Source organism: Colossoma macropomum, unplaced genomic scaffold (genome assembly GCF_904425465.1).
Source record: "Colossoma macropomum unplaced genomic scaffold, Colossoma_macropomum, whole genome shotgun sequence".
Taxonomy (NCBI): Eukaryota; Metazoa; Chordata; class Actinopteri; order Characiformes; family Serrasalmidae; genus Colossoma; species Colossoma macropomum.
Window position 1 is genome coordinate 37,717,171 of NW_023494789.1, and position 288,358 is coordinate 38,005,528.

The 288,358-nt window shown below is 38.7% G+C and overlaps 1 protein-coding gene and 1 long non-coding RNA gene across 2 annotated transcripts; both read left to right on the forward strand.

Annotated features, from left to right (window-relative positions):
* The first annotated feature begins 2,061 nt into the window (after positions 1 to 2,061).
* On the forward strand, positions 2,062 to 109,410 carry LOC118808499. Its single transcript, XR_005007281.1, has 3 exons — positions 2,062 to 2,161; positions 59,185 to 59,268; positions 109,156 to 109,410. It is a non-coding gene; the product is annotated as an uncharacterized LOC118808499 (long non-coding RNA).
* Positions 109,411 to 109,482: 72 nt separating this feature from the next.
* On the forward strand, positions 109,483 to 226,157 carry LOC118808498 (cadherin-22-like). The gene is made up of 11 exons (XM_036571222.1): positions 109,483 to 110,258; positions 124,628 to 124,922; positions 149,313 to 149,432; positions 158,609 to 158,776; positions 165,518 to 165,705; positions 166,001 to 166,257; positions 174,769 to 174,905; positions 187,571 to 187,692; positions 205,950 to 206,067; positions 210,766 to 211,017; positions 224,944 to 226,157. Exons 1-11 carry the CDS (start codon positions 110,055 to 110,057, stop codon positions 225,453 to 225,455), a joined length of 2,373 nt encoding a protein of 790 aa, XP_036427115.1. The 5' UTR covers positions 109,483 to 110,054; the 3' UTR covers positions 225,456 to 226,157.
* The last annotated feature ends 62,201 nt before the right edge of the window (positions 226,158 to 288,358 follow it).

Below are 288,358 nucleotides of genomic sequence, written 5' to 3' on the forward strand. Positions count from 1 at the left end.
CTGCTGTCTCATGAACTGAGCAAACAATTCACAATATCACACTTTGCAAAAACACACTTACTAAGTGTAATAATAATAAGTAGGTTTTTTTGTTTTTGCTTAAAACTTTTGCAAACAATAAAATTTCATGCTTGTTTCTGTCTAATGTACATTAATAGTCAAACGTTTGGACACATAGAAGAGTTTTTCTTATTTTTGTACTATTAATATCTAGATATCTATACTACATTTTAGACTAACAGTAAAGACATCAAAACTATGAAGTAACACAAAAGGAATTATGCAAATTATACTCTTATTATACATTTTGTATTTTAGATTCATTTGGGAAGTACCCTAATGCAATTTTACACATACTGTATTCCCAAATATGCTTTTCCAACAGGACTAAATAAGAAACACATATGCTGAGATGAGAATTTGATGTTTTTGTTTTGGAAATAATTTTATACATAGACTCCGCTACTGGTATTTGTATTAGAATGACATTTAAAAAAAATCATTTGCATTTAAGCACAAACCTTTAGATCAAAATATCCATAAGATAAAAAATACATATTTGGTTGGGTGTGTCCATTGACTGATACATTCCCTCACATATTAATTACAGTACAAGAGGGACTCAGAACTATAATAAACAGTACTACAAAGACAATCCAGAGACATCAAAGCACAGCGGCGTATACAGTCTCAGCAGACTGGTGCTGGTTGCTGTGAAGTTTTTGAGACTATTTCACCTTTCATGTTGCTGAGTTCACCTCTGGGTGAAGTATTGATCCAGACCCTTCAGCCAGGTACTTAACCCGGGACAGCCACAGTAAATAATGCCACGGTGGCTAACGCCATCTGGGGAAGGTGTAGCACAGGCCAGCCGAGAGTCTTTCTTTCTTATATTGTCCTCTCTCTCTCTCTCTCTCTCTCTCTCTCTCTCCTGAGAATGATAGAAAACCACCAAAAGCTCTTGTGTAATCCCTGTTCGTGCCCCCCTTCTGCCCTCTTCCCTCTTTGATATATGCACGCACACACACACACACACACACACACACACACACACACACACACACACATGTACATTGTTATTTCTACAGGATATTTAATTGAATTCTTCTGCTTTATCATTATAGCCTAGACCTAAATCAACCCTAACCTTCACCTCAGTCAGGAATGGTCTTGCGAGGCCTTGGGATACAAGAGTCTTTGGAGGCCCTTTGCCCTCCAACAATAATGCATAAATAAACAAATAAGCAAGACCCAAAAAGTGAAATTAAAAGAGATATTTTTATGTATATATATATATATATATATATATATATATATATATATATATATATATATATATATATATATATATATGAGAAAATGTTTTCTTCAAATTTTAGAATGGCAACAACAATATCCCATGAATGAATAATAAGCAAAAAAGAAAACTGGCCTGAAAACATATGACATTTCTAATTAAAAGCTGCATTTTGGCTACAATGCAAAACAAAAACAGAGCGTCCCCACAACGTCAAATGCCCAAGTTGCAAGTTGTGCTGTCATTTTTCTGAATTTTACGACATAATAAACAAATATTTAATCAGTGTAATTAATGCCAAGGCTATCCCCCTCAGTGTGCGGACGTTTGGCCCCCACAAAGATGGTTGAGATTTCATAGATTTGGTCCCCACAATCGCGCACGCGCACTCAAATTAACGCACCCAAATCTGCTTCACTTCAAATTCACTCACCTGTCTTAACGAAACCAAGTTTCAGAAATAAACACGAACGAGCGGTTAACACAAAACAGGGGGTTTCTGAAAGCAGCGTTTGATGGAAACCCTCCCTCCCCTCCGAACCACCCCCCTTCTCTCTCTCTCTCTCTCCCTCCCTCTCTCTCTCCCTCCCTCTCTCTCTCTCTCCCTCCCTCTCTCTCTCTCTCTCCCCAATGCTTCTCCACTCCGCCACTAGAGGCTCACTGTGGCTCCGCTTTCCGCTGTAGAGCGCGAGCTCCACTACCGGCGTGGCGCGAGAGAGGCGCGCGCGCCACCGTTGGTTTCCCACCGCAGCGCACGAGCGGAGCTTCAGCTGAGGAGAAACCGCGAACCGCGAGGAACTCAGTCCGAGGCGGAGAGAGGAAAAACACCCCGGCGCTTCACATCTCGGCTTTTTTTGGCAGACGGTAAGAGCGCGCGCGCTTCTGCGTTTCTGGAGCCTGACTGAAACTGCGCTCTGCTGTCTGTGTGACCGCGGCAGTTTAATTGGAGAGAAAACTGAGTAATTGCTGGGAATGAAGCTACATTACGCCGCTCCACGCTGATAGGAGGGCTGGGCTGCTGATAACGAGCCGCGTCTGCTGGGAACGTTTTGAAAGGACGCTGTGCGGATGTGTAACTTGTTGCCTCTAATGGCTTCTCTTCCTCCAAAGGAGGCAGGTTACAGTTTTATGACATGAGAAGTTTTGAAGCTTGGGCTGATTTGACGCGGCTCGCAGCTCTGGGGAGGCGAGCTGGAGTGCGGAAAAGTTAACGGAGTGGCTTTAACTGAACGGCTGCCTTAAACGAGATGGTCACCTCTTTATTAGCCTGTAGCCTTTCTTAATTCAAATGACAACAGGATACACATAAAGGCTAATCATGACACGTGCCACATTATTGTTGTCAGCAACGTGGTCAGTTCTAGACCAGCAGAAGATTAACCTCTCAGTACCCACATCCAAAACATTGTCTCTTTTGTTTTAGGTGGGCTCTGGTTTCTTGTCTTGGCGTAGGTGAAGTGAGTGAGTATCGACGTACATGCTGTAATTCATGTCGAATTAAGCGATGTCAGGGGCTGTGGTCGCTTGAAATATGGAATTTCTATAAAGTCTTGAATAAAGCTTTTTACTGGTCGATAAACTGCATTTCGCGGCGGAACGTGCTGTGCGAGGTTTTTATTGTAACTCTGCTGCCTGCTGCCGCCTGATGACACTGACTTTCTCCATCCAGTGCAGGCAAATGCACGATTTTCCAGAAATATCTGGTGAACTTGACGCTTCACAAGTTCACTTTGGCATCAGAACTCTGGCACAGCAGAGTCCCCAGTGCTGCATTAGCTCTTCCAGTGTCCATCTGGACTTATATGAGCACCGTAGGAGGATTTTAACTGTATGAAGTTGCTTGTAATATGTGATGCGTCCTCAATCACTGAGGAGCTATTCAGCTGAAATGACTGATGGCACTGTGCTACACTGCCAACTGTGAAAAAAGCTTAAAAAACACTGAGGATTTGCTTGTCACTCTTGATAGTAGACTAATTCTGTGCCTATCCATCATAAATGACACGCATACATTTCCAAAATGCTCAGCTGGTTTCTCTCTAATTAGGCTGTTTAACTTTGTTAGCAATGGACATGATGCGTGGGCTTACAAGATTGTTTACAGTAGACTGTCGCTGTTGTCAGTGATATAAGACCAAGATAATGTTGGAGATTATCTGTCCTGATGAATATGTGAACTGTACCTTGTTGTCCAAGTGCTGTGATTATGAATGGAGGGATGAAGGGGTGGCATGAGGTTTATTTACATAACTGGCCAATGGACATCACCATAGGCGTTGGTGGGGAATGGACGTTTGAGGAGAACAATAGTGTGATAAAACGTCTACATGTGTAATGGAGCAAAGCACTGTCTTATATGAAGTAGGGGATGCTCTGCTGAACTCCTTAGAGTAAAAGTAAACACAGCTCATCTATGTCTTGTCTAAGCATGTGAGCACTGCTCATCAGTTCTGAGGCTGTGGGGGTGGTCTTCTCTGTTGACCGCATGAGATTTGTTTCATTCCTAAACCAACAGTGGTTGCTGTAGGGTAGAGACACCTTTGCTGAAATGTCATGAGACTTTGAGTGTGTCCATACTCTTAATCTCAAATATATCCAGTCCCTGACCGGTTATACAGTATATTCTGACCAGACTAGACCATTAGCGCTGAGTTTCGGTTTACTCACCTCTAATGCAAGCTTAGTTTTTGATGCATGCCTCTTTGCCTCAGTTACTACATAAAAATCTTATTTCCCTACAGACGTCTTGAGTGAGAGATGCTGGAAAATGGTTATTATTTTTGATTACAGTTGCATTCCTCTTCCACACGTATTGAAAAGTAAAGGTGCCAAAAAGTTTCCTGAAGAATGTTTCTATGAATGGCTAGGAGATGAAGAAGTTGTAAGAACGTTCGCTCAGTGTAAGGATTATATAACAAATAAAGTAAAGATGCACTGATACAGGAGTTGTGAGCCGATGCTGATGTCTGATATTTCCCATGTTCTTATCTGCCAGTGCCAATGCCAACATGTAAAGATGTATAAAATATAGATATTTGGGTTAGATCAACCTGGATTAGCATTATGGAGAAATATAACATGTTTTTATAAATGCAGTAAAATGAATACAATGCAGATCTTTTAGTGCAGCGTTGCCTAAACGTTCTGTTCTTCCGGAGTACAATAAATTTGTTATATTTAATTTTAAGCAATATCTGCTGGTACCGATATGATACTCATATTATCATGCATGCCTAAATTAAAGGTATTTCCTAGAACTGTGTATCTAAGCCACAAACCACTTAGGAATCTTTATTTTTAAGAGTTATAATTTTAAAATTTTGAGAATATTGGCTGCTGTCCTGGACAGCACTGGCGTTCCGACGTGATAAAGCTGAAGATGAAGATTTCTACCCGCCCCCCCTTCCCCCCATTCATTGCTCACGTACTTCCTGTGTAAATATGTGCAGGACACGGGCCACCTGTCGGTAAATCATAGACGCGCAGACGAGCGCGCTATAGATTGGTTGTGATTTATGTCTGACGGGCCCACAAACACGAGGGACCCTACAGTCTCGGCCCTAGCGCTGATAAATTGCTTGAATGAAGCAGTGAGCCCTGGACGACATTGATTACCGTTTACCGAGTCTGAGAATAAACCATAGTGAGGGTTTTGGGGGGTTATAAAGGGTAGGAAGTGATGGATGTTGCTGGGGGGGAGGGGATTTGGTGGTACGGATGACAGATATGGCTTGCAAATGAGGGGGGTTTTATAGCTCCTGGAAATGAGACCATTAGGGTGTTTTTTAATTGATCAGAGTTCAGGGCTCGCTGCTGCAGTTCTGCACCTGCTTCAGGAGCTTCTGGTTCAGACCTTTAGCTTAAATTATCCACTGTGTTACAATCTCACACCTGCTCCGAGAGCCAGCGCGTGCCAAAGGAACTCACCCCCCAGCTTCCGCACAGCACTCTGTATGTATGTGATGATGTGTGTGCGCTCAGGCAGTGAATCGGCGGCAGTCGTTCTTTCACTTTTCCGTTGTTATGAAGTGAACACTACACATGTACGTGTTTAGTGTTTGTACATGGCTTGAATTCAAACATCTGAAGAGTGATTAAATAGTTTTTTGACAATTTGTAAAATTTGTACATGGTCTGCAGTTAAACCCTTTTTTGACTTGAATCTTTTCTGTTTCCTGTTGCACAACTTCACTGGTCTCTCAGTGCAGTTTGTGTCAGAGCTGTTTAGCTTAGCATAATGTATGGAATACTGTGGCTTATTAAATGTTTCATTTTATTTCCATGGAAAGTCCTTGTTTTGCTGCGGGATGGGTCCACAGTACTTGGCTGAGAGCGGTTCATGAAAGATGACTTTGATGAATCAGCCGCGTTCCATAAATCAGATTAGCTTGCTAGTCTCGCTTGAGTTTGCGTACATGGCTGTACACAGCTTCTTTTATTTTAATAATAAAAGTGGTACTAATTGGTGGTACCAATTGGCAGTATAACAATAATTTTTGTTATTGTGATAAATTATGCCACAACACACCTTTTTTGAGCAAACTGTGGATATTGTTAGTATTTAAAGAATACCGACCAACAGCATGTCTCATTACAAAGAGAACAAAATTTCATTGGATTTGGAGCAGCACAGTGTGTGAAGTGTTGAATACAATCAGTAAACGCTAAATTAAAATGATTTGCATATTATCAAACCACTGAAAAACTAAACATGCATATGCATATCATGGAGGGTATGGGGGGTAAAATGGTAATAAGATATACCATGGTATTTAAAAATTATCCTGGTGTTCAAAAATATTGAGAGAATTTTAAAATTATGGTGTGTCAAATTTCTGTTCCACATCTGAAGGACCAAATAAACACATTCCACCCATTTATATTTTAGAGGACTCACTATTTGGTGATGTGGGAGCTCAACAATAGGTGGCGCTGATAGAAAGAGAGGGAAAAATCAGGGCCAGGAAAAACACTAAACAGGATAACAACTCAGCAACGTCTAAGAGACGCCACAGAACACGTTTCATTTCAGCTTTTCACCAGTGACTTTGTGCTCTTAATTGTCTCCAAATGGGTGTCATTTTTGCGTCAGTTTGCTGGAACCAAGCCTGTGCTGTGGCCTGCTAGCTAAGCTATTGTTAGCTTAGCCAACACACTACAGGTTTAATTTCATCAAACTGGCATCAAACAAATGGATACCACCTAGTCCTAGTATCATGGACCATCAAAATGTCTTGAAGTATCATTATGTTTTATTTTTACCATATTGCCCACCCCTACTAATGGTTATTTACAGCCATATCACATTCATATGTCTGCTTTAGAGCTGAACTATTTGGAGAAAACATCTAATTGTGATTTTTCTCACCAGTATTGTGATTGCTATTTAAATTGGGATTATTATCTATGAATTAAGATCCAGGACTGTTTTTTGGCCGACAGACCAACATATCCACTTTTTCTGGCTTAAGCTTGAACTTAAGTTTAGTGTGCCAGTGTTTAATGAGTGTTGCTTCTGATTGGTCTAGTTCATCCACTGGCAGTTCACAGAATTCGTTTTATGGGGTAAATGTCCCCACTTAAGACTAGCTCAGACAATGTTGCTGATAATGTAACCTGTGATTAAAAAATGCAGCTGAAAATGAAACTTTTAGATCTAAATGTAGATCTAAAATCTTTTAGCTATAGTCTAGGTCACTAGCTCACTGCTGCTGCAGTGCTGTCGTTATTGGTTGTTTTAAATCTGAAAACAAGTCTTATTTATCAGAAATAGCTCTGCCTCGCCCTGAGCTGGCTTTGCTATTTACATTTTTTACTAGCCACTTTACAAGCACTAATCAAACCAGTGTTCATGTACGAGCCGATACTAAATAAAGTCTGCATCATGATTATAGCAGTTACAGGCATGCAGGCAGGTCAAGTGACTTTTTCAAAGGCCTGTGTGTATGAAAAGGAGGTGCTGAGCAAAGTTAATAATTACAGTTATTAATGTGTCAGCCTGTAACCTCTAGTGCTGTCACTCAAAACAGCGGCCTTGAAATTTGAGTCCACACCGAAAAAGGTTTCTCGCGTGCCACATTCTAATTGAACTTGATTAATTATTCACATTTAGCATGCCATGCTGGAGCGAAGAGGTGAAATATTTTAAGTGCTTTTCTGTGAGTGCACCGCTGTCTTCCCTCAGTGTTAGTGTGCACGGTACACAGTTTCCTACACTCAATTGATTCTGCTGCTTTCCCTCAGAAATACACTTGAATGAGGATGGAAGGCAAAGCAGGTGACAGTCCTCCTTTTGTCTAAGCTGATTTTATGTTACTGAGCTACTGTTTTTGTCCCTAGATCTTTCATTTGACTTTATAAAATGTCAATTGATAATGCGTAAAAATGTTATCTCAGTCTGCTCAGCGGAACGGCTGAAACCTGCGTCTTGTTAGAAACAAGATTTCATAAAAGTTAATGATCAGTTCATAAGTTGTACAGAAAATGAACTCTCCCCTTCCAGTTTGAATGTTTTAGACGCCTTATGTGGTTTATTTCTTTTTTTTCCGCTGGCAGTCAAGAACTGTGTTACCATGGCAATTTAGCTTGGCTGAAGACGTTGGCATTTGTCAGAGGGAGCAGACAGAAAATGTGCGCCATAGTACAGTATGTCGTCTCACTTTTGTACTCTTTGCAAGTGGGAAGCGGGAAGCGACAAGGTTTTCTTTATGAAGGAAAGCAGCAGTTGTTGCTCGTCCTATGGTCCATACTTCACAGAGCGTGCTCTTTGGCAGCCTCTGATGCGAGGATTTTCTCTTCTCTCACGGCGCAATCAGTGGAATTTCGGGTGGAAATTACCCGGGTGCCAAACAGGCCTGCTGTGATTGTTATAAAGCCTCACATCTTAGGTCTATTTCACAGTTGGCTTCATAGAGCAAGACGATAGAATAAGAGGAAGGAAGAAAAGTGCCTTTCTCTCTTCCTGCCACACTCTCTCTCTCTCTCTCTCTCTCTCTCTCTCTCCCGCTGCCACTTTGTCTGTATTGCACCAGAGCATAGACCACCCTCCTTTCCCAACCAAAAAGGAATTTAAACTTTAAATGCTACTGAATAATGTATGGGTTCCAGGATCTGGTGGTCAGGAAGCACTTTCAGGCCTCGAGGATTCACTCTGAATGGGTAGGGTTGGATGAAAGGGGCTTGCTGTGGGTTTTGGCCCAGCTAGGCCTCGTGGATCTAACAGTGGAGCCTAGGGAAGGAGGTAGGGGGTGGGAGTTACTGGAGGCTTTTATCTTGACAGTAGATCCTGTTCTAGCCTGATGGTGGTCAAAACACAGACCACCATTCCGTTTACAGATCTGAGATCAGTCTAATATTGTCCAGCAGAGTTCTTATAGATGGAACGTATAGACGTGATCAGAACATTCTCACACGGTGCTTGCGGCGAGCCATCAAAGAAAGCTGTCAGTTCTCTCAGAAGAAGAATTTATTGGGAAGAATTATTGCTCGTCACTCACCTCTGTCTTTCTGGAGAGGAGCACTATTACGGGAGCAATTCATATTTGATTATGGGGTCACAGACAGCTTTAGCTTTCGAGAGCCATAAAGAAAGCCCAGTCTCTGGGAATAGAGTGCATAGACTCGGTGAGCGGAGAGACGGTGAAGCCAGCATTGGATATCATGATTTCGTGACAAGCTCTGCCCTCTCTGCCCAGCTTTGATCAGCTCCACTGACAGACTGCCTCTGGGGTCCCCAGAGGCTCTCTCTCTCTTTCTATCTTATGGTCTCTGTCTCTCTTAGTTGGTCTCTCTCTCTCTTTGTATTCTCCAGAGAAAAGCTGCACTCAGAATGCTATTCAGATTTAGCTCAGGTAATTGCCCCAGACTTAATGGAGATACTGCCCAGGTTGGAGGTTGCTGCTTGATCTTGTACTTCCTCACTGTCCGAGACAAGCATGTACTGTACCTCAAAGCCGTATTAAGATTCAGCTTAAGTGTTCATGATGATCTAGCTGATGTACTGCCGTGGCCCCTGACTAAATAAGAATGATAAGGGCAAATGATAGCATGACTGACACAGCTGACATCTATTATAGCATGCAGCACCTCATTCATGACAGCTATCCGAATATAATGAAGTGATATGTGTGGAGAATACTATCAGTGGACAGCGCAGCCTCCATCTTAGTACGGTTTTTGGATGTCACATCACTGGATGTCAATCCTGAGTGTGTTAACTCATTGAGGTCTTTATCTGCACAGACTGTCGTGACACGAATGCAGCTTTCAGAAATGCGATGGCATGGCATGTTTCTTAACCTTTGCACTCAGCTCACATAAATAGCCGAGGAATGTGTCAGTGATTTCAGTCTTTGTTGTGTTTAGTGCAGTTTATTGTACACTAGTTCAGGGACATCATCCTTCATCCTTTTCACTGGTTTGTGTATTTCTCAAGCATTATGTTCACTGAACCAGCTGTATAGTATGAGAAGCAGCAGATGCTAGTTGCTAAGTGAATGAATACAACCAACACTGTAAATGATGAAACCCCTAAGTAAAGATACTTGGTACCGGTGTATCAATTTCAATACAGTATCAAAAAATGAAAAACATAAACACTTGAACGATTGTATTGCAGTTTAAAATTGTATCTGGTTGCTGGTGTATTCTGAGGGTCTTCTATGGAAACCACTGTCAGTGACCAAAACTAGGCCAGTGGCAATAATAACAAACGACTGATCATAATTATTTGATCAGTTTCAGAAGTTTAACTTCTGGCTGGCCTATAGAGGGCAGCAGTGAGTAATGTTTGTTTATTTGAGCTGTGTCTGTCTTCAGGTGGGAGCTACAGTTAGGAATCAAGATAGCTAATCTGCCAATTTGTCCACTTAAAGCTTGTACTTTGCATTGCTAACTGCAATCATTTATATAGCAATTAAATGTAAGCTAAAACTTTCTGATTGTAACAGGCCTTATAAAAACGAAGAATCTTGGCACGTCCTATCAGAGTAAAGTAGGAGGGGAGGAGATGTGGCTTATGCAACCCACTGGTCTTTTTTCTAAAGTACCTTCTAAATTCTACGGCACCTCATCCGGACCTTGAATCCAGTTTCTGGTTGTGGATGTTGCAATTACTAGTAGGTATGACTCAAGGTGGCCAGTCATGGCGTGTCTCAAAGTGAAGGCTGCAGTCAAAGTAGGAGAAACCTTCCTAGCACTGGTATACGAAGGCTCCTCTTCAGTGCTCGTTCACGCACATTTGAGCCGGTCTAAGCAGGATTTACCGACACATCATGGCTTACTGAGCTAAGCAGCGCAGCACATTTAAATCTTACATTTAAAAACATTAAATTAAGTTTTACATTTCATTACAAACATCTTGGTATTTGTAACCTTTTCTGCCATGTTTCCGCTGTGTGTGACGGCTTGTGGGTGATGGAAGGTCTTGAAAGATGCACCAGCTTTCTCGGAGTAGCATTCAAAGGATCCTAAAAACGGCACAGCCTAAAGTGTTACAACAGCGGAGAATTGCAGTCTTCCTTGGCTTTGAAACATGGCTTAAGTTACATCAACAGTTCAGTTAACTACCAGTGATTACTAGATTCAAGGTCCAGCCTGCTTATTTTTTTAGATTAGATTTATTTCATACTCATTTTGCAGTTTTACAGAAAGCAAAACTGAATTGCATGAGTATTTACAGTGCCCACTTATACATTTATAAAAAAGTGAATAAATGAATGAATTTTGTTAGAGGGCTGGTGCAGCACGCACTAAAAAAGTTCTATCTGAGCCAAACTAGTTCGTATAGAATATAATTAGAGCTTTCTCGAATTAAGACATGTTTAACACAATAAGTTTTGCAGACTGAATCAAAATTTGACCTCAGAATCAAAAATCATATTAAACCTGAAAATATATATGCTCTTATATGCACCAGCTTTCTCAGCGTAGCATTCAAAGGATCCTAAAAACGGCACAGCCTAAAGTGTCACAACAGCCGGGAATTGCAGTCTTCCTTGGCTTTGAAACATGGCTTAAGTTACATCAATGGTGTAGTTAAGTACCAGTGATTAACAGTGATGACTGGACACTGGATTCAAGTTCCAAACCTCTGTTTACAATTTTTAAGGCTTATTTTTTAGATTATTATTTATTTCACACTGATTTTACAGTTTTACAGATAGCAAAACTGAATGGCTTGAGTATTCACAATGCCCACTTATACGTTTATAAAAGAGAAAATAAATAAATAAATGAATGAATGAATGAAGATATTGCCTCATTTTATTTTGTTAGAGGGCTGGTGCACATTGAAAAGGTTCAGTCTGAGCCAAACTAGTTCATATAGAATATAATTAGAGCTTTCTCAAATTAAGACATGTTTAACACAATAAGTATTGCAGATTGAATCGAATCTTGATCTCAGAATCATAAATCATATTTACCCTGGAAATATATGTATTTACGCCCCAAGTGTTTGGTGTAGCAGGTAAATACTTTATGTAATTAATTGCTGTATGTAAATCTTGATATTTAGATCACAGCATCATATTCACCTGCACATTCATATTAATTCTGATGTTGAACAGGCTGCAGTGATGTTACTGTTGAAGCACAGGGCTAAGCTAGCTGAATGTAACAGATCCTGCGTGGGGCCAGATTTGAGATTTCCATGTGTGGCTAGGTAGGAGTGAGAGAGAGGGAGGGAGAGTGTGAGAGAGAGAAAGAGAAAGAGAGAGAGAGAGAGAGAGAGCACCAAGTACTACTACTTTGAAATAACAGGAGGCTGGTGGGCTGATGTATTTTGAACATTCTTGAGCGTTACCCAGGTGGGCGTGAAAGAGGAAGAGAGGTTAGGCCAACTTTTGAGCACAGCACTGCAAAATTAGTGCTGACCTAACTGTACAAAGCCATGTTCCGGTTCAGAAAATCTCCTATGTAGGAGGACTGGTTCACTTTATCTTTGCAGCACATACATTTAATGAAATTAGTATGGATAACTAGGATCAGACCTTAGGCCAGCAATTCCGCTGTCTTGTGAATACAAGCCTTGGTATTAGTAATGAAAGACAGTTGGCAATTTGCATAATGAGAATGCATATTTAAAAATTTCTCCTGCTGGTGTCTCTTACGGTAAGAAACAGAGCCCTGTGATGGACAGGCCCGTTCACTGTGTCTGCATTTTTTTCCAAATATTGTTGATGAGTCTTTTTTAAAGGTTTCTTTAAAAAACTTTTTTTGAGTAAAGCATTTTGGAATCTTCAAAAGGCTGCGCCATGTCTGTTATTGTTTAGTTAAGTCCAGTTGTCTTGTTGGGCCTTTTTTTATAAACTCAATTACTTGATTAATTATCAAAGTAACCAATAGACAGTATAGACCACACGTGGTTGCATTACAGTGTTGCTGTGGGTGTATGTGAATGAACTATACATGTGAATTCACCAAGTTCACGCTCTCTGTACATTTCTTTTAAAGATGCACAATTGTTTTATATTTATTGTTATTTATAGTCAGTTAATGTATATCAGAACCATTCATGTTTGACTAATTGCTTTACATTTCATACTATATCATAGCATATTTGGCATGTGCTTCTATAGAAATGTTTAAAAATAGTGTTAATAGTTTTTTAAAGTTTTTAAACTAAATACTGCTTGGACTGTCAAGTGTATAAGAAATCCCAAACAGACCTGCTTTAATTATTAGGGCTTGAAGAATGCTATATGAAGTTGTTTGCTTATGTCTGCAAACATCTAAGAGGCTCTCACTGGTTTTGCAAGTTGATAAAACACTGTTCAACCACCATATTTCAATAAAACCACTGCAGATCAATATTTCACTTCTGCAAAAACGCCTTGTGTCTTTAAGGACCAAGACATTTTGTGGACAAAGCAAAAGTTAGCCTAGTTGTCTAGATCTCATTCAAGCTGCACGGCATGCAAGTTGAAAGGGCCCACATTCTACACTTGTTTTGTTTTTAATTTTTCCTTGAGGTCCACTTATGATGTTTGTGTGGTTTTATGTACCAAAAACATTCATAATTTATTTTTATATGACCATTTTACAACCTTTCCTTACCCCTTAGAATTAAACAGACTGTTTTTGTTACTGTGCCCTCAAAGAGGAATTCCACCATTTTTTTCAAAATGTCTACAAAATTCAAGTGTTAAGATGTAGACAGAGTCACTCAGAATGGTGCTCTGTTCTTACCGAGTCAGAGTTGATAGGAATCAGATGTCCAAAGCGTTTAATGCCTTTAAAAGCTCCCTTACAGAAAGTAACCATAAAATAGTTACTAATACTGCCTGATATCGAGGACGCTGTTGTACTATAGTTTTGAGATAAGGGTCAGGCCTAAAGTATGAATATTTTAAATCCATTCATAGCGGAGTAGTACGTGCAGGGTGTTGTAAGGCAAAATAGTCCCTAAAGAAAACTTATTTTTTCAGATTTACTGTTATTCTAACATTATCAGCATTGCATATGAAAACTAAGAAGTTATGTTAGATTCACCGGCTGTTTTGGATAGTAGATACAATGGCTGTATTTGCATAGCAGACATAGTGACCCCTGATTCCTGTCAGCACCACTGAAAAGATCTAAAACATTATCGTTTACATCTAGTGCTCAAATGCTACATCAAACCATTCTAACTAAAAAAAGTGAGGAAATTCAGTTTTATGTGATGTGTGGAAGTTTAAAAACATCAGGATTCAAAAGCAACTATTGAGCAATTAAGATAGATGGAGTTAGTATCATTATTGGTACTCAGTATCGAAAGGGAAAAGCGGTATCTGTCCATCACTCAAGGTTTTTATGAGCATATTTTCAGAATAAATGCACCATCGTAAATTACTGATAAGACTGAAATAATATGGAATTCTGTGGATGGAGCAGCCGTGTAATTATTCGTTTTAAACATGCATTTGTTAGCTATGTTTTAATGATGCATTTCTTTAGTTAGTAGTACAGAAATATACTGGTGTATGTACATGCTGGTTTATTCATGACTGTGTATGTTTGTGTGTGTAAACAGGGCATAAATGTTAATGTCAAGGAGGCATGGTGTGCCATTGTCACATTTAGAAGTACAATTATCAATCATTTACTATCAGTGATGAGTACCTGTGTGCACATTTTCTCATGTATCTGTAGGTATGTGTAAGGAAGCATTGACTTTGTGCTCCTGCATGTGCACTCATTCATGTACACTCTGTAAACACCTATCTCAGGATACGCCTCCAACTGTAAATAAGTTATGATATGACCACGGCACATCTGTTTTTAATGGCACACAGCAGCATGCACAAATAACTTTAATCCTGATACACGATGGGATTTGCCCCGATGATGCATATCTTGGATGGATTAAGCCCAATGCCACGATGTGACAAGTCAGCGGGCTCCTCCGTGCATCCCCCTTTTGTTTCACCGGCATAATGGGCTTTGTAAGTTAATACCCAAGAGACACAACAATTCTTCTGAGCCATGCACGGATTGTCAGACTGCCCCAGTTCTGAGCACTTTCCCTCCTGTTTGGAATACAGAGGACGCTGGATTTCGCTGAGGAATGACAATAATCGCAGTGGCCTCCTCCCCTTTTCTCTCTCTCCTCCTTCCATCCTTCCTGCTTCTGTGTAACAACACACATATTGTCAGGTTTCATTTTTCATTCTGGTGTCAAGATTCGATTCAGTGTTGGATGTTTTATGTGTTGAAAGTGTTTTGATTTGACAGATTAGAAATCATATTCTAAAAGATTTGGTCTGGTTTGGTTGCATGCATTGCAGAAACTCCGCCCCCTCCCCTTCCACTTTAATGGAATACACTGAGATGTCTAGTTGTGATCATTGACACTCCTTGCTGGAGCGAGTTCTTTGTGCAGTGCCACAGAAGAACCACTTTTGGTTCCTTAAAGAACCTTTCTATTTAGTGAAGCACTGATATGGGGATTTTGAACCAATGTCGATAACTGGGGCCAAATCCACTTAGTGTAACATTACAGAGAGATGTATTATTAACCATATTAATATATGGTTCAAATACAGTAACATGAATAAAATGCAGATACTTCAGCACAGAAACGCAGTGTCATCTAAATGTTCTTCCAGAGTACAATAAATACTTCATCAAATATCGATTTGAAATATCAGTCAAATGTGAACATCAGACTACTGAAATCGTTACACCTGTACCTCTTTCCATCTGTTCTTTTTGTGCCCTCGTTCATATTGCAGCACCTCTGAGGCGGTGGCGTGATGGGCTCGGTCGACTTGCCAACGTCTCATACAATAGACAAAAATAACAGTGTCAGAATGGACAAGTGAGGCCTGCGATCATAGCGTCGTTTGTTAGGTTCTGCAATAATCAGACTGGCTTGATTTGGCTGGTTTGCAGAGGGGGATCTCATTGGTGAGACACGCTGTAGAGCGCTTGCCCTTTCGAAGCCTAATTTCAGCCAGATGCCCATTTGCTCTGTCCAATCTCACGACCTTTACGTCAATCACAGATGAATAGTCGGAGGCACCGGGAGGCTGGCCATCGCTCCTTAATGAACACGTCCAGGCTTGGACATGATTCACTTTGTCAGATGGAAATTTGAAACTTGTGCCCCAATTTAGAACCACATCAGACAGGCGGTGACAAATAATGGAAGCTTTGGTGGTCTGACTAAGAAGGGGTCTATTTTAATTGTAAATGGCAAAAAAAAAGCCTAAGGCTAAGTCAAATGTTTATTTTGTTATTGTTTTCCTCTTTTTTTTCCATTTAAAATTTCCATATTCCCTTCACTTTCCTTAGTTATGCAGGACAGCTGGAGTTTAAACCAAACAAGGAAATTAAAATGTCTTTCAAAACAAGTAATTATTTCCTTTTTAATTCACACTATTTGATTGCAAGAAAAAAATAAAAAGCTAACATCCTGAACAGCTTTGAGAGGTTGTCTGTGTTTGACTTAACTGCCAGCTTAACTTTGTGAAAGCTATTAAAATCTTTTTTTCCAGCCACCTACATAGTATATCAAATGAATAATGAGTCTCAGGTCTCTGAGATCCAAACAGACGCATTTCTTCATTAACCTTGTCTTTTGTAACAGCAGTCAACACCAGCAACTCACTCCTGAAACAGAAATGACATTTGAGAGGGATGTGCATGGGCCTTGCTGTAATTGGTTCGATAGGCTATTTTACAAGGCGGTGAAATAAATGACACAATAATTCCACTTGTGAAGATAAGAGTTGGAGCTTAATTATGGCTTTATCTAACGAGGTGCAGCGTAACTTCATGACCGCGGTCTGTTTACTGTTGATGGCTTACTTTTAAAGTCTGTCTGTTCTTTGCTGATAAACTAGTCGTCGCACAAGACCACAAGCATAGTCTGGTGATAAGAAGGCTGTTGATAAGAATACCTGGCGTGGAGCATCACAATGTCTACTTTCTAAAAAAAAGTCAGACATTTCAGACTTCTTACACCAGAAACACTCAGACTGACTTGGTTTGCTTATTTACTAGGTAAATGCAGCACATAAAAAGCTTTATTTATTTATTTATTTCTATTCAGAGAGGATGAAAGATAGAGCAGTGTCTGAGCCTTTTTGAGCTCATTTTGTTCAGACTCTTTGAACAAACATGTATTAGCTGTTAACAGAAGGAGCTGCAACATTTTTCTGACTCTGTCCCTGATCAAATGTTTTTCTTTTGATGTTACATACTTGTGATTTCATCTTGGGCAAGTGCACAGATGAAGGTCTGGAGCAGATGGGAGTGTTCTGTTGCTCTTTTAGCTCTTAGTGTGAAATTGAAAAGAGGCCTAAATCTAATAGAATATTTTGAGGCCGGCTGTAATGTAATTGTGGGTACGGAATCCTTCAGATAAAGCCAAAGGTCACGTATTGTGACCAGTTTGCTTTTGACCAATTACCACTGATCCAACTTTCTTTCCCAGTAACAATTCTGGTAAGTGAACTCAAGATATTGTTCAATATTGAGTACTGCTCCAAGCACTCTCTTCAGGCACCCCTGTAATAACAAAATACACACACACACACACACACACACACACACACACATCTTCTAAGCCGCTTATCCTTCTGGGTTGCGGGGGGGTGCTGGAGCCTATCCCAGCAGTCACTGGGTGGAAGGCAGGATAGTAACAAAATACCTAAACATAAATATGTAGTAGAGGCTAATGTACCATAATTTAACAGTCATTCACACCAAGATGTGCAAATAGATATGCAAATCAAGGGTGCAAATTTTACGAATTCTTTTGACTGATAACAACTGACTGTCATAAGTCAGTTATTAACTGCTTACCGACAAACCTAAAATCAAGGATGCGGCCAGTCAAAGTATTCTAGTAGCTGTGTGCGGCTGTGAGAAGCTCAGGAGGCGTGGCCATATGACGGGCCTTGCAAGGGGAATAAAGGGACTTACTGAGTTGTTTAATGTTGTTACTGTTGTTGTTTTTTTGTTGTTGATTTGGTTGCATGTGATGTGCCTTTCTGCTGGTGTTTTAATAAAAGAGCACTACTCACAGCTGAAACATGGCACCCCCTGTGTCTTACATGACGATGCCACAGTATCAGTTCCAAAACTACAAAAATGTAGTTCCAGTTATGAAATCTGAATGGATGAACCTCATTTGAAGCCATTGTAAAAGACTTCTTATATGCACACTTACGAGAGCACGCATATTAAGCAGTAAACATAGTACTGATGGGTGGGACCAGGCATAAGCATGTATATGAAGTAAACAGCCCAAAACTATATTAAACATTCGCTTTGTAAGAACCCAGTTTTGTTTAAAGTGAGGCTCTGACATCTCTGTTCATGATTATATGCCTGAAAACTAAAAAGTTGACGAAATGACTGAAATAGATAATGATGGGCCACTGAAAGTTCTGTATTCTAATATTCTAAAGTGATTTACCCCTGATCACTACACTGTAAAAAGTGGCTCATCAGATCTACCATATCAAAATGTGCTAACAAGTAATTGAACTAGTTTTATTCAATTTAAAAAACTACATTGATTGAAAGAATCATTCATTTAAAGTATTTATTTAGTTTGAATAAAACTAGTTAATTTACTTGTTACCACATGAAGTAATTGTTTTTAGGTAGATCTGATGAGCCACTTTTTACAGTGCAGCCCAAGTTAAAATGAACGTAAATGCCATGACCGGGGTTGCTTTGGCTCAGTGTACTTCAGTAGCTCCTGAAAGCACATTGCAGTCCAGCTTCTCTACAATTTTAATCAACTGCAGATGTTTGCTTTTGACATGGTACAGCATTGTAGTTGTATGAAAAGTGTTGCCAAACACCATTACTTATAGCTCCGTGCTGCGTTTTTGGTAAGCTTATATAGTGGAATCAGTTGCCTGTTGTGCCCCAATATGCATACAATCCAAAAGTTCCTCACCTTAATCGATATACCTGCCCACTCAAATAGGAACTGTTCATTACTGAAAATAACCCTTTTATAACTGATAGCATTGGTCAAACAATTGTTTGTTTACTGGGTAATAGGCTATAGTTAGTCATCTGTAGTTTAATTAGTAATCTGAATTACTAGAAGGTGTATAGTAAGTTTATAACATTGTAATGCTACCATTATGAAGAAATAAAACTGGATTGGACACGTTTGTGTCTGCTCCATTTAATCAGGATAGTATTAGTGTGAATGCTGATCCAGTAAATTAGATCAGTGTAGAGATTGCACCTATCCGATATCAGATATCAGTATTGGGATGATATCAGCAGAAAATGCTGGATCGGATATTGGAGGAAATTTGTGATTTAATAATGTAGCAAATCTATCCTGAATCAGTCACACTCACACTGTATCATGTCATGTTATCAGCTATGTGTTTATTCCTGTAGGATAGTAGTTGTTTTAGTAGTTTGAGCATTATAGCCTACTTTTAGATGCAAATCTTGAAGGGGAATTTCACTGATTTTTCATACATTCATTCTATTCATTATCTAAAATTACTAGTGAACCTATATTTGTCTTCTGAGTTTTTATATGTAATGTTAAAATAGTGACACATCTGAAAAAATAAGTTTTGTTTGGGTACAATATTGCCTTATAACGTCCTGCATATGTTTCTCCAAGATGAATGGATTAAAAAAATGTTTTAGGCCCAAACTTTAGCACAAAAATATAGTAAAACAATGTCTCATACAAACATTCAGTGTATGCGTAACAATTTTGTGTATTGACTTTCTGTGAGGAAGATTTTAGAGGCATTAAACTCTTTTACAACCACTGTGAACTATGAAGTATTTCACATCAACCCATTTAATGACTTTGTTTACATCTTAACCATTTAATTATTCTGTAAAATTGATAAATGAGTGCAATGCTCCTTTAAAGGAGAAGATTCAATTAAAATAGCTCATTTTAAAGCTTAGTAGAGGTTTTTAAAGAAAAAATATTGCGTCTGTATTGGACGATACACTTGCTTTCAATATCAGTATCAGTATCGGGAATGCGAGGTGTTTCCTGCCATGTTTATATTGGTCCATGACTCATTTTAAATAGCTTGTTTGAATGTAGTATTTCTCTTACCTCATTGCTCTATGCTGTGTTAACTGAAGTGGTTCCAGGGTTACTTGTCCATATTCAATAGTATTTTACTTTTTTGTTGTGTTTTGAAGATGACTCGCTGTCTAGTTAGCTCTGCAGTACTATACACATCAGTAGTCTCTCTCACTATGCTCTGTGCTCTGCCAGTGTGGGCTTAGTACACTGAACTCTCCATCTGTGCTTTCCAGGAGACCTGCTTTTAATTGTTTCTGTGCCAGCCTCACATGAAGGTAAGTGTAGATGAAACAAAAGTTTAAAGTGCATGAAATTAGAGGGCAGTGCATGCAGTGTGATGGCGCAAGCGCATCACTACTTGTTCTTGATCTATATGCTGTGGCGATTGAAGCCCTTGGTGGGCTTGAACAGGTGTGACTAAGCCTCCTGATGTCACATCAAACGTAGCTGTGTGTCTCCGCAGAGAGGCTTTATTCCCCCTCATAAACCATTCAGGCAAATAATTAAACAAAACGGTCACTGCCCTGAGATCACAATGCATTTGAAGAGATAAACTATTATGGTCATAAATGCTGGTCATAGAGCCGTAATGAATGCAGTTTCACTTTATGAAACGTAGGATAAAAGATGTGTAAAAGACAAGAAAATGACTAAAAAAAAAGCAATTAAAGTTTAACTTTACGTAGTATAGGAAATTAGTAATCATAAGTGTAATAGTATACTGTGTAGTGTTCGATATCAGAGGCACATAGGATATCTTGCTTTATGATAACGGGGCTTCTGCAGATCCTTAACATAGATTTAGAAAATTAATGTCATAAAATGTGTGTTATTCTTTACTATCAGAGGTACTAAATTTAGAAATGTCCAATCTGGTATATTTTAATGGATTGAGAATTGACTGAAATAACCCTGATCCAGTTCCAATACTTTGTTTCACTTTTGAGCTCTATTTACTTTATTACTCTGTTTACTACTGTCATAGAGGAGCCATAAACAAACCTTTGGCAGTGAAGAACAGTTTCAGAAAATCTAAATGTCTTCAGTGTTAAAAGCAGAAAATTAAAGGGCCAGCATATCCACCGTGTGTAAAGTAGCCACCTTTCGTCTAAACATGGGGACATAGAAAGTGAGTGCATGACTATTATGCTGTTTGCTGCAAACTACAGGCCACCATGACCATATAAAATGTTGCTTATCCAATAATTGTCACTCATAAATTGCGAATGGTTAAAAACAAAACTATGGTGAAGACATTCTGCTTTACCAAGTGTACTGCTTCTGGTTTTAAAGCAGTTTTAGTGGAAGCAGTGCATTCAAAACCACACAAAGAGAGCATTCTGCTGTGAGCAATATATTGCATATTAGAGCAATATGCAATTGCATATTAAAGCAATATGCCATTCTAGTATCATCACAACATTATAAAATGGTTATTTCATATAAGGATTCCAATAAAACAAGCCATCAGATCAGAGTGTATGCCACTATATGTATATAACAGTCAAATTTGTCAGTAGTAAACATACTATAAAATGGTCATTTTGAAAAAGTAGGCCAAACAACAAAACATACCTGTCCAGAATGTCACATTATACACATATTACACAAGAACTGATTCTATTATTATATTAATTATCAGTGTAGCATAATCTTTAAAAACAATTTTGCAAACTCAAGATATCCAGCATACAGTGCTCCTGTGGTCAGAACTGACCACTGATGAAGAGTGAGAGAAAACAGAACTGATAAAGACTGATCATGCAAACAGTTTGAATAAAACAGACATTAATACATGCTAACATGAAACATAAAAATTTTTAAATTGTGCAGCAGCCCTATATAAATGACTGTGTCATCAATACACAGACATTACTAACTAGCAAAGTTGAACTGTGTGTTCAATCCAAAGCAAAATCAAAATGTTGCCTCTTTTAACTGCTACTGTTTTTAAAAGCCCAATTATTGCTTATCAATGCAGGGCATGCACACGCGCCGTGAATGCACAGTAAACATCATAAGTCTCATTGGCATCCGCTAGTGCCGCAGTGGTATGGTTGTGTTTTAAAGTTGCTACATGCTCAGCATAATCCAGCCCTGGCTCGCAGCTCCCTCGCTGCCTCTCAGCTCAAATATTGTGCCGGAGAACGGATAGTCTCTCCCTCAATCGCTCCGTTGGGAGTGAGACACGGACAAATTGTTAACAAGAGCTGGCTGGGCCACAAAGAGAAGGGCACTCATCAGAGAGATCTCTGTGTTCGAGAAAAGGAGAAAAGAAGGAGGCTCTGTGTGGTTCGTTTGACCACGTTACAAGTTCTGTTGTCAACAGTTTGAAGGCTTGTTTTTTTTTGTTTTTTTTTGCTTGTTTGGTTTCTTTTTGGTTTGTTTTTACTTGTTATAATACATGACGGATTATGCTTTTGTCAAAATAATGAGGTGCACACTTTTTTGTGCATGTCTTATGCTATAAAACCATGCACTGTATGATTTAATCATTTCCTTTCTAGCATTAGTTGGGAAATGATTATATCAGGTGTCACTAAAGTAAAACCAATATCACTTGTAGAATATTGAAATATGTTGATAAACTGGTCTAGACATATAGGAGGCAGATCAGTTATGTGGAGAAACGGCAGTAGTGATACACATGCTACACATAGGGGGCAGTGTTTGGGATCATATAGAGTGCACAGAATGAGCAGATCATTCCTTCAGTACCAGAGAAACTGAACTGTTTTCAGTTTCACTTTTCCCAGGTATATTCTTCTTTGTTTTATGTAGGAGTAGGACACAGTAGAGGCCCCATGGTAAGATATTGTCATGATACTTGAGCCACAATATGACTGGATTGCAATTTTATATTAAATAATTTTGATGTATTGAGTATTGTGCTGTGGCATGTGATATGTTGTGATTTATTACTTTGACTGCAAATTATGCATCTAAAAAAATCATTTTTAATGAAGGTTAAACTTTATTCCTCTCACTTCAGTCATTTTAAAAAAAGTATGTATATATATATATATGAGTGTACAGTGGCAGATGAATGTAATGTTAGAGGCCAAGAATTCATTTTGGTATAGTTTTCAACTAACAATGAGCTTAATTAGTGAAAAAAAAAGTTAAATAATATAATATCAACACATAAATAATATATGCTGTACTGCAATACTAAAATACTTTCTTGTTTTTCTCACACCTTTAGATATTATATGCATTTGATGGACTGGAATAGAAAAGTGTGTCCAAGTTGTGATCAAAGTTCTTTTGATAATCAGACACACGTTTCAGATTCATCTTTAGCTCTTGTTTCTGGTGTAGTCTTTAAGCAATTCGATTCAGGCTAATTGACGAAAGAAACAGACAGAGTTCCAAAAGCAACTCCTTTATTTCATTCTTGCTTTGTTGTTGTTTCTTTCCTTCCTTCCTTCCAATATTTGAGCCTTCTTCCTCTTTCTCCAACCTGTGTTCTAAAAACAACCTGGGTGCAAAGTAGTGCTCTGTCTTAGCATGCAATTTCTGCCCAGTTAGCTAATAGCGTTTCCTGTCGAGACTGCCGGCTCTATGAATCAGAGACTGTTAATGGCCCATCAGTGATGCAGCTCACGATGGGCCAGGCTGCACTGGGCTAGGCTATGCTGGGCCGTTCTGGCTTCCTTCCCCAAGGGCCTCGGCTCTGTGGCAGCTCCATTATTCATTGCTCAACCTGGGCTGCTGGGACCCAGTGACACCTGAACTAGCACAATCGCACTCGGGTGGAGGCAGGTGCCCCGGCCAGGCCCGGCGGCAGAGGCCAAGAACACACATAGACCCATGAAAGTGGTAACAGTACCCCAGATGTTCCCCTCTGATAGAGAAACACACATACGTACAATTGCATATATAAGCTTGTTTCCAAAAAAGTTGGGATACTGTAAAAATGTGAATAAGAACAGAATGCAATGATGTGCAAATTATTTAAACCATATATTTAATTGAAAATAGTACAGAGACAACATATAAAATGTTGAAACTGAGAAATTTTATTGGTTTTTGAAAAATGTGTGCCCATTTTAAATTTGATGCCAGCAACACATTACCAAAAAGTTGGGACGGGGGCATGTTTACTGTGTTTCATCACCTCTTCTTTTAACAACACTCTGTAAGCGTTTGGGAACTGAGGATGAGGAGACCGACTGCTGTAGTTTTGAAAGTGAAATGTTTTCCCATTCTTGCTTGATATAGGATTTCAGCTGCTCAACAGTTCGGGGTCTCCTTTGTAATATTTTTTGTTTACATTATGTGACAAATGTTCTGGAGGTCTGGACTTTTGAACTGTGTGCTGATAACAAGCCGGATGGTCCCACTGCTCTTTAGCCTGGAGGACACAGTGTCCATGATTTCTAAAAAGAATTTCACAGTTTGATTCGTTGGACCACAGGACCCTTTTCCATTTCGCCTCAGCCCATCTTAAATGAGCTCAGGCCCAGAGAAGGTGGTGTTGCTTCTGGATCCTGTTTATATATGTTTTTTTCCTCTTTGCATAGTAGAGTTTTAACTTTGTGGATATAACTTTTGTGGATATGCCAGTGAACTGTTTTCACAGGCAGTGGTCTTTGGAAGTGTTTCTGAGCCCATGCAGTGATTTCCACTGCAGAATCATGTCTGTAGTTAATACAGTGCTGCCTCAGAGCCCAAAGGTCACAGATAGGCAATACTGGTTTTCAGCCTTGTCCCTTGCATACAGAGATTTCTCCAGATTCTCTGAATCTTTTAATGATATTATGTATCGTAGATGATAAAAATCCTGCTCAGTCTTCCACAGAGTGGTGAACCCCTCCCCATCTGTACTTCTGAAGACTCTCTGAGATGCTCTTTTTTATACCCAGTCATGTTCACCTGTTGCCAAATAACCCAGTTAGTTGTGAGATGTTCCTCCAGGTGTAACCATTACTTTAGCAGTCTTTTGTTGCCCCTCTCCCAACTTTTTTTTAAATGTGTTGCTGACATCAAATTTAAAATGGGCATATATTTTTCAAAAAATTAATAACATTTCTCAGTTTCTACATTTGATATGTTGTCTTTGTACTATTTTTATTTTTAACATATGGCTTAAATGATTTGCACATCATTGCATTCTGTTTTTATTTACATTTTGCACAGCATCCTTGCAAAGTTTATCGTAGGACTTAAGGAGCGTTGCCTTGGGTGCCCACCAGTAAGAACATATATTAACCCAACTGATAACAAATGTTGTGAGCGATTACAGATATAGTATTTAAGGACTGCAGTAACCTATTAATACTGACCAATATAATTGAATGTGGTACATAATTAAACAGACTTCAATATTTTTAGCTAAACAGGTGCTTTACTATTATGATTATCAATTGTAAATTGTCAAATATGATTGTTCGCAGTTGTCACATTTTTGTGTACTTGTGTGTGTGTGTGTGTGTGTGTGTGTGTGTGTATATATATATATATATGTATGTATATATATATATGTAATAAGAGATGATGAATTTTAGAATTATTATTTCTTTTGTTGATAGTAGTTCACTTTTTTTCATCATGCTGAAAGTTAGATTCAGGTGCATGTTACATATTTTTGTTATTGCAACCATGGTGGTGTTTTGTGTTCAAATTTACCACTTCAGCGTGCAGTGCTGTAATAGAAGTGAGCAGGTGGTGACTGTCAGCTCAGTTTCAAAGACTAAAACGCTTGACACACGAGCTTGAGATTATTGCGTCCTCAGAATTGAACAGTTTTCCCCACATCAGAGGTGTTAGTTACAATGAATAATAAAGTACAAGACAAGCCAAATGTCAGTGCTTTATCAGTGGGATTACTATTGATAGTGACAGTCTGCGGGACCACAATATTGGCTGATATTATAGGCTAAGTGATACATACAATAATGTGCAAATGTCTTGGGCACCTGAGAAAATTAGAGTTAAAAAGCTGTTTATCTGGGCAGTAAGTGTTTGTTTACACAGAAAAACACTAATATTAGAATGAATACAAAGTATGAGTTTATGTACGTCAGTGTGTTCAACCATTTCCAGACCTCTCCTTATGGCAGCCTAGTATTATTTGTAGTTATTATTCGGCCCTTGTTGTGGCAAATGGGGGCACCCAGGGGGCATCTGGAACCAGACTTTGTTCCTTAAACTAGCTCACATGATATGCTCATCACTGCTTTAATTCTTGCTCCTTTTCATTTGCATCTATTCTAGTGATATATGGTGTTTTTCAAGCAGAAAGCACACGTATCGCCAAGATAAATGGTAGCAAACAATGTGCTTAGACACCCAAGACTTTTGCCCAGCACTGTATCTCCATACTGTGGTGCACTGGAGTACTGTAGTAATCAATCTGAAGAGATGTTTGTTTTGTAGACCTTTGCAGAAAAAATGTGACTTTTGCACCTATAAAACTCTTTTTGTTTTGGCTGGTGCAGCCTTCATTAGATGAAAGATAAACTGGACATGCAGTTTGGCCACTTTTAAGGGGTCACAGTACAGGGGAATGTAAAGTAACTGGTAGAAGTGAACAGTTAAGAAGAACCCCCCCCCACACAGCTGATAAAAGTGTTAAGTCTTTGTTAATCCTGTTTATCAGACTTTCTACTGATGAACTGCGAAGGCTGAAATGTCTTGAGGATTTTGTGAAAGGTAAATAAAGAGTTTTTAAACGGAACAAGAGTCACGGCCTTTTCTACTCCAGTGTATGTAGTTTTTGAAGGCAGCACCTTGACTTGAGCTTCTTGAGCCCAACTTTTTTGTAAACCTTGTTACACTTTGTTTTATTCACAATGCTACACTTAAAGGTACCACAGGAATCACAGTGGCTTTCAGATATTTCTCATTGGAGTGATACTGCAGATGTGTCTACAAGAGAGAGTATATTTTCAGTACTGAAGGAAACCTGCTGCAGATATAGAATTAAGAAATTGTTGGAACGGTGTCAGCTAACTTGGCGGCCTATTCTCTTTCCTGCCCAGAGGAGGCTGTTACAGAATCTGGCATTTATCACCCAGTGTGCTCGAATTTGGGCCCAAATTTAATTTCTGTTAAGAGCAACATTTGTCAGAGAGGATGCTGTTCATCCTCAGTGCTTCAGAGTAATTTTAAATTGGAGTACAATTATGTCTGAGAGGGAGAGAGAGAAATTCATGGGGGAGTGTTCTGGATGGCATTTAGTGTGTATTGGCTAAAGGCATTCTTTCACTTGACTTGAAGTTACCAAATGTTCTCATAACTGATTACTTTTTTTTTTTAGGGCAGTTGCCATATGACAAAGATTTTCACTGTTCAGAACAATGAAATTACAGTTTCAGAGGATTGTTTAAGCTTTGCTTCCGAGTTTTGGGGATGGATACTATAACTGTTGCTGATAGTGTGGAATGTGGTATGATGGTATGTACTGTATGACAGTAGAAGCAGTAGAACTTTGTCTACAATAGAAATTTGGCTGTATTGTTTCTACCGTAGTAGATGATTTGTTCTCTGCGGTAAACAATCACATAGCATTACTTTTTAAAATCAGGTCTGTGATATTGCTTTACATAATTTCCACATGAGAGTGATGTTTCACTGTTTTTTTCTTTGTTTACACACATTTTCTTCTAGTAATTTTGAGATGGATCCTGACACTGAAGCAGCTATGGGAGAAAACACAGTGATTGCCCATGAGGTGAAGATTAATCTTGATCAAATAAAAGAACATAATGATAGTGCAGTTCAGTAAAAGTTGTGCTTGCAGTGTATTTTTAACTTTACAAAGAAATGAAGAGATAAAGAAAGAGCAGAATTGCAAATGTCACCCCAAACCTACGCAAGAGCATGTTCAACTAGTGCATCTTACCAGTCGTGTTGGTTGAATAAATATTTTGGAAATAATAAATATGGAACAGTTCAGTGCAGTAATGTGGCGTGATTCAGTACGGTAATGTTCTCATGGTGGAACACTAGTGTCTTGCAGTGGTTTGCATGATCTAAATCAATGAATTAACAATGTTTTTTTTTTTTTTTAATTGGTGATTAATGCCCTAAGTGTGTTACCATGGTAACTTGGTTAACCATCATTTTTCTTACAATTACTGATCATCACCCATCCATCCACTGGCCTTGTCTAAACTAAACATACATACTGACAATGTTCATCTGTTCTAAGTGAAAAGAGAGACAGTCTGTGTCTATTTCTATTTGCCCACTATAAAAAAATTATTTAATTAACTACAGGATTGCCCAATATCATCCTGTGAGTATTTAAAAATAGTAATAAAATAAATGATGCTGTCCTTTGTTTCTTCACAGGATCTAGAAACAATTTGAATAAAAGTAATAAAATTGTGAAACTGTGAAATTTTCTGAGATTATTATCATTCATACTTAGTTCTGAGTAATATATAGTCATATAGAAAAGTTTGAACCCTCCTGGTCAAATTGTGTTTTGCTGATTTTTTTTGAGCGAAAAACAGGAACGAATTTAGTGTTTGGTGTCAATACAATTTGTATTTATATAACTAGTTTACCATACTGTAAAAAAGAAAACATTGAATATAAAGTGCTATATTTTTAGCACAGGCCCCATTTTTCTCAAAATGTTTTCTAATTTTCTATTGTTTTTTTTTTTTAATTTGTAAAATTCAACACACAAAAAAATTCAATACTCCATGTGCAATACATGTAAAATATCTCTATAGTGTAAAGATTTTCTTGCTTTTTCTAATTATAATGTTTATATTCTTAATTCATCACCATTCTCACAGGTAATATAATCAATACTTTTTAGCTTATATTTTTATCTTTAGTATTTTGTCGCTGCTGTCCGAACAAATCCTCGCATCTCCATTTTTCAGTTTTTGATATGATTTGAAAATGTCTGTTGCCCTTGTAGTATAAATTTCTTAAAGAAATGACCAAAATTACTTGGAAAAAATGTCTGGTTCCATTGACTTACATTAAAAGTAAGTTTGTTTTTTCCTTCTCCTGTAAAGTCATCATTTTGGAGATGCGAGGTTTTGTTCCGACAGCAGCGATATACTGTCTATATAGTAACAAGTAACAAACTGTAACCTTGTTAAGTAATTAACAGGGTTAATTACTTTGTTAAATCTCTTCTTGTTACTTCTTTTCTTGAGCACCTTACTGTCCCTTTGCTGCTGTAGCACTGTGAATATCCCTGTTGTGGGACTAAGAAAGGATTATCTTATCTCATCTTACACAGTAATTGTGTATTATGTTGTGCAGAAGTGTGATCTCTGTAGAGGATGTGTTCACTTATTGCCACTTCAACTCGACTGTAGTCACGATTAAGAAACATATGAAATAATTGAAGTTACCAAAAAATGAGGTACTACAACATTGCTGTTTTATATATGAAATATTTTTATTTAAAGTTTCTATATTCTGACATATACTGTTACTATTATTATAAAATTACATAATCTGTGATTTTGGCTATACCGCCTACACGCACCAGACGGTGTTTTCTTTCTTCCCTGTTGCTCATATGCTACCATATTCCTGAATTAAATCTGACCTGCTGCACAAAGGCATCTGCATCCTAACATGGATGAAAAAAGAGGCCTCAGATATTGAAGAAGTAAATAGTACACATTTCAAAGGCATTGCATTATTAATGCCCTTCACCAGTGAAGTCACAACAGATAATAAATCATGCCGGGGGCCGTCACCTCCTGCATTAATTTCATGTTCTGTGTCACTGAACTGGAAAAGAAGAAGGAGAAAAAAATACTGCGCCATGTCTCCCAGATCAGTCTTCAACTGTGACTTCCACCCGGGCCCAGTCATTATGCTGTTTATGTCCGTAATGGGCGCTTAAGTGAGCGTGATTATTCGTACACGGTGCTCGTGTGCATGCATGTGTGTGTGTGTGTGTGTGTGTGTTTGTGTGTGCAATTGTGTGACTCATAGCTCCACTTTGACCCGCCCAGCCACCAGCTCTTCAGCTCTGTAACAACCATCTGTACCAAGCTCATGCAAATGGTGCTCTGGTCCGCTACACTGCAGTAGGTAAATACCAGGCACGGGAATGTTTCCCTTCTCTCTCTGCCTCTCTTTCTCTCGCCGTCTGTCTTTTACTGTCTCTCCCTCTCTTTCTTTCCTCTCCAGAGACTAGTTATTGTTTTTCTGTCATTTATCTGGAGGCACCAAGGCATGAGATTTCTGCATTTGACACTGTCAATTAGGGACGTGTCTTTCATAGCTCTTCGGGGTTTGATTTAATGTTTGTCGTCGGTTTTAATGACGACTTGTTTCGAAGCAGGGGGACAGGTCCATAGGGGATTTTCCACAGAGCACGAGGGGATTGGTTCTTTTATCCATGTGACTCTGTGTCTCGCATATTGCCGCGTACAGATCTCGGAGCGTGAACGCTGAAATTGTGCTTAGCAGGATGGAATGGAACGAAATGCAACGGAATGAATTTTTTAATCACTCTTTTTAAGTGATATAATTTGAATTGCTGGATGATTTGTTCCACATGGAGTGAAGCACAAGCTTTGGACTGCACTTTTTCAGTCTGCTTTGAGAAAAGTGAAGGCCTGTTTGAAACAGTGCCTCTTCCCAGCAGTATGGGGAAGAGGAGGAGTGCAGCTTAGAAGACCAGAGATACAGTTTACCTTGGTTCTTCACATCCCAAAATAGTTTTGAGCTGGACTGAATTGTGAGCTCGAGTTGTTATGTCAAGCAACCTTACCTGATAGGAAGCACATGTTGTCTGCTTCTAAAGGAGGATGCAGGAACTGTCTTGTCTCAGACCTGAACTAGTCAGTCCTCTGTCTATCCTCCAAAGTGTCCTACCCTCCCTCTTTTGAAGCATCACTCTATCAGCAAATTGCTATGAGACCATTTGGCTCAGCTTTTTTTTTTGTCTGATGCTGCAAATTGATGTAATAACGCAAGCTGACATGCATGATTTGTTATTTTTCTCTCCTCTAATTCTTTGCAGAATGGAGACTATCAGAGTCGGACTCCAGGGACAGAGCTCTGAGCCTCTGATCAGGTGGATTTAGGTCTCTTCTTGAAGATGGGTCAGGGTTATTTCTTTGTCTCATGTGGATGGATTTATGATTTCATAATTTTATGGGAAAAATACATATCTGTCCACTGAGAGTGAGTGTTATCAAGCTTGAAGGTGGAAGAGATGAGATGAGTTCTTAACTTTATTAAGATTCATTTTTACTTATTCCTCCCAGGCTGTTAGATGCTTCTTTTTTTCTTACATTTAATTCATGCATTGTTTGGTACGTTATTATTAGTAAGAAAAAATACTTTCACACTAGTTTCACACACTCTGACTGGGGCTGAAACAAACGACTATTTCGATTGTGGAATAATCTTTTGATTATTGAAACGGATAATCGATTATTACTCAATTACCAAATAATCATTATGTGGCTATCGGCTTTTAAATTTATCTTGAGCTAACTAACTCGGTTAGTTTACTAACTAACAATTAAGGCAATAAAGGTGAATTCCTTATTCAAAACTTCACTATTTTAACAAACTTTCCTGCTAATACAAAAGATAAATAAAACATCTTTTTCCTGTCAAAAGTTAAAATCAAGGACATGCAAAGCAGCAGCAATAAAATGTAACAAAACTAAATCATTTTTCCATTAATCGCACCAACAGGTCCTCTGTGCTTCACCAACCACACGGCCATATCTACCACAAACATCACACAAACAATAAACACATAAACATGAGCGTGGGTCGCTGCGTTCCCTCTATTACATAATCCTATCCCGCTTTCTGAGTGCAGTATTCCTGAAATAGTACAATTTTGGACAGTAACCTTCTTAAACTGCTGCTTTGTAATGCTACTGAATGTAGTCCAGCAGTGAGGGCGACCACCCCAAAATGTCAGCGCCGTTAATGTGCCTGGCTGAACCCAACACAGCATCTAGCTATGCATATCTATGAGCAACACTATCTCCAGCCATAAACGTGAGCTGTGTTCAAATTCGGCAAACAGTGGCGAACATTTGTGGCAAACAAATTTGAACGATTTTTTGTATACATTCCATTTCAACGGTGACCCTTCGCCCATCTTCCCTGCATGTTTGCAGAGAACTACCTCCTGAAATTGTTTGCGAGTGGTGGCAAGTAGAAAACTGTTTGCAACTGTTTTGCAAACGTTCTCCTATGTTCACCTAATTTGAACACACCTGTAGCCTCAACATTAAGACAATGATGCAGTGTTTAAAACTGTAAACATTATTTGGAAAGTGAACAGAGTCGTGAATAATAGTTACTTGCTTCTCTGTTCCAGCTCCATTATGATTCCATAGAACATGCATTTCAAAATATGTGTTACAGCTCATAACATGACGTAGCCCTGCTTTTAATATTAATATTAGCTTACTAGCTAGCTAGCACAACTGTGGTACCGAGATGAATCTCCTTCAACCAGTGAGAGGATGTGTTTCCTCTTCAGATGCTCCAACATGGAGGATGTGCTCCCATAGCCAGCTGCGGTTTGCTTTACAAATAGCACAACTGACAACCTTTTTTTGGAGCGTGAAATTCTCCCACAGTTTTTGTTCTTGAGGCTGCCGTCGCACGTTTCATAACTCTCCAGTAAGCCGTAATGTCAAAACCTTCCTAGTTAGCGCGAGAAACATGCGTGATGACGTCACCAATCGACTATTAAATTAGTTGCCAACTAATTTGGCTCTGGCCTCCATATTTCAGTGTTCATTTAGGCCACACAGTGTGAACTTTGGTATAAAACAAATGGGGTAATACAGCCAATTTAGGTGTTGAAGAAATCAGAATAGGCCATAAAATTTCACGATCTGTGCATCTCTCTCAGTGACCCTTCGAAGTTAACATCGGCTTATGTTACTTGACTTGAGCCCTTTTCTGCGTTTCCCTTTAGATGGTTTCTTCAGCTGTTGTCCTTTAATGTGAAAGGCTGTTGACTGGTTGGTTTAATTTTGCTAGCTTGATATTGGAGATATGGTGTATTCACATCACTCCAAAGGTGTCTACAGCTTGGATAAAAGGCTGTGGGCCTGGAAGCTGAACAGTCAAAGAGAACTTATTCTTCGAGACTGTTTCAAAGCGCCTCACTCTCGCATTCATAGGGAAGACTTGTTTTTTAAGCTATATTTGTCAGACGGATTTGTTTTGACAGACAAATGATTTCTAAAAATTCCGCTCCTCTCTCAACCTTTCACCCTTTCAGTGTCTCTCTCTCTCTCTCTCTGATTCTCCTCTCTCTCCCCATCTGACTCTGTTCTGCTCCTTCTTCTTCAGCTTCTTCTTCTTCTCCCCTCTCCCTTGCCACAGATTAATGTGTTTGACAAGCCACTGAGCAAGAAAACACATTAATTGCTACTCAAAGTGGAGAGCTATCGTGGGAGCGCTTGTTGAGAAAACGAGCGAGTTTTAATTCTTCTTTCCAAGCGCCACCAGGCTGGGCCGGCGTGATCGCGGAGGCGAACGCCGCTGGCTCGCTCCCTCCTGCGGCAGGGCTTGGCAGGCTCCGAAAAGAAGCCATGTGCTGCGGATCGGGGGAGGCGCATTCCGGGCAGCGCCGGAGCAGCAGCGCGTGGCCTCCACTCGGGAGCGACAGCGACTCGACAAAGGCCTAATCAGCAAATGACATGATGATCCAGCTTACCGTGGCAGCCTCACAAAGCTGCTCTGCCTAAATCTGCTCCAAAGACACTGGAGCTCATTCCACAGAATGGGCATTTTTCTTTTTTCAGCCTTTCTGATTGTGGACTCGTCAAAAGAGAAAACAAAACAAAAAACAAAACAATGGCTTGTGTCTGCTGTTTAAAAAGGTGCCGGTGGTTTGTTTAGGATGGAGTGCAACTCCGTCAAGATATGAGGAAATGAAAAAAAAAGTTATTTCTCCAACGCCATGCATACTGAAATAGACCGTATCTAGTCCCGAGTCCCTGACCGAATTACATGGAGCTTCCCCAGTGAAAGTCCTCTTGGGTCTATTACTATATGGTAAATTTGGATCAACACAAAATTTTTCTTCATTTTGTCAAATCTAAAACTGTGGGATTTGCTCTGTAAGTAGTTATTGAACTAATGAAAGCAATACACTGAAGAAACATTTTTCATTTCTCCACATCGGCTCGTTCTCAGAAATATATGCCACAAAATGCCAGTAAAACCTCAAATGTCCTCTAGAGGCCTGTTAGAAACCTGTTCTATGATAATAATTATGCACAGCAGTGCACTTACAGTTTTTTACCATTATTTTCTACTGCCTACATGCTTTGGAAAATCATTTTTTAAAACAGCAAGCAGGCTCTTAGAACTGTAATCAAAAAGCTATTTAGAACCTGTTGAGAAAAAATAGGCAATGCATCTCCTTAGCCCGTTTTTGCCAGGTTGACCATTAGCAAACCACCGATCAGAATAGGGCAGTGGAGGTCTTGCAGAGGCAGTTTCTCCGTCCTTTTTTCCTCATGGTCTTGCTCGTGGTCACTCTGTCGTGCCGCATGCCCATTTGACTGTAATGGCAAATATCAATCCTAGTGTGTAATTACAGGAGGGCAAAGCAATAGAAAAGAGGATTATGGGAGATGAATGAAGGAGGTGGGAAAGGTCTGCGATATTAACTCCTCTCCCCCCCCTCCTCTGCCGAGCAGCTATAGCAGATAAGGTGCATTTGCAATTTTCTCCTCCCTGATTGAATATTTGAGTACCCAGTTCCGGGTAAATACGGGCGGAGTGACTGAAAGTGCCCCATCCCAAAGCACTGTGGGCATTGGCTCAGTAATGAATGCATGGTCAGGTTCGGTTTGGTTAATTGTTGAAGGATGGCAAATAGAGAGAGAGAGAGCGAGAGTAGCATTGCTAGTCTAAGGAGAGGCCAAGATCAATGGCTGTTGTTACAGGTCAGTCAGGAGTGTATAACTAGGCAATTCTTCCAAAACATTTAGGGTGGGTGTGTGTGTGTGTGTGTGTGGCTGGAGTTGGGGATAAGGGAAGAGAGTGCTTGTGTTCTGTGTGCCTGTGATATACAGTCATTTGGACACTTCTGGTCAAATTGCATGTTTTGTTGATTTTCTAAGTCAAAGTAAGTTAACACGTCCTCTACAGTATAATTGAAAAATTTAAAAGTAACTTTAATGGCACAGGCTATATTTTATGCTTATTTTTTTCCAATTTGCTAAATTTAGCAAATAAACAGGAACTGTGCAATTAAAACATGCAGAAGTGTGTTCTCTGTAGAGAATATAGCTTACTTTCACTTGTCATTTGACCTGGGGCGAACAAACGTTTGCATACGACTGTAGATTCTAGAGATGTAACAATACACTCATACTAAGTTCACAATTCAGTATTATCACGATATTGTGAAAATTCAAATGGAGAAAAAGGATGACTGTAATCTTGTTGCACAACTTACCAATGAGGCAGGAGGAGTGCCTGAGTCAGTTGGTGATTTGGTGCTGATCATTTGCAAACTTTGATGTTTAAACAAAACAGTTGCATCAGATGGCATAATTAATAGAATGTCCATCCTCCATAATGCATTATCACATCTCCACAATGCAGACTGTCACAGTTTTTCATTGCGATACCACATGTCGATGCATTGTTACCTTAATGGATTCAGATAGAGGCGAGGGCTGGACTCTACAGTTGGTGTGAATCTCTCTACAACTCTCTACATTCTCTACAATCTGTTAAAAAAAATATTGACGATACCTGCAGTGCAGGGACATCAGAACCATTTTGGTATTGGCAGATAATTGTTAAAAGAACATTTATTGGTGTTGGACAGATGATTAGTTTCCAAGTAGTAATGGCCAGTATGGCCAAAAATTAATATCACAGTATAATTTAAGATTATTGACTGTTTTGGTGTATATCACAGTACATTGTATTAATGTATGTATGTGCATATTTTTCAAATTGGGCAAAATAGTAGAAACAGAAATGAACAGTATACACAGATGTCAATGTTGCTTTCTAACCCTAATGATAGATGTGCATGTATGCGCACAGCAGCTTCTCTGAACCTGGCAAAAATAGTCCTAAACATTGTTTTATCGGTCGTTTGTCTAGTAGGTGCATCTTTTTCATTTAAGCTTTTATCTGTGATAGTCAGACTCTGCTGGAATTCTGTAAATATTACAAGTCATTTGCATTATCAGTATTAGCTGTGAAGCTGCGGAGCCTGAAGAGGGACTGGCTTTTCCTTCCACTGTCTTTTCTTCCACAGTCTGATCTCTGCTCCTTTCAACAACAAACTGGACTAACTTACCTCAGAATGCAGCTAACTACATGGGAAGTGAGGGGAATTAGCATGTTTTGCACTGTATGTACGTGGCACTATCTGTGCTTATTTGTAGTTTGTGGCATACCTGTGTAAAGGTAATGACAAAACTCATATCCTAAAGAGAATTTGAAGTGATTTACCTGATGACGCGATATATATCGCCCACTAATTTGACTGATAACTCAAACTGATATTTGATGATGCTATTATTGTATTACAGAAGAGCAGACTGTTTAAACAGTGCTGGCCTGCTGGGCTACAATTTTTAGTTTGCATTTCTCTGTAATGTTAATCCAGGTGAATTTAGCCCCATTTAGGATGTTTTCTACTTTATGTAAATTCATATATATGGGCATTGGTATCAGCTCTCAGCACGGACAGAATTTTTTCATGTACATGAAAAATATATGGCACTGGCTTAGAGTTTCCATTATGGTGCAGGAAAGTGTATCATGACGTAATGTCATCCACCCCTAATGGAAGCTGAAACTGGGAGTTGATCGTAGTACTCTGTACTGGTTTAATGTGTGTGTGCAGTGTAACAGTGAACTCAAGGTAGACTGAGGTAAAAGGGCTGAAAAGCAAAACAGGTCAGTTCTCATAGGGAAACTAATTCCCACTAGAGTTGTTACCCCTGCAGTGAAAAAAGCATTTTAATGAATGCTCTTCTCTATGAATGATCTTTTCTACATTTTATTGAAGTCTGCTTCATGCCATCAGCCTGAACTCACTAAAGATGTAACAAACATCAAGATAAGTAACTACAGTCATTCTCCAAGATCACATTTTAATAATGAGATCACTTATTAATTTATCTCTGTTGCATTTGCGTTCTCGCCACATGAGACAGTGGCTTAAGGCCGAACAGAGGTGTGTTGAAAATGCCATTGTGTTCTCACAGATGTCTTGCTGTCTTGACCTGATGAATTGCTTTTGTAAAGGGCAAAACCTGTGCGTGTTCACCCTACATTATAAATGAGTGGATCAGTCTGTTAGAGGTGGATAAAAAAATTTAATTAGCAACTACTTCACACATGTCAACATATGAACGCAGTCAGAAGTTTGAAAGCAAGAGCATGAAAGCTTCTCCAGGCGCCGTCCTGTCAGACTCTCTTTCTGGCCGGACCTGCAATGCTGCTGGTGTTTTCAGGCCTTGTAAATCAGCAAAGTTTCAATTTCCCCCTGCTTGGCAGCGAGATCCAACATTTTGCTAACAGTAAGCCTGGCCAGAATGGGCTTGCCCAGTCTACGTCCCCTGCCCCTTCTTTTTATAGATTCTACAGTCAGACTTGTCTTTGTTAATGGTTGCGGCACTGAGGAGCAAACTGGCTTCGTGTGAGCAATCGAACAGCTGTAGTATTAGGAGACTAATCGTATATTCTGTTTACTGACCAGACAGGCAAGACTCTGTGTTGATGTGGAAGCGTGAGTTGGTGGGGAAAACATTCCTGAGGACTGCATGGATGTTCATCTGATTTCAAAGTCAAATGACAACAGTACAAAAATCAGTAGATATAATAAGTGCAGTATAAAGATCAACAGATTATACAAAACATTGCAGGTTTTTGCTAATAATTGTGAAAATATATGAGCAAGATTAATATTTTTCATACAAGCAACATATGTATCTCTGCTACAAATGAAAATGTCTTTGTTTGCAGCACCTTCCATCTTTGGGCAGTTTGGCTGAAAGTGACATGAGTGCAAACATTAGCCCATAAGCAGGGTTTATTGTACCAGGCTAGGGGACTAGGTGTAACATTTTCTGGAAAATGTTAGTAAATCAATGTGAACACAATTAATTTGACACAGTTCTATGTTGTTTGAACCAGATGTGCTTTCTTACTATGTGGATATGATGTGGTGTGATCATCATGTGTGATGTTTGTATTGTCCCTTTTTTGACCACAGTCGTAAATATCAGCATGACGATAAAATTTAACGGTATTTTATTTACATGATATCTGTGGTATGTTTTTGATGAATTTGTGGATAAAAGTTGCAGAACTTTGGTTGTCTAAAGGCCTCAGCATACTTCTTGCGAAACGAAATTCTCGAGGGTTGTGCGAAGCCGAAAGCGCCTTCGCGAGCTTACAAGCTCGCATACTTTCTGTGGTTTTGTGTAGCTTGTCGCGGATGCTCCACGTGACGCTATGACATTTTATGATAAGTTTCATGACTGCTGGAACACGATTCTATGGCGACGTTTGAGTTCAGAATACTGCCACCATCTAAGGTGGAAGAAGCTGGTGAATAGAAAGCCAACTTCCTCTTGTGAAGCTAAATATAAGATAACCTGTATGTTTTGGTGCTTAGTACTAGTTAGTACGACTGAATAATAGACTTAACATTTTACATTTAGGAGACATTCATCGTTTATTTAACAAATGCGCGTTTCACAGTGAAATATTAGCGTTTCTGCCAAAGACGAAGCCCCTCAAAGTTGTCCATCTTTGTTTCATGGCACGCTTTTTTTTTTTTACTGACCAATCAGAGGCTTTGTCACGTAGTGTCTTCGGGAGTTTGCAATTATGTCACATTGTTCGCCCAAGCCAGACGAACGTCGTCTCCGCAAGAAGTCTGAGGCCTTTAGTTGTAGCAGTGTGTTAAAACTAACCCCATCGTGTGGAGGCTGCACTTCAGCCTGGCTAATTCTCACTGTGAGTTGTTTATATGCTTTAAAGCGGTGCTGTATTACAGCCATGAGGATTTTAGATTAAGAAATCACTGCTTTCTGTTTTTATTTGCATTTTTCGTACTGTCCCAACTTTTTGTGATTTGGTGTTGTACAAAAAAAACCAAAAAAACTTACATTTTACCACACATTAGGTGTAAGCATGAAGTACAGTACAGTGGACAGTAAACACAGAACAGTGGACAGAAGGTGGATGAAAGAAAAACACCGGCTGTGTTCGGAATAGCATACTGTGTGCTGTGTACTGTAGTACACTGTACAGTATCCAGTATATTACACAACACTTGTGCTCTACTACATGACAGGGGCACGACTAGCCTGCTAACATCAGGGAATTAGCCAATCAGACCATCTCAACACCCGCCACATTTTCCTCAGCCCTCCAATCACTGCCTGACTAGCAACCGTTGCTAACCGCTTTTCACTGTGTATGTCTGTATCTTTAAAATACACCCCCAAGCAATGAAAGAGGTCAGGATGCTGTTTTTACTCAATTTCAAAGCTACAAATAAACTTTTTAAAAATGTCAGCTTTGGGTTCATCTGGTAAACCTGTGTGATTCCCAAACACACGTGTTTTCCTCCGTTTGTGAGTCATTTCGTTTTCATTACACTCACACTTGGTAATACAAGCAAGTTTGACTGAATAATAAACAGTGTGACTCCAAACAGGAGCCTGAACAGCTGATGCTGATTGTTCAGCTGAGTTACTGCTTTATTCACGTTATGCACAAAGTTAACTTTTAAACAGACAAAATAAACAAGACCAGCAGAGAAAGCTAGTGTGGCTTCAGTGCAGCAGCATTTGGCAAATTTCTTACATTTTGCCATTATTAATGTATTGAAAGGCTAAATCCAGAGCTATAAAAACATCCAGGTGGCTACGTCAGTGGTTACGTCCTCCTGAAATGTCCACCGTGCATTTTTGGGTGCAGTATATCATGCAGATAGCTCTGGCAGCGTACTTGGTCAGAGCAGTACGTCATCCAGGTATCTTTGGCATACTGGAGAAATTCATGTTGGTCGCATGCTGTCTATTACTTACTACTCTTAGGCAGAATCAGTGCGCAAGCAGTATGTAGTAGGCTATTTTGAACACAGCCACAGTCTTTAGCAGCAGTGAATATTTGTGTATGTATTATTATTATAATAATAGTAATCATCCTTTGAAGAAAATTATGCAGGCTAAATTGATTTTCAGCACAGTGTGACAATGTGAGTAAAAAGTAGCTTTGTGTTTTTTAAAATCGTAATTAAATCTTTTTGGAAGTTCCACATTCTGGACTTTGGCAGGTTGTTATTTTCATGTCATGTTTGGGTGGGATAGATGGGGTCACGTTTTAATTTTAATACATCTAGTTTTCATTTCTTTTTTTAACATAAGACAAAAAGGAAGAATTCTTGGCTCTGGATGTGTGACTTTGGTTGTATGTAGAAAAATTACAGAATAATGACACTCAGATTATTAGGTTTCAAAGTTCACTTCAGTGCACACATCACAAAGCCTATTGTCATCCTTAATGCCTTTTGCTCTGGAGAGGAAGTCAAAAGAAGAGTGTGGTGTGAAGAGTGAGGGCGTTTATGGCTCCCCGATATCACTCCGGACAGGATAGGAAAAGAGTTTGGGAAAAGCGGTATTAGGATGATGTGGCTGGGGCTGGGGATGTTTATTATAGCTGTCCATCTTTTGTGGGTTCTGTTGTGACTCAAACTCCTGTTGCCAGTCCTGAAAGTATAGTCAGATCAATATCTCTCTCCATCTTGCTCTGGCTGATAGATACCACTCCTAGCATGCTCTCTCTCAGGCTCTCTCTCTCTGCCTTTGCTGTCTTCTTGTGTGAGTAATGTCCACCAAACAAACAATAGCTGTCTCGGAATATGGTGAAAAACATCTCACAATGTAGATTTAATGCTTGAGAAAACCCATTTCTCTTTCTCTCTTTTCCTTCCTTCACCCCTGCCTCCGTGTTGTGGGTAAGAAAACAAAACTGTATTCAAAGAAGCAAAAATTGCACCCAAACCTGCTTGCTTATCAGGTCAGCAGGACTGAGACAGTATTCTAATGGAGAAAGGTGGCAGAGCCCCCCATCTCCAAGAGAGACATCAGGTCCACTAAGTGTACTGCTCTCCCTCTGAAACTCAGGCTGGTGAGGGTAATGGAGCTGTAGAGCTTCGTTTCGGCTGTACCTGCGTGCTCCAGACGGATAGGAGGTTATACTGGGTAACTACTTATCCGTCACCGTACGCAGCTCTCAGAATGAAACTGGGAATGACAACCTTCTTCTCACTATTATGTTATCATTCAAGGCAAGAAATCACTTTTTTTATTTCCAATGGAAAGCAGCTCTCTTCAGCCTGGGGAGATTTCGCTGTTCTTGAGCTTTGCCGTCATTGTATTCTAGCATAACAGCCAATTTTTCCTTAGGGCATAGGAGTGCGTCCTCAAATGGGAAATCAATACCATCAATAAGGGTGCATTAAGATGGGCAGCCGGTCTTGACCATCCAATCTCAGCTATTGTCAGTCTCCTGTTTTTTCTCCAAAACCCTGCAAGCATAACTTTAAGGCTGCCACAATGCTTTATGTCCCCCATGGTTTATGCTTGGGTACTATTTCTGTTACATGAAGTGGTTCATGAGATGTTTCTTTGTGCTCTAAAGGATGATTTCTGCTTTCAATCATAGTGTTTCTTGTTGATGGCAAAGATGCTTTTGTCTATGTCACTTAACAAATCTGGAGCTTACTGTAGTGTTCTTTTCAAATTCTTGGCAATATCTGCTCTTATTGTGTTGAATTTGTGGTGGAAATGCTATTTTATGTTTTATTCAACTGAAACTGGCAGATGTTTGCATGTGATCGGCAATCGCAGTTGGCATATTTATTACTGGCTGATGTCTATTGCAGTTTTTTGATGTAATAGAGGTGGGCAATATGGCAAAAATGTAATATGATACTTCATGAAGATTTCACAATACATACGTCGCAGTATTAATTTTTTCTGACATTAATAAGTTGGAACTGACAAAGTAGGGCCACAATTAAAAAATACAGTCAAAAACTATGAATTCAATGATCTATATTCAACATTTTACAAACTGCACTACACTAAATCCAATTAAACAGGATAAAGTATGCTCTCTTTGTAATCAGAAATGCAGTTGGGAAATGTTTTTAAGTACAGACAAGGTCCATGATGTGTTCAGAAAAGCATGTTGTGACATATTGTGATGTAATTAATCGCGATAATGAGCCAGGTAAGTGCTGCGTTTAATTGCTGCTGCTACACACATCCACTCCCCCTTCAAACCTTTATTTACCAGGAGAGCAAATGACTCAAGAAATCACCCTTCTTTAAAACTTGCACAATTTAGTTTTGTCCAGTTTCCCCCCGTTAGGTATGTCTCCCTCATTCACGCCATGCTACCAAGCTGGGAGACTGAAGGCTCCACTGCATCTTTTCAAAGTACCATGTTGCTAACACTGTGCAAGGCTTCCTTTATTGTTGGATGCACAATTTGTTTCCCGAGCACTCAGAACTGACTGAGAGTTCCATTATTTTCCTAATGCTTCCTTATGAAGTGCACGTCTCTTGTTAAAAGGTGGTAGATCACTCTCAGTGCGGTCCAATTCCATATGTTGTTGATTTTTTTGGGTGAAAATAACAACACATTCTCTACAGAGAACACACTTAATTGTGGTTTTAGTGCACAATTTCTTGTTTAAAATTTTTGGGAAAAAATAACACAAAATATAAAATGTGCCACAACACTTGCACAGGCCACATTTTATGTTTTATTTTTTCCCCAATATGTTAAATTCAGCAAATAAACAGTAATTATGCACTAAAATGTGCAGAAGTGTGATCTTTATAGAGGACATGTTAACTTCTTTTCAGAAAATCTATAGAACCTGGAATTTGACCAGGGATGCCATACTTTTGTGTTGTTAATTCTGAATGACTCATTCTGAATGACTAAATAGCCTGTTACGTTTTACTGTAGCGCTCTGAATTTCAATGTAGGAATTTATTTGACTTTTTCTGCCTTTATCTTATTTCAATATGCAACTAATTTTTGATTTTAGAATTTAAAACGGCAGTTTGATTCATTAAAGAGCAAATGTTATTTAGATTGCGACGGGACTGGATTTGTTTCATGTGTTCATTCAGTCCAAACAGCATGAGCTCTGCTTTTAAAAAAAAGGCTAATAAATGTCAGCCATCAGTCAATTTGGCTTTTAAGAAATCAGAATCAGAATTGGCTGTAAAAAAAATCAAACCGTGTGTTGTATAATGGGTAAATTGTTCTATAAAAAAGGTTCAGCTTGGCAGTGTGTACTGTGATAATGGCTGTTTTATCTTAGAGTGTGCTTTAATTTTCTTATAAGAGTTCGACTCCCCACCATGGTGTCACAGCCCAGACATCTGATTAATAGTGTAGAGTACCCCCTCGCTTCTGTCTTTCATTACATTTATTCATTAGTACTAATTTGCAAGGAATATGGCCGAGACGCAAACACGTTCTCATGCTTCCAATGCTAATGAAACCTTTAGCGACTGAACCATGCAGGCATGGCTGAACGCAGGCCCCAGTAGTGGCTCTGAATGTGTTTACCTAATCCAGGCCGCGTGGATCACCGGCCTTAAGGTTGGGTACAAAGGAATTATCTTTTGCCAAGGTAGCGGTAATCTGGCGTCATGTTGACTGCATTTCGATCTGCAGAAGCTTAGAGCACAGGTTTAGCTTCAGGTGCGTGATTGGAGTCACAAGTGGGGAGAAAATGCCAAACATTTACTGCAGCACTTTTGAAAAGGGGGTTCTCTGTGTGACAGGAGCCCTGTTGCGTGCACACGCGGCAAGAGAAGTTGATTAGTCGAACAGGTAGGAGCATTGCCTCGTGAGCAGTTGCTTTTTTATTTATTTATTTTTTTCTTCTTGGATGTCGCCACAGTCTCCTAGACTTAGTCAGCCATCCTCGAATGACTCAATAACAGTAGTTCCAGACTTAGAGGGATAAAGCAGTTGAGCTGCGTGTTGAGCTGCTTTCCCATCAGGAGCTAGCCTGAGATGAGACTGGCGGACAGACTTGAGGATCGGAGAAGAGGATCATAAGGAAGGGCTTCTGTTTTTTCAGGGGTGGTCAACCACATGAAAAATACAGTCCTGCATTAGATGGATTCGGCTAATTGAGCACTTTCCTCGTACGCTACCTCTGGTGCTCTCATCTTAGGCAATTGGCTTAGATTGTGTTTCAGCGCATGAGAATAAAGTAAAAGCAGAAGTCAGAAATGTTCCGAGCTCGGATGGGATAAACAACACAATTATGCAGATGTGATTATGGAAGAGTGTTTTTTTTTCTTCTTCTTCTATTTCTACCTTGATCCCAGAAGGAGGAAACAACAGCAAGCCTCATTCTGATACTAATGGAGCTAAAACAGCAGCCCGCCTCTCCTAAAAACAGTGGATTGTCTTCTGGTGACAGTCTGTGAGTGGCACACCATGCTTCAAATACGCCCCTTGTGATCAAGGGCTTATCCACTAGCTGTATGCGATAGACAGTCATATCCCCACGGTCTGATTCGCCCGTGTGTTTTACTGTGTCGCACTGATTGTCACAGCTGTTTGACTTTAGCAATCAGATTACTCACTCTCGATTCACCGTGACAAAATAAAGCATGTCTGGGCCTTCACCGCGTAACCAGCTGTGATTGATATCAATTATTCCATCCCACGTCAAACTGTCTGTCACTTAAATAATTCAACAACTAACACGCCACCCTATTTGCGGCCAGAATCACATCATTTTGTAGTGATAGCTAGCCGTAGCGAGCTGTGCGTGCCAAACACTACTTTCCATAAAAATGTGGCCATTTGTCTTCTTCAGAATGTCTGGGTGAATAGACTTGGCCTTTAGTATTGTCAGAAGAATTTGCACAAGAATATTTGAGTGTTGCTTGCAGATTTTTCTGTACCCCACCCAAGGTCTCATGACTTCACAAATGGCTATTGTAGAGGCAGGAAAAGTGGCGTTCAGAAAATTCTATTATGTGGAAAATGTCAGTAGGCGAATGGTACCGAGCATAGATGCACGGAGTTATTTGGAAGTCCCTGCTTTTTTTTTTCCCTCACATTCAATGTTATTACCCTTCCTATAGAGCTGTGCTTCAGCTTGTTAGTTGCTGTTTGGCTGGTGGGCTGAACTGCTTTATAGTATCTCAATCAGCTTAAACAGAGCACAAATTCTCAGTGGCCCTCCGAGGTTTTGTTTTGGAAAATGCAAAAGTTTGGGTGCCTCTGGACAAATTGTGTTTAGTTGATTTTCTAAGTGGAAGCAAGTTAACACATTCCAAGTGGAAGTAAGAACAGACTGTTTCAATAAACAAATACTGTTTATTTGCTGAAGTTAACATGTTGAAATAAAAGTAAAACATGAAATGTAGCACATATAGTATGTTTTTATATTATTTATATTATAGCACATTTTATATTTTATGTTTTATGTTTTCCAATATGTTAAGCTTAGCAAATAAGAAGAATTTGTGCACTAAAATGTGCAGAAAAATGCCATATTTAAGTTTCCTGTGAAGGATGCTTTAACTTGTTTTTAATAAAATCACCAAAACATGTAACTTGACCAGGGGTGCTCAAAATTTTGTGTGGAGTTAGCTCAGACATGGCAGAGCTGATGCTATTGGGAAAAACAGCCACACCAGGGTTTACAGCTGCTCAGGAGTGAAGGCCAATCAGAACAGAGTTGCTGATCAATCTGATCACATTGGGCTCATTGGGAGGCGGGGCTTAAAGGCACAGGAGCCCTAAGAGAGTGTTTCAAACAGAGGGTGAATAGAGACGTACAGTATGAGAAAAATAATGCCCCAAATTATTGCCACTTTGACTAACAGAATAGAATATTGACACTTTGGCTAATAAAAGGTACTGGAAATGTGGAAACTCATCGCCTTCCAGCAAAATTCAGTGTTTGAATGATAAATGTCATTCATGTGAATCGTGTAGATTTTAATAGTTTTTAACTTTTAAACTTTAGCGGGGGGCTGCTGCCATCAGAGAACTCAGAGAGAATCCCTCCTCAGCATAGCAGCGATTCATGGTCATTATTCAGCCAGCCCACAGCTTTAGTGTTCAATTTTTATGTGAAAAGTTTTCTGAGTGGTAAAGTTGGTTTTGTTTTCACATTCTTCAGCATCTTTCTAACAGTTGGTGAAAGGGATTAATACATGTAAATGTCTTGATTGTCTTGCAACCAAGATAATCAGACACCACGTTTGTGTTTGTCTGAAATTGATTTAGTTGATTTTGTGTGGACTAATGCAGTGAGAGTTTAGCAGCAGTCTTAAATTGCATTGCAAATAGCGATCACTGGGGTCCAAGCACCATATGCTTAGGGAGCCAATATATCACAATTCACATGGGCAAAGTGGCCTATATTTATAATAAATGTGATGCCTCAAAAGAAGATGTCTGCCAGTCTTAATATTCACTGACCTAAGCAACATTTTCAACCAATAAGTAAAAATACCAAGAAAACAATAACATTTTTGGATGTGACCTTTATTTGCATAGTTAACTCTATGAACAAAATAATTACACAGTAGTTTTTCTCCTAGGAGTGATGCCGCTGGACCCTCATGAGTTTTCATGTCTGTTGTTCATTTACCCCACATAATGTGAGCTTCAAGATAAAAAAATAATAAGCTCCAGGCTAAGAAAAATTGACAAAAAATTCCACCATCAGCCAATTTTCCTGTAAAGATATAGGCCATAGAAGTTATAATTGGTGCACCCCTAATTTATTTTTTTTTTAAACCAGATACTGATGCTGGAACTGTTAATACTGGTACTACTATTGCTACTACTGTAGATAATAGGGAGAAAGTATAGTAGAATAGTAGTACATAGTACAAAGTACATGTATGTTAATTTCCCTTGTTTGTTTGTTTTTTTTACAGTTTCACTTACACTGGACTCTTACTCGTATAGCAGTTCCTGAACAGGAAACCAAACCTTTTTCCCCTCCTATGCAACATAAGGCTGTATCCACTGCTGTCATGAATGAACGCATAAAGGCAGATTAAGCTAGATATTGGTTTAGATTAGCCTACACTCTTAAAAAGATGGTTCTTTAAGGGTTCTTTAGTAAGGAAAAAGGTTTTATATAGAACTATGAACACTCAAAGAACCCTTTTTCATGATTATTTGGTTCTTTGCATAATGAAAGTAGATGGTTCAATGTAATGTCAACCTTGACATCATAACCTAGAACCCTTTTGGGTGCTATTTAGAACCCTTTTAAAAAAGGTTCTGTATAGAACCATATACAGCACAATCTCCATCGATCTGAGGAACGCTTTTACAATGCACAGAACCTTTTAAACATGCAAAGCGTTCTTTGAGTGTTCATGGTTGTTTATAGAACCATTTTCTTTACTAAAAAATCATTAAAGAACCATCTTTTTTAAAAGTGTAGTAGATAAGTTCCATTTCTGTTGGCTTTATCACTTTCTCAGACTTTAACAGGCATATTTCCTTAGCGAGTTTGCTGAATGACATTATGACTATACTCATTATATAATGTTAATACTATGCTGCTTTTTTGTCTAAATGGTATTTCATTTCACTTGCAATGCTCTGTCTTTGCTTTCAACAATGTTAGCATTAGCCTAAGCTGATTCTATGTAGTTTATTTAAGGTAACCCACCACAGTGTCTGTAAATGAAGCAAATCTACCACGTAAACATAAATAATTAGCAGCATTCGGCAGGTGGCTGGTGTTAATTTGACACTGTGTTTGTGTTTATGTGCCGTTTTCCAGTTCTACCACTGTTTCCAAAGAAGTCTGATAAAGATATTTAAATTTTCCTAGGGGTTAGACTCTTCTGAAAGAAAGCCGAACACTGAAGTTTCCACCCTGCCACTGGGGTAAAGCTAATTAGCAAGCTGCAGAAGATGAGACAGAATGTTTTACTTTGGGGAATTAAATATCTGGATCCCTGCCATGACAGTAGATTTAAGCAGTGACTGACTCATTGTCTGGATGGCAGAACTTTTAAAACTAATGTATGGACTAAACGCAGGTTTCTTCATGGTGGATGGCAATTACTCTACATGCTGTTTTTAAAGTAGCTAAAAACAGATTATTGACACTGTGGAAAGCCGCATTTTGCACTCAGATCAATGAGGGAGAAGGGACTAATAGACTCTGAGTGGAATAGGAGTGTGTGCTTCGTACAGATCATTTATCGTAATCTTTTACCACTCTTTGCTGGGGATATTGAATGCTGTTAGGGTTGGGGTCAATACTGTTTCAACACAGCCAGTTGTGTAGATGAATTTACAGATGATTAACTCAGCAGTTGAATATGATTCATCAATTGCATAGAGTTGAATGAATGAATATGAACTGAATTGAACTGCATCTTAAGCCCTACTTGAGCTTGATTAGTTTTCCTTGGGGAGGTGCTGTAATTTGAGAGGTTAGCAACAAAATCTGTCATTTAATCCAGTATGAATCTGTAACATATGTAGTTTTTTGAGCTTGCTAAATACTAATTCCAGAGCCATTTACCTTCTATAATTGGTCGAATCTGGAGCTTGTTTAGTAGTTGTAGTCTTGTTTGAATCAAGCTCATGTTTATGTGATTACATAACTTGGTAATAGGCAATGGCATCTCTTTTTCTTAGTCACTGGAGACAAGGCTATACGCTATAATGCAGCTTAACTCATCACAGTTCCTTTAATATTGAAGTTCATAACAGGAATACAACATTTTCAATGATCAGATTAGTCTGATTAGATGAAAAAGGAAAATAAAATATCTTAAACTCCTCACAGGGCAGTGCAATTTCTGTTTAGTTGGGTACATTTAGTAGGGCGAATGAGTCCACTTTACTAGCTAATGCTGTTCCATCTGGCATTAGTTTTTGTTGTTTGTGTTCATTTTAATCCTAATATCGATGTGAATGTCCAGGCTGTGATGTTTTGATGAGGGCCATTTGGGGAAAATACACATGTACTCAAACGAATTAGCCAGTCAAATCCCTTACAAATGACATTAATGGCCCTAAACTAGCTCGAATAGAACTTGAATGACCAAAATGGCCTCGAAACCTGAGTGAGGTATGACTGACAAAACCATTCTGTCACATAGGAGTTCATGACATATATAAATCAGGAGAAAGATGTGCTCCATTTGAGACCTCCACAGATGTGATAGATTGAAATATAACCACCACCAAAGCTAAAGACACTTCGCTTAAAAGAAAAAGACACCCAGACCTCCAGACACCCATTGTATGTGCCAACACGCTCTCCTCTCCAAGTCCACAATAGAAAGTGGACAGCACAATGACTTGTATCCACACTGCAGCAGGGTTCCTCACGCTAATCTTCGCTCCCTCTCTTGTTCCGCGAGCCGCTCTCTTCAGACCAATCTCCTTATGTAAATTGGATCTGATGCAATATATAAAATAAGACGCAGCACGGGTAAAGTATCTTTTCTCCTCTCTTGTTCCCGGGGCACGCAGACTCTCCAGAATATTCTCTCTGTTCTTTGCTACTGTCATGTAGCTCCGTTCGTCTTTCTCTTCCTCTCCCCTGCCCTCACTCCCCAGCCTGACGAGAGAGGCAGCGCCGGCTTCAGAGAGGCGCAAAAGGGAATTTGTTTTCTTTTTCCTGCACTCGCATCCCTTTCTCCTAGTAAATAATGCTTTTTCATCCTGACTCTTCTGCTGGCCTATGTGTAAGGAAGTGCTTTATGAAAATCATGCTGCGTTTGAAGTCAGGAAAGTTTTGAATCTCTTGGCTTTTGCCCCGAATGCGCTGATATTCACAATTAATATCTTGCAAAACTAAATTTTGCGGCCATTTCCTCCCCTTTTACGCCTTCCCCTGTCTTAGAGCAGTGAACGCGTATTAACAGTATTAAATGAATTTCTCGGCACCCTGTCTGCCAACACTCTACCCAAGGTGACATTGCAAAAAGGTATTGAAGCAAGACTTTGTGAGGGAATAAAAGTTGATTGATATACTGTACTTTTCAAAGCTGGCTTTTGGTGTACACTTGAGATTGTGTTTTTTTTTTGTGAGGGTAAGACAAAGGGTGGTAAAGCCTTTGTTGGAAGATTTCAGTGGTACTCGCAGTCTTAATGCTTTTTATGGAAAATATAAAGGCTCATTCGGTGTATCACCTTTAGTTGTTAGTAGACAATGGAGGTAAGACACAGAAGCACAGCTGCTGAAACCTCATATCCATCAGTGGCTCTGAAAGATCTACTCACGATGTATGTAAAACTAAAGTTGTGCCTGAATTGAGAGATCATAGAGAACGTATGTCATTAAATGGGTTGATGAGAGAAAGTTTTCCCTGAATTCTTGAAGATGGTTGGGATTTTATAGTACCACAGCATCTAAATGTCTTAACTTGTTAAAGCAGTGACCTGTTATGGCAGCGTGGGGCTTTGATTTTAATTTCAGGATGCTTTGTCAGTTCTCAGACTCTATCATTCGACTCCACAGAAACCAACCTTCACCCTTGTCAAAACACTGTGCTTTTCCTTTCCTTTGGGCTTTAACATGCCCTCCAAAATAAAACAGAAACTTTGCAGTGTCTTGTAGGACTCCAAATTTGTTGTGCTATTCCCATTTGTATTGATTTGTACATATTTATCTTTGCACACTGAGTTGCTGGATGTACAAGGCGAGGCTGTTTGATTTGAATCCACACAGCTGTCAGAAAGCGGACTGACTGGAAGTGTAAACCAAGCAGAGAGGGAGATACAGTAATGTCTATTCACAAGGATAAACACATTCTGGAGCCTGTTGCCATGAGCGACTCCTCTACAATCCAGGAGACAGAGGGCTTAGAGACAGACAGAGAGGGAGAGAGGGAGAGAGAGAGAGAGAGAGAGAGAGAGAGAGAGAGATGCGCACAATAACAGAGTGACAGACTAAACTAAAGGTGTATAGGAAGCATGAAGGAAGACAAGGAGCGTGAGGGATTCGATGCAGAGGCAAAGAGACAGACAGAGAGAGAGAGAGAGAGAGGCAGACAGAGATATAAAGAGAGAGAGATATGTGCACAATAACAGAGTGACAGATTAAAAGTATATAGGATGCATAAAGGGAAAGAAAGAGCATAAGGGGCTTGATAGAGAGGGAGAGACACTAGGAAAAAAGACAAAGAGAGAGTGAGATGAAAGAAGCGCAAGACAACAGAAGGTGGGAGGAAGGGAGAGAAAACAAAGAGGAAGAGAGAAAGAGAGAGAACAGGGTGAGAGGAAGAGAGGAGAGATAATATAAAGAAAGGTAAAGGGAGAGCGAGAGAAAAAAGACAGAGAGAGAGGAAGAAAGAACAGAGAGAGGGAGAGAACAGAGAGAAAGAAGAAAATAGAGAAGATGCAGAGGGAGGGATGAAGAGAGAAACCAGGGTGAGAGGAAGAGCGAAAGAGAGAAAACAGGAATAGAGGAGAGACAATAGAAAGAAAGACAAAGGGAGAGTGAGAGAAAAAAGAGACTATGAGACAGAGAAAAGAGAGAAAACAAGGTGAGAGGAAGAGAGAGAAAAGAGAGAGAGGAAGAGAAAACAGAGGGACAGAACAGAGAGAAAGAAAAGAAAAAGAGAAGATGGAGAGAGAGACAGAGAGAGAGAGAAAGAGAGAGACTGAAGTGTATATAGGAAGGATAAAGGAAGAAAGAGATAATGAGGAGTTAGTCACCGAGGGTGAGAAAGAGAGAAGAAAGAGGGAGGGAGAGGGAGACAGAGTGAGAGAGGAGAGAAAGAGAGAGAGAGGGAGGAGGGAATAGACCTTAGAAGTAGAAAGAGAAAGCAGGAGTGGAAGAGGGGAGTGAAGGGAGTGCTGAAGGGGGAGGAGTGCATGTGCTCTAGGCTGGGGGAATAGATGGTGTTTAGGCCAAGTACGTTTATCCTTCTCGGCAGCCGGTTTCTGAAGAAGCACCTCAGGAGCTGACATTAAAGCACATCTCTGCTGCTCCACGCTGCTCTACTAATACACACACACACACACACACACACGCTGCTGGCTGGCTGCTGTGGATCCTATCGTCTGCATGCAGACAATCCTAGCCGCCAGTCCTTCGGTTACTGCTCCGATTAAGAGATTAGATCCCTCCTCATCTGCGCTCTATTGTGCATGGGTGTCAGCCAAAGAGCATCTTTAACCAGGCACAGCCTCGTTTACAAATGCATGCCTGCAGGATTTGCCCTCGTTTTGAATTCGGTGACTTTTTGGCTTTAGATTTGGTCCACAAACTAACAGGAAACAGAACGGTTTGGAAGAAGACTTCTGACTGCATGAGCATGTTTTGGGTCAAATCTGTCTTTTCTTAAGAGCCATGAAATACATTTTTTACATGTGAGGGTGTGGCTATCCTAACTTTGGAAATAGTTGAAAGATGGAAGTAAATCCTGTATTATGTTGTCATTTTTAAATTATTTCTTTACTGAACGTGTAACATAAAACGCCAGAGACTATCAGTACACAAGGATGGATGTTTAATTGACATTCCAACAGTGGAGATATGTATGGAAATCTACTACCAGTCTGGTACCAGTTTGGACCATCCTACTCACAGAAGAGCTTTCCTTATTTTTACTGTTCTCTACATTTTGAATTATAATGAAGACATCAGAACTTTAATTATGCAGTAAAATGTGCTGTTTTAGAAATTAGTTCCACTTTGCCTTAATGCAGCTTTGCACATGCAGTTTCACACAAAAGCTTTTCCAACAGGGTTGAAGACAATAAACATATCAGTGCTATCCAAACAAAACCATCTATCTCCAAAATAGTAACTTTTCCAACTGTTCCAGGTCATTTCAGAACATTTATATTGGTCCATTCATCATGAAATGTTCTCATGGTGCGAAGGGCAGCTGCTGCGTTCATGTGATGTAGAAAAATAAAAATTAAAAAATGGAGAGTCTAGAAACAGATATGAATTCATCTGAATTTAAGCAGATATAAAGTTTTTAAGTGTCTCTACCATTGTGAAAAATGCACAGGTAAATGTGTTCAAATTTTTGCCTAGTATTTGCCTGTATTTAAAAAGTTATGGATCATCTCTTACGATAGCTGCACATGATTAACAAATGTTAAACCTTTATTGTGCTAATTTTTCATTTATAAACACAGACAAGATTTTTTCATTTGGGTATCTGAACAGTACTTATATAAAATTCACATATTTGAATTAGAGATGGCACAGTGGCATTTTTTCTTTTCCAATACAGATATATAGATTTATTGAGTATTGGCTGAATTACACAGATCTGATATTTCTGATTTAAAAACTTTATTTTCAAACTACTGAATCTCTCCAATGGCCCACAGGAAGAACTGCACAGCTAACATCACATCACACAGAATGACAGAGTGCTCTTTCAGGATAGGTTTGTTACAGGATTGAATCAGACTCATTATTGGTGCACAACCCAATGGATTTTACCATCTATAATTTAAATAGCAAAAATGGCAAAAAATGCCAAATGCTGGTATTAGCATTAGCATAACAGGCATAAGGTGAAGCATGAGTAACAAGCACATAAACATCCTCAGGTTACTGATAAATGAATGGTAGTCGAGGCAAGTTAGCTTGATTACATTTGAAGAGAACCTTTTAGTGCTTCCATGAAGTTATGCAATAACATAACAGAACACACCACCAATGTTAACCAAATATATACAGTGCATTTTTGCGACTATCTGTTTTCATATTAACTCACACTCATATTAATTATATTAACTCATATTAAATATGTCTTCCCTGTTTCCTGTTTATTATAAAGAGTCACAAAAAGACCACACGTCAGGTGCGGCGAGTAGTTGTGCATTCGTTATTAGTCTTATTAGTAGCACTAGCGAGAGTTGTGTTCTTTTAATCCAGGCATGGAATCATTTCAGCTTGATGTTTTGTCATCTTTATTTGCTAAGAAGTTAAATGCTATAGTAAAGCATCGAACTCCTTTCTCTTGCACATATGTACACACCTGCCTCACGGCTTCCCTCACAGATATGAGGAGCTCCTCAGATAGGCTTCACCCTCTAAAATAAAATCCCGCACACCGAGAGAAAACAAAGCACGACACTGATCAGAAGTGAAGCTCCGCATTTAGCCAAAACATGTCAGAACTTCATAAAAGCACAGAATGAGCTGTGTGTCTTCACATCACTGAAAGCCAGATCTACCCCATTGATCTGATTTTCAACTCGAATCCATAGAAACCTACTGAGGCCTTTTCCTAGTCGTTTTATCAAAGCCCTTTTCATAAGCATGAATAAATAATGAAAAGCAAAGCTGATATCAAACCTCCTCTAATGTGCAGCATTTTGAAAAACTTTGTTGTGCCTTGTCAAGGGTTGCCAACTGATGTCTTTTAATTAAAGGAGTCATGTGTTCACGTGTGAATGCAGGTATGAGGGAGGTGTTAGGCTAATGTAAAACAAGACAGAACATTTTATTAGTCCGGTACAGACTCATGTTTACCTTGTTTATTTTCTCTTAATATATTCTGTTTGCTGAGGAACATATTACAGCTGAACACATGACAGGTCTTTGTTTGCAGCAGGTGAGGAAAAAATATTCAAAAAACAAAAGCTTTTACACAAAAGCATGATTATTGATACATCCATAAATTCATACTAATAAAATCTAATTCACATGCTATCCCATTTATATTTTACCTTCCTGAATACCTGAAAATTTAGGAGCTCTTAAGTGGTCACCCATGACTTTTCCTGTGACACCCATGTCAAGGTCATTTATTAAGTTGCAAGTAACTGGATCTGTTCTTGAATAGCGACTATCGAGGATATTGGAAAATGGCTGCACCATCAACTTCAAACTTACATTTAGATGCCATCTCCATGCCAATAAACTATTTGTAAAGCTTGAGATGAAATCTGCTGCTGTCGTCAAGACACAAATATAAGCACATTAAGTTTGCTACATATCACAAAAGGTAAAAATAGAGGTTTCTGTTTAAACAGAAAGGGGGTTTGAATTTGGCATATAAAGAGTCAGATAATGTAAGAACCTAATTCCCACTGTGAAGCATGGTGGTGGATGTATGATGTTGTGCAGCTGTTTTTCATTCATAGCATCATGGAGGCCAAGGCTGGGTGGTGGTTCAATCTTCCAGCAGGACAGTGACCCAAAACCCAGCCTTGGAGGAGATCAGCCAAAAAAACACACACACACATATATATATATATATATATATATATATATATATATATATGAATTTTTTTGGCTGATCTCCTCTGTATCTATCAATATTGTCTAAGTACCTAGATGAAGTGTTTATGCCAGCCTTTATAGTGACTGCTAAGCTGACACTGACCACTTGCTCATGTCTATTAGAGCACAACAGACTGAAGCAGTAAATGTGAACACAAAACACTGTCATGATTAAAAATTAAAATAACAAACACATACTAAATGATACTGAAGTGTGTGTGACTATCCGTGTGTCTGCCCTGCGACGGACTGGAACCTGTTCAGAGTGTTTCCTGCCTTGCGCCTAATGAGCACTGGGATAGGCTCCAGCGCCCATCACGGTTTAAGTGATGAAAGAATGTATAATGTGTCCAAACCTTATCTTTGCTATGAAAAAATGTAACTCAAAAAACTTTTTCTAAAGAGAACCAATGAAAAGTAAGAAAAATAAAAGTTAATTTACAGAAATCAACAAAACTGCTAAAAATTCTGGGAAGCTATGCTCTGTGGTGCAATATTTATGTGATTTAAGGCCTGGAGTGTTTCTCATGTTTAAGTTTAATTAAATTTGGTAATCTGACAGTTGAGAACAGATTTTGCTAAAACTTTGCTTAGAAAGGATCTTTAATACTGAGTTTAATCACAAGCCAAGGCCAGTGTTGTATACACATTAGCTTGGTAAATCATGCTGTTAAGATGTTAATGCCCTTTGAAACAGCATTCCTATCTATACAGTGATGCCTGTATCTATAATTATAGATACAGAGGGATGCGCAAGCGTGAATGTTGACTGTGAGGAGAAGAAAGTGCTGTATTCTGGGCCCTTCGGCAGGTCACATGCTCAGGAGTAGAGTTAGTTCATTAGTTGGTCCTGTGCTGTTGTGTGCATAAATAAATGCATCTTTTAGTCTTGGTAAAACTCTTGGTACTTCTTGTTAGTTTCACTTTCACAGACATGGTTTGTGAAATTATTAGTTTGTTCCTGCTGTATTTCAATGTTGTGCCACTGTAGCATAGATGTTACTGTAACGTGTGCGATCTGTGGCACGTGTTTGTAAGGCTTTGCTGTTCATTTCACGCAGACTATCTCACAAACGCCTACATTGACCACTGACTGTGCTGCAGTTTTTGTAATTACATGTGAAGAAAGTTTATTCTTCTTTCTCATCCGGTGTTCTAGAGTGAACCACACCAATAATGCAAGCCTTAGAAGCATCCCTAGCATTATTTATTTATTCAGCATCATTCAGTACATCTTGTCACATCATAAAGATGTTTGATATATTAAGGAGGATGATTTCACAATGCCTTACTCCCATAACTTAGGCAACACAGCGTAAAATATTAAATATGTTTGTATTATATTAAAACTGAGTGTTGTATTAAACATCTTGGGAAAAAAAGATTGAAATATAATACAACACGGCTTCTTGGATTCACTCGAGAACACTCTGGGCATGGTCTCACTATATAACAGGATGCTTGATTGATGTCTCTCAGTCTCAGTTAATGTAACAAGATTTCATTCCAAGTAATTGTGGAGCATTTCTATTAGTTCATTTATCATGAAATTTTCACAAACTGTAAAGAGCAGCTGCCGTGTTCACGTTATGTAAAAAAAAGACACAACTAAAAACATCCAGTTTTTATATGCAAATGTCTTAAAGAAAGTGAAGTTCTTATTCACTGTGTACATGTACATCTAGAGAATGTATACACATGAAATTCTGGCATAGCCGAGTATACGAACAGACGAACAAACAGACAGACAGACAGTAGGCAGTCAGACAGACAGACAGATAGATGAGGTAGCTTGAATGCTTAAATAAGCATTACCTAAGATTAGGACTGTCCAGTTAAAGTTGAAGGGGAGAATTTTGACAGTATGCATTGGACATTTATTGGACACTGGAACATTATTCATAAGGCATGCTTTGTACATGTGTATTGTGTGCACACAAGAGTAAGTGTAACTTAATTAGAAAGAAAAGATGGTTTTAAGTTCCCTGGGGCTTTAAGAATATCTCAGCTAGATTGCATTGTTTTCCTTATAATTACTGAATAATAAGCTTGAGTAAACTGGATGTAATATGTCTGGCAATTTAAGGGCTTAACTATTGAAAATGTTTAGTTTTAGCCCATTTTATGTGATATTGGCCTAGTAGTGGGCAATATGGCCAAAAATGTAAATCATGGTATATTTAAGATTACTGAATGTTTATGTATGTATCACAGCATTGTGTATTTATGCATATATTTTTAAAATAAAACCATTTAGGATGATTAAGTAAACATATTTTTGCAGATTAACAATGGCATATTATTCTGTGATGTCCCTCCATTGTTAATAACAATGATATTTAACAGCTGAAGTAAATCTAACATTTTTATTGGGAAAATAGTAAAAACAGAAATGAGATGAAAGCGAGAGCATGTAAGCACACAGCAGCTTCACAGAACTCAGCAAAAATCGTGCTAAATATTGTTTTATGTCAGATTTTTTCAAGTCATTTGTCTCACATATGTGTTTTATGTGCAACCTTTTTAAGTATGACCGTCAGTCAATGCTGGAATTCGTAAATATTACAAACCATTCACGCTATCAGTATTAGCTAAGAAGCCGCAAGGCCTCTTCAAGGCCGTAGGCTAACATGAAGCAGGTAGCTGAGTGAGGAGCACAGTAGCTGGTGTGTATGGAAAGCTGGCTAATCTCTTTGCTAAGTTAATGGCTAATGGTTAACCCCAAGAGACTGGCTTTTCCCTCCACTCTCTTTTTCCACTTCAACTTTGACAAGTGTTCAACTTTAACAGCTGGACTGACTTACTGTATGATGCAACAGACTGCAACACTGCAAGGCGAGGGAATTAGCGCATTTTGCATTGTACATACATTGCGTTATCTGCGTTTATTTGGAATACTAGTATAAAGGTAATGACAAAACCTATACCTTAAGAAGAATTTCAGTCCACCAGATGAACAAGTGTAGTGCTTACAACAATATTAGCCAATATTATCAGAATCTGTAGCTCCTCGGTATCGGTATCAATATTTGCCACAAAATCTTCATACTTGTTCAGGCTCTAATATATTCAGGAGTTCATTTTGATATCTATATAAGGTATACGGTACATAAAGAGAGCACTGTGCCATTTATTGAGTTATAGGCACCTACAACAATCTTTTGATGCTGTTTTTCAGTCATTCGTTTGGCTGCATTCTCTCCAAAGCGGACCGCAGCTGAATGCTACTACCGCCAGCAGAGAGCATGAAATAATGGTGTATTGCTTTTTACCTCTGCAAGGTGAACTGAGTTCTCGGGCAGGTTGTTAGTGATGTGGGTGTGCGCGAGTCGGACTGACTCCAGGCCTGTGTGATCTCTCACTGCTTCGCTAAAGCTCCTTGCCCCCTCAGTCTCCATGGCGACTTTGAGAGAAGCACTTCCCCACTAGCCGAAGCTGGCCTTGCTTTTAAAGCTAACGTGATCGCCCATTAGCGCTTAGCTTGAGCACAGGGGTGATAGTACCCTGTGTGTGTGCGTGTATTGAGAAAGAGACAGCGTGTGCGCGTCATGTCTGCACTAATAACTTAGACCTAGCCAAGGCTGATCTGTATTCGGCGATGGTGGCGAGTTAGGGCGGAGTTTTTGTACGCGCTCTGTCAGGACAAAGTTCGTGTGATTAGGGCTTAGTTAAGGAGTAATTAAAAGAGTTTAAGGAGACATGGAGCTGTGTCAGGGGATCGACAGGAGTATCGTAAGCGGGGTGGAGATGGTAATTAAATGGTCTTGTGGGTTATTGAGTTTGTTGGTTGAACAGAGAAGTGCCCGCCCTTTTTCTTTCTCTCTCCTGGTTCCTCATTTTGAGAGCAAAGGACATTATAATGAGTCTGTTAAAGCCTACTTTGGCCGCTCCTGCCTCGGCCTGAGCGGCTAATCTATGTTTTACAGTATTTCCGAGAGAGAGAGAGAGGAAATCCCACTATTTCTTCTCAGTCCATTAGCAAATTACCTCCCCTCCCAATACTGTGATTAGATATACGTCCTGAAAATGAATTTGCCCCCTTTCTTCAAAAACGATTAAGTGCACTCTGTTTTCTCAATGTGTGTGGGTGTGCTCATGTTTTTCTTATATGTTTTTATGCAGGGAGTGAGAAAAATGGAAACTGAGAATGGCACCGTGAAGAAATAGAGACATGAAGACTACAGTACCTGCTAAGCTACAGTAAAGGTAAGTGGGAAGAGTTATCTAACTGCTTACTCGTAGTGCTTAAATACTCCATTGTAAAACAAATGAGGGTCAGAGATCATAGAGCAGTGGTCCAGCCTGTTCTTACACCACATGTTCACTTAAGCTGAATATATTCTCCTTAGCTCAGTCCACTAAGGACCACAGTGTCTTGTCGTTGTTCCAGTTCCTCACAACACCTTCTAATTCCACTAACGAGCTCTCCTCCTCACCAAAGAAGAGAACCTAATTAGTCAAATCAGGTAGTGTTATGAGGGGCCGGATCCGGCACCTGCAGACGCCGCAGCCCTCGACGGACCCCGGCATAGTTTGAGAGCTCGCTTATGTACTATATTATGTTTGCTAAATGGTTCATCGTTAAAAATTAGCCTTAACAGAGCCAGCATTGATTTTCATTATTTTTCCGCTCATTGTTGGCATCGTGTGTCAGAACTTAACATGTGGCGGTGTCAGAAAACATTCAAGCGAAAATCACTTCAGCTGGCAGCTGCTGGAGTGTGATTGTGCTTATTTGCAAGGGGAAAAAAAAGCCACCTACGTTAATTCTGCAGGGTATGAATAAAGGATAAAAGTATTTGGTCATTAGACAAGCTGCAATTCAGCTTGCCAATCATTCACCAAGCAGCAGCAAAAGCACCCTATTAATACAATAATCAAATATTTAACCACAAACTGTCATTTGCAATTGAACATTCAAATTATTGTCGAGCATTAATATGCATGGATTACTTGTTTCATGGGGCCACATATATTATTCCTGCACCATATTTCCTCATCAGAGTAGACCTGCATCCTTCTGAATTAAGTGGGAATCATAGTTTTTGGCTTAGAATTGACATCTTTAACATACCAGTTTCTTAAACAGCAGTAATGTATATTAGCTAGGTTTTTACATAGTACAACTTGTGACATATAAACAGCTATTACAAACACACACTGTATGTCCAAAAGTATCTGGACACCATTTTTAATTAGTGGATTCAGCCACTTTAAGATGCACCCGTTGCTGACACAGACATTCAATTGCACATGCTTGTATAATCTCCATAACAAAGCACTGCCAATAGAATGGGATGCTCTGGAGCAGCCACACATGGGCCTGAGGTCATCATGCCCAACGCCAAGCGATGGCTAGAGGGGTACAAACCCCCCAGCTTTGGGCTGTGTAGTGGAACTGCGTGTTCTCGAGTGATGAGGCTCCATCTGATACCTTTGGGATGAGTTGGAGTGAGTCTAGAACTGAGCGTCCAACATCCAATAACCTGACCTTACTAATGCTCTTGTGGCTGAATGCAATCAAATCCTCAGCAATGTTCCAACGTCTAGTGTGAAGCCTTTCCAGAAGAATAGAGGCTGTTACTACAGCAAAGGGGGACAAAATCCCTATTAGCACCTTTGATTTCAGAGGAAATGTTGGATGAGAAGGAATCTGCAAACATTTTGCGAACAGTGTGAAAACATGAACTAAGTTGCTTTAAAATGTATCATTTAAATAAAAAAAATAAACAAAATAATCAGAATCCTGTTTGTAAAACAGACCAACTGCTCCATTCTAGAGAAACGTCTTACAAAATCAGAATTACAGATTTAAAATTGCTCAGAGAAACAAATTGAGTTCCAGATTTTAAAACACTTTTTTTATCAGATCATAGGAGAATGAGTTAATAAATGAATGAATAGAAAAATAAATAAATCCATACATGAGCAAATAAATAAATAATAAATAAATAAGCAAATAGCCAATTAAATAAATAAATAAATGAATAAATAAATAAGAGCGCACCACAGGAGGTGGAGGATAGGATGGATATTGAATGGGTTTTGGTCGGGGGATCTACTTTAAACTCCTGAAAAAACTGCTGAAAAATCTTGCTGTTAACCGTGATTCAACTGCATCCACAGTCCTCATTTGTGCACCGATCCAACCCACCACCCACCCCCCCATCCCCACACACAGCTTGATTACCCACACACACACACACACACACACACACTCTTCAGCTTAGCAGAGGGCCAAATTCTGCTGATTCAAGGGGATTATGGCCCTTACCTCCTTAATATGGCTTAATATGTCTGCCAGTATAGCTGATGTTTTAATATCGGAGGCTATATGCTCGCCGGCCCGCCAGTCTCCAAGCCTGAAGATTATGCGTGTAAATTTGCTCGCACCATCTGTCAGTTCGCCGAAATTGATTGCACATCATAATCTGATGGCTCTTAGCAACACTGCAGCTTGACATAAGGGTTATTTTACTTTGTTCATTCATTTTTTTTCTGACCAGTGTAATCTAATAAAAGGATTTAGGGAAAATAGGATTTAGCTCAAAAATAGATGCTGTTATATTTTATGCAATTGCTAAAAAGATTTGTTGACGATTTTTTCTTATTGAGTGTTACTGGTGTTTTGTGAGCTAGATCAGGCCTCAAACATGCGTTGTTTGTTTGTGATGGTCTCTGTGTAGCATGTTTTGTTAGAAAATAATTAGAAAATTGTGTTCATCTGCATTTTATACATAATTATACATTATACGTACAATTTATGCAATATGTGTGCAACTTTGGGTGGCGGAAATACATTTTCAGTATAGATTTTTTTCCCATAAATATGTTTCATTTTTTTGAGGATTGATCAGTTAGAACAAAGAGCCCTCAATAGTGCCACTTTGTACATAGTTTTTGACATTATCTCACATACTGCGCTGCACTAAGTAAAATTAAACAGAGCTAAATATGCTTGCTTTGTTTTGTAATGAAACATGCATTTGGACAGTGTTCAATGCTGGCGATATCCACAATATGAATTGAAAAGCATATTATGATGTATTATGATAAAATTCTGTCATGTTGCCCAGTCCTGTGTGCAGCTATACTAGGTAAATTTTGAATGTTATCAAAATCTTCTGTACTCTGCATGCACAACATAAATTACTTATGGACCTGTATGCATACTTTGAGGATGTGGAAACTGCTCAGCAGTCCTCATGCATTTTATAAAATTTTCTCCAATGTTCCACAATATCCAACTGAATAACATGTACCAGTAATTCTGTATGTAGGTGTAATAGCTGTAGCATTTTTTCAGCTTAACATGCCCATCCACTATTGCCCAAAGAACAGCACAAAAAGAGTGTTGCATAAGCTTCGCAGAGGTTCAGAAGTTACTATGACATGTCGATAAGCATTGGCAGGGCATAGAATCCAGCACCAGGGTCTAATGAGTTTTCAGTGAAAAAGTGAAATATGAAATATTACCAGCTGAACCTTTTTTAACTATGGCCAGCTCCATTTAGGGCTGCATATACAGGGGAGGCAGAATAACCAGAAGTTTCTGTGTTGTTTGAAGTCTGAATGGTGGACTCGAGGCCATAGTTTCATGGATATGCAAACACTCACTATGCCTTAAGCGCAGGCCTTCGACATATTGGTATTTTCATAACGGCACAAAGTGCGCTTTGGTAATTTCATGCCTTGCACAATGTTAAGCGAGCAAGGGTGGGAGAGATGGTGGGAAGAAATGGAAGGTCAGTGCAAATGAGGTAGCACAAGGCGAGGTGTTGCTATTTTCATGAAGATTAAAAACTGGTGCAGTCTGCTGTTTTGATAGGTGTTAGGTGTAAAACAGAATGTGTGCCAAACATGCACAGCAGTTACAGTTGGTCATGGAATCGTCCTTATTCAGGACCGTCCCAGCTGGGAAAATAGCAATTCTAAATAATAAAAATAGCAGTAAAAATTCTATGTTAGTAGTGTCTTAACTAAACAAATGTAGATAAATTGAGGCCAAATTTTGCATCCATAAAAAGTTTTTGTTCATAATTTCAAACATTTTTAAAAGCCTTGGATCTTTTCCAGATAATAAAAAAACATATTAGTATTCATTATGTCGTACATTACAAACTTTGGGCACTCCTGGTCAGATTACATCCTTTGTTGATTTTCTGTGAAGTGAAAAGAAGTACACCTCTTCTACAGAGACCACATTTCTGCACATTTTAATAAACAATTACTGTTTATTTGTTGAATTTTACATACTAGGGGAAGAAAAAAACACAAAATGTGACCTGTGCAAAAGTTATGGCAAATTTTATACTTTATTATTTTCCAATATGCTACACAAACAAATAGAAATTGTGCACTAAAATATGCTGAAAAGTGTCATATTTACATTTGCTCTCTGTAGAGCATGAGTTTACTTTCACTTAGGAAAAAAAAGAACAGAACAGAACATGCCATCTGACCGAGGGTCTTCAGACTTCTGAATACGACTGCATATGCATGTGTCAATGATTTGATCATGTTGACAGACGGATTACGTCAAAATGAATGTCAAATATTAGCAAAACATGTTGTTAAATTCTGCCACTCTAAGCTCGAGGTGGGCTTGATAGTGGTCTTTAGGATTGAGTGTCCGTTGAAAATTTCAACGGCAACAACACCAGCAATATTTTACATTAACGCCCGATTCAAGTGAACAGAGCTTTACATGGTTCAGCAAAGGGTAAATTTTAAAAAGTCAGCTAACTTTGTTTTTGGCTTGTTAAGTCTGCAATGTCTGCAAATTTTAACTCATATTACAAACTAACATTAAACATCAAATGGAATGACTCACCTTATACTGCACATAGAAAATAAAAAGATGCCTTTGCTTATATATTTGTGCACTAATGGTGAGGTCTGCCACACTGACTAATCCAAAGCAGACGTATTGACAAACAGGAGCAGGTAGCTTTTTAAAATGGCACAAAACCAAATATTTTAAGCCATATAGTTGACCAGCTCATCAGCGTGGATAAGCTACAAGTACTGGTGATGGTACAGGGAGATTCACTCAAAAGAGGCCCCAAATATTCTGTGATAACTCTCGCTAGGATGAAGCAATCTGAACGAAACAATGTGCAACGTGCTCCTCAGTATATGGAGCTTTGAAAAGCCGGGATGCCCCTGCGTCGGAGTGATGAGGTAGGCGCCGGACATCCGTCACGACGTTTAACCTCTCTAATGGTTGCCGATACGTTCAGGAACATGGAGTGCTGCGTCGGAATGTGCCTGCCAGAAAACGGAGATCACTTCCAGCATCGCATGTAATGCAGTCGATTACACATACGTCACGGTATGCAGCGTGTTTTATTGGTTCAGATTGGTTCATCCTAACGGGAGTTACAACAGAATATTCAGGGCCTCTTTCGACGATATCCCTGTAGAAATGAGTGACACAATCTCGAACGTTTTGATTCCTTTGGAACTCTTGTGTTCGTAGCAGAGTTTTCAGAACAGTTTGAAAGCACATTCCTAGAATCATAGTATTAGAGATGAGACGTCAGGTCACGTGCCAAACCCGGATTGAAAACTTCAAATCAGGTCAGAGCAATCAATTTATTTTGCTGTAATATTTGGAAATGAGCAATGAGCATCACTACCAAGTGCCTGTGCAAGAACATCAAACCTGCCACTGCTCCATGTGTGTTCTGGGTGCGGTCTATTACCTTTGGTTACAGACGGTGCCTTTGCTATACATTATTACCATTAAAGAAGCTACATGTTCCCACTAATCGTATCCATCCCAGTCTACTATGATTCTGTGTCCACCCTGACATGGCTTTGAGCTGCAGGTACAGCGACAGCACATTTCTCTCCACTTTGCTGAAACATTCTAGGCATGGGCTTCATTTTTGTGCAGAGGCATTGCACTCAGAACAGCTCACCATACTCAAAAGGTATGACTGAATAAGATCCCACTTAATCACTACTTCTTATTTGCATTCAACTTTGCATGAAACCCTTTTGTGCTAGTGCTTACTTTGTATCATGCAGTACATGTCACAAGTCATAAAAGTAGGACCCTTAAAGTTAAATATCTGAGATTTCAGGCTGTTTTTATGTTTCCTAAAACTTTCATAGTGTGAAATAGTAGAGCGAGTAACATTTTCTCTACAGGATAATAATGATCGTTATGCTTCAAAGCTGTAGGGAAAGCACAAGTCTGGTCAGGAGGGATCATCTTCCCACCCTTGTGTACCGTGACTGCTGATTTGGGTCTTTTCTCAGTGCAGATGCAATACAAGTCTGTAATTACACAATATAAAGCTTTTTGACTTGATGCCCAGAAATGGGAGCCTACGCAGTGCAGTGAAAAAAGGGGATTTTACAGTAGTTTACTGTATGAGTATAAACTCAATAGAAAAAAAAAAGCCCAGGCAGCTGAAAAGCCCCCAAATGGTACATCAGGGAATCCAATTGCAGGCTTGACCCAGACAGAATGTTTGAAAATTGGTTTTGAAAAATTGGGTGGCGGGCAAATAAAAGCTGATGCTTGGGTTCAGAATTAGATATGATAACATGAAGGCCTGTAATTTAAGGAGGAATATTCCCCACTGCACAGCACTGGGCCACAAACAATATTCAGCGCATATTGAGAAGAGGCGAGATACAATAGCTGACACTGAAGCGAGATTTCAGTCATTCAGAGAATGCGTGCTCAACAGCAGGATTCACATTGTTGAAAGGAGGAGACAGAGAGATAGAACGCAAGATAACAAGGGAGAGAGGGATTGAGTTTCTGTGAGCTAAAGTGGGCATGCATGAGTTTGTGTATTTGTATGTATCTGCTTCCATATTGTGTGTGGGTGGATGTGTTTTTATGAAGTGAACACCTTTGCAGAGTGATATGTGAATAAGACACATTGTTGCAGACGCTAGGAAATGCGTAGTGTATACCAAAATCTTTCTTTACCTCACTGCTTGTTTTCTCTTCATGCCAATCTGAAGATGTCAGCCTCAGCATGGTGCATTCATGTATCTTAGACTGTGATCTCTCCTCGACAGTGATTATCTGATGCTGGTGCTGTTCAGAGAGGTTGTAAACAACACAAAACGATCAGAGTTACGTACCTAGCGCTAAGCTTTATACGTATGAACTTTCTTTGTCAGCGTATGGTCTGATAATGGTGCCTACTCTAGGCTGCTGTAAAGGTACATTTTTCGTTCATCAATATACAAACAATGTAAATGTGCCCTCAAAGGTGCAGCAGTCATTTTCAAGTTCCAAGTGTGAACCTTAAATAAGTTTTTCCCAGTGGAAAAATATGTATTTTATACATACCTTTTCATAATGTAATGTTTTAAAATAGAGCAATAAAATAAAAAGCCTAGAGACGAGATGGGGTGTATGGAGTCAGTACAACTTATATTGTATATATACAATATAATTTCAATGGATTATGGTACAATTATGTTCCCTGACCAAAGATACTGAGATGTACCCATTAGGGTACCAGTCCAGTGCCAAGAGGGGTACTGCCCCATCGACAGTTTTGAACCTTTGTGAGAGTGTAAGACCCCCAACACAAAGGCTTAGACTGTATTATTGTTTGTATTAATCAGTCCCTTCAGAAATTTGCAGTCACACATTCATGAAAATTCAACCATGGCAATATTTGCAAGGGCTCCCAATTTTCCCCAAATCACCAGATGGGACTTATTTGCAGAATAAACAGGTGTAATGTATAAATGGTCCCAAATACTCAATGCTCAAAATCACCATTCAAACTGAAATCATTCACGTTTCATAATTAACCATATTTTAAATATGTCTGTTACTGCAGTTTAAAACGTATCCAATAGGCAGCAATGACGTATCAGTAGTCAGTCTGCTCACGTGCTGTGTTTTGCTATGATGGAATCCGTGATTGATGGCTTCTTGTTGAAATACAGCTTTTATGAGTCACTTCTATAACATGTCCATCATATATTAAGTTATTTATTGGGCTAGTTTGCCTTTTTTTATGGAAAGCAGCATTAAGGGTGACACACAGGCCAGGTTAGATTTAGTCATGCTGCTCTCAGCCCTCGGCCTAAAGGATCGCTGGCTAGTGGCTAAGTAGTGAGTTGTAATACAGGAATAAGTACTGCTTTATTTATATATTTGAGGTGATTTCTCAAACTTAGCATTTTTCTTATCGTCTGATAATTTAAAGTGCTCCCCTGTGCTCTTTTAGTTCAAACTGCCAAACTAAATTGGCAACCGAATGCCAATACATGAGTACTAAAATTATTATTACTCTTTTCTTTGAGAAATTAAAATGTTTTTACAGATCTTTGTCTGTATGGCTGTGTGTTCTCTTTTCTTAGATATACTCTTAATTTATTTCTCCCTTGTTTTTCTTGGGATCCAGCTAAGCTACATTTGAAAGAAGGTGAAAAAATACACCATGCTCACAAATTATTACAGATTTCTAGAGTTTTAAGCAAACTCCTCCCTGACCCAAAAAAGAAAGAAAGAAAGTTTAAGTATTGCCACAAATGTTGATAAAAGCTACTGCAAAATAAAGCAATTTAGGCTGCAACGTCACAGAAAAGTCAGCGAGATCCTGGTGGGACTGATTCATGAACCTAATCATTGTGATATGTTGAATCAGTCCAGGTCTTAAGAAGCTGATAGCTGTTAGGCCCATGGACTTGACTGTATTGATTTTCAGCTCTAAAGACAATTTACAGTATCAGGAGCCTCTGTGTTTGCCTCCATTTTTGTAATACAGATGGCCAGCAGGCTGTGTGTGTTTCAGAGGAGCTGGAAACGGTGATGGTGGGATTATGTTGCAGTTATGTATCTTAAAGCTAATTATATTGTGTCTTTCTCCTGCTCTTACTTAGGCATTCTATTCAGCAAATGCAAATTGTTGCAGGCACCTATTTATACCATTAAAAATGTGCCTGGGGATCTTAGGAAAAAAGAGGCGAAGGGACTTTCAGTGAATGGCTTCTTATTGATCTGTAGACAAAACAGCTGTTAATTATGTGAGAGAAGGCATTTAATTGAAGGAATGAAATAAGGTTGCCTGTGCTTGGCTAATACACAGTGAGGAATGAGGAGCATTTGATTGAGTTTTGTGCCAACGGGGCTAAGCTACAGTGCTAGCGCTCCGCTCTGTTCCTCTCCTTTAAGCGAAGCTACCCCTCCTCGTACTGGATGCTTTCATGGCTCTTCTTTTTCCCATTCACACCTCCGACTTGTTGGTTTTATGACACTCACATATGAAGGTGATGAATGTGCTCCTAACGAGGCTCAGGTCTTGCAGGCCGTATTGACTTCTGCAGAGAGGGGCACACGCACAGGATCTGCAGACGGTGACACCATGGCAGAGACTGTGATTTGTGCTATCTTGTGTTTACTTTTAATTTGCTGTTGTCAGTCATCTGTCTGCGATACGGCAAGATGCCAGCCTGACCGATTCAATGGAGATGAATGGGTTTCTCCCACAAACACACGCATGCGTTTCCTGTTATTTAGGCTACTCCCGAGTTTGCACTCCAAAAGGGGGTGACTGCGAGCGGCGGTAAAGAGATTGAGCATCAGAGGCCGATAACGGTGATTAAAAGTAATCAAAATGCCACTCGAGCATATGTCATTTCATATTAAACAGCTGTACGAGTCCCAGGGATCCACTCTGAAAAATGAAAGGTTTCTCAAGTGTTTTTTAAAGGGTAGCACTAGCGGAGCCATTCAGGGGGGGACTTAAAGAACCCATAAGAAGCCCAGGATGCTTTTAAGAGAGGTGCCTTCAGAAACCATAAATACCCCTAAATAAGAAATATGCTTTTTAAATAACCATGCTTACAAAATATAGGCACTTTTTCACACGTTGTTGTATATTTAAAGGTAGCTTTTTTTAGTTATTGTGTCAAATACTGTTAAAAAATACTGCATAGTGTATCATTTGTTAATCATTTTCTCCTTATTGGCATTTGTAATATTGACATCCTAAAAGGCTGCAATATACAAGTCACATTTTTTTTCTGTATGCTTTGAGCATCTTGACTAATCACAGCTGTCAGAATGGTTCTGTGATTGACTAAAGTTTATAAACATGTCATATTATTGATCTACCCATTCATTTTTAGCATTTTTATTAGATTGCAATTGCCATTTGTAGCACAGTGTTTCCCACACACACTGAGCAGCCCTCCAAGTATACTGGTAGCCACCTAAGTATGTTTTGTCCTGTTTTTCCTGTGCACCCCTTTCCCATACTCACCCCAGGTTTATTTCAGACCTGTGGGAAACAGTGCATCATTACAGCCACAATACTAATATTTTGTCCATATTGTTTAGCTGTACTAAAATATTTAAAACAATTAGCACATGTAGCTTTTATGAACAAATCTAGGGCTACATATGTGAAAATGCAGAGCTACAAGTGCCACTGGCTCACATGTTAACTGCAAATGATAAAGCAACCAAACGTAGAGCTTCACTTTAAACAGCGGTTTATATTATTACATAAAGCACGATTAGGCATTGGGAATACTGTGAAGGTTATGTTTTTCCAGTGGGATAAAATCTTTTCTATTATTATTGGGGTGCACTGGTATGGGACTGACAGGGGCTGATGCCAATATCAGATATTTTATGTGTACATACCTGTTAAAGCTGAGGCTGATACATAAATACATTTGAAAACATTTATGAATATATAATGATATATATAAAATGTAGACTAGGGACTAGATTTACCTGGATTGCAGAGAAGTATAGGCTAACGTTATCTTTTGTAATGTCTGTATTTCTGTAGGGTTACAAACAGAGATGGGTAATCCAGGTCTAACTTTCTAGACCTGCATTACCCAACTCTGGGTACAATGAATAAAATGCAGACATTTTAGCACAGTATCCCAGCATCACCAGAACACGATATATATACCTCAACAAATATCAGTTTGAATTGTCCACCAAATCGAAACATCTGACTGATATAGAAACTGCCAATAATAATAGCTGATGATACCAATATCATTGTGCATCCCTGATTATAACCCATAGCCTGTTGTCCAATACACTGTTCCATTTAGACAGGTACACATTTAAAGTGATTCAGAAGCAGTGACCACATGTTACTGCTGCTGCTTTTAACAGTGTGGAGGCTCATATAACTTTTGCTGTCATTTTACTCCTACTAAGCTTCTATTTTTATGTCAGGCACTTCAGTATCTATTTTTGTCAGTGCCTGGTTGTCAATGCCTGGCTTTAAACTGGTTGAATAATCTAAATCTGCTGGTGACATTTTAGGTCGATCTGTGCAGTGTACGATATGTAAACGTGTCTTCTTTTGAGCACTGCCAGACAAATTCTCAGCACCTTTAACTGATACAGCAACTTGAACTTGATCCTGAACTTGAACCCGACTGTGTATCAAAAGTGTTGTTTGTATCCAGAAAGAGTTTCATTTCTAATGTACACACACTCACACACACCCACACACACAGTATGTACAGCACGCCAACCCAAACATACATCACACTGCTGTGAATTAAACCCACGGCATGGAGGAGACCGCGCCAAACTGATTATAGCAGCGAAGCGAAGATTCATGGGAAATGCCTCAGGGCTCGTGCTGTCTCCCAAACAAAATAAACTACTTTAGACTAGATCTGAAATGCGGATGGCGAGACAACACTGATGCCTTCCGTCATTTCTGTATGACTTAGAGAGGGTCGCAGTTTGTTGTTATCCATAAGATATGGATTTGTTTTATCATTGCTTTTGAATTGCATCTGTTAAGAATGATGGAAAAGGGGGAGAGAATGTGTAAGAGGGATGGTAAATAGAGTAAAATGTAAATGTGGCAAGAAGTCATATGGCCTTATCGCAGCTGTAATGTAATGTATTTCACATTAACATGTTTCCGGCTATGAAGTTTCATCATCTTATGTATATAAACAAATTTGCCAAGTATGAAATGAAACAGCGAAGTGGTATATTGTGTTGTCTCAAAAGTCCTGACCAACGAAAGTATTTTTACATTGAGACTCTGATCGGCAACTTTGTTGCTTCATTGCATGTTTAATGGGGCGAAAGAATCCGCCCATGAGTCCAACTCAGATACAACCTATCATTATAGGAGCAACTGTAAAAAGCAGCAAGTACAAACGTAAGAGGTTGAGATGGTAAAGGAGCCAAATTACACACATGCAAGCTCATAAAGATTGAGAAGTGCTTATTATTAAATTCTTTCAACTATGTAAGTTGTGGAGATTTGGAGACCTCTCTGGTAAAAATGTGTAATTGCACACAACGTTCTGAAAAATATTTTGTAACGTGCTTCAGACCCCCTCCCCCCAGCGAATGAATCTAATGTTTGGAGAGAGTGCTGAATAAGTATTCAAAGAGAACTCAAAACTTGGTGAGGGACGTGTCTTCGAGGATGTGAGTAAATGATCTCCTGTTGTCATCATATCGCTGCTGTTGGAACAAAACCTTGTATCTCCTTTTTTTTGCATTTTTCAGTTTTTTTAATTTGAAGATGCCTGTTACTCTTTACATTGTGTGTAAATTTGATGATGAATGGACCAAAATAAATGGCCTAAAATTACAAAAAAATGTCTGGTTCCATTGACTTACATTAAAAATGAAGTAGGTTTTTTCCTTCTCCTGTAAAGTTATGATTTTGGAGATACAAGGTTCTGTTCCAACAGCAGCGAAAACTTCATCAGTATAATGTTGATTTTTGAATTTGAGACCTAAACATCAGACCAGACCTTTTGTGTCTGTGTGTGTGACGCTAATACGTAAAGATATATGACATGGTCTGAAACGCTCCTGCGAAATCTGACCCAATATGTCTGGCTTTTAAATGATTATTTCAGGCTTTACAGGTCCACCTGCAGCAGTGTACTTTTTTTCTCCTGACTCTCCTGACCTACTTCTTTCAATATTAACAAAAATGGTAAATATACTAAAGAGGAAAAAAGCGGCACTAATTTCGGATTGGTAGTCAGTATTGTCTGATACCTGACCCTCACTTGGAGAGAAAACGTGAGCTTAGTTCATCCCTAATTAAGATCATCAAAGAGAGAATTGTTCATGCTCACTCCTTCAGTCTCTTTTGTCAAAATAGTCAAAACAATAAATGCCATTTTTTTGCCATGAAGCTGACATGAGTGGCTTGTGGCTAAACTAAACAGGTCCAAAATCATTACCCCCAGTAATGCTGCATACATGTCTAATCTGTGTCACCCATTAAAACAGGCTTATGTTTACCTTCCTGATTCTGGGGAAATTAAATCGCATTTGGATGCACACTGCACGGGCCCTAAGATGAAAGCCATTAGCAGCCTTATGACATATGCCTGTAATTCCTGCCTTCTGCTGCCAAACTCGTGCATTCACGCTGCATCTTCTACAGTCTGGCTGAGAAATGCTCAAGTACTAAAGTGAGCTGCACTCTCTCTGACATGCTGCAGTAGAGGTGGCTGCTTAGAGATTAGGAGAATGGACGATGGTGCTGTGCAGTCAAAGCGTTTTATTGCAAGTATTACGGCCAGTATTGCTGTGGAACCGCATCTTTTGGCAGATGATGGTTCAAAACCTTTAGTGACCTACATTGGTTCCCTTAAGTGTGAATTCAGTGTACTTAATATTTAATAGAAAACAACTGGATATTTGAAATTGCTTTATAAATTTATGAGTAGGAATGTGCTGTACCGCCTCCACCTAGAGTAGAACTTAGAATTAAATCTAAGAATAAATTTTAAATAGTTTGTAGAAAATTAAATAGAATTATTCACATCCCTGGGAACCTCTGGGCTTTGGGATACCAGCAAGACCAAATGATTTACTGTTCACAACAAACATCCCCTGAACTATTTCTGGAGATCTTTTGAACAGGTCTTTAGTTAAGCCTAGGCCTGCGATGAGGAGATGGCTGCCAAGTAACCTGATGATGATGCTTCACAGGTGATAATCGCTGTGTTGGAAAAAAGAATTGACTAGAGGACTAGAGAAGACTAGCTTCATTTTGAACAGCTTGCTATACAATATTAAATAATTTGTTCATGTAATGTTTTATTCCGTTTTACAGTTAAATCTCTGGATTATTACTGGTCATTAATAAGATGCCATGTTACAGTACAATCCCCATTGTCTCTGCTGCAGATTTTCCTAGTGTGGTGTATAGTCTGAGCAAAATTCTAAGCATTGACAGCATAAGTGCTGTAAAATGTAATGCTCAATGCCTGTTTTTTACAAATAAAGGTTAAATGCATGTAAGTAAATCCCAATTCATACATACACTGTAGTTCAACATTACTGTTGTTAAATAGAATGTACATTCACAAAAACTAATTATCACATTTTTTTTGTACAGAGTTTATGGTTATTTTAATGGTTGTTACTGTTATTTGTATGTTGTAAAAAAACCTGTCAGATAAGTAGTTGAACTAGTGAAACCGTTCAATTCTAGTGAAAGCAGTATAATTCTAAGTATAATTTAACAGATTTTTTTACCATCATTGAGAAAACTTTCAATTTTAATTAACTGTTTATTAACTACTGCTTATTACTTCTTGTCAGGCACCCCTTCTGCCAGACTTTTTGCCATTTGTTAAAGAATTTTTTTAACAGCGTATGCATTCTTGACAATGCACTCTTGTCAATGAGCCAGCATACATGCTCTCACACTTTGTAGCTGTCCTAATATGTATACATAGTATACATATCGCTGCTGTCGGAAGAAAACCTTGTATCTCCATTTTTGTTTTTCAGTTTTTACTTGTTGTCCTTTACATTGTTTGTAAATGTCATGAAGAATAGACCAAAAGAAGCGGCCCAGAATGACTTGGAAACGTCTGGTTCCATTGACTTACATTAAAAGTTAAATAGTTTTTTTCTTTTTCTGTAAAGTTACCATTGGAGAGGTTTTCTTTCCGACAACAGCAATATAAAACTTATAATATATATGAAGTTAGACAGTATATTGCCTCTTGTTGCTGTGCTCCGATTAGTACATAAGTAACGTTAGTTACTTAGTTTCTCTCGCTGATTAAGCGGCACTCAGTGATAGGAAAGCAAATGATTGCATGTGTGTCTTCACACAGAATACATTTTAATTGCACTTTATAGTCGTGTCATCCGCTATAATGACAGGAAACACCTCTGTTTTGTAGATGTAAATCATACTCACTCCCCCATGTTTAGCAGTCTGAAGTTTCTCCACAAGAGGGGAGCCATTAGCATGCAAGCTGCTTTTGTGTTTGTCATTTAAAAAGAAGGAAGCCATGAACCCACACCAGCAGGACCTCACAAATGCATGGGCTTTCACAGTGGGAGGTGAAGGTTTATTACCTAAATGTGTTGAGATATTCAGTATTAAAGTAATTAATATGTGATTGTCATTGTTTGGTGGCAGCTGGGAGCTTGGTGGGGGCAGTGATGTAATCAATTTAATTTTTTAACAAGAAAATATCATGCAAATTATTTTTAGATATTAAAAAGCCCTAAACCAGCTCACCTCACCTAGTTAATCAAGGCTTTCTGGAGCCCCGGAACATTAGAGCCAGGTGTGTGGAACTAAGCTGTACACAATCGATCTCCAGCAGCAGAACTAGGCACCCTTGATTTACACCCTTAATTTCTACTGGTGTAGAAATTAGCGTACAAAAAAAGGAAAAAGGCTCAAGGCTGTACTCAATCACATTTCATTCAGCTTTAATAAGTTATGCACAGCTTGCACAATTCTTCATTTGTTACCTTTCAAAGAATCAGTCGAGTGCATTCTCACTAGGAGGGCAAGGCAGGAGGATTTTTCACTTTGCCATTATTACTGTGTAATCCTTTAATTTACTTTACTGTTTTAAACATCTGCTGTGGTTTTAAGTGAATACAGAGTACACAGAGAAAATAATCCACCCATGAGGAATGAAACAAGCACATCATTTAATGTTCATCACCAAACCCGGTGAGGTGCTCAGCCACGAGGCTGATAGTAAATGGCAGCAGACTCCATATGCACAGCTTGAGGCGTGTGCTAGCCTTTTCCCACTCAGACTGCTGCTCTTACAGAGAGACCTGGTACACTGGGGACTGGCAAGGGGGGAAATAATTTAGACATTCATTCTAAAAAGTACAGAGCTTGCTGGAAAGAAGTGTTAGTAAAATATTTATTAAAACGGCCCACTTATACTTTTATTCACTTGGTATTTTTGCTTTTCTTGGTGACATAAGTTATATATATATATATATATATATTTATATATATATTTATTATATATATATATATATATATATATATATATATATTTATATGGTTTTATCATAGAACATATTATTAGGTTACAAATCATCACAGTCATATCAAACCTTCATAGCTCCATTTTTTATTTTTGGTTTTTATTTGTTTCTTTGCATTTTTACCCAGTTTCCTCTCCAATTTAGTTGTAGCAAGTTCCACCTGCTGGCTAGGTCTCTACTCTGGCTGCTGCAAAGCTGGAACCGTGAAGGGTAGCATATGCTTCCTCTGAGACACGTGAAGATCCTCCACATCTTTTCAAACTGCTGCCAATGCAGCGTCATTGGACAGATATACAGGAGGAGGACGCTAACTGCCAATTCTGTTATGTCAGCTAACAGACGCCTGTGCTGACTAGCATCATGCTAAGTGATGGGGAGAGGGGGAGGGCCATATTATCCATTCAGAGAGAGCGAGGACAGTTATGCCTTGGACTCCCAGCCATGGATGGCTGTGGCATCCTGCGATCTCCTGTTAAGGCCAACGATTAAAAAAATTTGAAGACAGACATTCAGTCAAGACTGAAACCTGAAGATGGCTCGGAGAGATGGTTTTGCAGGTTTTGTCTCCTGCTGCATAAAAGCACTTATTTGTACTTAAGGTAATGAGTTTATTGATATGAACACCTAATTGAGATTGTGCGGCTAATCAAACCATAGAGCTTTCTGGTGTGAGACATGGGCAGGATACTTTCAAGCAATAGTTTGGGTCTTGTTTGGTTACTTGCCACATTTCTTCAGGTCTAGTATTATTTCAGCGCAGCGTTTCTTCAGTAGTGCCACAGCAGGAACTCGTAATGAGGCTCGCAGTGGGGTGGACGCTATTCTCATTGCACTATGATGAATGGAGTGGAATGGACTGCTTTCTGTGTTAACATGTATACTAATGCCAGCTCTCTCACTCTTTTTCCCTCTCTCTCTCTCTACCTCCCTCCCCCGTGGGTTCTCTGCTCTGCGTTTGGACACATCATTACAAATAATGATTTGTTTTATTTTGCTGCCCGTGATTTAGCACTGTGTTGCATCTGGCTTCGCACACATATGCACGCACGCACGCACACGCATACACATAGATATATTATCTATTCGCATAGAGTATGACCAATGGGACTAAGATGCAGTGAACAGAACTCTGCAAATAGCTGAGTTGTGCTTAAAAAATTATTCCATCTCAAATGCCTAATTTTAGTACCAAAAAATCTGTGAAGATTGTTTTGCATAATTATGTACTGGCCACACAGTGGTCATTTAGGGATGTTTCTGTACAAGTGCTTAACAGTATGTACCCAGCGGACACGCTAAAAAAAAAGAAAGCAAGAGGAGTTATGTCCCTGTTGGCAACAACAAAATCACTTTGCTATTGTGCTATATTTTCCATCAATGTATAAAATATGCAGGATGCCTCCTTTCTTGTTGGGAGGCATAGAGTTCAGATCAGTTAGCGCTTCTTTATTTTTGTTTTGGTTAATCAGAGTAACGATAAAAATCTCAGAATTTTCTGCTTTTTGATCACATTCTATACATATGGAAATTTAGGAATCATGTTAACAAGAAATATTACATAAAATGGTAAAAACAGTCAAGTTAATGGATTTAGAATCAAAAATGAACATGCAGAATATTGTACATTTTTTCCACACCCTCTACAGAGTAGGGCTGTAACTATTGAACATTTGTTATTTTTGAATATTATATTGAACATTATCTTGAATATTCTTGCATTTTGTCTTCATTTTTTTGGGCCTTTATGCAAAGCACATTAAACTGCCTTTGTGTTTGTGTTACGACCCGGTCTAGGGTCAGGCTCTCTCCCCAGACCTGCTGCCAGACCAGACACCGGACACCACTTAAACCAGAAAATGACACGTTTATTTTCTTCGAAAGTTCAAACAAGTTGAGGTGATGGCTTCGGGGACGAGCAATTGCCAAAATACTAAACAAAACAACTAATGATTTCAAACTTTACTGAACTGAAAACAAAAGAAACAAAAGACATATCCCTACCTTAAACAGGAGAAAAGGTAACCAAAACAACACCTGTCCCCTACTTTCCCCAAGCTTTCAAAGCGTAATCAAACAATCAATCATTTTTAACGATAGTAGGAAAGCGAAGCAGACAGAAGTAAAGAGGCCGGGCTGATCTGGACAGGTGTTCTTCCAGGTCATCTCAAAGGGGAAAGAGCCCTGAACGTTTCCCAAGATGGTGGTTTGGCGACCTCTTATACCTCTGTGCGCCCCCGTCTGGCCAATCATGTACCTGCACATAAGGGGACACACAAGAGGGAAAACACAGAATGCCAGCACAAGGCACACAAAAGGTATATTACGACCAGGGGTCGTAACAGTTTGAAATGTGCTATATAAATAAACTTACCTTGCCTATAAGACTAAATAAAGCTAAGATATTTGTTTTGCGTTTTTTGATTTTGATCGTAATTATCATCATTTATTAATGAAACTTGAAAAACCTGAAATGCTACCTTAATATATTACTAAGGTAAAGCAAAAACAGCACTGATAAACAACCACCGTCATTGCACAAAGTGCTATTCTGAGGGATACTGCCCAATCTGGAAGTCCTGACCAGGTTGCTGTGACTGTTCGAATGTTTCAGTATTGAGTAATGCAGAGGAAACAGCTTATAGTTTTAAGAACTGAAAGCAGTTTTTTGTCAACTCCTGTCAGTGAGTGAGCGGGTGACTGTACTTTAGATTGTATATGACCAAGCTATTTAAGTCGTTCACAAACCACTTTCTAACTTAGCACACGCTAAACTCAGCTGTATTAGTCTTAATGCCCAGTGCAAGTTTCTTTCTGCTCCAGACGGCCAGTTCGCTAGCTAGCACGCTCTCATTTATTGGCAGTAAATGCATTGGAGAGCATGCAATTCAGAGCAGTAGAAAAAACATTTGAACTGCAGCAGGAAATTAAAATTGTTCTTACTGTACAAAGCCAGCTTCTTATTCACCAGTTTCTTATTGGAATTTTCTATTCCATTCTAAAAGAATGTAACTATTGCAACATTTAAGGTAGAACAGAAAATCTGAACAAGAAGCTATTAGAAAAACCAACTTCAGCCTCAATTAGGAACGGAGCCTTGATAGCTCTGCCTCTGACTACTGCTGAAATGTCACTGTGGCTTTGACCGGAATGGAGCAGTTGACCAACATGGAAAAAGGCTAACCGCTGCTGTTTTTGCATGATGTGCAGACAGATTATCTTGTTCTTTTTAAACTCTGCTTTTACACGCTAATGATGACTGCCTGTTTCCAGTCAGACTGATTAAAAACCAATCCACTGAAGTGTGTGCTTTTATTAAAACAGGTGAAAGTCTCAATTTTTCAAATTGCATATTGGTTTTTGAATATTGTAATTATCGATTTTATTGAATATTTTTTGCCGCCCTCCAGTCTAAATAAAAGACAAAAAAAAAAAATCTGAATTTTGGGTGGAGTGCTCCCTTGAAATGCAGTTTGTGGTTTGATTTCCGCCAGCAGTCACTGCCTTGCAGTGCATTAGTGCTGACCATATTGGAGGCCATTCCTAGAAGCCTAATAGCCCCAATTTTGACTCCATCTTTAAAAAAAACTACACATTTTCATAATTGCAAGTGACCGTGCACATTCCTGTCCACTGTCTTGCACCACAAATGGTATTTCCATCACCTCAAACTGCTCTAAATAACCTGTATTTTCACAGTTTCAGAAGCAGAGCTGGGTGCCTCCAGATATAATGACTGCATTGTAGCCTAGATGAATACCTGGCAGTGTTTCCAGAGCTTAGTAGCACCAATACTTTTGATTTAGAGTCATTTACATTTTGAAAGCACATTCAAAAGTTGGAAAGAGTGCAGTGTAGAGATGCAGTATCATATCCAAATCTTCTGTTCAGGGTTGTGCCAGTACATGACTAATTTATTAGGTGCACAGCGCTAGCCTCGCCTCGAGAATCAACACTCTGCCTTTCCCCCAAAGCTACTACCACTATATGAAAAGAGACTTTCAATCTTTGCACTCCAGGTTTTGCTAACAACTCAGCCTAGACTGGAGGAAAACAAAACTATTATCATTCATGACCCGGCAACAAATAAAATAAGTGAGTGCGATAAGAGTAATGGTGAATGCGCCTCCATGTCCCCTCGCGTTATGTCAACATCGTCTCCTGCTTAAGTGCCATTTCCCTAAATCACAGCAGCCTAAAGCTAAGTTAAAGCAGGGTGAGCCTCGAACTCTTGCTAATCCTGTCCTTTTGTTTCCCTGCACGGCAATGTTGGCGCTTGGCTAATTGTTTGTGCTTGGAAAGCTAATGCGTTCGTTAATGCGGCCTGCTGGTGATCGCTGTAGGCCTGGTGTGAGGTGCCGAGGCGCTCGCCATTTAATTCGCTGTGAGGACGCCTTCGCTTGGCCAGATCGTGCTGCTTAAATTGCATTAGAGCCCCACCAAACCTGTAGATGTGCTACACCAGCTACATGGCAGCCGTTGTAATGTGCCTGACCTTGACCCGGTAAAGATTAATGTAACAAGACAGAGCTGTAGAGAGCACGGCTCTTTCTGATGCAGTACACAAAGAGCAAGGATACACACCTGCGCGCACACACACACACAAATCAGTGTGTAATGGTCACGATAGGGACATCAGGTCCATGGCAGGAGTTCTGGCAGCTGCATGCTGGGTAGGCCATAATGACCAGCAGTTATCTAATGGTGAGGTGTTTGAAACAACATGTAACAAGAGACTGAGGAGCTGTGCATCCTTTTAAAGGCCATATCAGGGGTCGGCAATCCACATGTTAAGAAGAGCCATTTTGTCCTGTCAATAAAAATAAAACCACCTTGGGAGCCACAAAATTTATGTCCATTCTACTATCTTGGCTGTAAATATGTCTCAGTATGTGCTAATGTACTAGTGTAGGCTAAAAAATGTAATATAAACAAAAATGCGGACTTAATTTGCTCTGCTTTAAACTTTAGCTCAGCTATAGCCACTTTTCTTACATCTCTGGGGGAAAATGTTCCACAAAAGTGGAATAGTTTCTTGTAAAATGTCTCTCAACGTTAAATTTTTATGAGGATGAAGTCACTTCTCATTCTCCAGCTTCTTGGTCGAATTTTCCCGTTTCACTTTAAATGGTGACTGAGGTGCCAGAATGTAACTGCTGCACCCTTTAAGGTGGAATGAAAATATTCGAAAAATAACTTTTTATTGTTTGACAGCTGAAGTGATTATAAAAGCAAATCAGTCCATTCGTCTCCAAATTATCGAGGTTCATCTTAAATCTTTCTCTTTGCCTTTTCGTTAGCTACTAGCTAGGCGAGGCTGTTGTCTGCGTTGCTATGGTGACAGCAGTCTGCGCTCCAACCTTCAGAGTTAAAAAGTGAATTAGTAGTTTTACATTAACTCCAACATTTAAGATCATTTGTTGTTAAAACTGTGTTGAACAATCAGCAGAGCTTTAATTTTCTGCGAAGGAGGATTATTTTATTTTTAACTACAAATCTAATTCTGCTGTGGAGCTGCAACAGGGCAGTAAAAGAGTCGCAAGTGGCCGACCCCTGGCCTATATCATGCATTTGTCTTGAATTATTTTATTTTAATATAATACAAGAAAAAAGATATAGGCTCTTTTATTTATCTATTTATTTTCCCAGAGTTTTTTTTTTTGCAGTTTTATGTACCAAAAGCAGTCGTAACTTATTTTTAAATGAGAATTTTCTTTGTCCCTTAGAATTAAACAGGCTATAATTGTTATTGTACAGTCGTATGCAAAACCTTGGGCGCCCCTTGTCGATTTTCTGAGTAAAAATAAGTTAACACAAACAAAAGTTTTTTTTTCAATATTTCAAACTTTTCAAATAAATAGAAATTAGCAGAAATATACCATACTGAAGTACGTTCTGTGTAGATGTGTTTACTTGTTTAAACTTAGAAAATCAATAAACATATAAAACCAGGGAGGTTCAAAGTTTTGCATATGAATATATATATATGTGTGTGTGTATATATATATATATATATATATATATATGTGTGTGTATATATATATATATATATATATACATACACACACACTCACACACACACACATATGTGTAAGCATACCTGGTTAAATAAAGCTTGATTCTGATTCTGATAAGGCCTCTCTTCTTGTTTGCTGCCCTATAATTTGCCTCATTCAAAATAGCACGGGCTGAAAATTTTCAACATTTGGTTTCCCATGATTAGCGAAAAAGTTTCAGTGAGGTTTATGGATTTTCATACTAGAAATCAAAGCAAATCTATGGTGTTTTCTTTCAAGACCTTCTTTGCCAGACATGCTCAAGCAGCTTGATAAAGGTCATACTAACCAGCAGTTGTCTTCTGATGGTGAGGTGCTTGAAACGCAGAACTTCGACATCAATGAGTTTCGAATCCTTATAAAAAATTTAAAGAGTTACAATGGAGTTTGTGGATTTTCATCATAGAAATTAAGAGGAATCTGTGGCGTTTTCTTTCAAACACTCTGTCAAAGAAAACTTCTCTTTCAGAGAAGGTGCTGCATGGCAGATTACAGCTAATGAAACCTTAGACAGCTGCTTTCTGTGTCTGTGTTTTAATGAACAGTTTCAAGCACATCTCTATTCCTCGCCTTGCCCCATGTCTTATCTGCAAACTTTAATTCATAAAAAAAGACAGAGCTATATCCGAGCGCCTGTCGTTGCCATGGTAGTGTGTGAGGGAGCGATGCTGTCTGACCCTCATTTGGACCCTCTTGCAGGCCTTGATAGCTTCACACTCTCCCTCTCCCCTGCTCGAGGACGCTACATTCCTGATTGACATCTCAAGTGTCTGCACTGGATAAGAGGATGGCCCCTCTAGAGGCCAGAGAAGTGCTCAAGTACCTGGGGGATTTGAAACAGCCAGAAGACACACAAATAAGATAATGGCAGAGGAATGACAATTTAGGAGCAGGGCAAGTCTGTGTAGGCTGGTGCAAATAATATGAGACAAGGAGGCAGTTGAAGCAAAACCAGCTACATTTCTGTTGAACTAAAGAAGTGTAAGGGAGGGCAGGGCAAAACCTAATGCAGGTAAAATGTAACACAGATTTTTTTATGGAGTTAAACCAGCTCCAGAACATGCTTTTGGCCGTCTTCTTGTATAATAGCATCGTCATCTACCAATTTTCACTGCAGTCTGACAAATATTTCCATGAAGACTGTTGTTATGCCATAAAAGTGACTTTTTTTATCATAAATGTTTTTCAGTTGCTGTGTTGTGTGTATAAGTTACAGAATTCACTCCTATATTAATTTATTCATCTTAGTGGCTGTAATATAGCAGCATTTGAAGCATGTAACTCAAAGTGAGAGCTAGCCAGGCTAAAGTACAGCTTTCACACGGCGGGTTCATTTTAACAATGTTACAACTAACACACCCAAGTAAACCGTGAGAAAAGTCCAAATTGCCCAACATAAATTCATAACAGTTCATTATTCCAAACTTTGTTCAGTTTTATGCTGATATTTGGTGTTCTACTTTGTCATTAAGTATAAGCCAATTTTTGACAGCCTCTTTCCGCTAATCTTGTTTATTTTGATGTATATATTTAGGTTGGAATGCTGGAAGGCAGCTGGTTAAATCAACTAAGAGTTGTATTTAATTAATTTTGTTTGCATCTGTGACATGGGTAGAAATGAACAGACTACAGTCTATTACTGGCATCATTATTCCTTTTCCAATGCATTATTCCTTTTCCAATGCTTTTGCCCTGATGCAAAACAATAGCAAGACTGTGTCAACTAACATCAACCAGAATACTGGATTCACAAAAACCCAAGCAACACTTCCCTTCACCAACCAGCAGCACCCCTCAGAATAAAGCATGTGTTCACCATAGGCACAACTTTTGCGTAAAGAAGAGGACATAATTATTGAGTTAAATCAGACAGCTGAGATGTACAAAGACAAGGACAACATTAAAAACCTAAACCTAACCATCGCACACTAAAACAAATCGCCACAGTGCGGTGGGATGAGAAATGTATATCTGAAAATACAGGTGAAAATGTACTAAATTAGGTAATAGTTTCCCTACTTTACCTCTCTCTGCTTGTCTATTTCTCTTACTTATCAGTTTTGTTGATTACTGTAAAAGCACACTTTAAAAATGTTATAGAAGTCGGTCTCTAACAAACCCCAGCTAACGGAAATTTAGGCTACTCATACAGTTAACCAAACATAGTACAGCCTAATGTACCTGCTGATTTCTGAATTTCGGTACAGGATACTATGCCAACAATGTTAGTTAACAGTGAATTTTCTTATGCTTGTTGTACCACATAATGTTGGTAACATAGTACAAAAACGTTTAACTACCATTCATTTCTCATTTTAATATAGCCAGCTAAGGCACTTGTCATCTTAGCCCATACTAAGCAGCTACTGGAACTGATTTAGGTACCCATGTTATGAGTGGTCCAAATAAAAACTAACTATGAGATTTTTTTTTTTTTTTTACTAGCATAATCTGTTAATTACTTTCATAAACTTTCACACTGATATCATAGCTATGGAGCATGTTAGCTTATAGTAACTTATGTGCGCTACATACCTGAACATCTCAAGAAGTCAAAGTCACTCTGCATAATGTTAGCATTGTGTTTTGTACAGAATTAAACATAGTAGGCAGTCCAGTCTATGGCCAAACCACAGCTGTTCATTGTGTAGTCTCGTCACTGTTCCCACAATTGAATCTCAAAAAAATACACTTCAGAAACTACTGAGGACCTCGGTGTCCTAAAGCTAGTTACAGACATGACGGGGACTGATAATGTACTGAAGGCTTGATGCTGTGGCAGATAGCTAGTTGTTAAGCAGTGATAGGAGGGCTGAGGAAAATAAGGTGGAGCTTGGTGGAGCCCATAATGATTTTATTTGGCCATAATACAGCGACAGCGCTAACAGAAAACAAATCAGTTTAAATCATTTTAAAAAAGTGGCATAATAAATATTCCCCCCATTTCGTTAGGTAGGCCTCAATGTAGATCCAGGTATACTTGTGGCTACACCCCTCCAATTTTTCAGACTTTATAATGAATGCTACATTTAGGGGTAGAAATGGCCAGGTTGTTCTGGGGGAACGCTAGAGTTTTTGTTTTTTTGGTTTTTTTGGTGCATTTTCACTTTAAAATACACCTTAAAATGCTTTCCATTGGTGTATTTTAATAATCAGCCAATAAATGCTTTAATTTAGTCTAATCTGACTTGACTGTTTTTTCTTAGAAGTTGAACATCAGGGGTCTCTGTCTTTAACTGAAAAAAGAAAAACACTCAGATTCTGCATGTTGCCAACAATAGTACTTTTGATTGATTGTTACAGATAAATCTAGATCTCTATCCAGGCTAGGCATTTTCATTACAGACCTTATAATCATCAATGCTTTTATTAAACACTGGGGATGCCCCCATGTAAAAAACAGTCTATTTAACATAATTAAAAAAAAAAAACACACATATGATAGTAATTCTGTGGAGAGCAAGAACATTTACAAGAACCGTCTGAATAATGGAACAAAATCTGACTCTTTGAAGATTTAAAAACATCACAATTAATTCATAGATATAGACATTTTCTAAAAGTGAAACTAACACCGTTAATAGTACTTTTATTGAAACTACCATTACCTGGCAACACAACACACAGGAATCCAAACAAGTTTTCTGAAAAGGCAGAGACAACAAAGCAGTTCTTCAAAAGCTTGTAAACACAACTACTATTACATCAGAAATACTAAACTATCTATTTTATGATGTGTCTAGACTGTCAGAAACATTGAGTTCCAGCTAGCTAGCCGAGTATCAGTCATTGTGCGCGGTTTTCAGCAATAAACACACAAATCATCAAATGATATTAATTTAATTGAGTGGACTACATATCCAAACAAATGCCACCAAGGTTTGAAGAAAATTAGAAAGGGAAACACCACATTTATTACCGATTGTGGAGTTTTTTGGCTGCCTTCATGTTCTGAACGCATGGCGTATTGACAGTCGTTACCATGGAGACTGGATGGATGGACCGTGCTGCAGCACTGTGAACAGCGTTCCGTCTCGACTTTTACTCCTGGAATGGGGTTTCCGGTGCGTTCTGGCCCATTTCCACCGCTGGTAACAACTAGCCCTTCAGTCTGTTACAGTTAACTCCAGTTATGGGGTACACTGAAAACGAGTTAATGTTTTTGTTCATAGCAGAAATGTTAATGTTGCATAAAACTATTATTCATTTTGCTCATATATTTTAAAGATTCCCTAATGTGATTTGACATTAGTTATGAGTTTCTTTTAATTTTTTTTTCTATCTTTCTCCATCGTTATATTTTAATTCTCCTGCAGCTTCTCTCCTTTGCAAGTTCTCATTAGGTCTGCACAATATGAACAGAAAGCCAGATGACACTGCTGTGTACCGCAATTGTGATAAATGCATCAGAACACATGAGAATATTTAATGTGGTTAAATATCATCTTGCATGATTTTTTTTTACCAAAATTGTTTAGTTTTGTTAGAGGATTATTTGCATATTGCAGCCTATTGCAGTACCAGCCGATATGGCAGTAATGACTGACAGTATATCTTGCAACCATATTTCTCATTTTTTGAACCTCTTTCTTTTTCCAATTTTCTACAATCTAAGCTCCAGTTCTATGCACTGGTGTTTCAGCACCTCTGTTCATTTGTCAGTTTCTCTTGCGTGCTGAGTTCTAGAGGCCAGCTAGACCTTTGAGAGCCCCCCATTGCCTTCTCATCACCAACAATGGAGTTTGATCTCAGACTGAAACCAGCAGCTCCTGTCAATTTATTATATTTACCCCAGTCGCTCTGCTGCTGAAGCCCTCCATCTTCTCGCGGACATCAGTAACTGCTTAACAAAGGAACTAATGAAGCAGAAGAGAGGGGATTTTTTTCTGGTAATTAAGAAAAATGAAAAGAGGCGACGTAGAGGCTGCTACGTGCTCTGTAATTGTCCTCTCCTCTGTATCATCGCCTCCATTCTTCCTTTTTCAGTCTGCACCCAGCTCCTTATTCGTGACCTTTTCTGTCATCCATGTGATGAATGCAGCATGGCTTTCATGGCTAAAGATGCAAAATGGCCTGTACGAAGATGCTACCCTGTTGTCCACTGAATTGCTACTTAAGATGAAGGACTATAATGTTTACGCCATTCTGAGTTTTTCCTTTGATCGTCAGAATTGATTCCCGCCTCCTTCGTCTCTCTCCACACTGATGGCCCCTTCAAAAAGGTGACAGTCAGCCACAAACTGCAATTTTGGCTGTTCCTTGTTACAAGATGAGTTTGCTGCATATTGATTGTGACTAAAGGAGAGCTCAGAGGACTTCTAATGAACAAAATGAAGTGGTGCTCTCCAGCCAAAACAATGTCTTTTAAGAAGGCTTACGCGGCCTGTATGTCTTTCATACAGCTAGTGATGTTCTGTGGTTGCTGCTATTTGTATTGCAACAGTCAACAAATGACTTTGTTCTGAACATCAATGCCCTGTTTTTGGAAGAGTTTGCATTTGGAGAGCGGTGTTTAATTGTCCCCGATGGGTATATTTAGATTTTTGTGAGCTACCACCATAATAGACCCCTCTCTCTCTCTCCCTCTCTCTCCCTCCCTTTCTCTATCCCCCAGAAACTACTTTCTTACTTCTCTCAGCTCTCAGCTGTGACTGTTTTTTCAGGTTTACGCCTGTGTTTGTTTGTTTTATGTGATCACACAAAATTGCACTTGATTAGTATATTGCATAAGTCCTTGACAGAGAATAAGCTGCCGGGATGAAAAATCACAATGAAGTAATTATCTAAACGTATGTCTTTCTAATATACCACTTCATAACGTCTCATTACCACTTCAGGAGAAGACTCTGGAGCTTTGGAAGACTTCGGACCTTTGGCCTCACCGAGTCTCAGTGCTATATGCCGTGTCAATCAGGCGTTACTGATCAGAACTCTTTTGTTGGATTGGAAACTGTTTCCCGCAGTGACCGGCCACTTTAAAAGATATTTTGACCACTGAAATCTATCTTATCTCTCACCTCTGCATTCAGTGTACATACCCAGTATGTCACCTATGGACTTACAATAGTGAGGAAAATTCAGTGGCCGCCCTTCATTTACTTAGTTTCTAGTCAAACCATCCGTTAAGTATAAGTTATTCATCTTTCTGGAGATACTTCTGAGGAGAAGGATGGTAGAAAGTCAAAAAACAAAAATAAGTAAAGAAACTGGAGATACCAAAACTGGAGTTCAAAAAAATATTAAAAGATACAGAGGAAATGGGCTCCTAACAACCATGCAAGACTGGTAGACCGAAAAACTGTCCCCATCAGAAAAACAGCACAAACGTTTTATCTCTGAGAGAGAGGAGAAAATCAGGCTCCAGTCTTACTTCAGAACTGAAAAAATCCACTGTGAGAAAACAACTCACTGCTATGGATAAACAGCCCATCCTGTGAGGTCTGATGCTGTTGCTTCATCTGCCTTGATCTAGTGCCCACTGCTCACCTGCCTTCTGGACCAGTTTGACCACCTCGAAGCTTCCTGCTGTAAAACGCTGGGCAAACCTCACCTACATTCCATTGACCCTCCTGATGCTGCGCTGCTGCTGCACAGACTCACACTATTTAATCATAGCCATTGCTTCACCTGCTTTACCCTTTTCTGTGTTAAGTTCGTACTAATGGTAAAACCTTATTCTCTGTTCATATAGCTCTTGCGTTTGTGTTATTGTTTGCTATCCAGTGTGGACCAGAGGAGGATGGGTTCCCCTTTTGAGTCTTGGTTCCTCTCAAGGTTTCTTCCTCTTAGGGAGTTTTTCCATGCCACTGTCTCTTGGGCCTGGATTTTTTCTGTAAAGCTGCTTTGTGACAACGCCTGTTGTATTGCCTGTTGACTTTGACTTGATTTGACTATGGGTCTGAAAGGATGTCAAGAAGTTGTTACTAAAAAAGGACATAGATAAAAAGAGAAGAACATTTGGTGTTCTCAGAACTACAGACTCACCACCCCAGAGACCAGACCTCAGCATCATAGAATTCGTGGATCGTGAAGAGCAGAAAATACAGTCAACTTCTAAGACTGAACTTTGGAGATACTGAAAAATATCCCTGCAGATTTTTTTGAAAGCAGCTGAAAGTCTCTCAAAAAGAATGAAGCTGTAATGAAAGCAAATGATGGAATTGTTGCTCTACTTAGTTGTTGAGGCTTCTCTGTCATTCTCTTTATAATAAATTCTTTTCTGATTCTTTTTTTTAACTCATGCTGAATATATGGAAAAATAATGAATAAATTGAACGATACGTGATCTATAAATTAATCCCATGCCAGATGTTTAAAAATTATTTATAGAACATTTGAAAAAGTATATAAATGTGAAATTTCATTTCATTTCACCCACAGATTTTACACACACACACACACACACATATGTATATCAGACACATTTCCAAGGTTGTTTGACAAGTTGTGGTCTATTCTATATATTAAACATACCTGATGGCCTATATAATGGAAATAAATTTAAAAATAAAATACTTATCTACTACAAGGAACTCAACAGGCTAGCTTTGATGCATATGAGCTTTGATGCTTTAATTGTTTGACTGGCTGGAAAACTGCAATTACAGTTTTGAACTACCAACCACAGAGCATCAATAAACAGCTGCACCTTTGGAGTAAAGTGTCAATTCCTTATATGTGACCTCAGAGATGCCCTGATTGACTGCTATATGATCTCTTTCACTTTTCACACTCAGTGAGAGTTCAGCTATTGTATCAGCTAGGGGTGGGAATCTCTAGGCACCTCACGATTCTATTCGATTACGATTCAGAGGGCTGCGATGCGATTATAAAACGATTATCGATGCATCTCAATGCATCTTTTTTACTATATAGCATTTATATTTTCTCACTGTGTGAGCTCAAGTTTCGAGTTCAAGTTTCAAGTTTATTTGTCACTTGCACAACATGTCAGGACATTTATGCATTGAAATGCTTGTGGTGAGACTCTAATCACTCTACAGAAAGTAAATAAGTAAAATAAAAATACAAGAAAAACCAACTGAAATATATTAAATATACACAGAATGTAGAGACAATATACATTTTAAAGTGACTAAGTGACTCAGTGTTGTTATTTAAAGTGACTTGGTACTTTTAAAGCAAAGTATTTGTAATGATCCATAATGAATTTACTTCCAATATCTTTTTTAATAAAACAAATGGAAGTGATGTGGCAAGTGAACTAGAAGGCTCTCATTCAGGGCTCTTGTTTGGAGCACGAGAAGCTGCTGCTACTCATCTGCGATAAAATGCGCAGTTACGGTGAAATAAGATCCAGTGGTGATGGATGTCCACGCAGCACATGTTACAGCTATTCTACCCGATTTCTTTAGTGATTTTATAACTTCGGTTTTGGTCTCGTTGTAGCGTGAAAGCCCTGTTTCCTAACGACTGAGAACCGGCGTGCAGACTGCAGGTCACATAGCAGCGATGCGTTATTCGCATTTATAAGCACTGCAGTTGGTTTCCTGGTAAGTTAAATCTGCAACGAGAGACTGTCACACATTAAAAAGTGGCGAAGCTGAAGTCGCTTCTCTTTTGAATTCTCCCGTTCCACCTTAAATGGTGCCGCATTTACATTCAGCGCCTCAGTCAGATTTTAAGGTGGAACGGGTAAATTCGAACAAGAAGCTGGAGAATAAGAAGCGACTTCAGCCTCGTAAAACAGTCGTTAAGAGACATTTAACTGATCAACTTCTGAGGAAAAGTTTTCTGGCGGAGATGGGAGGAAAGCGGCTGTAGGCGAAGCTTAAAGCAGAGTAGAGTCCGCGTTTTCGTTTATATTGTTTAGCCTATATTATCACATACTGAGACATACTGGACATTAAATGTTGTGGCTCCAAGGTGGTTTGATTTTTGTTGAAAGGACAAAATGGCTCTTCTTATCATTTGTGTTGTGACTCCAGATCTAACCTGTAACTACTCCAGATTTAACATTTTATCTGACTGAATAATTACACCACTAATAGCTGTCATTTCAGAGATCGAGTTCCAGAATTAACCCATTCATGTCCAAGCACCACCTTTGTAGGAAAAATGACACATAAAATTTTCATTTATTCAGTGTATTTTCTCCTGTTTTGTTAGAAGTTAGTACTATGTGACCAAAAGAACAGATTTAATTAGACAAAATTAGCCATATGATGGCTATATGGTGTTTGATCAATTTAAGAAAATACTTCAGATTTGTGCTCAGGCAAGCTCAGAGAACATGTGGAGCAAAATAACTCAACATATTCAGATATGAACATTATTGGTTTAATTGAAATGACTCATTTGGTTATTTCAGGTGGCTGAGATGGATTACTTAAGACCTGTAATTTTAAGACATGACAGTTGTAACGAATATGATGAAAACTCATAGAATGTAAGGGAAAACTCATCATGTGTGTCCGAATTGGTGTCAGAAAGCAACATGTAGTGTTCTCACAATTTTCTGCTGATTCAACCTTTCCCAGCAGTCCAGCACAGCCCTCTGAATCATCCTCCTGCTGAATTGAAACCTGCAGGTCCAAAGGTGCAATTTGAGCATGCTGAGGGAGGTCTAATGATGCCTGTATGGCAGGCCGTAATGCTGTTTATGATGGTAATAATAGTAGTAATACTATAATAATGATGGTGGTCGGAGTAATAGTAGTTCATTGTGTGCAGCGTGGAGGTCTACTCTGCGTAAAGATTACTTTGTCATTGTCCCAGCGGGTCGCACACCTCTCCATGTTCAGGGTTGTGATTTGCAGCACTCAAGTGTGGATTCCAATTGTTTATGCACATATGCATGTGGGAGCGTCACTCGTGTAGAATGTGAATGTGTGTTTGATGCAAGATTAGCACACAGAATGGAATGCAATGTTGGTATGTTTATCTGCTCAGAGATGCCTTGTAAGTACAGAGGGATGGTTCTCATGGTACTTTGTGCTACTATTATGCTGTTATATTGTGTCTGTAATTCTGTGTAGGTGTACCTCGCAGGCGTGTATGTAATGTTACACCAATGGTGGAGCAGTGACGCATTTTCTGCTGTTTTATGCTGGTGTTATGAACTAGTTGAAAAGTTAGCAGTAGAGGGACATGGGCCCATATTCATAGACAGTCTCAGAGTGGGAATGCAGATGTAGGTTCAGGTTACACTATTATAATGATGATCTGAGTTACAGGAACAGATCCTAGATCAGCACTGCCACTCAGAAGCTTTATCAATATGGGCCCTGTAGCCCTATGTTTGTCTGCACCATGTTAGTGACTTACATATATACAGTATAAACCTGGGCGCACTTAACTCATGTATAACATAAGGTGCAGTATCAACAGCTTGTTTTTAACATCTCTTTGGTTCGATGCTGCATGTTTAGGAAAAAAAAAAATTACTAAACTATATAATGCACAACTTCTTTCTCTTTTTAATTCCATAGCATACATACTTTATTTGAATGCTTAAATTAAGTAAAAAAAACTGAGATGAGTTATTTATATTAAATATAGAATACCAAACCCTACCCCCTTTGTGAAACATGATGATGACTGCACTGCTGTCAGCAAAAGGCTATATTATGATATGAAGCCATTGCAAGACACACATGGTTCCTGAAGTTTCTTAAAATGTTCTATAAAGACTAAAAATATATTTTAAAAAGGTCATTAAATGTAAATAAAAAGTAGTTTTTTTTCTATTAGCGATATTAAATTCTATAATGATGTCTGACGACTAGGTTAAAAAGTAAGTAAAAAGAGTATTGTTGCTGACAGTGCTGGCAACAATATAACCAAAATACTAATGACTAAGCACTAACCACAGCTGGTTGCCATATGTTTTACCATACTTAAACTCACTACATTACAGCCACCATCTAAACCACAACTGTGAAACTAACTCAAGTACACAACATGCCTTAGCAACAGTTAGTAAATGATACTGAATTCATTCAAGCACGCAACAGCATAGATATCGCTAAGAATCTATCCATTATATTTTGCCATATCGATATTTCGAGCTCAGTCCTAACCACTGCTAACATGGCCAGCATCTTTGGCTGTGCACTCAGATTCGTTCAGCGAATCTTTACTGCACGTTCCCTGCTATATGTACCCACACAGAGGCCGCCTCAAGTTCTTCTCACCTTTCTTGGCCTAACACTGCCTATGGGCTTGACAGGGCACTGGTGCATCATCATTTTACTGTCACCTCGTAATATTGCACTGCTCTCCACACTGCGATCTTTCACCTGACAGAACAAATATTACAACACTACACTCCCAGGACTCCAGCTTAAGCTAAAACGTGGATTTACAGTCCTCTGGGTATCAACGACTGTACCGAGACAAATGAATAAATGTGATGTTTTACCCTAAAAGCCAAAAAATTAAGTGTGTTGGTCAGCGTCACCTAAACACAGAGCCGCTGACTTTACACAGCACACCTTATTTTCAAGGAAAGGAAAGGTGGAGTGGAGGTAGCAAAGAAGGGAGGGCTAATTGTGTATTCAGGGCAGAGTTACTATTTTATAACAGTTTGGAATATGCTGATATTTGTCCCACATTGCTTGTTAGGGAGCATGGCTTCTAGTAGGAGTTTCCGCATGCGTATGCGCAGCTCAGGCTTTAAAGAAAATGATCAGCTCTGCTCCTAATTTATGAGATTGTTTGTCTGCACAGCTCTGTCCCAGAGAGGAAGTAGAAGGATAAAAAGATAGGAATGTGTTATTTATAAGAATGAATCATGTAAGTGGGAAGAGATGCAAGGTAGAATGCTTGTCTCTTCTGCTTGCAATATACAACTGAAACTTTAATACATTATCAACCATAATAAATATATGCCCCACATTGGACGACATACTGTACATTAGCCATGCTCAGATTTTAACAAATAATATCTGTGGCTTTATTCCAGCCAGTCCTAAATTGACTGCATTTGGGGTGCTGCTTGGTGGATTCAGTGAACTCCCTTGCTTGGCCTCCATCTATAATGCGCTGTTTCCGCCTTCTCTCCTCTTATGGCCTTGTTATTTATTTATTTCCACTTAACTCTGTTGAGAGCCTGCATACTTTCGGCCCCGGGGAGAATGCCCCCGAATAGATTTATTAGCCAATACTGTAATCATGACAAGAGTAATGGTTGTGTCAGCCGTTGTTGTAGAACGGAGGTGACGGTGCGCGTGAATGAGCAGTGCTGCTCAGCCTGTAATAAAGAGTCGGAATATATATTCAGGCTACACGAGTGCAAATACTGCAGGTAGAGGTCAGGACGGTATTATTTACCGTTACATCTGTGTCACACATCTGATAGGCAAGGGGTTAAATGAAAATATAGCACTTCACTTCCGTAACAGAAGGCACGCAGTTAACGAAACAAAGTGTATGCCAGGGTGGCGATGCTGCGGCTTTGTTTTGGATTTGTCATCATATCGAGAGGTCATAAAGATGATAAACACGCGTGGGCCAGATGTGCCCTTGTCTGACGCCGACTTTTCGGAGTGTAGATGCCGCAGTTGGCCACGTCGCCATCTGCACACTGTGCTTCCCAATTCAGCCCCAGAGACTTAAAAGCTAAAGACTTCCAATCTGCATGACGTTCCCCATGAGTTTCCACCACGTCAGCGTGGGCTGACACCCAGCCGGCTGGCCCCATATTGCCTCTTGTTACAGGCAGCTTCCAGGACTCGACCAAAACAGAGGCGCATTACTGACTTCTTTGAGGGTTCATGCTTTGGTCGGAACTATTTATCTCAGATCATGCAATACTGTTGCATTTTTTCCTTTTCTCTCCTTCTCGTTTTCCCATTCCAGGAATGGAGTCGGGTTGCCTGCAATCTCTACATTCCCGCAAGGTCCCTAGGGTCTTGTTAGAAGTAGGTTGGGGCTGTCAAAATATTTATAGGGCTTGAAAAAGCTGGATGGGGGGATCATACAGCATACCCAGGGACCTCTCGCGTGGATAACGTTTGTGTAAAAAGAGGCTCAAGTATACAGAGCATCATCAGCTGGCTGTTGATTTGTGTAATGGCTCCTTGCAGAGGTGGCAAGGCACACTTTATAAGGGCCATTGTGTGTCTCTAGCAATATGATAATACAGTTGACGAGGAGTTCAATCTTTATTATAATGCTTTATGATGAACACAAGTTGTGGAACATGCTTTGAAGCAGAGCCAAGCACACTCATACTGTTTAATGCACTTTGAAAATGTGTATTTCCAGTACTTTAGAAACATGCAAATGCAGCTCATATTCCTTTTTTTCCTTAACATAAGCCACTATAGCTTGCATACCTTGTATATGTGTATATATATATATATATATATATATATATATATATATATGTGTGTGTATTGTTCACCAGTGAAAAACAAAGGCATTTTATAATTTTATATGAATTATTTCTGACTGGTAGCTCGTTAAAACAAGCAGAGAAATTCTGTCAAGCTTCCACTCATACCACATTTAAGTTTGTAAGTAGAGAAGAACATTTTTCATTAAGATTTAAATTTGAATGTATATTGATTATGGTTGTACATACAGTCTCGTTTTGCATAAAAACTAAAAACATCCTTTACAGTTGTACAGTTTTGTCATTTCTTGATATCAAAAGACGGGAAAAAGCTGAAAAACTCAGAAGTACAGACCTGCTTATGCAGATTGTAAACTGAATAAAGATGTGATTCGTTGAGTAACTACAGTACTGTTTGGACTGGATACGTTTTACATGAGGAGGCAGAATAATGTGATTATCTGTGTTTCTTAGTTCCGTCCAAGTCATCCATATCAGTCGTTTTTATAGACGGGCAGCTTTTACCTAATGTATAATTATTTATCGAAATATCCCCAGGTTACATTAATCCTATGCAATACATATTCTATGGAAAAGGAGTTTTTTTTTTATGGATGTACACAAGGAAGCTTTGGAGTATGGAGGTACTCACAGCATTTGCATGTATTCTCTGTGACCCAAATTAAGCCAATATTTATTGTCCTACCCCAACTCCAAACATCAAAACATGTAAAATGATTTTATGCGGTTGGCTGATGGTAGTGTCATTATTCACCTGTAGCTTCCATCTATCACAACTCAGTGAAGTTGGACTATTTATATGTCTGAGGACACACCTTCCAGGCTTTAAGATACACAAAAGTCTTGGTATTTTTCTCAAAGTTTGTTTTCTTTTGACAGGTTTTCTTTGCATACGTGATATCAGTCCATGTCCCAAATCAGCCTTGATATGTTGTCTGGTTTTAAACTGACAAAGACGTGCTGAAGCCTTCCTCACATGGAATAACTTCCCTCATGAAACATAAATGAGAGCTTAAAAGATTGTTCTGTTGTTATAACATCAGTTGTTAAAAACAAACAAGATAATGCATAGCTACAGTAACCGTATTGTTTAGGCTACTTCCCTGAGTTAAAGTCTGTTTGATAATTTTAAAAAGGAAGCGATTCAGAACATGAAAACACATATTAAAGCAAGAGCTACTTTACCAAGAATAAAGATATACAAGTGTTTTGTGGTTTAAGCAGGCGTATAATCTGCCATGTTGAAACCCCCACCTCCCCTGCACCTCTGCAATTGCTGAATAGTTTTCTGAACCAGCGACTGTCTGCGGCACAATCGGATGATGGTATATTGCACACAATATCATAAGCTTATTGTATGGTGATGTTGACAGTTGAATTCTCAGGCTAATGGCAATGCTAATTAGATTAGATTAAGAGACCCTTATTAGTCCCACACCTCCGCAATCTAACCCATCCATGCTGTGAAACACCACATACACACTAGTGAAGACACACACTAGGGGGCAATGAGCACACTTGCCCGGAGTGGTGGGCAGCCCTTTCCACAGCACCTGGCAGGGAGGGTGGTTAGGTGTCTTGCTCAAGATCACCTCAGTCACAGACCGTCGGCTCTGAGGATTGAACCAGCGACCTTCCGGTCACAGGGCTGATACCCTAAACTTCAGCCGACGACTGCCCCTTATAGTGCATTGCATATGATTAAATGAAAAATTTGGATGTGTTTTCTACTTGTGAGCAACATTTTTGGTGTGATGGCAGTGTATAAATTGAGTAGCTTCTCCCATCTCAGTAATTTATACTATATTTCTTATCCCATGCACATCAACCTTCAACAATAGATGTCCTCAGGTAAAATGACATTACCCCATCTCTCCATGTAAAGCTAATCCTGTCTGAATAGTACTTTTAATAATGTAATAATTATGTTATTATAGAAAAGTATAGCAAAAATGAACTCTTGAATTTGGTCAAACAGTTAACTAGCTAATGATATAATTACATAATTACGTTTAAGTAGCTTAGCAATCCCACATAATTACTCTAGGCCTATGAAATAAGGAGTGTTTTTTTGATCATGTCAAATCCCAGCAGTTCTTACAGTGATCCATACCTTTTACTCATCGAATCTATTCATACTCTTCCACACAAGGGAGCTATTTGTTTGTTTGCCTGGGCTTTTTCTACTGGGCCTGAGTTATTTCTCATGTGTGGAGACTCCCCTTGGTTGCATCCATAGCCGTAATTGGCCGAGGTATTGGCTTCATCCGTTTGGTGTGGGGTGAGGTTATTTTACCCTTACCTGCTGCAGGGGCAGGGAGTTGATGGGGCAGAGGTGAGGGCGGCTGGCCGTGATGATGGCTGCTGGTCTAATGGGAATCTTATGGCTGACTGAGTCTCTGCAGGGATGTGCAGTCCTGCACACAGCCTGAGCTCCAGCTGTGGCGCTGACATGTAGAAAATGAACTGCACTGTGTAGGAGAGCCAGGAGAGTGAGAAGGATAAAGGGGGGGAGTAGGGTCCAAAGCAAAACGCCACTCAGAGAGACTGATGATAAAATAGCTAGATGCTGCCTTTATTTCTTGTCAGAGCATTGCATGGACATCTGCTCTCGTTCGTCTCTCCGCTTCAATACCGCTGTCCTCCACGCCTTGGCAGTGGCAGTGGGCTGGATTGTTTTTGGACACTCAGATTGAGCCTATGTAAACACTTGACACTACAGGGGTTTGTTCATTATTTATTTATTTATTTTTTTTTTAAAAAAGAGTTGGCTCTAGAGAATAGGTTTGTTTTCCCTTTTGACACTGATGATGATAAATCTGCTCATTGGTTTTTATTTTGCACTCTGGAAGTGTTTCTTTATTAGTATTTTGTGTGATGCCTAGGAATGGATGGAATCTACTTTTTTATACCTTCAAACCATCTCCAAATGTTACCAGTGGTATACATATTAATACTGGGGGTAAACTGCATAAAATATGCTGTAAGCTTGTGAAAATTGAAATTGCTTGTCATTTCATCCTGCATTATTTCACAATTGAAAATGATCAAATTAAAATGTTTAGTTCACTTATTTTCAATCCATCATTCAGTAAATGTCAAAAAATCTGTGTATCAGTTGCTAAATGTTAAACCATGCTGTTAAATTAGCGTCAACTTAGCTACCATGATAACAGTTCTGTTTACGACAGAACATGTATAATTCAGGCTAACTGCAGCACCGCTAATACAGGTTTCACTGATAATGACTCAAACCTGAGGCAGCAAAGTTGAGCGAATGGTGTTGGAGGGAGAGAAAAGCCAAAAAATAAACCTGTTTCATGACGTTTGGATCCACTAGCTAGCCTAACATTAGCTTAGCAAGCAGGGTTCAGATCTAGTCAGTGCCACACACCACAGTACAGGTCTAATTCCAGCTCTCTCTGCTGATACAGGTGTAGACAGTAAAAATGACTGTCTGAGAGAACAAAGTTAGAGTGACTGGTCAAACCTGTTCTGTGGTGTTTTGAGCTGTAGCATGTTAGCTAAGATAACAGTAGCTTAATTAGCAGGCTGAACGTGTCACACCACAGTGCAGGCTCAGTTCCAGTTAAATGAGGTTCAAATTACACATCTTTAGAAAATAAAGACTCGTGAAAGCAAAAATTTGAAACATAAAACATTACCCTGTCTTCTCATTCATATTTTCTAAAAAGGGCTTTTACTAAAGGCACAGCAAAAGATTTTCTGCATTGCCCCTGGAAACAGAAACTAACTAATCTTACATTGCAGTCCAAGCATGGTTTTCTGTATTTCTCCTCTAATGATACGGCAAAAAATAAATGACATAGATTCTGCAGCCCAATCATCAGCTGCGTCAGTGTTCATAGTTTTTATTTTATGGATTGTGCATGATGCTGTACTGCAGCCTCTGCTATACACATTTCTCTCTTTCAATCACGTGATGTGTACTGGAAGCACAAATGTCATCAAGCCAATTAATCAATAAGACGTTTTATTGACAACAGTTTATTATTATCATTATCGATAATGTCGATTAGTTGTTGAAGCCCTAGAGTGGTGTTTGTAGCTGTTAACTGTTGCTGAGCCACTGTCATGCACAGGTTTTCTTAGGTATGTCCTGGTTTTGATTTAGCAGCTGTGGGAATTAGAGAGTTCTTTATTTTTAGATGGAAATGCATGTTGTATGTGTTTCCATCTCTGGCTGCAACTGTTTGCAGGCAAAGTTTGCACACTAGTTCACCTCAGTAATAAAATGTGAATGTACAGGTTGTGTCAGCATTCAGCGTAATTGTGTGACAAGTGTGAATTCACATAGGCTGGAAACTTTCCTGCATGCCTGCCACTCAGTTTGACGTTTGTGTTTTTGTCATTCGCCAGTACTCAAGTCAATCAGTGCTAATCACAACCTGTGTCTCTAGCTCAGATATTGCCCTTCTCTCTTATGAATCCATCAATAAAGGGAGTCAAAACACTTCCCAGGGTGTTGATTGGTCGTGCATGCATTCGGCCTAATTAAGTTGTGTTTGCCTCCTTCAGCTGTGTTATTGGAATTCTGATTTTCACGTCCCACACTGACTCTTGACTGACACTCTTATGTAAGCTGAATGAAAAAAAAAAAACACACCCTAGGAAAAAATGGAGACATACCACATTGTGTTGAGGAGTGAGAATAAGGCGTTTAACAACTCTAGGATGGTGTTCGAGTGATCAGCACTTGGATCTGATTTCAGATCCGGGATATTTTTAGAGTTACTGCTGAACAAGGCTGAATAGAATTGAATCTTTAGGGATGTGGCCACCAAAAAAAGGGTTACATCTATGACCTCAAAACAATTCAGTCTTTAATTTTAGTACAATTTGATTACTGAAATACATTGCTTTGGTTCAGATTCATAATTGTGAAAAAAAAAAATCCTAAAAAAAATATAAAAGACATATAATTAGTACACAAATGTGGATGAACTGTTTACACAGCAGTGGAATTAAAATTCCGACTGCTGGAGACACTGAAGAGCCAGCATTAGTTAAACCCAGCATACAACTCGCCACTGCTCCTGGAATCTGCTGTACATTATCTGTAGATTGGGGGTCTGGACATACATTTTTTTCATTTTGACAATAGCTTGAGACTTCTATTTGGGAAAAAAAAACATATATACCTAATTATTGCAGGTTTATTTTCTCACAGGAGAATTCCTTCTGAACCACAGATCAATAGCACCACTGTTTTTTGAATAATCATAGATAATAATAGTTTTTTTTGCTTTTGTTTTTGACAGTAAATGGATTGCAATTGACAGTGGTCTCATACCTTATTAATATTCATTTTGGTGAGCTACCAACACAAACAGTGATGAGCAGTGGTTAATGGATGCCTGTCGTGTCCTCATGCAGAAACCTGCAAATGAAGAACTTCTTACTTGAAAGGATCTTTAGCCATGGCAAAAAAACAGAGAGTACATGACAAAATAAACCAATCATATTACTAAATGCATAGCGTTTGAAGCTTTCAAGTGCTGCGGTCATTTTCAGGACTACCATAGATCGGTTCTCTGGACTGTTCCCTGTGGCCCAAAACAGCTTTCACATTTGGCCAAACTATGAGTGGCTCAGGCTTCAGAAAATAAATCAAGTGTGAAAATGCCTTTAAAAGTAAAGGTGCCAGAATGGTTCTTTGATAGATAAGACTTTGCTATTGTAGTTATACAACAAAACTTTGGTAGCTCTCAGAGAACCCAGCACTTTTGGATCCCTAAAGAGCCTTTACATGAAGTGGCTTCTAAAGAACCATTCAATGAAAGGTTCTTTAGGGAACCAAATGTGCTTTGTCTATAGCATCCCTTCAAAGAACCTTTTATTTGTAGGAGTATATGTTCTTGCTTTTTATTGAACATAAATATAAATGATTATAACTGATTTCACAGTTATTTTGATGCGACCGAACAGCCACATTCAGAATGCATCATGACGAATCCATGCATGTTTACACCCTTTCTACACGTTCTAAGTGTGTGTGTCTGGATCATGTTCAGACTTTTCCTCGAGAACTCTGATCCAGCTCGCTCAGGTTTGACTTGGCCTGGAGAGCTCACAGTGGGCTGGCACAGACCGCAGCCCTGGTGACGGCTCTGCGTACCTCCCAGCTGCCAGCTGCCCAGCCGCCTCCTCTGCCTGTCAGAATGCCTTTGCCAGGGGGGCTTTGGAGCCCCCTCGCTCACCCCTTTCCTTTCTCTCTGCTTGCACCCTTCTGATCATTGGCCAGTGTTTGGTGTCTGGGCCTTCACTCATGCCAGCAACCCATGAGATGAGCGATTGAGTAATTGTGCAGCTGGCAAAGTGCAGGGTAGGGAGTGTGGCATGCAAGCCAGAGAGAGAGGAAGAGAGAAAGACAGAGCAACCAGGAGAGAGAAAGGTAAAAGGTTGAAAGCGAAAAGGAGGAGGAGTGGCAGGGCTTTTTTTTCTAAAGGTAAAAGGTGGGTAAAGAGGAGGGCGAGCATAAAAAAAAGGAAAGAAAAGAAGAGGGGATCGACTGTTAAGTGCTTCTTTCTTGGCAAGGGCTGTGCAGTGAGAGAGGAGAGAGAGAGAGAGAGAGAGTGAGAGTGAGTGTTATAGTGACAGAGAAAAAGGAGAGAAAGGAAAAGTAAAGGGAAAGCAGAGGAAGCTGGCTGCAATTAGCATAATTAGCCAACCTGCTTTTCTAAGGCTGTGACAATATATGTCTTCCCTCATTACGTCCTGTAAGCAAACATAGAAGTTAATTCGATGCAGCGTGCTGCACGGCGCCACTCACGCTACATGCTCCATCCATTACAGCAGACATGGCTTGCCAATCCGGACTACTCCCCTCTGAGGCTCACTCACCCAGCCCTCTCCACACTGCCAAGATGAGAGAGTCTTTTGGACATGGGGTGCTTTAAAGTGGTTCCTTATTCCAGGGCATAATAGCCAGTCTCAAGAGCTCCCAGCCAGCAGCCAAATGGAAGAATGGAACAACACTAGAGACACTGATGCCAGTCCAGGTGTTTGGTTAATGTTGCCTAATCGACATTGTATTTCCAAATGTTTGGTTTTCTGAGCCCAAACAGTTTGTGAGCCTGAAATGATTATTCAAATGCCTGTGGCTCGATTCACTACCCTGACATTATTGTACAAATGCTACATTGAGGAAGTGGACTAATAGCCACAGGATAATTGGAAGCATCTATTTTCAGTAATTATGTGTTTAGCATAATAATACAATACAGTCAGATAAATGTAAGGTTTTTTTCTCATCATTTAAAATGAACAAGTATGTTGAGGTTTTACATAAAAAAAGAAAATTAAAGGGGCCATATGCGGCATTTTTCTAGTATTTTTTTTTTTTTACGCTGAGCTCCACTTATGACGTTTGTGTTGGCTGATGTGCTAAAAGCAGTCATTCATTTTCACACAACCATTTTCCAACCACTGCTTATCCCTTAAAAATGAATAGAATTACATTTCTGCTACTTTAGGACTGATGCCCTGTTCTGATTGGCTATGCCCAGTCCAGGCTGAAGCACTTTTACCTTATGAATGGGTGGAGCTAAACTGTGAATAGGTAGATACCTGTGAACGTATTTTGTGGCATCACAAAAACAGTGAATTCAAAACATGCTGTTTTTGTTGTCAGTCAGGAGTCTTTCTACTTTTTATTTATTCTTTCTACGTTTTAGGATTTTAACCCAGTCTTTCTTCTAGTCCTGTGACATTTTGGGTTGTCTTTAATGCACTGCTTGTTTAAGATCGCCCAACAGATTTTCAGCGATGTTCGGCGACTGTGAGGGCCATTCCAAAAACTTCACTTAACATTTCTTGAAGTAGTTCATGCTGAATTTTGAGCTGTGTTTTGAAGCATTATCCTCTTGTAGGAGCCAACCTCTTTTCAGCTTTAGTATCTTAACTCACTGTCACATTTACTTCTAGAATTTGCTGATATTTAGTACAATCCATTCTTCCATCTGCAATGTTCCCTGTGCTGCTGGCTGCCACACAACCTCAAAGTATAATAGATCTGCCTCTCTGCTTAACAGTTGGCAAGGTGTTCTTTTCATCATATGCTGCTCCATTGTTCTCCAAACATACCTAAACTTTTGCATACTACTGTATGTTCTGAAACTTCTTTTTCATGACATGGGCCCTTTTAATAAATCAGAAGTTGTACATACTCTGCTGGTTTTAGTACTCACTCCCTGACCTAGCAAACACCCTCCTGGGAATAGTATTGATCTATAGGTTAGCAGTATTCATTCACAGTGAATCTGAAGCATTCTGTTTTGCTTCTTTAAGTGCAGCTTTCAAGATTCTGTGGCAGGAATAAGAGGCACAGGAAACATCATTCAAAAGGAAGAGTTTTGTGGGAAGCTGGATAAAACCCTAAGGTGACAATCTATGGAGATTTAAACATAAAACAATTCAAACCTTCCCTCTTGTAAATAATGCACAATGCAGAGTTCTTAATAATCATATAGTATCACAGAGTCTGAAATGTGTTTCTAACATGTCCATGCCTGAAGATGATGGTTCAGAGGCTTTACTTCCTATGTCTCCCCAACTGCTTCTTTTTGAATTATCTTTCTTTATTGAAAATCTGTCTCACTGCCCTTATTTTTGTTATACTTTTTTCAAGCTCTACATGCTCGTTGTACATCTGATCTGCTTATATTGAACCCTTGGTTTTCCAAACTATTTATTGCTGCTGCTCAGGCGGGAATACTTGCTGGGTCACAGGGTGCAGATAGAAAAATCATTAGAGCATAGATGGATATAATTTCTTACAGAAATAGCCAAAAACAGATTGACCTTTGTGTTCTGAGAAAAAGAAAGGATTGGTGGGGGTGCTGGTCCATATGATGACCACACAGTCTGTGTTCTCCACCCACTTTTGTACAACGTGAACGACGAAGATGGCCTGTAAACTGCTGTTTCTGTTTTTTTTTTTTCTTTTACCCTTTCCAACTGCTCCATTTGTGTTTTCACAGCAATTGAAGTCTTGACTGAGTTCCGTCAACTCCTTCAGAGCCTTCGCCATACTTTCACGGATGCATTCCTTAATGGTCTCCTTGAGTGCATCTATACTGAATGCTAATGGCTGTGGGGGCGGTGTAGCTATAGCTCTGCATCTTTCTCTCAGTGACTTTCCTTTTTTCTTTACAGGAGAACAAATATTTGTCTTTGAGATTGGTAACGATCTGTTTTCTTGGAGCGTGCTTTCTTGAAATTCAGTTGGGGTGTGGAGAAAAGAAAATAATAAAAATAAATAAAATCAAATTTCAAGGTTAGGGAGACAGTTCAACAGTTTCCGGATGTCAACTTGGTTTGTTTGCAAACCTTCACTGCCATTGTTTTTCAGGCACAGTTTACAGTGGAGATGCTTCAAATACACTCTTGACTCCTATATAATCCATCAGTCCATTTGACCACTGGAATCAAACATCATTGCACTTTGTCCCTCTAAAGTCAAGGGTTTTTTTTTTTTCTTGTTTATGAATTTCAGCTCTGCGGCTCCTGAGGTTTGACACAGCCAAATGACTGTGACAAATTGGGATTTCAGATGCCAAAGATGGCCACTTTTAATAGGCACACAAAGGGGATTTGAGCACTGGCTCACTTGAATAACCAAAGCCGTATGTAGTCCATGTGGGTCGAGTTTTGATGAGAGCTTTCATGTGTCTGATCCAGGAGAAAGGCGAAGCATAGTGGGGCAGTGTTTGGCTACTGCACAACTGGACGTCACATCAAAACTCGAGGCTACCTTTGGGGGGAATGGAGGGTGGTATTAACCTCAGGCTATTAGTTTCAAAATAGTGTTTTTTAAAATGTGCTCAAATCAGTTTTTCTCTGTAGTCAGCTGGATGTTTTTAATCTTTCCTTTGCATTTCCTGCAACTTTTTGGATTAAAAAAGGGGAGCTCGGCCTAAATGTCACTGTCACCAGACGTAGAGCTGCTGTGTTTGTTCTTCTACAGTGAATGGCACACATCAGCCAATAGACTCTGGTGATTCGTGTTAAAGGGATAGACGTTGGGCAGGTTGAAAGGGAGAAAGAGCAAGAGAGTGAGCGAGACTGAGAGGCTGTTCGCCTCTGCCTCTGGCCCCAGGCCCATCACTCGGTGGTGATCAGTCTCCTCTCAGGCTGCGGATGCCAGCTGTCACGGCCTCTGCACTCCGGCTGGCGACTGATGAGAAGTAGCAGCCATGTTTTCTAATCAATCCGGGACCTAATAGGTCACGAATGAGCGCATCCGGCTTGCCAATAGCGCTTTGGGTGGGGAGAGGGAGGCCTTACGTCTGTATCAAAACCCCACCGATGTAACCCCCCCCTTCTTCTGAAGCTTGCTAATTGACATCGTGCTAATTAGCCCAGGCCAGTGACTTCTGGATGTGGCCAACTGCACCAGCACCAAGTCCTCTTTTTTTCTCCCCCCAATGCCAATTCATTAACGCACCACACTCTCTGCCTTAATTAGGGACAAATTGCGCGAACCCTTAATAAGAATTTCAAGAGTGGGAAGAAAAGGCGGGGGCTAAAGGGGAGGGGGGAAAGAAATACACAGAGGGATTCCACTTTGTTGTTTTTTTTTCCTATTAAATGCCAAAGAGTTCTGAGTGCAAGCAAATGGTTGGGCTTGGAAAAGTACTTCAGAGAAATATGTTCACCCAGAAAACTATTTGATACAAATGGTTTATAATTAATCATAAGCACATGGCTAGGCCAAGTAAGAAAATCTGCTGCAAACGGCACAGGGGAACATGGAGATAGACTGAAATAAATTAATCTGTATTTTTTTTTCTTTTGCTGAGATGTTTTCCTTTGAGGCAAAAAAAACAGGAACAAACAACATGCTTTTACTTTGAAGGGAGCTCTTTAGCCAAACACATTCAGGACTAATTGCAAACATGAAAACATTATTTTATGATCAAATAATTGTAAAAAGGGAGCTTGTTTGATGGTTTTGATGGACCGCAGTTCAACATATGTAAGTATTGCTGGTTATTGGGATGTGATGTGAAGTCGTGAAACTTTTTTTTCTGGTTTTTGTTGTTTTATCTTTTTTTATTCTCTTTGTAGTCTCTCCAGAGCATTTTTCATAACATAAACCATGTCTTAAGGAGTTACAATTTGTCCCATGTCTTCTGTTCTTCTTCTTTGTGTTTTTCCATCCTGAAAAAGTGATACTGCGCATTTGTGACCAGAGTCACCAGTAGAGCAGCGCTCCTAAATGCCATGCACGTCACAGCCCCTTTTCATCAAACGTAGCTTGCAGTTAGAGCAACAAACAGAGATCACAGTCATACTGGCCAATGGAGGATAAGAATACGCAGGAGTACCTTTTTTCTGTGAAAGAAAGATATCAAAATCAAACTGTGGGAGGCTAACAAGGCGCCCCTGGTGAAAATTGAGTGTTTATTTCTGCAAATTCAGCCTCCACCGGTGATGATCAAAGAGAAGTCACATACTCACCGTTAACCATCTGCTAAGACTGTGCTAAGCTATTACTGGTATCCTTCCTGCGGCCTGCTGACACTTTGAGTGTGCTAATGTAAGTAACTATTCAGCGAGTTGTGTGCCGCAGGATTTGCCTGGATCATAAAAACACGATCTGTCTTTGTCTCACTTTGGTATCCACCAGTTCTGCTGAAAGAGTAGTTCATCTAAATGTCTGAAATTGCCAGTAATTTGTTTTTATAATGCAGTAAATAAAAATTAGGGCTGAATATTGTCATCAACTTCATGATACGATACATATCACAATGTAAGTGTCAAGATACGTCACAATATAATAAAGTGACGAAACAGACCAGATGTACAATAGACAGCTCAAAGATCTTTATAGACAGGTGATAAAGTTTAACTGTTAATACAAGAACACAAGAAAAAGTTGCGTTTGATGTTCTATTATAGCTACCAATTTCTTCTATTATAGTTACTTTAATAAAAATGACTTTTTAAATGAATGTTTACTTTTTTAATAATTTAATAATAATAATCAGCTCAAAGTGCTTTATAGTGCTTTAAGTTTTACAATACTACTACTACTACAACAACAACAACTACTACTACAACTACTACTACTATTAATGCTATTAATGCTAATAATAATAATAATAATAATAATAACCATAAAATGTTACTCATCTTAGCACTTTAATAATAATTTAAGCACTTTAATAATAATTTTAGCACTTTCCATGCCGGTGGCAGCTTAGAGTGCTTTACACACAGGTGATAAAATTGTTTAATAACTGAAAAAAAATAAAGTTTGATTTTCTTCTATGACAGCCACTGTTTTCTTCTACTGTAGAAGAATTATAATAAATAGTGCTGGGCGAAATTCTAAAAACTATGTTGTAGGTATGGTTCACGCTGAGGTGCTGGTCAGAGCACAAAGAGGCAGTTTTTGCACTTTTAATCAACAGAATCCTTGCAGGCAGTGGTCAGTACTTGGGCACACGAGACTGTGTGAGAGAATTTGTGGCTCTAAAATATTCAGTGACTTTCAGAGTGGTCCACTTATACGGACCACAGATCACACACATCACAGCAACATAATCTGTTTAGTTTTTAACAGTGCTATGAAACGAAGCAGCTCTACAAAGCCGTAAACAAAGCGGCTACCCGCTAATCACAGGGGGCTGCGGACTTATAACACTACAACCGAGAACTAAACCACGTCTGTGAAAGTGAAAGTAAGTCCACTACATAACTAGTAAGGATAATGCAGGCCTTAACAGCAGTTATTAAGAATGCTCATTTCATTCATGCACAGAACAGCAGACTGATAACCTGATGGATGAACTTCACTTTGTACTCCATTCCTCTTGAACATGCGACGCACAGAAACAGCTTCTTCTCCAATGCAGCCTTTTATACACATACTAATAATAAATACAGAGCCAAATCCTAAATATAGCAAAGGTTTGCTATGTGGTGGATGTTGTAAACAGCATACTCTCAGACTTAAATGCATCACCGATGTATTAATGTGTCTTGTAACGATACACATAGGAAAAAAAAAGAAACACGCATCACCACAAGCTTATCCACAATACTGTCGTGAGGATGTTTTGTATGCAGCCCTACTAACATGCAGGTTGTCCACGTTCTTGTAGACAACTGCCTGATTTTCTTGGATCACTTGATTCTATAAAGCTGCTTTTCTTCTTGCCTCTTATCTGCTCTCTGCATGAGTTGTACATATCAACTTAAAGCTTTTGTAAAAGCATCATAAAGTAGAAAACCCTAAAACTGCCAGAGAAGAAACCTTTTGTGCAGCTTGTTGAAGTATAAAAGGGCAAAGGAAGCAATAGCCTAAGGAGTTTTGCTAGTCTGCTGCTGCCTTAGTCACTTAGCCTTGAGGTTGTGACACCTTAGCTACGCTAAATGTTGTTTTTCTCCACATTCACAAGGCTTCAAAAAGACCATTAATCATTATCCTTGGCCAGTGCCGGATCTCCGTGCATGCAACAGGGCCGTAGCTTATCTACACCTTCTGGCCCAGTGTTTGTTTGAAGTATTAGGCTTGCTGCTCTGATGGATGGAATTAATTGATTAATGCGTTTATCCAATTAGTGGTCCCTCATGCAATTAATCAGATGCCCCCTTGTGTAAGGCCCATGCCGCAGGCCACAGCTAGGCAGTCAGATGCTTTGTGGGCCGGGTTCTTGATGTATAACCGTCCCTCCTCCCCTCCACCAAACCTGGCTAGCTCGCACACAAGGCATTGCTCCTGGGCTTAGCCCATTACTGGGATTCTTGCTGAGTCCCAACATTCTGCCTTGAAAAATGTTTGCAGGTAGATTATCCAACCTAAAAGCATATTTTCTGCACACGGTTTTTTTTCCCGAATGCAAAACAGCAAATCAAATAATTAAAATGGCAGTGGAGTGCTGGAGTCAGGAATAGTTTTTAAAATTGCATTTGTCTTTAACTGGTTGGGGTGAATAAATTAAATCTTTTGTTTATCACTGCAGCAGCATAAATACTATTGATGCGTTCATTTTGAAGTGCACAAGGCAACAGCAATGGGATAAGGATCAAATGGCTCACATTTGTGAGCAGGTCAAGCAGTTTCTATAAAAATAAATTGAGTTTTCAGGTACAGTATAATTGGCCAACTTAAAAAAACAGCACTGAGAACTGGAATATTGGTATTTTAATAGAGCTCAAAGTAATGTTAATTTGCTCTTTCGTTCAGAGCTGCTTTCTGAGAACTATGTTTGGATAAAAAGAATCTGACTCTCAACGATATTGGATTTTTGTAGATGTAAAATGAACATTTTGACCATTTATTTTCCCCTCACTGCTCTTGTCCAATATCTGAGGAGAAATATGTCAGATCGAAATCTCCAGATATTGCACAGGAGTATCATTAACTCTTGTCTCACTATATCTCTCTCTATGCCCTATTTCAGGGGAGCTGATCGTTTTCCAGCATGTTCTCCAGAAGATCGTGGGAGGTCAAGTGTAGATGCAGCTGATGCCCTGTCGAGGAAGCAATGCCAAGCACCAAACCCCTACTGCTCTGGATTTAGTCCATTACATATTCCTGGAACCTCAGAGAAAGTAGCATTTCCCAGTTTGGAAAAAATCCCTCCACTGAATGAATAGTTTTCATCAGGTACATCTGATGTGCCTCTTATTTCTCCTCTTGGAAGAGAGAGCTTCAAATATGCACATGTATGTGTGGGACAGCACAAGTACCCAATTTTGACATGCCAAAAATCACTAATAAGTAAGCGAGCATTACTGTAAGCCCTGGTTTCATCTCCAATGGCATAGCCCCGCTGGAATTGCTGAGATCCAGCCTGAAAGCAACTGAAGCTCACAGCTTTCACTGCTTGGCTATCTCGATTTCCAAGCATGTCCTTGCCTCATATCACCTGGTCCAAAACCTGCTCATCCCATAGAGACTCAGTAGCAGACGCACAAGCCTGTGGCCTTGGAAACGGTACACCGGAGTGAACTCTACTGCCTGTGACTTCGCTGCAACCTCTTGCAGAACTGCAAGGAAACCAAACAGAGATAAAAAGATGAAAACTTCTGGCTATACTCACCCAGAATACAGTGTGCATTCACAATGATCTAGCTCCTTCCCTAACTCGCTCACAAATCTGCTGAGGAACAGCAGCAACCTTTTCAAAATGGTGAAATACTGATTGGATTTATAGCTTCCACAAACAGGAAAGAACTTGCTATCTTGGATTTTTATTTTTCTTCCTCAAAAGAAAAAACAATATCAAGAGGTGGAAGGAAAAGTTTATCTCGACTGAATTATTCCCTTCGCCCCATGTAGAAGCTAGAGTTTTCCAAGATGGCTGCCCACTGGAGAGGAAGGGCGTCAACTCTAGTGGTGACTCTAGGGGTCCTGCACTGCTGGGGGTGGGTGTCCTGTCATGTTGAAAGGACTAGTGAGAAAAGCCCCATGTCTCATGAAAGAGTGAAGAGGGGCTGGGTGTGGAACCAGTTCTTTGTGGTGGAAGAGTACACAGGAACGGAACCGCTCTATGTTGGAAAGGTATGTGCATGTATTTTATACTAATGTGTTGTCAATATGATAATTATATTGTGGTATAAACAGAATATATTGCCGCTGTCTAATGAGATATTGGACTGTTTTCGTTCGTACCTTTATCATAAAATGTTGATACAGTTGGCAGTAAGTTTTATTTAAATATATTACAAAAGTTAAATATATTACAAGAGTTAAAAAAATTTATTTTCAGAAGTCAGAGACCACTCTTCATTATTAAATTTCCAGTCAAAATGGTCATTAAGTATGTGGATCGTGAGAAACAGAAAATGCAACCAACTTCTAAGACTGAACTTGATGTAGAAAAACGTCCCTGCAGATTTCTTTTAAAAACTGTAATAAAGGCAAAAGGGTGGATGCACTAAATATTAATATATACATTTTGATATTACATTTAGCTGTTGATGCTTCTGTGGAATTTTTCATTTGAATATATAGTTACTGATGCTTTTTCTCCTGTTGCTGAAAAATGACTAATTTGCTCTTAATGGATGTTTTGACTTTTGCATAGTACTTCATTCTTTTAATATATTATATTTATGTACACATAAAAAAAGGTTCTTCAAGGATTTTTAAGTAAAGAAAATGGCAGAAAGGTTTGTGCTGTTGTTACGATGTCAAGCTTGTACCCCAGAACCCTTTTTGGTGCTAGGTCTATACAGAACCATCTACAGCACATTCTCTGTCAATCTGAAGAACCATTTCACCATGCAAAGAACCCTTTAATCAAGCAAAGAGTTCTTTGAATGTTAACAGTTTTATGTATAGAACCATTTTCTTTACTAAAGAACCCTTTTTTTTTAGGATTGTATGGTATCTTTGCAAACTTAGCTTGTAGCACTATGCTTGCTTTCATTTGCATTGTACCTGCTGTTTTTTTTCCCTTAAGGTTGTAGAGAATGTCTTGGCTGAGTCTGTGCTCACTGCAGCGTCTGGTTCAGAAGACAGAAACTCGAACATTGTGCATAGAACTCAAATGCTGAAACATTCCTGAGCCAGCCAAGTGAGCCGGATCAAGCCAAAACTTGTTTCTTTAACTCGTACGTGGGCCAAGTTGGAACAGATTCACTTACAACACTGTGCTAGATCTCCTCTTACCTCCAGTCTCTACTTTCAGTTTGGCTGTATTAGCTCTGCATGTCAGGAGCCAGAGAGGTTTGAGTGTGTGGGTGTGTGTGTGGTGTCTGAGAGAGAGAGAGAGAGAGAGAGAGAGAGAGAGAGAGAGAGAGAGAGAGAGAGAGAGAGAGAGAAGTGAGAGAGAGAGAGAGAGAGAGAGAGAGAGAGAGAGAGAGAGAGAGAGAGAGAGAGAGGAGGGCTCATGCATTCTAGAGTGATTCATTATGCCAGAGTGTGCGTGCGCTGGACAAGACAGGAGTTGATGTCTAAATGGGAAGGCACACAAGGGGAAGTGTGGGGGGGTCTGGAGAGAGATGATTTTATTAATAAAATTACCCAGAGTTATTGCACCCCATGAAGCCAGGGCACAAGCCAAGACTATTAATAGAGGCTGCTGGTGTTGCTAGACCCATCTATCGCTGAGGGTATCAAATACTTTAATTAGGGCAATATAGGATTAAATGTGACCGGCATGCATTTTATCACCATTTTTTTGGGGGGCTTTTTCCTCTCATTTCCCCTCCCCCTTTTCTCTCCTGCTATCTTCTCCAACTCAGCAAGGATGCCAAGAAACCCTGGCCATTATGCTGCTAATGAAATATGATTTTTTTTCTTACTAAATGGTCCCTGTCTATGCCGTAAACTGGCAGCTTTGCTCGATACATTTGGATAATGAATTTCCCCGCCCTGCCATGATCTCTGCTCAAACCACATCACTGAAACAGTCTTTGCGTCGCTGCCGTGTATGGTATTTACAACCAGGGCTCGAACTGGAAAACTCCAAACGAAAAACCAGAAAGATATTTTACTAGGAACAAAAACAAAACCGAAAACACAATCATGCCTAACTGTTCTGGAACAGATATATTGATTAGAAAGCTCTGTTACCAGTTATGTTATTTTTTCATTCCCACTGTGTAGTGCACTAAAATTTTAATGCCTTTTTGTACAGTATGACTGTAAAGTGCTTTTATGCTGTAGATTTATTTGGTAATCACAACCCATAAGTAGAAAATAGCTTGGAATATCCTCTGTGCTTTAATGTATACTATCACATCACACAACAGGTGGGCAATGTGACGATATTTTATCGTTATCGTGATAAATTTGTGATAAATTGTGTTGAACAATATGCTTTTCTGACCGAATTGTGGATATGGCTCATTACAGAGAGAGCATAATTAGTCCTGTTTAATTAGATTTAGTGCAGCATAGTATGTAAAACATTAAATAAAAATGATTGTACCCAATAATTCTTGATAGACATAATGCACTAGTACTGCCTAATTTGCTGTGTATCGTGTATGTATTGTGATGCATAAATATCGTGATATGATGTTTTGCCTTATTACTCACCCTTACTCTCAAGTAGGAATGACTTATCAGTATAGATGAGTATTGATATCAGAATATGTTGGATGAGAAACTGGAGGAAAAAAAATCCATTCTGTGGGGTAGAGGAGTGATTGAGTGGTTTCAGCATGATAGACTGCTTTTAGATGCTCATCTTCAGTGAAGTGCTTCAGCTAAAAATAGCAATTTTTTAAATTCATTCAGAGTCATTTTTGAAAAAAATCATAAGTTCTCAACATCAGTATCAGTTTTGGAAAAGAAAAGATGGCACTGTGACATCTCTACTCACATGATCTTATGTCTGTCTCCTAGCTAGCATATCTCTACATTAAACAGGGGATTTGCATACACTACTGACAATGTGTTACATTGCATTTGGATTTATTTTGATCACAGCAACCTTTAGTTAATTATTATGGAAACTTAAAAATTTCTGAGTTCACCATGGGTTAAAAATGTATTTTTGCTGTCAGTTGTATCTCCATTTTTGTTTTTTTGTTTTTTTTTCCAGCTTTAGACATAATTTGAAATCGCTAGCTGCCTTTTACATGGTGTCAAATTTCAAGACGAGTGGACCGCTAGAAATGGTCCAGAATTATATGGATTAAATAATTTCCCCATTAGTGTCCACTTAAAGTTAAGAAGGTATTTTCCATCTTCTGTAAAGTTACCTTTCTGGAGATATATACGTTTTTTTCCCCAACAGTGACAGTACGCAAGATGCAAAGCACATGTGATTATTGGCTCTTTGGTTCCCTAAAGAGCCTGTTTTTGCTTGGTTCTTGAATGTTTTAACTGAAATATGTGTAAAGAACCCTTTTCCACATGATGTACAGATTCTACCCCAAATAAAGGTTTTTCCTAGAGACAATGGCCATGAACTCAGAGAATCAATGGCAAAGAACTAACTGGCCAAGTATTCAAAGCAAAGGATCATTTAGGAACATGTTAGATGTAGAACATTATTATAAGAATGTTATGTACATCTTACCCAGTGTAGTTCATTCTAGTACTATGTTTTTTACAGATCTTTTGTTATTGCAGAAGTAGGATATTCTATATACAGTGCACACTGTGTAGGAGGACAAAGGCTTCACAAGCATGCTGTAATGCACATCTTCTCCAATCATCTTTGCAGCATTACTGACCCTAATGTACTTGGAGAAAACCAGTCAGCACCACACAGCTATTTAAATGTCTGCAGGCTGACTCCAGTCTAAAAAGCAAGAACCACTACTGTGGAAAGACCTCTGTGTTTCTACTGGACCAGTGAAATATTGTACTTGCAGTTTTTCAGTAAACAAAAGCCTCTTTCTCAGAAACATTTTATGGATTTTAGCAAAACATACTGCACGGCAAGCACTGGATGCTAACAATAAGGTTAAGGTTTCTCTCTTACAAAAATTAACCATGCAACTGGGGTGGGCGGTATGGCAAAAATATTATATTATGATTTTTCAAGACATTTTTATGATGCATGAAATGCATCACAATATTTAGTTTTTCTGATATTTAATAAGCTGAAACAGTCAAAATAAAACCAGCAGTACCATAAATACTACTACTACTACTACTACTACTAATAATAATAATAATAATAATACATTATGTACTTAACTACAATGATTTTATTCATTGTTTTACAAACTGTGCTGCACTAAATCTGATTAAACAAGCCTAATTATGCTCACTTTGTAATGAAACGTAGTTAGTGTTCTTTAGGTACTGACGACATGCTCAGAAAAACGTACTGTGACAATTTATCACCATAACGAGTATCATGATATTGAAAAGGGTTCTATATAGCGCCAAAAAAAAAAGATTCTATATAGAACCATATACAACACATTCTCCATCAATCTGAAGAATCGTTTCACCATGCAAAGAACCATGCTTTTACTAAAGAACCCTAGAAGAAGGAGAAGAGTGTAGTTAGGTCAGCTAGCCAGCATCAAGAGTGCATCATGAATTTTTTATATGCAACAGAAAAAAGCCAAAACATTCATGTGCAATTTCTTAAATGTTTTTTTTTATCAGAATAATTCAGTGAACCAATTTATTGTATTTCATAAGTGGAAGATAGAATTAACAAAGATTAATAAAAGTGACCCATTATTTGCCAAGTTCCTCCAGCTTTCTTAATATGTCATGTGCATGTGATTTTCAGTATTATTTCACTGCCAGGGTTTTATCGTCTAGTACAAATATCATAATAAACAAATTAACTAAGCACTAAAGCCGCTTATTTCGCTGATGGTTCCCGGCTCAGCTTTTTTGTTTTTTTTCATTTGGTAAATCTTGTACCTGGTACCAGGTACTATTTTTGGTATCACCTCCTTTGGAGGTTCCAAGCGAGCTGAGCCAATACCAATAGGTGACACTGCAAAACGCTGATTGGTAGGAGCGAATCGCTAACATTAACACACATGCTAACATTAGCTACCAGATTAGCATAGCCTTTTATGTCACGTTTGAGCAACCAGAACCGTTCTGTCGTCTGAACTCTAAAGGTTTCTGGAACAAGATACTTCTCCTTTACGTCACAGCAGTCTCATTTGGTGTCGCTATGACGACCAGCTACTTTGAGGGGTACTATATCTACAGTGGAAAACGAAATAGCTGGCACCACAAGTGAGTAGAATCAAGTCGATTTGTACCATGCAGTGAAAAAGTGGCTTAAGATTTCCATGTTATGTACTCTTAGGTTTCAATAACAGTCCCTGAGTATGTTTGTCTCAGAAACACTGTTACGTTTTGGTGACGTTTTTCCCCTGTTGGATGTTAAACCCCTTATATGCAATGTATATAGTTCCATCCTAGTGTTACAGTGTGCAGTGTTTACTTCAGCAGCCTGGATCCAGGGTCTTGGATCTATTGAATGGTTGAAGTGATGTATTCAACCTCTCTAAAGGAGCCTTTGGAGATCTTCACAAGACACACTGTTTAGCCATGCAAAGAGTTCCTTGAAACTGTGTTTGCTTCAAAACAACATAATGTTCTTGAGCCCACACACTGTTGATGCAGCCACATTTCTTTTTTAGACCAAGCATATGGACAATATAAAAACATTACTTCGATGGAGAGGTAGTAAACACAGTCCTTCTTCGTAATATAGTTGCCCCGGTGCATATACACATATATATCTCTTGGCTGCCTAAACAAACTGTTTAACAGTGGTCACCAACTCTCCTCCTGGAGATATACTTTCCTGCAGAGTTTAAAAGTGACCCGATCCAGCAAATCAAGTTAATTATCTGGAGCAGATGGGTTCAAACTACTGTCCACAGGAGGATCTCCAGGACCAGGGTTGGTGACTACTGGTTTAAACCCATTTATCTGGGTAGTAAGTGTGTTTCTGCCTATAAAAATACCATAATACATATAATACATATACAAATGGGCATTAACAAAGTCAAAAGTAACAACAATTTCTTGTTTTCAAAAAAGAAGATGAGATGTTGTGAGCAAGTTAGAATAACAGAGATTTGGAACCTGACTTTACCTCCACTGCCCGAGCCATTGCAGTTTAATTCAATCTAGCTCTAGTTTTGCGGTGCCAATTGTGATCGAGAATGTCTTGGGACAACCATGGGAAATTTTGGGCTAAATGTTGGTGGGATCGATAGGGGGGGGGCAAATGGAGTGTGTAATTTCTAAACCAAACCTAATGCCTCTTGAATGCAGAGCTGAAAGTAGTGGGGTGGTACACTCGTTAAACTTGTACGATGGACAACAAGCCTGTCGTTAGCTCATGGATGTAACGTTCATGGCTGAAAAGTTCCCCAAATAAACTCCAATTAAGCATGTAGATGTGTGTCACATGTGCAGAGGATGCATTACTTGTGGTAAAAATAAACTTTACCCCAGTTCTGTTAGCATACGATAGCGTTTTGCTAGCTAACTTGTTTTGCTTGTGTTATCATTTGTACTCCAGACATTAATGGAGCACAGACCAGAAGAATTTAGGAACACAACTATTTAATAAAGCATTGTCCGCTTCCTTATAGCAGCCCATCTATTGGATAGTAACTACAAATATTGGATAGTAACTAGATATTGGATAGTAACTACAAATAATAGTGGGCTTTTCTGAGCAATTACACATTTGCTGCTCAATTAAATCACTTTCTACATATTTTTACATGTGCCTTAAACTTTTGCACAGTACTATATACAGTATATGTGTTTTTCTCTTACTATATACTATCATGTGGGCAGTGCAGCAAAGTAGATTTGTGCTGTGCTTTGAGAAGCTGCCAGCAACTTTCTAGAGACTACCGCTGAACACTGATTGACAACACTCAAGAGAGCCAAGTTTTCCTATCAAACATGTTCTTCATGCCAGGCATGTCTGTGGGTGTTCCAGGTAGTCATTTCTACAAGTTGGGTCAAACCTTTCAACCGGTCTTCTCAGGCCCCTGAATGAATGAATTGATGCTACACTATAAAAAGTGGGCTTTCAAATCAAATTATGATGAAACAGAGAGCAAAACAGATTCTTTATACATCAGCAGTCAAAATATTAAAAAAAAATAAATAAATAAAAAAACCTCAATTGTCTGCGATTTACTCGATTCTTTGTTTTTGAACATCCTTCCGTGCAGCATTTGTTGAACCTGAGGGACAAAAATTTGTGCCCCAGTTATTATGGCTTTTGTTTTACAGTTCCTGTTTCAGCTAGTTAAATAATTAATGGATAATTATTAGTTTTATATCTCCGCTGTCTCTTGAGCTTCTGAGTCTCGCACGCTGCAGCGGTCTGGTTAAAAATGAATCGCAGAGCTGATGCAATATCTCTTTCTCCACAAAACTAAAAACTCTTAAATGTCAGAGGTGCTCAGACAATGCATCCGTTGATACAAAGAAAAATGAGAATTATTAGACTCTGATGTCTTTTGCTGTTTATCAGGTGAATTGTGACCAACTGTTGAAGGCCAGATTCTGTGTTCGGAATGTGCGCTTTGTTCCATTAAGTGCCTTTGTAACTGCTGGGTAATTGAGTAGATTGGTAGAATGACTGCTGAGTTGTGAACATGAGACATGAGTTTAACAGGTAAACCTGACTGATTTGTGCTCTGTACTTAGGGAAGTCCATTCTGACAAATGGTGATATTCGAATATCTGTACTTGTGAATGAATGAGTATATGGACGAATTAGTATATGGTTAACTGTGGGGAAATGAAAAAAAAGGGCTGTAGGCTTACTTTTTTCCTTTTTTAGGTGGAAGCACTGATGTTAGAAGCCTAGAATCACTAGTCCTGCAGTGCCAGACATGATATTGTAACGAGAATGTCTTGGGACAAAAGCACAAAAATTAGCAGCATGCAGATGAATACATTTAAAAATCTTTTACTATTTAAAAATAGCTCAGGGAAATGGGAAGGGTTTTTCGTCAGATGAGTAAGGGAGGCTGCCTCTTCAGATGATCTAGTAAGATAACACTGCAGCTAACTGGTACAACATTGGAGGCTCATCAGGACTCACTGTCGTGTATGCAAACTATTTACTCTTCAGTGGACAATGTGACGTTATTTGTCAGAAATATAGATTTTCACTGCTTCTGGGCAGTAATTAGCAATACAGCAGCACTCTCTTTGTCACCTCAGTTGCATCCTTGACACATGCACATGTTAAGGCGTTCATGATTCTGTGTAGCAAAATGTAATTTACACACTTAAACATAAAATTATCACATTTTACAGTCCTGTTAAAACATAAAATTGATGCATTACTCACATGTTAGCTTGTATAGTCTCTCAACCTTCCAAAAAAGAAACGTGGTGAATACCCGACTACTGATTTTGGTATTTGGATACTGACAGCTCGAACAGTTAGCCGTGCACTTCAGTACCCGCTCACATCCCTAATTTCAATTGGGTTAGTTATCAGATGTTCGTGCAGTATAATGTGGGGTTGTGCTCTCAAATGATGTAAACAAAAAAGCTCCAAGATTTTTAGATTTTTGTATGGCAGCGATTAAATGATATGGTAAAATAACATCAATGAGTAGAAAAGCTGCCTCTCTATTATCAAGTACTGAAAAACAATCAAATAAACCACACTGGACTGCATAAAAGTCTGATTTTACAACAAGCTAATTTAGATTACATTAGAGAAATGGGTTCTATTCTTAGCTTATTTGGTAGTGCCTTGTCTTTTTTCACTTTTTATAAAGGAGAACACTGCAGGAGGGCCAGGACTGTGTTAGATTATCACTCTACTGACTGAGGCAATTTAATACGGGGATCATGCAGTCGCTGGTTTTGTTAATTTTTCTAATTGACAATAAGTGAAGACCTCCTCTACAGAAAACACAGTTCTACACTTTTTTAATGCACAGTTACTGTTTATTTGCTGAATATGCAATTGAAAAAAATATATAAAATGTGGCCTGTGCAAAAGTTATGGTACATTTTATATTTTAGTTTTTTTTTTTCAAATATGTTAAACTCAGCAAATAAATAAACATTGTGCACTTAAATTTGCAGATAAATGCAATATTTAAATGTGTTCTCTGTAGAGGATGTGTCAACTTATAAAAAAAAATAAAAATCGACAATCTATTTTGACCAAGGTTGTTTGAACTTTTGCATATGACTATATAGTGATTTATAGTGGGAGCAACATTCATGCATTATGTGTAAATCACTGGTCTGTGTGTCAAAAAAAATGTTTTTTATTCATCACTATTTGACTCTTATCTAACAACTATCTTGCCTCTGTATTATATCTTACTCTGTATTATACATGGATTACATTTATGCTCATTTTTAATTTCTAATACACTAATTTCTAAAAAGACTAATGCTGCATTAGTTTCCTCTTACTATTATTAGGAAATCATAGGGACTAAAAATCAGAGAAGGAGCTGTACACTCTGTGCTTTTCTCTACATGTTCACATCAGAGTTGAGGCTGAGGTCACTATATTGTAGCTATTCTTACCCCAGTGCTCATCAGAAGTGAGACATTTAGAGTGTCCTTCAGTCCTCTGGTCTTCTTGCTCAGAGAGTTAGCTGCCACTAACGGGGGTGCTTCATTAGTGTGTTGACCCAAGAAGAGGCAGGTCATCTTATCCTGGACACTGACTCACGAACCCTACACCCCCCACCCCCCTCAGTCAGTGGCACGAGTAGTCCAGTCCCTCTGTGACATCTTTAATCCAGCTTAATGCTAGCGCCAGTGCTAAAGGGCTAACGTTTTAACGTTAATTCTTAGCTGCCCAGACTAGGGCTTAAGCAGAGGTCATTCGCTCTTCTTCTTTTCGAAATATCATGCTGAAAAAAAGACATTTTTCCTGCCTTCTTAGTTCTTACTAGAGAGGAACTGATATGGAATTTCTGGGCCAATAATGATAACTGGCTATTAACACCTTGTGACCAATACAGATATCAGTGCCAAGTTCACATTAAAATCCATATAATCCAGGAATGTAATTTTAGCAGTCGTGCCCTAAATATAGCATTGAGGTGCTGAGTTGTAGGGATGCCAAGTTGTGGTTGTAATTATCAGCTGAAATGACCATATTGGACCAATAATAATTACATTTTTCAATTTATATTATTCCCTTATAAAGGAGGAGGAGACAGTTCAATTCTCAAAAGATGGTATTTGTTTGTGGAGAAAGTACCTCCCTTTAATAAAATGACCCAGTTGGCTTGCTGGTTAAGCGGCAGGTGGGAAAAGCATGCACAGTTGCCAGAACAGCCTTAAAAATGTGTTTTCTTTTTTTTGTTTTTGACCCAAAGGGTACAAACTATTTATACTGTTTGTCAGATTAAATCTGTATTTTTGAAATATTATTATTGTTGCATTCAGTTTCAGGTTTACAGGTCTCTCTCCATTCAAGGAGCATGGTCTTATATAGCTGGAAATAGCTGCCCGGGCACATTGCCAAGATGGCCATCAAGCGGACAGACTTTCCTATAAGGACTTTGGAATAACTTAACCAGTTTGCATTGTTTTCTGTATAATTACTGCATAATAAGACTTAGGATGTAATAAGCCTGGGATTTTAAGGGGTTTATAATATACAGGCTGCCGACATATCATTCAGCCTTACTTCTTATCATGGACTAGCCGTCTTACAGTGGAGCAGACTGAAAGGCCTGAAAGCAACAGCAGCTGGTTAAAGCCTTTCCTTAACAAGAGTGTGCAAAAAAAAAGAAACGAGTTGAGCGTTTTTCCACAGTAAATTGGGTCAGCACATCTGAATATAGCATACAAATTATTGCAGAAGATTAACAGACATGCAATCCTTATTGTTTTGTGGGGTTAATCTATAAACGAGCTTCGGGAGAGTTTTGTGGAGGTTTGTGCGTTGCAACACACCAGCGGCCGCTAAGCAGGAGGGGACCCCTGCATGACCTTTAATTTGAAGCCTTGTGCTCAGACAAGACCTCAGTCGCACCAGTTAGCATGGACTGATGCGTGCACAAATCTCAGCCGCAGGCGAAGAGAAGGCTGCTGTGAGGAGAACTGATTTAGAACTGCCTGACTGCCTCTTCATGTGACACATCAACTATCGGCAAGGCATAGGTTCAAAACGTTGGAAATGTTGCATGTCTCCACATCTCATGGTTCCCTCCATAAGCTCTGTGTGTTTTTTTGTTAGAGAGAAATCCTTTTATTTTTGGAGGAAATAAGAAATATAATAAGGAATGAGGGGAAAGCGTGCTTCATTGATTTTTCTGTTGTGCAAATGAGGCCGAGGGAAAAGAAAAATGAGAATTGGAAAACGAGTCAGCTCCACCTGATTAAGGTTGTATATTTTTGTTTGGCTTTGCATGTGTGCATTTGATTTTGGCCGGCAACGTTAACGTGCACACGAGGGCTCAGGTTTTTCTGCTGATCCTCTGGTTTTTGATGGTAGACACTGAAAGGCATTTCTCATTCTTTAAATTTTGAGATTCATTCTCTTGCCAGTGGAGGATTTTTTTTTTTTTTCATTACTGCTAAAATATTGATGCGGCCAAAAAATTGTATATTTTCAGAGCGTTCATTTTATTTGACTTCAGGAAGATTCACAATGGGGAGAGAGAGAAAGGGAGGTAGAGAGAGATGCAATATAGACGGTCTTGCATCCGGTTTTACGACAAATACTTAATGAAAAACCCCACGGGGGTGATAGAACCCTGTATTTAATTAAGGGTTTATAAAATATTTAACAGGAGGGACAGGGAGGGGAATTTTAGCTCTCTGTCCATTTCTGTTTGGAAACTGGCGGGCTGCAGTAGAGGGTGAATGATAATGGAGAGAGAGAGTGAGAGAGCAGAGAAAGAGAAAGATGGCTGATGGTGCTATGGGGTGTTAGATCAAGGAAAATGGCTCTCAGTGACATTAGGAAAAAGTCCAGGCAGATTTATATGGTCTTTTGAAGTTCACTCTTAAATTCCCATGTTCTGTCTTACCTTTAGCAGTGGGTCAGAAGAAACTGAGGGGATAATTTGAGGCTCTTTTTTGGATCACCCCCAGTTCTGCAGTAAGTCTGCAGTTAAAGCTCTGGAGGAGAACTACAAGGCAGAAACGGAGAGAGAACTGGGCCATAGTCCCCAACGGTACTGTAGTGTTCGTCTCCACAGCACAGACAGTTGTGCGAGATTTGGAGATCTAAAAAACACACTGGACTTTTATAAAACACAGAGGTAACGTTGTAAACATTTGGTCCTGAGAGAAAGAAGCTTTACATCTACAACAGCTTACAATCCAACATAGGATTCAAGGAGCAAGAAGCAAAGCTATGAATCATAGGAGAAGGATAGTTTTACAGTATAGTTTAACCGTTGGAACATTTATTTATCTGTACTGTTTAAATCTAATTACCAGGGCTGTAAAATTATTAAAAATATTATTATCATGAATAACTTTTCTTATTTGCTCACTTTTGAAAGTACGACTTTTTACAGCTATATGAGCTTCATAAGCTTCATTAAGATGTACTTATTACTTTCAATAATTCAATTTCAACCTCAACATAAAATTACATTAAAATTACAGACTGTAGTCCATCTGTTTCTCTGTATAATTTGTTAGCCCCCTTTACTTTGTTCTTCAGTGGTCAGGACCCCCACAAGACAACCACAAGAGCAGTTCGATCTTTCTCAGCACTGCAGCACTGACATGTGTTGACATGCTGACATGTTAGTGTGTGTTGTTCTGGTATGAGTGGATCAGACACAGCAGTGCTGCTGGAGTTTTTAAACACATCAGTCACTGCAGTGCTGAGAATGATCCACCACTCAAATAATGCCTGCTCTCTGGTGGTCCTGGGGGGGTCTTGACCATTGAAGAACAGGAAAACAGATGCAGATGGACTACAGTCTGTAATTGTAGAACTACAAAGTTGACCTATATGGTAAGTGGAGCTGAAAAAAAAGATAGTGATTGTAGATACAAGGAGTTGTACTTAATGAAGTGACCACTCGGGGTAAGGTTGAACAACATAGGGTTAGCAACAGTGGCTGCATGTTCCAGCTCCTTCATGGTTGTGGCTCCGCGCTCTCATACTGCTGCCATACATCTTTTTTGAGGAGAACTGAAGATTTCAGTTTTGCTATTGCTTGTGTATGTTTGCAGGTTGTTAATAAGCATATGAGTTCCATACAGTGAACATAGTTTCTAATTTTTAATCGCCAATGTGTTCTAATTACTATGTGTACATACATATAAAAATAATTATACCATCAGTGGTTCTAACTCCTCTGAGGTTGTAGGTACCTGCTCTTGTTCATTCTTGTTACAGTGGACACTCTTGAGTGGTGCTGGAGTTCTCCACTTCGTAGTTGCTTTCTTTAGTTTGCTGCTGATTTTTATCTGTAGGTCTCCCACAAGCACTGTCCAGCGCACTCTGTTGAAGGTATAACCTTAAAAGCAGTTTAAAAGCTGTATTTGAATTGCAGGGCTACAACTGCACAGTCACATTGCTATACAGTGTGCAAACAGCTGGGCTTCAGCCAGGAGTATGGACAGTTTAAAGTGTCAAAACAGGAAAATGTGTTAATGGTGTTAAAAACATGATTAATGTTTATAATTTATCACATTAACACATTATTAACATGTTAACTTTGGAGGCCCTAATAATTACCTAATTACAATTTCACTAAGTAATGAGTTACACAGTTAACTACATTTATGTTCCATTTTTTTATTTGTTTCAATATTAAGCAATGGCCACAATGTCAAAAATCAAATTCAATTTTCATCAAATTCAAATCATTTTTTGAATTTTGAATTTGATGAAAACTTTTAGGAGAATTTTTCCACTTTTTTGATGAGAAGTAATTGGTATCAGCTTTACTGTACTTTTATTTCAAGGAATAACCCAAATACTGCTTCTAAGGGTTCATATCATTTTTTTATGTATCTATTTGGTAAATCGGCCTCTGTGTAGAAGCTTTTCTTGTTTTTTGTTTTTTTTTTTGAAACTTTTACTTTCATTTAACACACAGTGAAGTGACAAGAGGTTTTGGTGACACTTTATTTTGAGTGGTCCTTTTAGATGAAACATTCAATGGACTCTCAGTAACATGTCAAAAACATATGAGGGTTAGGATTAGGTTTTGGGTTGAGGTTAAGGTTAAGGTTAGGATTAGGGCCAGAGTTAGTGTTAGGTTTTGGGTAAGGTTGGGTGAGGTTAGGTTTGGCGTATCAGAAGTAACATATTAACATCTACTTAATGTAATTAATGTGTCAACAGAACATCTACAAGATACTCACTTCAGTGTATTCAGATGCTTCACTACTGCTACTTCACTGATATGTTGTTGATGTGTTACTGATAATCTGTTAAGAGTTTATTAATCATCTACAAGGGACCACTCCAAATAAAGTGGTACCGAGGTTTGCACCCATCTCTTTCCTTACACCAATCTCACTTTGACCGACAGATCCACTCAGATTCAGATGAAGGCGATGGCTCTATCAAGTACACCATATCTGGAGAAGGAGCGGGGACTATCTTCATCATTGATGAGGTGACGGGAGACATTCACGCCACTGAGCGACTGGACCGGGAGGAGAAAGCCTTCTACACGTTACGAGCTCAGGCTCGAGACCGTCTGACCGACGCTCCACTTGAACCTGAGTCAGAGTTCGTTATAAAGGTCCAGGACATCAACGACAGCGAACCCAAGTTCTTGGAAGGGCCATACATTGGAAGTGTGGCTGAGCTGTCTCCGATTGGTAAGATATTTGTAGACCATTATTCAGAGAACTCCTGACTTATTGACTCACACTCACTGTTCTTTCAGGAGGTGTGAACTGAGTGAATTTTCATTACAAATGTGCCTGTGCAGGATTGCAGACTGCATGTTGAAAGTTTGGGGACAAGTTGTCTTCTTTTGAAATTTGAATTTACTTACTATTCGGTTTATTAAGGAAAAATAATGGCAAAAAAAGATTGTCTTAACATACAACATCTACTTTCTAGTACATCTGTATGTCCTGTATTTTACAACACCTGGTATAATGTTAATCATAGCATCCTCCTTGGTATGAAGAGACAGTTTTGACAACAAAGGCACCAAAAAACTTCTTTGGAATGAAGCCTTTGAGGAACCACTTTTGGTTTCCTAAAGAACCTTTTTCAATGAATGGCTGTATTTTTGCAAAAGAGCCATGAATGTGGAGAACCTTTTTAAACTAAAAGAACGTCCACAAATGTAAAGGTTCCATACCATTGAAATATTCTTTCAAGAACCATACATTCTAGCCAAGAACCATTTAAGGCATTTTTCTGCTGAACAAAGTACTGGAACATTTGGCACCAGAAAACTGCAACTGTGTTTTTCCACTGGCCACTGGTCCACTACTGAAGGTTCCAGTTTTATGGTTTTTGGTACCTGTTCAAGATTGGTATCAACAGGACCTAGTGGCGCTCGAGAATGTTCTTCTCTGTCTTTGCTAACACAGCTAAAGCCAACAACAACTGAGCAAATTATTTACTTGTCTAGGTAAGAATAAAGCACTATTACATGATCATTGAGAGCACCAGGTCCTAAGCTAGCGTGGTATGTTAATGTATCAATTGCTATTTTTAGAATTTATATTTTGTAAAGAGTACCACAAGCTAGAAACTAATGCTACATTTTATGCTAGCCTCCACACAAGTGCTCTTATTTTCACCCCTGACAGAACAAAAATGTGTTTTGCTGGACTCCACATGAGTTTGAGTAAATGCAGACATTTGTGTGAGTGTGTGTATGTGAGTGTAGATGTGGCAGAAAATTACAAAAGAAAAGGTTAATCGCGGTTAGTGAGTTAAGTGAGTTCCATGAACTCTTCTAAAAATAGTCAAGATTTCCTGAACAGCTTTTTCTATTCATGTTCTACACTCTGTTCATGTTCTATACAGGTTACAAATGTAAATAAATATGTAATAAATATGTATATAGGCCGACAAAAATGTAGTACTATAAATGTAATGATTTAAAAAGCTCTTTATGATGCAGTTAGGTTGTGACAGTAGCCACTGCTGCCTCATACATTTTACCATACTGTCTATGCACTTTACACAACACTAAGAGGGAGAATAGTCATCATGTTTTAAGCATTTCTACAGGCTCATAGTTCAAAATAGAGTAGTTTGAGTACACAGATATGTTTAGCCGAGTAGTTGATTTACTCGCTTTCCCTGCAGGAGAGCAAGGTTCAAGCCCAGTGCAGGGAAGCACTTGTTAGGCTTCTATCACTACGCTCCTGCTAATCTAATTTTATCACTGCATATGTGAGGGATTGGTTTGTCATTGTAGCCGTTAATGATGAGTTTATCACGATAAGGATAAAACTATTGTGACATCAGCAGAGAGTAAGACACAGGGGTGGCCATAATCTGCTGCAAGAAGTGCTCGTTAAGGATGGGCACATTGGTGTCAGAAGTAGGATAACGCCCCTAGCAGTCTGGGAAGAAACTTCCAGGTGAGCAGTGAGAGAGGCAGAGACTGGTGGAAGACCATGACAACGGGGACAAAACGGGGAGCCATGCCAGACAACAGCGTTGTCACCGTTGACACAGTCTTTCACCAGGCTCTGCTTTTCCCGCTGCTCACATGGAAGATTCTTGAAGCGCCACTTCTCTGCAAACCGCTGGGGTTGCCATCCCACATCTGACACCAGCTGCAGAAGGAGAAACACAGGGGAAGCCATGCGTCTGCTCTGAGTAAGCTCTTTATTCTACACTCAGTAGGAAAGACACATAGAGAACACCAAACTCATAGGAGAGGTCACCTCTAGCTACACACTTCTCCCTGATGGTGACCCCCCCCCACCCCTTATACAAAAACACCCACACAATAACTCCACTCCTCAACACAGAATATCACAAGAAACAACTACACATAGCTTAAACTAACAAACAACAATATACAACACAAATAGTCTCAAATATCCCTTTGCATACCATGAGTCTTTGCATGTGGCTGGCTGTGCCAGCCAGTGGCCGGTCGCTACAATATGATTTATTGGACAGCCCTATTTGGCATTAATATGTGAAGTAATTGCAAAATGGCAGGGTTCCCAAACTTTTGACAGGCAGGATATTTGTTGTAGGCCTATAGTTTGCTCATGGGGTTGTGATTTCCAGGTTCCTCAGAACACCTTTATGTAGGTTTGTTATAATAAACTAGGTGCAGGTTACAGTAATGTAATCACTCTAGTCCTCAGCAGCAGTGAACTTCCTGATTGGAATTAATTCTTGCTTCCTCAGCATGGTGGAGCCTGAGCCAGGGGCAGCACTTTCTGTAACGAGGAAGGGGGGAAAGAAAGGGAGGGTGGGAGAGCAGTTAATGTTTGTGTCATCTCCACTTCTCCTTCCCCTTGTTTCTCCACCTCTCACATTAAGCCAGTGTGCACTTCATGTTTTATACATTGAACCGAGCGCCAAGCTTAATGAGATAACATCACTGCTTAGTCAAGCATTTCCTGTTTGGCCCTCCTGTGGAACAATTCCTAATGGCGTCAATGTTAGCATCTTCGTGATAAGGTCACTTCTACTCTGTCAAAGGAAGACAGAGTGACAGGTGATAGCTCAGTCCGATATAAAGAAGAATGGATGTTTCACAACACTTCAAGATGAATGGATCCATTTCAGAACAGAATACTAAGCGGTGGTTCATTGTTTCCTCAATTGCTTGAAGATATTCATACTGTGATACAAACAGTCAAATGATAAATTCCTGCAATCTCTACAATCCACCAAATCAAGTTTATGATGACGTTTACTGCTTCTCATTCCAACAGCAAACTTAACATAATGTACCTTATTTACACACTTCATTAAAAATCATCTCCAATCGTTCTATGATTTATGGTAGTTCTTAGAATGGCTTTTTCCTTCCAAACTGTGTATATCATTTCACAAGGGTGGAAAGGAAGGTTTTACAATGGAGGGATTATAATATTTTTGAGTTTGCATCTCCTCTGTCACACATCTCACTGACATTCAGGTAAACATCAGAGATGTTTACTTTAACACATTAAAATCTGCTGCCAGAGTTAGGATGTGCCATCCACTTTGGGTGTAACAGTTCGTCTCAGTCCTCGGTCTCTGGGCTACGGTTTGGTTTATATTCAGCAGGGGAAACTGTAACCAACTTTGAACATAAATACATCACACTTATGTTTTATGCAAGTTGTGCAAATACAAACCTTTACAAATAATAATGAAATCAATTACTTTTAAAAGTTCCCCTTTCACAAAATTATTGCAAAACAAAAAGTAAAATAAACGTAAACATCAGCAAGTAAAACAAAACATCAAATGTAACCATCAAAAGGTAGAGCAATCGTACCAATCAGCGAGTATAAAAATGTAAATGTAAAAGCAAATTAAATGTAAAAATGAAGTGAAATAAATGTAACCATTGCTGTCAAGTTCCCTTTTTATCGAGACAGTAGCTGGTAGAACAACTGGAGATATCCAGCTATTCATCGTTATTGCAATGAATTGTGCCTCACTCAGCTCTTCACAAAGTTCTGCTTTTGTTTCTTTGTACGTCCTTGGCACCACGCATGAACCGAAATTCCTCATTCTCTCAGAATCCCTCAACCTCTACAATTTAAAAAGTGCTGCATATCTAATGCGATGAATCGACCTATTGTCTTAGTTATTGCAGGAGCACGGTCAGGGGTAAGGGAGAGTTTGGCACTGAACATTGCTGGAAGCGTTGGCTCTGCTGTCAATAGCCTGCGCACTCTGTGATCAAACATGGAGCAGCACACTCTCTTGGAGGGGGAAAAAAAAATCTGTGGTTCAGATCATGTGCACTATGAGCCAAAATTTTGGAAATACATTTTCAGAATATTAAAGTATCTGTACTCAGCTTGTGTTGCATATTGTAAAGGCAGTATTAAGTAAGAGTTACCATTTTAGAATACTTTTAGAATACCTAATCTCAGTGTTACTGAACTCTGCTAAAGCCTGAGTAGACTGATAAATCAGTGTGATGATCATCTCAGTGTTACTGAGCTCTTTTGAGGGATGAGTAGTGGATGTGTTCTCCTCAGAAGAAGGTGATGAGAGCAAGAAAAGTATTTTGGAACTTCACTCAAATGATAAGCAACATTTTGATGAAACATATTAACAGAAGAATCACATGAAAACTGCCAACCAGTAAAACTGAGGAAAAGTAAGTTAAGTAAACATTATAGCAGGAGAGTATTTTCTCCTCATGTGCCTCATCAAAATATGTTCTTAATGCATTTTTAATGTATTCTGAATATGTAACGTTTTATGTATTGTAATGGAGTACTTTTAGGACAGTGTATTCAGGATTCAGCCATGACTACGTTTTCAAAGTATTTTGCTCAACTCTGATCATGTGGAATTCGTGACACAAACAATGCAAAAATCTACAGATTTTCAGTTTTCCTATCATTTTTATCACATACATCAAAATAAAGGAGAAATTACACAGATACGTCACATTATTAAAGGAGAAAAGTTTATTAAAGGGTAGAAATTGCCTTCAGTAGGAGGGTGGAGGGTAAGTTCATCCATCTTGCTAAATAATCACAGTATAGCATCTTTATCGTTGAATGACAACATAAGCCAATGTGGCTGTGCCCATGACCAATAATTTGTTGTGTTAATGCCATTATTATTAGACTTGACTGACCTTTCAAACCGATATTTATTGTTCTGTGGATGAGAGAACATATAGGTGACGCTGGGTTACTGTGCTAAAATGCTTACATTTTGTCCAGGTGGATCAAGTCCAAATCTCTACATTTTATGAACGTGCAAGCTCCAGCTTTAGTATCGACAGACACGGTTGTGAGAATAGTGGAAAATCCTGTAATGGTTCATCCCTAGTAGTTAGTTTAAGCGCAATTTTGCCTGATTATATCTTTCATAAGGAGTTTTTTTTTGTTGTTTTTTTTTGAGAATGTGCTGTGTGAGACTGCATGGCACTGAAGCTATGTGCATTCTAAAAGAACTAACTCTAGACAAAACCCACTGGCGAAAACGTTAACAAGCCTAATATAAAAGTATGTAATTTAAATTAATATAATTGGTTCTTGACCTCAATTTGTATCCTGTTGTGTTCATACATATGATGATTATGTGCAATCTTTCACTGTCTGAGTCACTTTTCTTCACCCTTTTAGGCTTCACCAGACTGATAATAGAAGGAATGCGTCGTCAAATGATTAGCACTTTAAACACCATTACAAAGTCTTGAGCCTGATGTACACAGTTAACACATGAACTCGTTGACTCTGGGCTTACATTCCACTCTCCAAGCATTGCAGTGTCAAACCCTTTAGCATATCAAACGAAGTCTCTGTGCCTGCATGGAAAGACCTCATTTCTCCCAGTCATTTGCCTGCTACAGAGGTTTTTACTGACCATCACACTGGTGATCACAACTAATCAGGCTAATTGTCACATAACAGACAGAGTTAATTTAACAACGTGTCCCGAGCAGTGGCACTCCCGTAACGAACCCCCACACAGATGTGGAAAGCGAAGTGATCTGTGGAAATATGAGATTTAATCACAGCTACTGGCCGGGCATGATCGCCACAGTGTTTTATTACCACAGTGGCGAATGCGCGGCAATAATAATAAAACCATAATCACAGACAAGCCCCCACCATATTCATTTCACTCATCACACTTGTCTTGTTTCCTCTCTCTCTCTCCTTGGTCTGAGACACTGTATCTGGCCTTTAGCAGGGCGCTGAAGTCCAAGTCGAATTTGTTTGCATATAATTCACGCTGCTTCGATAGTCCGTCTTGTATAACACAGTGAGCGAGCGCGCAGCTGGGACGCAGAGGCACGGTGCGCTAGCATGTTCTCCGCCTGGTAATGGAATTAGCATGAAATTACTAGCAAGGGTGTGAATTTCATTTGTCTTTTGGAGACTGAATTTGTGCATTGCAATCTGCTGGAGGCCATGGGCTTTGCCTTCTGCTTTGTAATTCTGACTCCAATTTGAACACAAATTTCAGTACATGTATTATTTTTTTTTATCTTAATGTGAGTGCAAAATATTTTGGCAATTAAACCCATTTTCCCACTTACCCTTAGTCAAACGAATTAATTGTTACCATTTGTCTTCTTAGCCCAGCATAATGAGTGGAGGTTTAGTAGAATTACTAAACAGCGCATTTCAAAACCACAAAAAACCTATAACAACTCAAAGTTAAGGTGCTTAGGCCCTGCTTCAACTTGCCATTAACATCAGAGCTTTAATCAGACCTGAAATTTGGGTCTGAACCCGATTGTAGACTGAGAATTTTCAGTCCTAGCCAAACCTGACACAACCCCAACAAAACTGTGTCTGAACTGGACCTGACCCAACCCGAACCACATTATCATGTTCTGAGTCAAAACTGGACAAAATTCTCTCAGAAACTGACTTAAAACAGCCCATCATCACCCAAAGTACTGAATAAAACCTGACAGGACAGCACCTGTTACTGTGTAATGAAAATGATGGCTGTCATTAGAGCATGGTTAAATAATTTAGAAAATTAATCTAAAATAATATGCTATATTTAAATAATCAGCTGTCCAAAAAAAGTTGAAATTCTGCTTTAACAAATTCATTCATCAGATACATTTTTAAACAGCATCACTACACTGTTCTCACACTGTGCGGTACTGATATAGCAAGAGTTAACTTCATCTGTTTAATACTAAAACTATTTCTGTAGAACATGTTACACAAAACATTTTAAACATATAAAAATATGTTTGGTCAAATAAACATCCTTTTGGCTGCACTAAAAAGTACTTTCCCGAACCAATTTACTATTTATGTCTCATTTTTTCATGAGCATGTGGACCTTGATGGAGTGTGGGCTTCTCCAACATGCAGATTAAAATGTTAGGTATACGGTAATGGAAGTAGTAAAGATTAAAATTAGGAGTAAGAGTAAAGTAGGGAAACACTCGGCAAAATCTGTTGAAAGCAGGAGGCAGGCTGAGAGAATGTGAAATTTAAACCTGACCTGAGCCTGACATAGATGTGTAAAATTATCTCCAAACCTGACCAAACCTAACATGACCAGTCTGGTCCCATCAGGTTTTGGAAAAAGTTTCAGGCTCTAATTAACATGCAGTGATCTATTCATAAGTGAACAGCTCCAAGTACAGGTGTTAACAAGGATCCGTGCATTTCAAAGCACATTGTAAGCTAATCACTCAAACCACCTTAGGAAGTGGTCAAGGACTCAGGTGACCACATAACATTTGTAGTGTGAATGCTTAAAACAAATAAACGACACAACTGCATCAGCACAACAGAGATGAAATGAGATTTTTTCTTCATCTCCTCTCCCATTTGTTTACAAGTCAAAATGGCCATTAAGTACAAGTTATTAACTTTTCAGGAGATTTTCAGGAGAGATTAGATATTAGATATTAATCTGCTTGCATTAGGAAGAGTGAAGTCAAAGGAAACGGAGTTAAAACAGGAGTTTCCAAAACTGGAGTTCAAAAAATGATCAAAAACTATAGAGAAAATGATACTCCTAACAACCATGCATGACCTGCTAGACACCAGCACTGTTCCCATCACAAACAGCACTCAAACCTTTCATCAGAGGAGAAAATCAAGCTGCTTCAGATCTGAAAACATCCACAGGTGTTTCTGTCCATCCTTCCACTGAGAGAAGACGACTCAGCGCTATGAATAACTCAAAATCTGTACTGTATGTCTTGCTGTCCACTTCTAATCAGATTACTCAAGACAAGATGTTAATGCCAGGTATGAACAGAGTTTTAGTCATTTGTAGTATTATAACAAAGTCAGTTTCATTCTCTGTTTCATTTTGGTCTTATAATCTTAAAAAAGGCTGTTCCATCTTTGTACTTATAATGGCTTCTTGTTTACTGCGTCTGATCTGAGAAGCCTTATCTGAAAATCTGTGTAGTTTCTTCTTAAACAACTGTGTCCTAGTTATGTTCACATGTGAATGTAATGCATAGATGCATAGAAAAAATTGCTAAGGATGCCAATTTGTACTATATACAGCATCTTTATATGCATCTAAGAAGAACAAACTAGCTTTTGGAGTTTCATCCAGTATGCAAAGCTAAGTGGTTTTTCAAATAAGATACAGCAAACTTATTTATTTCTTTTCTTTTTTTTTTGGCAATTCGGCTAAACTCGCATAATAGTGAAAATAAAAAAAGAGCCTTATAAAAGAGGCTGGACGTTGCAGCTTGCATTTGAATAACAAGCCAAACAATGGCGAGGTCTGAAACGTTAGTTTTTGAAAGCTACTGGTTCACACGGAGGGCCACGGCTGTGTTCAGCTGGCTGCCATTGTCGCGCGAGTGCGCTCTACTCAGAAATGCAACTCCGAATTTGATGCATTACATCTCATTCAAAAGTGCTGAGGTCATTATCATTTCACGCGGATTTACTTTTCCTGCTTTTTGTCTCTTTGTGAAAACGACTACATTAATGTTAACGATGTGAGGATGTTAAAAGCTAATGTTTCCCTGATTCATTAAGGGGAGAGGAGAAAAAAATGTTCAGTTTTTGTTGGACTTAGTTTAGAAAAGCAGTCTTTATCAGTGGTGACATCATTTATGTGTATGGGGGCTTAGAGAAGAAGCACTCTAAAACATGTTTTGCACTCTCAGTGGGTAAACTGTATTTACTGACTGAAGCTGGTGTATGTGTGAGTACATGGACATACATGCAAGAAATTTACACTGATGAGGGAAAACATTATGACCACTCACAGATGAAGCCAGTAAGGTTGATTATCTCATAAAGGTCTGTGATATATCAGATGGTAAGCCAACTGTCAGTTCTCATAGTCGCCATGATGGATGCGTGAGAAATGGGCAGGCATGAAGACCTGAGTGACTTTGGCAAGAGCCAAATTATTATGGCCAGACCACTGGGTTGGAGCATTTCCGAAATGGCAAGGCTTGTGGGGTGCTCCCGGTCAGCAGTGCTGGGTACCTACCAGCAGTGACCCAAACAGTGACAAGCTATGAACTAGTGACAAGGTGTTGGGCACCCAAAGCTTATCGATCTGTGAGGGCCACAAAGGCTATCCTGTCTGGTCCGAGTCGAAGGAAGGGATACTGGGGCACAAGTAACATAAATTTTTAATGATGGTTACAGGAGGAATGTGTCACAACACAGTGCATCGCACCCTGTTGTGTATGGGTCTGCGAAGCTGCAGACCAGTCAGAGTGCCCATACTAGCCACTGTCCACCATCGGAAATGGACCTTGGAGCAACGGAAGAAGGTCGTCTGCTCCGATGAGTCCAGTTTTCTTTAACATCATGTGGATGGCCAGGTATGTGTGCGCCTGGGGAAGTGACGGTGTGAGGATGTACTGTGGAAAGAAGACAAGCTGGTGGAGGGAGTGCAATGCTCTAGGTGATGTTCTGCTGGGAGACTCTGGGTTCATGTGGACGTCACAAATACCACCTACCTAACATCATTGTAGACCAGGTACTCTGTTTCTTGGCAGTGGTATTCCCTGATGGCAATGGCTCAGCCGGATAATGCATCCTGCCCCACTGCCCACATTGTTCAGGGATGGTTTGAGGAACCTCCAAATTCCCAGATCTTAATGTGATTAAGTGCCTAAGGGGATGTGCTGGAACAAGAAGTCTGATCTACGGTGACTCCACTTCTCAACTTTTAGGACTGAAAGGATCTGCTGCTAATGTCAACTGACACAGACCTACGTCCCAAAGTCAGAGCAAATCACTGAGTGCATTTACATGCACTTAATAATCCAATAACTATAGAAAATGTTTCGCACATGCACAGACTGAGAAATCTGAAAGAAATCAGAGTAAGAGTTTACATGCACTGAGAATGCACAGCTCTCTTCATCAGATTTAATCACTTTTCTACACCTTACTCCAATCTAAGAAATAAGAGTATGCTGTTTACTTGAACATTGGATTAATCAGATAACTGCAGAAATCCGAGTACGATTGGATTTTTGAGTGCATGTAAATGCACTCAATGTCACCTTACCTAAGTATTATGTCAACTTGACATAAAAGTTGACATTAGCTGCCTTGACAAACAACACCTATCACCTTTCTAAACATTTGTGAAGGTTTAATTCGTCTTATGATGAGCTTATGTAGATGTGATTTAGTCCTATGAATGCTGCCCTTGCTTGTGTTGTTGAAGCTTTTTTTCTGTACTCGAAAGAAAAGTTCTTCTCCTCCTGAACATTTTACTATAAAGAGAGTAACATATGATGGCTTTCAGTTTCATACAAGTTGGGCTTGTTTGTTTTAGCCCAGGCTAACTCCTGAATAATTTAGAAAAGATGCATCTCTTTCCTTTTTCGGGCTGTGCCAGCCAAAGTAATATTTTAAATATTTAGGTTACAGCTCGCTCGCTTTGCTTGTAGGTTTGAAAATCTTGCGTTGCATGCAAAAATAATATGATGGTTGTACACATAAGTCTGCAGGCCTTCGTTAACATGGTTCTGCATGATTCAGTGTGGTTGCAGACAAAGTCATGTGACTGGGTTCTAAAAGACAGCAAAGCCAACTCATAATGCTGCCAATGCCAGACCACACATACATGAAAACCCACGGTTCAAAAATCAAGATTGTCTGCCTCAGTCATCGCAGCCTTGTAACAGTGTGTGGCTTTAGCTTTGTGATGTTTCCCTTTATGCTGATTTTGACTCGCGCTTTGGGCCTGGTTTTCAAAAAGCATCATGCTGTGAGGATCAGCGTGTGTTCTTTTCTGTCTGTTTATCTGCATTTCTTCTGTATCTGCTGCTTGTCAGCATGTGTGACTCTATCTCTATGTGTGGGCCTCTGTCTGATTGTAGCTTTGTGTTTTTGTGGGTTTCTGTGTTGGTAGGTGGGTGCGTGGGTGGGCTGTAAGACAGTGGAGTTTGTGTATGTGTGTATATTTATGTACTTTTAATATTTTGTGAACGCAGAAGTCGGACACCACCTTTCGTTTATTTAAAATCCATTAAATACAAGTTATTCATTTTTCAGACAACATTTATAGAGCTTTCTAGGGGATATTTCAGGAGATTAGATATAAGATAAATAAAGGAGTTTTCATAACTGGAGTTCAAATAATTATTATAAGATACAGAGAAATAGGACTCTTAACTGTCACAATCGGATGAACAGCAGTTAAAGCTTTCATCTTTGAGAGAGAAGAGAAAATCAAGCTGCTTCAGATCTACAGGTGTTTCTGTCCATCCTTCCACTGTGAGAAGACACCTTAACGCTGTGGGTCTGAAAGGATGTGCAGCTGTCAAGAAGCCCTGACTGAGAAAAAGAAAGACAAAAAAGAAGAAAATTTGCAAATCACACGATGAAGCTGCTGGTGTTCTCAGCATTTATGGGCCTGCATTATTACTTGAATCACTCAGATTACTTCTGCGACTGAACTTAGGTGTGAAAATAGCCTTGCAGATTTCTTAGAAAAACTGAAAGTGAGTCAAAGAATGGAAGCTGTAATAAAGAAAAAGAGTGGACACTACTCAAAAATGTGATTATATTTTTATTATTAATGCTTCTGTGTAATTTTTTTTTAGATCCATGTTTTCTGCTTTTTCCTGATGCTGAAAAATGAATAACATGATAGTTTTGACTGGAAATTAAATAAATGAAATGTGGTCTCTAACTTTTACACACTGCTGTAATTCCAGGCAATATATATCTACACTCAGTACAATGTCTATATTAATATAGGAGTGTAGGTGACACAAGATATATATTTTTTTTTAACTTTTATAGATAATGAACATTACATTCATGACCTTCTGTTGCATAAAACAGTGATGTCTGTCGTGTGACAGTAGTCTAACTCTGGTGTCATTTTAAGAGAAGAAAACTGTACAAAACTAGCTTAAAAATAGCCCCGCCCATTCAGGCTGAAGTTATTAGGAGTGCTTCGGCCCTAACTACTTTTTGAATGAGGCACAATACAGGTAGCCAATCAAAACAGAGCTCATTTAAATATATTAGTCTTAAAAGCACAGTAACAGAAACAGCCAGTTTAAAGGACAGAGAGGTTGGAAAATGATAATGTAAAAATATATTATGACTGTTTGATACATAAAACTACACCAGTGTCATAAATAGATCTCAAAAAATATGGCATATGACCCCCTTAAAAGTCCAACACAATGATACCATGATATATTTGGAAAGTACTGTGGCATGAATATGACCACTACTACCCAGCACTGTGTGGACATGGCTCTGCTAGACAGCACGTGTCTGTATTCCTGCCTGTATGTGTCTAACATCCCCTCACTCTGCCGGTAAAGGGCAGTCCAAACTGACAGAAGCTGCAGCTGATGGATGATTGTGGTGTGAAGGTGTGATTGATGTGCTGGTTTTCAGGTGGACCTTAGCCACTGGCAGACAGGTTGGGTCATGCAGGCCGTGCCCATGCAGTCTAGCTCCCAATCCGATACCATCTGTGCTGATTGACAATGCTCACTGTGTCCTAATGCTTTATTTACCACTGAAGAGGGAAAGCAACAGACAACCCCTTTGAGCAGATCGAGGGAAATCTGTAGGATTAACCCTTAAGATGATTTATTATTTTCATTTCGCTGCACTATTCACTTGTAATGGGATGCACTGATAGAAAATTTGGGCCAGTGCTGATTTCAGATATTCTTCATGTACATATCTGCCAATGCAGATACTGGTGTCGATATATAAACATTTATACAATGTAGAAACTGGGTCTGAATGTAGTGTTATATGCATTATGAGAAATAGAATTTATTTCTGTTGGGTTACACAGCTATATGCAAAAGTTTGCGTGCCCCTGGTCAGTTTACATGTTTGGTTGATTTTCTAAGTGAAAATAAGTTAACTGCTCAACAATTACCGTTATTTAGGTGAATTTAACATAATGAAAAAATAAAATAATGGTCTAAACTCTAAACATAAATTGTACACAAAAAATTGGTAGAAAAATGCCATATTTAAGGTTATTCCCTGTAGAGGATGTGTGAACTTATTTTCACTTAGAAAAACAAAGCATGTAATTTGATCAGGGGTGTTCAAACTTTTGCTTACAACTGTTGATTAAAATGATTAAAATGCAGATATTTTAGTACAGCAGCAGCCCAGCATCATCTGAACATTCTGCTCTTCCCAAATACAATAAAAACCTACACTGCTTTTAAACATGGGTCAAATCTGAACATCCGTCAGATGCTGATTTTTCAAACAATTATCTTCCAATACCGATATAGGTCTGATATATTTGTGCATTCAGTTACACAATTAATTACATTTACAATTGAGTCTGCATTTCCAATTTTTTTTTTTTTGGGAGGAAAATAAAAATGAACAATGAACAATTTTTTTTCTTTCTAATTTTGATACTTTTAATTAAATTCAAATCATAATAAAATATCTCTTCTACTTACAAACACAAACATGGTTTAGAACCCAAGGAACTTTTCCATTTGTTTCTAAGTGAGAAATGATTCCTGTCAAAGTACCCCATGCTTTTGTTATCCCTACACATAAATGCCACTTCTGAAGGTTAAACAGTGATGGTTTCCTGCACTCAGAAACTGAGCCATGAACAGATATGATGGCTTAAATTTGATCACATTTCGTTAAGCAAGTGATTGTTAAAGGCTGAATGACTGTGGATGTAATTGAGTTTCTTTTCCTAGATAGCAGAGAGTACAGAATGAGAGCAACCACTCAGCCAGACTTTTATTTCAGCATAATAGTTACATATTACGTTTGTTAGTCTCTGAATGTACAATAGTGGAAGTTATTAGTGTCCGCTTTTGGAAACGCTCCCTCGTTGTTGGTCACTAGAGTGGTTGGCAGTGTGAAAGTCGGTATTGAAACCTGCCGCGTCTGTCATAGCTTAATCCTTGTAGGAGTTCATTCGGAATCTCAGTGAGCACGCCATTGACTTTTATGGCATGACATTTTTTTCCTTCCAACTCTCTTTTCCTTTTTCTTTCCTTCCATCCTTTCTTCCCTTATCTTTCATCTCACCAGACCTCCTTTTTTATGCGGGCCTGTGAAGAATGAATCATGGCGGAAGTAGTGGTGAAATAACTTTTCATGTGAAAACACCTCAGCTTTTATGGCTGCACTAAATGATCCATAATGCATAGACATTTGGGAGGAAGTGCTCAGACCGGGTGATTAGGACAGGCCGAAAGGGGGAGAGGGAGAGAGAGGGAAAGAGAGGGAGAGAGAAGAGGAGAGAGAGAGCCTTGCTGCCTGCTTGTAGTGTCACTGTAGCAGAGAGCAACACAAATCTCCTTTATGACGCTAGCTCTTAAATAGCTGTCAGTCTAGTGTCTCACACTAGGCACCCTCCTCCGGCCTCCCCGCACGCTGTAATTGAACCATCTTCCTTCCCCCCAGAGCCGTCAACTGCAGCTCGAAACAGATTTTGTTGACACCATTAAATACATCCGTGCATAAATCTGGCTGGCACTATGGGGTAAGAAAGCATGCTAGCTTCTAAAATCTTCTCTTCCATAGGGCTGAAAGCATTAAAATTAATTTCACATTAGAGATTTCATGTCTACTCATATCTCAGCATATGCATTTTTCATGGCCTATTTACAGTGCAGGCACCCAGCTGCAGGCAGGAAGGTTGTTTATGCTAATGACCACAGTGTATTAAGGTATTTGAAGGAAGCCTTGTTGTCGATGAACTTTGGTCCACTCCACTTGACATTTTAGGAAAGTGTTGACCTGCGATTGGTTTCACATGTCAGTGAATACACAAGGTTACCAGTTTATTAGAAACACAGAATAATGTGCAACAGTCAGAGACCATCCTTTTTAATTAATTAATGAGCATTTATTTAATTTCCAGTCAAACAGACATTAAGTTCTTCTTTTTTCAGCATGAGGGGAAAATCAGAAACAGGAACAATTTACTTAAACCTTGCTAAATAACACTGACATAACTATGTCATGGCAGATGACATGCTGTCATGAGATGCCATGAAAAATTATGTCTGTTAATAATAACAGTGTCATGTTACCATTATCAGCAATTGTGACAGATGCCGTAATGTTTGATGTCATGATGGCTAACTAGATTACACTTGTGACATAAGCTGTAATTTAATCAAACATTATGGCATCTGAATGACAATTACCAGTAATGGTAACGTGACCGTGTTATATTACTGAACAAAATCTGTCTTGGCAACTCAGGACGCCATATGTCAGAGTTCAAGTAAAATGTTACCCAGAAAACAAATAACAGAAAGTTGCTCAGATGCAGTATTTACTGCATCTTTGCCTTTCTTCCATTCTTTTCAAGAGACTTGCTTTCAGTTTTAAAAGAAATCTGCAAGGATGTTTCTCCACACCTCCAAAGCTCAGTCTCAGAAGTTAGTTGCCTTTTCTGCTTCTTATGATCGAAGTAATCCCAGTTACAAATATAGACTAATTTAGATCAGTCCGTAAAACGAGTTTTTGTCTACATCCTTTACTAACAGCTTCTTGACAGCTACACATCCTCTCTGACTCATAGCACTGAGTTGTCTTCCAACAGTGGTAGGATGGACAGCAACACCTGCAGATTTTTTTTAGAATGAAGCAAGAGTGGAGGTTGATTCTCTCCTGTTCACTGTTTATCTGATGGTGACAGTTTTGTTGGTCCACCACGTCTTGCATGGTTGTTAGAAAGTACATTTCCTCTACATCCTATAATAACATTTTGAACTCCCTGTTTTTTCCACTTATATTCTTTTGTCTTTTTCTTTCCTTATGCAAGTGGTTTATCTTATCCAACCTCCTCAGGAATAGCTTCTGAAAAACAAATAACTTCTATTTAATAGCTGTTCTAAATTAAATAACTGAATTAAATTAAATAAATGAAGGGTGATCTATGACTTTTGCACAGTACTGTATTTTGTATGGCCATTTTATCTCAAACACCTACAATATGGGTGTACTTCAATGAAAAAGGTGCCACCATGGTAATGTTGCACTGATATAAGTGTACTGGGCACTTTGGTGTTGCTGAGGTCTTCAAACACTGTACATGTACTGACCACTTCATTATAGGACTCAAGATGGCTGCACATAACTAGACACTGCAGCTTTTCCGGTCACAGCAAGGTGCTCAATGGCCAGTCTTTACTGTCTTGTGCTTAATGATAGTATAATTATATAGTTATTGTATATTGTACATAAGAATTTGTTTGCATGGTTTTGTCTGTATTTATTTTCTGCCTGCACTGTTGATCTGCTGCTGTTCTATGTTAAATGTGCTTCAGAGAAACTACACTTCGTTTCCCTCTCAACACATTTGTGATGAGAAGAAATGACAATAAAGCTGACTTTGACTTTGATTAGACACACCAACCTCATTGGTACCCCTTGTAGGTGTAAAATTGTGACTAAATTTAGGCCTGTATCAGGATATTTCTTGATTAGTGGTCTTTCTTCAACAAACAAGTGACTCTGAAGCATTTAAAAATACCAGCGACGCTGCTTTGCTTGTGCCATGAATCATGTTGGTAAAACTGTGGTGCTGAGAATGGTCCACCACCCATATAATATTTGGCCAGCAGTGGTCCTGTGGTGATCCCTTTCTGTTGATATCTGGAGTAGAAGGTGGCTGATGAATGATGCAGTAACAGGTGGGCTATGGGCTCTAAGTGTAAACCTACAAAGTGCATATATTTGGTAGGCATCATTGATAAAATGGCCAGTGGGTGCTGATACAAGTTAATAATAATAGTCTAATGAACTGGCAACTCACTGTATGTCTCTCTCTTTCATTCTGAGATGTTTAATCTATCAGTATTGGTCTCTGGATCTGCAGCTAGAGGTCTCTGCACCTCAGAAACCAGTTCCAAAGCCTCAGCTGCAAATCTGCTAAACTGACTTGTGATTATACAGGCAAGGGAAAAGGTGACGCCACATGAGATCTAACACTGCCTTTTTACCAATCACACAGGATATTTTATGACCGTGCCAATCCTGGCCAATCTCTGACAACTCTGTCATGAGAAAGGACGACCCCCTGGGGTCGCCCAGCAGAAATCCTGTTTAATCAACTTCCACCCCTGTGTTAAAGAGCCAGTACTGCTGAGAGGTGGAGAGGACCTTGAGGTGAAGAGGTCACATCCGCTGAGCTCGGCTGATGTAGTAGAGATTGCAGCCGCGGGCCTCTATGTCCTATTTCCTCACTCAGGGAGTCACCTGCTCCCCTTCTACTCATTGCATCACTCGTTTGCCTCCTTTCTGGTTTACACTGGGCTCTGTTGTGCAGGACCCCTGTGTTGAAGTTGGAGATTTATTGACTTTAGCTTAGCTTAGCTTACAGAGAGCAAGACGGTCTTGCTGTGATCATACAAACAACCTTGTACAAATAGCAAGCCAGTGTCAGACTCTGAGAAAGCTGACAGAGGGATTGCATGTAATTACAAATGCATTGTAAAGTAATTACATGTGTATTAAGGCTGAATTATACTTCTGCAAAGAACACTGTGCTTGGTCTGCTGCTGCCTTTGCGACAGTGTTTTATGAACCAGTGCTGGCATCACATTCCGAATGGAAATCAACAATGACTTATTTTTGATATCACTAACAATCAGCATCAAGATGCAGCATAAAAAGACAGACGAGTAGATTAAAAGACAGAAATGGTGTGCAGCTAACTTTTTATTGCGTTCCCTGTGCTGCTGTATGAATTTAAAAAATAACTTTTGTTACTTCTACTTCGCAGTTCTGGTTTTACGGTGGTTGAGTTATTTTGAAGCAACAGTGTAATGAAAATATAATAAAGGTGATGTATGTAGGTTTAGCTGCTTGCCCAGACTGTAGATGGTAGTTACATAGAATATATGAGCGAGTGCTAGATATGGGCTACAGCAGCTGTACTGGGGGAAAGAGGAGCAGGAGCAGTGTGTGCAAACAAGCCGAGGGAAATGCGTTTTACCTCTGGAACAATATTTGCACTGTGGCAGAACACAGAGGGAAATCAAACATGCATTCTCCACACTCGACGGATTTTGGGCACAGGCTCTTACTTCGTTCCATATCCATGAGCATAGTAAAGTAGTCCGGTAGTTTCTGGGCGAACACTCTGCACTTTCCAAAAAAAAAAGAAAAAAAAGAAGAAAGTAAAATTCTGCATGTCTTAAGACTCCAATAATGTTTTTTTTTTTGCATTGCTCTCGTCTATTCCCTTGAGTCACCAAAAAATCTGCTTAGGACACACAAACCAGTAAGTAATGACTTCTTAGGCAATCCGCGGCAATGCATTAATAAGAGACGACGTTCTGCCTCCCTTTTCCTGCTTAAGTATAAACACAATAAAGTAGCATTTGCATTTATATAGTTTCTTCACCGGTGGCGTTACCTGACGTGTGGCGAGCTGGCGAACAGCTGAGCGTCACTCTGATTATGACCTCCGGAAAATTAAGATAAGGGAGTAATCCCATGAAAGGCTCGACTTCTCCATTTCTAGCTCACAGTCAGGTGCTGATGCATTAACAAGTTTCTGTTTCCGGGGGGGGGGATGCAATCTTACATGATCCGTTTTTGAATGCAATACGGATGAGCTTGAAAGCGATCCAGGCGCTGACAATGGACGCTGTTCATGATGTTTGAAGATGTGTGTGATGAGGAGGATTGGGCTCAACTTTTGAAAACATGGAAGAATCATTTCTGTGAATAGTGCTGGGTGGTTTTGCTAAAATTTAATACTATAGTATTTTACAGATATATAACAGTATCAGATGATATTTAAATTTACATTAGTGAATTTACTGAACACAAGCTTCTTGAGGACTGGTGCTTTATGCTTAAGGAATATCTCGGAAGCCTATAATAACTTAATTCCATGCATATACCACTACGGCAGGGGCGCTCAATCCTGGTCCTGGAGGAAACTCTGTACCACCTTACAGAGTTTAGCTTCAACCCTAATTGAACACACCTGATCCAGATAATTCAGGGGTATCTGAATATTAGAGTCTGGTGTGTTGGATCTGAACTCTCCAGGACTAAGAATGGGCACTTCTGCCCTTGGGGTACGCCCAGTGATGTTGGGGGTATGTCAGAAAATTCTGCCATTTACACTTAATTTAATCTTCATTCCATTAGCTGGCTGCGCAGTCACACAGGTAGCTGTGTGATCAAATCTTCGAATACGATGTTCAGTTAAAATCCATTGCTAGATTTCTGGAAAGCGTTTCATGTACATCTTATCCTAGCCAATCACACTTAAAACACGAACGCTTTTGCAACCGTGTACCTGTCTATACTGTGATGGCTGTATGACTGCTTTTATTTGCCATGTATGTGTATGAGTGATGCGTTAACCAATCGCATTCTCTAATAGTTTCTTATTTTGCCCTTTATTTGTTACAGTTTGTTGGAGAAAAAGCATCTCACTCTGGCTCCTTCTACACAGTACATGTTCAGGACAAACTAATGACAGAATTCATTCATTATGCTGCTGCTGTGTGTTTTATAGTGCTGTTAAGGCATCTATGCTCCTTGTTAGTTACTTAGTTGAGTTAGTTTTACTTTCACACATGTGGTTTAGTTTGCTGGTGTAATGAGTTAGTTCATATCCAGTTGTGATTATTTTATTTTGAGATTTTGTTTTTTATTCTCACTCTCATGCATATGCACCCTCATACTGACCAGTGTCTATGCTTCTGCCTTTGCAATTACAAATGAAAAAAGTTAATTAATTACTTTCCCTCATCCCTGTGCTCTGACCAGCACTTCAGATTGAACCTGGCTAAAAGAACTAGCATTGGTCTTACAAGCATCCCATAACATTATTTATTCAGTATAACTCAATATATCTGGTGTGTTGTGCCATTACATCATAAATTTGTTTGATATTTTTAGAGGGATTGCTTTTTCAAGGCTAAATCGCTCACATCATGCTTCATGGCAATATGAACGTGTGTGAGTCTGCGTTAGAAGTGAGACGGGGTATGCAGCAGGAAGTTTGAGGCCTGAGGGCTTATGAGACGATAAAAAGTTTGGAAACACTAGACTATTCCGTTCTATTTCCCTTATATTTCCATCAAAAGGAGCTTTCTATGAAATTTTAAACTCTGACCAGCCAGAAATGATGTCTCCAGAAAGGAGATTTAATATTTAGTTTTTGTGAATTTTGAAGTTGTTTTAGAAAAACTCTAAGGCACCCGGCAAACGACACACATTGTAACTGATATCTATTAGTACCACTAAAGCTAAAAGTCAGTACTGTCGTAGGACCAATATTGGTATACAGGTATACAGTCATATGCAAAGTTTGGTTGCCCCACATCCAATGAGATGTGCTGTTGATTTTCAAAGCGAAAGTAAGTTAACATCCTCTACACACTTCTTAGTACACACACACATTTTGGAGCACAATGTTTGCTGAATTCAACTTACTGAAAAAATACACACATAAATGTGGCCTGTGCAAAAGTTATGGCACACTTTACATTGTGTGTGTTTTTTTTTTAATATATTAAACAAGCAAGTAAAAAATTGCAACAAAATGTCATTTAACTGGAGGTTCAAACTTTGTATATAACTGTATTGCCCAGCACTATTTGTAAATATAGAATGATGGCTTACTGTTAGTGTTTGACCAACACAGACCATATCAGTAGTGGAGCCAGTACTGGCACTTAAATACAGTATAGAAGTTGGCAACAGAGAATAGCAATACCATGAAGCAATTTGTGGCATGCAGATGCCGGTAGATGGACCTTAACAGAAGCAAATAACACTTCGTTGGAGCTCACTGCAAAATCTGTAATGGCAGTATTTCAAGGGGAGGCAATAGCAGTGTCTGATATACTAGTTGGAATTTTTCCTAAGGTATTAGTTTGTGGATGTGCAGAGAATGCAATGTACATACAGTGCAAAATAAGCTAAAGTATATCTCCTTTACCTGCCTGGCTGAGTCAGGGATCTTTCAGTGTTCCTGCATCTCCCACTGTGTAGTCAGTTACAGCCTGAGGTAATGTTAGTCCAGGTTGTTACTGAGGGAGTGAATATGAGAGTTATGTATGGAAGAAACTGCTGATTTCTTGGGGTAATGACAGCCTTCAGCATAGCAACTCGCTAGCTTGGCTAATGTGTCCTCAAGCATTGACTGCTGTGTGTCGTCGCCGGTCAGCTGCATCAGACAATGCCGTGGTCTTGGGGCCTGGTGCTCACATGAAGCCAAGAATGCATGGCTCAACAGCTGCTTCTGATAGTGTAAATAACTGTAATATTCACTAAACTCCAGCAGAGTCTGACAAGTGTGAGACGAGTGAGATAAATTCGAAGGTCAACAATATAACAGTATTTAGCACCCCACAACCTAATATATATCACCCAACAAGTAAATACCATTCAGTTACGCTTAGGATGTTTTATTTGTGACACAGAACATTGCTTTCACCAAAATAAAAGAGTGGAACTGTATTAATTATTATTATTATTAATTTGGATAGGCACACAGTATTTAGGTTAGATGGTCGAGGTCTGTAGAACGTAAATCATACATATATAAACAATTGAAATGATAACAGTAAAACAGTTAAAATCATTAAAGCCATTTAAAGAGTTGTGAAGCAACAGATCACGTGAACAACACGCAAATTCTCGTAGCTTACAGAGATAGCGGAGCCTTCATTCCGACGGCCACAGTTGCAGAGCCCAGTAAAACAACAAAATAACCGTTCTGTGGTTTAATTCCTGCTTTGTGTTTACTGGAATAAATGCCGTTTGGTGAAATTGCCGTATTATTTCAGCAGAAGATAATGTATTTGTGAATAGACTGTATTGGATGTCAGTTTGCCTTGATGGAACCGTGTGGGCAGAAGCAGGCCAAAACATTTTGGTTGCAGGCGGGTGCGGGCCTGAAAAAAACAGTCCCACGGACACCTCTAGTACAGGTATTGGTACTCAGTATCACCAGACATTTGGGGATGAGGTATCAGTACCAGAACTGGAAAAGTGGTATTGGGGCATCCCTGCTTACTGTGACTGTTCTGTAAATATGCCCACAATTTCTGATTCCCAGTATGCCTCAATAGACAAACTCTGAGTGTGTCAAATTAAAATAGAAACGCACTACAGAGGCCAACATATTAGAACACCCCTCTCAGTTTTATGGAATATCTGATGTTTACAGTGGTGGTTGTCACAGTTTAGTCCATCTTTCATGGCAGAATCAAGCCTGAGGCCAGGAGGTCCTACAGAAAAAGAGGAGAACTCTACAATCCCCTTTAGATCAGACTGGCAGATTGAGGCAAAAATGGTTCACTGACTTTAATGTTAAAACAATGTCCTGTTCTCCACTACCCCTCGGGAGCCCTCTTTGGTGACAGGAGACAAACAGGACTCTGACACTTCCCTTTAATTAGCCTAATTAGCATAGCACTATTGTGTGGCTGGACAGTAGCATGACAGGTCTCCGGGAGAGAGCCTGCGACGCTGACCTTTCTTGGACACCACCAGCTGTCAGCAATTACCTGCTGACCAGGCGCCCCCGGGTAGAGCCCTCTGCTCCGTCCTTGAGTGCCACTCTTGCTCCACATCCCGCATGAACAGAGCTGCTATTTATCTCTCTCCATTCACCTCACGATGAAAAGCATTTTTTTTTCTTTCTTTTTTTTAAAGTGCAGCATGCTCCTCTTTTTTTCTACCCCCCCACCAGACTCTGGGCCATTAAGCTTTATAGGCTGGAGGCTTTGCTTTAGTTAAAACGTGTGACTAAATGTAAATATGTGCTTTGCTCCAGGAGCCTGGGGCTTGCTGAGGCGCGCACCCAGACGACTCAGGGAAAGAAAACAGCAGAGAATAAATTTTCTCACAAACCAACAAAGATGTCTTTAAACACAAATGACTTGGCGCTAATGAGACACAAAATCTAAAAAAAAAACCAAAACACCAAAAAAAACCAAAACAGTTGTATTTATTTGTCACACAACTAACCTATCCATGCTCCACCCACAAATGCATTCTAACTCAGCAGCTGTTTCAAGGTTGGATAAGCTTTACAGAATGATGGCAAAATTTCCTTTTAACCTAATGAGAAACTGTAGCACAACTTCTTCAAAATATCTACAGTCAGATATTTTATGTGCAAGTGAATGGTCACTTCACTGGATGTAGTCTTAGATGTAAGATGTAGGCCAGATGTGATCTTATAACGAGAACGTCTGTGGAACAATTATGAGAAATTCTGGGCTAAATGTGGGTGGGAACATTAGGCCTGGAACAAACTTTCTAAAATTCTTCGTGAAGGCTGAGCTCAAAGTAGTGGACGATGTACTCATCATCATTGTCTGACAGGCAACTAGCCTGTTGTTGTCCCATGGATGTAAGATTAGTTAGCATAGCTGAAAGACCCCAACACTCCAATTAACCCCTGAGGCCTGACAAAAATAAGTGGTTATTTCAACTGTTTAATCTGCTATTCTCACATCAGTCATTCTTCATCATTACTCTGATTAAACAAAACAATATGAAGTGCTTACCAGTTTGAACTGAACTCAATCAGAAAAAAAATAAATAAATAAATAAAAAATAAAAAAAATATATATATCATAGTATATCCAACAGAAAAGGAGACCTCATGCATCTTTTATACAGTGATAGGAAATACGGTGGCACACGGAAAGTTCTGGTTCTACACCTGCACTTGATAAAGTGGTTGGTGATGTGCACACAGCATAACTCCTCTGGTGGCAGATTTACACCAGCATTTGTTTTTTTATTATTATTTTAACAGCCTTGTTGAGTTCATGTAGATGTATACTGCACACTATATGTAGTAAAAATAAACTACTTTTTGCAAACATTACCTCCTACCTTTTCATGTAATCAAGCTAACGTTAGCACAGTGGCAAAATCAGTGTTGTTGTTACCAGCTTGCTAGTTTTGATTAACAAACTATGTAGACCAGCTCGGTAGCATAGCATTTTAACCTGGGAACTCAGTTTTATGTAAATGATGATTGTTTCTCATTAGGTTGAATGGGATGGCAGTCAACATTTCGTTAAGCCTGTCCAACCATGAAACAGCTGCTATGAAAGAACATATTTGTGGGCAGAGCATGAATAAGTCAATTATGTTTGGACTCAAGTATTAATGCTGTTCTCGTAGGTACGTCGGTAATGAAAGTGATGGCTTCGGATGCTGACGACCCCACCTACGGCAGCAGTGCCAGGATTGTGTACAGTGTTCTGGATGGAGAGAAGTTCTTCACAGTTGACAGACAGACTGGTAAGGGCACCTGCACTGGATACTGATAAGCACCCTGCTCTCACTGCCACATTCAGCCTGCTACAATAACACACCTATTGAAAGTGATTTTCAGCCTGCTCCTTTGAGCCCTGTGCTTAATGAAGCTTTTTTTCATATTTCATATTCATCTGTCATTTTACACTCTCATTGCCCATTTCATAATGCCCAGCATTAGACATTAATTGAAAGGCTTAGCATTAGCATTAGGGAAGATTTTCTTTAAAGCGTCTTGAGAAAATAACCAAGACTATAATCTGTCACGAAGAGCATGATAACCAGAACTGAACTCCCTAGCATTAAAAGTAGAGAGTGTCAGTGCTGTACTCCAGCTGCTGCTTTTCAGAACACAGACTAGGCTTATTCTTGGACAAAAAATGGACAATTTTTAAACCTGTAGTGACATTTTGTTTATTGTATTGGTGTTACTTAAAGATTTATTTGAAAAACTGAAATCAATATATGTTTTCAAAAAAGAATCGAAGCTGTAGCAAAGGTGTGGACACACTAAATATTTAAAAATGACATACTTAGTTGTCGAGGCTTCTGTGCAATTTTCTGTAAAATATATGTTTTCTGCGTTTTATCTGACTAAAAAATGAATAATTGGTCATTTTGACTGGAACTAAATGAACAAAGGGATGGTTTTACTGTAACAAAGACAATTTAATGATATGTCTATAATTTGGAAGCATGTGAGTTTTAAAGCTAATGTAGCACAATGATAGACAATCTGCAAGCATTTTCACAAAGTGCTATTAACATCAAAGAGAAGCACTACAGATATATTTCTTTCATTTACAAAGGAGTCATGGTAAGAGGCATCATCATCATCAGGAAGCCAAAAAACATGTTCATTCCACCAGAGTTGTCCCATAGCAGCAATGCTACAGATTAATTCTCTTTTGCTGATTCTTTTAGAGATGCAACACCATATTCACATCATGCCACTTATTTACTTATTCAATCAGTATTTATTTACTGTCTCGAGGTCGTTTGTTGACTGTTGAATGCTGCGACAGTAATTAATGATAAGTATTTTATGTAACCTAGCTGTGTTCTTGGACTAAATTACACATTCAGTGGAAATTCTGCAGAGGACACACTGTAGCTCTAAACTAGGCATCATGCTTCAGTCTACCATTCTGAGCCTTGTGTCATACTGAGTGGGCTGAATGCCTTGTTGAAATCACTTAAATGTTGAAGTCTTCAACTTCCATTTGTCTCTGAAACTTAGACAAACTTCATCATTCAGAGTGTTCATTAAAGATGATTAAAAGCAGGTTAAGTGGGTCTGAGAGGTGAAGAAAAGGAAGAGGTAAAATGTTATGGCCAGTTAACTCTGAGTATATTGCTGTACCATTTTATTCTGATTCCATGGGCCTTTATCTTACATCCTGTATCCTACACTTTTTGTCCACTTTTGACATTTGGGTTGTTTTATGTACTAAAACCAGTCATAATTCAGTTTTACATGACAATTTTCCAATCTTTCCATATGAGTAAACAGGCTGTTTTGGTTAATGTGCCTTTAAGGCATATGACCTCTTGTCTGATTGGCGACCCTGTATTGTGTCTCATTCAAAGAGCAGCTTGAGCTGAAACAATCTTTATAACTTTAGCATGAACAAGTGGGGCTGAACCGCTGCAGGCTGAATAGGTGGATGTAAATATGTTGGTTCTAGTCATTCATCCTTGTTGTGTTTTTGTGTAAATCCCAGATAGCTTAAAGATTACCTTTCAGAGGGACTTCTACTGATTTTTTAATTTTTCTGCATAATTAATTTGTTAATGTGTCAACAAAGTCTTTTAGAGTGATTTAATGTGAAACATATCAAATGCTCTAAAACCGATCTGAAAAAAGTTATTACTGTAATTTATATCATTAATGAAATTCAGTACACTGCCTGATGTCTAAGACATTGTATTATGGTCATTTTGAGGAGGCTTTGGCCTAACTTGTATTTTTTGAACTCCATTCATGGAAGAAAAGTACATGCAGGGTGTTAAGAGGCAAAAAAGATTTTTTCCAGATTTACACTATTTTACCATTATTAATATCATAAATAAAATGTAAATAAAAGACAGACATTGCAACCCCTGCTTCCTATCATTTCACATCAAATCACTCAATGACACTGTTTACATCTCAATGATTTAATTATGCAGAAAATTTGAAAAAAATGTTGAATTCTCCTTGAAGTGCCTATACTGCATGTGCACACTACATAAACTTATTTTCAGTGGCTTTGGAAACAGACGCATTATCCTTGCAAGGGAAAAAATAAATAAAAAATCAAAATCAGACAAAATCAAAGTCTATAATGTGCTGTGTCACTTTCAGAGACGTTCTGCCATCTTTTTTTCTTTTCTGACTGTGATCCAAAGCCAGCCAAAGCCGAAACACGACTCCTCTTTCACCAGTTCTGTCTTCCCTCTAATCTTTCGCACATATCTCAGCTTATGTTGCCTCCAAATATTCCCCAGAAGAATAGTGCTAAACTTTTAATGATTTCTGCTACAGGGGCTGTGGGCCTTGATTTGGTCAGCCCGAGTGCCAGGAGTGATGAATGGCCAGAGCAAAGGATTTTTAGCCTGCAGACTTAAAACTCTTAGAAATACCTTCTGACTGATCTGAGATCAGTTAAAGGGGCTAGAGGTCGACAGGACTTAGCACAGTGCAGGTCATGGGTCACAGACCTCAGCGGGCTGCGTGTTCAACCAGCGACCCCATTAACGTCCCCAAGTCATTAAAAATCATTAAACTCTGTCCATAGTTATTGATCTATGTCATTCATTAGAAGGTTCAGGCTGGATAAGTAGGCTGTGTCCAGGGATAGTTGGTGGTGTTTGAACATTGGAAAGCAGTAGTGTTTCTTCTTTCATGTTTTCAACCTTTTGATGAATTTATCTCATTACTTTGCTTGAATATCTCTAATCAGGAATGTTTTGGAGCTCTCAGTTCTCCTTCAAACTTGGTCAAAATATGTGAAAGAATCAAATCCAAGTGTAAAACTTCCAATTTAATATGTAGCACTACTGTGCCTCTCCCCAAAGACCGTTACAGTATCTTCAAATGCCTTCCAGATGGAACATTTACTATCTGAATAACTAAATGCCGCATTTGCAAGTGATCAGTCCTCACTTCACCCGCTCTTATGTTGTGGAGGGCAAGTGAATTCTGCCTTTTTCTATGTGTTTACTGCCTGACAGCAGCAATCGTCGTGTCCCACCACTGAACTACAGGCGGAGATGTGTTGTGCCACACAGACGTTGCCTGTGGCTATCAGTTCTTTGCAGGCAGTCACAGAGTTGTGTGTAGAAACAGAGAGAGAAAGAGACAGACAGACAAATGGGGAGACAAAGACAGACAGACAAAAAAACAGATACAGAGAGACTCTGTTATACAGGACTGTTAGCGAAAGCTGTTTGGGCATACAGCTCACTACACAGAAGATATTTTACATTATAAAATATACATTGAACAGATGGATAATTTGTGATTTGTCTATTTGCTTATATTTTTGAATATTTAATAGTTTTTTTCAGCTTCTCTAGGGTTCTGAAAGAAAAGCACAATATGTACCCAAGGCAACAACACTGCCTACTATTTTTTGCTCTTGTTGGCCCATATTTATTTAGCAGCTCAGAGGGAAAAAAACTGATCCTCTCCATCCATGTAAAACTATTCCACATTAAAATGCTGAAGGCATAAAATGATCGCGAGTCAGCGGGTCTACTCTCAGAGGTTTGATCAATTTAAAAATATATTTGTTTCTTTTTTATTAAAGGAGACAAAACTGCATTTTCTTGCCAGGTCACATATACATTACTTGTCACTGTATCATCCGTCTAAGTCTCTACCATTTTGGCACATTCCTCTTTTACAGAAAGCCTGTGATTCTACAAGCTGTTAGGATTGCTTTACATTGAGCAAACATTCTGCCCCATTCTAATAACCAAACCCACTAACCCAGCCTTCATACTTTCACAGCTGCTGTTTCTCTTACAGGTGTCTCTGATGAACAGGAGAGTATAAAACTGATGTATTGTCACATATTACAAACATCACATTTCTGTGTAAGTGACTGACAAAGCAGCCTTTTTTAATTAGTGATGTTAAAAGGCTTTCTGTGGGAGAACCAGACCATATTCTGTCCTCTCTAGAGTTAGATGGGCATATGGCTAACCTAACAAGCTCTAGTAATATTCAGAGACAGGCTTTGAGTTCAGTCTGTATCAAATGAGCCAACTTCAAATCTGCAACGTCTAAAGATGTTACTTCAATGTCTGCTTATTTGTGCCATCAAGTCGTTTCCAACGTCTGCCGACAGTATGGATGGTGTTTCTCCAGAATATCCTACCTTCTGTTCGAGTCTTCTGGCTTCTGGATGGCTGGTTTATGATTCCTCTGTATCCCTCCATGTTGTTGATGTGTTGATGGTCATCCTCTTCCTCTTTTACCTTCAACACTTCCAAGCATAATGATCTTTTCCAATTAATTGGTTATTCTTAGAAATATAACAATATACAAAATAAGAGCTTCTGTTTGGTTATCTGGGCTTCAAGTGAGATGAAACTTGACTTGAGCAAGGATTTATATGTTTTCTTTGCTATCTTGCTTTGAGATACTCTCAAAAGTCTCTGCCGACACTAAAGTTCAAAGGCATCTATATCTTTTCTCTCTCACTTGTTTAATGTCCAGCTTTCACATCTGTACAGAACCACAGGGAAGACCACTGCCTAGAAAGTTCTCATCTTTGTTTGTAGAGACAAATCATTGCATTTGAAGATCTTTTCAAGCTCTTTCATCCTTGTTCTCCTGAATGCCAATCTGTGTCATATTTCTTGAGTGCTGGATCCTCTATTATTAATAATTGATCCAAGTAGGCAAAAGTTGTCCACCATTTCCACATCATCTCCATTAATGGCAAAGTTAGCAGTCTTTTCTGTTGTCATAAATCTTCTTCATATTGAGCTGAAGTCTCATCTTTTCACTCTGTTCTTTGAGCTTTCTTTTAAGGGCCTTCAGTTCTTGCAGATTTTCTGCTATGAGTGTTCTATCATCCACATATCGAAGGTTACTTATGTTTCTTCCACCAATCCTGAATTCTCGATCATCTTCCTCCAGTTCTTCATCTCTCATTATATGTTCTGCATAGAGGTTAAAGAGGTACAGTGCGGTGAAAAATGCAGCCTTGTCTAACTCCTTTGCCAATGTGGAACCATTCTGTTCGTCCATTTTCTATCCTGACCACAAACATGATTCGGTCAGTGTAAAGATCTCATTAGAACAAAGAGATGCTCTGGTATTCACATTTTATTCACACGTTTCATAATTTAACATGGTCAACTCTGTCGAATGCTCTTCTGTAGTCAATGAAACATGTCTTGAAGTTCTTGGCTTTTTCAATGATCCAGGAAACATCAGCAATAATATCTCATTCCTCTGCCTTTCCTGAATCCTGCTTGCACGTCTGGCAGCTCGTCTTTGGATGTAATGCTCTAGTCTGCACTGAATGATCTTAAGCATCATTTTACAGGTGTGTAATATGAGGGAAAGTGTGTGATTGTTGGCACAGTCTTGTCCCTTGGTTTCTGTCTTGGGATATAAACTGACCTCACCTTCTAGCACTAAAGGTTTTTTTGTGTAGCAGAGACACAGCTAAAGACAGCTGAAATCTGACCTGTAGAGGTCTTCTGTGTATTCCTTCCATTTTTTTTTATTTTTGTTTCATCTGCTATCATTTGTCCATTGACATCCCTTAGAATCTGAAATGTTTGATCTCCAATATTTTCTGAAACACAGTCCTTGTTTTTCCATGTTTAAAGTCCATTACGAGCTTCAAATGTATGCATTTAATCTACAGAGCTGTTTGAAATGCAAATATTCCCCCCGTTAGCTTGATGCTCACATTAAGCCCCATTAGCTAGTGGTGGCAAATGTTTCAAACAAAGTTACTTACCAAGCAGATTTCTGCATTAAACATTTCTGTGTAGTGTTTGGCTGGATCATGCTCATGATTTACTGACTGTATCTTGTATCTGGCTCTTAGCCAGTCTGTCTATGTTGTTCTCTACTGGTGCCATTGTTGAGCCCCTCACCACAGCACAAAGACCACACCCCCTTACCCCACCCCCTCAGCCCCCATACAAAATAAACACCCAGATAATGCCATTTTCTTTACTGAGGAATAAATGACAGGGTAGAGCACTGCATACAAAAACTGAATTCAGACTTGTTTTATAGTCAGTCTTTCAAAAATAAGTAAAAAAAAAAAAGTAACGTATTCTTTAAAACGTTTAACTCTAGTGTTAATTGTTAATTAGTTAGTGTTAATCATTTGCTAAATCTCCTCTGTTGCTACCATCATGGCCATACCTGGGCAGGTGAGGGGTAATACCTGTTTCCTCAGTGACAGGTGTAGCCAATCACTGCACCTTCTTCTCAAATTCCTGCTAACGCAGCATTGTAGGATGGTTGAATGCACTTAGAAGGGACTGATACCTGTTCAGTTCTCTATATGTGACCTAAAGAGGTCCATGATTGGCGAATATCACTGAACTGACAGGGTGAGAGGGACTTCAGAAGCCATTAAGAGCAAGCCCAGATCTACTCTTCTGTTCCTCATACACCTAATTCAGGTGTGATTATGCAGGGACAGATTCAGACTGATCTGTATTCTGATCACAGGTTATTCCAGCACTGGCCGGCACTCACCTGATTCTAGTAATTCTAGTGACTACTCTTACTTCCTGTTTAATTAATAACTAATTAAGCTTCACCTGAAACTTCCTTCATCCACTGAAGCATTACTTGAGCTTGGCTAGTTTTACCAGGGAGGCTGTAATTTGTAAAGGATTTGACTGTCCATGGTAAAAAAATGGTATGGTAAAAAATATGGTATGGTAAAAAATCCTCCCCATTTTTTCCCCCAAATTACCCAGGAAGGCTAGATTGAGACGTCATACTCTGGAGGTACATGTCCGTGTTACACAACAGGTGTGATGCTCAATAACAATAACAAACACGGTGCAGGGAGCACCATGTCCATTATATAACTAGTTTTTGTTACTGTAAGGTCCATTCAAACAGTACTGCTATTACTGTGGGAGTGCTAACTTCAGTTACATTAGGTAATTCCCTCATTACTGCCAGAACTATGAATAGTGTAGATTTGTACTGGATTAAAATCAAGGTTATTATGAGTAATTATTTAAGTTCATTTACATTACATCATTACAACATTAAAATATGTAGTGCTGAACACTGACACAACAATGACTTAATGCTGCTAGCTGAAAACAATAATAAATCATAATACATCATATTACAAATTAAGAATAAAGTGGTAATTAACTAAGACACAATCTGAAAGCATTAGGCAAAGGTTACTGTATGTATAATATGATGTGATGTCAGCCATATTTGCTTAACCCCTTTTTGCAGGCTTCCTAGTGGACATTCCACTGGATGTATGGTAATCGACTTGGATGTGTTTAATTAGTCCAAAAAGACAAAATTCTCTTGGTTGTCCATGTGTGAAATCCTGTGACACTGTTGAGCTGCTAGTGAGCAATGGGGAGGTGGAGGGGGGGTTGATGTTGTAAAAACAATTCCCACCTCTCCACAAAGATGGCTGTGCCAAGACAACACAGACAGCACAACTGCAGACTCTTCATCTCAAACAAGCATGTGCAATTGCCACAATAAAAATAGCATTTTAAACACAATGAAAAACTCTTACAAATATCGACTTCCTTGCTCTATGAACTGTTTTTGTACATTTACATTCATATCTAAATGTATTGCATCAATGGTACTGAAGAACAAAATATATAGTGCCAAAACCGAGGGACCTCAAAACCAGTCCGAAATTGCTTTTTATGGCTACTGTGTAAAAAGATGGAATGTATACTATGGAAATTAATTTAGCATTGTAATTCCCTCCTTGTGGCCATTCCACCTGGGTGTTTTTATTAGCATAATCAAAACAAATATATTAATTATAATACTATTAAAATGTACTTAAAACATTTTTCAACTTTCAGATTTTATTAGTTAGAATATATGAACCCTGTCATTATTCTCAATAACATCATCATAACCACAAAATGCTTATGATGACAAATAAATGCAGCTGTGCCAGTGAAGGATGTCATTTATATCTTAAGTCATTTTTAAACACTTTATATTTGTTAACTACAGTGAATTCAGAAATCTGAAGTCATTATACGTCACTGTCACAGGAAGAAAAAAAAACATGATCTAATATTATTTGCATGTACTGATTCCTCATATTGTTTGTTTTAATACACTTCTCTTTCGTTAGGCCTGTATTTAATGACATGCAAATATTAACACAATATTAATGCCACTGTAATGTGTAATTAATGCAGATTGTCAGCTTGTCTTCAGGAAAGATGAGCCAGAACTTGCTTATGAAAGAACGCAAGATGATACACAAATTAACCCTTTAAATGACCAGGACTTGCTGGTGTGTGCAAACATTTACACTTCTATCAGTTAAGCATAGCTTAGGCAGTTTGCATTGTAATTCATGTAGTTATTAAACAGTAATAGTCTTTAGGATATAATAAACCTTTTAAGGATTTTAAGCCAGTAGTTCAGTCACGATTGCCCTAAGAAGCTAAACACCTTTACTTGGGTATATGATTCTGCCGCACTGTAGTTCTTGATTTTTGGATGTACGGTTGGACGCAAAAGTTTGGGAACCCCTTTGTCAAAAGACGTTTTGTTGATTTTCTAAGTGAAAGTTAATGCATCCTCTACAGAGAACGCACCTCTACACGATTTATTTCACAATTACTGTTTATTTACTGAATTTACCATATTTACTGTCATGTTTTATTTTTTCAATTATTGTCTCCTTCCACAATTGTGTCTGTTACACTGTAAGTCTTTATACAGTTTAAACAAGACAAGATCATTTTCATAATGATTTGGCTGAGAGTTTGAACTGAACACAGCTGCACTTGTGTCTAATTGCTGTCTTAATTGGAGCTGATAGTCCTCTCTTTGATGCTGAATATGCCCAGCATCACTCTGTCTACAAGTGGCTAATGTGACCTTTCCATGCTACCTTCTCTTCATCGCTCTCTCTCTCTCTGCTTTCACTCTCCTCTGCTCCCTCCAGGAGTGATTCGAACAGCGGTGGCTGATCTCGATCGGGAGACGCAGGACCGTTACGAGCTGGTTGTCAAGGCAACAGACATGGCAGGCCAAATGGGCGGTCTCTCTGGCTCCACCACGGTGACCATAGTGATCACGGACGTTAATGACAACCCTCCACGCTTCCCTCAGAGTGAGTGGGCATTAAGAGTGCCTTAAAACAGACACATGCCATTAGGAATGCCCTTTCTGTGACTCTGTCTCCTGTGGGTCTGGACATACAGCTTCCTGTTCCTGTCCTGTCAGAAATACGTAACATCATCACAGCCAAAAATATTATAATCAGGGCTATGATGATCATCAGATCAGATTACTCGATTCATAATGATCATTGATTAAAATGATACTTTAAAAATTCTCTCACTGGTCTCTCCTAATTAAGTCTGATGGACACGCCCATTTATACACATTTTTATGTCATGTAGTGGTTCTATATAATTTTTAAAGAACAGTTTCTTTTTTCTAATTAAGTATTTTAGGATCTATGAAAGGTACTGTGTGGTTCGTCATTATTCAGTTAAGACCACTGGAATTTTTTAAAGCTTTAAAAAATCTATTTGATTAATCACACTTTTCTTACAGCAACATTGGTCAATAAATGAGTTCTAAAATGTATTCATTTATTTATTTTTGCTTAATTTTTATTAACCTTTTTTTTTAAACATAAAAAAGGTTTTTTAACACATGAAACACAACCACATTTGCAGTACATTCTGTTAGCCAAAGTCTTAATATAATTAACATAATTTGTTCTCTAATGAGCCTAATTGGCATCTTAAATCTTTAAATGAAAAATGAGTTGCCCGTTTAAATAGCATAAATCAAATAAAGAGCTATATCAGAAGTAAGAGGCGGCTGGCTGTTTAGCACAATGAGTCATGCAGACTTCTAATTGAGAGTTAACAGCAACAAATTCCAAATGCAAATGCCACACTTGAAATCAGATCTAGACCTTTTATCTGATTACTTATAAGTGAAACAATGATGAAATAACGCATCTGGCCATAGAACAGCTTATCATCCAATTGTCCAATTACTTTTGAGCCCATTGTGAGGGGGGGTTATGTATGAAAATAGTGGTGATTCCTATACTATTCACCTGATTCTGATGTAAATACCCTCAAATTAATGAAAGTTTGCACTTTGAGCTCATATTCATTTAATTTCAACTCCAGCTGCAACGATATGCTGAAGTAAAGAGCTAAAATGACAGTAACTTTGTCAACGTCCAAATATTTATAGACTTAATTAAGACTTTATAGACTATAATTAAGCTACAGCTTTTTGGTGTAGCTGCAGCATCAGTGTTTAAATACAGCACGAGTACACTTACCTGCAAAATAAAAATACCTTGCTGATTGCCAATCAAGTTTGGAGCAAAAAATGTCCAGTTCCAATCATGGACGATTTCGATTGTGCATTCCTATCAATTACTATTATAATCGATATTGACAGCCTCAGTCTTAGTCCTCTGTGCATACAATATGATAGTGACACAGCTGTCATATGGTGTTAATGTCTGCCAGTGAAACGTAACAGTGTTTATCACCAAGGAGACAGAAAGTCATGTCCCTCATATACTATTCTTCCACATAATATGACATCAGTAAGACATTTTACTACAAATGTGGCTCTGACTCAGCAGTAGGCCTGTGCAACAAATGCAGAGATAGTGCCAAAAAATCATCCTTAAGGCTATGAATGATAAATGTTTCAAACAGAGTATCACCCTCAAATAACTGAAGAGCAGTTTCAACAGTTTGTGTATTACTTACATTTCTATTAGCATCGAGCTGTTTGTACTTCTAGTCCTAACTGATGAAAGGATCAGAGAAATGAAAGTGATGCTGTACTGCACATTATGTACAAAGTACAAGTACTGTAAACATATTTTTTGTTTTGCAAAATTCTGCAAAGTCCAGCCTTCTTCAGCTACTGTTGCTACGTCCATCAGACTTTCATTTCAGGCTACTTAGTGGTATCCATAGCACTTGTGCTAATAGACTGTAAGGTCCAGTAGCTCAAAAGAAAACTACTAAAAACATTTTATTATTCAAAAATGAACTGGCTCACCAGGGTGTTCACTGGAGACATACATGTTTGAGAACTGATACAGTGTAGGCTAATTTTAATTTTAAAAAGTTCCAGAAACCATTTTTACCATGTCTAAAAAGAAGAGGTTTATAGCTAAGAAAGCGACCCCCCCCCTTTAAGATAGTTAAAGCTAACACCATAGCTTTTCGGAGCAATGTTATATGCTGAGGAGAAGTCGTCTCATTTTTCTGTAACTGTTGGCTGTGACTGGACAGAGGGCTCATTTGCATATTGCAGCCCTCTGAACTACCAGTACTGCAAAGGACAATATTGCATTATCAGTCAACAAACACTATATTGTGCAGCCTTTCTTTACAGCCTGCATCTAATTGATTATCTGGGTTTTGTGCTGTACTGGTGGAAAGAGATAGCTCCATTATGTACGAGGTTATTGCTGTCCAAGAGCACAGTACATTTCACACAGACGTCCTGTAGAATATAAATAGTATATGTTGTCCTCAAGAACAGACAGCAGCGGAAAGATTGCACAGAGCAGGCCGCTAAGGAAATTAGCAGAGAAAGCACTCAGCTAGCAGCCTATGCAGGTTTATTTAAAGTGTTTCAGGTGTACAGCACTGTTCACAAGTTTGGAATCAGTGCTTTCAGTAATATTGCAGAAAATGTATAAAATGATTCTAATGTGCTGACGATGGCTTTACAAGCTTCGAATCATTAGTGGGAAGCTAAGAAGCTGTTAAACAGCCTAGATTATTTTGAAATAGCTGAGATGGTTGTATAGCATCTGGAAAGACGTTATCAAACTAATAAAGGATAATTCCACCACTTTTTCAAAATTTCTGCATAGTTCACTTGTTGAGTAAAGTAAGTAACTCAGAGTGGTTTGGTGTGAAATGGTTCATTGTAGAGAAACTTACCAGCTCTGATTTCTATACAGCGGTGCTGATAGGAACCAGGGGTTACAATGTCTACAACACAAATATATCTAGGGATGTGAAAAGTATGTGCGCTGAGGGGGCTGCAGCACACCCTGATTTCAGGATAGCAACTGTTAAAAATAATATTAATAAAACGTTCTGACCTTTATGATAATTTTAGTGTGGTATCGAGTCATGTTTGCTTGTTTTAGAGCCAAGTTTTTATATGTTAAAAATGGGCAGCAGTCGTGAAGTGTTAAGTGAAAGCTGTATTTTCATTACAGTGAGCTGAAAACAGCTGGCTACTTTGGGAGAGCGTCACTCAAATATATGCAGCTTCAAAGAGAGAAAGTCTGTACAGAGATATAGGCCAGTTCTGAACCCCTAAAGGCAGCCTAATATTGTTTAACGTTAAAAAGTCATCTAACTTAATAATGACGCTTTTATTAACCGTTATATCTCCCGCTCTGTGTGCGTTTCAGTGTTCAATCTCAGGACATGACACAATCTGCTACCACGCCACATATCAAGAATCTGACTGGCTGCCGCTCAGCTCATTTGCATAAAGTTCAGTCAGAACTAGAGAGCACAGCTCTGATGTATGTTATTCATGTTATTCATAACCATTTCATATAATAACTTTGTGATGGAGTTTTTAGTCTTATTAAACTCTCCAAATGTCTGGTTTCCATCACCACCACTCTGTACAATTCTAACTCAACAAGTTTCGCATTTCACATCAAAACTCTCTGAATGGCTGTTTACATCTTAATACTTTAATCATGCAGAAGTTTTGAAAAGTCTGTGAAATTCCCCTTTATTATCCAGAACGCCTTATGTTTACTCTCATAATGCCTGGAAGCAGCAAAGAAAGAGCTCGGCTAGCAGCACAGGCAGGTTCTAACTGCTGCACACTGCCAAGTGAAAAGCTCCTACAGTGTGAAAGAGTGTCTTATGCTGTTTGCTATGTATCGAGCAGCTTGATCCATTTAGAGTGGCTGATTGAGTAAGTGAAGCTCGGGCCTCATCGTCAGTTCCTAAGGTCTTTTGCTGGAGCCCATCAGTCTTGTGTATACAGCCATCACAAACACACCCGTGTGCCTGGCCTACAAAGCACTCCTGCAGCAGACGCTGGTGCGCATGGGCTCCACATAGCAGGGATTCAGAGAGAACGCGGACGGCATGGCTGCAGACAAATGAAAAGCACTTTGTCTGGTTGCTTACATATCAGTGAGGACCCGATGGGTGAAGCTTTTAATATAGCTTATGTCAGGGGAACACTAGGGGTATGTATGGCTCTCTGTGTGTATGTGTGCGCACGTCTGGCAGCTCCCCACAGAAAGAACGAAATAAAAAGAGAAGAGAAGAAAGGAGCACGCACAGACATATTAAATTTGAGGGACATGTGGGTATTTTTTTTTCTACCCATTTCCTATGTTGTTTCTTTGGCTCTTTTCTTTCCTCCGTGAGGCATTACGACATTAGATTTATTACAGTGAGGAGAGTGTGTGAGTCAGGCTTGCACTCCCCAGTGCCTCTTTTCTTCTTCATCTCAATGGCCCTCCTGTTTCCTCCCTTTTCCTCTTAACCACACAAGTCCACATTTAGTCCAGTCTCTCCCTACCATCTAATTCAGTGAGCTCTTTTTGCTGTGCTGTGGGTCAGAGTGATATTGCACGTCATATTTTTTGATAGCGGACGAATGCAACACCCTTGTAGTTCTGACATAAATGCAGGTACAATGGACTAAAGCTATTTTGTATTTCTGTGGCTACCGTAATGAATGACAACGGTACCATTTAAGAAAGTAGGGCCACAGGGAAGTGCTATTTTTGCCTTGCCTATTTACCAATGGAGCACTGAAGACTGTTAGGCTGGCTTTACATGGTGAAATGAAACAGAACAATAGAGCAGTGTTGCTGGAGTTTTTAAACACTGTGTCCACTCACTGTCCACTCTATTAGACACTCATAACTTTACATCCACAAGGTGGACTGACAAGTCAGAGACGATAGCTCATCTGCTGCTGCACAGTTTGTGTTGGTCATCCTCTAGTCCTTCATCAGTGGTCACAGGACACTGTTGGCTGGATATTTTTGGTTGGTGGACTATTCTTAGTCCAGCAGAGACACTGAGGTGTTTAAAAACTCCAGCAGCACTGCTGTGTCTGATCCACTTAGACCAGCACAACACACACTAACACACTACCACCACATCAGTGTTACTGCAGTGCTGAGAACGATCCACCACCCAAATAGTACCTGCTCTGTGAGGGTCCATGGGGGTCCTGACCACTGAAGAACAGGGTAAAAGGGGGCCCTAACAAAGTATGCAGAGAAACAGATGGACTACAGTCTGTAATTGTAGAACTACAAAGTGCACCTATTTAGTAAGTGGAGCTGATAAAATGGACAGTGAGCATAGAAACAAGGAGGTGGTCGTAATGTTATGCCTGATCGGTGTATAAAATAAATATAGAAAAAAGAACAGCAATGATAGATGAAAAAAGATGATAAAAATGCTGCAAATATGTAAATTACACCTGCAGATGACTTCATAGCGAGTGTATTAAAAATACATGCTGCTGATTTGGCTAATTAGTAGAGTAACTGAAATGTGTTGCAGCAACTTTGTTTTTGAATTGCTTTGTGTGACTTTGAAGTTGCATGGAAATTATGCTGCAGGCAACTCATGTGTTAAAAGAAAGTTTCACCACGTAAAGCCAGCCTTAGTGATGCACCAAAATGAAAATTCATGGCCCAAACCGAAACCGAAATTCATGATACACCTGGCCAATAAAGAAAATACATTTTATTACTGATGTTTTATTGTTCTATTGATCTGATTTTAATTGAACAATCTAACAAAAATAAGAACAGTAAACAGTACAAAAGCAGTAAACAGTACATAAAATAAACTCACTGAAATTATTACAGTATATAAGCTACAGTATGTGCCTATGAAATCCAGTTTCTTCGACAACAAAGAATAGTCCGTTGTCCAATAAATTTCAGATTTTGCCACATTGACTCTAGTTTTTTTTTGTCATTTCAAAAAACTGGGGCTTCAGATGGTGTTGTTGACTTAGCAGGAACTTTCCTTTCGGTAGACATTCTTGGGCGTTATACCTCCTCCAGAGATTATAAATTGCATATCTAATGTCCCTCATAGAGACAACTGATCTGCTACAGCTCAAACTATTTAAACATGTCTGCGCTGACCAGTACAGGAAAACAAAGAAAAAAAAACAAAGCTGTTAATCACAGTTTCTCATTTTTAATCAGCATTAAAATAATTTGTTTGTCTTTGATTTTGCACTTGTAGGGCCAAAATGTTTGCTCTTTTTTTTTCCTTTACACTGAAAACAAAAATTGCCTTTTAAATGTTTCGGTGGCTGAAATTTTGATGCATCCTTAAAAACTGCTGTAGTGTCATGGAAAATAATCTAATCTCTTTCTGCAAATCAGTACTTCTTTAATGCTCACTGCATTTGAATTTAACATACAAATCACCAACCGTGCAAGAATCCTTCGTTCCTTTCTAGTTTTGGTCAATGTGTTTGTGTTCCCACGTAATGTTCCCATAATGGCATAATTACATAATGCCTTGCTTCAAGCCAAGCCAAAAAGGGCTGCATTTCGAACTAAATCCCAGTAATGACTCCTGGCTACTGCGGTGTGCTGTGGGATTAGAAACGGCTGTGTACAGGCTGTGAGTTCCGCATCCTGAATCATAATGTCCCCGAAGCATTACATTCATAAATTGACCAGTGTTGTGCCAAGAGCACATGCATAGCTTAGTGCTGCTAGATGTGTATTTACCACACAGTGGAGGGAATATGAGACTTACTTGATCTATTTATCTACCTTTCTTTCTCCCTCCTCTCTCTTCATATATTCTCTCAGAGATGTATCAGTTTACCGTTTCGGAAGGAACGGCCGTGGGCACATCTGTGGGCCGGGTGATTGCCACGGACGCGGACATGGGCGAGAACACAGACATGAGCTACCTGATCAAAGACGAGGAAGGAGGAGAGCTGTTCAGAGTCTCCACCGATGGAGACACCCAAGAGGCCGTCATCACTATCAAAAAGGTAGACTTAAGACCATACCAACGTGTCACTTCCTGTTATGAAGGACGTGCCAGCTCACTTTGTTCGCTGACTCATGCATTATGCTCATCTGAGTACCCTCAGATAACTCAGGCTGTGTGTGAAAGACGAACAAGATGTACCTTCCACGAAATAGACATAGAAATTTTGTCTCTCTGTGTATACCTCTAACCTCCGAGATATGGCAGAATGCTCAACCTCTTCTGCTGACCCTGAAACTATAATGCTTCAAAACAGCATTTGTTATTTTTTCTCCCTTTTCCAATTTGCTCTGCAGCCTCTCGACTTTGAGAAGAAGCGGACCCATAATGTGGTGGTGGAGGCCGTCAACAAGCATGTGGACCCCCGTTTCGTGGACCTGGGCTCGTTCCGGGACCAGACCATTGTAAGGGTCAGCGTTTCGGACACAGACGAGCCCCCAATTTTCTTCCCACCCACAGGCGCTATTATGGAAGTACAAGAGGACGCCAAGCAAGGAGCCCTTGTGGGCATCGTCACTGCCAAGGACCCAGATATGGATAATGTTCCTGTGAGGTAAATTTCATTCGTATTAAGGCTTACTCGATTTTAGAAAGGGGAAAGTTACAGGAAAACACAGGTCAAAAAATGATTGAAAGATGGCGAGAAAATGGGACCTAACAGTTGTACAAGACCTGGTAGACCACCAAAACTGTCCCCATCAGATAGACTTAAATTTCACAGGTGTTTCTGCTGTCATTCCACTGTGAGAAGACTCAACATTATGGGTCTGAAAAGATGTGTAGCTGTCAAGAAGCCATGCAATACCAAAAATACAAGCAAATTCTAAGACTGCACTTTGGACATGTGCAAAAATATCCCTGCAAATTTCTTTAAAAAACAAAGTCTCCAGAAAAGAATGGAAGCGGTAATATATATCTATAATAATAATAATAATAATATTTTTTCTGATGCTGAAATATTAATAACTTATACTTAATGGTCATTGTGTAGACTTTGGTCTCTGACTTGTGCACAGTACTGTAAAACCAAGCTGTAAATAACTAAAAAAATATTAGATGTGTCCAGAATGATGAACAGAGCTATAAATGTAAATAAGTGTTGTACAATATCAAGAATGACTTAATATCCAGCATGCTGGTATTTCAAAATTAGCAATCAAATCCCAAAGCAGAGAAGCTGACAAAAAATATTATAAATTGATCAATACAGTACATTATTTTTCATTTAATAACTACTTGTTCCCAAAATACTTGAACAAAACGTCTGTCTAGTTTTCTATATCATATAAGTTAGTATTGTATACATGTGTTGTAAACACGTAAGTGATTAGAAAGATTTGTCACTGGACACACTTTGACAAACCAAATGAAAGGCAAGAGAAACTAAAGGGGGGTGACTATAGATGAAGTCGGCTTGAAAACAAAACAAAAACCCTCTCTGAATGATTTGGATCTATCCACGGCACAACTTTAATAGAAACTGAGGTCTGGCAATTGTCTTCAGAAACTTTCACATTAAGAGTCTGGCAGTTTGGTGTGTGTTTGTTTTGTTTGTGTATTTATGACCTGGCTCTGTCCATATTTCTTACTTTAGACAAGGATATATTTCTTTCGTTGAGAAGGCCCATTATGAGAACATATAGTTCCTGAGTTAGAGGAGCAAACCAGGTTCAGCTTGCAGAGCAGGCCAGAGGCTCTGCACATTACGCTACCGGCGCATGCTGAGTTATCAACCTGCTATCCTCAAGCCCTCAGACATCCATACTGCCAGAAATGCACTGAGACCAAGAGCATTTCTTCATTCTCAACACTTTGAAAACAAGTGCACTTTTCACAGCACACTCTCAGTTTTGGAATCGCAGTTTGTTGCCAGCACCTCTAGCACTTTTCCTACCTACAGCACCAGCTGAAAGATGTCAGAGGTGGAATTAATAACTCCTCAAATACTGTAATTTTTTTTTTTTTATCTCTTTCTTGCCTTCACTGACAAATTTACAAATCAATTTGAAGGTGAATGCAAGGCCAATGTCAGTAGCTTCCATTTAGCTGTGTGCTGGTAGACCTGACTTGCCTGCTAAGAACACCATCGGCCATGAAGAGTTCTCTAGTGCCTTTTTCATGCCACTTTGTCCACAAGGTCTGTTTTGGTAATAGACCTATGAATTAGAATTAAAGGAATGGTTTCGCAAAAAATCTAAATTACATAATTTTTCACTTAACCCAGATGTAATCAGTCAGCCAAGACATGCCTGGAGTCTACATTTTGCATCTTTAGCACTGGAGCTATGAGGTTAACATCGCTAACGAACACTAGAAGCCTGTAGTCAGACAATTATTTTTTGACAATGCATCCTCAAAACTTCTCTCAACCCACTCAAACCAACAATGTCATGCTAAATTCAGTATCTCCTGAAAAAGCTGGCTCCCCTTCCTGTACACATATGGATATGGTGCTAAATTAGCTTTATAATTTTTTTTGCTTCTATATTTAAACTTTTATCTTCAGTTAGAAAATTCAAGACTAACAGTTATTCAGGAAAAGAAACAACAGAAACCAGGAACATAATCTGTAGCATCCATGACTGTGACAGCCAATTGCATTTTGGTGCAACACCTGTTGTCTAAAGTGCCTGCAGCGTTCAGTGACAGTGAAGTTTTGTTAATTTTTATATTGTATGTATATACACTGATCAGGCATAACATTATGACCACCTCTTTGGCTCATTATCCATTTTATCAGCTCCACTTACTATACAGGTACACTTTATGGTTCTACAATTACAGACTGTAGTCCATCTGTTTCTCTGCATATTTTGTTAGCCCCTTTTACCCTGTTCTTCAGTGGTCAGGACCCCCATGGACCCTCACAGAGCAGGTACTATTTGGGTGGTGGACCATTCTCAGCACTGCAGTAACACTGATGTGGTGGTAGTGTGTTAGTGTGTGTTGTGCTGGTACGAGTGGATCAGACACAGCAGTGCCGCTGGAGTTTTTAAACACTGTGTCCACTCACTGTCCACTCTTATTAGACACTCCTACCTTGTCAGTCCACCTTGTAGATGCAAAGTCAGAGATGATAGCTCATACTCTAGTCCTTCATCAGTGGTCACAGGACGCTGCCCACAGGACGCTGTTGGCTGGATATTTTTGGTTGGTGGACTATTCTCAGTCCAGCAGTGACACTGAGGTGTTCAAAAAACTCCAGCAGCACTGCTGTGTTTGATCCACTCAGACCAGTACAACACACACGTCAGTATTACTGCAGTGCTGAGAATGATCCACCACCCAAATAGTACCTGCTCTGTGAGGGTCCATGGGGTCCTGACCACTGAAAAAAACATATATATATATATATATATATATATATATATATTATGTTCATGTTCACAGTAAGTCACACGTTATCCTAAACCCAACCGATAAGTCTGCATCTTAATGAAGACATGGTTGAATGGGTTGAGAAAAGTCTTGGGGATGTATTTATGGAAAAGATCTGGCTCCGGCACTAAGCTAAAGAAGTGAAAAGTGGACACCACATTGGCTGACTGACTGCCTCTGGGTTAAGCAGAAAATTTGTTTTTTTTTTACAGAATCACTGTTTTACAACAAAGCCTGAGTGCTCTAGTACTACAGAATTACCCTACATCAACACATATTAATCCTGGCTCTGGAGAACACCTGCGTGTGATAGTGATGTCCCTGCTGCCAAAACACTTGACTCGAATCATCAGCTAGTTAACAAGCCCTTCATGAGTTTAAAATAGGTACATTAGAGGAGGGAAAATGCTAATACTTGCAGTGCGGGGATAAACAGTAAACAATGCTCTTGATCTAAAAGCCAAAGGAGTTCCTCAATATATGATGCTTAAACTCATGGCTACTTTATTTGAAACACTTACCTTACAGCTTCACCTTGCTGAAGTACAGTTAGAGTCTGTCGATGCACAGTTTGTTGTCTGGGAACAGACAACAACCCAAATAATATCTGGTCAAGCAGTGGTTCTGTGCTCAGAAACTGAACAATGATGAATGGGGTAGAGAGTGGCTGACAAATTGAGCATGACAGAAGCTACAGTCTGTAACTGTGTATCTGTTAGACCTATAAGGTAAATGGAGCTCTTAATGTGGCAAGTGAGTAAAAGCAGGAGTTTCTGTTAAAGTGAATGGTAAATGTTAGTGATGCACTCAAATGAGAATACTTGGCTGACACTGAAACTGAAATTCAGGACACACTCGGCCGAAAAACGAAAATAACTGAGAAAAAACAGTTTACATGAAAAAAAAAACTTGCTAAAATAATTACAGTATGTCAGCTACAGTACATATCATGACATCTAACAGCCCTTATCAGTAGAACGGTTGGTCATCCAAGGCACTCCATTCCATTATTTTTTAGTTACTCTAGGTTATACTTAGTTTAGTTACACTATGTTTACACTTTGCCAGTGAAGCTTGATGTTAACGTGATTTTATAAGCTGAGGCTACAGATGTTGTTGGTGTACTAGGAGAGTCTTTCTGCTTCTGGTGTTTTGTTGCATTCTGCGTATTAAGGGGGTGTTGTATTTTCAGGAGTTTTCAAGCCTGTAATGTAGACGTCTTTGGTGTTGTATCTCCTCTTGATACTCGACATGAACAGTGAAAACAATGTATGTTTAATGTTCATTGTTGAAACCATGAAATAGTTCCTCATGATCAACATGCTCACTGTTGATTTGCTGCTGTTGAACAAGTTTAAATGTGTCTCTGCTGACCAAAACAGGAGAACAAAAGGAACAAAAAAACAACAGAACAAAACAGGAACAAACTATTTCTTTTTCATTACTATTAAAACGATTTGTTAAAGCTTAGATTTTGCCACTTCATTGCAGTCTACTTAAACATATCAGTAATATCAGGAACGTTAGCACTGAAGGACAGCTTTGGTAAAGTGTAGAGAGTGCGCATGGTATAACTCTGAATTGGAATGTGCAGCCACTGTTGCTCTCATGATGTTGGTGATGAAAACTGGAAACTGCACTGATGCTATGAAACTCACAAATCTCTGCATTCACATGAAGAAAACAATGTTACTGCATTGTTGGAAGTAAGAAATACATTCTGATTAAGCTAATTTTGTTCATTCATAGCTGTAGCAAAATAGTCTGCTTTTTTAAATGGAAAAAATACACAATGTAATTAATCACAGTTAATCATTTTAATTATTTGACAGGCCTAATATTATTTGGCCTATATGGTCCATATGAAGCTATTGTTCAATCAACTAAGAGAGGTGGCTTTTGCTTTTCGTTTCTGTATGCAAGTCAGTCGCTCAGTATTTTCTTCGATCTCAGATATGGGTCACTTTTAAACAAGGAGCAATAACAAAGTCAGAGCAGGGAAAAAAAAAGAAAAGAGAAACTCATAATTGAGCTTTAAGGCGTGCAGTATGACTGTAGCCTATTTTCCCTGTAAACACACTGATAGACCCCACAATTCTCAGGACTCGTCAGCACCCACAGATACACAGAGCTCACTGCTAGATCTCAGAGGTGCAGCACTGAGGGAATAAAAGACGAAGACCAGCCACACAGTCACAGTCACACACGCGCACACACACACACACACAGTGCAAATTACGTCCATTAAAAATGCATGAGACAGAGCTCAAAGTGCTCCAGGTGTTATAAAGCACAGTGCAGTGGCAGGGTTGGCTGCCTGGTTGGCACGTGCCCCTGCATGGCACCTCTCCCATGTCCATCGCTAGCACTTTAATCATCTCTATTGGACTCAGCTAAGCGAGCAAAGTCGTGCCCACAGCCTCATGGCTTTCTCCTTAGTGCCAACAGGCGGCCCCAAGCAACCAGCACCACTTCTGCACAGAAAACCTCCACCAGAGTTTGTTTTTCTTTTTTTCCTCTTGTGCTGCTGTTGTGTAAAAGCCAAAAGTGTCGCATTTTTTTGCCTTTCACAAGTTTGCTCATGCTCCTTAGTGAGGATATGAAAGTGTGAAGCTTCACAACTTTGTGGCGCTGAGTTTTACGACATGCTTTGGTGCCATTGCCTTAATGGCAAGTCCCATAAACATTTACAAGCTGAGTGGGGATTTACGCACAGTTTTGCACGCCTCACACAGATTCATTTTGACACTTTTGTTGGCAAAGCAGTTAGGGGAATCTTTACTTCTTCTGTTCAGTGTTTATGTTCTTTTTTCCCACCTAGTCCCCACATAACAGAAAGAGAGGAGGCAAATACAATATGTACTACCTGAATGTTTCATTTGGCTTTTCTGCAAAGTAGAACTGCATTGAAAATTACTTCTTGTACCTTTTGTATCAAATAACTGAAGTCCAGTGTAGCGGGCAACATCAGAATAGTGCACAGCAGTGGTGTAGTCCTAGGATAAAACTGGTTATACTATAAATGTGCACCTGCTCAGCACACACAGACAAAAAATACATTTTCATTTAAATATATGGGGGAAAAATAATAAAGAAATAAACATCCATTTTTCTTGATAGAGACAGCATAAAATTGCAAAATAAATGGTTATACCTGAGTATTTAATTGTTTATAAACCCTTTTTTGAATCCTGCCATCAGTGACAAAACATTTCTAAATGTTTTTTGAATATGTTGGCCTTGTTTTAAAGCCACAGACTAACATCCTATTTAGCCGCAACACAGCTACTTTCACAGAACTGATGTAAGCCAACCTTAATCAGTGTTAGTCAATGTGTTGTACTACTAGTGTGCTTGACTAGCATGTTACGCGAATATTTATCACAGTCAGCAGGAGTCTTCAACCACAATCTATTTTTACCTCAAATCATATCAGCATGTCTGTGACTGCAGGAGACTCGAACACGACGGTATTCTCCCCGGCTAATGAGGCATAAAAAACATAAGTGGATATACACAAACAAACACACACCTTTAGAAGTCAGTAAATGGTAAAAAGTCAGTATATGGCGTCTACATATACCTGTCTACACCACTGGTGTACAGTATTGTTAAATATCACAAACGACCACAACACAAACATTTGCAAGCACTCAGCCCATGTCTCCTATGCATACTGAAGCTCAGGGTAGTATACACTGGAAAATCTGCTTCCAAATCTGCTGTTGGTCTAAATTTTATATCTAGTCTATTATACTTTCTGTTCTTCCTACTCCTCCCGGGTAAAAGAGCAAAAAACACCCTACGCTCTCCCTTAACTCAAATAGCCACAAGGAAAGATTAGAACTAAATTAATATCATCTTTTTTCATTTTCAAAAAGGCATAAAGAGACGACTGGAGTGGGGGGAAAAACTAAACTCCTCGTTGTGTTTTGTTGACTCTGTAACCTTCTAAGAGCTGCTGATAGGGCACGCAGAAAATAAAAATGTATTTTGGTTATATTGGAGTGCCGCATGAAATATTAATCATCAGTTTGGAAAGCAGTGCCTGGCAGCAGGAGCTGTCTGGCCTGCCCCCTCAGCCTGCAAAAGAGTCAAGAGACAGTGAAACCTTTCCCAGTGTAGTTACACAAAAAATATTTTCAAACTAATTTAGACTTTTTTCCTAAATGCTAATGCAGATTTAATGTTAATGATTAATTAAAATTTCTATAAGATTTGTAGCTGCACTTCAAAAGAAGCAGCGCTAATGGCTTTGATATATATTTTGATATATTTTTGTTGTTTGTTTCTTTATTTCTTATTGTTTTTTGACAGATACATCTGCTGATTATTTCCTGCAAAACAGTGTTCCTTAAAATTGAAATGCAGATATAAAGTTAAAGCCTTTTCTTTAACTCAAACACTGTGAGTAAGATCATTTTTTAAAACAATAGACATCACACTGAATATCTGCCAGAGGTTACTGATAATCTAAGTACTGTGTGTCTGAGGGTCAAAAAATGCATTTACATATGCAAATGAGGTGTTATTTAATTAAATATGTAGACATCATACATTTTTAAAACCCAACCTTTAGCCTTTGGATGTTAGAATTAAGACAGACTGTTAGACACTCATTGTTTTAATATAGTACACAATCTAGTACTAAAAAACTGAGATATTGAGCCTTTTTGGCTTTGAATATAGAAAAAAGCTGATTTTGAGAAAAATGGTTTTAAAAATGGGCCTCAGAATGCATTGGCCAGTGAGCTGTCAGAAAGGATTCACCATTTATGTGAATGTTATCATAACTACAGAGGAAAAAATGTGATATAAAGCACATATTTGGATAGTCTAGTTAGATTATACAGGGAACAAGTTTTTCAGGGACATATGACATGGTTGTGCTCTGTGTGGGCGGAGCTAAGCCTTTATTAAAGTTTCTTTTGGAAAATACAGGCAGACACAAGTGAGCACAACTTAACAAGACACACATAAACATACTTCATTTGAGACACTTTTAGGATTATAATTTAAGACAAGACTGTTAAAGATGCAATTTATCCAAAAATCTGAAAATATTATCTTTTACAGTTCCGTTCTGTTAATTAATGTGTTTGGTACAAACTAGGTAATTATTTTGGCTATGATAGTAAGTAACCACGGAAATTCTAGCTTTAGCTAATAAAGGACGTAGAGAATTTTCTAATTTACTTTCCTGCTGAAATATGTGACATTACATTGAAATTTAGTGTGAGTTTGTTTGCACCTCATCTCTCCAAATAATAGTTATGAGACGTATTACTACTCCCTTTTGTTAATTAATAGCTGGAGCTTGTCAGGCATTTCAGAGTAATTTGGCAAGACTGCCTGGATACTTACTATCATGTTACCCAAAAATAATAATAATTTAAGTCCATTTTTTTTCGGGTTTTTTTTGGACTTTTTTTTTTATATCCTATTTGTACATGTGACATCTATTCACTGAAATGCTCAGATGGAATTAATGTTAATGATTAAAGCCACTCCTTTATGATTTATAACTGGACTAAGTACAGCTCTAATGCAGCTTTGATAGTATTAGATTTCTGTCATTATTTTCATTGTTGTTTTATTCTTTTTTGGATTTTTTTTTTCTGTCTAAACATATCTTTTGACATCTGCTCCTGTCCTCCTCTCTCTCTCTCTCTCTCTCTATGTCCAGATACTCGATAGACCGGAGCACAGACCAGGAACAGATTTTCAACATTGATGCTGTGACTGGTGCCATCACCCTGGGGAAGATATTGGACAGGGAAACGGCGGGTTGGCACAACATCACAGTGACAGCCGTAGAAGCAGGTACGTCCTCCGCTCCTTCAAAGGCCGACAGACGTGTTTTGGCCTAAAGCCTGTCACATCACTTTGAATAAATGGGAAGCAAAGCATATGCCCTTTCACGGCAAGATTTTCCGCCTGGTTCCTCTCCTGTTTTGTGATTCTGAGCTACAATTTAAAATGGGTTGTTCCCTTCTGAATGCATAATTCTTGAAAAGCAAGCCCCTGTCTTTAGTAAAATTACTCTCAGCAGATATTAATCAAAGGCTGTGAAATCACAGCCAGAATCTAGAGCTTAATTCTTGCCAGCAAAAACATAATATAGCATATATATATATATATATATATATATATATATATATATATATATGAAACAAACACAGTAAATATTATATATATATATATATATATATATATATATATATATATATATATATATATATATATATTTTAGACGTTATTAATATGTTGCTTAGAAGAGCACAGTTAAAACAACATAGGTTTGGTTCCTGACGTCTCGCTGCACTACAGCCATCGTCTGGATTTGTTCAATATCATCAGCAGCTCCTGACTTTATCTGAAGAAGGACTGGTTAGATAAATTAGGTATTGGATGGTAACTGTAAATATTGGACTTTCTCGAGGAGAACTTTGGGAATGGTTAAACTAATGTGCTCACGCATGTCACATTACAATGTAGTGTTTACTTGTTTATTTGTATTTATTTATTTCTTTAAGAAGAAAAAATGGTATGTTATCATTGGAAAGACAAGAGGTTTCGTTCTAAAGGCAACTATAAATATACCCACAATATGTGTATTTCAAATATATTCCATATATATATATATATATATATATATATATATATATATATATATATATATATTTAAGAAATAAGATATACAGTGTATATATATATATATATATATATATATATATTTACTGTATATCTTATTATTTATTCTTATTTCTTATTTCTTATTATTTCATATAAATAGATTTCATATATTACCTTAGCCCTTTATCTCACACATGGCACTGCCAGTTATATAAATGCTTGTTTCAATCTGTTTTACTGAGCAGTAGTTTAGATCTTCTCCACCACAATATTTATTTAATAATGAAAGATTATTACCAGCCATTTGTGCAGCGATAGGACCAACAATTTCTATTCCAAAACACCTTGTCAGAATGATGGTCATTTGGGAGAACAGAAGCTGCAAGACAAATATTGTATGTCTTTCCTTTGTAGGATGCTCTGTGTTGTGTTTTTACTGGCACATTTTAATGTTAATTGGCTATTTTAAGGGTGAGAATGGAGAGACAGTGATTCTTTCACTCTCAGTCAAAGACACAGGGCTGTCTCTGAGAGATAAAGCCCTTTTTCATCTGCCGCTTCACACACAAAAAATACCAACTAACGAAGTCAGTGGTGGACTTCATAAGAATTCTTTCCAAATATCTCTGGCCATCATTCTCAGCTTGCATCAAAATACACTGGGCTCGGTGGGCAAAGAGGCAGTGATGCCACCATGCAGAAACACTCTCTCTTAGCCATTTAATGGAACTTGGCACTTCGCTCATGGACATAATTAGCACTCCTCAAAGAGTCACACTTGCAGATCAATGTAGGGACAAAGGGTGGTAAACTATTGCTCTCGAGAACAGAATATTCTAATGCCTAGACCTACTCTCTGATATCTCACGTATTTTTAGACTAGATTAAGTTTATTGTCCAGCAAAATGGAAATTTTGTTTTATTATATACAGAAAATCCCACACAAAACATGGAAAACACATACATGTACATCTAAAGCATACAAAACTATCAGTAGTGTAGTTTAGGAATCAGACAGCAACATAAAGAATCATCCGAGTCTAAAACCTTCCTTACTAAACTATTTAATGCTTGAAGAGCTTATGAGGCAAAATGCCTGCATTAAGGCCCAACCAATATATAATGTGGCCAGTATAAAGGGTCAGTATGTTTATGAGCTCTGCTCATGTCTGGAAATGAAAATATTCTGCAATAACACCCAAAAACTTTAAGACAAGTAGAGCAGACCATGTACTTAATGCTGCACTATTTTTGTTAAAATTGAAAGAGGGCAAGTCAGAAGAAAAAACATTTTAAAATATGATCTGTGTGCTGTTGCGACTCTGTAAAGCCTGAACTAATAGTTAAAAATCAGAGGTGTCGGGTCAGATTTCACCACAATTTGACTGAGTTCACTTTAAATGCTCTTTCAGTGTGCTTTGCAATCACCAGATTCAGCTCAAGGTAGAAGACTAAAGCACAACCGACATTACAAAATGCTCTTTCGCACATTATATGCAATTACACATTTCCACCAGAGAGGTCTCCAAATCCTCAAAACTTACATAGTATAGCTTTAAAAATGCTCTCGTTTTAGGCTTTAAAATTGTGAGTAGAGCTGAGGACCAAAATTTAGTACTTTAAAAAAATGTCAATTGTAGAATTTCAGTGATTCTTGACTAATCTGCAGTCTGTTGTAGTCAGTAAATAAACTCCCTTCCAGCATCTTAAATAAATTTTGTATTTAAGCCACACTTACTTCTTGTTTGCAATTTAAAAGAAGGTGTCAATAAAAATGTGGTTCAAGGATTAGTACTAAAGTCAAAGTATCAGTATCAGAGTATTACCCAGCCCTAATGATGATGTTTACCTGATATAGACTTTTATAAGTTATATTCTTCTGTTTATTTGACAGAAATATCACATTTGAGACATGCATATGTGACATCTGACAAATAACAAATGACAATCAGATTAGCCAGTAAATCACTGTTTCACAAACTATTTGAGGTTAATTTTTGACTATCAAATGATATCAGCTGATTGTATCACAAGTTTCAGAGGTATCAGAGATAAAATTTACTTTTGTCAAAACTTATTTTTCTTTTTTACATTCCATAAGGTTTAGTTTTCTTCTGTTGTATCAAAATTAATGCTGGTTGTAACAGCTGAAGGTCAGTTTCTGTTGTTCAGACTGCATATTAAAAGCCAGAGGTGATGTACTGCAAAAACACCCTGTCCACTTGGCCCTGTGCTGAATTTTAGCATTAGAAAACTGCACCAAATGGTCTGCCTAAAGAGGTGGAACTCTGTTTTACTGTTGGAAGAAGTTCTCTCCCACCCCCCACCTCCCTCCCCCAAGCTGCTCCCAGACTGCAGACTAGCGTGGGTTAGAGCGTCAGAAAAGCAGAGCTTTTGGCAGTAGCACTAAAAAAGTGTTCAGTGGCTGCCGAATCCTATCTATCAGCAAGAGAGTGACATATAATTTCTGGGGGCTCTGATAGTGTGTTTGATATCAAATTGCAGGCAGTTATTTTTTTTAAAGACAGGTAAATGGAGGGGAAAAGTAACATGTCCCACCCTTAGGGGAAGAAGATACCACGCTAGGCTGTTACGTCTTTATCTAGGTGGAAAGGACGTTTGATGTAGAAAAAAAGAGAAAGAAAAAAAATTACCAAATGACACTTTTCAAACAGATTCAAACAGCGTACTCCCTTTCTCAGCTTTGCTCTGTCATCGTCCAGGAAGAACGCAAAGAAAACACAGTAAAAATAAAGAAATAAGCCACGAGAGGCTGTGCTTTTTGGCAGTTTTACCATGGGTAAGGGTGCTTCGCATTGAGCCGAAAACACCTTTGACTGTGGTAAAATGATTATAACACATGGCCTCGGGTGGCTTATTGCTTAATAAGAAATTACAACTTGATAAAATACACAAATATATTATTTCTACAACCTTCAATTGCAAAAAAGTCAGGATTAGTATGCATTAGTATAAGCAGTGAATAGTAAATTCTAAACTAAAAACAGTACAAAGACACAGTACTTGTTGTTTCACCTAATGAACATTTTTCCCCAAATATATGCTCATTCCAAATTTGATACACGTAAGACGTTACAACCACGTTGGGACGGGAGGGTGTTTACAACTGTGTTACATCAGCTTTCCTTTTAACAGCACTTAATCATTTGGGGACGGAAGACATCGACTGATTCTGTTTTGAAAGAGGATTTTTTTTGCCATTCTTAAGCTGTTCAACGGTATGGGGCTTACATTGTTGTATTTTGTGCTTCATAATGCGTCATGCGTTTTCATTGGGGAACAGTTCTGGATTGCAAGCAGGCCAGTCTAGCACCAACATTCTCTATGCAGCGATACTGTTGTAACACATGCAGAATGTGGCTTGACGTCACGTTAGGACAAGCATGGACGTCCCAGAAAAAGACGTCATCCATAAGGCAGCATTTGTTGCTCCAAAATGTGCAAATATATTTCAGTGTTAATGGTGTCTTAACAGATTTGCAAGTTACAAATCCATGGACACTAATATACCCACATATCAGGACAGACCCTGGCTTTATGCTGGTAACAGTTTGGATGGTTCTTTTCTTCTGTCATGGACGTCCATCATTTCCATAAACAATCTGAAATAAGAGCTTGTCAGAACACAGTATACATTTCCACTGCGCATCCAGTCCAGAGAAGTCGGCGGCATTTCTGGACATTGTTGACATACGGCTTCCAATGTCACAGTACAGTTTTAACTTGTATTAATGGATGCTGTAACAAACAGTGTTTATTCCCAAGCCCATGTTGCCATGTCCATCACAGTTTTTAATGCAGTGCTATCTGAATGATTGAAGGTCATGGGGTCAAGTTTTTTGACCTTGCCCTTCATATACAGAGATTCTCTGGATTCCCTAAATCATTTGATGCTATTATGCACTTAGGAGGACAGAATAGCTAAAAACTTTTGCTCAATGAGAAATGTTGTTCTGAAACTGTTCTAGGCCTTTCCTGAATCCTCCTTTTATACCCAAGCACTACACCATCTGTTTAAGATGTTTTTTGAACACTTCACAATGTTTTTAGTCTTAAATTATCCCTGTCCCAGCATTTTTTTTTTAAATATGTTGCAGGCATCAATTTCAGAATGAGCATATATTTACATAAAACAGTGAAGTTGATAAGGAAAAAAATATCTTGTCTTTGTATTGTTTTTGATTTAGTCAGTGGATTTACAAATCACTGCTTTCGGTATTTTACCCCTTCATTTCATATACATAAAATTTTGGAACTGAGATTTGTAATAAATAAGAATCTCAGTAAACAATTCTTCTGCCAAGAACTGTGTCTTACAATAGGCTATGGTTTCTTAGCAACATAATAATCGATTATTTAAAAAGGTAATAAGACAATGGTTTTTAATATCTCAGTTGTTGTGTGTGGTGCTTGTATATGGAATTTTTTACAGCTCAAAACATGCCTCAGCCAATCAGATTTTAGAACCTCAACTATCTGTTTTATAATGAGGGTTTGCTTATTGCAACACATCCCTTCAGTCTTTTGTATTTTAATGAGAATCCAGCAAATAGAGTCAGCAGCTCCAGCGAACAATATTTAAGAAGCCATCCCAGTAAAGGTTTTAAGAGAGTAATCAAATTATGCAGAGGAGGCAATGAGTTTGTTTCCCGGCATGAGGCCAAGGCTGAGTGTGCGTTAGGAGGCGGCGGGTTTAATTAAGCAGGACTGTGTCTTCTAGAGGAAAAACCCTGAAGTTCAGACACAGGATGATTCACACGTTAGATCTGCAGCTGTGGTATTAGTACACAGAGCATCAACATCCGACAAAATGAGATCTGACACCCAAGGTTCAACAAAACAGCATCATGCTTTTGAAGCACTGACTATAATGAAATCTGCTATTCATCCCTGAGAACATTTACCCAGGTGTTTACAATGTTAAAGCGATCTGACGTGTCGAGTACACCAAATCTTGTCCTTCGAAATACCAAATTATGGCAATAATAATTTGCGCTGGTCTTTGTGACATTTGTGTGACATTTGAAAGTGTCGGTGGCTCTGGCAAGCCACGGAAGAGGATGTTAGGAAGCTGCTTCATCTAATGTTCATGACAGAGATCCGCACTCAAAGTCAGATAACCTTATTCAGTGCCAACTAGGACACAAGAGGGGCCATGTCTGTCCATAGACTGACCTTACTGGATGCTAGTGCATATGATTCAGTGAATGAAATCATAGCTAGTGTTTTATTTTCTTTAATGAAATAAGAAGATGGAGGGAGAATCACTTTTAAAAAATACTGTCAGTGCTCTAGGAACACAGGCTTTTGTTTAATTGCTTAGTGTTACTGTCTTATGGGATGCCAGTTGGCAAACTGCTGTTAGCTAAGTAGGCTTTGCAGAGCAATAAATGAACCTACACAGTACTTAGAGCAGGGGTCAGCAGGGCTGGTGTCCAGTGCAGTTTGGTGATTTCTCTGCTCAAACTCACCTGAATTAACTCATATGCTAACTGCCAGGTTTAGTGGTTTATATTTAATTGTCTGAGTAGGGGACTCAGCAAACGGGTCACGCTTTCAGTACCAGCTGGTCCACCACTTCTGGCCAAGTCAGGCAGCTGTGCTCTGGTGTCCATGTTAGGCTAAGGCTAACCCCAAAAGACCAGCCAGCCATTTCTTAATGTCCACAGCCTCGAAAAAAGAGTGGACTACTTATATATGCAATGGACTAGACAGTGTGAGGTGATTAAGAGTTTGCTTGTTTTCATTCTTATTTCAAATGTGACAAACATCTCTGGCTCAGCCATTCGGCCAGATGGGCTAACGTAAACATGATTTGCACTGACAATGAAAAGCTACAGAGCTGCTTTGAAACCAAAAACTGGAGGCGACAGACGGACTACACAGACACTGTGATGTCATACATCAGTTTCCACGAGGACAGCTGTATTTCAACCAGAGCACAGGTACAACACGACAATGATAAACCATGGTTTTCAGCTAAACTCAGATAGCTTTGGACAGAAAAGGAGGCAGCATTTAGGAGTGGGGCTAGAATTCTCTATAAATCCAGATACAGGCTGGAGAAAGAGATTAAAGCAGCAAAGAAAAAAATACTCAGAAAAGTAGACAAAAGGTATGAAAAGCTCTGTGTCTCCCCATCCACCCTAAAGCACTGCTCTGATCAACTAGCACCAATTTTCAGAAACATCCTCAACAAATCACTGGAACTTTGCTCTGTTCCCACATGCTTCAAAACCTCAACCATCATTCCTGTTCACAAGAAATAAACATTACTAGACTTAATGAATACAGGCCAGTAGCCCTGACCTCTGTAGTCGTGAATGTCTTTGAACACCTGGTTCTAGTCCACCTGAAGCCCATTACAAACCCTCTACTGGATCCCCTGCAGTTCTCATACAGAGATGACAGATCTGTTGATGTGGTCAACATGGCCCTGCTCTTCGTGCATCTCAACAGTCCTGGAGTCTACGCTAGAATTCTGTTTGTGTACTTCACCTCTGCTTTCAACGCCATAGTGCCAGATCTGCTGCTGGTCAAACTGTCCCAGCTGTCTGTGCCAGATCCCATCTCTAAGTGGATCATGATTTTTTTTTGAAAAACAGCAGACAGTAGGTGTGGCTTAGAAACAGACAGACCCTCAGACATTTAGTACTGGAGTTTCACAAGGTTGTGTGCTCTCACCCCTTCTGTTCGGTCTGTACAGCAACGACCGTAGGAACCAGCTATGAAGATCCTAAAGACAACACCCAACAAGGATGAGTGCCTACAAAAAGGAAGTCTAGGTTTAGTGTCCTGGTACTGCACCCTCCACCTGCTGCTGAACATGCAGAAGACTGTAGAGATGGTGGTGGACTTCAGGCGCAACCCTCCATTACCACCCCCCCAACCCCACCCCCCCCATCTGTGGTTTCAGTGGCTCTGTGGTTTCCAGTGTGGAGTCACTCAGGCTCCTAGGCACCACCATATTCAGGGACCCAAAGTGGAACACGTCACCAACAGAGCACAGCAGAAAACGTTCTTCCTGACACAGCTGAAGAAATTAAACCTGCCCCAGTCTGACGGTCCAGTTCTACACAGCGATCACTGAGTTCATCCTCACATCATCCATAAACATGTAGTTTGCCTTATCCATCTCTCACGAACATCGGATGTAGTCCGCCAACGCTTCAGGACATCTACAACAGCAGGGTGATAAAGGACGCTGGCGAAATTACAGATGACCCGTCTCATCCTGGCCATCACCTCTTCCAACCACTCCCCTCTGGTAGAAGATTCAGTGCCATCAAAACCAGCATAACCAGACATGCTAACAGCTTTTTCCTCAGATCTATAGTGCTCACCACAGTGAACATTTAAACTGAAACTAATAAACCTCTCGTTCTGTATTAGTTACTCCTCTGTAACAATGCTTGTTTGCACATCTGTACAGATGTTTTTTTTTTAAACAAATGTTCATTTCATTCAGTAATATTCTGTATATAATAGTTATTATATGTTTACTCAGACCTGCATATGTAAATATATTTATATCAGCATATATACAGATATTCATACATCTCTAGCTCATTTCAAATTGGCTCTTTGTTCTTTCTTATTCTTTATATTGTATTTTTAGTTTATTTGTCCCTTAGTTAAATATGTATTAACAGTCTGATTGCAGCCTGGCATGTTTAGTATGTTACATGTCATACATGTGTGCACCACCAAGACAAACAAGTGATGATTCTGATTTTGGTTTGAACATTGTTATCTGTGCTTTTTTGTAGCATACCATATTACAGTTATGACAAAATCCATGACCCACAGGAAGAATTGCTCTGTATATTTTTTCCCCAGTATTCCTGATATGATTCAGTATATCACCCACTACTAGCCTCAGTGACCTGAGTGGACTGTAGATATAGCTGTTTAAAAAAAAATAAATAAATAAAATCTTCCTATTTATTTATTTTTTTATTTGTTAAGTACCTTTAGCAATAACATAAGGACAGATTTACTAACGTTCTGTGCCATCACCAACCCTATCTAGGCATAAAAAGTGTCTGCTGTGATTGGTTAAATATGCACAATGGCCTGTTAGTGCCTATAAAAATATCAAAGGGGAGGACACTACTCTTTTGTGCTTTTGCCTCAGTGAAGTTTCCCACTCAAAAGTGCAAAAACTGGTAGATCATAATGAAGCAGCCACTCTGATTTATCAGTAGTAAATCAGATGCTGTTTGTGTCAAAAGATAGTCAGAGAAAAGAGAGAATTTCTCAAATATATGTATTCTCTGTCACATTTTTTTATTTAATGATTTTTTTTTTTTTTTATTTTAAACTGATCTCCTAATACTTTGGGAGTATTTTACACTCATAAAAGTGCATATTTTGCCTAAAGTTTTCTTTTCTCTAGCTTCTGTTGCAGAAATGTCAGTCTTTGATACAGTGCATGTAGCTAAGAGGTTATGCTCACCACAAGTCCAAAATCATACAGATCCCTAACCATCAGGACATGCTAACTGAAAGTAAACAGGGATTTTACAATATTGCATGCTTTCCACATGCACTCAGGAGAGAACTCATGTTCATCTCACCCCTCCACCTGAACATTAAGATGTGTTTCGAAACGGAGTCAAAATAAATACTTACATTCTCAAATTTCTGATGTATTATGTTGAAAGAGTGTCTTACTTTCTCAAAATCAGTTACTTATGTTGAAATAATCATGTACTTTCTTCATGAAAAATACTTGTAAAGCAATCATTGGAACATTTAAAGTACACCAGTTTCTCCTCTTATACTGGCTAACTGTTTTATCTTTTTGGCCCCTTATCCTACAACAAACATCACACTTTGGTCCCCCAGGACAAAATCTATTTTTACACACTGGGGACTTTTTCAACTTCAGAAACAGGTTCTTCACACTTTGACAAAAAAGTTTTTTAAAGAACAATCCACTGAAAGGTTCTTAGGGGAAATAAAGTGGCATCGTGACAAAGAACCATGTGAGTTCATGGGAGGAGATGCTTTCTTGTTTTTTAAGCCATATCATATCTTAATGAACATTTACTGTGGTGTTTTCATTCAGCATTTATTACTCTGTCCGTCTTCCAGATGTTTCTTCCTGTGATAAAATCCTTCAAGCATTGAATCAAGTCATTTTAGTGGCATTTTCTGGGGGCCCACATGACCTTTGTGATGGAAACACATTATTACCCTGCCATCCTTGAAGCTCTCCTGCACTTCCAGCATGCGAGGCCGTTCCTCATACAGCAGCGTATTGTGAGCTCAGTAGAGTTCAGGGAAATCTAAAGAAGAATTTTTTTTCAGTATATTTTCTATCTGGTAAGATATGTGGACTTCCAACATCTGGTGAGCCTGCAGCGAATGCACGCCATCTCTCTAAGCTGCTGAAATCCTTTTCCTTAATATCCCAGCCGCACATGAGTAGTTAAATTTAGCCCAGGGGTTGTACGTATCAAATAAATGGAAGTAGGCTTACTGATTTTGGATAAGTTTTTATGACTCTGACATGTGAATGGGATTGTTTTAACATAGTAGTTCAAGCAAATCTCATTCACAGAGCAGAGCACCTAATCCTAGATCAGTACGTCTGAGACTCGACATATTGTTCCAGGAGTACTGCGCCTCTAATGGATCATCTATCAACGTTTCAATATATTTCCCTCTGTTAATGAATGTATATCACTGCGTGTAGCAGATTAAGCTGTTAAGAGGCATAGAATGGATTGACGTAGACATGCTAATTAAAGATAAGCGTTGAAAAATCTTTAATTATATTTGCATACGGTTCACCGTTACTTATTACCACATGCTTATGTTCTCAAAATTAAATATATCCATCAACTGCATTAAGTTAGACTAATGATGAAGATTATGATAGCTAATCACAAATACCAATGGCCTGTCGTGACATTGGGGTTTTAAACGTATCTGATTTAATGGAATGATGTGGTAGATGAATTTAATTGAGGATCAGTCAGTTTCCATTTCAGAGAAGATGCAGTTTCTAGTTGATTTTGCTAATTTAAAGTCATAATGAACAAATTCCGCCTCCTACAGCTCACAGGCCTTAACAGAATCTCACAATGAAAATAGGCTAGTCCGCCCATGTTTTAATATCTTAACAAGAACATGATGAGAATCATTTTGCAGCCCACTATTAAGCCCGTTCATGTATATTTATATCATTAAGGAAACCCCAACAGTGCACTCTAATCATTAAAGTTGCATGCCGTGTACTGTAGCCAAGCTTGATCTGAAAATAGGCTTGTTAATTCCTGATTTCCTCTCAAACATTGAGAAAAATTAGCTCTCTAATGAGAACAATGTTCTACACTGTGGATGTGGGGATGATGTTCTAGAATCAGAAAGGGCAAGCGCTGCTACCCTACTGATATGCTCTACATCTAGGGGAACAGCTTGTTTTTAAGCCCTAAGTGGTGTATTGTATTTTATTGATGGAACAATCTTCATGAGAAGGTTGATCCTATGTGCATCATGAATATGATGCAAAATGGTTTTATATTATAAAAGAATGAAGGCCAAAAAATTAAGTTCATGTGCTATGAACTGTGCACTCTAAAGTGATCAGTTATTGGTCTGTAAGGTAAAATGAAGACCACCATTCATTTATTTAATTTTCAGACAAAATGGCAGTTAGGTACCGTTATATTCCCTACACACTTCAGCACAGGGTGTTGGTTAAGGTAACTGCAGTTGATACATACCTTTATTTAAAATGTCCTGCACTCTCATAATCAAACGTGTCTTCAAGAGACCTGCAATGACTGATGGGTAAACTTTCCTCTAGCATCCTATGAAGTGATAAACTTGTTCACTACTCCCTGTACAGTTTGAGGTTCCCATTCAACTAAATCTTTTACTCCCTATGGTTTGGAATCACCCTTAAATGTCTGAATACCCTGTGCAGTACACTTTGCAGGGAACTACAAGGGTGACTGAAGTACAACTAAACTTGCAGTTTCTGCAGGGATATTTTTCCACACCTCCAAGGTTCGGTCTTAGAAGTCAGTGGCTTTTTATGCTTCTCAAGATCCAAGTAATCCAAAACACATTCGGTGATGTTGAGGTGTGGACTTCCTCTTTTTGGTCTGTTTTCTTTTCTCATTACAGTTGTATGCAAATGTTTAGGCATCCCTGGTCAAATTACATTTGTTGATTTTCTAGGTGAAAGTAAGTTAAAACATCCTCTACAGAGAACACTTCACATTTTAATACACACTTACTGTTAAAAAAAAATGAAACACAGAATGTTGCCTGTGCAAAAGGTGTGGTACTTTTATATATATATATATATATATATATATATATATATATATATAATATTTCTATTTTGTGTTTTATTTTTTTCTCCAAATATATTAAAATCACCAACTATCAGCACTAACATTTGCAAAAAAAGAAATGCCATATTAAAGTGTGTAATGGCTTATTGATATCTGAGGGGGACAGTTTTGGTGGTCTACCAGGTCTTGCACAGTTGTCAGGAGTTCCATTTTTCGCTGTATCTTTTAATCATTTTTGAACTCCTGTTTGGGAAACTCAGTTTTTCCACTTATTTTCACCTGCCTTCCCTCTTCCCTGTGCAAGTGGATTATCTTCTATCTAATCTCCTCAGAAATGAAGAACTTGTACTTCTTGACTGGATATTAATTAAATGAGGGGTGTTTTTTTCACAGTACTGTATATATACACAGCATTTTATATTAAGCTCTACATTGTACATAAATAAGAAAAAAAAAATCCAGCTGCATTCATTGTGAATGTTAATGCTCTCTCTCTCATTCTGCCTTTTCCTCCAGATAACCAGTCCATGGCTTCCCAGACTGCAGTCAGCATCCGTATTCTGGATGTGAATGACAACCCGCCTGAGCTGGCCACCCCTTATGAAACTAAAATCTGTGAGGATGCAAAACCTGGCCAGGTGAGATAAAGCCTCCGGGTTTATTTATTTATATTTTACCTTTTCATTTTTTGAAAGCCACTGATGATCATGAATATTGCTGGACGGCAGAGGCAGATACTGTCACGTCTGTATTTCAAAGCAGAAACTAAGATGTCATTTCCTACAGAAATAGTAAATCGTCTGTGTTGCGCCCATCGCTGTCAATTTCACACCATTCCACGGATAATATCTCGGCATGACTGATTGGACGTCATTGACATACTTGTTACTATTGGCTTCCTACATTGATAAAGCTGTCAGCTTTGAAAGGAGAAATGCCTGTCTGTGGAAATCGCAGGCAATTTGATGAAGAAAGACGGAACACATCATGCAACGACACTCAGGCAGCTGGGACCACGGTTGATGTTTATCAGTTGGCGAGTCTTAGAAGAATATCAGGTGTTTTGGAGCGTCGACTCCGATGATAAAGTGGTCAGATGTTAATTGCATTGTGAAATCACCCCAAGTATCGCACACATGATGCACAACCAAATTTCTTTCCCCAAAAGCTCAACGTGAGCCGTCTGATGTGATCTAGCTGGTCTAATGTGGTTTGATCTGACTTCCACATCCATCCTCCCATGGTTTGGGGTAGGTCCGAGATCTAAACGTTTTAAGGTGGGATTCAGTGGTCTGTGCTTTTGACCCTTTGGGCGTTCTGTAGTAAAACAGAAGCAAACCTCGGCAATCGGTTTGTGTCAGTTTTAGTACAAACCCAATCCTTTTTCCTTTTTTGTCAGAATTGTTTCATTATTGCTTTGCTCCTACTTTGGACCTTTTTCAATTGGAAAGAATGATCTGTCTGACACTTTGTTCCAAAGGCAATTTATAAACCCTTTTTTCAGAACTCTGAAAGGGGTACATGTGCTGAAAGCTCCTCTTAGATATTTCTCAAAAAGATATATTTTGGGGCGGTGCCAGAATTTTTAGTTTTTACAGGAGTGCTACAGGGGTGCTGAAACATATGAAGGGGGGCCTATACCTCTTGCTGTTGTGGAGGCAATATGTGAAAATAGGGGGTAACAGTCACTGGCCCATAGTCTGTATGCTGAAATCAGATATTAAGTTTCAGTATTGGAGTACACAAAAGGCTTGCTGTCACTGGCAGTCGAAACTCTACACCTACTTTGTTTTGTGCAGACCAATCTAACTTTTTTAGTTTGACAGGTGTTGGTATTCAGTTCCCAAGTGAGGGAATTCAGCTTCAGGACATGCTTTCCTCAGTGCACATCTGCATATGTCTATGTAATTTTCCTGGACAACGTTTGATTTTTTACAGCTGGTATCATTCTTGCAATAACAATACACTTTGTTTTGTCACATAGATCTTATTTTTCATAGGTTAGGCCTGGCTGAATTCAAACTCCCGTGTAATTAAAGCAATCAGTCATAAAGAAAAGGAGATGGAGTGATATCAATTTTATTACTGTGATAGTACATAAGTCATTAAGCATCTTTATTTTAAGACAACGCAATGAGCGTGATCATGAATTTTATCAAGATATAAGTGAGCGATAGATCTGGGTTTTATTGTATGATGGGCTTGTGAAAGCTAAAAACAAACATAGGTTGTTTCATGGAGGCAAATGGAACATTTTTCAGGAGGTGCTAACAGGAGTACTGAATGATTTCTCAGGGCCACCCCAGAATGCCATCTCCTTTTAGTCAGACAAAATATGCGTCTCCTTGTGGCACAACAACATCTCAATAAAGCACATTACCGTCATTACTGCTTCATTTTAGACATTATGTGTTATAGACATTGGTATTATGCATAAAATAATATACATAATATCATTTAGAACTATATATTAAAACCAAATAAAATAAACCAGACTCAAGTTTAATAATAGCTGCATGGGAAAAAAAAAAAGCTGAAATGTGTCCTCAGTCGCTCTACAAACTTTTAAATGAGGCCAATGAAATCGAATCTCTTAAAAGTACACCTAAAGTGATTATCTTCGCAGAGCTAATTTAAAAGTTTTAGATGTGATAAATCAGAGATTTTTTTTTAAGTTGATTCATCTTTTCTTTGGCAAGCCTGCACATTCTCAAGGTTACTGTGGGGTGATCTGTAACTGATCACCATGACTGTTTCAGCATCAGCAATCTGCCGCATTTTTCATTACGGGAGGTCAAAGCTCTTATGTGGTACGTACAATAACCTCCTTTTTCAAACGCGCCCTATCATTAAGGTGTGATATCTCTCATTCTCTGTCAACAGCTTCAGGCACAGTGGGATCCAATTACCATCTGTAGAGCAGGGGCATGATTAAGAAAATAAAAGGATTACTTTAAAACAAGGCCTCCACGCTGGAAGCTACATTTATATGTGTAATGAGGCCTAGGCCTCCCTCTCCATCCAGAGACAATTAGCTAAGCGCTAAGTGCTAACTACCTCTTGCTACTTTTGAGCTAGCTCATCTTGCAAGAATATTACTCCTCCCTGCCCAGTATCAGCGCATTAACCTTCAGCTGATTATCACAGAGAGTAGAGTTATAAAGCTGAAATATTCATTGGCTTTATATTCCAGGTGGGACATGCTGTTCTTCTGAGCTCGCAAGCTATAGAAGCAGAGAGTTCATGCAGTACACTCTTAAAGAAAAAGCTCAAAATGCAAGCAGTTTGAGATTCTTCAGTATGTCTGTAACCTTCTTGCTGCCAGAAACCGTAGGTTCAATGGAAAATTGTAAAGAAATGGCTCTATTGGAGGCTATAAAGTCTTCTCCGGTTATTAGAAGTGGCATTTTTGTATTATCTTTTAGTAATAGGGGGGCACAATGATATCGGAATCATAACGGAAGCAGCAGATATTTGCTTAAAAACAATTATCAGCATCGGACAGATATTAAAATTTAACCAGTTTTTCAAACCAATATCTGAGGACATATTTACTGTTGGAGTAAAAAGTTTAGGTGATGCAAGGCTACTGTGCTAAAATCCCTTTTACTGCATTTGTAGCCCTATATTTCCATGCAGTGCTAATCTAGATGGATCAGTTCACAGTTTCTACATTTTATAAATGTCAGCATTAGCAAATATGTTAATGAAAAATATCGAATATCTGCGTACAATTCCGGTATCGGAGCATCTCTATGTGATACAGTAGAAGAGCAAGGATAACTAGTTGTTATATTACTGGTGGTCACATTATTTTTGTGTATTTTCAAGAGGATCGAGGCTTACAGCACAGCAATTACAGAAGGAAACTGGCCAGCACTGCGGGTTTCCAATTTCTTTAAATAGCATAGTTAGCATTGCAGTGTTAACATGGTTCTCCAGACTGCAAGATTTAAATGCTTGCTTTTAAAACCTTATAAGACTATCAGGAGCCCTTTATAGATGAGTGTCTAAATGGAGTTGTAGAAGTGATCAGGTTTTCTGTTTGGTAGGTTGGAAACAACAGGGTTTTTTTTTTTTCTGTGAAAGACTCAAAAACCTATTTGTCCTTTCAGCACTGCTATTTGCTGAACAGCAGTAGTTGTGTTAAATATATTTTTTTCATGGGAGCACAGAACATAGAAGACAACAAAAACATCATTTTCCTGGATGAGTTTTTGAGGCACGAGGAAAAAAAAATACAGCCTATGCTCCATTGTTAGATACTCTTTTATTTATTTATTTTTCCTCCCCAGGGTGTCCCTTGACAATAGAAGGGCTAAATGAGGAGTGCTGTTGTGGGGTCAAGCGTGTTAACACAGACAGTGCAGGACTGGCTGTTATGCTCTTACTGTGTTTTTCCACTTGTGTTCGAAGTTGTTTATTGGCGTAGCTTTGCTAGAAGTACAGACTGACTTTCTAGATACAGTTGACCGTTTAACCTCTCCCGAACTTATATACTGGATATTACATACTGAACTGTATTGCTGTAAGGAAACCTAATATACTTGCTCTGAAAGCACTGCAGCTGGACGTTTTTGAGAAACTACTTCTAGGCAGAACCGTTCATTATTTAATTTCCAGTCAAAACGGCCATTAAATACAAGTTAATCAAGTTACAAGTCATCATTTTTCAGATGTTTTGGAGGAGATTAGATATAAAATGCATATGTACTTACATAAGGAAGCAGAAAGTCATAGGAAAATACGTGAAAAAGCAAGAATTTAAGAAACTGGAATTTGAAAATGATGAAAAATTCCTAACAACCGTGCGAGACCTGGCAGACCACCAAAACTGTCCCCATCAGATAATCAGCACTTAAAGCTTTCATCTTTGAGAGAGGGGAGAAAATCAAGCTTCACTCTTGCTTCAGACCTGAAGAGAAGTGAAGGCGTTTATGTCCATCCTTCCACTGTGAGAAGACAGCTCAACACTATGGATCTGAAAAGATGTGTAGCGGTTAAGAAGACCTTACTGAGAAAAGAAAATAGACAAAAAATAAAAAAAATTCAAGCAAAGAAGCTGCTGGTGTTCTAAGAACAATGGACTGACCAGCCTTAACATCACTGAATGTTTTTGACATTACTTGGTTCATGAGGAGCAAAAAATGCAACCAACATCTAAGACTGAACTTTAGAGGTGTGGAAAAATATCCCTGCATATTTCTTTGAAAAACTGAAAGGAAGTACCAAAAAGAATGGAAGCTGTAATAAAGGTGAAGAGTGGACACACTAAACAATGGGACATATATTTAATGTGAGAGTTTTGACTTTTAAATAAACCAAGGGTGGTCTCTGACTTCTGCACCGTACTGTACATCCTGTTTTTGTCAGGCCAGTGCCGCTGGATTTCTAGTTTCTCAACTATTGTGAGCAGACCTGCTCTTGCTGAATTAGGAAGGCTGTGTTTTGAATTATCTCGTGCTTTTTCTGTTTACTCTAAGCTTCTGCAGCATATTTATTGCTGGATGTACTGTGTTTACCAGGCATGTATGTGAGAGGGTGGATATGGGGAAACATGGGTCACACACAGATCTGAGCAAATACACTGATCTTCAGCTCATTATGTTCAGAAAGACAGGCATGTTTTTGATGTGATCATGGGATCTGCACGGTCTGCATAATTTGAAGGAACTGGGAATCCCTGTCAAACTGAGAAATTCAATTCTGTGTGTAAGGTTTTTTTTCCTTAATTCAGCATCATATCAAGCAACGAGCTATGAATTCAGCAGAGAACTTGTTGTTCTTGCATTCTTTAATCCCTTGAATTTTAGGTTTATCAGGTTTATTTACTAGGCTTATTAAAGGGCAGTTCCTCTGTTTTTTTTTTGTTTGTTTTGTTTTTTTGTTCTCATTATCTGAATAATTATCAAGATGTAAACAAAGTCTTTCAGAGTAGTTGAATGAAATGCTCTGTTCTAGAGAAACTTGCCGAGTTAGAATTGTTCACAGTGGTGGTGATAGGAACCAGACATCTGAAGAACTAAATGACTCTTAAAGCTCCCTTACATAAAGTTATTACATTGATTGGTTACAAATAAACTGTCTGATTCCCAAAACATTCTTTAAGTCATTCATGGCACAGAGGTACATAGAGGGTGTTATAAGGCAAAATATACATTAAAGAAAAAGTATTTAAAAAGTCAGAAGGAGCACCAGTCATTTCTGATAGTAAATAAAATAGCTATATTTGCATTATAGACATCACGGCTCCTGGTTCCTATCACCACCACTGTGAAGAAAATCAGAGCCAGTTTCTTTACAATAAACCATTTCATATCAGCCCACTCTGAATGACTGTTTACATCTTAATGATTGAATTATGCAGAAATGTTGAAAAATGAAGAAAACAAAGGTTTTACATTTGCTTATTTGAGCCAGCTTCTGACAGTTTTGATAGAGCAGCTCCACATGGGCATCCCATCAGCAAGCAAGCATCTATTTCTAGCCTTTACATTTCTCACTCTCTATGATAAATACAATCTGGCTTGCTTTGCCCAAGTTTTTATGCTAATTGATCACTTATGGTGATAGACTCAGTGTTTTTGAACCTGGTGAGTCTCGCTCATTATGGCTTAAATTGCGGTTATGGCACTACACAGTAGGAGTAATTGCTCTGTCTGTATGATCTCTGTATCTTTATTTTTGTTTTTATTGTGGTGTGTTTATTGCAGTGGTGTTTCTGTGTGTTCTGCAAAGCTAATTTCCTCCACAGGGACGATAAAGATGGATATATATATGGAGAAACTGATATGATTAGCATAACAGACTGAGCCAGTTGTCTGCTTTACCCTCCACAAGCCTGCAGAAAGTATATATTATTGTAAAGGAAGCTTAATTAATGTTCTGCTCCAGATCTATTGTACTACACAATCCAGAGGGGACCGTGACCCCTGCTGTTCACAAATGCATTTAAAGTGAAAAATGACAACTGTAACCTCTCTTTTTCAAAAAGGTTTAGCATAAAATATTGCTCTCATTAAAGTATAACACACTTTCCGAGCCTCCTGCTGCATCCTTAGCACGCAGGCCATAGTAATAGCTTCATGATAACCTGTAGCATATTGTTATGAATTGTGGCGTGTTGTCCCTCCCCACGGGGCTCTATTTGTACTGTAAATTGGCTGCAGAAGAAAGCAGAGATCAGAGAGATGGGGGGCTGCGTTGCCGTTTGCGTATTAAAATGAGAACCAACTTTGCCCTGACTCTCGCTGGACGATTAATCACCTTGATGAGTAGGAAGGCAAGCAGCCCTGTGGATGAGGGAGTAATTAGAGGTATTTTTCTCTCACCTGTGCTGCAGTGGCTAGACAGACTTCTTTTCGGTCCACTCAAATGAAAATGGATGCTCATTCATGGATCCCAGAACCAGGTAAAATAGTATTAAAAACATTCAACATATGACCTAATGAGTCATTAAAAAAGCTAATTTTGGAATGCTATTTTTGTGAGTTAGTGGGCTTTAAAAAAAAGAAAACCAAAATTTGGTCCTCTGATATGCATTATACACATAGAGTACCAATTTAAAAGTTTGCATATGCTTAATTGACAACTTTTATCCAAGAGCTGAAATGTGTTCAATTTGTTTTGAATATAAATCTAAAAAGTGAAGTTAATTTCTGTGCTTTTTTAATCCAAAACAAAAATATGCATCATTCACTTGTAATGTAACTCAGCAGGTAGTTTTCAACTACTGAGGACACAGTGCAAAATTCAGAGGCCAGGCTTCATTTATTTAATTACCAGTCAAAATGGTCATGAATTACAAGTTAATTATTTTTCAGCATCAGAAAAAGGCAGTAATTTTATAATCACTCAGAAGCCTCAACAATAAAATATAATTCACATTCATTTCAACATTTATTGTGTCCACCAGCTACACATCCGTTCAGGCTTACAGCGCTGAGTTGTCTTCTCACAGTGAAAGGATGGACAGAAACACCTGTGGATTTTTTTTTTTTTCAGATATGAAGCAGCTTGATTTTCTCCTCTCTCTCAAAGTTGAAAACTTCAAGTGCTGTTTATCTGATTGGGACAGATAAAAAGATTGATTTATTGATCTGGAAGGTCTTGCACAGTTAAGTGTCCCATTTTCTCTGTAACGTTAAGTAATTTTTTTGAAGTCTAGTTTTGGAAACTCCTGTTTTCTTCTTTTCCCATCAGTGCATTATCTTATGTATAATCTCCTCAAAAATATCTTCTAAAAATGATTAACTTATATTTAATGTCCATTTTAACTGGAAGTTAAATAAATGAATTGTGGGAACTTATTTAAGCTCATTTGAAAAGCATCTCATGGTGTAAGGCAGTAACAAAGCAAAGAATGGCTACTTTGAAGAATCTGTAATGTAAGATTTAATCACTGAATGTCATAAGTGGTGTATTTTCAATGCCCTGGTTATTACTGTATATGGAAAAGAGTAAAAATAAGGAAAAGCCTTCTGTGAGCAGCTTGCCAATTTTTTGACTGGTGTTTTGACTTATGTTCGAAGAAGATACCAATCATACATCAAGCATGAGATTCGCATAAAAAATGCATTTGGGATTCTATCCCTGCAGAGTTGTAACTGCACAACTTTCCTGATAAGAAACCATACATTTAAAAAAGTCCAAATCCCACCTTATACTTCATCTCTACAAGTATTTACGGTGCGAAAAGTTGCTTACTCGCTCCATAATCTTATAGCATTATGTATACAGCCGGCCCAATTAAGCAAGCTTTGTTCCTCTGCCATGTTCACATGCTATCTCGCGGCGCTCTCACGCTCACTCGCTTCTAGGCTCAGGTTTCTGATGGCACGACGGTAAAATCAGATTAGCTTAAGCCGCTAAATGCACGGAGTTTGATCCCATTTGAGGGATGACAACACAGCATATTTGTGTTTAAAGGGGGACTGAATCAGAGCGGGAGGGAGAGAGAAAAGGGGTCTGAGACGTAAATAAAAGGCCTTACACGACAGCCTGTAAGCAGCTTTGGCTCAGGGACAGAGCTCCCCATCCAGAGACGTGACACTTCTGTATAACAGACAGAGACAGAGAGAAAGAGAGAGTGAAACTGTATATGCTGTCTGGTCAGATTTAATAACTGACCTTAAGGTTAATTCAGAAAGAGCCTGAAGTCAAGACTGGCAAAATCCTAAACTGATCAGGTTTATCCAACCCTAGTCTCAGTAAAACATGCTTTGAATTCTACAATTTCAACTCTGGAATTGAGCCATATGGTGTATGTGAAAACTATATATATAGAAGATCAGGTTGTGATACAGTAAAATAAAGCCTATAAAAAGATTACAGCAAACAGTTAATGACTGGGTGTCTTACACTGCAGAGTCTGGGAAAGGTGTGTAGTTTTATAGTACCTTTAGTTTATATTACCTTTAGCTGCACATGTCTAAGAACAGAGATCTACATATTCTGACACGTCTACCATCTATTCACATACAAGATGACAAAGAGACAGATGTAGTTTACTCATATGAGGTATGCAGTCCCTCCTCTCTCTTCTTCTCCTTTTCTATCTCTGATTTCTGCCAATTCATGATCTCTCTCATAATCTGGCATTGTCTCCTGGCCTAGCCCTCGCTCTGATTGACACGTGGAGCAGGCTTTCGAACATGCCGCATTCAACTCGTAACCCTGTGGTATTTGGGCATAAGAGCCTGATCAGATGAAAAGGGACAGATATCATATAGTGCCGTGTGTGCAGGAAAAGGCCGGGTGGAAAGGCAAATACTAAGAATGGCCCGGGGACGGGAGGCCTGTCAACTTCGCACAAGATATCAAACAGCGCTGAGCAGCCTCACTGACAGATCACAAGGGCTTGGTCCTCCCCTGGGAGTGTCCCAGCCAGATGACTAATGTTAGGGAGAAAACACACACATGCACACCCGTGCACGCATATACAGCGGTCTGCAAAAGGACAGACAATGTAACATGGTTACACAGACAGATAAATGCTACAGATCTCCAATTCTATTGTTTTTTTGCATCATTTGAAAAATTATCTTTATAAGGAATGGACCAACATAAATGGGCCAAAATTACCTGGGGTTTCTGGTTACATTAACTTTCATTAAAAATTATATATAATTATATATACATATTTGTCTGATCCACTCGTACAAGCGCAAACAAGCTAACACATCATTGTCACTGCAGTGCTGAGAATGACACACCAGCCAAATAATACGTGCTCTGTGGTGGTCCTATGGGGGTCCTGTCCTTTGAATAACAGGGTAAAAGGGGGTTAACAAAGTATGCAGAGAAACAGATGGACTATAATGTCTGTAATTGTAGAACTACAAAGTGCTCCTATATGGCAAGTGGACCTAATACATGCATATACTGTAAACAGACATGTCCATCAGGCTCTGTTCTGTTTCTTATCGTGAGAGAGAGAAGTAGGAGAATTCATTGTGCAATATCATGCAAATTGCAAACTGCTGACTGATCAAAAGATTAATTGATTATTTTTTTAAATGGAGTAAATGAGAATGGTTTCAAGCACAAAATATAATCTTAAATTATTATATCACTGATTTAAGGAACAAAGTTATCCAACATGTTAATCACCCATGTGGAAAAAGTAATTGCCCCCTTTAGTTACTCAAGCAACAAATTAACCAAATTTAATTGATAATGAGATTCAGCTGACTGAAGACAGGCAAGTTTGCAGCCAGCCTTGCTGAATGTAAACCTCACTCTCATTGAAGTCTACCATCAGAGTGATGTAGTCGCCACAAAGATTTTAGAAGCACACCTGGCCATGATCAAAAGAAAATCCAAAGGAAATCAAACTCTGTTGAAACATCAATCTGAAAAGGGCTACAAAAGTTTCTAAGACATCATCAAACCAGAGCGAGAACCATTATCTACAATTTTAGAACCTCAGAAATACTGGATAATCATTCCACGAGTAGCTGGTGTGACAAAATTTCCCAAATGAACCAAAGGTTCCAGGAGGACATACAAGTTCCCGCAGTTCTCTCTGGCCTCAGCAAAGGGAAAAAAAAACATCCCGAAGTGTACATTTTGGACAAGTCCCTTTATATCTCTTAAGGAGAGTGTCTGTTTATCTGTCCTTTAACTGAAGTGTAAACATAACTGAGTCATGCAGCAAGACAATGAATCAAAACAGAAAAGCAAACCCACCTCTGAATGGCTAAAAAGAAACAGAGAAAAGTTTTGGAGTGGCCTAGCTGAAGTCCTGACTTGAACCCACTAGAGAAGATGCGGCAGGGCTTCAAACGAGTGCATGCTGGACAACCTAGCAATATATCTGAATTAAAGCAGTTCTGCAACGAGGGGTGAACTGAGATTCCTCCACAACAGTGTGAAGGCTAATGTCAAATTGTAGGAAATGTAATGCAAGAAGTCATGCGATAAGTTATTCATTTTAAGGGGAAGACTCCTTTTTCACATGGCTGATTCACATGCTAGATATTGTTGATCCTTATATAAATAAAATAATGCTTTTAAATAAATGTCTTATTTTTGGCAAGGGTCTGTGTCTAATATGAAATTTTGTTTACAGATCTAAAAGCATTCACTGTGATGAATATGCAGTAATGGAGAAAGTTAGGTACTGTAATTATGATCAACCACAAAAGTGAGGAGACCATCCTTCATTTAGTTCATTTAAAGTCAAAACAGCCTTTAAGTACAAGTTATTGCTTTTTCAGCATTGGGGGTAATAACAGAAAACACACTGTCGCTGTCCGTTAACTGTCCAGTTAATGTAAAAAGTTTTGGAGTTTGGGCATTTTAATGTTCCATCATAACAATTTCACACATTTCAAAGAGCAGCTACTGTGCTTAAACGTTGTAGAAAAATAAAAATAAAGTAGATTTATTTGGGGGAGGTGGACGGGGGTGATATATTTAACAGAACATTCCACAGAAGCCCCAACAACTAAATATTATATCAGTTTTTTCAGTATTTAGTTTGTGCAAACTTTGCCTTTATTACAGCTTCCATTCTTCTCTTAGAAGTTGGATGCATTTTCTGCTTCTCATGATCCAAGTAAGCCCAAACACATTGTGATGTTGAGGTCTGGACTCTGGGGTGGTCAGTCTATTGTTCTGAGAACACCAGCAGTGTCAAGAGAGGGTCAGGAGAGGGGCATGAGATATCTAAGAAATCTAAGGGCCTCTTGACAGCTACACATCCTTTCAGACTCATAGCGTTGAGTTGTTTGTCACAGTGGAAGGAAGGACAGAAATACCAGTGGATTTTTCCAGATGTGGAGCAAGAGTGGAGCATGATTTTCTCCTCTCTCAAGCTTTAAGTGCTGTTTATCTGATAGGGACAGTTTTTCTCTACCCTTCAATACATTTTTAAAGTTAATTTCTGGAAACTTCTGATTTTTTACTTATTTTCATTAGATTTTTTTCTTTTTATATGCAAGTGGATTGTTTTATATCTAATCTCCTCAGAAGTGTCTCCTAAAACCTAATGGCTGGAAACTACATAAATGAAGGGTGGTCTCTTACTTTTGCACAGTACTGTAAAGAACATTTACTTTGTCTTGAAAACACCGGACAGACAGCACTCGTTTTTCTCTTGATTTTGTTCTCTCTCATGGGGCTCCTCTCACCCTTCTAATGTGAATGCAATCTCTGCGCACAGACCTTTAGTCCTGCAGGGCTCTGGAGAAAGTGCCGGGGTTTTGGGGAAAGTTCCCACGTCCACCTGTCCAGACCCAAAGCTAAAAGGGTCAGGAGAGGAGCATTAGATAAAATCTAATTAGGGGATTGGGCTTGAGGGAGCTGTTGCTATTCAATATACTCCCACACACTCTTTTCTTCACACACACACACTCTGTCCCTCAGACACATATTGCTTCTCCCTCTCTCTCTCTCTTCACATTATCCACCTGGTCTCAGTGTGTTACTCCAAACTGGTGTCGTTTGGGTTGTAGGTGGTGTTGTCCTTGCCACTTACATTGTTCACCTGACAAAAAAACATTCAGCCTGGGATCATTTTTTTGCAGCTGTTTGCAATGCTCATTATTACTTGCTGCTTTTTTTAACTGTGTAAACAAGGGCTGTTTTGAGGGGTAGGAGGACAGGAGAAAAAGGTGAAGAAAGGAAAGAGAAGGAGGAAGGAGGATCTGTGCAGATGCTTCCCCCACATCGCTTCCCTCAGTAGCTCAGGGAACAGAGGTTACACTGAATCTTCAATCTTAAAAAGATTATCAGAGTATATGTTTCCACCCTTGTAGTGAGAGAAGTCATAACAGTGCATGTTTGTTTCAAGGCCCACACAACTTCCTGTAATCCTGTATTGCGGACAAAACTGTGCCCCAGTGCCACCGGGTTACGGGCACACTTAACAGATGGGATTAATTTCACATGGGAAGGTGGGGTGATGTACACTAACCATGACACTGTAATGTTTACGACTGAAATCTTGGTATCCACCTTATTCCAGAATAAGGACAGGACAGAACTTCCAGTGTAAAGTGTGAACAGACAATCTCTTAAATGCCAACATCCTAACATGAGAGAAATGTGGAAATAAATAAAAAATGTAATCCTTATTACTGGGATGCCTGAATGCTTGTGGGCCAATGTTTGTAATCGATGCATCAACAGAAACCTAAACATGTGTGAGTCAGAGGATTCTATTTATAGCCTACAAAATTACTCACAGTAATAAAGTCATATCATTTCAACTTTTCAATTTTGTTTATACTGTCAGGTACAAACATTAAACCATAAGGAAATAACATTAGCAATGTTTAATGTAGAAATCTGCTTGAAACTTTCTTAAACCAGTGCTATGATCATGCTCCTCATACATTCACCATGGTCTGCTAGCAGTGTTAGCTTGCTGCTATATCCGATTTTGAGGTCAGTTCCAGTTAAACTCATAACAGGAAATTCTTTTTATTGTATGTCCTGGTTTTTAAGTAGCTCCTTCTGTGAAGACTTGAACTCAATATCTGTGTTTTATTATTAGAGTGTTAGCTTGTTAGGTTTCTGTTTACCCACTCAGCCTAGTCTAGTGAGGGCAGAACATATCCAGAGAATATAACGTAAACCAGTTAAAAAGAGTCTGTTAGCAGCAACTTGTGATGTTCAACCAGCAATTCATCACCTGGCTGCATTTGGTGAGCATGGATTTCAACAACAACTGGGCTTTTTCTGTAATTTTACGTGTTTTAATGTTCTGAGCCATACCCTTGAGGTAGGACAATGTATCTCTGCTTAATTTGGGGCACAGAGAACAGCTAAACGCTTCTTCTCCTTCATACTTAAACTACTTTTCCACAGTGTGTGCTGGAATATTTACTGACATGGTAATTCACACAGGAAATAACAACCTGGGGTTATTTCTATGGTTCCTTTAATAGTAGGTTAAAGCTGCCAGAATTTTTAATGACTCAGGAGCGCTGTCCGTGACAATTACTGACATGGTGGATTCAGATGGGACTAAAATCATTAAGAAATGCCAGAAATCTTTAAATTACCTATCTCCTCATGTAAAACCAATCCCTGTCCAAATAGTGCTAAAGTGTATCAAGTTGAGTTTATGTTAAATTAGGCAAGCTGTTGTCTAGGGTTGTGCTAATCATGAATTGTTTTAGTTAATTCCAATTTCTGTACAGTTAAATCAGCCAATGTTTAATTTATTTGACTAATAAAATGAAGATACATAGTGATGATATGCTATCCTGTGTTTTCATGACAGATTTTGTTCAGTAATACAACAAATATAGTAAACACTTACATGTAAAAGAAGGCATCATATATCACACATTATGGCATCTGTCATGACAACAGTCATTACTAGTAATTGTCATGGCAGATGTCATTATGTTTGATGTCATGACTGCTTCTATCACATGCTAATTCCTTCTAGTACTCTAGTTAAACATCATGACATCATACATTATGATGTATGTCATCATAATTACCAGTAATGGTAACAGGACACTATTGGAAGTAATCTGTCATGAAGACTCAAAGCAGCATGACATAATATGTTTACAGCATGGTTGTGTTTAGGGTTCAAGTAAATTTATACCTTTTTTTTTGGTTGTTTTTTTTTTTTGAAAAGGGAGAAGCAACAAAGATAATAATGGTAGTTATGTGCTCTTCACCTAAATCTTGAACTGTAGAGGCTAAAGGAGTATACTCATGAAACATGCAGGTAAATAGCCCAAACAGGCACACAGGGGAAGCATTCACAGTGGCAACCATACATTTTCATGCTGTCTTAGTCTGGCACTTAAAACATTATAACATTCAAATGCAACATGAGTGTCCATTCTTGCAATGCCTTACGCAAAACAGCTTAAACATCCATGTCCTATGAAAACTCTTTTCAGCATATTTTTTGGTATCGGTTAGCCGAGTGAAATGGGCCTGGTCCTTTTCTAGAACACTCACCTTCTTGCTGCACCATCATAATTACTACTATTAGTGCTTTCTCACTGTTGTGTCAACAAGCTTGAAAATCCTCCCCGCTGGGTAGTTTAAGTAATGCTTAAAACTGTTTATTTTAAAGAGAGGGCCTTTCTCAGCATGTAAAAATCTGGCTTTATTTATTGAACATGCTTGCTGGCAACGGAATAGCATTTTGCATCATTTTTTGGCTTGGTTTTCTGCTCATATTAGATCAAATGCATTTGTTTAAAGCTGCACTATGTAAGATCTTTTTTCGGTAAAACTGAAAGAAGTAGCACCTACTGAGTCACTAGTCGCAAAAACATGGTGTCCTTGCGCTGCCTGAAATAATAATTTGGGCATGAAGTCGGATTTCGCAGGAGTTTTCGGACCATGTCACGCGTCTTTACGCATTATCGCCACATGCACAGGCTCAGAAAGAAGGTCGGGTTCGATTTCTAGGTCTCAAATGCAAAATCAACATAAACTGATGAAAACATGATGACAACAACAGGTAATTCACTTACACCCTCAAAAAACTTGACCTTTACCAAGTTTAAACTGAATTCTCTTTAAATGTTTGCACACAATCATCAGATTCATCCACTTGGGGAAGGGGTCTGAAACACAACTAAAGTTACAAAATGTTCTTGAAATTACACGCAAACACATTTCCATCAGAGTGTTTCCAAATACTCAAATCTGACGTAGTGTAACTCTGATCTTTTTTTTCAGAACTTATTTCACCTGAAGTGTACTTGATTGAATTTCTTTTTTTCTCTGAAAGGCAAGGTGGGAAAACTCTGGTCATTTAGCATTATTGCACTGTTGCTCTTTCTCTACACGAGAGTGACTCACAACAGCCAGAGTTTGAACATAAAGACCTCGTGAGACTAAAGAAGTTTCCAAATGTCATATATATAAAAAGTGCTGAGTCGATATGTTTAAGCAGCATACAAGACAATTTTGAAGCACTTTCTTACCAAGGCATATGTGGTATATCATACACTATATGTCCAAAAGTATGAGGACATCCCTCCTAATTATTGAGCGCAGGTGTTTCAGCCACACCCATTGCTATCAGGTGTATAAAATCAAGCACATAACCATGCAGTCTCCATAGACAAACACTGGTGCAGAATGGGACTGCCAGCAGAATGGGAGAGTGACTTTAAATGTGGCACTGTCATAGGATGATGCCACCTTTGCCTCAGATAAGTTTGTGAAATGTCTGCTAGGTCTGCCCCGGTCAACTGTAAGTGTTCTTGTGAGAAGGAAGCGTATCGAAGCAACAACTGCTCAGCCATCTGGCAGTCTGATGGACAAATCTAAATTTGGTGGATGCCAGGAGAACACTAGCTACCGGAATGCATAGTGCCAATAGTAAAGTTTGGTGGAAGAGGGTTTCAGGGTTCGGGATAGGTCCCTTCATTCCAGTGAAAAGGCATTGTTATACAATACAGTGTAGACAATCATATGCTTCCAACTTTGTGGCAACAGCTTGGGGAAGGTCCCTATGCACAAAGCAAGGTCTATAAAAACATGATTTGAAAGATCTGGTGTGAAGGAACTCCAACATCAGTGTCTGACCCCTCTTGACTGAATGGGCACAAATTCCTACAGATACACGCCAAAATCTTGTTGAAAGCCTTCCCATAAGAGTAGAGGGTTTTACAGCCATAAAGGGGGGCCAACTCCATATTAACGACCATGGTTTTGAAATGGGATGCAAGCTCATATAGGTGTGATAGTCATGTGTCCACATACTTTCGGCCTTATAGTGTAACATTTTTTGAGGCTTGGGCTGGACTGAGTCAAAGAGAGCACAGACGGCTGTGCCGAGATATTAATTCTTAAGATCTTGCTGAGCGCTCCTTTACATTAGCCCATTTGTTTAATTACAGCTATCCCAAGCAAAAGGTTCACAGCATGTGTGATAACCATCCCCGTTCAGGGCACTGAACGACAAAGCAAAGGCCTGAGGTTCTTTTTTCCTCTCTCTTCTAGCTCTCTTTCTCTCCACGCTAGAATGACTCACAGCAGCCAGGGTTTGAAAGCGTCTATAACTCTAATTAGATGTTTAGTCCAATTAAGAGTGAGCCCGTGCCAAAACACATCAAACGCGGACTGGTTATATCACACTGAGGCAGAGGTCAACGTCACAGTGTGAGCGAGAAGGAGTTAGAGGAGAGGAGGAATGATAAGAGGGGATGGAAACAGACGGTGAAGGAGAGAAGATAAAACACTAGTGAGGGGAAACAGTACAGTACAGCCAAGAGAGGCAAAAAGAAAGAAAAAACTGCACAATATGAGAGGAGAGAGAGAGAGAGAGAGAGAGAGAGAGAGAGAGAGAGAGAGAGAGAAAGAGATTATTGAAACCCTTATCCTTGCTCCCTTTTTTAAGAAGCCTGCTGTGAATTTAAAAAGTGAGCGCAGAGCACATTAAAGGCACATGTAAGTGGCGGAATTATTCGCCAGGGAGTTTAGCAGCAGCGGCCTCTAATCAGACTTAGTCAAACCAGCCATGTCCTCCAGGATAAGGGATTGAAACCCAAAAAAACCTGCTCTTCTCTCCGGATCTCCTCCTTTAATCATTTTGAAGAGTGCCACTGAGAAGGAACCAAAGTTGTTTGTATGCAGTCTCCTTTGAGCATAAACATTGCCTGAGAAGCATTTTGTCCTTGCTGTCACTTTGTCTCTCTCTGTGTGTGCGTGTGCGAGAGAGAGAGAGAGAGAGAGAGAGGGAGAGAGAGGGGAGAGTGCACGCCATTGTGCTTCTTTATTCCCTGTAAGTGCGCTTCCCTTTATTTGTCGGCGCGCCTTTGTGCGAGTGTCCCTCTCTGACTTTGTTCATACTTAGGGGGAGGGAGGGGTGGCTAAGAATGAGAGAAAGCGAAAGATTTGCTCAGGGAAGTATTTCAGTCCTCTCTAATTTCCAATTTGGATTTCCTCAGCCTCCCTGAAGAGTGACATAAATACTGCATGAGCCTTTTGAGGAGCGTGTAATGAGAAAAGAGCAATAAGCGAACATGGGAATTTCAACTTGATTGTCTGGAGTGCTGCCTGCTCTCCTTCCTTCCTTCCTCCCTCCCTCTCTCTCTCACTCTCTCTCTCTCTCGTGCTCACTCGCTTTCTCCATTCACTCCTTTAAACACATCCATCTGTTGCTTTACAGGATGTGCTAATTTAATAACGGGGCCTGGTTTCAGAAAACACCCTTTTCGCAAGTGTTCCCACTTTGACTCCATTTCACCCACTTCCGTGCCCACAGTTCGGTGATGTACAGCAAAAATGTGATTCATCAAAGTGCACTTGCTGCTCTGTGAGCTCTGTAATAGAGAGCCAATGTGCAAATTACCGTTATGACCAAGTCGTGATATGAGAAGAAAATGACAAAGAGGATTAGTAATTTTTTTTTCTTTCTGTTCTCATTTTCACCCTTTTTTTTCTCCCTCCCCTCTAGCTCATTCACACCATCAGCGTGGTGGACCGGGATGAACCTCAGTCTGGCCACCGCTTCTATTTCACACTAGCGCCCGAAGCCTCCAACAACCGCCATTTCGCACTGTGGGACGTTAAAGGTGAGAATTATGTTCATTTATTAGACTGCTTCACACAGAAATGAAGATCAGCAGCCAGAATTTCAACAAAATAAATCAAAAACAGAAGACGCCATTGTTTCCTTTACTGTTTCATTGAACTAGTGTTTTTTTTTCTCCTTTAGCAAAGTTTAGCATATAAGCTGTAGACACAGAAGCCAAAAGATTTCACTTTTTATTAGGGAGGTAAAGAATGTTAGGTACAATCTCAGTTGCTAATATTAAAATAGAGGATGCTTGTATGCCTTGCTCAGACCCAGATTAACTTTAAGAAAGTTATTAGTTTAATTTTGCTATACTATTTAATTGTAATTACATTTAATCCATAATGCATTCAATATTCTATATGAATATTCTGTTCTGTCAGCTAACAGACACCAGTGCTGGCTAGCATCATGCTCAGTAATGGGGAGAGGGAGGGCCATCCTACACATCCAGAGAGATGCCAATTATGCTGTCTTGGACTCCCAGCCACACAAGGCTGTGTACTGAACTCGTGACCTCCCAACGATAGGGCCAACACTTGGATAGATGCACCCTTCAGGGCACCTTCTAAGATTTTACGGTTTTCCTAGAGCAATTTTTGCAGTTTTTTTGACAGCCGACATGTTTTCGTGCAGTATTATCTTCATGTTTTAATTGGAACGGACAGTTATTATTCCTCTGCTTATATATTCATAGGGACCATTATTGTTTGTATTATTCTTGGCTCATTTACAGCAGAAATACTGAAAATGAAGAAGTAGTTAAAACGGCACAGAGATTGAAACATCCCATTATTTGTTTAATTGTGCAAATAACTACAGATAATTGTTTTCACACATGCTTCTCCAATATTTTTTTTCTTTTCTTTTGGCTATTTCGGGTCTTTTTTCCCCAGACGCTGCCCCCACGGAACTAAACAGGGTTGTTTATTAGCATAGTGATGTATGTGTGAGTGGATGTGATGCACGACTAAATCAAGATTGATACTGATCTGACACAACGAAAATGTCAGCCGAGAGAGCCAGGGAAATGTCAACAGTGCGCGTGAGGCCAGCTGGGGGCATACATACGTACAAACACTCAGGCACCAGCCTGAACATGACACATGGCCTCTGTTTCCGCAGAGATTATACACTTCTGTTGTCGCATGCATTGCACATATACGTATATGTACTGCATATGTGATACACTGCAAAAAATGATACCTTCTTATCTTAAATCTAGTCAACATGCCTAAAATTTCTCATTTTGAGATTGTATGGGTGGGAAATATTAAATTTTTGTTACTGTTATGTGTTTTGAGCATATCATAGATATAGTCAGGACTTAAAGAACACCTAACAACTGTACGTTTCATTACAAAGAGAGCATAATTAGTCCCGTTTAATTAGATATAGTGAAGAATAGTATGTAAAATGTTAAATATAATAATTTGTACTTACCATTTTGCTAGCAGTTTTTAAATGTGGTACTACTAGTGTATTTTGTCTGTGTCAAAACGTTGTGATGCGTATTGTTAAAATGTCTTGGAATATAATGATATACTGCTGTTTCCATATCGCCCACCTCTGGTTCTAAGAATATTATGTGATTAACTTATTTCTAGAATTTTTTTCAAGCAGTATTTCATGAAATGAGCAAACTTGTCTGGCTAAAGAATAAGACAATTCTCAAATCTCAAAATGTGAAATATTAGATATGTTGACTAGTTTAAAGAAGTTTTCACTTGCCAGTTATCACTTTTTGCAGTGTATACATGTATACATACCAACACTCTTATGCATACTGTATTAAATTAGCAAAAATAAGTCTTTTTTCATGCACATAGTACATAGCCAGCTAAAACATTGCCAGATATTCTCCAAGACTACACCTACATGTCCACCCCCCTCTGTTTTCTCTCCTTCTCTTCTTCTCTCCTGTGCTTTAGTCTCTCTCTCTCTCAAAGCCACATTTTCTATCTCCCCTCTCTACCATACTTCTGATTCCATGGACACATTTGTCAACCTGTCAGATTGGATCTGTCACTTTTCCCTTTCACCACGGCGGCTTCACATTGCATTCTGTCTCCCTGCGTTCTGACACACGAGGACAAACATGCGCTTTTTTCATGCCTGAAAACTTTTTAGGCAGGGCTAGAAGTGCATGAAACTATTCTTCGCCATTGACAAAGCGGCTCTTCCAAGATATTATCATATTAAAGTTTTACTCTGTGCTTTGAATGACAATGCCTCGTTCCTCTGAACACTACTTCACAATGCACACGTTGAAAATTTGATTGACGAGTCCAAACAAAACGTATTTTGTCTTATCTTTCTCATTGTAGACAGCTCATCTGGAGGTTGTCAATACCACTCTGCTGTTTCCTTAGACCGGTGTCTGCTTCATCTTCTGATCATACATCACATGCAGACGTAGATTTTTCAGCATCCAAATTCTTCCCACCAGTTTTCAAACTACTGTTAAAGTTGATAGAAAAAATTGGTTGAATTATAGATCTCATTGTAATCATAAGACGTACATTGTATATATTACCAAAAGGTAAATTTCTCTTCAGTTATTTATGACATCTGAGCTGCCACTTTATTTTACCAGTTTGTGCTTAATGTTAAAGACTTGGAAATCGATGTTTAAGATTTGTTATGCTTCTCAGTGCTGTGCACTGCATTTATGAGAACAAGAGTGTCTTTGAAAGATGATTTACTGGAGGAGTCAAAGCACAATGTCACAATGCTTTTACTCAGCAGAACCTGCCTTCACCCCGAACAGATCTGGTAATATGAGAGAGTATTTATCAGGAACTCTCGCTTGAGCCGCTTAGATGACGTGATATATGCCCCCCATGATGGATGGCTCTGGTGCGTGTTTGCAGGTCCGTCAGTGGAGTCAGGCTCATACTTTTTCACTGAGATTTGCTGTTTGTCAGTGCAACATACACTCATATATCCACTGTTTCACTATCTGTCTGCTAAGCTTTGGAGTTTGCTTGGTGGAACAAAAGCTGCACACTGTTTATTTGTTGTTTGTCTTAACCACTAGACACACAGGCTTAATAAGCAAATATCAATCAGCAAAGAAATGAGTAAATTCATAAAGGCTTTTGAACAGATTCTGCTATCAGAGATTCTGCTAGAGACTACCATAAATTAAAGGAAAAGCCAGTATTAAGGGTCTTAGTAAGGTGTTGGGCCACCACAAGCTGCCAGAAAAGCTTTGAACCCTGGGAAAGACTCTACATGTATACTGGAGGGATTCACCATTCTTCCACAAGATATTCCCTCAACTGGTGTTTTGATGATGGAGGTGGACAGCGCTGTCTAACAAGTTGGTCCATAATCTCCCGCTGGTGTTCACCTGAGCTGAGAACTATGGAAGCCACAGCATATATGATTTAAATCATTTTCATACTCAAACTGTTTAGCAACTACTTGTGTCTTGTGGATGGGGGCTTTTGTATTTTGACTTTTGACTACGAATTTTGCCTACATAGTTTTTTATCTAACGTTTTACTGAACACTGTTAATTGAAATACTGGAAAAATTACCCATAGTTTTTTCCCCCCAAACAGCCATTCAAATGACAATTTGACACCGCATGAATGCTGCAGGTGTAGACTCATTTAAGCATATTTTCATCTGTGCCTATTGGCAATTATTTCTGTCACCACATGCCTACTAACAATAAAAAAATATTATTAGTAGTATAAATACATAGTGTTTAATAAACAGTTATCAATTAAATCAAATAAGTGTAATATACAGCAGAATTATATTGTGATAGCATCATTCCAGCTTATTATTATTATTATTATTGCGAGGAAAGTGTTGGCAAAACAAACACTTAAAGCTGCGTTCTCCGTGGATTAGTTGATCACTGAATTCATTTCATATGCTTTATCTACTATGTGATATGAATGAATCCATGTTGGTGTAAATTATATAATAATGGTTAAGGTAGCTAAGTTACACACACGAGTGTTCAATATGCTGCGTCAAGTTTTCATTTGAATGGTTCCTCCTGTATGCAGCAGTATTTTTGCCTTTAATAATATACTCAGCCTACCAAATAAAAAAAACGACAAGAAAAACCATACATATAAAATCACTTTTTTCTGCATGTCTGTAGACCAGTATCTATAGATTTTGCATCACTGAACTCTCAAATATGCATTTGTCTTTGTACTGATTTGACTATACATCAAATAACCATCAAGACAGATTAATAGTAAACTTGATTTCTAATATAATAAACAGTGACAGCTTAAGATGATTTTGAAGCTATAATTCTGTGATTGGATTGTAATTGATGCTTGATGAATAGATGTTCAGAGAAACAGCTCCTCCTAAACACTGAATGTCCTTTCTACCAACTGTAGACATGTCATTTGGTGCAAATTGATAAATGAATTTATCCTCGCAACCCCAGGTGGTGAGATTCTATAATGCACTACACTGTCTTTTGTATTCTTACAGAACTTCTCACTACAAAAATAAAAATAAATGCATGACTACACACATTTCTGTTTAATTTATGAATATCTTAGCCCTCTATGGACATCAGAAAAATAAACACAAGTGAACTAACCTGTATATAGTAGCTTCAATTTAACCATCTCTGTAAAAAGCACTAGCATTTCTGGCAATTTAGCAGTGATGAACATTCCTCCCATTATCTCCTCTCTCATTGTGTCTGCAGACAACACAGCAGGTATCAGGACCCAGCGTTCAGGTTTTAACCGGCAAGAGCAGAACGTGTACCTGTTGCCTATTCGGGTGGTGGACAGTGGACCTCCGGCCCTGAGCAGCACTGGGACCTTCACTATCCGCGTGTGTGGTTGTGACACTGTAGGAAACATCCAGTCTTGCAACGCCACGGCCTTCGTCATGTCTGCAGCGCTTAGCCCCGGAGCCCTCATCGCCTTGCTGGTCTGCATGCTCATCCTCATTGGTAAGACTCAACTGGCAGCCATGATCTTAACGCGTCCTAATCAAGAGTTATAACTTTAGTTTTTCTATACTATTCAAATATTTCAAATAAAAAGTGTGTTTAGTTACAAGTCATGTTATCTTACCATTACTGGTAGTTGTCATGACAATGCCATATTATTTGATGTCAAGACACCTAAAGTCACAGATGAAGAGAATAGTGTTGATTATCTTGTAACAGCGTCATGTCAAGATCTAGAATATATTAGACGGTAAGTGAACAGCCTGTTCTCACAGTTGACGTTTTGAATGTGTAAGAAATGGGCAGATGTGAAGACCTATGTGACTCTGACAAGAGCCAAGTTGTTATGGCCAGACGACTAGGTTGGTGCATCTCTGAAACGGCAAAGCTTCTGTCCATGCTAACCTCTGTCCATCAGTGAAAGCGCCTACAATGGGCACAGGAGTGTCAGAACTGGACCTTGTAGCAGATGAAACGTCATCTGGTCCGATGAGTCCCGTTTTCCATTAAAACACTTGGATGGCTGGGTACTTGTGCACCTTTTTCTTGGGGAAGTGACGGCACCAGTGTGCACTGTGGGAAGAATATGTCGATGGAGGGATTGTGAAACTCTAGGAAACCCTGGGACGCTGAGAATTTATGTGGCCTCCTTCAGCACGACAATGCACCCAGCCACACTGCACACGTTGTTGTTCAGGGATGGTTTGAGGAACATGACAGAGTTCAAGGTGGCCTCCAAATTCCCAGATCTCAATCTGATCAAGCATCTGTGTGATATACTGGAACAAGACCAATTCATGGCAGCTCCCCAGTGCAATGTACAGGACTAAAGGATGCCTGCTGTTAACGTCTTGGTGCCAGATACTACAGGGCACCTTCACAGGTCTTGTAGAGTCTAAGTAGAAGCTGTTTTGGCAGCACGCAGAAGCCTAACAGCATATCAGACAGGTGTTCATACTGTTTTGGCTTATCGCTATATGTCATGACAACATGTGACATCCTTGATGACATGTTTATAGCATGGTTATGTTAATGTTATGTAGAGTTCAAGTAAAGTTTAATTTCCTTTCTGTAAAACGACTACGTGTGCAACATGGACTCAAATTATAATGAAATCTAAGGTGTTAGTTTTCTCAGAAGGTCTGATTACACTGCGTGATTGTTTGCTGCTGGTTTCCAAGCAAAAGCTAATTAGTGTTTATCACCTGGAAAGATGTACCTAGACAGGAATGCATGCTGAGTGCAAGTTGTAGTTTTTCTTCATGTTTCTGTATTTTCTAAATCAGGTAAAGCATTGAGGTTCTCTACTGGTAGCTGTGCCGAAACACACACACACACACACACACACACACACACACACACACACACACACACATCAACTGTGATAATAAACAAGACAATCAGAATAACATTTAGGCAGGAATTGACTAGCTGTAGCTTATATTTAAATCTCATATTTGCAGTGAATTTGCAACTGGCTGCTATGCACATTTGTTAACAACATTTTTAAAATCTCTGCATTATATACCATATACAGATGTCACTGTGGAACAGGCTTTCTTGTTTTGTTTTTCTAAGAACACTCTTTGCCCAAATCATTGTTTCAGTGTTTAGGCTGGGCAATATTCAGCATTTAAAAAAAATATATCAAAAGAGACAAGATTATTATTCATATTTGAAAACAGACACCCTTTCTTTAAATAACCATACTTCCATTGTCCATACAATGGCACTAAATTTTCTAGAAGCACCACCAGCTCTCTTGATAAAGGTCTACCTGGTCTATCTAACAGTTTAATTGTTAATTCATAAAAGAGTTAAGTAGAAACTTCAATAAGAAACTCTTCTTTGATTAATCAAGAAACAAGAACAGTGTCTCAGAATTGAAGCACAGCTTTCACATAGCAGCCCTGTTGCACTGTTCTTCCAGTGTTCATCTCTACCACAGAGCTCAAGGACATATATATGGGTTGAATTTTGGAGAGTGGGGGTGGTTTAAACATTTCTATGGGAGTTCTTAATTTGCCATGATCTTGAATATGAAACTGACACTTATTGAAGGACAGTTCAGTTTGAGCTTATCAGAGATGATGAAAAATGTCTACATCTCTTTTGGTACAAAGCATGTACAAGCTACCTTAGTATTAATTCATGAGCAATGCAAAGTAATAATTCATGAAACATCTAAGAGAGTATAGTGGTTTATAATGTCACAAATCAGGTTGAAAAATCCAGCTATTGCAACCACACAAAGATAACCCGCTTAGCAATAGTCTGAATTATATTTATGGCTAACCATCAACAACCCAGAGAGAGCACCCATAATACTTTTATTTAATTTCTAGAAAAATAGCCATTTAGTACAAGTTATTCATTTTTCACAAGATATTTCTGAGAATAGATATAATTAAATGCATAAGGAAGGGGAAAGTGAAGGGAAAATGAAAAACAAAAAACAGTTATTTCATTAAAAAAAGGTTATTTAAGGATTAAAAGGACTCCAGACAACCATGCAAGACCTGGTAAACCACTAAAACTGCCAATAATTCAGATAAACAGCTTTCATCTTTGATATAGAGGAAAAATTCAAGCTCCACTCTTCCTTTAGATTTGAAAAAATCTGCAGGTGTTTCTGTCCATCCTTACATACTAAATACTGAAAAAAATGTAAATTTTATTTGGTTGCTGAGCCTTTGTAATTTCCTCTTAAAATCTGTTTTACACTTTTTCCCTAATGCTGAATAATGAACACCTTGGACTTTGGCTGTTTTGACTGGAAATTCAGTAAATGAAGGGTGTCTCTGACTTTTGCACAGCATTGCAGTTAACCAGTTAGTTTTTTAGTCATTTAGTTCATTTGTTTAGTTACTTACAGGTGAATTTTATCACATAACTGCAGCAGCCTTTACAACCAGGTCGATCATCCTTGCTAAAGACAAACGGTAGTTGCCATGCTAGTTATAGTTAAGCATATACAAGGTCCTGAAATCTCTAAAAATAAACATTTCTGGCCATACAGAACAGGCAAACAAACACACACACGCAGACAAACACACACTTGTTCCATTGTGTGTTTACCACTCCATTGATTTCTGTGCTGCTGTCGTGTGTCTAATGGTCCATCATTATTTTAAACTTTGATTTGTATATGGGTTCAGATCGTACACAGGACAAGGCCAAGAGGAGAAAAAAAGTAAAAGAATCAAGACGAAAGTGACATGAAAGCCAATCAATATTTCATTCTCCTCCTTCACTCTGATGACTTTGCTTTTGGATGTCCTTTCATGTGAAGAGAAGAGAGCTTTTGTTCAGGTGGAGAGCGCACACAAAATAGAGCCTAGTGAATGACATCCAACCACTCTGCCCAGGAATGAAGTGAGAGCTGGTGTGAATGGTTGTGGCCCTCGATCATCAAAAGAGCAGCATCAGCACCTCTGTCCCCTTGGAGCGGCCCGAGCCTTAAATAAAACAGAGCAGGCTTTCCAGGCGTTCACGGCTCTGATTCGCAGCTTAAAGAGACAGAAGATGGAGTGGAGTCGCATTGTCATCTCTGAAAGTTTTATGAGATTATTCTGTTTCCATAGCTCTTTTTGGCCTCTGCTTACAACTTTTGGCTCTATAACTTCTAGTTGTCTAAAAATATGTTCACTGAGCAGTGTCTATTTTTTTTTCTTGTCCTCGCTGGTCCAGTGCATCTTGCTTGCCTTTAAATAACCTACAAGTTTGTTAGTGCCATCTGAAGTTTCCTCATTAACAGCTTGTTCTTTTGTCACTGATTTCCATGAATCATTCCACAGATCTACAACAGTCACTTCCTAAGAAAAGAATCATATTTTATTCATTAATGGTTTAAAAGCACTTGAGCAGCCCAACACAGGACACAGAAATCTAGAGCATGCCTTTTTAAAAGCATAAGTAGAGTCAAGTCCATTATGTGCTGTATAACTAAACAATTAGCATTTATATTCTACACTTATAGGAGAACTTGCTAAAGTGAACTCAGTCACATTACTGCAGGAATGTCTTGTGTGTGAATGTCTACTGTGGATTTATTTTCTCTCCACTGTATATTACTCTGTTGCTCCACACCATTTCTGTCTCATTGTAACATCTGGATTTATAAGGAATAACCATCAGTAAGCATTCAACTGCCACTGCAGCAGAAAGTCCCTTTAAGGCATTGCCAATCATGGAGGGATTATGGGCTGAGAGAGCAGAGCTCAGGGGAATGAGAACAGACAGCCCTTGGTAAAAGCAGGGGGAACTCTGGGCCAGATGTACGTATGAGCAAGGCCTCAGCGCAGACTGTGCCTTGATATGACTGCAATATGTGCTCACAATGAGCAAATAACATTTGATTTACTAAGACTGCACATTTTGTCCCCCGTCTTCTCACACACTCACATCTGGGGCTGTGACAAATTTTGTTAAATGCAAGCAGAGATCTGAGAGATGCCATATTTTTCTTTCACTGTTTTTCCGCTTCATTTCACAAATAAAGTCGCATTCAAAGAACACATATGGCAGGGCACATTCATATAGCCTTATAGTTTGTCACTCCATTGTACTTTTAGTTTAACTGCATTTTCGGAGCAACTACAAGAGGAATACATATTTTTAAAGATGTTCAAGGCGATTCAATTAGCCTATATTTATAAGTTACTAGTAAGGGTTTTTTTAATTGGCTATTTAGGCCTCTAGACTGTTAGTCAGCAGTTATATAGTCCATAACTATCAGGTTCAGTGTAGCACACTCAATTTAAAGTAAGTCTAGATTACTGTAATCAGTAGTCATAAAAATTATTTTTATATTGTGCATGCTACTCAAACACTAGCCAAACAATAATAAAACAGGAAGAGTCAGGATAAGGACATACTTTTTTTGGCCTAGATATTTATAAGAATAGAATTAGTGTAGTTTTGATATCTGTCAATCTGTTTCAGTGGTTCAAAGGTTTTGTAAAGAAGTAATGGATACATGTCCTTTACAATAAACAGTTAAATGGAGTCATAACACTATTTGTTATATGTGTTAATAAGATATAACTGTTGTTATTCACAAAGAAGGTTGAGAAAAAAAAAACAGAATAACAGTAAAACAGTCAAAAAACATTAACGTTGTAACTATTTTAAGTGTGATAGAATTGTTGGAATACTGCATCTCCATTGGCCGTGTCTGCTCTCAACACGTCTTTTGAGACTCTAAAGCAAATTTGCACCTGATTTTGAAAGGCAGAGAAAAACGGCCACTACAAGTTGCACTACCTTTAGTAAATCAAGCAGAACGTTTTATCCGCCTCACTTCCAGTTCCATCTCCTCCTATGTTTTGCACGGCCCTCCCTCAAATGCACATGCAACACTTTCGTATATGACATGCGGGCAGAATACGTCTGAAACTGGTGCAAAAGGCTTAATGCATCGGACCGTGTGTGTGCAGGCATCAAGTACACAGTGTTGGATTGGCATAAAGTAGCTCTAACAAAACTCTCCAAAACTGTCCCAGTGCTACACCATTTAGACACACTTTCTGTCGCCCCAGGAAGGACGTGACCAGATCCAGGCCTGTCACAGGTGTCCCCTCACCCCTATTACATCAATCGGCAGCCATGATAAGGGGAAATGAAAACAAATTTCTGCCTAATTAGCTACAAAACAAACAGCTCCTCCTTGGGCGGATTGGGAGGGCGAGGTGATGGATCCATTTGGGTGCGGCGCGGCATCTGCGCACATCCGTCCCAATTATAGCCCATCTGCCGCGATGGGAGTCGTCGCCTGCCGGCCGCCCGAGGGGAAATTAGCTGTCTTGTCAGGAGCGCTTATCGGAACATCTGCACGCCCAGGAAGTGCCACATGTTTCGCAGGGGCAGGTACATACAGCCCTTCCTCACCCACTCAAACCCCTACAACAAGCAAGGTCTTCCAGAGGTGCTTCACAAGAGGAAAGCAGTTGCTCATATTTGGTTGGATTTATGGATGCAGTGCAGTGCGGTCGTGTTGCAACTTCTGAGAGCAGAAAGATTATTCTAAGCCTGCAACATACTGTGTATGTAAAGATGCGGATGTAATCAGTCCAAGATGCAGTTCCTCTGCAGTCTTATCAGGTACAGTAAGAGTATCACGAATGTTTATTGTAGTAGTCCTATCTTACAAGATTCTGAAAGATTCAGAGTTGACACTGCAGGCTGCAGGATAACAGCAGTGTTATGTTTATTGTATGTCACCCTCTACAAAATGATGCTGATAAAATCTTGACCAAAGTCTGTGGGAGACAACATTTATGTTCACGCATGCCAGATTATATGAGAAACATTCTCCAACAATGGGCGGACTGCCTGGTCGTTCTGCATCCATCAGCAATGCTCACTTGTGAATGGTCCTCTTGTTGTGCATCCCATGCTGTTGTCCTATTGGTGGCTTTATGCATCATAGCAGCGGCCATGTTCTTGAAATTCAGCCCCAATTTCATACACTATCAACTTTTTGAGCACATTAGATTGAGTGTTCTATGACCACCAAATTTTAATTTAGCAGGGCTGAGACTATCAACTATTGTCATAATCGATTAGCTGAGAACCGAAAGCCTGCAGATGTTAATCTTGCAAAAACGTTTCATTCATATTTTCTAAAAAAGGGTTTTTTCATTAAAGGCACAGCAACAGATTTTCTGCATGTAATGAAATTTGAGATTACAGATCACACAGTAACAGTCCAGTCATCAGCTGTGTACGAAGAGCTAAAGCAGCTCATCACCCAGAAAATCCCAATAATCATGCGCGTGATGTTGGCAATTTCAAATATATAAGTTTTCATATATTCAAACAAGCATTCAAACACAGAAAAAAAGCAGACGGCGATGCTGTTTTCTGACTTTTGACTTCGGTTTTAATAAGATTTTAGTATCTCACCGTGTCGATTTTCTGCAGTGGATGCAATGTTTATTCTCTCTTGCATTCACGCCTGACGGTCATGCTGCGCACTGTGCTCGGTTTTACATCACACAGGAAGCTAACTTTTTAGATGATGCAGAAGTGAAGTGTTTTGATAGTTTTTGATTTTGTTTTGGTTTGTGTAAGACAGCAAAACCTTATTCTGCTCTCCCTTAGTGTCTGCCTTTGATTTTGTATGCATATTTAACTGTGTGTGAGAGACAACTGAACTGCTTTTTGACAGTCAAATAAAGTAAAAACTAAAGTTCTGATTCAGTATGAAAATTAGTATGATGAGGAATACATCACAATAAAGGAAATCAGAAATGGATACATTGGTATGTCATCAGAGATTAATGAAACATGCTAAGTTGAAATACTGGCATCTCACCTGGGCTATCAAGGCAGAAGAGGCTGAAGTTGGCTTCCTATTCGCCAGCTTCTTGCTCAGATTTACTCGTTCCACCTTATATGTTGCAGCAGTTGGATAAATGTAACTGCTACAACATTTAATAGGGAACAGTAAAATTCGAACAAGAAGCTGGTGAACAGGCTGAAGCACCAGAATGTAAGTGCTGCATATTGCAAACATATATATTAACTGATCAACTTACAGTGTAGGACTTGTTGTCGCCTGCTATTGTTAAAGTTCCACACTGCGCTCGTTTGTGTAGGTTCAGTGTCTTCAACCTGGCAACCCGCATGAGCTTTGAGTCTGGGGAGGACAGGTCGGGGGCAGACAACACTCCAATATTTTGAATTTGGACTGCACTACCCATTTTAAATGCTCGCTGTCAGTATTAGATATTGCTCCTTTAAATGTACACACTTCATTGTCCTAAAAAGCTTAAATATGTACCCCACGTGCAGCAGCAGAGATCTCTCCATCAAGTGCTCCCATTCAGTTACCACTGGCATTCTCCATATAAATTCAGAATCTGATTTGGTATGCATACTGTTATGCAGAGGCAGCCAGTGTAACCCAAGTCTATTTACCCAGCCCCTGGCTATTAAGGGCATCTGATTATGATGGAATTGAAAAGTAAAACAAAAGAGCGGCATGGTCAGAGAGTCACCTCCCCAAGGCTTAAGGGCAGGCATGGAATCAGAGTGAGAGAACGAGAGAGAGACAGACAGACAGCGGTCTGTGAAGAAGACGATAAACAGTCTCAGACAAATAACTCGGCCATATCTCTCTCCAGGAGCCTGCCATCGTTTTCTTTCTCTGCTACTTTTCAAGTAATTTATAAGCAAATAAAAACAATTAAAGTTCCCCCCCACACTAGTTACTTATACAGATTACTAAGGCTGTCATTGATCTTTTTCTAGCATAAAAAATGCACAGGTGAAAAAGCATCCTCTGTCTTCCTGTGTTTAATTCTCTCCTCTGCAAGTGCAAAAATCTATGCGTTTGTATATTCCTGTTCAGAGCTCATGTTTGTAGCCTCCTATTTGGATGTTTGCCATTAGTGATATATCCAGCAGTAAAGGGGCTGATGTTGCATTCATGCGCATTCAGCCGGGGGGTGGCCAGACTGTGGGAGTTTTCACTCAGCTGGGGCCGAGCTGTAAATCTGAGCATTATACGATCCACCCAGAGCGCTAGTAGTATCAACAACACAGCTAGCATCATCACGCCCTTCTCTAACACTGTAATACACTCCCACCAGCAGGCCTATCCATAAAACACTGCATGCCTGATATACACTGCCCCGTCTGGTGCCATATATCTAAATATACTTTATCTGACATCTGTTGTTGGACCGTGTATAAAGCCAGGTAAGGAAAAAAAACAGTCCACAAAGAACACAGTAGGAGAGTCAATGTGCATGCACAAGTCCAGCATTAAAAACAGCCAGTGTTCACTTTTTTGGTAAATGACGCAGCTCCCTTGATTGTTCTCATCACCATTCATTCTTTAGAACTGGCTAATACAATGCACTCATGTTTCTGTGGCTAACAATAGTGTCTGATTTGCTACAAGCTGGCATGGTGGCATGCCTTTTCTATGCAAGTTGGGTCAGGTATGACACATATGAGCTTCCTATGAGCTGCTTCCTATGAACTGCTATGAGCTGTCTCTAGGAACACTGCAGCAAGCTTGAGAACCTTTAAAGAGAAATTCCACTGATTTAAAACTTTTTAAAATTTCTGGTTAAGATGTAACATCATTCAGAGTAGTTTGCTCCATTTTAGAGAAACCGACCAACTTAGAATTTTTCACAGTAGTGACTTCTGAAGAGTTTAAGAGCTCCCTCACAGAAATGTATTCCATTAAATGTGTATTAATACACTGCCTGAGGACTGAGACATTGTCTTAGCATTGTTTTGGGATAAAGTTTTGGCCTAGAATGTATTTTAATCCATTCATGGCGGAAAGGTACGTGCAGTGTGCTCTGAGGCTATGTTTGTGTTGTACTTCATGAACCCTGGTTCCTGTGAACTGCAAAGAAATTCGAGACAGTATGTTTCTCTACATTTAACCATTTCACTTCAAACCACTCAGAATGGCTTTGTTTATATTGCAACTACTGAATTCTGCACAATTTTTTGAAAATTGGGTTGGATTCCCCTTTAAGCACTGTAATACAGCGTAAGTAAGAGACTGATAGTTTCTGCCATCAAATATGCACAGTACTCAATGCTGGAGTGCCTCAGTTAGATCTGAAGATCTGTAGTGAAACTGTCTTTGAAGGTAAGGTTATATAAAATTAATATCAGCAGTATTCAGAAAATTAGGCCCTAATTAATCACAGCATGAAAAGAGGTATAATTGAAATGAAAATTGACGACGACGTGGAAGATGGAAAGCAAAGACTTTCCGTACCAGGGATACATTCATCAAAATGTATGCTTTTTCTGTTCATCTGAGAGCATTTTAATTATTTTTTTAGCACTTCACTGCTATCTTCTTACCTAATGGCCGTACTTCTTCAAAGAGCTTTTATCCCCAAGAACCTGTAACATTTGGGTAGATGAAAGCCTAGCGAGCTGACCCCAGACAGTTCTCTCTTATGAGACAGTAACAAGAACCACAGGACAATAACAGTCTTATCACATTTGTACTCATGGCAAATTAATGACCTTTGATCTGACTTGTGCCTCCAGACAAAAGACCATTAATAAAACATTAACGTTATCCCTCAAAGAATGTGAACTTTGGGGGTAAAAGATGTCACTGTGTACCTACTGAAGCGTGCTTTTGTCATAGACACCAACACCACTCACTCACTTTAATATGCCTGTACAAAGCTTCTGGCATTGAGATTTAATTATCTGGAATGATTTTTGTTCCTTTTTTTCTCGAGTGCAGTTTCGCATACAGTGTGTGTGTGTGTGCATTAAGTTGAAGAGTTGCGGTTTAATTAATCACATGCAGATCGAGAGAAAAGGGGAGTTTTCTAATCACAAATATAGGAACTAATTAAGATAATTCTGCCTGGATTAAAGGCTCATTGATTTATTTAGATGAATACTGCTTTTGTTTTCTTTCGTTCTCATTAGTGGATTAAATGATCCATCTCAGTTGTTTTCCTTTTCAATTCCATCTTAATTTCCCACTCATTACAAATGTATCTGTATGCCACCTTGGGGCAATGTTTTGGAAAGTTTTGATCCTTATTAATATTTTAAATAATCCCCTCTCATCCACATATTGATAGACAGATCAACTTCCATTAAAGCTCTGATCAGGAATTGGCAGAAATGAACCTCAAGGCAACAACAAGGCTGGCTAAGAGTTTACTAACCAAGAGCACAGTAATGTCACAGATCACCAGGGCTGCAACTAATGATTACTTCTATAATCAGTTAATATTGTTGACTTTATTTATATTAATGACTAATTTAAGAAATATACTCCTGTTTAAGTAGAAATCAATTTAGATAATGGCACAAGTAACCTGAATTTGAAAATCCATCACCCCAAGTATCAAATTGCTTTTGTTTGCACTGCTGTTACATTAAGTTCTCGGCTATCAGCTAAATCAAGTATGACTGAATACAATAAATTATAGATTTACTAATACTTTTAACTATTTTTTAAATTCTCCAAACAGTTAATAAAAATAATATCCATAAAAAATAATGTCATTTTCTAGCTATTTTTATTTTTCAACTTTCACCTGTTTAACTGGTGAAAGTTGAACTGATCAGGTTTTCTTGATTCTAGCACACATGTAAACATTCTGTCTCCCATTTTTGTCATCATGTATATGATTCTTAGTGGAACAACTGACACATCATTGGTTAAGGATTTCTGCAATAAACGGACTTACAAAATAAATATTACTATGATTATGGCTGGCATGAACAACTGTGAATGTTATACTGTATATTTTACAGTTAATGGATAAAGCATGCAACTTCATCATCCTGAAAACATCCCTAAACATTTAGCATCACCCTATTTTTGTCCTGCCTGAGACGACTGGACGTTAGTCTAGAGTGTAACCATTTCATTACTGAACTGCTACCTCAGTGTAGCTTTAAATACATTTGTTGTACTCAACATCTCTGAACTGTTTATCTTCTACTGTAGCCTAATGTTATGTTTAGTTGGCTGATATTAGCTGCTTAGAGGAATCAGCCTTACCCTAAAATCTTATAAGTCGAGTGCTTTTGTTTCCTTTGTGCGTCATTGTTGTGAGTTTTGTGGGTCTTGATTATATATATATTATATATATATATATGTATATATATATATATGTGTGTGTGTGTGTGTGTGTGTGTGTACACTGAAATCTGTCAAAATTAACGAACATATGAAGCAATATTTTGAACTTTTTGTAAGTATACGACACAACAATTAAAATCCACATTGACTTTTTTATAACCATTATAGTAATTTTATATAACACCTATACTTTGTATGCAAAGGTTTCAAATTACACATTTTTACATGTTCAGTCCAATGACCTGAATTGTCCTATACGTTTCTAAGCAAAAATAAGTGAACACATCCTCTATGGAGAACACAGTTCTGCATATTTTAATGCACAAATATTGTTTATTTAATTGAATTTAACATATTGGGGAAAAGAATACCAAAATGTGTTGTGCGCAAAAGTTATGGCACAGTATATATTTTATATTTATATTTTTTATATATTTTCCCCCCCAGTATGTTCACTCAACAAATAAATAGAAAAACTGTGTTGTCCTTGATGTCCATTCGTAATGTTTGTGTGGGTTTATGCACCAAAAAAAATCTTATGTATTACTTTTACATGACAATATTCCAACTTCTCTTTATCCCTTAGAATTAAACAAAAAAAATAATTTGTTACTGTGCCTTTAAGAGTGATACATATATTAATTCAACAGTGCTGAATGGCTGTCCTGTATTGTGCCTAATTCAAAAAGCAATCTGGGCTGAAACGCTTATCTTTATAACTTCAGTTTGATTGGCAGGGCTAAACTGCTGGAGACAGAATAGATGGACAAAAATGGACAGTTTGGACTGGGGAGTGAATTGTACATTTTTAAACTTTAGCAACATGTACATATTTAATATTTACAGTTTTTTGAGTGTGGTCTTGGGTGCCTCTCATGTCACCTTAGTGTAACAATTGCCATGACTGGGGCTTTAACAGATCAGTATATCATATGCAGAGCAATTAGTTCAGATTCCAAGCACTCGCACTTTCCTGCAGTATACGACAGTTTCTCCAAGTCAGTATAATTTTATTTCACTGCATACGTTCGCCTCTTTTCTTGCCTGTTGAAGCTACCTGTCTGACAGTTCTTCCTGGTGGAAATCTTGTAATGCCACAAAAAGGACATATCTCTCATTAAAATTAACATAGCGCAGTAATAAGTTCCCTAGCTGCACACCAGTGTCAGGATCATTTTGCTAATCTCCTCCCTGTGTTCTCTCCTGTGTATAGGGGAACGCAGCTGACAGGGTGAAGCAGGTTCAAACTGCACAGGAGCAGCTGCGAGTGACATTTGCTCTCTAATTTCGACTGTTTGTTTACCAGAGAGTTAGGCTGGGGTTAATGGCTTATCACTTCTTGTTCAAGAACAAATAATTTCATTATTTAATACTTGACTGTGACAAGGATTCTGCTAATTTGCAACTTGTTTTTTTTCATGAAAGATGTCTTGAAGGGAATAAACAACCTTAGAGGGCTTATGTACTGTAAAGTTGCCTTTATAATTGATGGGTGGAGTTCTGTGCATTTGTCAGTTTTTAGTCTCCGTTGATTTCACTTCATCTGAGCAGTTTTCCCAGAAGCATCACTTTGCAAAGAACATGCAGGATCAAATATAGACATCAATCAGATGTTTCTCACAGCTATCAGAGCTGAGTTAACTTAAAGTTTCAGATTATGATTCCAACCTGGTGACCCACATTTTTACTATAAATCTAAAAGTGGGCTGGACAATGATCTATTGGCAGTAACCTAAAAAACCCATGCTTGAAGTTCCGACTTACTTATTTACATAGGCCTTCATTTATTAGCGTTAAGGGATAAGCATGTTGCTGTGGGCACTTGGGGCTTCTACAAGAAATTGGCTTCAAGAAGAATTAGTTCTTTTATGTTTAATGCTTTTAAATGATTAATTAAATAAAATAACTAAATATCTTAAAATGGGAGAGTTGCTTTCAACTGCCATTGTATGCTAATGGCTGTTGGTAACACTATTTCAAGGGCACCTACATATGGACTTCATCACACATATATAAGCAATGAATAATACATAAAGCAAAATACTGTACAAGTGGAATACCTAAGTGGTTACAAACAGCTTAAGCGAGTATTTGCAGGAAACAATCCCTTATTCCATTTTTTATTGATCAGTTTAAGTTGGTATCATTTTTTAAATTAAATCCAGTCTTTTGATCTTCATTCCATGAGAAATATGAAGTCTACATTTTTATAAACTGTCTTCACTGACGTGACCCGAGCGCTGCTCTGAGATTAATTTTAGCCTGTATCTGTTGCATAATCCTATTGTTCCATGCTCATTTGTCCTGTCTCTCTCTTTCCGTAGTCCTCGTGCTCCTGATCCTGACCCTAAAGCGCCACAGAAAGGGCCAGCGTATGTCTGAGGATGAGGAGGACATGCGCGACAACGTCATCAAGTACAACGACGAAGGCGGGGGCGAGCAGGACACCCAGGCCTACGACATGAGCGCCTTACGGAGCCTCTATGACTTTCCCGAGGTGAAAAACTCAGAATCTGGCGCCGACCTGCGCTCCCTGCCCCAGTGGATTCAGAACCGGGTGACGGGGGACGGAGGGGCGGCTGACTTCTCCCTCTTCAAAGGCTACATCCGCAAGAAGGTGGAGCAGGCGGACGCTGACCTGTCGGTGCCACCGTATGACTCATTCCAGACATACGCCTTCGAGGGCAGCAGCTCACCAGCGCTGTCGCTCAGCTCCATCCGCACACTGTCCACCACCTCAGAGCAGGACTTCTCCTACCTCAGTGATTGGGGGCCACGCTTTAGGCAGCTGGCAGGTTACTATGCCCCAGGACAGCCTGAGGAGGAGGGTTCCTAGCACTGCCCTTCATCCTACACCATGTTCTCACTAAAGATGATTCTTGCTCCATAGCCCCTGTTGTCCAGTCCTGGAACTGCCACTACCTACCACTGTCCTCCACCAGTGCTCTCCTAAGACGATCCTTGGAACCCAGTCCGATGTTAGGGTCCCAATACCACCCCTTGGACCATGTAAAAGCCACAAAGGGCTTGCCTGTTGAAAAAGTTCATGACAAAAGGTGGCAGAGTAGCAAGGAATGAACAGGCGGCAGCTGAGGAGTTGGGCAAAGCTCCAGTAAGCTGGCACCTGTCAGAGTGGTACAGGACAGCCAGGCTGTGCCATATGCACAACCGTCATTGTTTCCTTTCTAAACAGTCTTCTTTTTTCGTGCGTGTACTTTCCTCGCTCCTTCGGCAGAGACAGACATAGACTAAATCACTCACCTGGACAGAACTGGGGAACGTCTTTTACCAAGCCAAGGCAAATTATCCCCAGAAAAAAACATGTATTTATTATCAAAAAAAATGAAGATATTTATGTATTTATTGATTTGTACTTATTTATTTATTTATTCATCCTGGTCAGACATACAGAACACAGGAATGGACTTATTTATAGAAGAATACTGAAGTGCACTGAATGAATGGGACATCTCTGAGACCAGTAAAAAAAAGACTTTTAAATGCATTGACAGAGAGACCTGGGCCACAGTAATGAAGAGAAAAAAAATTTGTATTTATTTTTTAGATACCCTTTTGTAAAATACAACCCAACCCTGGGAGAGGGAAGTAATGTGTGTAAGAGACTGTGCGAATGGGAAAAAATTATGTGCCAATTCAGTCAGAGGATTGTTTTTGTCCTGCCATACATTTCATGCATTGTGTTGCTTTTAACTTGATTATGCAAGTCATGCGTTGTGGGCAGTGAGATGTTTGTTGAATTTTGATTTTGAATCTGTATTTTAAAGGTAACGTAAGAGGCAACAAGGTACAGGTAACAACGACAAAAGTTCTCCATCACAGGTTTTCTGTCCAATGATGTTTTACGTTTTTTTTCCTGTAACCTGATCCATGTTCATATTCCGAATTTGTGACAGTGTTGATTACATTCTAACTCGGTTTCAAGACCTGATGATTTGGTTTTATTGTATTTATTCCATGGTATTGGTTAAGGATGATGGATGAGATTGATTGCTTAGGGCCTGGTTACACTGCACCAATCTTGATCCAAGATTACATTTGTTCTGAATGAAATCTAACAACTGCTGCCTGAAAAGATATGCAGAGATACATGTGCTGTTTGCTCAGGCTGGAAAATGACTCCCAGCAATTCATTTATAATGGCACTAGTATCCAGTATGCTATTTTCAGAAGCACACGCAGATCTCATGCAGAAATAATCATGCCAATCAAAACAAGAATTTTCAGACATGCTGATTATTTCAGTTTGTCGCTCCATGATGTCACCTGTCACTTTGAACTAGCTGTTCTTGAACTTACTGTTTTAACAAGCATCAGCTAGTTGAATGTGACAAAATACAATGGAACGTGCTGCTCTTGAACAAAGTGTTAAGAATATGTACATTATATTTAACTTGTCACCTTGAAGTGGCTGTTTTAGAGCATAACGTTTTAACATCTGTAAGACTGTAAGTACACTGATTTGCCTTGTGCCATCAGTGTATCCAGGCCTTATAGTGTATACACAAAGGTTATCATCACCTACAACCAATACCAGAATCCATTCTAATGTCAACCCTAACCTGCCAATGTATGGATAAAATGTACAATTGAAACCAATAAATATTTAAGTTTTTTCTAGACACATTCTTGATACTTTATAGGCCACAAGGAGCGACATCCACATTCAACAGTCACCAGCGTCCCATAATCTAATCCGGTTGTTGGCTGTAGTGTCCCTGCTTTACCAAACACTGTACCACCAGATGTTTTCATTTTACTTTCTCTCATTTTGCTCTTACTCACTTGTCATGACCGTCTTTGATGGATGAGCTCCTTTGGCAGCTCCCACTGCATGTAAGCATTCGCCTCTAGTCTCTGCCTAGGCAAGGCAATTTTTGAGACATGTTTCAAACAAGGCCAACGCATGCGAGTGCAAGAAACGGGCCTAATTGAATCACAGACGCAGACATGAATGACCTCAAAACGCCATGTAGGACTTTTAATACATGAATGTTCAGTCGCCTAATACGAGAGGATGTGGTAACTGTGCCGAGGTACTGCGGTGTACGATGAGTCTAAACTGCAAGTCCATTATTAAAAGCCAGGAAAGGAGATGAAGACTTGGAATGGCGTGTGCCTCGGCTGCAAGACTCCACTGACAGTTGTCCATGAGAGATCGTTACGGTAATGGGGGGAAAGGAGTCCCAGAGCCATAATGAAATCCTCATCAAGCAAATGTCACCGGAGAGGCAGGCAGTGACTAATGTGATGACGGAAGGGGACGACTATGTACTGCTTAAGGGCAGAGGGCATATGGGTCTGTTCGTGGTCACTCCATACTTCCCTCACATTAAAACGTCCTGCCTCGGTCTGGAACCCTCCGCTTTTCATTAACGGACTGCACTTGTTAATGTATTAATGTGTTGTAATAAATCACAGCTCCGGTTCCCTTTTATCCGCCAAGGGCAACCTGGGGACCTTTCGTCTTCATTTCTGCTACGACTGTGCGGGTGATGATTGACATTGCTCTTGGGCCCCTCGCTTCCTCTTACTTCCTTCTGTGGGCTGGACAGATCACTGAAATTGATTACACACTGGGAGAACCAGGGATGTTCGGTGGAATAAATCAGCATGAAAAGTGATATATTAATAGAATAGAACATCATTATAACCTGACAAGAATAGGCAATGTTTATGCACACGAATAAACACTATTATCTGTATTTACGATCAGCTACACTAAACGCAATCCGTCGCAGAAAATGAAATGGAATATTTACATTGTTTATATGGGAATTGTTCGAGGTTTATCACCAACTTCTACCACCAACTCTGATCTGCATTCAGTAGCTTAATGAGGATAAATACAAGTCAATTAAAAGTCCATCTCAAAATACCTCCCAGACAAGCATCTAATTAATATTCGGAAAAACACAAGGGACACACCGAAGTCAAACCATCATGACAAGGCAAGGCATCAGCCACAGGAGCTGCTGGTAATCTTTTTCTGGTCTATCAGCATTATCTCTACACAGTCTACAGTTGACTTACGCTAAGAAATGCAGGTTCTCGGCTGTCAAAGCTTCACACTTTAATGCCTCCTTACATTAAAGACTTTTTGAGCCCTGGCTGCACGGCGGCAATGACAATGCACACACCATAATTAACGGGAGAAATCCACTTCGCCCTGAAACCAAGGATCAAAGGAGCCAATTTACACCTGGGCCTTCTAAAGTCATGCAAGCCTGGAGGTGCCATGCACGTGGTATAACTAACAGCAGTGCAGATGGGAAGTTCACACTGGGACCTGTACTGCCAGGGAACCCAGTCACATCTTTATTGGACTCCTTAAATCATTATTCATGCAATTTTAGACCCATTACTCAGGAGTGGCTTTGATAACGTAATAATACACTTCAACCATTAGGATTACTATTAGGCCCTGTTTACACTTGGCATTAAAATATGTGACTGGATGTTGGATGCTGGACAAGTGTTATTTGTAGACATCCAAATGTTTCCAACAGGCTTACAAATAGAAAGTTGAATTTGCAGTCTATGTAGAACAGTACACCCTCTCTCTGGCCTGATGTCAAGGGGTCATTTAATGCCGCAATGCCCTACCAACAAACCACCATGCCCTACCATCATATATATGCAAATGCTTCATCAATTAACACAGGAGTATTTGCAGGCATCACTTTGTATTGGCTGCATTTTTGGGATGCGTGGTTTGTTGTAGGGAGATAAATTAGCAGACATTTCCTAAATGTACAGTTTTGTACAGTACAACTTTTGGTGATTTGCTATAAAAGAGGTTCTCCTGTTGATTTTCTCCTGAATATGAGGCTCCTACAGGCAGATCTACCACAGATTTCTAGCACCTTTCCCCCCCTTAGAGGTGTTTTTTTTTTTTGATTCCCACCTCTCCACTTAACCCTTGCCACTCCTGACTGATTTTAACCCATGTTTTTCCATTGGACTGTGCTTCATTTGTGGCTGCTGAGCAAAACATACATGATTTATTTTTTATCTGTAACTTAGAATGCCTGTAATGTTCTGCACTGCAACTGCAAAATGTTTCATAAAGCATTACACACATCATAGGATATATACAGGCTCTGCTTACACTGCTGCAGCACCACAACGGCCAGATTTTAAAGAGTAAATTTTGAAATGATCCAATGAATATTTGAATAGTGAAGCTACATCTGATTTTTTTTTGTCAAGCTGCATTTGATACATTTGTCTTGACTATCAGATGATCCAATCACCACCATGATTGTATGTTAATGGCAATTTTTTTTTCATTGCAACTGTTGCGAAGTAACAACTTAAGCAAAATTCCTTTCTATATAATGAGAACTGTAGTTTTTTAGAATGTGTTATTTATATCAAGTTATTTTGTATGCAAGCAAAAGGCCACATTATAAATCAGATGTGTGTGTGTGTGTGTGCGTGTGTACATATGTATGTAAGTAATCGAGCTAATGTTAGTAAGGCTGCTAATTCATTGTCATTTCCGACATGTCTAAGTTAAATCAGCAACACAGTCAATGGGTTTTCTTTTTCAGTATTTAAAGTTGCTGCGAAACATCTCTATGTGTGGGCAGAGCATGGGTAGGTCAATTTGAAACACAGCAATATTTAGGAACCAAGCAAATTATGCTATTTACATTTTTTTGGCACTGAGCACCATAAGGTCCTGCTTATACTACAATGTGTCTGCGTTGGCCTGAATCATGCATGACCACCACCTTGATATAGATCATACTGCACAAATCAACTGGCTTCATTTCACAAGTTCAATGTGCTGACTTGCTTCGTCTCACTGCACATATCATAGCTTATTCGTTGCCAAAAATCCACATTATCGGAGCATTTCTCAGCATCTGCATGTGCTTATCCACTTCGCTCAATCTGAAAGCCCTGCGTAACTGACAGCTGTGCTGCTGCAGACAAACTATAGGCTAATCGAGACACGAAATGCTGAGTTTCCTTCGCTACACTTTAACTGAGACGGTGGGGGGGGGTCGAGCCATGTGGAGTTGCCGGTAATCTGCGATGGAAAAAACTCAAACAGCTGGAATTGTCTTGGCCCCCCCGCCACGTTCCAGTGAAGTGTAGTATTTCCCCCATGCTGGGCTTATTTCACACTTCACCATGTTCTCCATCAGCACCACTATAAACAGATAAAAAAACAAAAAACAAAACAAAAAAAAAACGGTCCTGCCGGCGGACCATGCGCTTCTGTGACGCTGCGATTTTAAATGCAACTTCAAAGACATTTAGGTGAACGTGACGTAGGCGAGATAAAAGGATCTTCTTGCTTTAATTGATCATTAAGAAGAAAGAAAACAAACAGCATTTCAAAAGATCTTAAAGAGATGTTATCAGTCTGATCAGTGTTACGCAAACTGCGCTTAATTTGTTTATTACGGCTGTTATGGAAATAAAAGGTCTGAAGTGTTTTGTTTTGGGAATCATAATCCCGGTGGGCAAAGTTTCGGTAACATTTTATTTTCAGGGACACATATTTGGGATTAACTATGGTTTTATTATTTGCACAGTACAGCCCAAATTAGATACTTCTAAATGGTTTATTCACTGTGTATTAAGCTTTATTCATTATGACCTGTATTAGTGCATAACTGGTGGTCTGTTATGTAAAATCACTGATAACATTATTAGTTGTAATAATGCTTTTGACATTAAGACCTTGGTATATAAATTACTGAGAATGAATAATCACATCTCATTACATTTATGAGTAGCATTTAATACCTAAAAGTCCTTGGTAGTATTATGAGACATTTGGAGTTTACTGCTTTAGAGCTAATATGAATTTAATATGTCACTAATACTGTGTTCCATATCATTTGTTGTATGTTTTTAAAAATGGTTTATACAAAGGTTGCATTCAAATTTATCACAAATGAAATATTTATTTGTATTCTGATTGCCAAAAATATTGAATACTTATCTAATGTGTCAGTACTGTGTCCCGTGCAGGTGTTTATCGGCTAAAAGCACACTGTAGAATTTGGAACACATCTTTAAGTATTTATTAAACTCATTATTGATTAATAAACTGCAATAAAGCAATAAACTTGATGTCACCTGAAACCCACAGCAATTAAATGCTGCCGATTACTTACTAATGAGATGTGAATGTAGATGATAATTCATGCTCAATAATCTACATATTCTTAAAGCGTATGTTGCGCATTGTTACATTTAATAATGAAATTTACATTTTATGTACTAAAACAGGTCATAACGAACAAAGCTTAATGCATAGTGAATAATCTATTTGCAAGTGTCTAATTTGGGCCTTATTGAACAATTAACAAGACCTTAATTAACCCCCAGTATGTGGTCCTTAAGACAGTGATTCCACACTTTTAACTCCACATTATGAACATTTCCTATGTTATACTGTTTCCAAAACACTTTTTTCCAGTCTATTAATCCTCATTTCCCAGATGTAATTCTCTTTCAATACCACATCTGGCAGGAAGAAAGCTGCAGACGTCTCCTCTTTGAGAGGCTCTGAATGTTTTATCCCCACAGTGCTGCCAGTGTCTCAGCACACTTGGAGGAGAGTACTAAGCTGTGTGGATTATGTGGATGCCCAAATCCCTGCCTGTGTCTGAGTGTGTGTGTGTTCCTTTTCTGGACTTATGGCTTAGATTCTGTCTGAGCTGCAGTGAACACCTCCGCTGTCCCAGTGTTTTCCCTTTTAATGATTTTCTTTAAAAACCAGAAGTGCAATTTGCATACCAGACATCCTGACTTTCTGCACTATGGGAGTTCAGTGCACTGTATTTATTCGGAGCTGGGGGAGAGGGAGGGGGGGGGCAAATCATGCCTAAAGTGAAAAGGGAAGAGAATATGACATGCAGCAAATCATTCAATAAGACTACATCACAAAATATTTTATGTGTTCATATTGATTGATTTGCTATTTCCCCCAATATGTCAATATGCTTTATTAGATACTGCAAAAAAGTGAGCTTTATAGGAGGAGTACTCCAGCATTTCTACCTAATTTCCTTCTGCTTCATCTGTAGCATACTGCTGATTACCACAAACAATAATTTAAATGTGATTTCCTATACATAGAAAAGAAATGAAAACCTTGAAAAATCACTTACAATAGGAGTATAGAAATCTGAAAGTAGAGAACATGAATTCAGACACAACTGTTGCACTGATAACAATACAGGTCCTAGGAAGAGAGAATGTCTTATCAAAGCTGAAGTTTTATCATTTCAAAAACTAGAGCGACAGTGAAAAAAGCAGTTCCAGTGCTTTGGTTGTCCAAAAGTTTTTTTTTTGTGCCCATGGTGATCAGGCAGGAGCCTGTAAAAAGTTCACCAGTGTGTTGGTAACATATACAATAAACTCTCCCCTCTGGAAAACGAGTTCCTTCTCTGAACAAATTAATTATACTGCTTAATTTGCCGATCCACCAACCAAATAATACCTGCTCTGTGGTGGCCCTGACTGTTAAAAAAAACAGGGTAAAAGGGGGCTAACAAAGTAAGCAGAGAAACAGAAGGACTACAGTCTGTAATTGTAGAACTACAAAGCGCACCTATATAGTAAGTGGAGCTGATAAAATGGACAATGAGTGGAGATATAAGGTGGATGTTCCTAATAAAGTGCTTAGTGAGTGTATATCACTTCATTTTAGTCACAATCTTAAAGTGCTTTACACAGAAGTTTAAGAAAAGCAAAATTACAATATACAAAAATTGAGCCACAATACTCTAAGCATATGCTAGCCTGAATAAATATATTTTAAATCTGGAACCACAACTATCAAGTTTGTGTTCCTAATATCCTGTGTAGTGCGGAGTTTAAGAGCTATAAGAAAACGATTTTCCTCCAACTGAGCTGTAAGTGATCCTAGGAATTTGCAGTAAGTCCGCTTCAGACGAGCGAAGTGGCTATAATGCTTCAGCAGATGAGTGAAATATGCCAAAGCTAGGCTAATAAGAGCTTTATTAGCAAGCAAGGCCTTATTGTCAATGCAGAATTTAACAGGAAGCCAGGATAAACTGAATAAGACCACAGAAATATGCTCAAACGTTTTCATGGTGAGCATGTAGGGTTCCGCATTCTGAACTAGTTTAGAGAATAAGTTCAAGTTTTTAGTTCTTTTCTGAAAACAGAGCAAATTATCAAAATTATTGTCCGTGGCAACTAACAATACGCCATATACAGTGCTGTAAAAAGGTATTTGCCTCTCATCCAATTTTTTCTGTTTTGCTAATTTGTCACATTTAAATGTTTCAGATCATCCAACTAATTTTAATATAAGATAAAGACAACATGAGTAAACACAAAATACCGCTTTTAAATGATCATTCAATTCACTGAAGATGAAGTGAATTCATGTGATATCATCCATGTGAAAAAGTAACTGCCTACCTAAACCTAATAACTGGCTGTGCCCTCCTTGGCAGTAACAACTGCAATCAAACGTGTGATGAGTCTTTTACATCACTGTTGAGGAATTCTGGCCCACTTCTCTTTGGAGAATTGTTTTAATTCACACGTTGGCATTCGAGGCAGGACTCTGACTCAGCCACACCAGGTCTTGCATAAGCAAAGCAGCCCCAGACCATCACACTACCACCACCATGTCTGACTGTTGATATGATGTTCTTATGGTAGAATGCAGTGTTAGCTTTATGCCAAATGTAACTGGACCCACATCTTTCAAAAAAGTTCCACCTTTGACTCATCAGTCCACAGAATATTATCCCAAAAGTCTTGCGGGTCATCTAGATGTTTTTGGCAAATGCAAGTTTTTTTGTTCTTTTTGGGCGGTTGCCAGTTTGCCATTTTTGCCCAGTGTCTTTCTTATTGTGGAATTGTTTACACTGGCCTTAACTGACGCAAGTGAGTCCTGCAGTTCTTTAGACGTTCATCTGGATTCGTTTGCGACCTCCTGGATGAGTCGTTGAAGCGCTCTTGGTAAAATGTTGGTAGGCTGGCCACTTCTGGAAAGATTCACCACCAAGTTTTTACCATTTGTGGATAATGGCTCTCACTGGAGTCCCAGAGCCTTCTTTGACTTTGTTTCACATCTGTATTTAAATCTCTTTAGAATGTGGCATCATGTGCTGCTTTTTGAGACCTTCTAGCCTGTTTTACATTGCAGACAGGTTCTATTTAAGTAGTGTTTAGATTCAACAGGTCTGGCAGTAATCATGTGTGGGTGTGGCTAGTGGCACTGAACCCAATAGTCAATTGAATTTGGTTAACTTGTTGATTTAGTAGCTAAGGGGGCAATTACTTTTATTTTTTCTGTTTACACAGGACCAGGTAGGGCTGGACATCATTTTTCCTTCAATAAATGAAATAATCTTTTAAAACAGCATTTTGTGTTCACTTGGATTATCTTTGTCTATTGTTAAAAGTAATCTGTTCATCTGAAATATTCAAATGTAACAAATAAGCAAAAAACAGAAGAAACTGGGGAGGGGCAAATACTTTTTTGCAGCATTGTATGTGGCAAATAAAGAAACGTTAATCTTACCTCATATCTAACAGATGATCTGTTATTATGGATCTAAATAAGGAAGATTATTTTTGACATCTTATTTTTAATGACAGTGATATGTTCTTACACATGTTTTATAGCTGGTTTTGGAAGTAACATTGAAGAAAAATTACATGTAGTGTTATAAATGCCTGACACATTCATCTAAAGCAGTGTTTCTGAAGCCCAACAGCACTACACAGTTTTATTAGGGAGTAGATATTGTTTTGATGAAAAAGGGCATGAAGCACAAATCTCAGCAAAACCTTCACAAAACACAACCAAAAAGTTTCTTCAGTATCCACTGATTCTGGCCATGATTAATAAGGGAGGCAATATACGACTGCAGATACAGCACCGATGCTTTTGCATGCAATTTCAGAATTAAATTTATAAGAGATGAGTCTGCAGCTTACTATTTAATATATTCTCACTCCTTTTTCACTATCAGTGATATTAATGTGTTTTTGGTCATAACGAAATTCACCATTTCCACTAGCAAATTACACCGGCTGGAGCCACAGCAGATCACTTTTTATTAATAATGAAAGTAACACTGACGTTCTTTTATTACCACAAGATTCTGTTGATCAGAATTAGGCAATCAGATTGGAGGCTGTAATTTTTGGTATTACCTGGCAACAAGTACGCGTTGAACTCAGGCCTCATAACTACAATCAAAGACAGGCAGAGAAAATCATCCTTCTGACATCATGTCTGTCTGTACCAATCAACTGCACGCATGTACAAAATCTGTATCTCTGCATCGGGTAGATTACAGCAAATTACAAAGTGAAGAGATTGAATCCATCGTCTTCACAGAACTACGGAAACTAGGGCATCTGCTTCTGACCACTGGATAGGCATTAGATGGAAGAGAGAAAGAAACACTAGTTTTCAAGTTAAATTAATTTTAAATATCATCTACAGAGAACACACCACTGCACATTTTAATAAACCATTACTGCTTATTTGCTGAATATAGGGCATGGGGCCTGTTCTAATGTTATATTATGTTTTTTTTTTTTTTCCTCAATACATTAAAGTCAGCAAATAAACAGACTGTGCACTAAAATTTGCAGAAAAAAAATTGTTTGCTCCCTGTGGAGGAATTATTTTCACTTAGAAAACTCTTCAAAACATCTAATTTGACCAGGGACCAGTTGTTGAGTTTTCAAACTTTTGCAAAGGACTATGAAACTATGATGAAGGAATAAAAAAGAAATAAATAAATAAGACAACATTTGGATAAATGTAGTGGAAATTTCAAGTTTCTTTGAGATTAAACTAATCCCAGGATTTAGTTTTTGACTATAGATATTGACTGAAATGTAAACATTGTTTTTTTTCAAAATTTTTTTAATTGTTTCTTGAAAGTTTCTTAACATTTCCAAGTCATAACTCTTTTGAAGGCCCACAGCAGATAGACAATGCTAAAGCATATGATGGAGTATGTCTGAACTGCATCACTGTCATAAAGTGAAGAGGCAACTATAGGGACATTAAAACCCCATATTTAACACATTTAAAAATGTGTTTTCACCATCTGGATCACACATGCACTCTAACCAAGGGAGAGGCCCATCAGCAGTACATTACATTCTCTCTGGTGCTGTCACTGACTAAGCAGTCTGTCATGGATAAGGAAGGTGTACGTGAAGTCCCCACTCAGCGTTTAAGCTACACTTGTGAATTTTTCTCTATGGTTTTTATATACAGTACTGTGCAAAAGTCAGAGACCATCCGTGATTTATTTAATATCCAGTCAAAACAGCCATTACATTCCAGCTATTCTTCATTTTCAGCTTTGAGAAAAAGCAGATATCTAACATATTTAACAGTTTCTATAGAAACGTCAACAACTAAATTTATTTACATATTTTATTTTCAGTACTTTGAGCAACCTTTACCTGGGGACAGTTTTGGTGGTCTACCAGGTCTTGCTCAGCTGTTTCAGGTCCCATTTTCTCTGTATCTTTTAATCATTTTTTCATGTCATGCTTATTAATTCTACTTTCTATCTGTGGTGCCAGGGACCAAGGCCTTCAACTTGACTATTTTAAAACCAGCAGACTACAGCAACAATAAGGAAGCAGCTGAGAAGACCCCCTTCAACACCCCTGACCTCCCACCATCCTCATGAGACTCTCTATGAATGTTAACAATTCAAATACTCACATTAATGTTAAAAATGCCATGAGGAAAAATACAACAAATGTAAAAGCCTTTTTGAGAGAACTTAAAAATCGAATTGCATGAGATATAAACTCGAACTGTCAGGAGGACTTAAGCAGGACTGGCTGGAAATATTCTTGTTGGCAATATAGTTGGGAAAATGCAAAATGTAATTTAACACAAAAGATAACATCAGCATATTCAGCACAATATTGGAATACTGACTATTTGGAAAAAGCTAACTTTTTTTCTTTTTACAGTGTACAGAGTCTATATGACTGTCAGTCTATATAAACCTTAAAAATCTATCTGAATTCCCATTTGCCTTTGTCTTGCAGTGGGTTCTTCAAGCAGCTTCTTAAAGGCTAAATGGGATAATAGCAAGGAGGTGTTAACCAACAGTGTGAGCAGGGCTGTCTGTTTACCCACAGTGACCCTCCTCACTGCATGATATGCTTCATTCGTGTTTGCTGACAGCTTGGACTTCGTGCTTCACTTCCTCCCCAGAGTAACTGTGGGAAATGCCAAAGGCCGTCCCTTTGACGTCCTCTCTGCTGTGGCAATTTATGCAAAGGCTGCTGGGAGCTTCATGCATGGCGCGCTCAGCTTCCAAACAGCCAGCGATGCGTTACAGTGTATAGCGGAGGCTGGAGCCAGGAGCGGGACAGGCTAGGCTAACAAGTGCCCAAGGTCAGTTACTGACTTAGTTGGTGCTAGTTATGGAATTTAGAAGATGCTTCAGGCAGAAGCTTTCTCACCCGCATTCTCAGATTCAGCTTCTTCATCTACAATGAACACCCAGAAGATGTTTTGTCAAATTAATAGAGTGCTCTCCATGATGCCCCAAGGATTTGGAGTGCATACTATGGTGGTGGCAGAAATGCAGACAGTGCAAAAGTCTCAGCACACACACACACACACACACACACACACACACACACACACACACACACACACACACAAACACACACATTACGAGTGTAACACAACGACATTATCTGTATCTGTATATAGTTAGTGCTCGAAATACCTTTCTTTATTCGGATTTGAACATGGTATAAACCAGACGTAGCTATGGTCTCCAGTAGAAGGTTTAGTATGAAGAGTTCATTGTAAAATCCTGTATACCCATGTGCAACAGTTTTGGATCTAACAAGTTTTTGAGAAGAATAACTGCTGAGGCATAACGTAAAAAACACGTTTTACTTTTGTAAAGGTGGTTTCATCAAAATATAGACTTGATATTCCCTTGTATGTGTAAAGGCTGCTCCAAACAACATATCATGGAAAAAAAATTCTTCAGGATCAACAATGCGTTTTGCAACAAGACCTTTCAAATTTAAAACGTCCGAAAGTTACTGCCATTCAAAAGTTTAAAAATGATAACTTTGGAATTCAATGTAAAACTAATACAGTGACAGCTTATTCAAATATACTAGTTGTGTTCTATCAACTTCATAAAAAGCCCTATTAATAGATAACTACAGTATATTAGAGATAGTTAAGCATAATTAGTATCTAATTAGTAATCTAATTAGTTTAAAAACTTCAGCAGCACTGCTGTGTCTGATCCACTCAGACCAGCGCAACACACACTAACACACCACCACCACATCATCAGTGTTACTGCAGTGCTGAGACTGATCCACCACCCAAATAGTACCTGTTCTGTGAGGGTCCATGAGGGTCCTGACCACTGAAGAACAGGGTAAAAGGGGGCTGACAAAGTATGCAGAGAAACAGATGGACTACAGTCTGTAACTGTAGAACTACAAAGTGCACCTATACAGTAAGTGGAGCTGATAAAATGGACAATGAACGTAGAAACAAGTAGGTGATCATAATGTTATGCCTGATCTGTGTATATTATATTGTTATTGTACATAAAATATCAAAAACCTTAATACTTATTAATATTATTAATAATTATTACATTTTGAATGGGAACACAGAGTAGAGTAAGAAGTGAGACTGCATGCCTGTCCCTCATGGCCACATAGATCCAATTGTTTTGAAGTAAATGTGTCCCAAAGTCTAAAAATCAGTGTGTAACATTAAGAACTATCACTACCAAAACAATCTTTTTCTGCAATTAAGCACATTTTTTGTGCTTCAATGAAAAATATGATTTAATGTGTACACAACTGTTCAAAGCTGTTTGTGGTAGTGATACACTGGCTAGTGATTGACTTCTGCTCAAAGTTAGCTAAAATTGCCACTACCGGAACAGTCAGTAATGAAACACTTGGTAAAGTTTTGGTAGCATTATGATTGTTTTGGTAGTGACAAAATAGAATGTTCAATAAGTTATTTTAATAAACATAATTAAGATACAGGGTCACTCAAAGCTAAACGATTTTAGTCTAAAGTCCAAGCAAGTTAAGTTCTGTTCAGAATACATCCAGTGCAGTGTACTGTATATGACTGATATATTCCTGTAACGATTACGAGTGACAGATGCAGAGTTTGTGTATATCAGCCTTTATCAAGTTATTGTCAGAATCACTTTAAAGCAATGAATGAGCTCAACAATGTCAGTCAGTTTTGTGCTTCTCATGAATCTCACCTGTCAGAATAAAGGTTATGATATAAAGGATATCATTACCAAACACTGTGTTTTATTACTTGCTGTAAATTCCTAACAACACGTTTCAGAACAATTCATTCTTTACTCTCCGTCTGTCTGCCTCTGCATGTACAAGAGCCTGTGTGTTAATGAAAAATTCCTGGGACGACACTCTTCAAACAAAACCCGTATCCAGGAAGGCTGCAATGGTTTAATACAGCCTGCTCATATGATGAAAATTCATAAGTGCTCAAATTAATGCGGATCCCCTTAATCCAGCACGCCCGCGCTCAAGTGCCGAAACCATATCAAAGTCCAATAATTGGAAATGGGGCTGATATTTTGAATCATAATAAACAGAATCCAATAGTGTTTTTATTTATTTATTTTGGAAGGTAGGTTGGCAAGTGGGCCCTGTTGCTATTATAATGGACTCACACAAACAGTGGAGCAGACAGAATTGCTGAGAAAGTCCCGGATTTGTGACAGGGTGCCCGACTCGTTCATGTGCCTATCAATTTACTGGGAGTGTGTATGTCTGTTTGTGGGAACGGGGGGGTGGGGAGGGGGGTATGAGTCGCTCCCCGCTCGGAGCACTTTAGATATGTGAAGAAGTGTTCTGTTCACACTTCCCCTCCTCTCACCTCTGACATTTGTCAAGAGAGACAGGAGCGGAGAGATGAGGAAGCTCATGCATTATTTAAAAGCAGGAGACCGCTCCTCCAGCCCAGACGCTCGCGTAACACAGCCCTTTCATTATCAGGAAGGAAAAAAAAACAGTTAAAGGATGCCGCCTTGCAAAATGGTGGAAGCGAGGAAGCTTGATCGAAGCAGAACGTCTGATCTATCTTCAGGCTTTTCTGAAAGACTCTGTTGGGTTATTTATATAGAGGCTCTTTATAATGGTGAATAATACAGATTAACTCGCTGCCAGAAGATTCAGGTGTTGATTTTATGTTTGTTATATGGTATGATGCCTTAGTCTATCAGAGTGATCTTGCATGCAGGCCTTCATAGGAGTGAATGCTTAACATAAATAAACACAAAGATCAGTTTGGTAGCATCCCTGAGCTATTCCAGGAAAAGAGTGCTTCAATTATAACACCTATATCTTCTTATCATGTCTTCCTTTGTTTTCAAAATTTCTGCATAATTCAGTGTTTGACACGTAAACAAAGCCCAAACAAAGTGGTCTGATGTGAAGTGGTTTATTGTAAAGAAAATTACTGACTCACACTCACTTTACAGTGGTGGTGACAGGAACCAGGGGCTGTGATGTTTACAACACAAACATACCCATTTCATTTACTATCCAAAACCTTTTTCGAGTTCTGAGTTTTTATGTGTAATATTGATAAACTAGGTAAAACAGTGGTAAATCTGGGGGGAAAAAAAAGTTTTCTTTGGAGCCACACAATGCCCGGCACGTACCTCTCCATCATGAATGAAGAGATTTAAAAAAATATGTTTCAGACCCAAACCTTCGCAAAACCATCATAAACTAATGTCTCAGGCATCAGGCAGTTTATAAAAAAAACGCCTGGCTCCCTTCATCACCACTGTGAACAATTCTGACTCCAGAACAGAATATTTCACATCTAATCATTCTTAATGACTTTTAATCAGCTTCTGATTAGACTGACAAGAACACAAAACCAATGGAATCCTCTGAAATGGGTGATTGTGATCATTTTGTTGCCAAATGTTTGTTGCCTATGAAGTTTCAATAAATTAATTTGATATCAGCTGAGTTTTTACAGCGAAGCACAGAATGATTAAAGGTAGTTCATGACTTTTGTAATTACTTTAAAAAGTTGATTACAATGAGTAATGAATTAAATATTTGTATCAGCTAAAAAATGTTTGTTGCTTTTCTTAATCATTTAAGTTTTAGAAATTAAACTCTTATCTGTGTAATGTGTTAATTTGCTCAGATGAAACACTAATATTATATCAACACAAATATTATGAATACAATAGTGATTTTATGTACATCGACTGGCCACTTCATTATGTACACCTCCTTGTATCTACAATCTTTGTCCGCTTTATTAGCTCCATTGACCATACAGGTGGATGTTGTAGCTCTACAACTACAGATTGTAGTCCATCTGTTCACTGTAAACGCTCATAGCCTCCTTTACAGTGTTGTTCAATGGTCAGAACCCTCAACACTACCACAACCTATCCTATCTTTTCCCTACCAGACCATGTAGGTTTACAGTCAGAGACAGCAGGTTATCCGTTGCTGCACAGTTTTTATGAGTCATTCTCTAGTCCTTCATCATCAGTCACATGACGTTGACCACAGGATGCTGTTGGCTGGATATTTCTGGTTGGTGGGCTACTCTCAGTCCAGCTTAAAAACTCCAGCAGCACTGCTGTGGCTGATCCACCAGCCCAACACACACTAACACACCACCACTATATGTCAGTGTCACTGCAGTGCAGAGAGTGACTCGCCACCCAAAAAAATACCTGCTCTGTGGTGGTCTTGTGGGGGTTCTGACCACTGAAGAACAGGGTGAAAGGAGGGCTAACAAAGTATGCAGAGAAACAGATGGACTCCAGTCTGTAATTGTAGATCTACAAAGTGCACCTATATGGTAAGTAAAGCAAATAAAATGGAGTGTAGAAACAAGGAGGTGTACTTAATAAAATGGGCGGTTGGTGTTTGTTGATGTGTTTGTCTAAACATTTCCAAACCTCTCCCTGAGGAAGCCCAGTACTATTTCTAGTTATCATCGCATACCTGGTTTGAGTGAATCAGTCCTTCATTTAGTTACATCATGTTTGCTGGTGGAGTGGTTGGGGCCACTGACGAGATATCTGGAACCAAAGCTTTGTACTAATTAGTTCAAAAGACATCAACTACTTTTCGGTAAAGTTCTTGTTTGTTTTTACTTCAGTATTTGATTGATTGTGTTTATTCGGATGTCCAATTGTGTTTTTACAAGCGGATATACGCCAAATAAATGGTTTTAAACAGTTTGCTGACTTTTGCACAAAAAAAATTAAATTTTATAAACTTAAAAACATTAAGCAACCCTGACCAAACCTTTGTGGGTTTATACTCTGTGTTATAGTGATTACATCAATAAAGCTAAATAAAGCACCAAGTAAAACTGGTGGCATTGGTGATTGCACTTAAAATGTTTCTTATATCTTAGAAACATAAACTAATATTTAAAAACAAGTGCTCATATTTCAGATAAATTGACGTTCTTGGTCATTTGGTGAGATCTTTCAAGAGCTTCTGATCTTCCCTCTGCTGACTAAACCATGATTCATACATCTCATAATTAAAAAAAAGTCAATGATCAAACACAATCAATGAAATGTCTGAGGTTTGATATAAAACATTGTATTTGTTAAATAAAATTTGCTTTGTTTCCTTCTGAGTATTTGAGTTGAATAAAATTAGTTAAAATGCTTTTTACTACATAAAGTTTGGTTTTTTTTAAGGATGAATTGACAAAAATATTTGGCTTTTGTTAGAATTTTCCTTATATGGGGAAAAATTAGGTGAAGCTGATGTACATTCAGCACCTACATTAACCGCATACAAGCAGACTGCTGAAAAGGTGCTTTCTTTAAAGTTTGATTTATGAAATCTCCCTCAAGTAGGACTTTTCCTTGTTTTCGCACATGAATATCTCAGCATTACAAAGTGTAGTGTATCAGAGACATGCTATCAAAAACTACATGAGGCAGTGTCCTGGTTTCATAACGCTCCACCCAGAACTCAGCTCTGGATGCTAATGGCCACCTGATTTTGTGCTTCTCTCAGCAGTAGAACCGGAGATACCTGTGAATGTTCCCCTTTGTGGAAGTGTCTCTAGAGAGCTGGCTACAGGAAAGCATTATGGTATTTTTGCTATTTTAAGATAAGGTCTTGAGATGCCTCTCTGGGAATAAAACGTGGCTTTCTCAAGCGTTGATGGACCAATTTGTACCATTCTCTCTATTCGATTCCAGAGTGCCTTTTTTTTTCTTCAAGAAAGTCAGCTAAAACGGCATTAAAGTCCTGCTTTAAGAATCCTAAGCACCCACAATTTATGAGCCACCAGACAGTGTCACGGCTTGCTGCCATTTTTTTTTAGCATTTTGAGATGAGTTTACTGTTAAAGTTCTACAAAACCTCTTTTCACAGGAATCATATTCAACAGAAAAAAGTTCAGGATAGTCCACCATCAGTTTCATTCATTCCAGAGCTTTGACCCTGAACTGAAATTGATTGAGCTGAAAGAACTCACCAATTCCTCTTGTTCTTCAGAACAAATCTTCTACAGTATTCAATCATTCTAAAGACTCAAGCAAAGGAATGCCGTCAAAGCGCTTTCACAAGATCCTCATTAGTACCCCTCCAATACACCCTCACATGCTCTTGAAAGACATTTCCTTCTCAATAAGGTTTGATTCCCTCCCCATTCAAAGGTTTCCCTTAACAGAGATATAACAAATAACAGAATAATTAGATGTGATTCCAGGTTGAGACCGAATATTAGCATGATAATGGAAATGTAATTAGTTATACCTTCAAGAAAGGGAGCAGGGGGTGTGGCGAAGTTATCGACATTGTAATTTCAGTTTTCCCACAGTTCTGATTAAAGGAATTGTCCTGTTGTAAAGCCCATCGTTGGCCTGAATGAGGCTTTGTGGCCGCGCTAAATGAAATAATGTGAGCCTCCTATCTTGGTATTTGAACATGCAGGAATTAGAGAGGTTTATTGGTGCTGCGTAATTACGTTTTATTGTTTCTCAAGCTTACCTCTTTTCTCCTTCCTCTGTTCGTTACGCTCTCGGCCGTCATCCTCCCCGCAAGAAGGTTCTTATTGTGCCACCCGCCTCATACGGTAAATTTGATATCCTTTTCATTATGCAAATTATTTTCATTTGAGCTAAAAACTGGAGGGTCGAGGAACAAAGGCAGATGAAAAGGACACTGGAGGGTGTGGAATTGGATGGTGGAACGAGGCTCTCATTGACTGATCTTTTTCTGGCATGGATCAAACCAAAGGCTTCTTTTGTTCTCAATGTCAAATTGGTTTCACATCCAACAGACATTTGGTTGCAATCAGGATTGACACTGGTTTCCCACTCCCAACAAATCTGTGTTGTTATATTAAACTATGCAAAAACTCTTCTTCACCTCTTGACAGCAAGCTGTCAATCAGAGAAATTTCAGACTATTAATTTCTTGATCTGAAACATCTGAACTGGGAAATGCTGTGTCCCATATTTCAAATCACATTAACTGAACTGGTGGTAAGTGTCGTAGGACAGAATTACTGCATGAAAAGCCAGGCTCCTTCGGAGTAGGGTCACAGCCTTGCGTCATTTAAGGGTTCGACTGATGGTTAGCTGTCTCCGCATGACTGCCCATAGTGCATACCCCCCCACACACACACACCACACAACACGCTCCCACTTCCTCTCTCAGTCTCACACAAACACACACACATACACTAAATTCAGACTCGCCGTCGGCAAGGTTAGCATTTGCCTCTCTGATATCCTCTGTGTCTTTTATTGGAAATAATGAGGATGTCACTTCCTCCCTCAATAGGGAGGGTCTGAATCGCAATGCCTCAAGAACAGACAATCAGGGATTTTTTTTTTATAATGAAGGAATAACAGAGGGGAGGTTTGATTTGTTTAGAGTCTGGGAGCTTTGGGGTTTTAATGAAGGCTTGTCAAATGGAAATGTATGTCTGAAAGTTTCGAGGTCATTTGTGGTGAAGGAAATGCAGCCATTTTCTCTCTTTTTTCCCTGAACTGTAACAGCAGAAGATAAAACTGTAAATACTCCAGCTAACTTGTTAAGAAAAGAATGTTCAGACTGTGATTTTTCACTTAACAAAATACTTGTTAAAAAACTGAATAATTATTAATGAAACCTGCAAAACCTGCTTTTTCTGGTTCATAAAAAAGGTAGTAAACTGTCACTGGGGCAGTACCCCTCTTTTCGCTGAGATGGAACCCTCAAGGGTACATCTCAATACCTTTAGTCAGGGAACATAATTGTATCATAATCCACTGAAATTATATTTTCTAAGTTGTATTAATTCAACCCACCCCGTCTCGTCTCCAGGCTTTTATTTTATTGTTCTGTTTTAAAACATTACGTTATAAAAAGATACAAGTATATACTTTTCCACTGGGAAAATTTTACTTAAGGTTCACAGTTGGACCTTAAAACCACTGGTGTACCTTTGAGGGTACATTTACATCGTTCATACCTTGATGAACGAAAAATGTACCTTTAATCTTACAGATGCATTTGAGTGACTCATGTTCATATATGTTTATACAGCAGTCAGTGCAACACTGCACCTGTGATTAATTTTAACTGCGTCTTTGTATGCTTGGCTTTTCAGAGTAACTTTGTTTAACCCCTAGAACCCTAAGGCCAAGGTACACCAATGGGATAAACACAAATAGATATGAACAAATACAAATCTTTGGTTGGTGTACCATGCTCAGGCTTGATTGATTGAAGTTACCAGAATGTTCTCCTGCTAAAACATACAATGTGGCCTGTGCAAAAGCTATGTCACATTTTAGATGTTTTATTTTTCCTGTATCAAACTCAGCAAATAAACAGAATTTGTGCACTTAAATCTGCAGAAAATCAACAAAACATCAGCTCAAATTTTAAGTGGAATTGTAAGTTAAATATCTTTTAGAAGTCATGAGGATAACACAACTAACAAACTAAGCATGCAGCTTCAAACAGCTGAACAATATGAATGCCTTCTCTCTAGCCAAACCATTACGGTAACTTCGAAAGACACTAGGAAGAAGACAAGAATACAGCAGGAATATACCATAAGACATAGTTCTAAAAACATACAGTTATACAGCATTTTGGAGTTTTGGACGACTAGATTTAGCAGTAAAAGGTCAAATGAAGGAGTAAGTAGAATTTTTGTTTTACAGTCACTTAAACTCTGCTTTTTACAAGTAAACCATTTATACCTGACCTTGTTATTTTACCACTGATCATTAATAATTAATTTCAGTTAATTCTAACTTTTAACCGCAAATCATAGTCTAAGCTTATTTGCCAGGATTAGGTCTGGATTTCAGAGGAAAGAATTTTGTGGCACAAATGCAGCATTAAACAGTCATTTTATTCTTTTGGGTGATTTTAAGCTGGAATTTTGCTGGTGTGCTCTGTAATTGTTTCACCTGATATCCAAATGTTCTTGACTTACTCAATCTGAATGTTTAAATTCAGACTTTTAAACCAAAGCCACAAAGCCTATGTGACCACTTACATTATTTAATTTGAGTTTGACATTTTAATTCATTAATAACATTATCTTTGCAGTGATAAAAAAAAATCTAACTAGATTTTAGTTTTAAAATGCTACAGAGTGCATGTTTACTGCATTAGATGCCCTCAAGGATTTTGTCATTACAAACTGTCTCTTTTTAGCCACTCATGCAGTATTTATAGACACAACAGTAAAGTGAAGAAGGCCATGCAGCAGCTTGGTCCAAAATTTCCAGCACAATCATTTGTCTTGCTGTTGATACGTCAGCAGGCCGGTCAGGCTGCTTCGGGGACATCAGATACTGTACAAGTGCTGGGAAGAGCCACTCACTCTCTGTCCCTCTGCAGTCGGCACTCCAGCTCCACACGGCAAAATTAATCACATCTGACCTTGTTTCAGTGCCAGAAAGCTTGACAGTGCTTGGAGGGCATTGAGGTCAGACACAAATGAATCTGCCCTTTCTGACCTGTACAATAAAAGAAGATATGCTACTGAGGCCCAGAAACTTTAAAATAATTTTGAATGCCCCTCTCCTGACCTCTGTCCACTTTTAAACTACTTTTTATTGAAGGCAGGGCGAACCGCAGTCATCATATAATGTCCTATATCTTTTCAAGGAATATTCGCTAACACTTTACTGTAAGGCAGTGTTCAAAAGGCTACATGACAATTACATTAGCCATTAATGACAACTGACAAACCTATATAAACATTAATAAAGGCTTATTCCATTAAGCAGCAGTTATCATAAAGGCCACTTTTGTCAAGTTCACTGTCAAGCTGACATAACACCCGTGTCAAGTGTCATAGGTTTTTGTTAATAATGAATGTCTGAACACTTTGAGATGAAATGACAGCACGTTAGGACAACTGACTTTGTAGCTCAGGGTATTTTTGGAGAATTCTGAGTCAACAGATATTGTGTTCTTTTGTAAGCAGGCTGAAATTAACGAACATGGTAGACACGGCTAGGATACTGATGTAGCAGGTTAGGCTGAAAAATTCTCTTATTGTAATTAGAGTATATATTTAACTACAACAGCTACATTTCTATTTAAAGGATTTTTTAAAAAACTGTGAATGTAATCTATGGGGGCAAAAAATGACGGTAATATTTTAGTGACAAAATTTTTTTTTGTTCAACGTTTAGCTGAAAAATTGTTTATCGATACCTGAAATTTGTGAAACCTACATTGGAAATGTTTCTTTCCATGAAAAATAACATTATTCATGCATACTTTGTGTTACGTGACAGATTTTCTTCACACGCCTCTTACAACAAACACGAATAAATACAAACAGCATGATGGAGAAGTACAGCTGGATTGAGAAGGAGGTGAGAGAGTTTTTAAAAGGAATGCTGCCACTTTCCAGCTCTGACAGAGACAGAAGTCCTGAAAAGACTACGGCTTTTCTAAATGAAAAGTGCTCAAACAGCTTTACATAGCAGAGCAACATGAACCCTCACTGTTTCAGTGAAAAACAGAACAAAAATAAATAAATAAGTAAACAGAATTTCCTTATCAGAAGGTTATTGAGAAATCATAGAGGCCAAAAGAAACATTAAATACAACTTTTCGAACTGATAAACCAACACTCATGCAGCAACAGTTTTCTGCAGGAAATGACGTCATTACATAAAGCATTTTAGCCTTACAGGCATTTTTTATTTACAGAAAGTTGATGGAACAAACAAGTATTGCCATGCATACATGAGGGCATCCCCACCTAAACTTCATTACATGTAGTAACCTAAAAAAAAGGAACATTTCTACTTACAGAACAGGACAGAGGTCATTTTTCATACTTAAGTAAGGCTCTTTAGAGAAGTGCCCTTGTTCAATCAATCAAGACCATTATCACTTTAATCTGGTGTTGCTGTCCCTGTCATAAGACACTAAGATGTATAAAGCCACATGGTCATTACTTCATCATTTCATTTGGTAATTCACTTATACAACACATCCTCTGCCTCTTTCCCCCTCTTTAGCAGTGCTCCTACAAAACCGTTTGGTTTAATTAAGAAATTATACGCGTAATGTTCTTACACATCGTGTCGAGGAAGAAATCTTAAGCTGGGTCCAGATTTGAGCCCATAAACACAACTGCCAACACGTCGCATATTTTATTTGGACTCCTAAATCTAATGTGTTTCCAAGAAGCTGCTTCTTACACACAAGCACAGTATATATTTGCCATTTGCTGAGCATGCAAGCTGGCATATGATGGAGGCAAGAAAAAAATATATGTTTCACATGGAAAGATCTGCCACACAATTAAGTATCTGTATTTACATATCATTAATTTTCATTAATGCAATATGTAAATGAGTCACAGGACGATTTGGTTATGCTCTACCAAATCAGGGTAAACAGATCATTATGCTGTCCAGCAGGAAACATGTTTGATGACATTTAGGCTGTGTCCAGTAGCGAGAGCAAAGAGAGAATTAATTAAAACCAGATGCAGTTTACACAGTGGTATGACATATGAGGTTTAATGATAATTCAATAACCACTTGTTGAATCGTGACTATTATTGTTTTCTTGACTCCAGCTATAATACAATGACCTTATTATATAAAACCAGTAGAGGTGAGAAAAAGCATTCAGGTAATTACAGTACAATATAAAACATGCCAATTTAATATAGCATGTGACTCACTGACCTTTCAGCATTCTAGACTGCTACTTTCCATTTTCGCATATTTGCTTTATACATAACTGAATGCATATCACTGCTGTCAGAACAAAACCTTATATCTCCCTTTTTGTCATATTCCAGTTTTTGACATAACGAGGAAATGTAAAGGGCAGCAGGCATTATGTGTACATTTCATGATGAAATAATAAAGAGAAAAAAAGAAAAGAAACAGTCCACAATTTCTTGCAAAAATGTCTGGTTCCATTGACTTCCACTGAAAGTAAAGTATGTTTTTTTTCTTCTCTTGTAAAGTTATCTTTTTGGCGATACAGGGTTTTGTTCTGACAGCAGCGACTTATAGGACTAGGCCTGGGTGAAATGGTGATGTAATCGGATATCAACGATGATTGACAAGCAACACAATGACTATGCTTAAAATGGGAAAACTGCTATGCTGGGAATCTGACAGATAACTAAAGAGGACTAATTTATCTTTAAACAGCTTGCTAATTATTTTGGGAAATTTGTTAGGAAGCTTTGTTAGTTTTCTCTGCTATGCACTGTGATGCTGGCTTTACCATACCTGCGTTTTACGTTTAGCTCTGAAACTGTAATGGAATTACTTTACTTAGTAGTTTCTGGAAAAAGCAAATTACAATGCTCATTACTTTATATCTTAATTACTCTCTGAAACTCACACAAGTCTAATCCAACTGGAAAGCTGAAGGAGGAAACATTTACAATAGGGATGGTCGATATGGCAAATATATCATGATAGACATTTTCACAATATATACAATGTGTCACAGTATTTTGACACACAACACAATGCACTAGCAGTGCCACATTTAAAAAGCGCAAGAAAAGACTCTTGGTACACTCGTTTTTAATCAATATTTCACATTCTGTATTGTCCTAAATCCAATAAACCCTCTTTTTTAATGAAACATGCAGGTGGTCAGAGTTCTTCAAGTACTGACGATATTCACGACATCCTCAGAAAAGCATACAGTTCATCACAATAATAATTTATCACAATAATGATAAAATATTCTCATATCACCCACCTCTAATTTAAAAGACCTGTCACTGTTTTCGACTTTGAACAGGAGACAGCTGATTAAAATTACAAACGACTGATGCTGTTTGAAAACATAGAAAGCAGTCGGAAGAAACAGCTCTGAAGCAGCTGCCTCAACATAAAATCTGAATAAACTGCAAAGCTTAAAGAGCCGTTTCTGAATGAAAACTGAGTCTGGCCTGATTTGGAGCTCTCTTTTCTTTGGCACAGGATCTTTATCCATCCATATTAGTGTGATTACATGATTCGGCAGATTGCTTGCCGACTTTACGTGCCTGCGCTGCTCAGGTTCCCAATCAAAGTTACACATTCAGCTGGCGTAGGTAGCACAGCCACGCACAAATAATGTACAAGGACAGGTACATAAGAGGAAACTCATGAATTAGTTAAATGCACTGCGTGCAATTAAAATTGTTCTCTTAGAGATGAGTAACGCAACTAAAGCCATTCTTAAGTGAGTAACTGTACCGGGATTACGACAAATGAAAAATTGTGTCACACTGTTAGAGGTATATGGCTGTACAAGGCCAATAAAGGAAATCTAGTCTAATACAGGCCTCTTAACTCCAATAATGTCACACTCAGATTTGCTTTTTCACATAATTAGTATGATTCCCAGAGGAATACATCACAGTAAAGAATATCAAGACTGGATAAATTGCTGTTGTTGCCGATGATTTTAATTATATAAATGTACTACACAGGTATCAGTGAATTTATACAGTTTGAAGGCTGTGAATGCAATGTTTTACTGTCTCTAGAGGTTGGCACTAATGTGAGCTAACGTTCAGGGAGCAGAGGGGCAGTAGGGCTATCACTAAAAATGACACTGTTTATTGAGTTATTAATGGATTCTACCTGTTATTCTGACTCTTAATCAAATATATATATTTTTTCAAATAGACTTTATTAAACAGTAATAAACTGCACAGAGATTATAAACTACTTTTTATAGAAACAGGCAAACTAGACTGTGTACTCACTGTTTAGCTTTAGTGTTAACAGATGCAGCTACAATACGTTTCGATTCTGTTATTGCAGATATACAAAAAGTATCTCTCGAGTAGTTTTCCAATAAACTACTTAATTACTCTTACTTGAATAATTTCCTTGACTAAATACTTTTAATTATCACTAAGGTAACAGTATTTTTACTTAAATTGGGATTTTCAGCACTTTTTCCATCCCTGGATTAATGATAGATTTTAATCCCATACATACATAAATGTCAGAAAGATCGAATTGGAGCAAAAAATTGGAATTGAGCAATCAGGCTTGTAATGTGAATGTAGCCTAGATGACCATGCAGTGCTATGTGGACTGAGTAACATTTATTATTGCCATCTAATACTGTGTTTATCTAATTAATCCTTCATTAAATTAAATCAGGTGATCTGCTGATGGAATTGAACAAATCCATGCAATGACTGGAGTTCACAGAGAAGTCAGGAACCAAAGCTGTGTTGTTCTAACTATCTAACCAACATATTACTGTACATTTTACTCTATATTAGTTCTAATATTGTATAGTGTTTTCACTAGCAAAAGCACACTTTCTGCTGGGATTAAAAGAAAAAAAAAGAACAGTTTTCTTAGCTGACTAAGATTGTCACACAATACACTGTATGTACTATAAATGCATTCTGTTCACACAAATACATATATAACTGCTAATGCTTTTTGCCCATTTTAGCCAAATTTGAAGCACAAAGTTTTAAAATGACCCTTTACTTCATCATCGCTTTTATACTTCCCAGTAAAACTTTACTGTGCCTTTTGAGATGACAATAGATGCGACAGCAAACATTTCACTGCAGTCTTTGAGCTGATGAAACAGTGTAATTAAAAAAGCGTCTGCGCAATCGCCCAGCTTTGTGTCAAACGTCTCCTTAAATAACACTGCTATTGTGCCTATTTGCATTCAAGCAGGTTATTAATTGCCATTTTATTCGCAATTAACAAGACAGTGTAATTACCCCCACATTCTCTCCTAATGACATCCCCATTTAAACCCAATGGTAAATGGATCAGGCTAAGATAGCTTCGTCTGAGGAGACAGCTGAAATAAATAATGGTCATTAGAGAGTGCTCACCAGCGTGTCATAGAATGCTACTTGATAATTTCCCACTTGTTATTAACATTTAAGCTCACCATGGATTGTTTCTAAAACAGGGCTCACACAAAGCTGCAAGATTAAGTGCTGAATCTGATTTATGACAACAAAACCTGGAACCCACGTCTGACAACAGAAACCATCTAAGAGCTTATTTTTCAAGCCGGCGCTCCTGGCTTTATGCCACAGTTGTTCCTGTCTTCTTTTAGGAGTTTAGTCTGAGCAAACATTTTTCTTTGGAACTTCACCAAACTGCTGAATATGTTTCTTTCCAACTGTATAGTAAATATCTCACTGAACCCTATCAGAACACGCATGCAACAAATACTGCATTCATAAACATTTATAGGGCAGCTTATTTAAATAATAATTGGCAAAACCTTATTTGAAGGCCACCTACATAGGAACTTCATATCACATATGAGCATTGAAAAGCTGTACTTATGAACAGCTTATGCGACACAAGACAGTGTGAACTGTTTTGACGCGGACAGAAAATACTCTATTACATATATTCTTGCATTGTTTTATCCATGTACTTCATTTTAACATCACCAGTTTAGTTTTAATGGCATCAGAACATTAATAGAGCGACTGAAATGATATATAATTCATAAATTGGTGTCTGCTATAAGCTCCACTTGAGAGTTATGATTTCTATGATTGAGAGCAACAGTGGCTGCACGTTCCAGCTCCTCCATGATAGCCGCCTCTTGCTCTCAAACCACTAGCGCTACGTTTTGGCTTTCCACTTTGCCAATGCTTTGGTAAAATGATCTCCCATGAGTACTGTCCAGCATAGTCTGTTGAAATACTGATGTTGATTTAGCTGCAGTGAGTTTTGCTTGGAAATGACACTTCAGATGTGACGAACCTCAGTGATTAACAAATTCACAACAAGGCACTAGACGGAACTAACTTTAGCTTTATCAAGAGAGCCATAAAGGTACTTTCCATTTAAAAACTGTAGCGCAAAAAAACCCACAGTGCATAAGCAGGCTAGCCTCAGAGGGGAACTATGGATGGTTTAAATAGTCAAACTAGGAAAATGCATTAATGTTTAAAAAAATAAAAAATAAAAATTATGGCAATAATAATTTATAGCTTTGACACTTCTAGACTGTGAGTGTGTGCATGTTCCTGACTGTCCTGTTACAATACACAGTACTGTGCAGAAGTCAGAGACCACCTTTCATTTATTTTGTTTCCAATGGAAACAGCCTTTAAGTACAAGCTATTCATTTTTCAGCACCAGGAAAAAAAGCAGAAAACATATTTAACAAAGTAAATATAAAACATTTTTTTTTCAGTTTTCACTCTTTGCCTTTATAACAGATTCCATTTTTTGGGGGAGTTTTTCAAAAAAAATCTGCAGTGATACTTAAGTTCAGTTTTAGAAGTTGCATTTTCTGCTTATTATAATCCCAAACACATTCAGTGATACTGAGATCTGGACTCCATTGTTCTGAGAACACCAGCCGCTTTGACTGACTTGCAAATTTTCTTTTTTTTTTTCTATTTCCTTTTCTCAGTAAGGGGTCCTTGACAGCTACGCATCACTTCAGACCCATAGCATTAAGTTTTCTTCTCACAGTGGAAGGATAGAAAGAAACACCTGTGGATTTTTCCCAGATTTGGAGCATAAGTGAAGCTTGATTTTCTCCTCTCTCTCAAAGATAAAAGCTTTAAGTGCTCTTTATCTGATGGGGACAGTTGTGCTGATCTACCAGGTCATGGATGGTCATTATGAGTCCCGGTTTCTCTGTAGCATTTAATCATTTGTGAAATCTAGTTTTAGAAACTCCTGTTTTTTTCCCTACTTTTTCCCTTTGACTTTTCCTACTTTATGCCAGGTGATTACCTTATTTCTAATCTCCTCAGAAATATCAACTAAAAAATGAATAACATGCACTTGAGAGCCATGACTGGAAATTAAATAAATGTGACTTTTGCACTGTACTGTAGCTTCTGATTTAATGTCATTAACTTCATAAACCTGCTTGTGAACACAGACACAACCTGTTCATAAATAAAGTATTGCTTATGCATGTATTATGAAGTCTCAGAGTAGGTATCCTTCAAATGAAGTGTTACCATATAAAGAAGGTGCTGTTTAAGCATAATTGAAACTGTCGTACGACGAGACCTGGAAAATATAGCAGTTTTGGCAGTCACAGGGCATAAATGAATCAAGGTTTGCAAATCAGTGGTGCAGATTCATTCTTAGTCACTCCAGATTTGCCAGCAGAATGTGTGTGTGTGAGGTTCAGTGCAGCTTCATGAATTCAGTATTGATCTTCATTCATTGCAGAAGACAGGAGAGGCCATTCTCTGTAGTTTATCGAGAGGAGAAGACGCTGGTAATTGCTGCATCAGGTCAGATAGGTTTTTTTTTCTTCTCATAAACTGTGCAAATATTACGATCACTTTGTCACAGCAAATATTAATCTTAGCTAAATGAACTCCGACATAGTGCACTGCAAGCAGTAATATACTCTGCATCCCTAGTGCATCTACAGGCTGTGATGTATGTCGTTTTTAAGAGATGCAGTTGGGGCTATGATATTGCGTCTAAAATTAACAATTAATGTAATGTCATATGCAAGATTGCAACTGTTTAAATTAATAAAATATATACGTGATTCTGTGGAGCAGTCGGCCTGTGTTCTCTGAAGTAATGAAGCTCCATCCAGTACCTGCTGGATGAGTTTGAGTACCATTTATGATCCAGAACTAATCATCCAACATCCCTTCATGATCAAGCAGGCAGCTCTCAAAGAAAGGTTTGCAGCCTTTGTCAAGTTTACTTCTCTCTGAAAATAAAAACTACTCCACCAAAACATCGATGTTTTTAGTGAAAAATGAGGTACACATTAAAATAAGCAAATCCTTTTTTTTGGCCCCGCCCATTCACACTGAAGTCATAAGGAGTGTTTCAGCCTGGCTTTTTATCTTTAAAGGCACAATACAGGGCAGTCAAACAGAACAGAGCTCATTTAAATATATATTAGTCTTATTAGGCACAGGAACAGAAACAGCCCGTTTAATTCTAAGGGATGACAAGAGGCTGGAACATGGTCACGTAAAAATTAATTATGACTTTCATTAATTATGAATTAATTGACCTGAAGAAGTGTTTGTGATCCAGAACTGATCATCCAACACTAATTGACCTCAGTAATGCTTTTGTGGCTGAAAGCAATCAAACTTGGATTATCATCCAATATGAGCTAACTGCAGATAAATCAGTATCAGAGTTTATAACAGCAGATAAATTAATAATAAATGAAAAAATAACCAGAGGGACGGAGGACAGATCCATCATCAATGTTATGAGTGCTGTAGTTTGTCCAACAGAGGGCACTTTGCAATTTCCCTGTTGGCAAAACAGATGTACGGAGCCCCCGCTGGTGACATTCTGTATGAATAAAAAAATACCACGTGGTCACGAATTAGTAAGGAATGGGAACAAGATAATGAAGTCGTGCCCACAACTTAGTAAGGTGTGGGAACTTGATTCTAATGTGTGGCCACAACTTAATTATCTCAATCCCACGCCTTACTAAGTCATGGCCACAAGTTAGGATCGACAGAGTCCACGACGAAGATGTCTGTGTTCATGATAAGCTGATAAGTGTCACATGAAATACATCACTTAAATAATAACAAAAATATCCCCATCACTTCTCCTCTTAGCCTAAATAAGCCTAGTAACATTCATGTCAGCCATGCCTGCTGCAGTGACGTGAAAGCTGGCAGTGTCAGGCAAACATCAGTATTAGCCTATGAGTAACGTACAGTGGTGCAGGCTAAGCTGTTGCCAAACAGTCTAGATTTATTTATGAAACAGTGCGTCAGGTCTAGCGAGTGAAACGATCATCCTATCCAATCATCCTTTTCCCTGTAGCTCGTCACTTACACAAATTATCTGGCGTTTAATTTATTTTGCCCAAATGACTAAGCTGAAGCTAGCTTCTTAATCGCCAGCGTCTTGTCTGAATTTTCCTGTTTCACCATAAAAGGTGCAGCAGTTACATTCTGGTACCTAATGCGACATTGACTTTTCCAAAATGGTCAGTAGTTTTGTCACTGTTTGCTCGATCTGTGAGAAACGAAGGAGATCTTATTGCACTTGAAGACACTCAGCCCATTTGTGCTATGTTTCTTGTGCAACTGCAGCTCCAAAATCAGCTCAGACTGAGTTGCAGAGATCTGAACTGTGAGTGAAATTTTTTGCAGTGTGAAATTCCAAAGTTTAGCTTGAACTGCATTATGTCATGTTATCTTAGTGAGAACTCTTATAACCACACATAACAAATGTTAGGGAAAATCTCTGTCATGTATTTCTGAAGAAAAAAAAAAAAGATTATCAGTCCATACATCGGATGTGTCGGATTTTTAAATCCTGATATATCGAAATCTGTATCGGTCTTAAAAAACCAACACCAGTCGGGCTCCTACTTAAATCCTCACAGCAATGTTCCAACATCTAGTGTTACTGCAGCAAAGTCTCTATTAACACCCTTGAATTTAGAAGAAATGCTTCAGGTTAGTATTTTGTAATATCGCATTCCATTATTGGGAATTTATTATATTCATGACCATATTTTGGATGTGGACGATGTAATACTTCTGTCAGATAATATCATGTTTATTTTCAGTCCATATTCTACAGTTTGTGCGTTATACCTTTTAAATCCCAGTCTTATTACATACTACGGCTTATTATTCAGTAACTACAGGGACTCCAATGCAAACTGCTTGAGCTATTCTTAAGTTATAGAAGTGTGTAATAAAACTGGGTCTGTTTGTGGGCCCTGGTCGTGCAAATGGTTAAACTTGATTGAATTTAAGAATACTGTCACTGTACCTTCAGCAAGTACCAAAGTTACAGTATTCTGTATCTTCTTAAGTATTCTGCACTTCATACAGCTAAACATCACTAACCCTGCATGCACACTGCCAGCAACAAAAACACTGAGCCAGAAGTCATTACATTTCAATGAGCAGCTGTAATGCTTATATGAACGCTTTCTGAGACAGAAGCAGGACAGCCATGATCAAGTTTTAACAAAGTGAGTTTAATTGTTTAGTCTGTTAACCATTTCTGGTCAGCTGGAGTACTGAAATAAGTTCAACATACAAAACACATTTCTGAAAAAAGTTGAGACATTTTGAAATGCAATAAAACTAGAATCTATGATTTGGTAATTCTCTTGAACCCTTGATTTAACTGACAAAAATACTAAGGAATGACAATGTTTTGGCTGACCAACATGACTATTTTGTAAACAGAAATTTAGAATTTGATGCTTGCAACACACTAAAAAACCACTAGGGCAGAGGCATATTTACCACTGTGTTACATCACAGTAAAAATAAGGGTGAAAAGTTTGCAGAACATTCAAGTTACACTATTTTTAACACATTCGACAATAAGTACAGGAGTTGGTAACGTGAGGGAATCATGATTGTGTACATGAGCACCCACCAAAGGCCCCGACTTTGTAAGCAAAGGTGGTTCGTGGCTCACCGTTGTGTGTCAAACTTCGTGAGAGAATTGTCAAACAGTTCAAAAAGAACATTTCTCAGTGCAGAACTGTAAAGATTTTAGGTCTTTCACCATCTACTGTCCATAGTATTGTAAAAAGATTCAGGGAATCTGGAGAAATCTCAGTCAGTGTAGGGAAAGGCCAGAAAACACTGTTGAATGTTCGTGACCTTCGAGCCCTCAGACGGCAGTGCATTAGAAGCCATTATGCTACTATGTTAAATATAGCCACATGGGCTCAGGAGTACTTCAGAAAACTGTTGGCCCGAGCTCATTTCAGATGAGTCGAAAAACAATGGAAACGTGTGCTGTGGTCAGAGGAGTCCATGTTTCAGCTTGTTTCTGGGAAAAACAAACGTCTAGTTCTCCATGCCAAAGACGAAAGTGACCATGAAAGGTGCAAAAGCCAACATTTGTGACGGTAGGGGGGTGCATCGGTGCCCGCAACCTGTGTGACTTGCACATGTGTGAAGGTACCATGGATGAAGAGGCACATGCTGTGATTTTGGAGAGACTTATGCTTCTATCAAGACAACGTCTTTTATCAGGAAGTCCATGGCAACGTCTTTTCCCGGGAAGGCGTTCAGCAAGATAATGCCAGGCCTAATTCTGCACATGCTACAACAGCGTGGCTTCGTTGACACAGTGTGCGTGTGCTTGACGGACCTGCCTGCAGGCCAGATTTGTCTCCTACTGAAAATGTATGCCGCATCATGAAGAGGAGAATCAGACGATGATGACCATGGACCAGCTGAAGTCTTGGATCAGGCAAGAATGGGCAAAAAATGGCAACCCTCAGATCCCAAATGATTAAAAGGTGTAATTACATGTAAAGGTGATTTAACATAGTGGTAAATTTGTCTCTGTCCCAACTTTTTTGAATGTGTTGCAGGCATCAAATTCTAAATTTGTTTATATTTACAAAATACAATTAGGTTGGTCAGTGAACACATTGGAAATCTTTTCACTGTAGTTTGGTCTGTTAAATAAAGGTTCAAGAGCATTAACAAATCACAGATTCTTGTTTTTATTGCATTTTACAAAATGTCCCAACTTGCCCAGGAATGGGGTTTGTACGTAAAATCTGTTCCGAGAAGCTCAGTCATTCTTATAGGGCTGTTTTGTCACCTACCAGCACAGAATTAAAATGCACAGCCTTGCAAAGGTTGTTATAATAACAAATGACTATCACTGGGGTTAAATGTCATACTTGGAAATGTAAAGTCTAGAATCTTTTTAAAATTTAGAATATAAAATGCATGCAATTGGTGTACTATATACAGGAAAAATTATATTTAATATTATCAAATATTTAATTATTATTTTTCATTTATCTGAGCACAGAATGTCTCTTAGTAATCAGTGAGGTCACTGCAAATAGGCTTTAATACTGGTATGGTATAGAAAACTCAAACACTGGTATTCCTGTAGATCTTAAAATAATAATAATAAATAAATAAATAAATAAATAAATCAAGATGATGGCACAGATAAGACAAGGCACAGCTGGCTAACACTAATACCAACATATGAACACTGATTTATTGAGCATTATTATTCTCAGCTTCACCTACAGACTGAAAATATAGCATTACATCATCAGAAAACGAATTAATACATTATCAATTTGTAAAACAAATCATGAATATAATAAATCACTAACATTGTCAAGATCTTGTATTATATTATTAGGCAAATTCTCTGTCAAAGAGCAAAATATTGGGAGGAGATTATTATAATAAAGCGCCTATTCCCATTTACCAAGACCTGATAGGAAATACTGACAGTGCGCTGTTTAATGCCTTTGAAAAACCTTAAGCCTTAAGTCTTATTTTTGGCACTATACATGTTTGGTGCTCAGAGACAATGAAGAGAGTTTTGAAAAACATATTGAAAATGCTTGTCAAACTCTTTGTTGAAGAAAATAAAACTAAAACCAAACAGATTTAGAAAAACATGCTTTAAACAAAAATAACTAAACCTTTTGGATATACGTTACAACACTCAAGTTGCCTTAAAAGCAGGTTTTTTAAAAAATACTTGTTTTCTCAAGTGTCTGACATTATGTGACAATAATATATTTAAAAAAAAAAATAAACTCGCACTGAGTAACTGAGGTACAGTTTGAACCAGAATCAGAATCATTCTACTCTTTTGTAGAAACTAGTTTTCATGTAAAGAGTATGTGATCCACACATGTGGTTGTTAATTAGAAGTTGCGCCTGTGTTAATTACTAACTTCCATGTAAATGATGTTGCTAAATTGACCACCCCCAAACAGTGCCAAATGTCTGCAGACCTGCAGTAATCCTCTTTTAAATCTTTCCCTATAGTGCATATGGCTTAAGGTTTAAAAACACTTATTTGTACTCTCACTCTGCCAAAGCACCTGAAATAGTATCCTAAGATGAGAATCAGTCCTTTTAGACAATAAATAATTCACAAATGCAGATGTGTTATTAGTATGAAAAAGTATCATTTCCTTACTGTATGAGTGGATAACATTAACTGCTATGCATTAACTCTGATTCATCTTTATTCAGTGTGATTTTTTCCCACCACACTTACAACTTCACTTAAATTAAATCACTGAAATAAGTCTTGCCACAGACATACATTTTCATGGTATAGCTGCAGGGCACAATGCTAGAAAATCATTAAAAATAAATACAATTTCATTATTAATATTTTAAGCGCAATTGTTTGTGTATATATGGGAAAAAAAAAACATTTGTCACGTGTGTCTGATGTTCGCTAGCAGTGCTTTGCAAGTACTCATCTGTGATATCAGTTGTAATGGGTTATTTTATGACTGAACACTCAATTACATTTCACAGATTTTTTTCCCCAATAAATGTATTGGGTTTTGTGGCAGCTGAATTTAGGAAAACCACCACAAACCACAGGCGCATGCCAATCAGGTCTAAACAGGGATGTATCAATGATCAGGCCAGTGCCAGGGGCCTCTTACTATGAGAGGCCTCAGGGGGCTACAGACCACACAGCTCAAAGACTGGGGATGCTCACTGAAGACAAACAGATTAATGTTTTCTGTTTAGCCATTTTTGTATTATCATGAAAATATAAAAGAATTAAAAGGTAATATTTTACTTCAACTCTGCTACATAACTGACAGCCATGCTATAAACGTCATAGTTGATGTGAAAAGTTGTCATGACCTGCCATGACAGATTTTGTTCAGTAGTATAACAATTTCATGACAGATGTCAATGTTTGATGCCATGACAGCTTATGACTTTTTGTTAAGTGTGCTCTAGTTAGCTGCCTTGAAATCAAACATTATGTCATTACAATTGCCAGTAATGGTAACATGACATTGTTACCCACTTTGTATCCACCCATTATGCGTTGAGCAGCATATAGACAGACCTTCCTGCAAAGTGTTAGAAGACATTTTATGTTAAATGCTAATAACATCCTAACACAATAGAAATGTGGGGATAAATATATAATTTTTTTAATTTAATCTTTATGACTGGGATGCTTGTTTGCTTTTAACAGAATGTCAACAGAAACCTGAACACGCATGAGAGAAATGCTTTAGTCAGAGAATGCTATTTCTAGGTTACAGGCCAAATTACTTACAGTAATAAAGTCAAATCAACTTTATTTTTGTTCACCCTGTCAGGTACAGGTATAAATCTATAAAGCAATGTGACTACAAATCAATGTTTAATGCAGAAATCGGTTTATTTACTTTTTTTTTTAATTACTGCTAAAATAATGCCCCTCGTACGGCATGTTAGCAGCAAGCCAGCAGGTTTAGCTCAGCAATACGTTCAATTCTGATGTAGGCTCTAGTTTATATAAAGACATTCTAAGCTTGTAACAAGCATGCAAGATTTATTTTACTTTGCATGTTACAGTTTTTAAGTAACTCCTTCTGTGAAGGCTTGAACCTAGTCTTATTACTGGAGCATTAGCCTTTTAGGCTTCTGCTAACCTGCTCAACCTACTCTAGTAAGGGCAGAATATATCTGTTTACAGAGAAAATGAGTAAACCAGTCAAAGAGAGCCTGTTACCAGAAACAAATGATGTTCAGCTGGAAATTCCTCATTTGGTTGGATATTATGGCCACAGATATCAAGTCAAGTCAAAGTTTATTTATATAGCGCTTTTTACAACAAGTGTTTTCACAAAGCAGCTTTACAGAAACATCCAGGTCCAAACCCCAGTGAGCAAGCCAATGGTGACAGTGGCAAGGAAAAACTCCCTAAGAGCAAGAGGAAGAAACCTTGAGAGGAACCAAGACTCAAAAGGGGAACCCATCCTCCTCTGGTCGACTCCGGATAGCAAACAGCATCAGCAATAACTGGGCTTATTCAAGCAGCGATTATGAAGCCACATTCATGCGCCTTTTAAAGATCTGTGTTTTGAGAGGTTTATACTGATATCATTCCTGTTCTTGCCACACTTTCAGTTTCACTCTGCTGTAGTGACAACCACAAACTGGATGCCCTGGATGGACACTCATTGCCCAACTGGATATTTAAGCCATAATCTTGAAATTCAGCAGTCACATGAAAAATAAGGCGGATATTACTGGACATTATTGGTCATGACAACTCATGACAGCATGAGACATCTGCCATGACATGTTTATGGCATAGTTATGTCAATGTTTTGTAGTACGGTTCCAGTTACAACTTTTATGTATGTATATTATCATTTTTCTTTCATTTTATTTCTTAAAATGTTACTGTATTTGTTGGTATTTTTACATTATTGTTGGTATTTTTACATTATTGACATTATTGCTGGATGGAGGGTGATGGGTAGTGGGGGCCTCCAAAGGCACTTATACCCAGGGGCCTCATAAGATCATAATCGATCCCTGGTTCAAAACCTTTGGTGACTGACATGGATTAGCTAGAGTAGCTAATGATTTTCAATGTGAAAGCAGTGATTTAACTCTAAACTAGCAAATGTGGAATTTCCCTGTGGAAATCAACAAGCAATCCCTAAGATTTTGTAAAATCCTATATGTGTGGAAGTTCAATGAAAATACTTAAGCATGGATAGTCCAGAACCACTTAGAGATGACAGACTTCATTTAAAAAACTTTATCCACTAAATTTATGTATTCAGGTGATTAAGCTCAATATATTTTTTTTATGGAGCAAAAATACTGTCTGTAGATCTTTAACATTCAAGTTACGCTCACGGCTACAATTCTTTAGTCTCAGAATATTACGCAGTTCACCAGGGAGATGTCAAGGACAAACTACAAGTCGGAAACCTCAAAACTCAACCAGCAGCAAGCCTGGCTGTTAGCAATCTGACCCAGGAGAGATAGCTCCAGATAAATGACTTCTATAAGAAGCGAAGTCTCATCACACGTAAGAGGTGGTTTTCTTTTCAGCCCATATGAAGCCATGGGATGAAAATAAATTAACCAAATTAATTGCAAAGAAAAACAAGAGAGGGAAGATGCATGCAGACCCTGCGAGACCGACCTGAATGAAGAAAAGATGAGCAGCAAAACTAATTTTCTCTCAATTATTTATCAAACAATAGTCTCACTCGCTATTTGACATCAAGTATTGAGAAGCTGATGGTAGAGTGAGCTGAGAATGACCAAGATTTTCATTTTGTTGTCATTCTTTTAGATTCCAAATCAAAATGGGATGATAACACTGGCATATAGGAATATAGTTTGATGCGAAAAAAGTCAAGAGTTTGGGTCAAATTCAAAACTGAACAAAAACGTCAAAATGTAGCTATATTGATATACACAGAGTTTGCAATTTATGTACACCTAGCATGCAGCTGCACTCAAGGGTGGATCATGGTGTTCCGAGGCCCGTAGGCACAAATGCATCTGAAGGACCCCCCTCCACCCATCACCTCCCTATCCCGCACTCTGGCAATAACACACCTTTAATACTATATATACTATAAGACATGAAATTAAACATTATCTTTCACAGCTGTATTTTGCACATTATTGCGGATTGAATTATTTTATTTAAATTTTCGTAATACAAAAATGGTTACACACAGAACTATTTGACTTACATAGGCCACCTGTAAGAATGTGAGAAATTTAAATTTCAAATTTTTTTTTTTTTTTTGCATTTGACCATATACACCAGGTGTACAGTGCATACGGTCAAATGCAAAAAAAAAAAAAAAAAGTTTTGAAATTGAAATTCCTCAAATTCTCCACAGCAGTGGTCACCAAACCCTATTCTTGGAGATTTATTTTTCTGCAGAGTTTAGTTCTAACCTCCATCTAACATGCTGCCCTCCCCTTACCTAACACTACTGCATCTGATCCAATCTCTCAAAGACTTCTGAAGAAGTTAATTAGCAGGAGCAGGTGTAGCAGATTGTGGTTGGAACTAGATTTTACTGGAAGGCAGATCTCCAGGACCAGGGTTGGAGACCACTGCTCTAGGGAAAGCACACTTCTGCACACTTTAATGCACAATTACTGCTTATTTGCTGAATTAAACATATTAAAAAAAAATTTATTATATATATATATATATATATATATATATACACACACACACACACACCTGTGCAAAAGTTATGGCACATTGTTTTCCATTATGTTTATCTTAGAAATTATGCAATTAAAATGCCATATTTAAGGCTTTTCTCTGTAAACATGTTAACTTACAAAATGTAACTTGACCAGAGGTGTTCAAACTTTTGCGTTCAACTGTGGCTGCACTTTGTTGGTGTACTGAGTGTAGCTCATAGAGGCTGCATAATTTGTCGATACACTCATACTGGAGCAACACACACTAACATACCACTACCATGTCAGTGCTGCTGCTGTGCTGAGAATGGTCCACCACCAAAATGATATCTGGTCAGTGGTGGTCCTGTGGTCCCTCTCCACTGATGGACAGGGTAGAGGGTGATAAATTGTACATAGTAGCTGACACCTAGTAAACTGGCAACACAAAGTATTCATTTGTACATTTTTAGAGACAACATATTGCTCTCAATGGGTATTTGTATTTGACAAATAAGCAGGAAATGCAAGATGGGATATCAGAAGGGAAAAAAAAAAAAGAATGAATCTGATCCAATCCTGTAACAAATCTCTCCTGAAACAGCACTCACTCACACTGTGATATGATGTTGTTAGCTGTGTAGTTCTTGGGGGTATCAGAGGAATTCAGTAGTTCGAGAACAATAATCTAGGTTTAGTTGCTCATGTCAAGTAAAGATCTTCAATAAAAAAACAGCTAATTTTAAAGCATAGTAGTTATTGAAGAAAACATACGACCTTGGTATCAGTATCGGCCGATACTCAAGGTTTCGATATTGAGGTTAGCACTGGAAAAGAGTTTAATGGCACTGTGGTAAAGCGGCATCTATATATCAAGTGAAATCTTAGTAGATTGGTATATATATTCTGCAATTTCACCTGACTGAGTACTGATGTAAAGCTTGCAGCAATAAAAGATGTGATGTACTGAATTTACTTGATTCAGACATGAACGTAATCTCCACATTAATAAAAGGACATCAATACTACTCTGTCTTTCAGTTTATGTACTTTCAGCAATAATTGTGTTGATGTAGTATTTTATTCCTGATAAAATCATGTACACAAGCAAGCAAGTAAAAACTATGCATCACTTTTTTTCTTTTTTTTTCTTTTTTTCTGCCTTTTTCATTTATAATTCAACTACTTTTCTAACTTTTTCCCTTCCGCATCTCTTTGTCCCTCTTTTTGGGCCATTTTGGATATTTCTCTAACGGCTAGGTGGCCGGCTGAGAGCTCTTTGTTTACCCATTTCTGCCACTTGTGCATCTCGTTCCCCATCTTTCATTTTACACTTGACCAAGCATCTGAAATGAGCCTTGAGGAGACAAACAGTGGGCCAATGCACAATTATAATTTCTCAATCATTTGGAGAGGTTGGTGCATTAGCTGAATTAGGTATCTTCACTGGCTTGTTGTCTTTGGCGATAAGAGGCTAGCGGAGCTCCCATTAGCTCCATGCAGGATTAGGGAGGGAGCAAGGCCTATTTCGAACAACATGGGAGCGCATCGTAATGAGGCTGCCGCGCGGGGCCGTCGACACATTTTTCATCGAGCTCTTTAATCAGAGCCAAGGTGAATTTTCCCTCTCTTCAGAGTGAGTGCAAGGAGGGGATTTGCAAGTTTTGAATGTGCTGATGACATTTAATCTCTGCGGAGGAGGACTACGAGTTCTGACTGACATCGGCGCGTGCAGAATGAAAAGGGACAGGGACGGAAAACAACGTGTGGAATACACATTTCATCCACTGAAAAGCACTGTTTCAACGGATAACAGGGGAGTGCTGCATCATAATAGATGCTTTTAATTATCAGTTATCACACGTTTGATGGCTACATTCTCATTCTGTCTGCAACATCCACTAGGGCAGAGGTTACAAGATGCTGGAGTCATAGTTTGAAGAAAAGTTTGCTTGCAACTGGGTAACTTTCATCACAGCTGTATTAAATGTATAGGCAATAAATGTTCCAGCCTAAGGCCTCGCAAATGAGTGCTGGTGCCGGGCCGCTATCAAATACCAAGCTCACTTAGCATTACGCTATGTTTCCTCATTATGCAGGATAGCCAGTTCTCAAAAAAGGAATGGATTACTGACTGGGCCAGTGGGACCAATGCCATGGGTCTCTGACTGCCAGAGGCTTCAGGGGACCTCAGACCAGCCTGAGGCTGCTCAAAGACTGAGGACAATACAGTGTAAAAAGCAGATTAATGAACAGTTTTGTGCATAATCAATTTTGTATTACTAAGACAATTTAAAAGAATTAAAGGCAACACTGCTGCATAACATTGACATAACCATGCTATAACATGCCACAGCAGATGTTACATGCTGTTTGACATGACAGATTTTGTTCAGTAATAATATGTTACAAAAGGTTCTATACTATTTATATACTATCATATATGTATTACTCAGTAAATTGTCATGACTGATGCCATACATGTACTGCTAAGCACATGAAGTGAAAATTTTATTTATACTAATTTTTCATTCATTTAATTTCTTCTAGCCTTTCTCTTTTTGTTGCTATTTTTACAGATCCATTACTGTCAGTGTGCAGAGTGCAGGGGGTGGCAGGTCAACCTCCAAAGGCACTTGTGCCCAGGGGCCTCAAATAAGACCATGATCCATTCCTTCAAAACCTTTGGTGACTGACTGAAGATTAACCAAAGTAGCTATAGATTTTCAATGTGAAAGCAGTGATTTAACTCTGGACTAGCAAACGTGGAATGTCTCTGCGGAATCAACAAGCAATACCTGATACTGTGTAAAATCCTCCCCCATGTGGGGAAGTTCAATGAGAATACTTAAGTGTGGACAGTCAGGAACCACTTAGAGGTGACGGATCCTTGGAGCATTACAAAAACTTTATCCACTAAATTTATGTATTCAAGTGACTAAGCCCCAGTATCTTTTCTTTGTGTTTACTATAACGCTACGTTTTCTATTATGCATGATAGCCAACTCTCTTGCTTGTGGGTCTTCTCTCAAGCACTCACGCTGTGCAAAGCAATCTCAGAGCAGTGAATGGCCAACCAACCTACATGCTGAGAATAAACATGAAAACGACTGTTTTTATTCTTTCTGTGTGATGACATTTGATGGGGCCATTTTGTAGCCAATTGAGAAGTCACTGGCTGTAGACCTGCAGCTGCAGCCATTTTTATGTCACTGTGTGGTGTGCCGTAAAAACAGGTCAGCGCTTTGCAGAACGAAGAGCACATTTAGAAAGCTGGAGGATCAAGGTTCCCTCCCACTCCAAGATCACTCTGATGTCATTCCTGCCCACGATCGTAGCAGTGCTAAATTCATCACGCCTCAAGTTCAGGTTCCTGTTGGGTTTAACTACCTGCAACCAATGCTACAAGAAACGTCTCTCCTTCTATAATATATGTATGTCACTGTATGTCATAAAATTCAGCTCACTTCTACATCCTGCATCAACATGACAAAATAAAGGTTCCTTAATGGCTCTTGGCTTGAACGAATGGTTCAAGGACGTAAGTAGCACAGAATCTTTATCGCTATGTGGACCCTGTTTAAACATTTAAAAGGTTCTTCACAGTCACACATCTCCTGTACAAAAAGATATTTAAAGGACCCTTATCATGGAAAATGCAGGATTATACACTTCATTTGCTCCAAAATAAAACCCAATGGCACATTTACTTTTAAAGAGTGCATACGATGGAAAACTGAATTTCCCTCACTTTATTTTTTAAATAAGAGTCTGTAGTAACATGTAGACATTGTTAAAGTTCCAAAACATACCATTCACTGTTCTGGCCATACAGTCCATTTACAAAAACTAAGCTGCAAAAAATGACCCATTTTGAATTCATTGTTTCTGTGATGTCATGATAACTAATTTATGTATACAATTCTTCAGCCTACAGCAGTTTAGCTCTGCCCATTCAAACTGAGGATTCAATGAGTGTTTCAGCTCTAATGTTGCGTTCGCATGTTTGCAGTAGACAGATGATGGCAAACTGGATATTTCATCGTTTTCAACGGGGCTGCAACAGAAAATCCAGACGCCGCAAGCAGCAACGGTCCACAGACTGCATCGGTGGAATAAACCTGATGTTAATTTTTTCGGTGAGCCATCAGAGCTAAACATCTCACAAATTCCAGACGAACCCAGTCTGTACAACAAAAATAGAGTACAGAGCGTTCTAGTGCCTTGTTCCACTGTGAATAAACAGTACACACTGCTAAAGCTCTCCTCTAATAATCATCCATTATTGCTGTTCAAATATACGGGTCACCACGGCAATGTTTGCATGGCTTCATGGCACCGTCAGGTGCGTACAGCTCTGAGGTGCAGCATGGCAGCTTTTTTCAACGCAAACGTGAAGACAGCATAAGCGCTTTCTGTGAGGCACAATATCGGGCAGCCCATCTGAACAGGGATCTTTTACATAAATTATCAGTCTTAAAGGCACAGCAACAAAAACGGTCTGTTTTAGTATAAGAAATAAACAGAAGCTGGAAGAAGGCCACGTAAAATTAAAAAAATGACACAAATGTTATCAGTGAACGGCAAGAAAAAAAATTAAAATCATAAGTGTACAATATGGGCCCTTCAAGACTGCATAGTACTAGCAAATATGCATATTCTGGTTCATGGATGGAAGGTTATTTATTTACCTATTTATTTAGTCGGTCGTTGATGGGACAAAGTGTATTTTAAACGACACCAGAAAGCACATTCTGCTTGCTGTCTAAATCTCTTTTTGACAGTGAGTGAATCCGAAGCTGAAGCAGACGGTTCTGCTCGGCTACGTCTGAGTCACAGCTTCAGTCTGCCAGAGGTGCATATTTAACTTTGTGGTGAATATTTGTGAGGACCTGCTGCAGGCCTTTATTGTGATTGAAAATTTGCTGCGCAGCCAAAAATAACTGACTAATGGACAAATATGAGATGCATGGCAATGAGCTAAAAGGATCTGCTCTTTTTTTTTCTCCTTCCTTTTTTGCTTTTCCCCTCTATGCTAACTTTTTCTTCTTCTCTGTTCTTGCCTCTCCCTCTCTTTGCTCCTCAGTCATTGCCTCTTCCTCTCCCCATCTGTTTCTCTCTCTCTCTCTCTCTCCCCCCCTCTCTTTCTCGCTCTGAGTGGACAGATAATTAATCCACATTGTGCGGTCACATCCAGGCTGGTACACAGGCCGTATTTCATATAGTCCTGATACATCTCCAGTGATGCAGGGTTATGTCCCCATAACTCCATCCACACTGGGATAAGGTAAGATCAAAGCTCTATAAATACAGCAGCCTGAAAGAAATATGGCTCCTTTATTAAAACTGTAAATCCTAAAGCCTCTCCTATAAAAAAAGAAAGAGTAGGTATAACAAAAAAAAAGAAAGACATGTTGGTCATGCCATGCCCAAAGGTAAGAGCTTTTAGGCAGCCCATTGTATCTGTTGATGACGGAATATGAGGAAAATCATAAATGTTTCATACGTCTTTTAGATGGTGCGTGACAATAGAAGAGCTCGGGGAGGTGGGCGGTGTTCATCTCTAGAAGAAATCATTGTGTTTCACTCTCCTCAAGCAGCCGTGTGTCATTTTAAACAGCGTATGGGCAGCTTATTCGTTTACAGCCGTCTCAAAGGGTCAGCGTGGATTGAACTCTTTGCGGTTGACATCAATATGCCATCATGGAAACTTGCCCCAGCTAGTCTGTGCCTGCTTCAATTCCTCATACATCTACTCAAAAATGTCAAACAGGGCGATAAGTATTTTTAACCATGATAAATAGCATCAAACCAAGCGCACAAGGCGAAACATTCAGCATGTGAAGGGGAAACAACAAAACAAAGAGTCTCAAAGGGAATAAGATTTGATCTCAGAGTCATTCGCTGTCTCCTTTACCCTTAGTTGAGCAGATAACATGGTTATGATTTGCGGAATCAGTCACGCTGGCTTGTCAGTGCATACTTTCCTGCTTAATTAATCACAGTGCTCATTCTCCACACTGTTTAGTGAACTGTGTTGATTGACCAGCACATTTTCGTGTTTGATTCAAGATGATTATCTGAACATCAAGATGCAGAGCCACATTTCTGTTTGATGCATAACTGCCATGGTGCTGTTCACTGTGTAGGGGGGAAATTCGCCAAGGTCAGTCTTTAGTAAAACATAGTCCTCCCCACCCCCCCAATATTGTTTATCTGAGTCAAAAACACCCTTATCTATTACAGCACCTCTGCTACTGGATGGCACTGAGGTGCATTATTCAAGTACTTCAAAGTAGGCCTGTCAAATGACAACAGTCATATTTTTTGAGGTATTTAATCATGATTAATCAGGTTTGCTTACATTGTGACCTTAGCAAGCAGCATTTTGTTATAGCTTTATATGAATGGACAGAAATAGCTCAATGTATTTATTACTTTCAATACTTCAATAACACTTTTTATCGCCATCACATTAACCTGAACATGAAAATCACATGATTTCCACAGAGTGAATGCAATTTCTAATTTTCACCACTGATGTCCAGCGAGAGCAACAGCAGCCTTATGTTCAGGTCAGCAACATGCTCCACAGCAGAATTAGTGAATTTTTAGGTAAAAATAAATGCTCTTTTGCAGTAAAATAAAGCTCTGCTGATCGTTCTAACACAAATTTACAATAAATGGTCTGGGTTGTTTTTCCAATTTAAAATTTGATGGTTAAAAGTTGCTTAGGCTCCATCCACATGTATATGGACCATCAGAAGCTTGACTTGCAAGACCAAACTTGCTTAACCATGTCGCCGTTTCTCCTGATATGAAAACTGTCAAGAAAATATATCAAGGTACAATCATTTTAATGTGTAGTACCTTTGTGTTTAAGGTTGACTGTCCATATTAATGTATAAGAAAAAATACAGGCCAACTGTACAGAGATGAACTCCAATTAAGGTAGCAGTAGTATGTAGCAGCTCTCTTATAAACTAAAACAAACAACTACTAAAACAGCTGTTTTTCTCCCATTTTGCTTTTCATGGAATAAAAGGGGCTGTTTTTTTTTTTTTCTGTCAAGCTAACAATTTAATTCAAACAAGTCATGTTTGATTCATGTTTCGGATCACTGCATTGTAATATTCAACATCTTTTCATCTTCAGTGTCACTGTGAATGTGGGACATCAGCTTTCAGGATTTGTTGACATTTAGTAAAATTCTTTCTTCCCTGCATCCCCACAACATTTCCTGTGCCAACCCTCAAGTATAACAGAACCACCCCATGCTTAAAAGCTGGCAAGGTATTCTTTTATTGAAATGCTTCTCCTTTTTCCCCTCTTTGGTCACTATCCAATTTTGGTTTCATCGACCACAGAATTGGTTTCCAAATGCCTCTGTTTTACTTAAGTGTTTTCCATACTTCAGACATCGATTTCTATGATGAGATCACAGTTAACGTTAATTCTGATGACTCTATGTAGATTATGTTTGTGCAACAACACTGCACGGTAAACTAGTGCTTCACTAGTAGATCCTTGGCAATGATTTGGGGGTTTTGCTTTGCATACTTGTCCAGTCCATGAGCAATTCTATCAGAGAATGTCCTGGAGCTTCAACAGTTTTCCTCAACTTCCATTACTTAATTACTTCAGTGAAAACTGTACTCAGAAGGCATTTGTGTAGTCTTATATTGCTCTGTAAGAGTCAATCGTTTAGTTTTCAGATCCTCAGCCAGCTGCTTGGATGAGCCCATGGCTGTTGAGTGTAAGCTCCTTGAGAAGTTTTAAAGGATCACAGAATTTATTACGCTCTGGAATTGATTACACCTGACTTGGATTAAAGTCTAATGAGCCAAATAAGCTCTGAAACTTTGAACAAGTACAAAGCTGTACTTTATACAGTCTTACCAGCACCACACACTATTTTGCCAACAGCAGGTTAGTATCACTGATGTGTTCAGAATGGCCCACTACTCAAATACCATCCAGTCAGCAGAAGCGCAGCAATGAAGAAGAGCTAGATGGTAACTATTATTGTGCATCAATAGATGGGCTGCAGTCTCTAACTGCACATCTGCAAGAGGTACAAGGTAGGTGTTTCCAATAAAGTGGTCAGAGACTATGAATTAACTGAAAAGTGTAACTAATAAAGTGCATTTATGAGGGGAAAACAATAAATAAAAAACAGGAGAAAATAGCCTACAGTATATTTTACGATCTGTGTTACAAAGTAAATATCACATTTGATAAGTCTTCCATCAAGCTGAAGAAGACAGCAACTATTAATCAGAAACACAAACATACAACCATTACAAGCTCACATTTCAACAGAGCATTGTAGAGAGAGGGGGCAATGAATATATAACTCTACTCAATGGCCGTCATATTTCAGTTTCCTGTTTTCACCACTACAGGGTTTAGTTAAAAAATCCAACAAAAACAGAACATAAATCTATTTCCTCCTGTGAGTAAAACAAGCTTTTCAGTCATATTAATTATTTTCAGTACATAGGAGTTAATTAAAATGTTATGAGTGAAAACATTTGAGTAAGAGGTCACTGCAGTTAATAATCTCACATCACTCAGCATCAAGCCACTTTAATGATGTTGGCACAGGCAGGCACTGGTGACTGCCCTGCTGGACAAAGGAGCAATTACACCCCCCACCATGCACCCACCCACACATACATGCCTGGAAATTTTCTTGATACTATAGTCAGAAAATATATAATACTGAATCAGAATCTGAGATCTGTCAAACATTATTTATAAATTGTACAGAGCTGCCAATGTGCATTTGGTACTGAGCGCAAATATGCAGTGGGTAGGCTTTTGGAAATGTGCCACAGAAGAACCAATAGCATAAGAAGTAATTAGAAAGTTAATGCTGTCCAAGAGAAAAAGTCATAATATAAAATACATGTAGTCACGATATAAAGCACAATATGTTAAAAAATTCCCCCGTAAGGAAACAATATTCTTAATCATTTCCAACCTTTTTTTAAAGAAAGAGTTTGTGAGGGTTTGATATGTGCACACTCCATCATTATATAGACTAACACATTTCTTTAGCGGATAGATGACCTATGGACTGTTTTATCTGATTATTTACAGTACTGTGTTAAATTTAGAGACTACCATTCATTGTTTTTATTTCTAGCCAAAGCTGCTATTGTATACAACTTATTCATATAGTAGTGTGAGGATGAAGGTCAGAAAACATTTATTTAACAAAAAAAAATTACACAGAGGCCTATATAATCTCTTTTCCATTATTCAGTGTGTCTACTGGTTAGCTTTATTTCAGCTTCCATTCTTTTCAGGAGACCTGCTTTAAGTTTTTGTTTGATTTCTTATTTTTATCTATTTTGCTTTCTCAGTAAGGGCCTCTTGACAGCTACACATTCTTTCAGACCCAGAACATTGAGTTGTCTGCTTACAGTGGAAGGATCGACAAACACTTATGGATTTTTTCAGATCTGAAGAAAGAGTGGAGTTTGATTTTCTCCTCATCTCTCAAAGACAAAAGTGCTGTTTATCTGATGGAGACAGTTTTGGTAGTCTACCACAGTCCCATTTTGTCTTCATTATTTTTGAACGTCCAGTCTTGGAAAGTCCTGTTTTTCCCCCTAATTACTTCCCTATGATGTTTCCCTTCCTTATGTAAGTGGATTATCTTGCAATCTTCAGAAATATCTCCTAAAATGAATAACAACCGTCGCTTTGATTCAAAATAAAATAAATGAAGGGTGGTCTACGACTTTTGACAGTACTGTATCTCCACTATAAATACTAGGCTAATTATAATGTCCACTGATAAATCTGGGAGGCTTGTTAGGGCTCAGACAGCATTAGTAACCAATACATACACTCGCTGAGCACTTTATTAGGTATGTCTACCTTGTATCTACACTCATTATCCATTCTATCAGCTACACTATCAACATACAGGCCCACATGATAGTTCCACAATTACAGACTGTAGTCCATCTGTTTCTGTGTGCTTTGTTAGCCCCCTTTCACCCTGTCTGTTCTTCAATGGTCAAGACCACCACAGGACCCCCAAAGAGCAGGTATTATTTGAGTGGTGGATCAATCTCAGCACTGCAGTGATACTGACATGGTGGTGGCATGTTAGTGTGCGCTGCACTGGTACGAGTGGATCAGACACAGCAGTGCTGCAGGTTGGTGAACTATTCTCAGTCCAGCAGTGACACTGAGGTGTTTAAAAACTCCAGCAGCACTGCTGTGTCTGATCAGTTCATAACAGAATAACACACATGAACACACCACCACGTCAGTGTCACTGAAGTGCTAAGAATGATCTGCCAACCAAATAATGTCTGCTCTGTGATGGTCCTGTAATGGGGGTCCTGACCACTGAGTCAAAGGGGTATACTAACAAAGTATGCAGAGAAACAGATGGACTACAGTCTGTAATTGTAGAACTACAAAGTGCTCCTATATGATAAGTAAACTTGTGAGTGCAGATACAAGGTAGGTATGCCTAATAAAGTGCTCAGTGTGTGCATGAACAGCAATGACAAAAATACAAAGAAATCACCCTGTCTGTCTGTCTATGTCTGTCTAAACACGAAATTTCTTTATTCAACATTTGGTTGTCTGTCACTGTTTCTCTGTTTTTCTTCCACCCCAAATAGGAATGTCACTGACATCAACAGGAAAGCTGTGTTAGGACAAGTGACCCCTCTCTGTTATTAGCTGACCATATATAGGGCGATACCTATGATGAACTCCCCTCAGGGCTCTTCAGCCTGCCTTTACCGAATCTTCATAATTTACTAAATATCTCTGTAACCCAGTGCGCTGAGCCTGGGCCGCCAAGGGCATGGCAAGTGTCACAAAGCATTAGCTTAGCTATGGAAATTTATCCTAATTGGAGAAAAGCTTGAAGTTTTTTCGTCTTTTGACTCTTGCCAGCCGTATTACAGATCAGACTGCCGTGTGTATATCTGGTGCCCTCAGTGGTGCCGGGAGCGAATGAAACACTCTCTCATTAGTGGCGTAAATGGTACAATATGCTTCCCGTTACCGAGCGGAGCAGGAACAGAGGCAGTGGTGAGGGTCACATTAGCATTTCACTTTAAAGAGCAGACAGGCCGAGGTCTTACAGAATCCCAGTGGAAGGGTCGTGGAATTAAGAGCCAGTTTTGCTAGTTCACATGCACCATTCAAAGAGTCTTTCTCCTGTGGCATTCAGGAAGTCTTACGTGAAACAGTATTTACTGATTTTCAAACATAGCAGACTGAATTGAGTATTCTCAACCTGGAGAGAAATCCCTGAAAACACTGCAGCACAAAGATCATTTAAAAGTAAGCTTTTGAAGTCCAGAGTTGTTACACTTTCGATTTGTATTTATATGCAATCACAAAATTACATAATTATTAAATTACATAATTACAAGTACATTCAATGTACATTGTGTATTGACAAACTCAAGTCTGCACATCTGACTTTCTTTGTTCAGACGTTCATATACGATGAAGATACAGACAAAAGGGTAATACTTTACTGTAGTGCAGTGCTCATAGGGCTACATGAGAACCTACATAAGCCTTTCATGACAACTGAAATGAACCTACAGACATTGCTTATTCCATAAACCATCAGTTGTCATAATGATAAAGATCTATAGTCTTGCAATTCCATTTCAAACGCACTCTCAAATGTTTACAATTTTGTTTTAACAGTATATACATTTTGTGGAAAAAGTGTTTACCAGTCAAGAAATATGTATCAATTAAACAATTTAATAGCAGATAAATGCCCCAAAAATCTGTGCTACTGCCTGCTCAGAACTGTGTGGGCGTGTCAGATCACACAAGACAGACAGTGGCATCTCTCTGGCAACGTAAACAACCCAGTGCCAGTGGCGAGTGACAGGGATGCTAGAGACGGCACACGCAGCAGGCAGGACCGGTGTGGTTCAGCTCTACATGTTTGAGTCATCTGATTCTGAGCTTGAACAGTAGCCCCTCCCTGCAGGAAAACAGGCCATTTCACCCTTTTTTAGCTAATCTTTGAGAACTCTAATTTTTTGTTTTATGACTGGTAGATCACAGACATATGTCCAATATTTGAATTCTCAGCCAAAGCTCTATCCGTAAAAGATCACACTGAGTTCCTGTTTGAGAGGCAGTTGTAGTTTGCACTCGCACCCAACATCTTGGTAAACCTTTCTGTTTGTGGGAGTCACAGTCAGAAATCGTTTTGCAGAGGTTACATTAGCACAGAGCATATCACATGATGAACATAACACGTGGTTGCACCGATATCTGTGGACGATGTGGAGACATTTCTTGTGTGCCTTATTGTGTACCACACTTGTAAAGTACAATTTTGGGAAATCACTGTAAGCCTTGATGCTGGGATAAAATTAATCACTTATAGTAGGACCCTGCAACAGGCGGCCAACACAAGTAGGAAGCAGCGTCTAGCTACGCTACAAATAACGGTGTAAAACACCTTCCTAACAACCACTGTAACAAATTTAGAAAAGCCTCAGTCACTTATTTGCTCAAAGTTTTGGCTGGGACTCAATTTCAGTATCCAACAGAGACTGAGACTGTCATGAAGGAAAAGAGGAAATGGCTCCATTGATAAAGACCAGGTGCTCTTTTAACAAGAACATGACAAAAACTTGGTCATTCTTAGAAGCTGATGTGCATCCAGGGACAGCACAATACAAAGCTAGGATGACATACAAAAAATTTGTTTTACAAATGAAAACTACACAAAAAAATCATTTAAAAAAAGAAATACAAGATTCTGGGAAAATATGAACAAAATTTATTCAAGCAAAATCTGTAAATGACAAAAGTCTTGATGAAAGACTAGAGGATGACCAACACAAACTGTGCAGCAGCAGATGAGATATTATCTCTGACTTTACATCTGCACTACAAGGTGGACTGACAAGGTATGACAAGGTAATAGAGTGGACAGTGAGTGGACAGTGTTTAAAAACTCAAACAACACTGCTGTGTCTGATCCACTTGTACCAGCGCGACACACACTGACACACCACCACCACGTCAGTGTTACTGCAATGCTGAGGAATAGTACCTGCTCTGTGAGGGTCCATGGGGGTCCTGACCACTGAAGAACAGGGTAAAAGGGGCTAACAAAGTATGCAGAGAAACAGATGGACTACTGGAGCTGATAAAATCGGTGTGTGTGTATATATATATATATATATATATATATATATATGAAACACTGTCATGACAGTGTCATGGCTCTGTCATATGGATTCATAAAATCTTAGAAGATAAAGATAATACTCAATTAAGGGGCAAAGAAAACAATAACAGCAGGCTAACAAGGAAGCCTTAGCAAGTGACCATTATCATCACCACTGGCAGCTCCCGGCAACAAACCATGTTCGGCAGCAAAGAAAAGTGACATAAATAGAAGCTAAACAAGACTTAATACTGGCATTGCTTTCCCTTGCTGGAGACAGCTCTTGGCGAATTTAGGTATAAAGTTCAATGCTGAACTCGCAACATTTCTTCTAGACTGGTAAAGAGGGGGAGGAGTGAAGACAAAGATGAAGGGACAGTGCATTTCCTTGTTTATGATAGAGGTGGACACCACAACGTACTGGTGATATATTGCCCCTTATTTGTCTGGACTGTGAAGTATGAATTTAACAGGTTGCATCATCATACATATTGCCCCTTTAAACAGCTGTTAACATTAGGTAGCTAGTTAACGCAGCTACTGCAACTAGAAACATTAGCTTTGAAAAAGCTGTTGTAGCTCAGAAAACTGGCAAAATGAAAAATTATTAACTTAGCTTAAAGTCAGTCAGAGGGGATCTCCTTGTCAACTGCCCAATAATCCATCATCTGTTTTATCATCATCTCTTGTCCATTGATCTGGTAAGAGTCTGAAAGTATACAGTTTGTGGTGATCACATGATGCAGTATTGACATTTCGATTGGCTGTTTCTTGAAAACTTTTTCACAAAGTTGAGATGCTTGCAACTTTTGTTTCAAATGAGTTAGAGTGCATTACATTATGCAACTTAAGTGCAATTTAGTTTCACCATGTAAAGCCAGTATAAAAGTGTAGCTTTTTGTTTTCATTTGTAATGTAAAATGTTTCTAGTATTATGCCTAATATATTTATATGGGCCTCATTACACTTACAGTAGAAGAGGAAGTATCTGAAGGTTGAGGATGCTTAAGGAGTAGTGATCTAAAAGCCTCTGCAAAAGGAAAGAAAGCAGGTAGATGACTCCTTCCTCTGTACTCTGGGTTTGTTGCAGGAAGTGCCGGTTTTGGTGACAACAGAAAGTGTCGAGTGTTTACTGCTATGACAAGACTAATTAGCTGTATCCACCACTGCAGGGCTAACTCGCACAGCAAATGCACCAGTGCCACCATGCTGAGCACACTGTGAGAAAAGAGTAGAGCTGTAGCCAGGCATGCAGAGAGAGAGAGAGAGAGAGAGAGAGAGAGAGAGAGAGAGAGAGAGAAAGAGAGAGAGAGAGAGAGAGAGAGATTTAAAATAGATATTTCAAATATTTATGTTCAAGACTATGGGGAGTTTTTAAGTATTAATTGCATGCACTTATGACTTCTGATGAAATATATTCTGAAAATATTCATGTTTAATGCTTTCGTTTTATTGTACACATTGCTGGAATATGGTAATACAAATTTTCAAAGGAACCAAAACAATTTAAAGTCTAATTTCACGTATTAAGCATATGAGATCAATTCATCTATTCATTCAGCAGCAAGAAAATACATATTCTGCTCCACTGCCTGCCTCTACACATGTGTTAGAGCTAAGAGTCTACAATATACTAGTGAGTGCTGAACAGAGGGCACTAAGAGCATGACAGATTTAAGCTACTTGTAAATATATTTTAACTGCATCATTAAATAAATGACAGGGTGGTCTGTGGCCTTTGAACAGTACTGTATATATGATACCCCTCTGATGCTGGAATTGACTGTATTGCTCCACCTACATATGTGTTCTAACATAACAATTGTAAAATATGAGGGCAGATTTTTATAGAAATCACATTCAATATCCAGCAAAAATACCCAAATTTAGAATGCATCCTTTGCATTTTTTGCATATCGCTGTTGTCAACAGAAATCCTCTTATCTCCAAAATGGCAACTTTACAGGAGAAGGCAAAAACCTACTTCACTTTTAACGTAAGTCAACGGAACCAGACTTTTTTCCAAGTCATTTTGGCCTGTTTCTGTTTGGTCCATTCTTCATGAAATGTAAAGGGCAACAGGCATTTTCAAATTTTGTCAAAAACTGAAAAACAGTGGCGAGTGAATGTAACATTAAAAGTCTCGCCTTAGGACTTTTAGTGGCACAGCAAGGTGTGCTGCCTGGGTTGGAAAGTGAACCCAAATCTGGTGTGTGAAGAGCAGCAGCGTTGCCCAGTACACCAAAACAACCAGTCTCAAACAGTATTTTCAATGCATGAAAATATATGTAAAGTCACATTGTCAGGATAGCTTGGATGCAGATTTCTGTAATGCTCTCAAGCTAACGTTAACATCATGGAAACATTTTAAATTAGAAACTCAACAACTTACAGTGACTTACAGTGTGCTACAGTCATTAGCTTCATTAAGTTGAATGGGATATTCAACAACATAATGTGAAGCACGGCAAACCATGCAAAAGGTGCTACAATGGAATGCATGGCTTCCAGTGTCAAAGTCAGCACAGTTTGGTTGTACTCTTAGAGGTAGAAGAGAGGCGGTTGCTTTACATTTGTCAAAAGATGAAAAGATCATTATGCATCACCAACAAAACATTAGAAGGTAGTTGCCATGTCACTGTAGATACTGCTGTTTCGGAATGGGCTTTTCATTATTCTGTTTTGGGCATTTATTTTGGGCACACATCAGAACTCCAGTAAAAACATCTATTCCTAAAAGAGATTCTGCACCTAATAAGACTGCTTTACAAAGCCAGACTGCTTAAACTTCCTTTTATGAATGACAGATTGACTACTTCTATTCATAAATAGGTCTTCTGCTAGATTGAGGCAGTAATGATAAACAATTAAATTACCATAATACTGTCTTTTCTGTTTTATTATTATTTATTTTTGAAATAAGGCATATTTTATTTTTTTCAGTCTCAAATGGTTCTCAGAGGCTTTGAATATGAACCTGAGTAAATTTCTCCCACCAAATCTCGTCTCAATCAGATCAATTCTTGCCATCCTCTCGAGCTCTTCTTCTAATATAGCTTTGCACAATAGCAGCAGACAGTGGTCAATACAGTAAATTTGTAATGATTTTTTTTCCTCTTTCAAATGAGAGTCATCTAAGTGCTCGCTAAAAGTTTAGGGGTTAAAGCTAATGACTCAAACAGACTTCTCATTTACCCCCGCCTGCCATTTCCCAAGACTGTGGAGAACCGCAGCTCCACGGTACGTGACTAGGTTTGCAGTTAAATTTAGCGATTATCCTCTCAGGTTGTGCTACACTTGGGGAAGGATGGTGAGGAAATAAAAGGGCTCTGTCTCCAGCCTCATTCGCTGGCTAACTTCCCCAAAGTGCCCCCTCCCCCCTCGCTCTGTGTCCTCCATGGTCACCCTTCCCTGGGGACAGCGTTTGTCACTTCTCCTTAGCGGAGGCAGCCGTACAGCCTTGGCAGCAGTAATGGCTTTTGATCCAGACAAACCCATGGCTAAATGCAAACACAGAGGGAACTCCTCCCACATGCCTCTCTCTGTGCTTGCTGGACATCAGTGACTTTCAGGACAAACATCTGCCTTTATGCCCACAAGACCTTCTTCTATAAATATATTTTTGGTGACGTTTCTAATTTTGGAAGTCTCACACAAAAAATGTGTGAATTCTAAAAAAGATGTGGTTTTGTAGAGAAAATCTAAAATGCTGCTTTGAGGTCAACAGATACATGTAAAGAGTTGTAAAAGTTAGACATGATAGAAGGAATTTTAAATGTTTTGGAATGAAAATGTTCCCCTAACTCACCCCTTTCTTGAGCTAAGGTAGTTTTAGGAAGCCACTGACCATAAAAAAGAATGATGATTTTACCCTTTTCGCAAAACTGTGACCACAAATTTAAAATGTCACAGCATTTCTCACTGTGATCTTAAATTTTAATTAATATTAGTGAGTCTGCAACAAAGATGTATACATACAATGTTTTATATGTAAACAATAAATTAATTTAACATTTTAAACTGTTGTATAAATTATACATTACAAATTCTGCACTTTCAGGCATTCCTTTCCCTAAAAACACATGATCCAACTAATAAAGCATTTAAAAATTTCTTGATGGGTTAGATCAAGTGAGTTGTTTGGACAGCTGAAAATCTGTGGGACGGGGTGTCTGCAAGAATGCAGTTGGACCAACAGGAATAATGCTAAAAAGTAGTAGAAACCAAAGCCCATGGCTGTGTTTTGCAATTCCCAAAAACTGCCTTAAATGTATGTGTGCATGTTTTATTTATTAGTTGTAATTTGTTTGTCATTAAGGACAAACGTCACAGGTCAAATACTTTCTTGGAAGACTGACAAATTTGCTATAAAACAGAGCAAGGAAGAAGCAGAAGGCTGACATGTTTGACTTCGGTATGCTGTGAATTCAGATATCTATTTATTTATTTAAAACTACAAATGAGCCTGTGATCCATTTTAGATTGTGGACTGCTGGAATATGTAGTTTTAGCAGTTGGGAACACTGAGGGCCTTCAACGCCTAATGATTTCTGTGAAATGTCTGTTGTGTTTAGTTCCTTTTTATTCATATATAATCACCAGCCTTGCTTTAAACTATACAAGTGTTGTAATCTCATTTCACTGTTTATTCTTGGCAGAAAACAAAAGGGTCACATTCTTGAACTCCCAAAAGAAAATGATCCAATCAGGACTGACCTTCTCTGTGGTGTCTAGTTAGACACAGCCAAGTGAGCTCATTGGTTAGGACCTTAGAATCTGAATTGAAAGGTTCTCACGTCAAATTAACTACCAACATAATTAGGAACTGACAGCAGAATCAACTAATCACGTTTTGATATACAATGGATGGGATCAATTTTGTGAGACGTCACTCAAGGCCTTCTGGAAGTTCTAGATACGACACTGACTGACTGCGAGTGGTAGCCTGACCAGTGCTTTACAATCAGATGTTAGAAATGGAAAACAGCGGTAGCAGCTCTATGCCAGAGATCTTTACTGAGTCACTATAAAACAGTCACAAGGTAAAATATTCATTAATGTTATTTACTAGCTTCAAATAAAACACAGACTATCTTTTATAAACTTCAAACGTCCAGGTCTAATATATACAAAAACATTCATGTGAATTACCATTAGCTTAGTGCTAAAATAGTACTAGAATTCTATAGTGTGGTTAGCAGAAAACAGTTATTGCAGAGGTCATTGTTGACCTCAGTTTTGACACTGAGTGAACTATGTATAAACAGATTGCTTTAAACAATTGCTGCATTTTTTCAACAGATGGTTTCTGAGGTTAAAGAACCATATAATGTAAATATTTTGTAGCAGTTCAAGTCTTTTTTTTTTTTTCTTAAGCCACTAACCATTCTGGCACCTTTAATTTTAAGAGCGTAAGTCCAGAGTTTCACACAGCAGACTCTTTGAATAATACTCTGCTTTTATATAGCATGAGTGGTAATCTTGGTCTGGCACTCCCTTGCCACCAAAAGAACAGTGAAGAGCTTATTCGTCAAGCAAAGAGCCCACTGCCTCATCTCTAATTAGAATGTAGAAAGGGCAAATGCGGCCCACTGCTCAAATGGGCTGGCCTATGGTAACACTGGCCAAAAGTCTTTGGCAGCAGGATAAACCCAAACTGCCTTTTAAAGGTCATGGGGGTTTGGGGGACTGCACTCGGTGTTCTCTGACCTGACATTTGTCTGTCTGGTGACCCCACAGATTGTGGCTCAGCAAAGTTTTAATGAGGTTTTTGCTAAAGGCTAGCTAGCCTAAGGAAACATGGCTTTATTTTGGGGAGGAGAATTGTTCTTGAGAAGCACTTCTTAAATTTGTTTTTTTTCCCCTCACTGCGGCATGGATTCATGCTCTAGCAGACAAAGTTCTAAAGGCCCTCACATCAAGATGAACTTGGCCTGTCCTTCGTCTTAACAGCAAGATGACCATGGAATGAATGAGCAAACCGCAATATTGTGGTTTTGGCATGCAGGAGAGAGACAGCATGTTACCGAATGGTAATGTACACAGTGACATCAGGATTTTTCTCCTGGGAAGATTAAAATCAGCACTTTCTAATCTTTATAATCTAAATCTGCTTGTAAAATGGGCATTAAATCCACTCAGCAACAGCTTTGCTATTTCAGGCCTTGTTACTTTTACACACAGGCTTTAGGAGAGTTTTGTTTACTCATAAAATGAGCTGAAATTTTTTACACGCCCTCCGCTTCACATTTGTGATGTGCAATATGCCTAAGACTTTACACTGTGCAGACTTCCAGATTATATGTGGAGAAAATGATTGCACTTGTTACATTATGTGTGGTTGACTGGAAAGCCCTTGTAATGTACCTTCATTAAGAACTTCCATTACACAGTTTTACATCACTTGCGGCATGTGCAATATCACTAGGGAGATTGGTGCTGGTTGCAGGAGACAAAAAAGTGTTGTATTGGGCTAAATTATACTGTCAACAGAGATTCCCTATTAAACAAGAAGCAACAACGGCTTATATGTGAACTTGACACTAACATATGATACACAGTGCATTTGATCTGCATAACCATCAGTCATATTGATTAAAAAAAAGATGTTCCAAGTGTCTGAGCCATAAGCACCTGCTGGAAGTTCAAGAAAATGTTTCTTTTTGACACACACTGGTGGCTAGCTTTCGTCTCCTCTTAGCACAGTCATAAGTCTAAACCATAAACATCTAATACAGTTATTATTAATCATTAATAATGATTTATCCGCACGTCACTTTAGTAAATTCTACAGCACTGCGAATGAGAAGAGACACTCCTTTAGAAAGCAATTGGGCACTCTCAACTCTGAAGCAGAGAATCACATTTTGAAGACTGCAGTGAACAATCTGCCTATTGATCTCAATTAGTCACGTCTGTGTTGATCCCACATAGCCATTAGACTCCATTGATTTTAGTTAGTCACGACTGCATTCATTCTAGTTAGTAATGACTGTTGATCCTGCTTAGCCATTTGGCTATTAATCCTAGTTGGGCATTATCATGCTGAACCAAAGCTGTTTTCCACAGAGCTACAAGAAAGAGTTTTTGAAAGTGAGCCTAATGTGAGTCTCTCCTATTCATCATTAGCATTCACACATGTCATGTAGGCCAACATAATTTTGGAACGGTGCTTATAAACATTTGCAGAGTCTGCAGACAATTTTCTCTTTATGTGATTACATGGGCTTTGTGGTTTATGTCTTTCTGACATCTGACCTTGTTGCAAGTGATTACAGAGAAAGTTAATGTGCAGCTCTTTTGTAATTTGAGGCTTTTTCATATTTCATTTTTCACAGACACTGGTTTTCCCCATTTTTCTCTATTTTCTTGAAACTTTGCTATTTTACAGCAATAAGCTAAAAAGAAAAAAAAACAACTTTTGAGTTAAAAAAAAATAAGTAAAAAAAAATTATGAACATGAATATTGTAACTAGAAACCTAAATTAGTGTTTTCCTTTTAAGTAGGTTAATTTTGGTCTTACAGGTAACAATATAAATGCACCAAGTATGTGAATAACTTTCCAACATCCACTAATTGGCCATTGATTCATCAACATTCTCCACTTTCAGTGTAAACTGGGCAGTTCTAATCTTGGGTAGTGCTTACGTAAGCAGAATCCTCATAAAAGGCTGATGTGGTTTGTTAAACTGTGCTTCACAAGGTTCTGTTTCTCTCAGTTCAAGTCAGAAAGAATGCTAATAACCAAGTGAAAGGTAACTTACTAAGTACAACTGAGCTAGCAAGAATACCCATTCGTCAGTTCGTTCGTTCAAACCTCCATGTCAGCACTTCCTGGATGCACATCAGACAGTAAAGTGAATAAGAATCTTACTATCTAAGATATTGTTATATGAAAGCTGGATGTTTTAGTGAGTCATGAACACGATGGGGATAGTCTACAACGTTGTCAGAAGAAAACCTTGTATTTCCATTTTGGTGCTCATGAGAATATTCTGACCACAGCAAGACAGATCCCCGATAGATTTGATATGGAATTTATAAGCTGTTGGCCTGTTTTATAAAATGTCTCTCTCTGTTTAATGTAACACTCAATTTTAGTATCATTTAAACATTACATCGTGTTCCCTGGGACTAATGTCAGTTTAAACAAATAAACACATGAATGCCCCTTTAGCACCAGTGCACATCATGTTTCTGTAGAAAGAATAAAGAACTCAACAATAAACACATTTCCTAACAAATTAACAGAGAAAAGCACTTAACTGACATTCCAAGCAGAGTGCAAGTGTAGCTCATTATAACTAATACTGCGATCAGAAACAGACTACGTATTTGCCTAGCGTGTGCCAAAGCTCTAAAAGCTGTATTCATTTGTCAGTGTTTCACAGACTGTTCTAATATGAATAATGCTGTAAATTGAATCTTAAATGTTGATAGGTAAAAGCAGGGCTGAGGTGACTTAACTCAGTAATTCCCACTAGTTACGAATGTGACCGAAATTTTGTTTTGAATTTGTAAAGCTCCAAAAAAGTTGTTTGGACACTTGATACTTGATACTTGCCAGTATTGTCTTCTATGCAAGAGTTCAATGACTAGAACTGCATTTTAGAATATGGAAAACATTGAAGTATCAGTGACTTATTAAACTGATTTGCTCTTAAGTAATAAACTGCAATAAAGCATTAACACTGGGTTATTTTCTTTAGGTAGAATATACAAGAATTAAATGCTGCCAATCATACACTAATATGTGAATGAACTTGTATGATAGTTCATTCTCAATAATTTGCATAACAAAGTTATGCAAAGTTTACTGTGCATTATTACAAATAATGCAACTGCTGATTTTCATAATCTCCAAATAAGGAATTAATACAGATGGTAATGAATAAATGAACAATGAAATGAATGTGTATGTGTATAATGAATGTATACAGCCTAATACATCATGAACAAGTGTCAAACTTGGGTTTTACTAAACAAAGAACAAGACTTCCCCAACCTGTACTCTTTGAAATAAAGTGGTACTTTTATGCATTTGGCAGATGCTTTTATCAAGAGCAACCTACAGTTTAATCATGTTATAGAGCTAGGTGAATGCAGTGTTAGGAGACTTGCCCAAGCAGCATTATTGGTGCAGCCTGGTGTGGTTAAATCGAACTCTAGTCTGCTGCGTGGAGGGCAGCAGTGTTATCCACTTTGCAATATCAACTGCTGTGCCAATTTACTCCAAACATGCACCATACAAAGACTAAGTCCACACTGGACTGCTACTAAAGGAAGTGAGGAAAACAGAATGCAGATGCAACTACCAAATTTGGTACATATATGAACAATTAAAAACGAAGGACTTATTATTAATATTTTAATAAGATTGTACAAGCACCTCACAGTCACAAGAGATTTAAACGTGAACAATCCCTGTTTTTACTAGTGGGAAAACAGAGGGGTTCATCTTTTTTATATATATATATATAGTTTATCTTTGACTAATTTTGGACATAAAAGAACATGATAATAATTGAGACGACAAGCAGCATTTGTATCTTTGTGTCAGTACACTGCCTCAGTTTTAATTAAACTATTTATTTTCATATAATAGAGGCTAACTGATAACTGATACATTTTGACTAATTTCCTATATAAAAAATAAAACTTTTTTTTTTTCATAAAAAGTCTTACAAGGGTAAAACTGATGTACTCGCATAGCTAGAACGAGAATAGGTTAAAAGGAAGTTAAAGCCATTACTGGATCAGTAAATAACACTGTCCTGTTACTTTGACCCATATTTTTTTTTAAACAAAAAAATCTTTAAAAATCATCAGTCAGCACTGAGGTAATGTAAACAATGGGCCGAGGATTGCTAAAATGCATAGAAAAAACATCACTGACAATGTATGGGTCCTTTTTTTCAGTATGCAATCAATTATGTACATAACCTTTTGCCGATATCAGCTTCCGGTAAATATGAATCATTTCATATTTACCACTGCGGTATGATATTAATTTCTCTGAACATTTTATCAACTGGTAATAGAAATTGAACTCATTGCTCCTTTCAGCTAGTGGATGGACAATTT

Bases quoted from the DNA above. Each gene is read 5' to 3' on its own strand.
- LOC118808498 (XM_036571222.1), top strand. From the start codon at position 110,055: ATGGCTGCCCACTGGAGAGGAAGGGCGTCAACTCTAGTGGTGACTCTA. The intron at 187,693-205,949 runs GTGAGATAAAGC...CCTCCCCTCTAG, and splicing joins AGGATGCAAAACCTGGCCAG to CTCATTCACACCATCAGCGT. The intron at 206,068-210,765 runs GTGAGAATTATG...TTGTGTCTGCAG, and splicing joins CGCACTGTGGGACGTTAAAG to ACAACACAGCAGGTATCAGG.